At 41.8% G+C, this 283,607-nt stretch overlaps 16 protein-coding genes, 1 long non-coding RNA gene and 1 other non-coding gene across 37 annotated transcripts; 6 read left to right on the top strand and 12 right to left on the bottom strand.

Moving 5' to 3' along the window:
- Positions 1-3,325: 3,325 nt before the first annotated feature.
- Positions 3,326-6,749, bottom strand: mchr1b (melanin-concentrating hormone receptor 1b). 2 transcript variants are annotated; one of them, XM_025906535.1, is made up of 3 exons: positions 5,729-6,749; positions 5,551-5,619; positions 3,326-5,358 (listed from the first exon to the last, which is right to left on the bottom strand). In XM_025906535.1, the coding sequence occupies exons 2-3, from the start codon at positions 5,612-5,614 to the stop codon at positions 4,331-4,333; spliced, it is 1,092 nt and encodes a 363-aa protein (XP_025762320.1). In that variant the 5' UTR covers positions 5,615-5,619; positions 5,729-6,749; the 3' UTR covers positions 3,326-4,330. The 2 variants fall into 2 exon arrangements, with proteins under 2 accessions (XP_025762320.1, XP_019213013.1); XM_019357468.2 differs by having other exon boundaries at positions 5,551-5,652; positions 5,744-6,748.
- Positions 6,750-8,886: 2,137 nt separating this feature from the next.
- grb2b (growth factor receptor-bound protein 2b) lies at positions 8,887-34,834 on the top strand. Its single transcript, XM_003443091.5, has 6 exons — positions 8,887-9,058; positions 10,470-10,729; positions 28,452-28,549; positions 30,923-31,045; positions 31,637-31,805; positions 33,212-34,834. The coding sequence occupies exons 2-6, from the start codon at positions 10,652-10,654 to the stop codon at positions 33,395-33,397; spliced, it is 654 nt and encodes a 217-aa protein (XP_003443139.1). The 5' UTR covers positions 8,887-9,058; positions 10,470-10,651; the 3' UTR covers positions 33,398-34,834.
- A 10,128-nt stretch (positions 34,835-44,962) lies between these two features.
- trnas-aga (transfer RNA serine (anticodon AGA)) lies at positions 44,963-45,044 on the bottom strand. The gene has a single exon. It is a non-coding gene; the product is annotated as a tRNA-Ser (tRNA).
- A 601-nt stretch (positions 45,045-45,645) lies between these two features.
- On the top strand, positions 45,646-74,089 carry bptf (bromodomain PHD finger transcription factor). 7 transcript variants are annotated; one of them, XM_025906760.1, is made up of 32 exons: positions 45,646-46,510; positions 48,734-49,556; positions 51,095-51,315; positions 55,328-55,513; positions 55,720-55,902; positions 58,139-58,351; positions 58,437-58,516; positions 58,657-59,009; positions 59,146-59,277; positions 59,479-59,608; positions 59,707-59,842; positions 59,946-60,206; positions 60,300-61,869; positions 62,152-62,276; positions 62,373-62,501; positions 62,596-62,746; positions 62,835-62,958; positions 63,061-63,304; positions 63,772-63,924; positions 64,315-64,454; positions 64,548-64,656; positions 64,742-64,977; positions 65,081-66,245; positions 66,352-67,868; positions 68,042-68,124; positions 68,209-68,434; positions 68,544-69,079; positions 69,177-69,353; positions 69,518-69,710; positions 70,517-70,601; positions 70,855-71,041; positions 73,179-74,089. In XM_025906760.1, exons 1-32 carry the CDS (start codon positions 46,015-46,017, stop codon positions 73,216-73,218), a joined length of 10,404 nt encoding a protein of 3,467 aa, XP_025762545.1. In that variant the 5' UTR covers positions 45,646-46,014; the 3' UTR covers positions 73,219-74,089. The 7 variants fall into 7 exon arrangements, with proteins under 7 accessions (XP_025762545.1, XP_025762544.1, XP_005468524.1 ...); XM_025906759.1 differs by having other exon boundaries at positions 45,647-46,510; positions 59,943-60,206; XM_005468467.3 differs by having other exon boundaries at positions 45,648-46,510; positions 59,943-60,206; positions 64,318-64,454.
- Positions 74,090-76,190: 2,101 nt separating this feature from the next.
- Positions 76,191-79,300, top strand: kpna2 (karyopherin alpha 2 (RAG cohort 1, importin alpha 1); the record flags this gene model as incomplete). Its single annotated transcript, NM_001279802.1, is given in 10 exon segments — positions 76,191-76,315; positions 76,409-76,549; positions 76,980-77,068; positions 77,171-77,439; positions 77,540-77,634; positions 77,792-78,055; positions 78,177-78,410; positions 78,519-78,701; positions 78,801-78,950; positions 79,048-79,300. Coding segments are annotated over 10 exon segments (1,572 nt in total). The 3' UTR covers positions 79,138-79,300.
- A 6,747-nt stretch (positions 79,301-86,047) lies between these two features.
- Positions 86,048-141,457, top strand: smurf2 (SMAD specific E3 ubiquitin protein ligase 2). 2 transcript variants are annotated; one of them, XM_005468466.4, is made up of 20 exons: positions 86,048-86,486; positions 86,668-86,764; positions 110,809-110,847; positions 112,833-112,941; positions 119,373-119,506; positions 122,903-122,968; positions 123,441-123,525; positions 123,691-123,774; positions 124,158-124,372; positions 126,582-126,666; positions 127,621-127,779; positions 127,870-127,917; positions 133,143-133,344; positions 134,746-134,849; positions 135,029-135,143; positions 136,225-136,403; positions 136,820-137,078; positions 137,178-137,379; positions 138,402-138,477; positions 138,582-141,457. In XM_005468466.4, the coding sequence occupies exons 2-20, from the start codon at positions 86,713-86,715 to the stop codon at positions 138,679-138,681; spliced, it is 2,313 nt and encodes a 770-aa protein (XP_005468523.1). In that variant the 5' UTR covers positions 86,048-86,486; positions 86,668-86,712; the 3' UTR covers positions 138,682-141,457. The 2 variants fall into 2 exon arrangements, with proteins under 2 accessions (XP_005468523.1, XP_005468522.1); XM_005468465.4 differs by having other exon boundaries at positions 86,048-86,764.
- A 3,030-nt stretch (positions 141,458-144,487) lies between these two features.
- On the top strand, positions 144,488-149,881 carry LOC100712452 (probable ATP-dependent RNA helicase DDX5). Of its 2 annotated transcripts, none has more exons than XM_005468464.4 (13): positions 144,488-144,651; positions 145,375-145,546; positions 145,658-145,754; positions 145,837-145,970; positions 146,075-146,140; positions 146,279-146,420; positions 146,508-146,668; positions 146,766-146,938; positions 147,028-147,138; positions 147,247-147,308; positions 147,398-147,457; positions 148,722-148,956; positions 149,122-149,272. In XM_005468464.4, the coding sequence occupies exons 1-13, from the start codon at positions 144,599-144,601 to the stop codon at positions 149,147-149,149; spliced, it is 1,494 nt and encodes a 497-aa protein (XP_005468521.1). In that variant the 5' UTR covers positions 144,488-144,598; the 3' UTR covers positions 149,150-149,272. The 2 variants fall into 2 exon arrangements, with proteins under 2 accessions (XP_005468521.1, XP_003443141.1); XM_003443093.4 differs by having other exon boundaries at positions 144,489-144,651; positions 148,722-148,943; positions 149,122-149,881.
- A 3,129-nt stretch (positions 149,882-153,010) lies between these two features.
- Positions 153,011-168,538, top strand: evplb (envoplakin b). 3 transcript variants are annotated; one of them, XM_025906763.1, is made up of 23 exons: positions 153,011-153,263; positions 154,061-154,323; positions 157,472-157,571; positions 157,780-157,934; positions 158,113-158,236; positions 158,333-158,464; positions 158,550-158,591; positions 158,699-158,860; positions 158,979-159,086; positions 159,173-159,268; positions 159,345-159,455; positions 161,289-161,435; positions 161,528-161,682; positions 161,768-161,865; positions 161,994-162,166; positions 162,260-162,438; positions 163,185-163,323; positions 163,427-163,620; positions 163,707-163,857; positions 163,966-164,049; positions 164,155-164,307; positions 164,521-164,613; positions 164,766-168,538. In XM_025906763.1, the coding sequence occupies exons 2-23, from the start codon at positions 154,283-154,285 to the stop codon at positions 168,264-168,266; spliced, it is 6,138 nt and encodes a 2,045-aa protein (XP_025762548.1). In that variant the 5' UTR covers positions 153,011-153,263; positions 154,061-154,282; the 3' UTR covers positions 168,267-168,538. The 3 variants fall into 3 exon arrangements, with proteins under 3 accessions (XP_025762548.1, XP_005468520.1, XP_025762549.1); XM_005468463.4 differs by having other exon boundaries at positions 153,011-154,323; XM_025906764.1 differs by lacking the exons at positions 153,011-153,263; positions 154,061-154,323; positions 157,472-157,571; ... (6 more) ...; positions 159,173-159,268; positions 159,345-159,455 and adding an exon at positions 160,501-160,714.
- Positions 168,539-172,584: 4,046 nt separating this feature from the next.
- LOC100689833 (serotonin N-acetyltransferase) lies at positions 172,585-175,179 on the bottom strand. Its single transcript, XM_003443094.5, has 4 exons — positions 174,786-175,179; positions 174,094-174,335; positions 173,624-173,778; positions 172,585-173,531 (listed from the first exon to the last, which is right to left on the bottom strand). The coding sequence occupies exons 2-4, from the start codon at positions 174,245-174,247 to the stop codon at positions 173,163-173,165; spliced, it is 678 nt and encodes a 225-aa protein (XP_003443142.1). The 5' UTR covers positions 174,248-174,335; positions 174,786-175,179; the 3' UTR covers positions 172,585-173,162.
- Positions 175,180-176,281: 1,102 nt separating this feature from the next.
- Positions 176,282-237,069, bottom strand: LOC100690099 (myosin-10). Of its 5 annotated transcripts, none has more exons than XM_025906765.1 (43): positions 236,666-237,069; positions 234,284-234,661; positions 228,040-228,196; positions 205,974-206,001; positions 203,860-203,962; positions 202,328-202,357; positions 198,496-198,588; positions 196,318-196,381; positions 195,730-195,828; positions 194,498-194,641; positions 194,283-194,378; positions 193,987-194,105; positions 193,074-193,226; positions 192,695-192,868; positions 192,444-192,617; positions 191,027-191,141; positions 190,339-190,401; positions 188,118-188,311; positions 187,663-187,784; positions 186,832-186,901; positions 186,511-186,671; positions 186,320-186,428; positions 186,075-186,206; positions 185,774-185,980; positions 185,476-185,613; positions 185,258-185,381; positions 184,974-185,145; positions 184,072-184,284; positions 183,853-183,997; positions 183,554-183,760; positions 181,325-181,429; positions 180,913-181,065; positions 180,583-180,831; positions 180,233-180,445; positions 179,896-180,108; positions 179,651-179,812; positions 179,440-179,568; positions 179,208-179,296; positions 178,916-179,039; positions 178,288-178,496; positions 178,089-178,197; positions 177,814-177,986; positions 176,282-177,659 (listed from the first exon to the last, which is right to left on the bottom strand). In XM_025906765.1, exons 2-43 carry the CDS (start codon positions 234,626-234,628, stop codon positions 177,503-177,505), a joined length of 6,036 nt encoding a protein of 2,011 aa, XP_025762550.1. In that variant the 5' UTR covers positions 234,629-234,661; positions 236,666-237,069; the 3' UTR covers positions 176,282-177,502. The 5 variants fall into 5 exon arrangements, with proteins under 5 accessions (XP_025762550.1, XP_025762552.1, XP_025762551.1 ...); XM_025906766.1 differs by lacking the exon at positions 236,666-237,069 and adding an exon at positions 236,380-236,544 and having other exon boundaries at positions 177,503-177,659; XM_025906767.1 differs by lacking the exon at positions 202,328-202,357.
- A 358-nt stretch (positions 237,070-237,427) lies between these two features.
- Positions 237,428-243,198, bottom strand: ddx47 (DEAD (Asp-Glu-Ala-Asp) box polypeptide 47). The gene is made up of 12 exons (XM_003443184.4): positions 243,025-243,198; positions 242,714-242,807; positions 241,671-241,859; positions 241,513-241,584; positions 241,225-241,343; positions 240,676-240,747; positions 240,420-240,536; positions 240,166-240,312; positions 239,401-239,538; positions 239,237-239,307; positions 238,909-239,038; positions 237,428-237,788 (listed from the first exon to the last, which is right to left on the bottom strand). The coding sequence occupies exons 1-12, from the start codon at positions 243,148-243,150 to the stop codon at positions 237,624-237,626; spliced, it is 1,440 nt and encodes a 479-aa protein (XP_003443232.1). The 5' UTR covers positions 243,151-243,198; the 3' UTR covers positions 237,428-237,623.
- Positions 243,199-243,321: 123 nt separating this feature from the next.
- Positions 243,322-248,335, bottom strand: wbp11 (WW domain binding protein 11). Its single transcript, XM_003443185.5, has 12 exons — positions 248,147-248,335; positions 247,490-247,576; positions 247,340-247,371; positions 247,146-247,239; positions 246,689-246,885; positions 246,248-246,381; positions 245,982-246,139; positions 245,653-245,886; positions 245,396-245,521; positions 245,011-245,292; positions 244,674-244,859; positions 243,322-244,580 (listed from the first exon to the last, which is right to left on the bottom strand). The coding sequence occupies exons 2-12, from the start codon at positions 247,551-247,553 to the stop codon at positions 243,892-243,894; spliced, it is 2,196 nt and encodes a 731-aa protein (XP_003443233.1). The 5' UTR covers positions 247,554-247,576; positions 248,147-248,335; the 3' UTR covers positions 243,322-243,891.
- Positions 248,336-249,468: 1,133 nt separating this feature from the next.
- Positions 249,469-251,807, bottom strand: LOC100692156 (uncharacterized protein C22orf31). 2 transcript variants are annotated; one of them, XM_003443186.5, is made up of 4 exons: positions 251,479-251,807; positions 250,412-250,531; positions 249,954-250,255; positions 249,469-249,845 (listed from the first exon to the last, which is right to left on the bottom strand). In XM_003443186.5, exons 1-4 carry the CDS (start codon positions 251,485-251,487, stop codon positions 249,659-249,661), a joined length of 618 nt encoding a protein of 205 aa, XP_003443234.1. In that variant the 5' UTR covers positions 251,488-251,807; the 3' UTR covers positions 249,469-249,658. The 2 variants fall into 2 exon arrangements, with proteins under 2 accessions (XP_003443234.1, XP_025762554.1); XM_025906769.1 differs by lacking the exon at positions 251,479-251,807 and adding an exon at positions 250,936-251,215.
- Positions 251,808-256,141: 4,334 nt separating this feature from the next.
- On the bottom strand, positions 256,142-257,661 carry LOC109201998 (pleckstrin homology domain-containing family F member 2-like). The gene is made up of 2 exons (XM_019358201.2): positions 257,361-257,661; positions 256,142-257,080 (listed from the first exon to the last, which is right to left on the bottom strand). Exons 1-2 carry the CDS (start codon positions 257,605-257,607, stop codon positions 256,485-256,487), a joined length of 843 nt encoding a protein of 280 aa, XP_019213746.1. The 5' UTR covers positions 257,608-257,661; the 3' UTR covers positions 256,142-256,484.
- Positions 257,662-260,219: 2,558 nt separating this feature from the next.
- On the bottom strand, positions 260,220-262,491 carry LOC109201997 (uncharacterized). The gene is made up of 4 exons (XR_002061958.2): positions 262,228-262,491; positions 261,162-261,281; positions 260,705-261,005; positions 260,220-260,596 (listed from the first exon to the last, which is right to left on the bottom strand). It is a non-coding gene; the product is annotated as an uncharacterized LOC109201997 (long non-coding RNA).
- A 4,404-nt stretch (positions 262,492-266,895) lies between these two features.
- Positions 266,896-268,418, bottom strand: LOC100692425 (pleckstrin homology domain-containing family F member 2). Its single transcript, XM_003443187.5, has 2 exons — positions 268,115-268,418; positions 266,896-267,834 (listed from the first exon to the last, which is right to left on the bottom strand). Exons 1-2 carry the CDS (start codon positions 268,359-268,361, stop codon positions 267,239-267,241), a joined length of 843 nt encoding a protein of 280 aa, XP_003443235.1. The 5' UTR covers positions 268,362-268,418; the 3' UTR covers positions 266,896-267,238.
- Positions 268,419-273,879: 5,461 nt separating this feature from the next.
- On the bottom strand, positions 273,880-276,851 carry bglap (bone gamma-carboxyglutamate (gla) protein). 3 transcript variants are annotated; one of them, XM_003443096.5, is made up of 8 exons: positions 276,669-276,851; positions 276,495-276,593; positions 276,035-276,227; positions 275,380-275,440; positions 274,924-275,000; positions 274,715-274,762; positions 274,381-274,465; positions 273,880-274,227 (listed from the first exon to the last, which is right to left on the bottom strand). In XM_003443096.5, exons 5-8 carry the CDS (start codon positions 274,979-274,981, stop codon positions 274,125-274,127), a joined length of 294 nt encoding a protein of 97 aa, XP_003443144.1. In that variant the 5' UTR covers positions 274,982-275,000; positions 275,380-275,440; positions 276,035-276,227; positions 276,495-276,593; positions 276,669-276,851; the 3' UTR covers positions 273,880-274,124. The 3 variants fall into 3 exon arrangements, with proteins under 3 accessions (XP_003443144.1, XP_025762555.1, XP_005468514.1); XM_025906770.1 differs by having other exon boundaries at positions 274,924-275,179; positions 276,669-276,849; XM_005468457.4 differs by having other exon boundaries at positions 274,924-275,060; positions 276,669-276,848.
- A 2,153-nt stretch (positions 276,852-279,004) lies between these two features.
- mgp (matrix Gla protein) lies at positions 279,005-281,737 on the bottom strand. 2 transcript variants are annotated; one of them, XM_005468456.3, is made up of 5 exons: positions 281,612-281,737; positions 280,309-280,393; positions 280,147-280,176; positions 279,850-279,955; positions 279,005-279,537 (listed from the first exon to the last, which is right to left on the bottom strand). In XM_005468456.3, the coding sequence occupies exons 2-5, from the start codon at positions 280,367-280,369 to the stop codon at positions 279,381-279,383; spliced, it is 354 nt and encodes a 117-aa protein (XP_005468513.1). In that variant the 5' UTR covers positions 280,370-280,393; positions 281,612-281,737; the 3' UTR covers positions 279,005-279,380. The 2 variants fall into 2 exon arrangements, with proteins under 2 accessions (XP_005468513.1, XP_003443145.1); XM_003443097.4 differs by having other exon boundaries at positions 280,309-280,396; positions 281,612-281,736.
- Between the last annotated feature and the right edge of the window lie 1,870 nt (positions 281,738-283,607).

A 283,607-nucleotide genomic window follows, 5' to 3' on the forward strand; every position in this document is an offset into this window, starting at 1 on the left:
ATGTCACTTAGAGCGAACAATATTATACAAGCTCATTTCAAAAGACTAGGTTTACTATATAGACTTACAGCCAGATCCTGCACACTTGTTGTTATAACGCTGCATTAAAACCAGATGATATCCAGTCCTGTGTCAGTGTGTCACATCAAATGGACAGCTCTGAAAGTTCACCTGCCAGGGGGACGATCAGGGTGCCAAAAAACTTGTCTTTTATTCGTCTTTTTGCAATCCACGTGTCATTTGTTAGGCTAAATAGCATGGCATTACATCAATTTACTAATAGCTACAAAGACACAGTTGTGCTCTGATACAGCCAGCATAATAAAGCGGGGTGCATCAAAAGGCTGTGTGAGGCCAGGAGGTGGACAAAACTCATCATAGCGAGGGTAATTGCTGCCATTGCTGAGGCAGAAATTGTGGGGGGGGGGGTTACTCTCCTGTGGCTATAGCTGCTTTTGAAAATTTATAAAATTGCATCATTGTAAATCAAAAAGGAGGTGGGCACACGCAGGAGCCCCTAAGTAATGTTCCAGCATCTACTTCCATCACACGATCATGTGTTCTCAGCATCGAAATCATCCCATCTGCCGCATTTGCACTGACAGGTTAGTACCACTTCTGACACATTTATAGAAATATATGCGGGCTGTGTGCATTTTAGCCACTCTCCTCCATCTCTTTGGCTTGAAGGTGATGACTAATGCCACTGGCAAGATAGCGAGTGAGCAACAACGTGCATATTGTGCCTGGTTTCCAATGGGTTCACAGGCAGGTTATATCGAGTGAAACCTGAAATTACAATTAGCCAGACAATCGAAATCTATGGAAACAAAGTAGTCCTGCATGAACCCTTCAGCATGGAATGCACTGTGATTCATTTCATCCACATTAAACCCTTTATCCTGTACTGAAGATGACTTGTATTTGTCCAAAATTAAATAACGACCAGTCACCAAGGAAGTGAAAATAAAAGTTGATTATTTTCTGAAGGCACTTCTAGTCAGTGAAAGTGGGTGTGAGGATACATGCACAACCCTCCCACATTGTGTTCATGAACAATCCATTGTGCAGCATAGCAATGGCTCTGTTTGGCTCAATGCCATTTTCATACTTGCTGAGCTAAAAATACACCTATAGATGGAAAACATGAAATTACAGGCCTCTGGAAGAGGACAGAGCTGTCTGATTTTTTTCTCTGTCATTTTCAATTTCCTACTGTTTCTTTTCAACCTCAATGGGATTATTTTCCACCACTTTGCATTTCTGTGTTGTTTGGTTTTTGTCCCTTTGTCACCAATCTCTTTATACTAACACTACATTTACAGTGTTAACATCGACATTTAATGGAGTCTGAGTGAATGCAGAGCAGCATGTGAGCTTCACACAGGTTGGCACAGCAAGAGTTACAAGTATTCGCAGTTCTGTCTGAATCCTCCATTCACAGGAGTTAGAGTAGAGAAAATAACATATTTTTGCAAAAACATCACGCTGCCCTCTGCAGCCCCTGCAGATACTCTCATTCTGGGTCAGCCTGACCTTGAGCCCCTGCTGGAGTGGACCCGGTGCTCTCTCTCTGTCCATATTGCTCTTTAAGCATCCTTTCATCTAGTTGGCTGTTGAGAATTTGTTTGCTGATAAGTCCCTTCCTGAAATCACTCCCTCCTTCAACCCAGTAACCCGATGCTCCTTAGCCTTAGAGATTCACTCACCCTCACGTTACCCTATGCAGTAAAAACACTACTTTGATTTGTGTGTGCTTTCCCGTTCACCGGATCTGTGTGACAAAAGTCTTGCAATCAAAATCTGAAATTCATTCTAAAGCTTGATAATCCGTGAATTCATTTAGGGCCCCTCCAGTGTTATTACGCAGGTTTATGTAATTAAGTCCCTCTGGAGACTTTAACTGAAATTTAAATTCAAAATGCCCCCACCGTGTTCGCTTGCAACATGGCGAAATAAACGCAGAGCTGAACTCAGGAGGTGAGACACACAGGAGCAGAAAAACGCTCATTAGCGGTGCCACACAGTTTTGTCATCAGGGCTATAACCACAGTCAAAGGTAATCTGTAGCGTTGACAGTAAATAGGCTAACTGCCTTGAGATTTCATTATGAAGTGTGTGTGTCTCATAATTAAGGAATTACCATTTAAATGAGATGTAATGACAGCTTTATCCCACTCCACTGGGGTTTTTAAAGATAATGAATGCAGCTACCAATACCTGGAACACTGTCATGACCAGTTTGTTAGGTACACCTGTTCACCTTCCTCTTTGACACAAATACCTAATCAGCCAATCACATTGCAGCAACTCATTGAAGTTAGGAATGTAAAGATGGTCTGCTGGAGCTCAAACTGAGCATCAGAATGAGGAAGAAAGGTGTTCAAGTGACTGAGCGTGGCATTTGTGAACGCACAATGGGTCAAGCTCTGATAGACTGCAGGGGAAACAGGAAACAGAGGCTACAGTTTAGGCATGCTCACCAAAAATGTTTCCTGTTCTGATGAGTCTCCATTTCTGCTATGACATTCAGATGGCCGGGTCACAATTTGGTTTAAACAGTATGAAAGGAAGAATCCATCCTGCCCTGTATCAAAGGTTCAGGCTGCTCCTTAAGTTTTAGTGGTTTGGGAGAGAACTCCTCAGCCCGCCTGAGTATTGTTGCTGATCATGTCGATACCTTTATGACCACAGTGTGACCATCATCTGATGGCTGTTTCCAGGAAAATAACACACAATGTCAAAAAAGCTCAGATCATCGCAAACCGGTTTCTTGAACTTGTACTGAACTCAAATAGCCTCCGCAGTCACCGGATTCCAGTCCAGCACCTTTGGGATGGTTAGAATGGGATATTCACATCATGTTGAGATGGACCAAAACCTCTGAGGAATGAATTTAGCTCTGAAGACAAAAGAGGGTATTAGCAAGGTGTACCTAATAAACCTAGTATATATTACCATAATCATTTACTCTTTTACTTTTTTATTATTACTTTATTACTTTGTTTCCTATGCCATCGAGGATCAAAACAATAAAGATGTTTTGTTACAGTTTCTGTTCATTTCAGCTGCAGTTTGACTGAAAAAATCTAATCAAAACTGACATTTATCTTCAGATGTTTCACTACTGATATTTAGATGATGTTTCAAACCATTGAAGTGAGAAACTGAAACTGAAATCCACATTTCACTCACCCTTATATTTAGAGAATCGCAAGATCTGTTTAAAAGAAAAAAAGCTGCAATCAAGATGTCCCATCTGGTCTTACGGCGCAAAATGCGAGCCTTTGAAGACAAAAATCCATCACACACTGACAAATTCACACACACATTTTATTACTGATTAGAGTAAAACAAACCCACCCACTGGGTGAGACAAGAGCTTTCACGGTAAGCATAGTAAACACAGTTTTCCAGTAGCAGGTAAGAGTTAGCAGTTACAGTAAGACAGGCTGCACACGGCAACAGCCAATTCAGAGTGAGTCTCCAAAGCCATCGTGGAGACAAATGCCTCCAAAAAAAAGTCACACAGTCACCAAGGTACAACAGAATGACATTTGGAGATGCATGAATGATGACATTCAAGCACACACAAAGAGAAGATCAGTATTAAGTCTGCAAATCCTTTGTCTTTGCCAGCGAAGGCGTGCAGTCTGTCCTCGGTGATTGCTCATCCTCCAAGTGTTACTAGAGGGGTTTTTTGCATACTGTCTCATGAGTGCATAATCTGCCCTCAGCCGTGTGTGCTATTCTTTAATGGTGTAGCTGGCTTGACCTTTAAAATGCGTTAAATGTGCTCACATGCTTTTTTTCTCCACCACAACATTGATAAACTTACAGTGCACAACACAAAACAGTGACAAATCTGCACTTTTCTGCTACCACGACGTAGTAATTTAAGACACATTAAGTATAACACAGCTGTGTGATGAAGTTGGCCTTACATCAAACCTTTACAGAGATGCCATACTGATAAATCAAGCACAGTTTACACAAAGTGAGATTTTTAAAAAATGGCACATGTCAGCTGCAAGTTGCCTATTGTTCCTTTTTTCATTCTCATTCTTTAAAAATATGGCGACTACAGTCGATACATTTATTCCTCACAACAAACATAAACACGTCTCCAAACTTCACCGGTAATATCACCACTTGGCGCATTAACGCAGTGTGTGTGGGATAGAAATTCCTTCTCTTGTGATGTGTTGATGTAAACAGTGGGTGCTTTCCGAGGAGGGAGGGAAAAAAGAGAGACGTCTGTACTGGCAGATGGCTCGTTGCTGGGGGTGGTAGTTAGCACTGGTCACGGGTGGCCAGATAGCTGTCAATCTCAGTGCACAGCCACGGTGACGGGCAGCATGTTTTGGAGCAGTTCCCGCGACGACTGCGAGCGGGATGGATGAGAGCTCTCTGGCGCCACCCTCAAACTCAAGCCTTCAGCCTGAGCAGGGGCGACTCTGAAGCCTCTGTGGGGTGGCCGAATAGCTACAATGAACTGCCTCTTGAAAGTTTCGCTCAACACAATGTAGATGAAAGGGTTGATGCAACTATTGGCATAGCCCAGGCTGATGGCAATGTTGTAGACATACAGGAAAGCAAAGCTGGGCCGCTGTACTCCGAGATGGGCCAACTGGAGGATATAATAAGGTGCCCAGCATAAGAAGAAGGCCAGGCAAATGGCCACTGCCATGCGGGTCACCTTTCTTGTACGCACCCTGAGGCTGCGCTGGGGTAGTGGAGCAACTGTGGCTGACATATTTTGGAGAATCTTGAAGAAGACACTGCAGATGACCACTAAAGGGAGAGCAAAGCCCAAGAAGAACTGGTACAGGGTGAACCAGTATGTATCTGTGGCCGGGTTTGGGAGCAGGAGGGCGCAGCCGACCGAGCCGTCCTTGAGACGCATGAGTCCAGTGTACATCCAGACAGGAGTGATGGAGACCAGAGAAAACACCCACACCAGCGCCACTGCCGCCCCTGCCACGAAGGGGGTTCGAACGTGTTTGAAGCGGATGGGGTGGACTGTTGCCAAGTAGCGGTCCAGTGTCATGACAGTCAGGATGTACGTGCTGACGATCTGGCTGTTGGAATCAAGCGCCGTGATGACGGTGCACATGGTGCCACCGAAGCACCAGGAGCCATTGCCCACGAGCTGGTGAATGAGAAAAGGCATGCCAAGGAGAAAGAGGAGGTCTGCGATGGACAAGCTGAAGATAAATATGTCTGGCACTGATGGATGACAGCAGAACTTGGTCTTTTTCACAATGGTGTAAATGAGAATGCAGTTCCCAGTGATCCCAAAGAAACAAATAACACCAAAGATGCTGGGCATGAGCACATTGTTGTACTGCTCATGATCTGGTAGAAGGGAAAAAACATAATGTTCTCCATCAGCTTTCTTTCCTTATAACTTTTTTTTCATTCATTTGTTTTCAAAGTCTCAATAACTACTTTTTACATGAAAATGAACAACATAATATTCAATCTATGATGATAAATCTGCATGCATGTGCCCAATTCAACAGAAAAACGAGAAGAAGAAAATCCTACCTTTTTCCAGATTGTCAGGTGAGCTGAGGTATGAAGAAGATGAATTCATAATGTAGTCCTCCATCCAACCTCGAAGAATAATACGAATATACTCTAAAATAACTTATATATCAGTTTAAGGCAAAGAAGACAGATGAGCTTGAGAAAAAATGCATATTTTAAATATACATATACATACAAAAATACAGCTTACACTGTTGCTTTATGGCTTTGATAGCAGAGGTTCAGCCGCGCGCGCATGTTTTTGTTGTCCAAGACACTTCAGCAGGGCACGCGACAAATAAAATGCGCGCGCTCGCTTCAGCTCTGAGTCTGATATTTGGCAACAGCGAGATAAAGTACTCCGCAACTCGGAGACGCTCAAAAATCATCATTCTTATTTCTAATTTTGTGTCGTCACCCACTGAACAGCTGTGAGCTATACTCTCCGCCGCCAGTGTGAGTAATACTGGAAGTCATTCTTGAGTGAATACCTAATGGGCGATTTCCTCGCTTCATTCCACCTTATTTTCTTTTAAAAAGCGTTAGCCGTCCGACCACATAGCTTTATCATTCACAATGCCGTTATGATGGAGGTCACACGATAGGTTATCAGTTATAAACAGTCTAATTAATTGTCTAACTGAACAGTGTCACTCTCCATATTGTTTGCTGTGTAATATTTGGAAAAGATACGCGCATTTCTTATCTCAACTGTGCGGTATTAACATGTGACTAAGTATTTCTGGTAGCAACCCTTACGTGGTTAAAGACAGAAAGAACCGATTTTTGTTTAGTCCCACTAGGTGGCAGCATTGTCAAAGCCTGCTGTCACAGGCCAGGATTAAAAGCAGATGTGCAAGAAATGAAAACAGGAAAACAGAAGACCAAATATTCCAGCAGTTAGCTAAGTAAAGCTTTATGAGATGGCCTTTATGAGAAGCCATATGGATCCTTGAACATAATATTGAGAAAGTTGCATTCCTGCGTTCTCTAATGTGTCCCTTTCTCTTGTTTTTGTATATATAAATATTGAGTGTATATATTTCTCCTTTTAGCTATTGGGGCACAGTTGGTTTGGAGCACCCACAATTTCGTTGTACATGGACAATGACAATAAAGGGCTATTCTATTCTATTCTGTTCTATTCTATAGTAGTAGAATAGTCCAACTGTGTTTTGTCTAATTAATTACACTGCGGCTAAAATGGATGAATCTGTGTCCTTCATTTCCCATTTCAGACTAAATCAGATGGACATAAATGCATCTAAGTGAGAAATGTGTTATGTATGTGACTATAGTTAACAGTCATAGTAGTTAATTGTAGTTTGTAGGATAATGATAGATATGGGTGACAGTTTTGTGGCCGACTGCAGACAAGGGAATGAACTAGGGTGTGGCGTTGGTAAATGTTTAGTTTACAATGAACTGGTCATGTTCACTTCTCTCCCTTTACATATTTGGCGGTCCTTTTGTCTTGTCAGCTATGGTGTTGACATTCGGTTAGGGGGTTTAAAGTAAACTAGAAGATGACCAACCTACAAAGTTAAGTCAGGACACACAGCTGAAAAACTCAATAAGAGTCTGTGAATGAATTAATGCATAGCCATCCTGCAGCTTGCCTGTGACTGAAAGAGAGACTCAAGACCTGTGCTTTAGAAAAGGATCGGGGCCTAAATGAGACAACATCACAAGTTTTCAGGGCCATAAAGGTTATTCACTCATTGGAGCAGGTTATTTTCAAGATAACAGATCAACACTTACAAATCCAAAGCCTACTGACCAATCAGGTCTCTCTGAAAACACTGTAGTTATTCCCAGAAGAGCCCACAGATCAATGAGTTGTCAATGAGATGGTCTCAAATTTCTAGCTTTCCATTAGGATCAATAATAAGGGACTTTATCACTTGTTTTATTTTTTTGCTTCCTCCAAGCCCTTTATAGCCATTTCAACTCTACATGAGAGTCCTAAAGTATTGCAGGCTCGTTGACCTTATATGCCTTCTATTCACCACAATTATGATTTTTTTTGGCATCTCACGACCATTAGACACCACAGGATTTTAGCTGAAAGAATACGGATAAACATATTGTGCACACGACATGATGATGATGATGATAAATCTTTATCCGATTTTGGGAGTATTCTTTTGTTACACAACTGAAATGATGAATAATAATATATTAATGATGGTGATAATATTATCTGGCAGGTGCCTCTCTGTCAGATATATTGTGATAGCATGTGGCAGTGGAGCTGAATCAGTGTTAGAGAAGGTGGTCATCGTTTTTGCTGCATACACTGAAGGATTTCAGCTTCTTCGGGAAAGAGCCATCTCATCCTCTTCTTTTATACGGCTTCTTTGTTTCATCTTCCTATTTAGTCTGTTGTCAATGTGGATGCCCAGGTACTTTTAGTCCTCCACCACATCAACATTCATGTAACCATCCTCTTCTTTCTGAAGTCGATCACCTGTCTGGTCTTATTACCACTTACTACCACTTCATATCATCCTATAGTACTCTATACTCCTCTTCCGCCTGCCCATCACTAATACACCCAACCAGAATCAGATTATTGTCATCAGATTATTTCTATAAGTGCCATGACCTGCAGTTGTACTGAACGTCTGTGTACAAACTACACAGAAATGGGGACAGCAGACTCTCCTGTAGAGCTACTATACCTTCACCAAATCAGACAAAGCCCTGCCTAATCTCACAAACTGCAGCCTGGCTATCAGGTAGTCAGATGGATTACTTGTGGACAAGTTTACTCACATTTCCTATAGCTTTTCTTTCAGTAGCAGCGGCTAAATCCATTAAGTCTGATCTGTTCACAGGTAGTGATGTTAGTGATAGTACTGGCTTGCACAGTTGTCATCTTTTGCCAGCTTTCCTTCCTTTGGTTGCAGCTGAGTTTCTTTCTTTCAGCTCGGATTACATATTTTATTTCCTCTTTTTCTCTCCATGTTATAGTTTGTTCTTCTTTTGAGGATTATGAAAGCAGTTTGGTTCTGACCATGCTGTGGTGTCACTGCCTCTTGGATAACCTTTCAGAGTGCCGTTTTCACGTGATCAGATGGTGTAATTGCTGACGTTAGGTTTAGTTAAGCCAGATTATTTAAAAGTTATCTTGGCTAAATTGATCTCAGTGCCTTAGTCACGTGGTATAAATAGATGGTATTTAGCTGTTGATTAAAAAAAGAAACTGAACGATTTAGAGTGAGTGAATCTTAACAACTAATATGTCTCTGTGAAAAGTAATTTTCCTTAACACTGAAAAAGACTAGCAGGGAGGAGCTTACTTACACGGAGGCAGATCCTCCCAGTTCTTTGGAAGGAAGCGGAAATGAGCGTCATAAACCTTATGCTAGTGGCTAGTTTTTTAGGCTTCTAGGACGGGTGTAAGCGACACCACACGTACCTTGCTGGTTGCCTCTAGAGGAAGCAGGGAGTGGATAATTACACGACAGAGTTTTGCTGGTTTTTTATACAGTGGCACTATCGAAACGGAATATCTAAAGTGGTGAGTTTTCAGTACTCGTTGTGTCGGCACAAAAGTTGTGTACTGTTTTATTTGCTAACGCTGTTTTAGTGAAGTTCAGTAACGTTAGCTGGGCTAGCAGTAGCAATAACAGCTTGCGCTATGTTTAAAAAAAAAAAAAAAAAAAAAAAAAAAAAAAGCTGTTTTCTTCCTTTTCACATTTGCTAGCGTGAAACTAGCAACTAGGCCTCGGGTGCTAAGAAACACCCCACACTTATTTCAGACCAGCCACCAGCTTTAATTGATGTCGATGTCAGATGGTCCGGTGTGGAAGAATTGAGGTTCGGGTTTGATAACCATACTGCATCGCAGTTATTGTTGTCCGACCGTTAGCCGGCATGCTAGCTGTAGCGTTCTAGAACAGTGGGCGCAGTCTGTTGGCTGGAACGGAATCGATTCACTCGAGCCCGACTAAAAAAAAAGCAAAAAGCTGTATAAAACCATGCTCTGTTGCTCTTCATGCCCTTTTTGAAATGAAAAAATTCCACATAATTTTCACACTAATATGTGCGTGTGAGAAGGTTGTCATGTTTAAGGTTAGCTACAGTTTATATCTGCCTTTGGACTTCAAGCTTCCCTTTTTAATACTAAGCCTAATGCCACCTCTGACAGCGACGAGCCCTTTTGTTCTTTTGTTTTCAGTAACGCTGACTGGCAAATGAGTTGTTTGGCGTTTTGTTATTGTAAAAAGACACAAACGAAAGCGAATGTAGTAACGTTTTGGACTTGACGAGTCGGTGACGGCAATTCGTTTTCTCTAGAAAAATATGTCGTGTGTCGTTTGTTATTGCCTAACAATTAGGTTCTCAGAAATGAAAAGGAAATGCAGATTTTCAAAAGAGGAAAAAAGGATTTTTCATCCGTTTGGTGTTTCTCTGTGGTCATCTGGTGGGCTGTCAGGTTTAAAGGCCTTATTAGACGCACGGTTGTATTAGCGAAAGCCCATCAGGGCTGTACGGTAGCATATTAGCAGCAACTTAATTGGATAGCGTAACTTTATCTGTTTAACTAAATAGCCGTAGGTAGGTTTAGCCAGCGTATCACTGTCATCTCTGCTTAAGTAACCACCGTCTTATCTTTGATCGGGCCAGGTGGTTGGCTGTCTGGATGGGCTGTTGAAATTGACACTCGATGGAGTGAACTTTGTTCCCTTATCCTCTGATAATTTCTGGTTAGAGGTTTGCCACTGGTCATGAAATTGTGCTGTATTTTAGAGGCTGTTCAGAGGTCAAAGGGGATAAAGTTGAATCGTATGGCCAGTATGCATTTTTAGTGAAAATTTAAAGACTAAAAATGCAAAACAGACAATTTTAATTTTGCTTCTTGGTTTAACATTTGCCTGTCTACAGTTTTAGTTTTTCACGTTAGGTTTTTTGGTTTGTTTGTTTTGCAGGTACCTTTCTGCCACCTTTATGTGAGGTCTCAAACCTAAGGGAACGGGTCATTGACGGGAGGAGAGACGCAGAGAAAGCATTTGATCACAGAAGCCTGGATACGTGTTTTTAGTTTTTTTTCCCCCTCTTCAGTCACTGAAACGGCTGCAGATAAGCAGTTTTACAGCACGCTATAAGGACCATGGAGGCCATTGCCAAATACGATTTCAAAGCTACTGCTGATGATGAGCTTAGTTTCAAGCGTGGAGATGTCCTCAAGGTAAGTGACAAGTATTTGAGCATTAAATGTTCAAATTTGTCTGTTTTGCTCATAATTATGAAACTTTGGAAGGCGTATTCTTGCCCTAAGGTTTTGTTTTTATCCATTACTGGCACTGTTGAGTAAAAGTGCCATTAAAGTTAAATCTAGGCAGTAGTGGGCTATTATAGAAGGAAACAAAATCTAACACATCAGGTAGTTTGGGATGTAGCTCAATATCCAAAGTTCACCACTATCATGTGATTATATGCTTGGTAATTACATTTGATGGCATAACCTTTATGCTTAAATGTTTCTGCTATTTTTAAAATCATGAATTATTCAATTAAATTTACTTCTGTTGCACCAAATCACAACAACAGTTGCTTTAAGGCACTTTATATTGTAAGGTTAGAGCCCTCTAATGGTAGAGAAAACGCCAACAAAGAGACAATTATTGTAAATAGACATCATCAATGTGACTTTTGAGAAGTCACAATAAGAGATGAAAGCTGTAAAGGTTTCTTTTATGGACTAGTAATATAAACCTGTGGTCAAGTCTTCCTCATCACAGTAAATTGCTTTTATGGGCAAGGTCTGCTTTGCTTTGTGATATAGGTGGATGGAAATTAGGGGCAATAACATGCAACATGCCAAATTTTGTAGTTTACTTTTGGGGGTTGGGGGGGTTGTTTTTGTTTGAGGTTTTTTTTTTATTTTGTTTTTTTTATCATTTAGTTTTACTTTGCAGTCAGCTTTGGCGGACGAGTTGACGGTTCTGTCAGGGGAATGGGTGCTGTTTTCCCTGAAAAAGAGATTTGAGCAGAGAGTCTTGAAAAGACTTCTTATCACAGCAGGAGGGGGGAGGCCTAGAGGGAGAGAGAAAGTCGGATTAGGAAACACTGAGCTAAATATAAATTCTATTAAATTTGCATATGAGACGAGGAATTACTGAACTTTTTCACTAATTTCTACTGCTGGCTGTCTTGTCAAGCTTTTCACCAGATGGCTGAGTTCCATCCAAGAAATTAGTAGGAAATGTCTTTTTTTATTTTTTCTTTCAATTTACATAATTAAACATTAAATACATGCATTAGTGACTGGGAACGTCATGTACTTCTATAAAAGACACTTAGAAAAATCGAACACATACGGCAACATTTTATTTGGGGGGGGTTTTGTTTTTTCTTCTTCCTTTTTCTGTTGTAATTTTCAAACCTTAGATTGTACTTTTCTGTTCCTCATAATGCATAAAATATGTTATTTTTATCTTTGAAGAATATAAGATGTCTGACTTTTGTGCCCACTGGCTGTGCAGGGTTCAAAATTTAAAGAAAACTATTCATGTTCTCATTCATTGTTCCACACTAGTTGATGGCCATCGGGTACTATACTGTAAGTGCACAGCTATAAAGGCTACAGAAATAAACGTAATACAGTTTGTCTCAACAGAAAATGACTCTAAAATGGGGAAAGAAAGTCAGGATGAATGTTGCCCCGAGCAGTGTTCACATTTCATCTGAATCATTTGTTGTTTGCTTTGCCCATAGGACCAGTTGTTAATTTTTGTGGGATTGAATGAATGAATTGGCATGATTTTTGGTAGATGCCCCCCCTCACCGTTTCTTTCATCTTCTTTTAGCCTGTTTTTTCCCCTTTTGTGCCTCACCTCAGTAGTTGCACTTTAGTCCCAGCTTTAAATGTTCCCCCCTCAGGAAACTTGAGATAAAGGGGCTGGAACATACTCCTGTCATACACTGAATTACCCTGGCACACACACGGAGGCATGCTCCACTATATTTGATGTCTTACTTGCTTTGTTAAGCTTTACTGAGCCCAGAATCTCAAAATGCATATATGACTACTGAAATGAGATTAATTGACATTACCTCTGGGAATGTAAGTAATGATTGTATATAATCTTAAGTTATGTGACCTGTGGAGGAGCATGTCACTGAGCACATTTCTTTATTTCAGTGTGGACTGTGCTGAGTAAACGCTTTTGAAAGCGCTTTTAAATGTTACATGGTTGTTTTGGAATGCTGTCCTCATCAAGATCGTTCCCATTAATTTGCCTAGTTTTCATTTGGAAAATATCTGATGCTTGTGTAACTCAGGCTGCAGTTGCAAGCCCTTTTGGCAAACAAATTTAGCCAAATATACTAGCAGAATTTAGCTTAAGTGTCATGGTGAGCTGACATACTTACTTACTCATAAATTTGACAGAGAGCCACAACAGAACTGAGAAAAGAGCCTCAGAGAATCTGCACTGATTGCACTGCTGGAGCTCAACAAGACCTCCCTCTCTTACTGTGTCACAGTGTGAGAGGTGGGTGATCTGGTGCTTCACATAGTGTTTGAACTTCTTTTTTTCTTTTTTTTTCTTTTTTTTAACTGAGAACTGCCTTCTTGTTTACTTGACCTCACCACAGTCATCTCTGTAGCAGGGTTACAGCTTCTTATGATGGGGGGATTTTTTCAGGGTTGGGTTGTCTCTGCGCTTTTGTCCTCACCATCTCTGCTGTAGTGTGAAAATAACTTCATCGTGCACTGAACCGCTTACCGAGATTTTTCAGACTGATGGATGAGCCTGTCAACTGTCCAAGGCCTGATGAGAGATTTACCACCTTCACGCAGTCCATGTTGCTGTCTTGGCCTGGCCCTTGAAAGTTGGAATTTGAATGCCGCAGTCCTGGATGTTATCCAGTGGCAGGATCTTACCAACGGAGCATTTTAAAGGCTTTGTCTACTCATCCATGTTTACGCTGGTCCCTTGGATTTAAAGAGTGTCTGCAGCCTGAACTAGCCTTTGTCACAAAAAGATGATTAGGTCGTCATACTGGTCTCTAGCTGTAGTACTTCTGGCTTTTCACCCCTGTCCATCCTCCTCTGTGTGGACCCTGTGGGTGTTTTTAGGCAACAGAATTCCAATAGTCTGATCAGCTGAATGTTTTTCCAGGCCTCTCCTGATAAGGAAAGGCCCAGTCCTGCCAGTGGTTAACTCATTGAATTGTAGAGGCCATCATCTTTGGCTTCTAGGTGTGGAGGCCACACCCCAGTCCATGTTTGGCCGAGTGTCAATTCAGGATATTTGTGTAGCACTCAGCAGGGTCACACTGGACACATATTTGTGCTTTCACAGGCTCGATGTGGAGCAGCTGTCACTGGTTTGTGCAAATCCGGTTCATCATCTCCAGCCTTAAAGCCTTGCTCCGGGTCAGTCTAACAGAAGTCTAATGGTAATGGTCTCAGCTTGTGTCCGCAAATCTTTTTTTTTTTTTTTTTTAAGTTGACTAGTAAGAAACAGTCTCTTTTAGTCCGAGAATCCAATATTAGATTTAATTTTTCCACTCCAGAACTTGCTGGATATTAACAATGTAACTATGTGGCTGCAGCTGATAACTGTCAGTTCAGCCTGTATTCATGATTGAGCTAGTAATTAGTCTTAAATTTTTTCTGTTTTTTGTTTTATGCAAGTGGCACAATGTTAAACCTGTAAGAGCAGGATGTTGTGCATATTGTCATTGTCTTTTAAGTGTTGGATAGTCGTAAGTCCTTGAAGATCAGCCTTTGCAGTCATAACTGACCAACCAGCCTTATGTCAGTCTGTAAACTATCTACTGTTTTGCATTAGCTACAGTCATTTTAGTGAAATGAAGATGCACAAGTTGGTCTGTCTCTTTCTGACTACCTTACTTTGCTCTTTACTCTCAGCCTTGAGTCAAACAGTTTGATTACATAACAGTTGTTTAAACATTAATACCAAATTCCCATCTTAATTGGTAACATTGCTGTAAAAAAAAAAAGAGAGAGAGAGAGAGAGAGAGAGAGAGAGAAATAAAGAGAAGCGGGTCTAAACTGTTAAACACATTGATTTGTCTGATGCAACACAGCATACTTCATACATATAAAGAGAGCCTTTCTGAGGTGGACTATGTTAGTTGGGGCTCCATTGCTTCCATCACCAGTGCTATCTGGCTGCTGATACTAATACTAAACAGCTTTGCTCTAAGGACAAAGGGTCCCACTCATGAGAGAGCAGCCCTGTGTTAAGGCTTTGCTTGTATGTAGCATCCTTAACTTTACACCATTTTCAGTATCACTCGGAGATGGTGGCCTCACGTTGGCGTTTTTAAACAGCGTCTCATCTAAGGAAACACTCTTAACCACAAATGTACCATAATCATTGTTGTCAGTGTTGTGAGCTCTGGGTGCAGTACTTCCAGATATACTTGGAATAAAAATCAGTAGTCTTTTACTGAATTGCCTGTTTGACTTAATGTTACTGGTAAATTCTAGTACTAGCTGCTATAACATTAATACACACCTAACATGATGGTGTTGCAGAGATGGTTTGCCTGTATTTTTACATTGTGGCCCTTTTGGAAAAAAGAGTCTCAAATTAGGTCCAGTGTTGGGAATTGTTCCACTGGTTTTAAATGTACCTTTGGTGTGCACGGCTAGTTTCAGTTGGTACAGTGGGGTTGTTTTGGGGAGGGATCCTATTGGCATTAGAATTGCATTTAGATCATAAGATGCTTTGGCCTGAACACCCACCACATGTGCTGACTTTTTAACTCAATTGGCACAATGGCTAATTTTCAAATCAGTTCATCAAATTAAAGTTTTCTAACTAGATGAAAGTTGTGATGAATGATGCCATACTACAGCAACAAAAAAGCTTATTCGGTTTTGTGTGTTGACACAAATTTATTAGGAATGATTATTTTTCACTAGTGTGGTTTACTATGGTCAGTCATACGTTTTTTGTTTTTTGTTTGGTTTTTTTTAATGCACAGACTGGCTGGCCCTTGTTAGGCTATTTTTGTTTGCATTCTTGACACTGTTACAGCAACCCATTTAGGAATATTAATCACATTAAAAGGAGTCTTATCTTGTCCACTGTCACAAAGATATTTAGGAGTCAGATTCTATTACTGTCAGCCAACTAGCGAGCACTGTGTTTATCCCATCTGGTTCCCTATGAGGCTTCCCAGTAATTTGCAGCATGGAGTCATACACCAACATTGAGTTGTCTCATGTTTCTAGGTAAGTAAGTTGGGAAATAGAGTGACATAAGACATGGTCTACCCTTCCAGTGTTTCTTCACAGAACATCTGTTTTGCAGTTTTGTTTTATTTGTTATAAACAGAGTTTTCTTTTAATGAAGCAACCTAACATTAAATGCCCTTTATAAACTACTGTCTGTTAAAGTGAAGGCTGTCTCTCTTTATTCTGCTTATTGTTTGCTCCTTATCAACAAATGGCAGACGAAGCTGTGGCAACAACCTTCCTGTTTTAGCCTTGCAGTTCATCGTTACAACTTCTCTTAATCTGACCGTACAGACAGACGTACAGACAGACGTACAGACTTAAACCCATGCTTAGGTGTTTTCAGATATTCATAATTCTGTGGCATGATTTTATGTGTAAAATGGCTCACAGTACAAGTGTGCTGTGTGTGGGCCCATGACAAATTTGCATAGTGCAGACTAGCTTGGTCTCACAGTGTGATTTCCCATCATGCATAGACAAAAAAGGGGAAGATACCATATCTGACAGCTTACTGTATTTCCAGCATTTTTGTGTCATTTTTAACTGTGGTTCTTGTCTCAGTTACAGATGTTGGTGTTCTTCACTTTTTCAATATATACACACACACACACACACACACACACACACACACACACACACAGGATTCTTTTAGTCAGTTTTCTGTGTCAGAAATTACATCTAGAGGCAAAGCAGCATGCATGAGGGGGCTACAGTCAGATCTGGTCATTGCCCTGAGCACTGCACACTTGTTCTCATTTCTTCTGTAAATAAATAAATAAATAAAGCTTGCCCATCCTCCTAGTTTGCAGAATTGTCTCCCATTAAAATATCCTTGAACTGCAACTGCAAAATATGCTCTGACAACACTTTAAATAACAAGTTTTAAATCTGTAGGCAGCTGAGTTCAAGTTGTGCTACTCTGTCAGTATCAAATTTCAGGCATTATTTAAATTGTATGTCTTGTATCTGCCAACAAAAGAGAGGACTAATATTTTATTATGCTGAGAAATCAAATACAGAGTGTGCATTCAAAGATTTTTTTGACACGTAGGGTTGATGATATATGCTGCAGTTTGAACTTCCTTTTGAAAGAAAGAAACTTTGTGAATAGAATGAGTTAGTTTTGGCATTTGTCAGTGTACACTCCTCACCACATTTTCATATATTTCCCTTATCAGGTCAGTTTCCGTTAGCTAAATGAAGGTCCTCTCTAAATATGTTTAAGCTGTTGTTTACTCATAAGTTCTAAACTTTGGGTGTATTTAGATCACCACATTTGGTTTTGATGTAATCTGAATCTAAATATTAAGGTGGTTTTCTTTTCAAAGAACTGGATTGTCACCACCCACCCACTTTGTCCTGGTGCCCCAAACCTATTTTAAATCATAATTGGCTTAGTCTGTGGTAAAGTTGTCTAGGCTGGCCTATTAGCATGTCCATGCATCTATATGATTTGTTAATACTAAAGCTTAGCTGTTTTCACATCCTGTTTGATGTGTCTTCCAACCCCCAGCAACTTCCTGTGTTTCCACAGCAAACTCCAGCAGCACCGTGTGCATGTATTACACTGTAACACTGAGTTTACAAAGAAAAGTACAGGCGTTGCCCTTTCTGACATAGATAAACCTTGGTGCTCACCATACTCACTATAGAATTGTTGTCAAATTATTTGCCTGTGCTCTTTTTTTCAAAAACCTGCTCTATTAATACCCCTCTGTAACAAGCTGTTCTTCTTTTAGGAGTTACATAATTAAGGAAGATGGAGCTTTTAGCCAGTTACTTGACTGCTTTCTCACAGTTTCTGCTGCTTAACGACACCCTCGTTGCAAATTAGGGAATTGATTTCCCTTTGTCCTCTTGACCACTAAATGGAGAGAAAAAATATATCAGTGCTATCTTTTAATGCTTGAATATTTTGAAATGATAAGTCTAACTTAAAAACTGATGAGCTGTTGTAATATTTCTCAGGATCCAAATCCTACTATTTTTATTTTCCTTTCCATCATTGGGTTTAGGTTGGCCGCGGTTTACTGTGTATTTCTTGGCCATCTTTGTAAACCAGTGGTGAATTTGACTATGACTAGCTTAAGGGTCAATAAATTAATGCTGTTTTAATAGAAATCCGATTTTTACACTGCCAGAGACCTTGTAGGATCTGTGTCGTCTCAGAGACTGCATGTATTGAGATCAGATTTGTGCAGGAGGCTATGTTCTGATTAAGTGTTGAATTTCTGTAGAGAATGATTGTTCTTTATTCAATTTCAAATGGTTCTCGATAATGTTATGTCAATTAAGTCAATTTATCAATTAATGTTTCTTTAAAGTACAATTTGTAACTGGTGTCTGCAAAGCATCCCATTAGTGACATTAAAATATAATCTATGCGATGTAAAGGTATTTTATTCACAAAGCATTCTAGAGGCTAAGGCTCAACCAATATTAAATGCTACAAGTCATTGGAAGAGCTCGGCACATTACTGCATTCATGAATTCAGTAAGGCAAGGGTTACATAATGTAACAGTCAAAAAGGGTCAGCTGGTCAGTTTGAGGGAGTAAACATTAGTTACCATTAGGGCTGCCACAAACGATTATTTTGATAGTCGACTAGTCACCGATTATTTTTGCGATTAGTCGACTAATCAGATCATGCATCCATTGGATGTAAAACGTACAGCTTATTTCACCAGCATGCATCTGCTCTTAAGTAACTATCATTAGCTTTAAGTGTTTAAGGTATGTGCTAACTAAAATTAAAGACAAGATGATAGTTTATTAAATTTTAATGACATTTGTAGTTTGTTTGGTGGAGTTTAAAAAACTCAGCCGTCTGCTCCTTGCTATCTAAAATATAACAGGACACCGGAGTATATTCTCGAGCATCTCACACTTCTGATAATCAGTTGTCTGCTTGACGTTTATTCAGCTGTGTAAAAACTATAACTTTAATCTCAGCCAACCCGATTTACTCAGGAACAAATAAAATACTAAAAGCCAAACAATATCATTTTTAAGTTATCTAAGTGACTAATATATCATGTTTAACCTGAGTAGCGAAAGACGGCGGTGGGGTTGAAAACGATTTGCCGGGAGTCCGGTGTTGTCACCGGCTCTAGTGAGCCGTCAACTCCAGCTAGCTATCGAGCTGGTGGGTAACAGACATCTCCGAAAACGTCGGAGCACTTTTGAAAATATGTGATGTCTTGATAAACTGAGCAGATATTTGAGGTTTACACAGCTACATTCTCGCCTGAAAATATGTTAAACGTTTATTTTGTGACCCAGAAAGAATAATAAGAGTGATATTAAAACTAACTAGCTGCCGCCATTGTTGAAAACTGAGCAGGGCCGCGCTATGAATTCTGGGACACAGCTTCTTCTTCTTCGGGGTTTAACGGCAGCTGGCATCCTTGTACATGCAGTGCTGGCATCTTCTGTTTCAGTCCGTCATTACACTCTTAAATCCTACTACTTACTCCTGCGTCTTTTGGGATCTTACAAAGCTTCAAACGACGCGTCGACTATTAAATTAGTCGTCGACGATTTTAATAGTCAACGTAATCGTGACTAGTCGACTAATCGTGGCAGCCCTAGTTACCACTTTCCTCTTGTGACAGCACACATTTGTTTGGTGCCAATGGATAGAGATGGGGGGGGGCTAGATGAGCAAATGGAGGAAAGTGTATTTGAACTAGTCTTTTTCCTGTCTTGTTCCTTTGTCATTGTTCAGAGTCAATACACAACAGCAGGTCTGAACAGTTCACATGCAGTTGACCCAGCGAGTACACACTTTGAGCTGATGGCTGCCCAAATGACCATGGTGTACTTAGTCTCTTATGCCTGCAGCTAACACTTGAGTTGAAATCTGCTCTCTTGTATTGGTACTCTCCTTCCCTCTTCTCTGTGGCCTTGCTTGATAGTAACTTGTTAGTGCAATAAATTGTCTGTGCTATTAGCCATCTGTAGACCATACGCAGCAGTCACACTTTCACAACTGATATTCAGCTACTTGACAAAGTATTTGGGACCGAGTAGACGACATGTAATGTGGTGACACGTGGCATTTGCTTTGTGTGATTGACAGAAAGCGGGTTAGTGCAACTTTTTTTCGGGGGGGGGGGGGGGGGGGAGATCATAAATGTAATACTATATCATTAAATGTAATTAATTGCACAGTAATACACGGTTTATCTGAAGCTGTCAAAAGTGGCTAAGTAAAGTAAGTTGTTATAAAACTATTAAAGGTGAAAACTGAAATTAAAATGGTTGATGGTGCAGGTGATGGACACTCATTCCGGTTTGTAGCCGTGAACTGAAAGTCCCCTTTATAAAGAGATAGTAGTGTTGACCATGCTTACTTTATATAGGTACTTCCTCCTTACACGTCTGTATTTGCTAAAAGAAATGTGCATATACCCTAAAGATGTGCGCATCATAGACTCACACTGGCTCAGTCATTCAGTAATCAGCAAAGGCAAGCTGTGTGGCTCATTAAATCAGTCTTCCAAAGTAGGAATGAGGCCAGCTCAAATCTCTTGACTGATTACTGATGTCACCCTCTCCACAAACGGAAAAGCCTTCATCAATACCCTTATCAATCTATCGTAACAATACATAATATAATTGATCTTTTTTTTCCTCTCTGTATGCCCTCAACCATTTCACTGGCACAGCAGGTGCAGGTTAGATGTTGTTGCAGATATTTCTGAAAAACCCTTGGATGCAGCCTTCAGTGAATTCACAGGGTACCACATAAAAAAAGAACGCGTGCACTTTGCAGAAGAAAACATAGCCTCTCTGCTCTGAAAAAGAAGTGGCCTCATTTTATGCGATTTGCCCTTGAGGACTTTTCCTAAGCTGATCACAAGGAGTGTGAATCTTCAAAGTGCTCTCTCTCCCTCTCCGTCTCTTTCTTGCTAGCTAGTTATTTGGCTCTCTTGGTCTCTCTTGTCACACTTTTTTTCTTGTTTTTCCTCTCTCCTCCTGATCCTGCGCATTTCTTTCTTTCTTTTTTTCTCACTAGTCATCCCCTCTGAGTGTTAAGTTAGAAAGCTGTAATTAGGTCTCACTCTTTCTCATCTCCACATCACTCCCTGATGATGCACCATAAAGACACTGACAGCTGTATTTAAACCAAAAGTTATAATTTATTCTCTTTCTGTCCCCCACCCCTTTTGGGTCTCCTCAGCTTTTGTTCCCACTGTGCATAGCATAGGAGTTAGCCCACAAAAATTGATATGACCGTGGTGACCTGTATTCACTGGCACAACAAAAAAGGCTGACGAAATGTCCACCCAATACAACTTACCTTGGACTTGGACTGCAACTAGCCTAATCTTGTTGCTTCGAGTGCAACATTTGTTATTAATAGATACAATTGTCTAAACTGTCACGTCTGTTTACTGCACAACAGATATGTTGTTTTTAAGCTCCATTCATTAGAAGGAAGAGTGCACTGAGAATTAAACCTGGTATAAATAGCATCTTGATGTGAAAGAGCTTTCCTTCTCTACTTTTATATATGTATGTATAATAAAATCAGTTTAATTATGACAGGGTCCTTTCTATGTACTGATTTTAAAAAGATTGACTGTTCTGTATGGTTTTCTCCATTATTGACAGTTATATCCTAGATGCATTACTCCAGAAATGATAAAAATTTTTCTTTTCCTTCATTACCTTTTACACAATGCGTCCATCTTTAACTGTCTTTTCTGTTTCTTTCCCAAGGAATACTAGATTGGTACAATGAAAACAATGTTGTTTTCATTTGCTGATTTTCAGTCCATGTAAACTGGTTATTCCCCATGTGCCAGTAAAAGCACTTTAAGAACAGATCAGGATTGAGTTTATTTCTGGTTAGATGTGTAATGTGAGTGTTTGAAAGCACGATTTCTGCCCTGTAATTTTTGCTCCACATGTGGTAATAACCTAGAGCATTGTTTTAATTAAAATGGTGTTTCAAGCCTTGTTTATTAGAATCTAATGTAATCTGTGTCTTTTTGCATTGGGGGCACACTCACTGCCTTCCTGGCTCTTGCCTGCCCTGCTCTAAGTCTGCTACCTCCCTGCTGGGAGCAAAAGAGGTCAAACTCATTCGGAGCTTCGTTTTTTTTTTTCCCTCTCCCCTTAACGTCTCTAAGTCTGCTGAAATTTTAATTCTGTCGCTCCATCAGTCTCAAAGTACTGTTATCTGTCTTTTGAAAACAGATGTAGGGTATCTGGCCGGTGATGCATTAGTGTGGTGATTCTAAAGAGTATCTCAGGATCCTGTGCACAGTCTTTAATTTGGCACACACACTATCAATCTATTATGCATACCCTAATAATACACTCAAAGGTCCTCTGCTTTTCCTGACCTATTCAGTTTTGTCTGCACAATTATATCTATAGACTCTGCCATGTTGGTTTGAAATGAGCTTGGTTTGTTCATGAAATTACCCATTATTAAGAAGAAGAATATTTTTGTCTTATAAACTTCAGGAAATGATCTTCCTCTTCAAATGGGTTGCTTTTAAAAAAAAAAAAAAAAAAATAAAAATATCTAGGCCCTTAGCTTTGGTTCACAGTGTCTTCTTACCAGTGACTTGCAGTGACTTTGCTTATTAAAACTGTATACTATTCTTGTAACTGCTAATTTTCTGTGGTCTGATTAGATAACAGAGCAATATTTGAAGTATGCCAAGGTTATCCTGTGCCGTGCAGTCAGAAAACAGATGAGTCTCTATCAGGTCCATTAGAACCAATGGCAGATCCATTAGTCTTTGGCCTGTGAGGGTCAGATGAAGCTTTAGCGTGTCTGTGTTTCTGTCTGGGCCCCTCTCTGACCTGCTGCACATTGAGATTAACCCGCAGTCCAAGGTAATCCCTGCTGCTGATTTATTGCAATCCTGTGTGGACTCTGCAGACATGTGCTTTATTTAGCAACTTGTTTTTTCTGCAGCAGCTGCGTGTATCCCAGTGTACCTCACTTTCTCGTATTAACCAGTATTTAGTGATTTGGTTATATGACCAGTTCCACTCATGCTATTGTAATTGTGAATGTTTCTTCTCTTCTTTCATAAGTACATTTTGTAGCTTAAAGTTTGGGATTTAAGGTAATCTCCATGCAATCGTTACATATACTCCATATCAAATACTCACAATAATGAACAGATGACTCTATTGTTGTATAGGCCCTCTGATAGACAGTCACAGCAGCTTTTGGTTAACAGTTTTCTCTCCCAACGTCATGCACATAACAGAAGAACTTAAAGATGTAGTACCTAATTTCTGAAGTTTTCATTAGGGATGCTTGGATTTCAGTCAGAATTTGCCTTACTGGCGCCTGTTGGCCTATCGGCAAATAAGATGACGTTCACTGATGGCAATGCCTGATGGGTGTGTGTCCCATCGACTTTACTGTCCTTATGTTGTGGCTCGAGTTTAATATTTTTAATTTGTAGTGTTGAATTTGCCCAGATAGTGTGGCAAAGAGGTGAAAGACTTAAACATTCAAGTGTAATTTACTTGTTATATTTTGTTTTCCATTATTATGGTTTCTGTCATTTCCCCTTTTGTACACTGACATTTTTATTTTTTTTAATCATTGGCAGCTGCAGGGCAGATTATTTTTAAAACATCAGCCCTTACTTTTTAGTTATGCATAAGTGAAGAAATCCTGTTATGTGCCATCATTTTCTACACATTAGTCTAAATACACATCCTCTGTAAAGATGACTGGACTCTGTAAGATAAAGGGCATTGAAACACAGCAAGCCTCATTATGACATGGATTTATTCACTGTATTGTACATTGTATTTTATACACACATGCTAAATTAATAGTTGAGGACTGCCATGACATTTATCCATCTATAGTGTGCTCTAAATTTGTGGGTGGAAGTTGTATATTATTTTAGAGTGTGTGATGGAAAGAGCTGTGGGAGGAGGGAGTCTATAGCGGCAGCTGTGGAGGAGATAATCCCCTGCCTGTGTCTCAAATAGAAACTCATACAACTATTGTCGTTCAATCGGATTACAAAGGAAAAAAATCTTCAGAGAAGGGGAGGGAATGTGTATCATCCACAGAAATGCAATGGCACAATACTTGCTCAGCTTGGACAGGGAAAAAAAAGCACAGTCAGACAGAATGCTGTGGTTGTCTCCTCTATGGTTTCAAAAAACTGCCAGCCTTGCAAATATTTTATTTCTGCTTTTCCTCATGGGCTGCCATTCTTTCAGTTTTGAAAGCCAACCCAGAAGCATTCAAATGGAAACCACTAATAAATAGTTTTTTGACCATGTTAGTTCCCTCTTTAAACATTCACCATGGTAACTTTGTGGCTGGAGGTCCTATAACTTTAACAAAGTCGAGCACATCTTCAGGTTATGCGAGATGGTTTTGCTTCCTTGTTTAAAAAGTTTAAAAGCTTCTCAGACTGTTTTTCTATGACTCAGGGACATGCTGCTTCAACATTAGAGACATTTTAAATGGTTTTTAAGGTTTGAATGCATTTTTTAACTGTTAGCTGTTAACTATTTTCTCACAGGTATAAGAACAGCTCAAAAGAGTTGACTAATCGAGTAAAAATGTACATTCCGATACCCCTTTTGTTAAATGTGTGTTTTTTTTTGGGGGGGGGGGTGTTAATCTTCTGCAAAATCTAGGTTTTGTGTCTTAGCCATTTATACTGTAAACTAAAGCATACAGTATAATGCAGCACCCGCAGTGCTCTGTTATTAACTTTAGTCATAGACTAGACTTTTTTTTTTTTTTTCTAACTTTGAGTTCAGGAGGCCTAATGGCATGTTGTGTCTAGCAGACAGTCAGTCTCTACAGTGATAGAAAAGAGACATGAGTCACCAGTGACAAACTTTATTTCCAGTAAATATATTTGTAACGTGCTCTACACTTTACTGTATTTGATTATGAAGGGGCTCCATTGTTTCTAATGTCTGAATCTAATGTAATCCTTTGCTCATATGAAACTACATGCAACAATTAATCAAGCTGAGAAAGTTTTTTTTCCTTGAGGGGGTCAGAGTGGAGGGTGACTTGAACAGCACGACTCGAGCTGCTTTGATTTGAAGGGTGCTTCAGCAGAGTGCCTGCTTGCCAACAAGTGGGTTTGAGCCTGGGTCATGAAGATGAATCATTGCCTTTCTTACTGGTTGGCAACTCTTCTTCCTACACTAGTGTACAAGAGCCCATTTTGTACTCCTACAGTATTTGTTGCTTTAATGTTTGTTTTTAGTAGATGGGAAGAAGTCAGCTAAGATTTCTTGCCACCTTTACCTCATATGCAGCACTGCTGAAACCACAGGATGCACACTGTATGCTGATTTCTTGGATGAGTTCTACTTCATCGTACATAGATCAGGCAAATCATTCACTCGCACCATCACATGTTGCTCATGATTGTGCGCCCAGGGCGCTGTTCCTGTCTCAAAATGAGCCACCCTGTGAGTCAACAATTTATGCAACTACACATGCAGAACTTAATGTAATCAAACACACGATGTACAGTATGTGGAGTGCATGTATTACAAAACTGACTTGGAATTCCCAATAACTCAAAGACATTGTGGGCAATAATCAGTTTTTGCTGTTGACTGTTTCATTAAATCTTCTCTTACTGACGGTGTTTCAGTTGATTGAGCATGGCCTGGCTGTTAGTGATACAGTTAATGGTTTTATTTCTGCATGTTAGTCTGCTAGTGTTGCTCTACAATTTTCAGTCAGTTGATCCAATAGTCTGGGCCATGCAGTAATTTGTGATCAATTATTTAGGGAGCATGAATGTGTGCTCCCCAGATCTGCTCTGTTGATTTGACCCCACCCTCACTCCTTTTCATTGCTATCATAAAGTTTTGTGATTCAGGTAAAACTTTCCCAACCATAAAATGGACTGGGATATTGTTCTCGGATTTAGTCTTACATTTATGATTTGAATTTTTCTGTAGACCTAGGATGACCTGGAAAAACTTGTATTAGAAGCTATAAAATCTCATACAGCCTACCACCAGCTTACATACCTTTTTGTCTTGTCTTGTTATGCTCCACTACCACCAACTATTCAGCTCTGTTTGCAGAGAACTGAATGATGCCACACAGTATTAGTCTGTGTAGTCTGCCTTTCTAAAGGCTTGTTCTTAAAGGCCAGTTTTGTGTGCTTGCGTCCATCCCAGAGGCTAAGGCCCTTTGACTTGTAGCTCTGACAGTGCTACATTCACTAGGGAAAACACAATCACTCTTTCTTGTACTTCATTGTCTGTGTACTACAGATTTCCCTGTATCCACTGTTGCACATGCACATATGGACACATCTACCTTCCCACACTTCATTGCATTTTCTTTTTTTTTTCCCCCCCCTCACTCTCTAAAGCCGCTCCCTCATTGAGTAATGCTGGTCTTGTGCAGGGTTAGCAGCTGGGGAGTTCAGGGACAGCTGGCATTCTGCAGGCAAATAGATCCACATCACTCACTGCGCCAACAAGACAGCTGTCTGGGGATGGGCAAAGGGTAAATTGTGAATTTAAGTGGAGAGAAGAGGGGAGGGGGGCAGCAAAGTGGGAAAATGTGATTATACTAGAGGGGCACGTTGATGTGTGATACTGCATTAGGGATAGGGTGCATACTCTAGCTAAAAATATTTTCTCCAAATTATGCAAAGAAGGTCTGATCCAAGATTGGGGGGGGGGGGGGGGATTTTAGCAGACGTTACTCGCTCAGAACTGAACGGTCCTTCAGATTTCTGACTGGATGACAGAGTGGAGCTTAATGCTAGTACTGCTTTACTTAAAAGCTTCTTAAAGAATCAAACAAATGACAGCTTGGTTGTGTAACATGTGTGTCACATATTTATTTCATTTCAGGCTTTATATACTGGTGCTGGGCATAAGTCATTCTTGGATAGGATTTGACTGCTTTTTGTGTTGTCATTCACATAAAAGCTATGTGACTCTGCTAAGCTAGAGCTTAGTTTCCTTCAAACGTATATTACAAGATGCTGCTTGAAAGCATAAACATGGTAACAGTGTTATGTAATGCATAATAAACTTTAAGGAGGGCTGTAGTGTAATTCTTCAACTCATATACTAAATTATCAGCATCTAATGCAAAGGCTTTTCCACAAGGATATGGAGACCCAGCTATTGGGGTCTATTTTACAGGGCATCTGATGCTCAGTATTTTATGCTATTCAAAGATCTCGATAATTGTTGCTGTCAGTCAGTGGTGAAGTGGTGAGTGGCAAAGGTTTGGTAGGGGAGCACCAAAATTCTGAGCAGATAATGGTCTTTAAAATAAGTTTTCCCCTTTGTGTCAGGGAAACAAAGAAGTCCTTTTCAAATTTCTCAGCTCTTCATCCCACAGTTGAACATTTAGCGAGGGCAGAATTATGCAACATGCCAGATAAATATCTGCCACTGATATCTCTGAATGCCATCTTATCTGCTGATATGCCGATCTCAGTCAACATGCCAGTTTTGGCCACTACTAATATTTGGCTGCACCACTGAGATTTAACGTTCTTGAGCATTCCTTATTTACATCTCCCTTCTGTAAGAGTAATTTTGGTTCCTGCCTGCTGTTGTTTAGAATTGCACAGATGCGAGTGCGACGATCTCAGAGTAACACGTTGTGCTACTGAGAATGGAGTACAAACACCGTTAGGCAATGTAACACTGGGGATTGTTCAGTTAGTGTAGCTTGCTCCTCACACACACATCATGGAGACAGACTCTGCCCACAGAAATCAGGGTTACAAACCCAAAAAACTTGTGTTAAAAGCCACACTATCGTTGCGCAATTGTCAACATGCTCTCACAGGTATTTTCTGAAGTAGCTTCTGAAAATGAGGATGTTCTCTGTTTTTGCAGTTAGATTTGTCATCAGTTATGTTCCTTATATTTGTGAAACACCTACAACTCCCCCCTTCCCTTCTCGGCAGGAAATGGTGTCTCATCTGAGCACATTTAGAGCATGTCAGGGCGAGCATGATGCAGTCATTATCTACCATTATACTCCCATTGCACTGAATCGGAGACGAGAAATATATGAAACTTCTGGAATGCTCTGTAATTGGCTAATAATGATGATGATGATGATGATGATGATGATAATAATAATAATAATAATAATAATAATAATAATGGATTAAGTGACGTGACATTCATTTAGATTAAGATTTGGGGTCAACATTGGGAAATGCCCAAATACTATTTTTTGTTTTGTTTTTTTCCCCTCCCTTTCTCTTGCATGACCTCCCTCACACGCATTCATTTAGAGGCACATTAAACTGTGACACACATGGTTGAACCACAAGCCCAACACACCTGCACTGTGGTTCTGTCTTGTCAGACTTGAATGGCCTCACAGCTGTCTTGTGTCTTTCTGATATTACTAGCTTGTTAGTTTCTATAGCTTTAAAGTTTAGGGCACATTCATTGTTCTTTTGCCAGCTTATAACTATGGTTGAAGCTACATTTGTTTTCAATTGCAGGCTGCTTTTGCCCCAGTGTTTTTTGTACTTTGCTAATATTTACCAAAAGCTTCTCTAGTATGCTGTACAATCACCACCTTGACATAACAGGAAATTAAACCAGTTGCCATAAGGCTCAATTTAGAAGTTTGCTTTTCATTTGTTGACATTTTAACTTGAATGACCTCTCTGTTTTGTTTTGTTTTTTCTTTTTTTCCAAAACCAGGTATTAAATGAAGAGTGTGATCAAAACTGGTACAAGGCAGAGCAGGATGGAAGAGAAGGCTTCATCCCCAAGAATTACATACAGATGAAACCCCATCCGTAAGTATTGTCACTTATGCATCTGTACTCTTTCATAGAAAAACATTAAATTGGACATATTAGCTGGTTTTTGAAGCGTGAACAGAGGAGCTTTTGTTCAGCGATACGCAACCTGAGCAGACTTGGCCGAGTGTGAGGGTGAGAGAGAGAGCCCTTGAGATCACTCCTGGCTTGATCCTCAAGAGGACAATTACCTCTGGACCTGTGCTTAGTGCCAAATTAGCTCTCTTTATTAATGTGCTCGAGGCCTCTTACAGTTAATTGAATATTGACCTCCTGCATCATTGCTATCAGATGTACCTTTCAAGGGAGATCTTATTGATCGGGCTTTTCTTTAGTGTCTGTTTGCCTATCGTTTGTACAGATTTAACAACAATACTAAAGTGTTTGCAGAATTTTATTATTGTTATGGGGAATTGATTTTCAGCTGGGCTTCATGTATCTGTACTACTTCAGTCCGTCAATAATAATTATAATTGTATGATGGTTCTCAACAGTCTGGCCAAAAACTTTTTTCCTTTTTAAAAACATGTTTCCTTATCTGCTTCATAATAAGCGTGCCGTGAGCAGATATTGTGTAGGTCCTCTCAGACACAGTTAATCTGCTGCCATCTGAACCTAAAAACTGCTGAATCTGTTCCCCAGTTGCTTTCCATAAATGTCAATATGACAAGCTTACTAAGTTGTACATACTTCTCACTTTCAATGCAGCACAAGTCGGATGTTCACTGAGAAAGACAAGCAGGTTGTATATTTACTGTAATGTTTACAGATGGAAACTATTCAGTACAGTAGTGAAGTAGAAATGGTGGTGAAAGCAGTGATATTGAGTTTTCTCTTTGTTTTGAAAATAAAGAGCCAAAGCACCAGGCACTCACACTCCCCAACAGAAATGCACACACAGCTGTGCTGTACAGCAGTTCGCAGAAGAGCATTTCTGTTTCTCTTACCAGTAGGAATGGTGTTTTGTGGGTTATCCGTGCGGTTATGTAATAATGGAAGAACACAAATGGTTTCGATAATTCCCTCTCGCAGAGGTGGACCGTGTGTCTGTTTCTGATGGCAGTGCTTCTGTTTGCTTGGCTCCAGTAATTGCTCTGCTATTACTTTTATCAAATAGGGAAAGGGACTCTGCACAGGCTTACTGTCCTGCCAAGTCCAGATACAAAGCAGATTAAGAGTTGGGCATTGCATTATTGATCTTCACCTATGTGTAAAGGAGCCAAGATTTTGTCTTTGGGCTGACTATACTTTTTAATTATTTACACAAGCAAAAAGCCTTCACTTGCTTTGTCTCCCATTTTTCTCTTCCTCTCTCTGCCAGTCTTTATAAATCTCACTCACTGTGATATATTAAGCTGCTTTCACTCACAACAGAAGCACTGCAGCCCTGAATGTTTCTCAGCCTGTCCCACTCAGTCAACCTGTACCCTAAACAGCCTTAACCCTGCAAGCTTGTTAGTACAGAATCTGTGTAGTGTCCATGTGGGACTAATAGTCTAATAAATTTGCATAGAACACAGTAGCGGACAGTAAGTGCTGTACCAAGCTTCTCTAACCAAACATTGTTTTAACTAGTAAACCGATTTAACGATTGGTAAATGCTAAATAGATTTGCTATATTTTAGAAATGACTACTGCAAATAATTATCCCAGCATTCTCCTGTGTTCAAGTGTGTAAAAAGAAAAAAAAATTTGCACTTTAAAACCAAATAAACACATCTCAAAACCTCAGATTGAATCACTCATTTCTAAGCCATTGTGAGAGTTGAGGTCAAGCTGTGTTTTCATTGCTCTTCATGTGTGGTTTCTAGAAAGATTACGAAAGTCTACGAGTCCCATTTATCATTAACAGAACCTATTTAATTTTAATGTCAAGATCACTTTCCTTTCTTGACGATAGGACTGACAAGTGCTCATAAATTTTCCCTTACTTCAGGTGTATATTCATAAAACACCGCTTTTGGCTTAGTAGATGCAAGAGTCAAGTGATGTTGCGCAATATTACTGTAAAAGGTTATCAGATAAGGTTTTAAAAGGGACCTACAATACATATTTATAAATAACTTTCTTAACTGCTAACGGTGTGTGTTAAAGTAGAAGCTTGCAGAAACATGTTTTTTAGTCATTTCTTAAAAGGAAAGACTTGTGTAGCAGAATTCCACAGAGTGGGTTCAAAGTGACTCAGTAGGACGTTGTTTATGGCAAAAACAAAGTAAAAGTTGCTTTTTTGTTGGTTGTTTTCAATGGATGTAGTCTCAGTCATATTTTGTTCCCTGTATAACTGGGCTCGAAGCCTGCCACCTTTGGGAGAGCTTTGTGTTTTGTATCATTGGTCATGTGACACCGAGACCTGTCTTCTTGCCTCTCCAGGTGGTTCTTTGGGAAGATTCCCCGTGCCAAAGCAGAGGAGATGCTAAACAAACAGAGGCACGATGGCGCTTTCCTCATCAGAGAGAGCGAGAGTGCACCGGGGGATTTCTCTCTGTCTGTGAAGTGAGTATCACATAGGAACAACTAGTGTCACACTTGGTTATCTATAAATACAGTTACTATTATCATTATATCAGCACACAGTTTCCTCACATTTGATCAGGTTCCTAAGTTTCCATATTTGGCATGTTTGAGTCATCAACAAAGCCACTTCCCTATTCTGGTGAAGTCTCAGCGATGCCCTCTAGTGGCCAGTGTTTGCCATGTTGGACCGGAGCCTTCAGTGTTCTTAACTTTACAGCCGACACACACACACACACACACAAACACACACTCCGAGGTCATTTCCTCTTGTCTGTCTTTGTTCATTCTGTCCTTCTGGAAAGAACAGCAGGCGACATGTAAAGTTGATGCCAAGATATGGATCTTAATTACTGTCTGAACTGTTCTGATTCCAGTTAGTTGCTTTGGAACGACTGCCAATCTGTTACCAGCATGTTGATTCATTTGACTAATACTTACAAGGCTGTCAGACATCCCCATTTGATAAGTGGTGGTTTGTATGTGTATTTAAATAATTTGCACTGCCTTCAGGGCATCTAGGTACTTCTGTCAGAAGTTGTCGCTTACTGTCCCCTCTGTGACCTTCTCCAGGTTTGGAAATGACGTCCAGCACTTTAAGGTTCTTCGTGACGGAGCTGGAAAGTATTTCCTATGGGTGGTGAAGTTTAACTCCCTCAATGACTTGGTGGAATACCACCGCTTGAACTCAGTCTCCCGCAATCAGCAGATCTTTCTCCGAGATATAGAGCAGGTCCCCCAGGTAAGACGTGACACACACAGAGTGAAACGAGCTGTGGGTTAAAGTCTTTTTTTTTTTTCTTCTTTTTTTTTCCTTCTCCTCCCCCCCAAGACTGAAACCACAGTAGCATAAGGTGCAGAAAACACTAAAAAACATGCGGTCCATTGTCTTTGACAGACTAACTGTACGTAGATTTTTCAAGACACGGACATGAGTTTAGCAACTTAGTGTTCAGATTTAAAAGGACCGCACATGTGGGCAGAACCATTAAGACCAATATGTAGTTGGGCAGTTTTCATTTTCACTTGCACATCATGCAGTGCACATGTGTGAGTGGAGCTAGTTGCTTTGATTTCTGACCGTTTAAAGGTAGATGAGTAAAACTGAAATGTTATGTTGAAGCAGAATGGAAAACTGTCCCTCAAATTTGTATGTGTGTATTTTGAGGACATGTTTTTGCTTAGATCATTTGCATTAATATTTTGGAGATAATATTGAAATGAGTAATACAGATGCACGATTTACCTGATCACACTGTGTTATGTTGTTCTTTCACGTACACACTGCTGTCAGTGTTGTGGCAGAAGGTTGATGAAAAATGTCCAAAGCCCACACAAAAGGTGACCTGCTGTCCTGGATTCCAAATTGGTTATAAACAAGGTTTAGAAAGGAGCAGCTGATTATTTGAGAATTGCAGTTGCATTTTCAGCTAGAGGAGATGATACTCTTCTGAAGCTATTAAAGAACTCCTGGCTAATGTGTCAGTATAAAAACCATAGATGGCAGCCAGAGGTCAGATAAAAATCGAGCAACTATTTCTGTAATGCGTGCTCTCTTCTCTGACTACGCTGCCTATTAACATGCAGCTGTGTTTGGACGCTCGGGTTGAATCTTGATGTCACATTGAACTAGCAGTAGTGGTTTTGTAGTGGCGTTAGATGCGGTAAAGCTGCAGACTGAGGGACATGTTGCAGGGTTAGTTGCACAGAGGATGAAGAGGAAACATGACTCAAACTTAAAAAGATGAGAAGAAGTTGCAGGTAAACCAGAGGAAGAGAGAGACTGATAGAGAGTCAAGCGTATCTGTGGGTGTCGGAGGCAGGTAGTGGGAGAGGACAGAGTGAGGTAGCAAGTGTGAGGTAGCAAGTGTGTGTGAGCAAACGCTGCAGACTGCAGAGGTTTCATAAAGACCACAAAGCAGACTGTAACAAATGAGGAAACTGTTGATTTTTGAAACTTCACAGAATTGAGTTAATTCGTTGTAGTTGTGGATATCGTCTGTTGTTGTGGCGTTAGGCTGTTGGGCGCTCAGAACATGAGTTTTGTCTTGTTTACAGTTGACAGTCAGTGTAGATTCCAGTGTTTTTCTTCAGTTGCATTGCATCCCCGTTGCTGCATTTTTGCTAACCTTCCATCATCTTTCGCAGAATCCCACATACGTGCAGGCACTCTTCGACTTTGACCCCCAGGAGGAAGGCGAGTTGGGTTTCCGACGCGGCGACTTCATTCAAGTCCTGGACAACTCTGACCCCAACTGGTGGAAAGGAGGCTGCCACGGCCAAACGGGCATGTTCCCTCGCAACTACGTCACGCCTGTCAGTCAGAACATGTAAACAGTCAGACCATGTAAACAACAACCACCACCACAACAGCAACCATCACCACCACCACCGCCATCATCATCATCGTTTTCGATCTCATCCGAACCCCACCCTTCCCAGACCCAACCCAACCCCCTTCCCACCTCTCTCTCGGCCATCCCACGATAATGGGAGCAAAGAGAACGCAAACAACTGAAAGACAGAGAAAAAAAAAATGACAGGAGCAACGCTGTCGTGGGCGACGCTGTGTGGGCGACAGCTGAGCAAAAAAATCAACTTTTATATGTGCTGAGAATGTTCACCTCCCCAGTGAACGCCTCAGCGAGGACCGAACTGTCTTTGAGGGAAATCTAGATGCAGCATACATTAGCGTCGTGCTTCAACCATGAAGATAACCAAATGATTCAACCGCTCCCACAGCTGCTTCTGTCTCCTCCTTAACTTCCTAACAGTCTGCCTTTCTTTTGTTCTGCTTTCTTTGCCACTTTGTTTTAATCAACTGAATGAAGAGCCTACTGATGAATCCTAACTCTGTTTTAAGGAAAAGAAAATACATAAAAATATATAAAATTTAAAAAAAAAAAGAAGAAACTGTTTTAGAAATGTACAAAAAGAGAGGAAAAGATGATTGCATCAACAATAAAGTCTCCATGTTTAAGATCATTGGCACGAGAGAATTGTACATCAGCCTCAGGCTGCATAAATAAATCAATTATAGAGAGAAGTCATTTTTTTAAGAATATATATTATATATTTGTATGTGTTTGTCTGTTTTACCTCTCATCACAAATTGTTTTGGGGTTTTTTTCCATTTGTAAATTATGTTCAATCTTCTGTCAGTCTGAATAAGACCTAGTAGCTCTAGAATGTGATGAATTGTCAATTTTGTTTCGTTTTTTTTTTATCTTTACGTTATCTGAGGGCTCTCAGATAAAACCACATAACATTTAAAGGGTCACAAGTTCCATTTGAAAAATGTTTTTGTCTGTAACGCAGAGAAAGTAAAGTCGGTTCTCTGAAGAAGTCCTGTCAGGAAGCTAATGTTGACCAGCCATGAATGCTGCAAGAGCTGTCACACAGAGCCCTGTACATAAAGGTCAGCAACCTTTCCGAAAGCCAATATATTTATTGCAGCCATTTTTCTTTTATACCAGGGCAGTGAATGTAGCTGACCGAGTCTATAGACACAAACATGAGGGAAGCTAGGTCGGAGAACTGAATTTCACAACCATGCAAGGGATTTTAAGACTTGTAGAGAGGGGAAAAAAGCAACAACAAAAAAAAGTTAGTTTATTTGTGAAGAGACTGGTGAATGAGGATATGTAGAGGCAGTTTACACATTCAAACACATTCATTTCATGCATGCATACGCAGACACTCTCCTCCTTGTAATACATGCACGTAGCGTAGAGGCTGAGTTCGGATAATCACGTTGTGTAATAATCACCAGTGTAGATCTGCAGCTGGCACAGATCAACAGTTCAGAAACCTGAGATTGTCTTTTATGCTTCAAGTTGAGAGATCATCTGTAAATGATGTAAAACATTTTGGGGTTTTTTGTTTTGTTTTGTTTTTTGTTCAAAGTTGTGCTGCAGTAAGCACGCTGTTGTCATTTTAATTTCATGTCTGGTCCTGTGTGTGTGTGTGTGTGTGTGTGTGCGTGTTTACCGTGTTTGTATAATTGGTTTCTGTTTTCTTGTTCTCTGGATAGTGCCTTTCTCTCTGGTGTTTCAGTGTCTCCGACCTGCTATTTTTGAGCCCCCAACCCCCTCCTGCCCCACCCTCTCTTTTTGGGGCCTGCCAGTCCTGCAGCGAGACAGTGTACATAATCCAAGACATCCAGCAACACCCTTCCTCCACCTTCCTCCCGCATCAACCCACCTTCACCTTTCCCCTCACAAACATGGAACTCTTCTTATTTAAGTGTCTCTGCTTGTCTTACCTAATCATGTTGTTTTGGTTTTTGCCCTTTTTTTTTTTTTTTTTTCCTTTTCCAATTTGCATTTTTTGTTTTGTTTTTTGTTTTTGTTTTCAATTAATAAAATGCAATTATTAAAAAATGCAACATTTTCGTAGTGTGTTCTTCTGTATTTGAAATTCCACAGGAACGCAAGTTGTTGTTGCCTCAGAAATTCACTCAAGTATAGAAGCCTCGACAAGAGCAATACCACTGATACAAGGCAGACTTAATGTGCGTCTGCCTTTTTTTCTGGCATACACAGTGGCTGCACTCAAATTAAATATGGCCTATAAAACTGAGGTTACCATTTGTGAGTAGCCCCTCTAAGCCAAAAGCACAAAAGAGAATCCCCACACAACTGTTCAAATCTGATCACGGGGGGCAGCCAATCATAGGATGTGGCTTAAAAGGAGGAGCTGAAATGGCTTGTTTCAGATTGGATTAAAGTGATGCTCCAATCCCAGCAAAAAGTATCAATAAATAAATAAACAAGGATCATTTTGAAGAGTAAATAATGAAATGCTGTTCTAATAGTCCAAGAATGAAAATGAGTTGGCAACAAAACTTGTCAGTGCTAGCAAAAGCCCGCAGCCATCCTGCTGCTTCACATCTTGCAGCGCCTCTGCGGCAGAAAAGCCTTGCATGCAAAGTTCCTCCATGTGCAGTCGTGTCAACTCGCGTCAACAATAAAAATAGAAAATGGCAGCAGTGCCGCAGGAACGCAAGCATTTCCTGAATTGAGTGTCACAGCCACATTTTTTTAATACACATTTCCCTGCTCTGTCTTCATTTAAAGACATAGCACGTCTAAACAAATAGTTGGATGTGCTGCTACTGGATTACCACAAGTTTGTCAAGGAGCTTGATCAGAATCACAATCATCTTTATTTGGCAAAGTTTATGTGGTGTAGCAGCTTTGGTTACCACAGAGACGCAGCAGTCTAAACACCTCACAAACACATGATGGTGATATCGGTCTGCTCGTTTCAATAATTTATTAGAAAACTGAACTTTAATTTTCTAAATTGTTACAGGTTGAAACACCTACATGTGTTGTTAGAGACTTAGTAGAATGTAGGTGGTAACAGCAGTAAGTGTATATCTGTATGTATAACTTCAACCTGCTGCTGAGTAACCCGCATCACAGACGCTGACAAAAATAGCGTTTTCTTGTTTTGTTGTTGTGTTCTTGTTTTCTTTTTAAACTAAAGACTGTGTATAAAAGATGGTCATGATTTCTATCTTTAAAAAAATGCAGAAGTAACTTAAAGATGCATTTTTCTAACAAGGTGTTGACAACCCTATTTGTCACTTTATGTACGACCTTTAAACACAATCCTGATCAGTGCTTAGTGTTACTATGCACCACAAAGCTGGATATGTGTTAGGGATTGGCTTGTCTGTGATTGACACTGTGCAAACACTCATTAGTCTTGACCCGTCAGCAGAGCAAACCCTCATGCGTCATGCTCGATTTCAAAACAAGCAACGGTGGCTACGCCCATCTTTTATATACAGTCTATACTTTTTACCATAAAAGGCGATCTTTCTGGCACGAAGTAGCAAATACAGGACAAAGGCACATGGCGTTTTCCTCTGTTTGTGGTGTTTCAGGTGGCCCTGCAACAGGCTGGTGACCTGTCCAGGTTGTACCCTGCCTCTCGCCCTGTGACAGCTGGGAGAGACTGCAGTGCTGAACTGGATAAGCCGAAGAAGATGGATTGATGGTGTTTTATGTTCTTTAACTTTTCTTTAAAATGTCATTTTTGTGCTAAAAATAGCAAACATATCAAACAGACCTAAGACTGTACATAAACGACAGATAAAAAAATAACGCTATTGCAGAAATGCCTTAAACTTGCATCCAATCAGCCGGGCGCAACAAGTCAAACTGTAGAGAAGTCGTGAAAATGGCCCTCAGCTCATAAGTCCCAAGCCACCCCGTATTGTTTTATATTTTCCTAAGAAAATGGGAGATACATGCAGCGATTCATTGAAACATGCAAACAAACATGGAGATACAAATATATAAGGCACAAGATCCCCAACACCACAGACTGAAATACAACCCAAGCCATGATATAGCCTCCAACGTGTTTTACAGATAGCTGTAGATGCTTGCTGTTGAATGTTTCTCCTGACCACCTGTAGGAAAACGTGTCTGCAATTCTTAGACACAACAGTGTATGACTCACAGATTGGTGTTAAGTGGTTTAACAAACAAACAAACAAAAACAATTGTAAAATGGTCAGGTATTAGAACTGGACTGATAACAACATGATGCTCATAATTTTATGTATTTTATGGATAATTTTATGTTTTATGATTACATAAAGGCTAAAATAGAAAATAAAGCAGTATATGCTTTAGGAAAAGCCTGCCTTATGATGCTATTACAGTATGAGCATGCAGAATCCCTTGTCACGGCTGGTTTACACCCCCCCCCCCCATCTTTAATATACAGTCTTTGTACAACATAAGGTCAACTTTTATGATTTAGAAATTCAAATTTTCATCTGTAAGAGAGAAATGTGTTATGCTAACCAATATGATATGCTGTACTTTTAACTTTTAACCTTGCTTAATGTTTTAAATAGGGTTTTTTTTTTTTCCTACAACTACATTCAGGGCAAGTGGTTTCTCTGCATGTCACTGCAGTATGATAATGAGCTTGCAGACCTGAAACTTGCCATGAGCAACAGATCGCAGTGGCAGGCCCACTTTGATTTTCAGCAGATTGTACTGTAACTCGTTAGCACTCACTGAAAGCACAGATTGTTTTATCATCTGTGAATGGGTGTTAAGCATTTATTGGAATCTCAGAAGGGAAAAAAAACAACGACTTTTTGAGAGTTGCATTCATCAGCACTGGTGTGGAAAAGAAACCCAATGTCATAATTAATGAACAGATGCTATTTTTAGACTTTCCGTGCATGCTTGAACTGCAGATAATACAGACTGCAAGTTTGGTGCAGGATTCATGTAAACTCATATACAGGACACCAGTATGTTTGAAGCGTGCATGCAAAACGACATGTGAATGATTTATCCTTTTTAATACACTAACATCGAGTAATCTCCCTCATTCAGATGCAATTTGTGTTGTTGTTGTTGTTGTTGTTGTTGTTGTTGTTGTTGTTGTTGTTGTTTTGGTGGGGGGAGCGGAAGCAGCTTAAGATTCACTCTACCAGAATGTAAAGACAGGGAAGACAATTAAGTATTAGAGCGTGTAAGAGTGTGAACTGTTGCCTATGTTGGCCCTGAGTTGCACCATTGATCTGTCCAGGGATTGGCACCATCTTCTCTGCAAGCTTATTACATTATTACTAATATATGACAGTTTTGCCAGGGAGGGGCCACTGAGGGGCATCAGATTTTAGGGGGTGGCCAGTGCCCCCTCTGGTCCCCCCTTGGTGCCACCCCTGTTCTCCATCACTCCATCAGACCTGTTGATAATACTGGTGGGAATCCTTTGAGAGTCCAGAATTGTGGCAGTGAAAGAGTCAGTGAGTTTCTAAGAACGGGTAAGTCAAGACATTAGGTCTCATTTCACTGTAAAGCTTTCCAAATGTCTCTCTGCCTCTTAAGGCACAGATGACACGGCCGTGTCAGTTGATCTTTAGAAGCAGTGAAGAGGAAGCTCACAATTTCATTTCTCTCAGAGAGAGAACCCCGGGGTGCTCTGCGTGCAGCTCCCTGCTGCAGCCCAGCGAGATCTTTAACAGCACGTTAGCCACAGTCTGCTGCACTGTCTGCTCCACATTTCGACTTGTAGCACTCAAGAGTGCCACTTAAGCTCTTCCCTTCAGTGTGGCTCCTCTCTCGGCCTTCAGGTTTTTTGGGGGTTGGGGGGGGGTGCCACAGACCGCCTTAAACAGACACTGTTACATCAACGCTGCTGTCCTCTTTCTAGCCTGCTCAGCTGGAATGCATCCCGGGTCTGTAGGATAGCATCCTGCTCCAGTGCATCTATTCATCTTTCTGACATGTACCAGTTATGAAACCTGATGAGACACTAACTCTGCCACATCTGTTGACCAGTATAGAGACTGAAATAAAGTGAATGTCGGGGGTTTTCTGCTGGGTATGTGTATGTTTAAACCTTACACAGTTATAGGCCACTCAGAATTCTGGGAGGCCTTTCAAAAAGTGTGAGGCCTGAGTACAAACTCTGCCCCAGGGGGTTTGGCCTCTCATGCTTGACAAGGCTATTTGCCATATGGTGCTGCTATAGCAGGCGACAGCAGCAGTGTCAGCTTCAAAAGCTCTCTGCTCTGCTTTGTGGACGCTTTATCACGATTTGAGGATTTACAAGTGAGGAGTGCATGTGACCTGTTTGTGCCATTCTGAGCATTACTATTAAACTCTGTCTGGATACGCGTGTGGCATACTTGTTCTTAGACAGATTATATATTTGAGTGTGACTGGATTTGGCCGTTTGAGGAAATGCATGACAGAGAGATATGCAATTTTTACGTGTAAAATACACAAAGCTTATCATCCGATCTCGTAGCTTTTCCCCTGTTTAGGTTATTTGCATAGGGCCACATAGCGTGCTGCTTTAGTACTGAATGGCGTGCTGGAAAGATCTACAGAATGCATGACTTTGGCTCAGCCTCAATTGTCTTTTTGTGGATGTAAAAATAATCCTTTGGCATTATTCTATTTTTTTTTCATTGCAACTGTCTTTAAGATAAAAATGAAAGGGAAAACTACCTGAAACTTTACATAACGTAATGCAGCCTTTTAAAAGACTTTTAAAAAATTCCAGTCGCTAAACTGAATCCTAAAACCAGACCACGTAGTGATGACCTCAGAGTTACTGGCATGACACACGGACATGACTGGCTGACATTTTGACATGCTATTACGCAATGTTGCAAGCAGAAGTGGTCGTTTTCCTTTCCTCTGTGGTTTTGTGGTGCTGTGCTGTTGTTAGCTTTTGGGCACCACTTTTGGTATTTTGGGGTGGAAATGTCTGGCAGCATTGGTGGGAAACATGCAACTGTTCAGTTGTCATTTTAAGCCTGCGTCATTGTATTAGAATAGTATTTGGCCATATTATTAGGTAATTTCAATGTTGTTACACATATAAATACCTTTTATTTCATGTAAAAAAAAATCTGTAAAAGTAGAATAAAGAAAATAACTAATTTTAAATAGCTGTCCCATGAAAATACAGAGATTTTAGAGATTTTTATTGCTGCAAATTTCAATTATTTTACTGTACTTTTCTTGCTCCCCAGCTGGCGGAAAAATACAAATTTTTACAGGTGTTTTTTTGTTTTGTTTAGTTTTTTTCCCCACAGTGCAGGAGGAATGAGGAAGTATGATACACGGTCTGCCCAAGGCTATGAACCAAATGGGGTTTTAGATTAATTTGTTACACTGAGTTAAAGAGCAGCTATTAATGATGTAAAACTGAGCGCCAGTCTGCTGAGCTCATCAGAGCCTTGTTTGCTCTGTGCTCACTGTTTACTGCTGTTAAGAACACCTGAGTGGGCAGCGGTCTGTCAGACAGATGAAGTTAAATGGAAATAATATATATCTCTGTGTAGGCGTCTGACACGAGATGAAGTTATCAGATCCCATGTTTCATTAGTGTATGTATTTATCTGGCATGCAAAGGCTGACACTTCCCACGCCACTCCCTGCTGGCATCACAGGTAAATGACATAAGCTCCTACATGTTCCTGCCCTGTGGGGACTTTTATGGCTGCGCTAAGTGGAAAACTGCAATACAAAAGTTGCATTGAAAGCCTGCACTTCCCAGCACCTCCAGAACAATATGTCATATTCTGCTGTAACGTAATATGGCATTTTGTTTAACCACTCTTCATGCAAATATTGCCCGTGTATTGCAAACATTGGTTTCTTTGTACCCATGCCAGCTTGTTAATGCTGCCACTAACTATCTCACACTTCAATTTTAGATCAGTACAAGATTTTTACTTTATATCATTTTAACACAGCTCCGGATAATTATCCATACTTTTTAAATCGAAGGATTTTAAATTATTTATATAAGAGCTCCTCCATCCACAATGTATGCTGAGACCAATTTTTAGTGTGTGACTGCCACCTACTGGTTAAAAGCTTCTATTTATTCTACGTGAGAAAAAACAAGGTGTACCTTTATTTTATAATTTTCAACTCTAATGCTCACCTCCAATGCAAACCTTCTAAGTTACATCTTATTAATAACCATTCTAATTCATAATTCATATATATTATTTATTTGATACGGTCTGAAATATATATTATTACATCTATAAAATGCAAAATATACATTTTTCTACACCAAGCAGTTCCCATTTTTAGGGATTGTCACTCAGTGGCTTATTGAGCCGCTCCTTGGTGGAATTTGCGAGTGTGCTTATAAATACTTATCTCCTTCAAAGCTCCACGTGATGTTTGATTCGGTGACACCAAGTTGCTCGGTCCCTATACTGTAAGTTGGCAAACAATGTTAAACTGCAACATTTCCACTGCGGTGTCTTAAAGAAAACAGGGGTCATTGTCCTGAAGGCAGGGATGCACTGGTAATCAGACAATTTAGTGAGAAAGAATTGGCGAAAAGATGGAGTCGAAAAACTGAGAGAAAACAATAAAAAGAAACTAATGATTGTTGTAGCAAAATGTGTCGAATTAACCGACATGCTAGCTGTACCAGCAGTAGTTCTAGCTGTACCAGCAACCAGAGGTGGGAATTAACAAAGTACAAATACTTCGTTACTGTAATGAAGTAGAATTTTCAGGTATCTGTACTTTATTTGAGTATTTATTCACTGATACTCCTTACATTTTAAAACAAATGTACCTTTGTTATTATTATTTTTTTATTTTATTTTATTTTCAGTTGTTACAGAAGGACAGACATGACTGGGGGATAGGAAAGGGAGAAAGAAAGAAAGAGAGGAAAGCGGGAGGGAAAGAAAAACAGAGGGGAAGAGGGACAGTGAGAAAGGGCATTTAAAAAAATTCACCTGGATCACCTGTTGAGAGAAGAAAAAAACGAGAAAACAAGCAAAAAAGAGAGCAACATAATAAACACAACACCATCGCAATATTCTAGCTAAGTGTAAATAAGAGTAAATACTAAATATTGAATGTTATTGTGCAGCATGCAAGACCGACAGCGCACAATGTGCTTTGAGGTAGCAGCCAAGAAAGGTGTAGTTTGTGTCTGTGAACACCCGTGCGTACACCTGTGTGCACACCTGTGTGTATTCAAAAGGTTTCTCCATGTAAGGATCTGCTCGAGGGTATGAGGAGCCATAGCCCAGTCCCCCAGTGAATGAAGCAGGCATGGAGGAGATTCAGGCCCCAGACATCCAGAGTCCCCCAGAGTGCAAGAGCCCAAGGAAGACCATCCGAAGGGCAACCATGCCACCCTCCTAGAAAGAGCTGAGGAGAGCCCCAGACGAGAGGTCACCTAGCAGCCACGGTGCAGAAGCCACAGGGGGCTGCAGTGACGTGCCCGCAGGCTCTGCTGGCAGCCAAAGTGGACCGAGCCCCAGGCCCAGAGGCCAGAGGCCCGACCTGACATATAGACACAGACGTACAGGCACACACAGACACAAACGTGCATTCCCACCCTCATCCACACATATACAAATACTCATCACTCACCCAACGTGGAGACAGACACAAATGGACACTGTACACACAATCATATTCCCCAAACATACTCTATACCCCAGGTCCAGGTACCCTCGCCCCCAGAGGTGGAAACCACACCTAGACCCAGGAGATGTTACCCTTTTCCCCGGGGTTGAGACAAGCAGATAACCCCTGGCTCCGTAGTAGCAGGGAGCCACCACATCCCAGACCCCAATCGGACAGCCAACTCCTCCTCCCAGTCCCTCCGCCCCGAAGGCTAACAGAGAATGGGGGTGTGTGTGAAGACCCCAAACCTCCCTCTGCCCGCTCATATGTAGTGTTGCTGCGTGCTGTTCTAAAGTGCATTTAAAACACGGGAGGGCATGGTGCTTCGTGCCAGAGAGCAGCAGGTGTCAGCACGGCCCCTCCTTAAGACCCTCAATGTCTACATGCATTTAAAATTGAGAGGTGGGCACCGGTGCCAGAAGTGAGGTTGCATACACAGAGCGTTCTCTGGACGCCGTATAACATGCCCACCCCCAAGGCCCTAAATGTATGTGTTATGAGAGTGTGAGTAATGTGGATGTCTAGGTTGTGGAATAAAATTGAGGCACAGGCAGCCAGAAGGGGACAGCAAAATATCTTTGCCTCAACTGCTAACATTTTGAGAAAAGGCTAGTTACTTTAGGTTAAACGGTATTATTTGTAAAAATTATGGTCAGGGGTTAGTGGGCGGGTGAGTGCAGGTGTCCTATGTTGTAGTCAGTATCCGCTGCAGAAGAGGAGGAGCACAAAGAGAGTGAGGTTTCTCTACGACATAGCGTTTCAGCTGTTTTTCTATCAGCTCAAAAAACATCAGCAAACACACAAACTGTTTGTGTGAGGTCTGTGTCACAGTGTGTTGCTAGCTAAAGCTCCGGCTTTACCTTTTATCTCACAGGGAAATTTAAAAAATGAGAGCTAACTTCACTCAGAGATGAATAAGAAAGACAGAACCTGGAAGGAAGAAGAGAGGTTAGATTTAAAGGTAATGACTGCTCAGTGATACCTGATAAACTGCTAAAACTATTTTAATCACATATTTGATTTGTATATGATATAATAGCTTTGTGTTATTCAAAATTGGCATGAAAATGTTGTGTAGGTTTGTGCAAGATAAACAGGTTAGTTTGCAGTAGTGTGGTGAATTCACAGTAAAGCACCACGGTGGACTGATAGACAGTAGCTGTGGTGGTCAGTCTTTCATTACATCATGAAGCAGATAATGATCTACATTTAAGCTGATGATGCTTAGATTCATTCTAAATTCACTCTGAATTGAATCGTTATACCAAATGTATACTGTCTAGTATAAAGACACTGTACAGTATATTGTTGGTGTAGGAAATGGAACTCAGCCGAGATAGCTCTGAAACATCTGCTTACATCTTATTGAATTCAGTTGTATAAATCCACAAAGAGCAGCAGGTTAGCTGATCACAGTATGAGTTGTTTGAATTTTCCCCACACCGAGCCACTGCAACAGATCTTTGTGTTCCCCCGAAATGTTCAAATCTCACTGTGACCGTTCTCATTTTTCTGTTTAGATGGCAAAGTCACATTGTACAATGTAGGCAGCAGAATACATATAAGATGAGTACATTCATTAGCATTAGAAATTAGATTTGGATGACATTTGCATTCTCATGTACTACTATTTTTTTTGTGTGTCTCATCAGATAAAATGGCAAAAAATGGCAAAAGATTTTAGACTACAGCATCCATCAGCGTGTCCGCATGTGCAAACGACTCAAAGGTCCGAGTTTTATAGGTGATGTGCGATCTGTTATGTTGGTTATGAGAATCACTGTGTGGCAGGGCGCTGTTCTACCATTTTCATGCGTTTCATTAAGCGCGTTTTCTAAACGCGACACTTCGTACTCAAATGGCTTAATTTGGTGAAAATTCTCCGCTTTTGTGACACGGCAGGAGGTGGAACACATCGAAGGTATCTTTGTTGAAATGAAAAAGATGACGTTGTCGGCAGGATTCGAACCTGCGCGGGGAGACCCCAATGGATTTCTAGTCCATCGCCTTAACCACTCGGCCACGACAACTCATACGTCTCGTTTTCACAGACGTCAACTCATAGCAAAATTTCCGTCATACTACTAGTAACACAAATTTCAAGAAATCAAGCATGTTTATTTCAAAGCATGAGTATCTATAAGGCACTAGACGCTGGACCAAACAGGGAAACGAAAGCCAATCTTAACTCAGTTTACCGCTTTATACTTGCCTTAATATAACCTCATAGGCTTTTTAAAATCTATTTAATCGTGACAAATAAATTGATTTGTTGAATAATTTGGTGTCTATGTAGTTATTAGAGTATCCTCTCCCCTTTTATTAATACCAAGTGCTTGTATTTGTTCAGTTCTTACTACTTAATATATTAGCACTGCACGTATATAAACTATTGCAATCTCTGAAAGTATGCATCAGCTGAAATCCTCCACACATGCATATGAGCTAATTGGCCAGTTTACAGCTAGTCGTAACGTGTAGTCCTACATTAGCTGCATTACTTTCGATTATTTTGTTGCCGTTTATCTCCCATCTTAACAAAACCTAAAGGACGGCACTGAGCCACGGAGATGCAGAAAAACAGACGCCCTCAGTTATGTTCGGTTAAAATTAAAATGTGCGCTTATTTCTATACACTAAACAAAAACAGAAGTGTGACTTTGAAAATGAGACTAATTTGGAGTAATTGTCATTTCGGTCATTGTTGCGACTGAGCTGGAAGCAGTGACACCACGTGACTCCTGTAGCGAGGGCCTGCTGTTTGTTCAGCCAGAGAGGCAGAGGAGAAGAAAAAATGGCGGCTCTCGGTGCACCAGAACGGGACGCCGGGCTAATGTTTTGAGCTTTCACACCCGAAAAAGACACGGGGGCTTCACGGGGCCTATTGCACCGTTTGAATCGTCGCCGGTTCAGCTTTGTGGCGGTACCGCTTTCGCTCGCGTTCGTGCAGGCTAAAGAGACGCAAACATTGGGAGCGTAAAATAATAGATTTCGCCTATCATGAGAGGGAAAAGGGGCAGGCCGCCCAAACCGCTACAAACCGAGGAGCCATCTCCAGCTGCGGCCCGGGGCTTGCGACCTAGAAGGAATTTGAAGCCCAGGCTAAGGGATAGCGGGGACGAGGACGCTGAGAGCCCCACAAGGGAGACCGTAAAGACGCCGAAAAAGAGAAGAGGGGGACCGTCGACACGGGGCAGGGGACGAGGGAGAGGTGCTGGTGGCAGAGGAGGCAGGGGTGGTCGTGGAGGAAGGCGGACGCCTGCATCCAAAGCGGTTGTGTACGACGACCACGAGAGCGAGGAGGACGACGATGCTGTCAGCCTGAGGTCGGAGGAAGATGAGTTTATTGAGGAGGAACCTCAGTCCGAGGAGGAAGAGGCCCTCAAGGAGGACTCTGACTGCCTGGAAGATGATATGCTTGAGGAGGAGGAGGATGATGCCAGCTACTGCACAGAGAGTAGTTTTCGGAGTCAGAGCACACACGCCAGCACTCCGGGTAAATAAGTACTTAAATACGGGCACGGTGTCTGCACAAACTCTGCAGGGGTTTGAAAATGCATCCCGAAATGCTGCTGATGAGTGCAGGAAGCAGTTAGGTTATTGTTCAAAATGGAGAATGCACACAGGCCGCAGTCCCCTCATTAAGGCTACTGCAGGTAGACTGAAGCGGCAGGGGGATCACCAGCTTACCTGGTAGTCACAAACGTCTGTCTTCAAATAGCTCACACATATTTCACCTGTAACACCACCGGCCCCTGGCTCCAAGTATCAAATCTGCAAATGCATCCATCTTAGCTGCTAACGTGCTAGCTTTAGCAGGAAATATTAGCTTGTAGCTAATGTCTTAACAAGTCTGTGTTAGTTAAAGAACGACACCTGTATGTTTTTTATCAGTGTTCGCAACATCCAGTTCTTTTTATGAGAGCAGTATGTTCTACTTTCTACTTTGAGTGTATTATTAGGGGTACACAAAGGAGCCGGCTAACTAACCTAGCCCACTTAGCTAGCATGCTTATCAGTTTTTGACAGCTTGGCTAACTGTAAGTAAATCAATCAAGTTCAAACTCATGAAAACACCGACAGCAACTGTTCTCGTGGTGCAACCAAGCCAGGAAACACTGTATTGGGATTCCTGAGTAGATGTAACAATATTAGCCAGCTGACAGTCACTGTTTTCCTCGATGCAGGGAGGTGGAGGTTCCCTCATTTAGCTAATAATGACACTGGCCATGTGTCGACCCGGCTCTGCCAAAGTATCGCTCTAAAAAGTTTCCTACCACTGCCCGATTCTCAAAAAGCTGTGATGCTGTGTATAATGTAGACACTTATTGTTTCAAGTTAAACTCTATATTAAAATAAAAAGTAGTGAAAATAAAAAATTCAAATATCTAAATTTGATTTTTAACTAAGAAAAAAAAGGAAATTTAAAAAAAAAAAAAAAAAGCTGGTGCTCGTTTTGAGTTTGAATCTGGGTTCTCAATAGTTAGTGTTGTGTTGAATGGCAGCTTCTTTTTAATACTCGGTAAACCTGAGGAGAGCAAATGCTGTAGTTTTGAAAGTAAAACTATTCCCCATCCCTGCTTGGCACGGGGTTTCAGGGGTAGCCCTGTACAGCTGCCCATGTTTTCTGTTTCACAATGAGCCACGGGGTTTCCAGTAGGGAGCTTTATTATAGAGCCATGCTGCTATAATATGGGTACTTCTTGGTTTTACATTGTCGTCGTACATATATTTATTACTTTTTAGATTAACCATTTTTATATTTTGCTTGTTGCACGTTATTGTATTTTGCACGTTATTGTATTTTGCACAACTCTGTTGCTTGTGAAGCTTGCACACAAGAATTTCACTCGCATGTACTGTACCAGTGTACCTGCACATGTGACGTGACAATAAAGGTGATTTGATTTGATTTGATTTGACTAAAAATATAGACCTTCCCTTAGAAAGATGGACATTGATTTCTTTTCTTTCTAGTCTCATTGAGCACTCAAAGCACCATGTACATGCACTATATGTTGTTCCACAATCTGTACATATGTATCATTCATAGTCAATGTAGCCTTTAAAGATGCGCAGGTTCACTAAATTCTCCATAGAAAAGCGGTGAACCCCTTCCCATCTTAAGCCAAAGGCTGAAAAACGGCCAAAACGGCGAGAGTCTAATTAACACGGTACAGCAGGTGTATTGTTTAGGTTACTAGCAACAAAAAGTCAGGATATCGATTCAAAATGAGCTCACATTTTTCAAAAAGCAATATCATTCTATCGTTTGTTTTTAATGTCACTCTATTCAAGTACTTATACGAGTTTGAATCGTTTGGAAGTTCTTGCATTGTGATTTTATTTACATCACACAGCACATGGACACATTGGATGCAAGGTTTTACATTTTGAACCAGACTTGGAAAGTTAACTTTTTTCACATTTGGGGTAAAATGTTCTATTTTGTCTTTTTATTTGATTTTTTTTCTGGCACATAAGTTTCACAGGCATATTTGAAAACAATAATAGTTAGAACTACCTTAAAAAATACTACAGGTGAGCATTGTAATATATTGCAAATGTATGTCAGTTCAAAAGCTGGTGATATCCTTAACATAATTATTGCCATGACAGCTTTAAAAGTAATTGTGTTACTTTATTCTTTTCTTACGTTGAACTTGGTCATTTGAGGTACCGTATTTCTCATTCACAAATCTCATCGTGTTTCCCACAGGGAGGAAAAAAGGCAGAGCTCCCCGACCTCGAACTCCCATTCTTGAAGAGAAGGAGATCCCTCCTCTTGAGCTTCCCGACACCTCTGAGGACCTCCTGGTGCTTAATGAGGAGCTGCTCAATGCCATCTCCATCTACGAGGCGCTACGGAACTTCAGCACGGTGCTGCGTCTCTCCCCCTTCCGCTTCGAGGACTTCTGTGCAGCACTGGTAGGCCAGGAGCAATGCACTTTAATTGCAGAGACCCATATTTCCTTGTTGAAGGCCATCCTGCATGAGGAGGACTCCTCCAACACTACCTTTGGCCCTGCTGACCTCAAGGACAGCGTCAACTCTACTCTGTACTTTATTGATGGCATGACGTGGCCCGAGGTGTTGCGGGCATACTGTGAGAGCGATGTGGAGTACCATCATGTTCTGAAATACCAGGAGGTGGATGATTACCCTTACAGTCCTCTTGGAAGTAAGATTAAGGTGCTGCAGTTTTTGGTGGACCAGTTCCTCACCACCAACATCGCCCGCGAGGAGCTCATGTCTGACGGCAGCATGCAGTACGACGACCACTGCCGCGTGTGTCACCGCCTGGGTGACCTGCTGTGCTGTGAGACCTGCTCGGCAGTCTACCACCTGGAGTGTGTGAAACCACCACTGGAAGCAGTTCCAGAGGACGAGTGGCAGTGTGAGATTTGTGTGGCGCACAAGGTGCCCGGTGTCACAGACTGTGTGCCTGAGGCGCAGAAATGTAGGCCCTACGTCCGCCAGGAGCCCATTGGATATGACCGCCACCAGAGGAAATACTGGTTCCTCAACAGAAGGATTATTGTGTAAGTCGGAGCCCTCGTTTCCCTCAGTATTATTCTGTGCTGGCCTCTTTGGCTCCATCAGCTTATTTCCAAGCAGCAAGCATTTGATCATTGTTATTTAAGGTGGTCAAAACCTATTCAGATTGTTATTCTCAAATATGACTTTGCCCAATTATAACTTGAATGATGTAACACCAGAGATATTATCAAACCAACCACTTTGCAACTTATTCAGAGAAAAGACTCCTTTGGTATATTGGGTAACACTGAAGCACAGTTCGATGAAATGAGTGTCTGTTCGGTTATCTCAGTTCCACTGTAGATTAGATTTGCCTGAATTGCAACATCTAGTTATTTTAGAGTTGTAAATGTCCTAATAAGTTCAGTCATCCTTGGTTTTCTGGCTAGTTTTTAGTTAAACAAATGTACTTACATCTACATGGTCTAAGTATAAATGGTACGTTACAAGCTATTCATGAGTGATACCATAAGCAGACAGGCCCCAGCTTTGGGCATACAACAAAAAAAGACCATGCAGGCATAAATGCATAACGTTGCATACCATTTTTTAAAGATGATCCCTCATTAATTGCCCTTTTGTGTTCTAACCTTTAGAGTGAACAACTGCAGAGAGAAAGTGAAAGTTGTTGGGAAACAATATAAGCTTCCATAAATTCAGTCATTTGTTTGTCAAGAAATTATAGAAGAGCCCCACAATCCAAGCCCTTATCTTTTAGTGCCAGTCATGCTTTTCCTGATTGCATCTCATGCCCGGAAATGATGTTGTGTTGGAGCATAGCCTTTACAAACAACAGGTTAAATCAATCTCAGTGCCAGGCAGTATTTGCCATAATCTTTTTAATCTCTTTGATTCAGGGGAAAGAAACTTTATACTTGAGCTGAACGCATGATAAAAGCAAAGAATCGAAACCTATTTAACACCTGGTAGTCATCATTTCTGATGCGTGGTCTGGTGGTTAGCGCTGTTGCCTCACAGCAAGAAAGTCCTGGGTTCGAATCCACCATCTCGTCGGGGCCTTTCTATGTGGAGATTGCATGTTCTGCCTCATGTCTGCGTGGGTTCTCTCCAGGTGCTCCGGCTTCCTCCAACAGTCCAAAGGTTAATGTAAATTGCCTGTAGGTGTGAATGTGAGTGCTAGCACTCTCTGTGTTACCCTGGTGTGACCTGTCCTGTGTGTACCCTGCCTTTCACCCTATGGCAGCTGCTACACCCGAAGAAGATGCAGTGATGATGTTTCAGTTATTCTTTATCTTTATTCTGGCAGTCCAGAATGCCCACCCACCTGCTGTTCAAAGCTTCCTTGAAGGGGAAGTAGGTAAAACAGCTTGTTTCAGACTCTGTGTAAGACACATAAGGATTACTGTGAACTGTGACTCATGCAAAGCTGCTCTATTGGAGCCCAAAAGAAAAATGTGCAGTTGGAGTTCAGCCCCTTTAAATTATATTCCATTTAAGCCTTGCAGTGTCATAGCCAAGGAAATAATGTGGGGGGGGTTTTATCTAATGGTTAATGGTCTAACCTTTTCTCTCTTCCTAGTGAGGAGGATGGGGAGCACGAGAAGAAAAAGATCTGGTACTACAGCACCAAGGCTCAGCTGGAGGAGCTCATGGAGTGCCTGGATAAGGAGTACTGGGAGATGGACCTGCATGCAACCCTCGAGGAGATGAAGGAGGAAGTCCAGGCTCACATGGACATCACAGAGGACCTTACCAACAAAGCCCGTGGAAACAGTAAAGCCTACCTCACTACAGCCAACGGTACATATCATGTATTTTTTACTTTTGTGCGATAGCTGCAAATGGAGGGAGCTCAGGCTCATAGTAGTGGGTTTTCATACTATAGAGATGTAGAATGTAGCGACCCTTAGCTTGAAATCATTGATTTGACAGTGATCAGAGCACGTGCGACTCGAGCTGTGATACGCTTGCACCCCTGCGCGTTTGAGTCCCGCCGGGTTGCACTCTGAAACACGTCGACGCTTTAGACGATGCCCCGCAGGCAGCAGCACTTTGCATCTCTGACAGTTGGCGCAGAAATGTTAGGTGCTGCCTTTTCTTCCTGCCTCGTGTTCTCTCAGACAGCAAGCAACTGTTTTCCCCCTCTGTTTTCCTCCAGGGAGGCAGTGGTTAGAAGACTTTTGATTACTTAGCCAGCAGTTTCCGTTTGCGTTTGACAGGCTGCCATATCTGTCCTGTGTTTTCTAACAGTTTTCCTGTGTATGTCACAAACTGCTAGATGCTGTGTTTTATTAAGGATCTGCCAAAAAATAGAGGTTTGAGTAGGTATTGTGAAGCCTGAAGAGGAAGAAAATGTTTTGGGGTTTTTAAGCCACTGCAGACAAAAGAGAGTTATGAGTAAAGCTGGTGTTTTTCATCAGTTAAAAGCTTTCTGCAGCTGCATAGTGAGGCCTGCACCTGGTTCGTGTCAATGGGGACGCAGTTGTCTCTGCCCCAGTGAAAACTAGGTTTATGACACATGATGCCTTTGAGATGTTGAACATTTGATAAAGGAAAATCCGCCCCATCTTAAATCTTTATTTATGGGAATAACTTAATTTTTGCTGGATTAGTGGAGTTATAGAAACATAATGCGGATTATATTGGAACTGGAAAGTATGATATGAATGCCTTATTCTGTAGTGGTCTCTGGAGGATACTATACTCAAATTAGAGCTGGACTTTTTACCTTAATGACTAAGATATCATCCATGTTAGTTATTTTACAACATTGCCCTTAAATCTGAGCTGTATAAGAGCAGTGACAGCAAAAGAAACATCTTTCTTTTAGATGGATTTGCAGATAAATGGAGAAATGAGAAGTTGCTTGTCTAATAACTCATAGATGAAATAATTAGTCAAGAAAATGATCATGAGATAAATCAATAAGGGAAATGTCAGATAGGCATGTATTGATTGTGATCTCCTGATATGGATTTTTCTTTGTAAGAACTACAGCTGACAGCATGACAACTTTTCTTTAATTAACCTTATTATGTTCATAAATCCATTTGTTAAACTTTACAGTTTCCCTCAAACTGCAGTAAAAGTTACAGGATCTTCGTTTACTTAAACATCCCTGAAAATAAAGCACTCACCTCCTAGAAAGTGGTACAAAGACCTGAAAATGAGTTGCTGTACGCTCACCTTTACCTGACATATTTCACCTACCACACAAAAGCTAAAGAAGAGCAAAGCAAATGTCAGTGCTTGCATAATTTTCCGTTGTGTTTATAACTTCACTAAATAAAAGGATACCCAGCTTTTCCTCTTTTTCCACTCTTCGCCATCATTTTCTTTGATCCTTTGCTCATACCGAGGCTGCTGGCTTGTGGCGGGCCTTGACCTTTGGCTGGTTTTAACCACTTTTGCCTTTGTTAGCTTCCTTGAAATATTCATGTTCAGCTGGATGAAGGTGGTTTACGTGTCTGATTAGCTCTGTTGTTCCGAAACTTCGTGGTTAACCTTTTTCATTTTTGTTTTACTGTAACTACACCACAAATGTGGTGGAGTACAGTAGGCAAAAAAAGAAGCTATTTTAATGCCATTTATACTTGTAGAATTTTTATTTCTATGTCATTCATTCATTATCCTTTTTTTTTCTTTTGTTTTGGTCTGCTGCACTATATTTGTCGGCTTGTTATATCAGCTGTCAGGGCTCTAGACTAACTTTTTGCCACGGTTGCACCGGCACAAAAGTTAGGCGCACTCAAATTTTTCAACCGCATCGCTAAACACCGCAGTTTTACATGTGCACTTTTTTTGGGGGGGAAGTTGCAGTCCATACAGACAATATTCATTTCTAAATTATTAACTAACAAACTTGTGCTTAAATTGCTTTGTCAATATTGTAGAAAATGTTAAACTTAATCATCATCTTGGCTCCTCTGACGACCTGTTTGCTGCTGCCTGCTGCTGAAAGGCAGTGGGGAGAGGGGACACTTGGGCAGTGCATTTATTGCAGCATATAATGTGTTTTCTGGATACACTGGTCTTTTTCAGCGTTCAAAGATTGATGGCACCGTGTCAGAGCTGGCTATGAATTTCAGATGGATCAGGCCTTAACTTAACAAAAAAGTTATCAATAGTTCTTTTCATCTTTTCTTATTCCCCACAGCTACATCCACTTCTGTCAGGCCTAGGCTGCTCACTAGGGCTGGGTATCATCACTGATTTCTATAATCCATTCGATTCTGGTTCTCAAAGTCCTGATTCGATTCAATTTAGCCTCAGACAGTCAGAAATATTATAATTCTGATCATTTATCAGTACTGATACATGTGAGACTTCTTCAGAGGTGTGAACATCACAGCAGATGCCTTTGTGTCAAAGTAACTGAGAATAAAAGACAGAAAAACATGAAGGAGATTTTTCTGGTCTGGCGTTTTATAGCAGATAACCTTAAAAATATTCTGCAATGTTCTGCAATTTTGCATGATTTTAAAAAGTTTAAATTTCTTCAGTATTGAACAGCAGAAATTAGGGTTTCTTGTCCGAGGTCATTTAAGTGAAAAAAGAAAAAGACAGCGGCCGACAGCGCTGTAAACAACGGTAGACTGGTGGGTAATAAGCGAATGAATAATGCAGAAAACAGAGATTTGAGTTCTTGAAGTACAGAGAGAGAGAGAGAGCTGTGCATGAAATGTGATTTTTTTTTTTTTTTTTTTTTTTTTTTATCGTGGTGGAAGCAAAACAGCAAAAGTCAGAGGGAATTCATGACGACATTGATCAAATGTGAAGCGCAGTTTGCTGCTTCTTTTGCTGCTGGCTTGGTGAATTTTGTTTGGAGAGAGACAATACCTGCAGTTCAGAATCAGCACAAAAAAGATGTAAACGCAGAGCGGACCCGACGCATCAGAATCAGTGAGCTCCGACAGCGTGTCCGTGTTCGGGCCGTCATGTGAGAAAGCCGAGAAAGACAAAGCTGATTCTGATGCGTCGGGCTTCTCTGTGTTTACGTCTTTGTGTGGAATCCATGTACCTGCTCTCATTTGCTGTTTGGTGGTTGTTGAAATAGTTTTGTGAGCTTTAATCTGAGAATCTGGCGTTTCTGGCAAAACACAGTTATATTTAAAAGTCGATTCAGGATTTAATGAATCGATATCGCTTTATTCAAGCTACTCACTTCTCTCTATCCACCTGCACTTTCAACTGGACCGCGGCCAATCAGAGAGGTCCCGCCCCTGACTATCTGATTGGTTTAGTCCACGATAGGGACATAATGTGTGTCTGTTCTTGACCACACGGAGAGTTGCAGAGATATATTTGTTTTGTTACCCGAACAGTAAATATTTTTTTTTAGTCGCACCATTGAAAAATTTGGTCGCACTCTAGAGCCCTGGCTGTATTTTGTTGTCTTTTAAGAAACAATCAAGGAAATGCTAGAGCCTCTATGTATAATTTCTTTACAGCAGTTTTTAATTATTCATTATTTCAGTGACGCTGAATGTACGCCTCCTGTAAACAATGACTGTCTGCACGTAAACATCTCACAAACTTTGGCGGGGTTTGGTTAGACGTTGGTCTGCTCCTCACTGCTATTTAGTACGTCTAACAACATGTTGTCAGACTGTGACAGGCAGGCCGTAGTACATGTTTGTTTATTTATCCCTCGTGCCCCAGAGCAGCAGCTCTGAAAGACCGCTTATTTTACTTTTAATGCTTTAGATTTAGAACTTAACAGTTATAAAGTATAAATTTTCTACATCATTTGCACATATGTGTAATTGTTGCCTTCTATGTCGAATGAATGAATGTTTCCGTTTGTTTGTAGAAGTTGTCGTGGAGCGTTTGAAGGTCAGGCGGGAGGCACGGGAAGCAAAGACTCGAGCAGAGGAGTCGAAGCAGGATTCAGATAAAGGATCTGTAAATGCAGCCGACGCTACTGCTGAGTCCTCGTCGCAGCCCGACAACAGAGAGTGCAAAGCGGTTAAACCAATGGGTGAAGCTGGTTCACAAGGTAAAAAGTTTCTCCGATGTATTTTATTTTTTTTATTTTTTGTTCACCTGCCCACTGGAACTTTCTCCAAAGCCTCAAAGTAAGAGAGCTAGCCTCCCACACGCAGAAGCTGAAATTCTGTCTGCAGCGTTATCAAAGCAAATTCATTTTTACCTCTACTTGACCCATTTTGACTCTTTGGTGCTGTTCGTCTTGTCGCACCACAGCGGCTAGCGCTCCCCCTGCTGCAGAAGAGAGCCATGCGTCAGACCCTGACCCGGGCTCTGCCGCGCTGGACACAGCCCCGCCTAAAACAGAATCCATTGAATCAAACAAGGAAGCACAAGTTTCCCATTCTGGGAGCCAGGAGAGCAGTGAGCCAGCTCCAGATGCGAAGCGGGAAAGGACAGGTACTCAGACTCATGTTTGGTCTGCAGTCCAGCTGTCATCCTGCACTTCACGCCTTGCTGCTGGGCTGTGCATCCATTGTCATCTGTCGCTTTGTTTCCGCTGTTTCTTGCTCACCCTGCCCACATTACCCCGCTCATCTGTTTTGTTGGATTTAAGGTTTCGTCTCAAACCTTGTTTTTAAAGACAGAAAAGTTGATCAGGTGTAAGAACATTTTTTTATTTAAGGAGCAGAACTGGTCTGATTTTGTCTGAGCAGGCATTTAAACTAGAGAAAGAGTTTCAGTATCATTATATTTTACAGGCTACATCAGTTACCATCTACATGTGTCTGACCTGATTTTTATCAGCAGAGATGAGAAGGACCCTGCCCTAACATCACCCATCATACTGGGCTCCAGTGTCACCATACCTGTGCACAGTAAACATCTTTTCATATATTGCACAGATTTGGTTACATTTATCAAACATTTGCAAATGTAAGAATACAACTGTGGTTTTGTTGTTATACTAAAATATAAAAACTAATTCTATTCCCCTTAATATACTTAAGTTTTTTAACCATGCCGCTGAGCTGCAACACTTTCTCTGGTCTCCATTTATTTTTTTCCACTTATAGCTTATTTGTAGTGTTGGCTGTCCGCTCTGTTACGGTTTGCCCTGACTTTAACGGGCTAGTGTGAGACGCTGTGGTGCATATTTCCTAGCGGAGGCCGCTCGGGTGCATTCCATGCGTCTCGGTGGGCGTGAAAGAAAACACTGAAGATCTGGACACGGGAAATATTTCAAACAAAAAAAAGCCTCAGTGGCAGTTTTTTAACATCCATCCTTTTCTGAACATTCAAGACCTGACGATAGTGGAGTGGCCATAACTGTGAGAAGATGATTTCTCCTTTCACGTCACTGCACAGAAACTCTGCCGTGTGTTTTGCTCCTACGCTTAGCTTTAAAAGAAGGCAGGTGCATTCAGCACTGCTAGCAAGCTCTCCCAGTTATTCCTGGTGCATTTGATTACTTATCCTGTGCTTTGTGTTGTCTGCTGCACGCTTGGTCTTGCAAAGCATGTCTTTTATTTCCTCTCTCTCTCTCTTTTTTTGTTTTTTGGCACTGTGATAAACGGCGTCCCTGGCAGCAGCTACCACGCCATGTCTGTCACAAGCAGCTCCTTATTCTCTTTCCAATTTATGGCCATTTGGTCGGGTTCTTGTCGCTCAAGACAAAAGGCTCTTTCCGCCGTTTCCCCACCTGCTACCTCGTCAACAAAGAGCTCCATGTGTGTGCAACGCTCTCCGTCACGACTCTGAGGCAGAGCCGACGTTTTAGTTTGCCGCAGGTGTTCGCCTCATTTTGGAAGTGTGCAGATTTTTCCTGCCTGTCATAGATTTCAGTTATTTTAGGTCTGAGGAAGCTTTGAATTATCCACTAAGCATTCTTCTTTTATAACAGTTTGTTGGGCATATGCTAATTCACATACACTTCTTTTCTCACTTTTTTTTGAGGATTTAATAATTGGTTTTTTTGGTTTGTTCTTTTTGTTCGCCAATGTTGTCTACCTTTTTTTCTTTTTTTTTGATCAATTATTTTCACACAGTTACCACTTACATCTCGCTGTCACTACCTGATCTGCACCATAGGCTTTTTCCGAGGCTACCCTTCACAATAAAAGCTTTAGGCAGATGCACTGCCTGGTTACTGCACACTTGGAAGGTCTAATGAGCAACTAAATGAAATCACTTTACTCCAAGTTTTAGGGTTTTGAGTTTTTTTAGTTTTGTAAAAAAAAAAATTCTTTTCCTATTAGGTAAAACAAAAAGCAGCTTTCATTTTGTTTTTTTAAAAGAAGCAGTTTAAAAAAATATTGATGGTTAGAATATTTTTTAAATATTTTTTCTAGTTATCAAAATAAAGTCTGACTTTAGTTAAAGTTGTGTGTATTTAAGAGAAAAAACACTTTCAAAAAGATTTGATTGATTGCATTTCAGTAAAAAAAAACTAACGATAAGATGAAAAAGACGTGTTTGTAGAAGCAAGCATAAATATGAGTGAGTATGTGAGTATAATACGCACATTTCATACTTTTCCATATGCATGCATGGTATTTTAATACTGTAGTAGTGATGGGAGCAGGCACATTTTCCCACATGCGTAGAGGAACTTTTACTTCCTAACACCTCGCACTGCTGATACTGTTATTGTTATTGTTAACTGCACTCAGTCTTTTTTGCCGTGTTTCTGTAGACGAGGACTCAAAAGAGTCTAGCAGCGAAGTCAGGCGAGCCGGTGCTCCGCAGGCACCAGCTCAAAATCAACCACAACAGCCGCACTCGTCTCAAGCGGAGGCGAATGATGGCAGCAGCCAGGTTTCTGGATCGGCAAGTCCCAAGAAACCCGAGCCACCTGACCTGGCCGATAGGTCCTCTCAGTCCTCTTTTACCAGCCAGGATGGGACAGGTGATAATTAAATGGGCTTTTTCATTTGTGTTGAATTGCCTTTGCCATGGTGATACTGACAGTGAGTGTGTGTTCTGAATAACAGAGGAGTATAATGAAAGGGTCAAGAATGAGCGAGGAGCGGCGCAGGAATCTAATAACCATATGCCCAGAGGGAGCAAGGAGGTGAGGAAGAGGTTTGGTCCAGCTTCACTGCTCAAAAGTGAAATGTACCACTTTAGTCCGTTGCACCTGTCATCCTGTTTTGTTTCTTTTAAATATAAAAACGGGTTTTTATATGCCTTTGTCCTCTGCTCGTGTTTCAGTCATCACCCGTTCGCTCAGACGTCGAGTCCTTACGTCTCAGCTTCTTGAAAAGGGATCTGACGGTGAATTTGAACAACTTGTTCAAACTGGGCCAAGAGGGTAAATACAGGGTCTACCAAAACCAGTACAGCACCAACGTCCTGGCCCTCAACAAACATCAGCACCGGGAGGACCATGACAAGAAGCGTCACCTCTCCCACAAGTTCAGCTTGACCACCGCGTCGGAGTTCAAATGGAATGGCTCCATCTACGGTTCGAGAAGCCTGACCATCTCCACCCTGCGTCTTACCATCATCCAGCTGGAGACGAACATCCCCGGACCGTTTATGCATCCCAACTGGGCATCACACAGGTACACCTGGGACCAGGCTCAGTGGAAAATCCCACATGTAGTTCTTAGATGTCCTAAGTTTGGGCAGAGTCGCATTTCAGATATGAAGACGCATCACTATCAGTAGTTTTATGCTGCTTGTGTTTGGTGTTCCTAGGACCAACTGGAACAAAGCAGTGCAGATGTGCAGCAAGGCCAGAGAATTTGCTTTGGCCTTGGCTATACTGGAGTGTGCCATCAAACCAGTGGTCATGCTGCCTGTATGGAAGGAATCCCTTGGACACACAAGGTAAACAAAACTAACGTGGCGCTGTGAAAATGTCTGTACAGACAGTAAAACACAGCTAAAGGGTTATTTGTGAGTCACTGCACCTGGGATTTGTTCACTTTTTCCTTTTTGGAGTGCACGGCTGACAGACTTGGTGATGACTTTCCTGTTTCCAATACAGTCCTTGTGCTTTATGTCTTTGCTCATGTTTTTTTAATACAGGCTACATCGTATGACCTCCATGGAGCGGGAAGAGAAGGAGAAGGTGAAAAAACGAGAGAAAAAACTGGAGGATGAGGAAACACTGCAGCAGGCCACATGGGTGAAGTACACCATCCCCATCAAACACCAGGTACAAACGGCAGCATCTTAACTCTTCACTGTGTTAATGTGTAAACTACCTCGTCTAAAAACTACTTTTTAACCTCCTCATAATTTTTTCCAATCAAGGTGTGGAAGCAGAAGGGGGAGGAGTACAGAGTGACGGGGTATGGCGGGTGGTGCTGGGTCAGTAGGACACGCGTGGCCCGTTTTGTTCCAAGGCTCCCAGGAAACACAAACGTAAACTACCGCAAAGAACTGGAAGGTAAGAGATGAAGTAGCTTAATTTCTTAATGGTGATACTTGATATGTTCTCCTGCGGCTGACGCTTTGGGTGCATAAACAATTTTTGCTGTCTTCTTTAGCAGCTAAAATGAGGAAAGAAAATGCAGCAGACTGTACAAATAAGCAGAAAATGCCAACAGAAACGGAGACGGTTCAAAACAAAGCCGACGAGGGCAAAGAACAAGCATCCGTCACAGAGTCGTCTCAAAGGGCCTCGTCCGATGAGGACCATAAATCTGAGAACTCCACAGAGGAGGAAAAGCCTGCAGAAGAGGCGCAGGAAAAAAATTCTGAAGCAAAAAGAGAAGATGAGAAAACAGAGGCTTCTTCAAACACCAAGCAGGGTAAATTTAATTTAAGAATTTTTTTTTTGCCTCTATGCTGTCCATGAGTGTGCATCTCCATCATCCACTAACCCCTGCTGTTCTTTGTCATAGATAATCCTGATGGCAAAGGCCCTTCCTCACCTACTGCACATCCTGAACAGGACGAGCCAACCCAGAAACTCGAGCAACCCAAGAAGGAGGAACCTGCAACATCGAGACTCTTCTCTGACGTCGTGAACGTCAGCGAGGGCTTCCAGCTGCGCACAGTTTATAAGAAGAAAGTAAAGCCTTCCAAGCTGGATGGGCTCCTGGAGCGCCGGGTGAAGCAGTTCACCTTGGAGGAGAAGCAGAGACTCGAGAAGTTAAGACAGGCAGCCCTGTTGTCCAAAACGGCTGCTGCAAAACCTGCTCCCGTTATTAAGACTGAAGGATCAACCAGACAGCAGACAGCTACGACCCCGTGCGTTAAAGTAGAAGAGAAGGACGAGAGCCTACAAGTGAAAGATGCCGTGGTTAAAAAACTCGACTTTGATCAGGAGCACATAAATGCAAAGACGGACGGCCTGGAGGTCAAATCAGAGGAGTTAGCAGGACCTGACAAAGGTAAACAGGCGGAGGTAAATTCTGTGCACGGAAACAGCGGGGAGGCTTGTGCCCATAAAGAGGTGAATGGAGGACCCTTAACTAACCCTGGCCTTAACAATAAAAACAACTGTATAACAGAGACATTAGAAAACAGTGAAAAAACACAGAAGTCTGAGAATTCTAAGAAACGTGCCTATGAGGAAGTTGAGAAAGACTGTGAACAGAGTGACACAGAGCGCATGGAGGTAACCCAAAGCAAGACCAGTCCAGTACAGGTGAATGGGAACACTGTGGTCACAGAACCCGTGCACTCAAACCCAGAAACCCGAGATCAAGGTGACGTCAAAGAGCCCGTCAAGTCCCTGATGAATGGAAACCTCTCGCAAAACGATGTATCCGATATATGTCACCCCCCTCCTATGAAAGTCCCAAAATTAGAGAATCATGTTGGAGAGAAAGGAGACTCCGTTAGTAAGAGTGAGGATGTGGCCATGGATACCAAGGAGGCAGTGCCTGCTACCCTTCAGTCTTCAAGCCCTTCTTGCCAGAATAATAAAATTACAGATAATTGCTGTAGTGGTGAAGGTTTGAAGTCCTCTGCCACCAGTGACGTCGCCACGAAAGCGTCTCAGAACTCCCTGACACCAGACACGCCCAGCAGCACCAGCAAGCCCGATGTGCCCGTGGGAAGTAGCGCAGTTTCCTCCGTTGCCGTTTCCAGCTCCGCCACCCAGCCCAGCTCCGGAACGCCAGTTTCCCAGAAGACGAAACTTCCAGCTGCTGACGCCAAAACGGTCGCCTCTGGTTCACCCAGCTCCATGACAATAAGTAAAGAGTACTCCACCAAAAACAGAGTCAGCCTTCTAAGGTTCTCCAAAACTAAGAAGGCCCGCTCGGGCACAGCCCTGCCGTCTTACCGCAAATTTGTCACCAAGAGCAGCAAGAAGAGCATCTTTGTCCTGCCGAACGATGACCTTAAGAGACTGGCGAGGAAGGCAGGCTTCAGAGAAGTTCCCATCTTCAACTACAATGCCAAGCCTGCTCCAGATATATGGCCATACCCTTCACCTCGACCCACCTTTGGAATCACGTGGAGGTCCGTAACACATTTAACCTTTTCTTGAAATTAAATTCTTGATCTACAGTATGCTACAGTATGATGTCATTGCAATAGCCAGGTTGCTGCTGAGTCAGTCCCTTAAATAATTTAGCTGCTTCTTTAATGACAGGCTCTCGTCTCACAGTTGGCTGTAGTAGTAGTGGAGTTTCAGCCACTGTGGTGACTCCCAGTGAATAAGCGAGCAGCTGAAAAAAAGTTGAATATAAACTGATTTAGTGTTGGAAGATTTACTAACTAACAGCTTTGGTGACTGTTCAGGTACCGTCTTCAGACTGTGAGGTCGCTGGCAGGGGTCAGTCTAATGCTGAGGCTGCTGTGGGCCTGCCTGAGGTGGGACGACATGGCCGTTAAGCCCTCTGCTGCTGTAGGGACAACGCGAAAAGGTTAGAAAATTCTGAGCACATGTTATGTACAGTTTTCTGCTGTGTGTTTTATTTAAAATATGAAAATGTGACAATGTGTTTGATCTTTCACCAAAGAAACAACAGAGACAGACATCACCACAACGGAGATTATAAAACGAAGAGACGTGGGGCCCTATGGCATCCGCTCTGAATACTGCATCAGGAAGATCATCTGCCCCCTCGGAAACAGAGACACTCCCAAAGGTAGAAAACGAAAGTCTGTTTGGGCATGATGTAGGATCTTTGACAAGCTTTTCTAAACATAATTAATTGTTGCTTTCTGACTTTTCGTGAGCAGAAACTCCCACTCCACAGAGGAAAGGCCTGCGCTCAAGTGCTCTGAGGCCTAAGAAGCAGGAACCCACTAAACCGACTGGTCCTGTTGCTGTGGAAACGTGGGTGCCTGAGGAGGAACTGGAGCTGTGGGAGATCAGAGCCTTTGCAGAGAGGTGAGCAACTCCCTCAGTGTCGCCTCTGTATGTTTCTTCATAGCGTCACTGTGTTAGTGAACACTTTACCTTCTTTTTGGTGCCACAGGTTGGAGAGGGAGAAGTCACAGGGCGGAGATCCCTCCAAGACCGGCAGTAGTCTGAAGACAGCGGAGGAGGTCAAGGCCCATTTAGAGAACCAGCTGAAGCAGGCCAGACTGGCAGCCCAGCAGGTAGAAACTCTGCGCACTGCAGTTACACGGGTGTAAGATTCTGGCTCTGGGTAAAGCGGCGCACCAGCAGAACATTTAAATGGTTGGACGCATTTCTTTCAGAAACGTCTCGAGCAGCAGAGACCGACCACAACTGCCACAACAACCACGACAACGTGCACCACCACCTCAGCCGGCACTCCCGGCACCCCAGTATCGGTGGGCCAGAAGACAAGTCAAATAACTTCAGGAACCAAGATGGTGTTGGCCTCCAAACTGAGCTCTCCAGTCCCGTTCCAGCAAGACAAGAACTTCCATCAGTCGTTTGCTTCCTGGGTCAAGCAGGGTCAGGCTAATAACAGCTCAGGTGAGCAGGTGGAAGATGAGGAGAGGTTTAGTCATCTTGCTTTTCACTCATCATCATCCTCATCATCTGTAAGATGGAGGGAACAGAGGAGGGTGTCATAAGATTTCTTCAGTTTTTACCCTTTTATGTTTTATCTATTTAAGTAATATTGACATCCATAAAAAATACATCATCTGCACGACTTCAGCGTTTTCATTATGAGTACGATTCGCATGCCAACAGAATTTTGTGGTTCGTGGTGTCCACTTTGAATCCTGCAAAAATTCTCAATTCTGTATATCCTTTGCGGCATTCATGCAATACCGTGTGTCATTAGACTCTAAACCAATATACCCAATACCAAAATATTCAAAACATCAGCCTCCTTACATTGACTCCCAACAGTGGACACCACAGCCGTAGACTGGCTGTTGTGGTGGTCCTTGTTGGGTTACCCGTGACCACAGGTGGCGTGGTGTGTCTTGCAGCCTCCACTGTGGCTGGTAGCATCACCACCTCAGAGCAAGCCTTCCAGATCGCTGGTAGCCCAGTGACTGTGGCTGGCCAGGTCCTCGCCGCCAAACTGCCACTGCCCGCTAACAGCAAGATTGTCACCCTGAACATGCCCACTACTCAAGGAGGTAGGGAGCACGAGAATGACATCCATTCCTGCCGGTTTTTGGCATATGTGTGCCCAAAAAAATGGATGGTGAAGTATTATGTGAAAATGTCAGACTGGCGTTGAAGTATTGATGTTGAGCTTAGATAATGCCACATTATCTTTGTGTGTGTGTTCTTTGTATTCCGAAGGTTCTATGGCTAAAAGCTGATCACTGTTTTGTACAACAGTTTTTAAAGCATTTCTGGTCTTTGGCTTGTGTGTATAAACTACTGTAATCTAGTTAACTGAGTGAGGAAGACTTTCAGACACACATACTCAGTGCATGCTTTTCCCTTCTGTTATGTTTACCTGTATCTATGTTCCTAGCACATTTCTGCTTTTTCCCTTTTAACATAAATGTTCCTGTCAGCAGGTGTAGTGCAGCAAAAGGTCCTGGGTATATTCCCCTCTGGGCCTCCTGCGAACCTTAGGACATACAGCACACTACATCCTACAACTGGCAACATCAACCTCAGAGCCACAACCTCCACCTCAACCACCCAGCAACAGGTCTTTTGTCCTTCACCCTGCATTTTTCACTTATTAACTAAAGATACTAAGCATGGTTACTGATGTTTTCACCCTTTGGGTTTGTTTTTCTAGGTCACCACAGCAGGAGGCCAAACGCAGCCCAGTACCGCAGTGAATCAGCCACTCACTCCGTCTACCTCTGTGGGCACAGCAGGGGTCAGAAGTTCAGCTGCTCAGCCAGGTTTGTGTCTGAATGCTATTTTTTTTATTCTCAGGTTACCATCCCTAACATTTCAATACAAATAATAAATCTTGATCCCTTCCAGGTCAGGTTCATCAGGCTGTGGCTCCGATGGGCCGTGGCCAGCCTGCAGCTGTGCCTGGTTCTACACCTGTGCAGGCAGCTTTGGGTCAGAGGGCTGCAGGTCCTGCGCCATCACCATGTGCTGCCTCCACAGCTCCTGGACAGTCTCCCGCAGCTCCTCCCCAGACACAAAGACCGCAGCAGGGTCAAGTTAAACTCACTATGGCACAGCTCATGCAGCTTACACAGAGTGCACAGGTTTCCCTTACACTTTCTCTCTAGTTTATAATATCTTAATCTTATAATTCTTACTTTAAAAAAAAAAAAAAAAATTTAAATACTTTTGCATGCAACTCCACAGGGAGGGAACCCAGGTCTGACGGTGGTGATCCAGGGTCAAGGCCAGACCCAGGGACAGCTGCAGATCATCCCACAGGGTGTAACAGTCATCCCCGGCCCCGGTCAACAACTAATGCAGGCAGCTATGCCCAATGGCCAGGTCCAGCGCTTCCTCTTCACTCCAATTCCACCATCATCTTCAACTCCAACTTCAGCACCCGCTCCTGCTACCCCTGCCAAACCCACCGCAGTCCAGACCCCCCAAACCCAAATGTCAACTCCTCTTCAACCCAGAGCCTCTGCACAAGTCCAGACGACTCCCTCATCCTTAGCTCAAACCCAAATGACGGCCCCTTTGCCTGCCCCAACGCATGTCGCAGGCCCAACACAGATGCCAAGTTTAGCCCCCGCTCCAGCTCCAGTCCCCGTGCAAACCCAAGTCGCAGCCCCCGTGCCCACTTCCCCACAAGCCGTCGTCCAGGCTGCATCTCAAATGCACCTTTCAGCCGCTACCCCGTCACCCGTCCCTGCACTCTCGCAAATATCCACTCCCATGGCTGCTTTGCCACAAGTTGCAACCCACTCCTCCACACAGATGTTGCCCTCCACACCAGCCTCAGCTGTTGCACAGCCCCAGCTGGCAATATCGGTTCCAGCCCTCCCAGCACCAAATGCGGGCCCACCTATGACTCAGAAACAGGTTTTGACCTCAGCATCATCACAAGCTGACCTCCAACCTGTGGTCCAGACCCTCGTCTCCAGCCTCGCACCCAGTTCTCTACCTACACAAACCCAAACTGCAGGCTCACCACCAGGACAAGCTGCCCCCAGATCCCAAGTCCAGACACACGCCTTCAGTTCTGCCCCAGGGTTATCCTCCACCCCAGTTCAGGTGCATGCTGCTGATCCCCTGCTCCCTCAGGTTGCTGGTGTTGCAGCAGCTGGTCCTAACTCTGTTCCAGTGCCCATTTCTGCCTCTCTTCCTTCACCTGTCCAAGCTCCCTCCCCGGCCCTCGCACCCGTCTCTGCTCCCGTCATAGCCGTCATGTCCACGCAGATCGCCGTCCCGTCCCCTGCCAGAGCTCTTACTCAAATCCAAGCCACAGGTCCTGTCCCCCTCCATGCTGCTGTGGCAAACGCTGTTGTCACACCAGTTACTGCCACCTCAACAACACCTTCAGTGCCAGGTAAAGTGCCCACCATCATCAGCACTGTCCTGTTGTAGTAGACCTTAGAATGGTTTTGTGTTAGTTGACTTTAAAATTTTCTGTTTGCTTCTCTGTCTCGTTGTAGCTTTGACAGAGCAGAGGGCAGCTCAGCCTTCAGGATGGACTCCCACCTCGCCTCAAGCGCAGACTCCAGTTCAGCCAGCTCTACAGGCAGCAGATGCTGTTCAGCCACCCGCTCTGGCTGCTGTACCCGCCTCCACCCCTGCTCCGATCGCCACTCACTCCCCCATTACTCCGCTGCCTCAGGCATCCCTGACTCCTCAGTCTCAAGCACAAGTCCAGCACCCGGTTGTCGTGTCTGTGCAGCAGGTGGCACAAATGCCGGTCTCAGCAGTGCAGGTTCATATGACGGGATTGCCGGTTTCCTCTGTCGTGACCACCATGAGACCCGCTCAGCCTCAGCTTCAGCCCCAAACCCACACTCAGCTTCAACCCCAGTTTCAAGGCCAAATCCGTGCACAGGTTCAGGTTCAGCCTCGTGGCCAAGTCCAACAGTTGCCACACATTCAGGCTCAAGCGCATCTCCAAGCACAACCTCAAAGTCACCCCCAGGTCAGAGTTCAGTTTCAGCCACGAGCACAGATCCAACCACAAACTCCGCAGCCACCCCAAGGGCAAGTACCCCCTCATGCTCAGATTCAACCTCAGGTGCAATTTCAATCCCAAACAAAAACCTTGCCTCATGTTCAGGCTTCAAACCAGGCCCAGATCCAACCGAGGGTCCAACCTCAGTACCACCACCAGGTACAAGCTTCATTCCAAACGCAGCCGCAAACCCAACCTCAGGCTCAGCAACAGCCTCAGATCCAGCCGCAACCCCAGGTTCAGCCCCAGCCTCAGGTTCAGTCTCAGGCCCAAAGTCAGCTTCAACAGCAGCCTCAGATCCAAACCCAACTCCACCCACAGGTTCAGGTTCAGTTCCAGCAACAAAGCCAGATTCAAACTCAGGCCTCTCAGCAGCCCCAGGTCCATATTCAGTCACAAGTTCAAACTCAAGTCCAAACCCAACCCCAGTTTCAAGTCCAGTCATCGCAACCAACTCAAGTCCCGCAACAGCTTCAGGTCCAAGCCCAGCCCCAAGTCCAAGCAAAGCTCCAAGTCCAGTTCCAACCTCAGAACCAAACTCAAGTTCAAACACAGCCTCAGATTCAGGTCCAGTCTCCAATCAGGCATCAGCTCATCACAGTTCCAGGTCTCCAGCAGCCCGTGCAGCTGCTGTCAGCTCTGCCGCCCCACGTTGCAGCCCAGATCCAAGCCCAGATCCAGGCGCAGGCGCAGCAGCAGGGTGGCACAGTTCCTCAGCAGATCAAACTGCAGCTTCCGATCCAGATCCAGCAAACCGGGGGACAGATTCAAGCCCACCAGATCCAGAATATGGTAACCATACAGGCACCGGCAAGCGTCCAGGAGCAGCTTCAAAGGATGCAACAGCAGCAGCAACAACAACAACAACAACAGCAGCAAGTTCAACAACAGCAGCTACAGCAAACACCAAAGAAGAAGAAACACCAGGAGGCTAAAAGGGAACAGAAGGAGCAGAACGCACAGGCGATCAGCCCTGGAGACGGCATCCAAAAACAGGTATGAGTCAAAAGAAGATAAAAAAAAAATAAAAAAAAAAATTGTGATTTCTCACAAAATTTATATCTGTGTGCAAACCTTAGTTATATAAAGACCTGTTTTAGACCTGACACTGTCTTACAATCAAACGTGTTAAAATAACTTGGGGGTTTTTTTTGTTTTTTTTATGTCAGGCGGTAGTGAAGCAGAATGCTACAGCAGAACAGCTGAAACAGAGGAAGACCCTGGCTGCTGCTGAGCGAGAGGAGAACCAAAGGTTCAGGACCTCAAGTCGGTTAAAACAGTTTAAAACCGATGACGTCGATGAACCAGCGACTAACGCGCTCTTTTCTCTCTTCAGGATGATCGTCTGCAACCAGGTGATGAAATTCATCCTCGATAAGATTGAGAAGGATGAGAAGCAGGCAGCTAAGAAAAGAAAGAAGGAAGAGGTGGTGGAGCAGAAACGCTCCAAGCAGAATGCCACCAAGCTCACCGCGCTCCTGTACAAGCACAAAGAACATCTCAAGGCCGAAATCCTCAAAAAGAGGGCCCTGTTGGACAAAGAGCTGCAGCTGCAAGTGCAGGTGAGCACACGTCCAGCCTTCTCAAATGTCTTTTTCTGTCTATAGACAGAGAGAGAGTGGGAATATTCTTGTTTACTATTATTCCTTACATGTGCTGTCTCCCTCTCAGGAGGAGCTGAAGCGGGACATAGCCAGGCTGCAGAGAGAGAAAGAGAAAGCTCGAGCTGCTATTGCCCAGGCTGCTGCAGCAACAGTCAAGGCTGCCTCTTCCCAGGCTTCCCACTCCTCCCAACTCTCTCACTCCACACATTCCTCTCACAGCACGCGCACAGTGACCTCACCTTCATCGTCCCACAAGCGGAAAAGAGAAGACGAGAGAGACAAAGACAGAAACAGGGAGAGGGAGAGGCATCACGACAAGAGTAAGAAGCGGGACAGGGAAAAGGACAAAGACAAGGAGAGGGAGCGACACAAAGACAGAGATAAAGATAAAGACAGAGACCGGGAGAGGGAGAGGGAGCGAGAACGGGACAGACATCGGGATAGGGACCGGGACAAGGACAGAGATAGGGACAAAGACAAGGACAGAGATTCCAACTCTTCAAAACACAAGAAGAAGAAGAAGAAGCTGTCTTCTACCTCAAAGGATCACAAGAAGGACACCAAATTGTACTGTATCTGTAAAACGCCCTATGACGAGTCAAAGTAAGCTCTCTTGAGGGGAGGGGATGGGCTTGTAATAAGTCATTGTAATTTGACTGTGAGGCACTCTGCTGTCATTAAATCACCTGATTTCTCTCAGGTTTTATATCGGGTGTGACCTGTGCTCCAACTGGTTTCACGGCGCCTGCGTTGGCATCACGGAGAAGGAGGCCAAGAAGTTAGAGGACTTTGTGTGTAACGACTGTAAACGCGGGCAGGAGGGAGGAAGTAATGAGGAGCTGTACTGCATCTGCCGGACACCATACGATGAGTCGCAGTAAGTCACCATATGGATGGCTTTACATTAGCATTGTCTGCTTCCCTCTAACTATAGCACCGCTTTTGTTTTTCAGTCTGTGTCAGACGTTTCCTTTGTTTGCATATTCGTGTGGAGTCTTCCTTCAGTGTGCTAACCGGGATGTGTGCGTCGCTCACCCACAGGTTTTACATAGGCTGTGATCGCTGCCAGAACTGGTACCACGGCCGCTGTGTGGGCATCCTGCAGAGCGAAGCCAATCACATCGACGTGTACGTGTGCCCGCAGTGCCAGTCGACAGAAGACGCCATGACGGTCCTCACGCCTCTCACTGACAAAGACTACGAGGGGTTGAAAAGAATATTACGCTCATTACAGGTATGAAAGTTTTAGAATTCAAGACTGAGTGTCATTTTTTTTATATTAACAGTAACAAGATGATTTCCAAAGTGTGGGCTGAGAGAGGTCACTGAGAGGTACCTTCAGCTGTTTTCTTATTTCCCACACAAGCTGTTTATTTACCGGTGTGTTGGGGTCAGCACTAGGAATACATGAGCTTGTCCTGCCCTCAGTCTGAGTTTGGATCTTTCCTCTGGGAAGCATTGGTGTGACCTTTATAGAAATGAATCCTAGAGGATAAACTTATTGGATTAGGTTAAAATTTTACTGGAGTTTGTTCATTTTGTTTTAAATTCCTATGAAATATTTGCATGGTATTACAATAATATTGCATAATTCATAATTATGCATCATCATTTTTAACCATTATAGTTGTCAAGTAGAAATCTGATGTAAACTCTAAAATCAGACCTATTTGATTGTTCCTTTGGCTTGGCTTGAAAAGAAAAAGGAAAATGGGAGCTGGGGATGTTTTGAGTCAATCTCCATTTAGGTCTTTTATAGTTCAAAAAATGCAGATGGCTCCAAAGCTGGGTGAAACTGTAAAATCTATAAACTGTAGAAAAAGTGAGTGAAAACGATGGATTTTGAGATTAAAACATGGCAACAAGACACGATAAAAGACTTGCTTTGTCTTTACATTCAAGTGCTTTGATGCTATTTATGTGTGTGTTTGTTTGTGTAGTCAAGGGATGTTGAAAGTAAAGTTTTATTTTATGCCTAAAGTAGTTGCAGTAACAAAACTGGCATCATTTCCTGAATTTATTTTTTTTTTCCTTCCCCAGTCTCATAAAATGGCATGGCCTTTCCTGGAGCCAGTGGATCCGCATGACGCGCCTGATTATTATCGTGTGATCAAGGAGCCAATGGGTAAGACTGTCACAAAAGGTCATTTTAAAAAAAGACAATGCTTTTAAAGTATTTACTGAAGTGTGAATTCACCACGTACTGGAGTATTTTGTTTTAACTTATAATTATTTAGTTTCTCCTCCGGTCACAGAATTTGTTTGCTGTTTGTGCCTCTCTGTCGAGTTTGCATAGACTGATTACGTGATAAAAATTATGTAAATGTATGTATTTTTTTGTGATGTAAGCGACGTGTCATGCTTTTCCGTCCTCGCAGACTTTTCCACAATGGAAACCCGTTTGCAAAAGCGACATTATCACAAGCTCACAGAGTTTGTGGCAGACGTGACCAAAATCTTTGACAACTGCCGCTACTACAACCCCAACGACACGCCCTTCTATCAGTGCGCAGAGACGCTCGAGGCCTTCTTTGTACAGAAGCTAAAAGGTTTCAAAGCGAGCAGGTGAGTTTAAGTGCTGCTGGTGCCGCAGACTCGGCCTACAAGTTTCTCTCCTCCATGCTCGTCTGTTGGCTGTAAACACTCGACTGGCCTGACTGGCTTTTTCAGTAATTCTGCCATTTCATTTGTTTCTTCCTTAAAGGGGACCTATTTTCGACACTGTTATGTAATGGTTTATGCTTAGAGCCTATATAGGATTGTTAAAACTAGTACCGATATTTGTTGATTTAAAAAAATCTGATATTCTATTTAGCATGAAACGAACAGATTTCCTAACATTCGTCTTTTGTAGTTATGAGTTCTTGCTAAGGTTGGATCAGCTGGTTGTGTTTGTCATGTTTCTAATCTGTATTGCCAACAGGGCAGTGCCCTCTGGTGGACAAACCACGCAACATTAACACTCATAACATGGTTACCAGGTTTTTAGGGGGTTTTTTTTCTCCCTCAGCTTTTTTATTTTATTATTTTTATGGGGTTTTTTTTGTTTTTGTTTTTTTGTTTTTTTGCCGTTTCTCAGCTGTTATAAATGCCAATACCAGTATATCGGCTGTGGTGTATATATGCTCATATTAAACATGGGTAACATTTAAAAGAATGAGCAGGTAATCTGTTGCCGCAGTCTTGGCTCTGCCTGATGTCAGTGAGAGTCCTCTTTACAGGTATAGAAGTCCCACCCACTGCTGTTACAAGGGGCAGCCAATCAGCAGAGTTTTGGCTTAAAGGGACAGAGCAGGGCTGAAATAAGGAATACTTTGAAGTGTCAAAGCTACTATAGTGGACTTTTAATAGGTCCCCTTTAATGTGTGCATTTATGGCTTTCCATCACGGTTTCTTTTCTTCTTCTTTTGTTTTATAGCACTAGCATGTGTGTAGTGATGATGTTTTACTTGTGCTTTACTTGTATGTTGTAGTTGCTTGGCAGTACTAAAAACCCAAGAGAGCTGACAGACTTTAGGCCACTACATCCAGTGTCTTGGCAAACCTGAGTGCCATGTTTACATCTTGTATTGTGTATCATCTTGCATTTGTGTCTGTTCACTTTTGCTGCATGCCTTTTTGATTTATGCCATCCCATTTTCTTCTTTCTTACAGATTGTCAGATTCTTAAGTGGGCCAGTCTAGCTGGAGTCTGGACTGGATGCTGGGGTCTCTAGTAATATTGATATGAAAGCAAAACAAAAAGAATAAAAAGGCACAAGAACACACACAAAACACCAGAAGTTTTCAGGAACCCGTTGTGATCACGGTTTTCAGTGACAACACAATGGCAGCCATGTTGACAGGTGTCAATGATGTAATTGAAGGGCATGCTGTCTTCACATCCTAAACATAGACTGTATATAAAAAACGAAAGTAGCCCCCAACTTCAACTTTATGTCTGCTTTCTTCCTTATGGCTACAGAAAACAAGCCACTGACTTTCACTCTCAGTCAACAGTCTCAGGTCTTATCGAATGCAACATTGTTGCTGTCAAAACTGATAATGGTGAGCCACGGTGGCTACTTCCATCTTTTATATACAGTCTGTGATCCCAAATCAGGAGTCGTGGCCTTTATGAACAATCAGTCACACTAACGAGGGTTGTGTTCAGTAGAAAATGCATTTTAGTTTCTCATTCTTGTATTTATTTCAGTTCTACACCCGAGTTGAATTGGGAATTTTGACTCAACGATATAAAGCTGCATATTTTAATATAGAGAGATATTTATAAGACGTTTTGTATACTGCCTCCCTTCTTGAGTTTGATTTTTTTTTTGTTGTCCTGGCTGTTAAGGTGGTTGTCTTGAATGTACATACCTTTATTCTTTTTTCTTTTTTTTTTTCTAAATCATGTACAGCGTTTGTAAGATATGCCTGTATTTGACTGTTTTAAATAATAATGAAATAATTTTTAGATAGTATTATTTTATGAGACTAAAATGTACTAGACGGAGTGAGGAGTTAGAGCAAAGTAACCTCAGTTTGTAGTTGTGGAAGATTTCTTCACTAATAAAAAGCATTCCCAGTTAATTACACCAACATGGCTGCAGGATCCCATGCAGACCCCTTTGCATCCTCTTGTCTCTTGTCTGATCACTGTTATAGCAATAAACAACCTTGCGAAGGGCTCTCAACTTTCCCCTCTCTTCACGTTCTGTAGGTCTCATAACAACAAGCTTCAATCTTCTGCAGCCTCTTAGGATACATCGCACATGCGCGAAACAAAAATGCACTTGCCAAGAATATGGCTTTTCTGAACTGTAACTCTGTGATGGACTCTGCCTCACCCTGTGTTTGGGGTTTGCTCCTCTTCGCCGCTGCAACGGGAGGTGGTGGTGGTGGTGGTAGTGGTGGTGGGGGGAAGCTGGACAACCAGCACTTGCTGCTTTCACGGGATCTCTTTTCCAGGCAGAGCCGCCCTCTGCTCATTTCAGCTGTAAGGGACCTGTTTTTATGGACCTGCTTTCATCAGAGGAGCGAGAACAACTGAGGCATTTCAGAAGAAAGTTTACCTCGGAGAAAAGACTCTTACGAGCTCTCATATTTCCATGTACTTTTTTTTTGATCTGAGTGTTTTTAATTTTTTTTCTTACTTGGTTTAAAAAGAAGAAGGAAAAAGTCCCTCAGGCCATTCCTGTGGTCATCATGTCCAATGTAATAGAAACTGAATACTGTCAAACAATGGCTAGGTTCTACTCAGCATAATGAGTAGAGTTTTGTGTCTAAATTCATATATCACAGTGGAGCAATGTTTTTCTCCCATTTCCACTCATTGTTTAGTCTGATGTGGCATGAAAGATTGTTTAAGTACTAATTATCTGGACATCGATAGTCTGCTTGGTTAAACTTCTATAACCTACTGAAAGTAATAAGCTATTGTAAATGAGTTGCTTTGCAGTAGTGACTGACTGAGAAGGATGATGTATTTGAAGGTTCCTGCCCTGTTTGTTTAACAAAACAAAAAACACAAAAAAATCATCAGATTTTGACTTGATTTTCTTTTCCTTTTTTTTGTATTACAACTGAAGAAATATTGATGTATATGAAACTTAATAAAATGGAAAACACCGATTTCTTTCCTCTGATTTTGACACAAAAGAGATTTTGTTAGTGTCTCTTAACTTACAGACATAAATCATAATGTAAAAACTGACAGAAACTCAGGTTATGCTGTACATAACCTGAGTTTCTATCTCTCTATATCCACTGAGTGATCAGCTGACAGAAAATTGGTTAATCTTTTTATAATTGTTTCCTTTTTATTTTATATGAAAATCCCAATAAATATAACCTCATGCTAGCTGATCCTGTACAGAAAAGTAACCGTTACAGTTCAAAACAATATGCAGTTGTGGTCAGGAATATATATTCACTTACCTGCACGGATCTCATGGGCTTGTGATGTCCTTGAACTGTTGTTTATCAAGGGTAGAATGATTGTACAGCGTCTCTTAAATGACTTTAAAAATTGATTTTGGATTTTACTAATCCATACAAGGTCAAAAGTAAACACCCATTCCCACAGTTATTTGGTTAGCAAGTTCCACCTCAGCCTGACCCTTTTGTTATCCATAAAGAAGTCCTTGGCATAGTTTTGGATATTTGACCACTCTTCTTGGAAGATTTTTATTTCAATTGGCTGATTTCCTGAGACAGCTCCAGCTTTAAAGTGTAGTCCACAAATTTTCAGTAGAGTTGAGGTCGGGGTTTTGAGGAGGCCGTTCCATAAGCTTAACATTGGCCTGTTCTATTTATTACAAAACCAGCTGTGATGTGTGTTTGGGATCATTGTCCTGTTGGAACACTCAGGTGTGTCTGAATTTAAGCCGGTTATTGATTTGAGCTGAAGTTGAAGAATTTGAAGGTCGTCTCCCAGAGCACGATGCTACCACCACCATGCCTGGCAGCTGGTACAGTGTTCTTGGGTTTGAAAGCCTCACCTTTACCCCTCCAAACGTATCTCTTGTCACTGTGGTCAAAAAGCTCAATCGCAAACAAGCAATTTTTAGCTGTGTTCGAATGTTTCCGTTTCAGAGCAGGGACTTCTCTCTTGGTCGGCAGCCTCTCAGCCCACGGCGATATAAAACCTGAACTTATGTGCAACTGTTTAAACCCATGATCATGGATCCTGCAGTTGTTAAAGACTGCCACAAATGTGTTTAAATGTAAAATTCTTCAGAGTTCCTCTGACTTTCCCATTTTGATGAATCCGGTGTATATATTCTGTCAAATTATGCCTTTTAATGCTCGCAAAGAGAAACTACCGGTTCTAGTCAATCATGATCACTAATGAAGCAGGCCAAGTTAAAGAACGCTGTCGAACATTCAGCAATACTTTTTAAAAGGTTTGAGAGAGTGCATGTGTACTTTTGAGCCTGTATTGATTATGTATCCAACATAAATCCAAACTTGTTCACCCAGTTCTTCTTTTTTAAAGTCATTAAAGATGTATGCTATATAATCATTGCATCCTGGAAAAAGAACAGTTCAAAGAAACTATTAAACAATGGTTCATAATGTAACTTCCAGATTTATTGTTAATGTATTTTATTACGCTTACTTTATAAATGTATTCTATTAAAGGTTAGTTAAGACGTGGGAAGGTAGTTATTTTGTGGGGGTTGTTTCCCTGCAAGAGCACCGTGATACTTGTACAAATATGCACAGATCTGGGAGCAGTGCTTCCGTTCCAATATTCAACTCGAAATGTACAAAGTTGACACAAAACCGACCCGCAATCAGATCTGATGTAGTAGCACCCACTACCGAGTTCTCGCGATATTTAAGTGACGACATTTCCTGTGCTCACCGTGATTTTTTTAAACGGCCCAATAAGCAGAGGCGGCAGAATGCTTCAGCTTGAACAGCCCAATCAGAAGGCTTTAAAGCAGGAATTTAAAGGTCTGTGCGGCGTTTTCGGTATGTCATAACTTCTGCTCGAGCAACAGGTAAGCATGTGTTAACTCCTTACTGAGACTTTTAATAGTGTTTTACGCTTAAGTTTTGAAAAAGAAGTTATTGTCTTTCTGCGTGCGGTTATTGCACCAACTGTATTTTCTACGTAAAACGGTTGCCCGATAGCTTAAGTCAAACAAGCAGTAACGCCATATGTCTTCATGCGCGATCACGAGGCGCTTCCGTGTGCTTAAAGACTTCTTTTAAATGTCTTTCAGGAATAAACACGACTAGACGCTATTTTTATTTTTCCCCACCGCTGTTGACTTTCCCTGTTACTTAAAAATGGCTGAGAACTCCCCGCGTCTGAACCAGTTCAAGAACAAAGGCAAAGATGTCAATGTGAGTTTCATCTGCACTATTCACAACTGCCCGCTGAACGGCGAACTTTTGAGACTTGATTACTTTATTTAGTTGTATGTGACATAAATGCAGGAGCTTCGACGCAGGAGGGTTGAGGTGAACGTAGAGCTGCGCAAGGCCAAGAAAGATGACCAGATATTCAAGAGGAGAAATGTGACTGCGATGCCTGAGGACGCCACTTCTCCTTTACAAGAAAGAAGCCAGAACTGTCAGGTGAGCACTGAAACCATCATTTGCTGTTTTGCTTCAATCTGGCATTGAGTAAACAGCAAAAACGGATCTAGTCCCAAAAGCTTGGTGCTAGTGCTGTGCAGTACTGCCAATTTTGATCTGATACCAGGGGCCTCTATTGCCAATATCAATACTGATAATTTTGTTTCCATGTCCACAAAAATAACTAGAAATTCAGTGGGTTACATACTATCCTTTAAACTCAGTATCAATCTTATCGTGCTTGTCAATCAGTCAATACCAATACTGCTGTTGGTATCAATACCATTGGGATTGGTCTGTCCATCTCTGTTAGATTTTTGTATGGGTTGGAGTTTGTTCAGTGTGATATTCATTGTTAACCCACTGACATGTCAAAATATAGCGACACACAATCCAGTTTTAAATTTGCATGTTCTTTTGTCCGGTGCAGGGGCTCAGGCAGTGGACTGTGGAGGAGATTGTCGCAGGAGTGAACAGTGGGAATTCTGAGTCCCAGCTCCAGGCTACACAGGCTGCACGGTAATGACTGTGCATTAAAGAAATCCTTTTTCTTTTTTGTTCCATAAATAAAGGCTAAATAACTACTGGCGCAGTAACTCTTATGTACCGTCCTGAATACAGGAAGTTGCTGTCTCGTGACAAACATCCTCCCATTGACCAGCTGATCAGCGCTGGTCTCATCCCCAAGTTTGTCTCATTCCTGGGATATGTGGACTGTCCTCCGATCCAGTTCGAAGCATCCTGGGCTCTGACTAACATCGCCTCCGGGACGTCCGAGCAGACGGCTGCTGTCGTGACAGGCGGGGCCATTCCTGCCTTTATTAGCCTGGTCACATCCCCCCACCAGCACATCAGCGAGCAGGCGATCTGGGCCCTTGGAAATATTGCTGGTAATTAATATGAAAACATTCATATTTGTGTTTTAAATTTTAGTGGTGATAAAGTCAAGTTTGTTCATTTTTATATATATATTTTCCCCCTCCTTTTTAGGTGATGGATCAGCTCTTAGAGACAAGGTCATCAAGCATGGAGCTGTGGCCCCTCTGCTCAGTTTGCTGGCTGTCCCTGACCTCAGTGCATTTAGTGTGAGTTTTGATTCTGTTTTTCTTCATGTTTATATCTGGAAAAAGTTTGACATGATCAGACTCAATTGTTTATTATCCTCCTTGGCCACTAGGTGGTTTCCTAACTCAAATATAACTGACCTTGTGCTCCACTCTCTCATATTTGAAATCTTTGCAGGCTGGTTACCTGAGAAATGTGACATGGACACTGTCGAACCTGTGCCGCAATAAGAACCCCTCCCCTCCTATGACAGCCATCCAGCAGATTTTACCCGCTCTCGTCCGTCTGCTACACCACGATGACCTGGAGGTGCTGGCTGACACGTGTTGGGCTGTTTCATACCTGACAGATGGCCCCAATGACCGCATTGAGGTGGTGATCCAAACCGGTTTGATCCCTCGCCTGGTGAAGCTGCTTGGCTTTGAAGTCTTGCCTGTGGTTGTACGTATAAAGTCTTGCTTTTGTTTCTGTTATGTCGATAAGAAGGGTGTAACTTCTCCCCCAGTCACCCTGAGGTGCAGCAACTCGTGTTCTCACTGTATTTCCTCTCGCCTTTCCTCAGACTCCTGCACTCCGCGCCATTGGCAACATTGTGACTGGGACAGATGAGCAGACACAGGCGGTGCTGGATGCTGGAGCCCTGGCCATGTTCCCCCCACTGCTTCGCCACAAAAAGGCCAACGTTCAGAAGGAAGCTGCCTGGACTCTCTCTAACATCACAGCGGGGAAGGATTCTCAAATACAGGAAGTCATCAACGCAGGCCTTGTTCCATACATGGTTGAGCTGCTCGCACGGGTATGTTTTGGTGTGTGTATGTCAAGGTACATATTTTATACTTTTTTTTTTTTTTTTTATATATTATTAAATTAAATTGTCTATGTGCCTTATGAACTTTGTCTACAGGGAGACTACAAAACTCAGAAAGAGGCTGTATGGGCAGTTACAAACTTCACCAGTGGGGGCACTGTTCAGCAGGTGGTCTACCTGGTTCAAGCCAATGTGATTGAGCCACTTCTGAATCTCCTCTCCTCCAAGGACAGCAAAACTATTCTTGTCATCTTGGATGCCATTACCAACATTTTCATGGTGAGTTGATATTTATTTATATTTTTGCAAGATTCGATGAGGGTTTTTTGGTTGGTTGTTCGGATGATAAATGACAACACTGGTGTGTTTTGATCTTAGGCTGGGGATAAAATCGGTGAGTCCGACAAGCTGAGTCTAATGATCGAGGAATGCGGTGGACTGGACAAGATTGAGGCGCTGCAGTCACATGAGAATGAGATGGTCTACAAAGCCTCCCTGAACTTGATTGAGAAATACTTCTCTGATGAGGTGGGTAGAGTCCTGGAGACCGATTTCCAAAATGAGCATTTCTGTGCCTTTAACTTTAATAAGTAATAAATAATAATTTATTTTTATTTTTTTAAAGGAGGAAGTCGTGCAGAGTGTCATCCCAGAAGCAACCAATGACGGCTATGCCTTCCAGATCAGTGAAAACCAGAGCACTTTCAATTTCTAGATGACTTCTAATACCTCTCCTCTCCCTACTGTACCATCATTTCTATTGTGCGTCCTTTGTTCATGTCTGTGTGACATTTTACTGTTTTCTGTCTGTATGTATTGTACATACTGTTTTAACATGGCTGATGAAACAAGTCTGTAAATAAAGTTGTCAGATCATGTGTGTGTGGTTTTAGTTTACTGTATCTAAACGGAGTGCTGTAGTATGAATGTATATAGTGTATTTATAGTAACGACTGTTAGTGAGTTTAGAAGTTTATTCACACAAACTCTTAAAAAGCATTTAAAGTCACAATGCGTTAGTTATAAACAGGAGCCCTGGAAAAGCTATGTAGAGCTTACATAATACATATAGTATAATTTCCTAAAACTGATTTATTTTATTTATTTTTTTTTAAAGTTCATTCCAAATTTCTGGACCTCTGCAGGTTATAGGTTTCAAAAAAAAACAAAAACTCAGTGGATTTGATCTTTAAGTAGAAGCATGAATCATGTGCTGACAGTATAACTTTACTGGTGGGTATTGAAGGTTATTTGAATTGGCTTTGTATGGAGCACCAGAAGAGGGACACATTAGAATAAAGAATTTGATGCTCCAATGGTGCAACAAAATATGCAGTAAAACCTCTAGAATTAAACTTCAGTTAATTTTATTTAGTAAAACATTACTAAATTTATCATTTAAGTAAAGTAACACTAAATATTTCAAAATTAATCCAATAATTCTTTAAATCTGATGGATTTTGCAAAGAACTACTAACTCAAACATTGAAAACATTTAAAAAACCCATCTATTCTCTTCTACTTCTGACTTCTAAATTAAACAGACTTTCTAAATCTTTTTTAAATTCAATTTAATAAAGAGACATAATGCGTTCAAAAGTCAAAGATTTATTTCTGACCTTTAAAATAGTGAATGCAGTCCTCATTTTCAAATCCATTTCCTGACTGTTTCCTTTTCCTCCTTTTCCTCCACCTCAATGCACATCCCCACAGTAACTCAACCAGGAAGGTTATTTTTGTGCCGTCTGACGAATAGGTTCAGCTCTGTTGTCTAAAAACCAAGAAACATTGCCTTAAGAAATCTGAAAAAATACATCAGTTTGGAACAGCTCTCTCCAAAGGTTTGGGAGGCAACAGTGGTGAAGGAGCGAGCAAAGGCTGTGCCTGGGTAGTGGCAAGTGGAGGATTAATAGTGTGAGATGGGTTAGACGCAGAAGAAACCAACATATTGTAAAGCGCTTTGGCTGCCTAGAAAAGTGCTATATAAATGCAATCCATTATTATTATTATTATATCCTAGAGTTCAGCAATCTTTTGCACAATGGCATTTGACAGAGCATGTTTTGATGTGTGCTCAGCTTCTCTTCCTGTAGATCCAGGGAGCGACTCAGCATCTGAGTCCGCTGAGTCCATGTGAGCCTGATCATTCTGTCATAGTCTAAAGTACAGACTGGACTCAAGATGCAGAACCCAGAAGGATTCAGTGTGTTTATTTACGGTGGAGTAGTGACGGCAGAAGAAATGTTAGCTAGCTTCCAGGGCCCCAGTATTTACAAGTCCACAGAATCATCTCTACATAAGGAGAAACCCACTCTCAGAGACCCACTCAGGATTCCCGCGCAGAGAAAAGGAAGAGGTGAGGAGATGACACAAGCCAATGCATACAATACCTCAGATTATGAGCCGGTAACACTAACTAGTTCCAGTTCAACAACCAGCTTAAACAGCAGGCAGCTGAGATGATTACCAACAGGTGAGTTGGTTATCTGCACCTTCAATGTGCACTTTATTTACAAATACTGATAACAGGATCACTTAAGTACCAAGACAAGTACCAATCCATGTAGCACAATAAATAACAGCATTCTTTCAGTGCGAAGTTACACAACTACAGATATCACTTCAAACCTTCAGCGGTCAGTAACTGTGCTATAAACCAGCTCATTAACGTTACAGGTAAAAAACAGTTTTTCAAAGCAAATCACTTCAAACGTCTCCTGTTGCTCAGTAGCAGGATATCTAAACATGCATCTGAACTACAGTTACCATTCTGTACACACCGCATTTCCACAGCATCCAGCTACACAAACCTCATTACGGAAGTAAGATTTAACAAGTTATGTGAGAGTAAACAGTTCACAATGAGACAACAACAGCCAGAGATGCTCACATTAGCCACAAAATCAAAACCGCCTGCTTAATGCTGTGTACACCCCCCACTGGGGTGTGGACACAGGCGCCTTGGACTGTGGAGTCTAGCACTAGGATGTTGACAGTGGATCCTTTGGGAGCTGATGGTTGGGGAGTGGGTCCTCAGTGGATCTGGCTCCAATGTGTTCCTTGAATTCTTAATTGTATTTTGATCTTGGAAGTCTGGCGGCTGGGTCAACACCTTGGATTATTTGTCATGTTTCTCTGGCTGCTCATGTAGTCGGGGGCTGTCACTGTGAGGAAGTGTGCTCAGTCTGTTACAGTGTTTGGGCAGGTGGTCCACGTCAGGATTACTTCCACATAAAACCCAGGACCCATTAAATCCTAAATAAGTAAGTATAGAGGCCCACCTGGGAGGAAGTGAGTCAGGCATTCTGCAGGTTGATGCTTGGACTGCACAGCAGTGATTACACCTCTTTTCTTACATGTCTTACATCTCTCAGCTTTATGAATGTTACAAGTCCAGACTTTCTACGGACATATGTGATATTTGAATCTTGCAAAATACCCGGCTAATGTTTTTGTTAGCAGTCTCCAACAGTGCTGACATGGGAAAAAAGTTTTTTGTTTGCATTACATTCAGTTTTCACAAATATATGAAAAATAGCTTTTACTTGAAATCGTTGCAAAGGATTTATGTGGGGCTTAGCTATGCCTAACAGTTCTCTGATTGCCCGACACAGTTTACTTAACTAAAAAAAATTTTTTTTGGTAACCTTTAAGTGCTGCAGTTCAACTGCCTGAAACCAGCATGTGATCAGTCACTATACTGCATTTAAAACATCAGCCGTGCACCTGTTGAATACAGAACAGCTCATTTGTGATCTCTATGAGTAAAATCAATGACCACGTGTCCCCACAGACCCCACAGTGTTTTTATCTTGCTTTTCCCTGACACCTAGTGGACACTGATGGGCGTGTGGTATATGATGAATATGACTGAATAGAAAAGCCAAGTAAGGTTTGCAGTGTTTAAAAAAGTTTGTGTGGGGTGTTATAAGACATTTCACTGTGTAAAACCACTCTGACCTATGGCACACTGCAAACTGTGAAAAGTGTCAATGCTGTTTATTTACTTTATATACTCTGAAGAGTATAACTACTGTATATTTCATCATCATTAGTTGATTAGTGTGTTTATTGTGCTACAATTAGGCCTCAGTTATATCAAGGTAAGCACTGGAAGTATCCAAGTCATTATAAATTTATAATAAATGCTAATAAAAACTGGAAAATTGCAAAAAGATTTCTTTTAGTTTCCATATAATGGCTCATCTATTAGAAAGTAATGTATTTATCTCACAGCTTACAGAGTGAGAGTGCATAAGTTAAGAGCTTTAGTGACCCACATGTTGTGCTCAAACATTTGCACTAAAGTATGTGTGCATTACGCTTGGACACTACACTATGTGTAATCTGTCCAACAAAACCCCTGCTGAGCTCTTCACCTCCTTTTAGAGTCACAGACGGAGGAGCAGGGAAGAAATCAAACTGCAGCATGACTCCTTTTTTCCCCAAGAAAGACCTGCAAGAGATTTGGAGCAGATAATTAAAGATTAAGCCATCATTTACAATAACACACACACACACTTGTACCTCATGTAAAGTTGTACTGAGTTTTGCAACTCTAAAGGACTGCTCCAATCCAATTCTACATTTTGTGTGTTCATTTTGATAGAATTTAAACAAATAAAATACTTTAATAAATAATTTAACATACGTAAATAAAATGTTTTGTCACTACTGACAGAGGTGAGACACAGTAGCGGAGGGGCATCCATCCTTGTTTACAGTGACAGGGCTTAGGAGACAGAGGCATTAGTATGCAGCTACTCTGCTTATTCACATTTCTTAAATCTGTTAGTGTGATAAAACAAAGAGTACCTTGACCATTGCTTACGCCAACCATATTTTTTCTAGCCTGCTTCGACACTCCTAATATGTATTAAAGTCTGGTTACTATGTAGTTAGATGGAAGCTAGGAGCTAATTTCTTAGGCTGCACATTTATATTTTATTATGACTGCCTTTTGTGCTATTGCAGCTATATGATGACCCAGAGGTGTTCAGGCTCAAAGCTCAATTAAATTATCTTCAATACTGTCAGTTTCAGCCACATCACTCAGGCTGCTAGTTAGAGACAAAATCCTCTGACATGTAAACAGTGAGTTTGTTTCTGCCTCATTGTTCATTTCTGGCAGCTTATGTAAGAGTTTGCTGGCCATAAACTGAGTGATCACAGCTGTCCCCAGTTACATATAACATTTGATTTAAAAGCTCCAGTTCTAGTTACTAGTTAATATAAAGGGACTTTATATTCTAAGGTAAAGACCCTACAATATTAGGGAGAAAATCCCAAAAATCAAATGACCCCCTATGGGCAAACACTTGGCAACATTGATAAGGAAAAATTCCCTTTTAACAGGAAGAAACCGCCGGCAGAACCAGGCTCAAGGACGGGCAGCAATCTGACCAGTTGGGAGTGAGGGGAAGGAGACAGGACAAAAGATACACTGTGGAGTTTCATAATAACTAGTATAAACACAAAGAGGTGAGTGAAGAAAAATACTCATGGGAACCCCCAAAAAGCCTAGGTCCAATTGCAGACTGACTAAGGGAGAATTCAGGGTCACCTGATCTAGACCTAATTATATGCTGGAAAGTTTTAAGTCTAATCTTAAAAGTAAAGAGAATGTCTGTCTCCCAACTCCAGATTAGGAGCTGGTTCCACAGAAAACAGGCCTGAAAGCTGAAGGCTCTGCTTCCCATTCTGCTTTTAAATACTCTATTAACCACAAGTAAGCCTGCAGACTTACTTGTGGTTCCTATAGGCTTGCATTGATACCCAAACTTAATTTGGAGTGTTAATTCAATCCTAAGTCTAACTGGAGCTGACTCCTAATCAAGTGTAGCCCAAAATTGTCTAGAATCATTTAACTCGATGTGATTATGTTCCATGGCTCCTGGTGTAATTATATTGTTTACATTAACATAGTAGAATTGTACATTTTAAATGAAATTCATAGCACCTGCCTGGGGATTTCACTGTATGTAATGTACAGAAAGGGTTTAGTAAGGAACGGCTTTGGCTCAAAAGAGAAAATCGAACTATCCAAAGATGAGATCACGATGATTGCAGAAGGACAGGAAACCAGAAACTACATTATTTGTTGGTCTAAAGCATGGGTTGGCTATTAATTTTCCCAAGGGGCCACATTAGCTTATAAAGAGATAAAATAAGGATCAGGCAAAACTGAGTACAGTTTATTGGCATGGCCATTCACAAGAGTTCCGCAGGAGATCCATGTACAGCTGATCTATTCAGTCGAGTTCATTTGTTGCGTTTACTGCCCCCATATATCAGCAGTAGCACATTGGTTGCTAGCTGGAGAGCTAAAGTAGCATGGAGCAAGCTAACAGCAAAGGGTCAGCAGCTTGGAGAAGCTTTAACTACAGCTTTTATTCATGTGTTTGCAGTAGTTTAACTGTGGTCCCTCTTTCACACACTTCTTTTCACTGTCAGTATGTTTGGTGAGACTCATTTGAAAACTTTTTCCTCTATCCAGAATAATGAGTTCAAGGTGCAGTCATTTGGGTTTTTCTTTTAAAGTTTAATTTTTTTTTTATAAATATGTATTGATGTTTGTTTGATTGAGGGATCCTGATCAACTTAAAATATTATTATTGTTATTATTATTATGATTATTATTATTATTGAACACAAACGTGGAACAACTTTTCACATGATGGTTATTCACTGTTGAAATATTTACTGGGGATTAATTGTCAGTTTCTTACTTGCAGTGAAGAATACAACTTATTATTTATCACAGCCATTCCCAAATTCAAGCGTGCGGCGTCCAATTGAAAAACCAGCAAACCCCATGGGGCCCACACAATCTTGAAATTTTCACTTTAATCAAAAAAGACAGCGTGACATATTTCCTTTAATTTTTGTTAATGATGTTTTTGTTACTTACTTATTTAGGATTGTTGTTTAATTTCTGCTATTACTGCTTATTAATACAGATCATTAATTAGATACCCATATACGGTGGCCCTGAGAGGTCAAATGCAGTGCAACTTAAGAAAACGCTAATAAATAGAAAAACAGCCAAGGTATCCGTGTTAGTGCTGTGTGATATTGCAAATTTTGGTATTGATCCAATACCAAGTAAACACAGAGCCAGTATTACCGATACCAAAACTAATACTGATACTTTTAACCTATAAAGGCAGCTTATGTAGGGATAAATAGTGCCTCATAATTTATGAAATGAATCATCAATTTGCAAATGCTGAACACACTTTAATGACCGCAAAATGACTGTGATGTTTTACTTTCCACTATGATTAGTTGACAGAACAAACAACAACAAACAAACTGTCAGCTTTTCATATATTTTGACACCTGGAATGTAAATGTGCCCGTCTTTAAAGCAATTTGGGCAACTTCTGTTGTTATAAATAAAACAGACATGACAGTGAACACAAAAAAGACATTTTCATAGTGCATGTTTAAGATATATTTTTTAAATAAATGAAATAAATAAAGTAAATACCAGCTTTCGTAACTAATATATCGATGTTTGGACCATTCAGCTCACCTCTAATCTGTATCAAGTGGGAAGTAGAAAAATTACAAAAAAGACAAGAGCTCAATTAAATAGAGAAAAGGAAATTAAGCAATAAACATAAGAGCAGGGCAGGGTGGTATATGGGTGCTTATGGCCCTACAGACTGTAGCTACGCCCATGTTAAATTCATAAAGAGATATAAACACAGGGAGCTGGGCTTGCCTGTGCCATCAAAGGCGGTGCTACTCATCACCAAACCTTACACACGCTGTTGAGGGTGGGGGGGGGGGGGCTGTGTGTATGATTCATAGTTATATGCCACATGTTGGAGAAATGCTTCACTCCCACAAAGCGTGTTGTCGTCACTGGTCAGCTCCCAGCAGCAGCCTCCTGAAGGGGGATCTACCCCGGAGGGCTCCGCAGTTCAACTCTCGACGAGCAGAGGAGGACTCTCACAGTCCGAGGCAGAGGTTCTCAATGAAGATGTGAAGATAAGCAGCGCCTCGGCTCCACCACCAGTTCGTTCACACGCTCCAGCAACGGCGGCCTCATTTCCAGTAAATGCAATTTGCAGCAGCGCTCCACTCGCGCTTTTCTTTTTCCTTTTCCTTAATTTTTCTCATTTGTGAGCGATCGCTATGGCAGTTCAGTCCACATCCGGGCCACAATGCTTTGACTCCATTATTGTCTAAAACTGGCGGAGAGGTTGATAAACCTTGTCATTTTTTACATTTAAAGAGACATTTTTTTGGGACGCGCAGTGACGGCTGGGGTCGAGAGGAGATGTCTAACCAAGGAGTTCGGCGGAATGGCCCCGTGAAGCTGCGATTAACAGGTAGCCTGCAACGCTTTTAAATCCCCATATATTCCCACACACACACCAGCTAGGAAGGCTCGGTGTATTTGCTGGCTGGGAACAGTTCCCATGGGCTACGGAGTTGGCTCGCCGCCGGTGCTTTCTGCTCTCATTTGCACAGTTTTGTTAGCAGCAACAGTGTATTTAAATTACTAGCTGACTTTACAGGACTAAGGCAAGCAGGAAAAGCGGGGGAAACGCTTAATGAGGATATTGTTGTTCTTGGAAATAGTCTCAGCCTCGTGATTGTCGCCAGTAAAGCACCACCAGCCATAACACTGGTACCCGGGTCGCTCAGCTCCAGTAATGAGCCGCCTTCCCGTTGGAGCTGGTTGTCGCTTATCAAACCTAAGTGTGTATTAGTGTCTCACATTTATATTCCTGCTCGTAAAATTCAATTATTTTTTAAGAAAAGGGAGCTTTACAAGTGTGGGGCTGTTCCGCTGACAGACGGGCTCACACAAAAGTTGGCTAGCTGAACGTAGCATTCCCGGTTAGCTGTAATCAAGTCTTTATGGCAGGACAAGCTTCGGCTGAGATGATAAGCAGCTCAGGTCACTGGAGTCTGAGCAGTGAGCGAGCAGTGCGCCAGAACCGACACACGGCTGCCCCCCTTTGTGTTGTTGTCGTCGTTAAAGCAGGTTAAAGTTGTATCCGTGAACCCGTGACCCCCTTTGTACCGCTACGTTATGATTCACTGGGAAACACTTGAATGTCACTTTGTTTGGAAGTAGCATGTAGCTGTGCTGGTCTGCTCGGACCTATCGCTCTCCTCTGCATCAGCACAGTCAGGAGGGGGAAAATAAAAAGGTTTACATGAGAGCAGCTCACTGTTTTGACTGGAAGAGGGGGTCAGACGGCTGCCTCCTGGGTCTTTTTTTGTTTTGTTTTGATGTGCGTCCAAGGTCCGACCTGAATCCAATTCAAGGGCTGTTTGTTCCGCCAGGAACCGCCGAGGGAAACATTTAAGTTGGTGATGTTTCTGATAGGAACAAGTGGAGATAAGCAGGGGATCTCAGTGAGGTGAGTGGGAGACATGCAGAGTGGCAGAAGACAGGAAAGCTTTCAGCAACAGTTTCACAATGACGCAAAAATTAGATACTGATCATTCATACAGTTGTATAGGAGTGTGTATTTGAGAATGCTTTGCCTTCAAAACTGTTAGGATCCCTGTCCTTACTTTCTCTTCAGTGATGTTCCTCTGAAGTAAGGGCAGCTAACAGAAACTAGACACTGTTATTAACATATAAAGCTCGACATGGACAGACCCCTGCTTATATAGCAGAGCATCTGAGACCCTAAGACTACAGCTGGCCTCTCCCATTCTCTACTCAGGGTCTTCTAACTGTCCCTCGCTCTGATTTTAAAACCAGAGGTGATCTTGCTTTTTAGGTTTTGGCATCCAAGCTGTGGGACAGCCTTCCTCAGCAGGTCAGCTCATTGTGTTATTGGTTTTAAAGCACTGCTGAAAACACATTAGCTTTCCCTTAGTCTCTTCCCCTTTATTTTCGACCCTTGTTTACAACTATTTGCATGTATTGAAGTGTGAATAGTTGATTATATGGCTGTCTATGTGTCCGTATTTTGGATCATTATACTTTAATGTGTGGATTTTACTCAAACTGTGAAGCACTTTGTAACTCTACTTTGCAAAGTGCAATAAAATGAAGTTATGTCATTTTTTTAGGTACACAACTTCAAATTAAAGTGGACTTTTAAAGCTAAAAGGGATTGTTGCAGACAGTATATGAACTGAGAAGCTATACAAGATGAACAAGGATTATTTTGAACCTTGTGTCATGCAAAGCTACTCTAGTAGACTTGCAGGGTTGAGGAAAAATGCGACTTTGGAGATGAGCGTAATAAAAGTCTCGGTTGTGAATTAGTTTGTCACTGCAGTCGTCTCCTGGTGGAATTCGAAGAATGTGAGTCCACTGTGGAAAAAAAAGTGGTGAGAGCAGGACGTTGCAGCTCACCTCTCCTGTTTAAGCTCAGTTAAACTTGTGAAACACCCATCAAGACTCAATATTAAGCTCCCTACTTATCAATCAGCAAGAGAAATAGAAACTACTATTTGCACGCATGTATGTGTTTGGCTTTCAGGATCCTTGCATGTTTTGTTTTTCAGTAACACCAGCTATCCCTGCTCATGGAAAGTTTTTTTTCCCCAGACTTATGTAATGTGGTGCTATCTCATCCATATGGTCCGCTCTGTTCCTTCGCTCAGGCCATCGCGTTCCCTTGTTCTCCAGCTCGTGCAAAACGGAGCTCAGAGGAAGCTCTGTAGGAAGGCAGACAGAGTCCTCACTTTCATAAGAGAAGCTTCACTACACGTTGTCATTATATGTTTCTTTGTTTAGCCCTGCACAGCTGTGTGTACTAGGCCGCCACAGAAGAAGCAACGAGTTCAGAGAGTGTCGTTGCTACGTCGTAGCTGCGTGTTGTCATCTCCAGTGGAGGTTTTTTTTTTTTTTTGACACATAGCTCACTGATTAATTTCTTCCCCCGTCAGGTTGTGAGCAATGAGTTGCTACATTTAAACAGGCTCATAACTGTTTGTGTCGTAGGCATCTCTCCTCGCTGACAAGCCTCCTGTCCATTTAAAGCAGATGTTGCAGATGTTTGCCGGCTATTAAAGCAGGGGAAAAAAAAATATCACAAGCAAGCTGCTAAAGCCCACACTTTGACTCCTGAGGGCAGGTTTCCATTATAACCTGCAGCTGATGTCTGTTAAGTTATGTCACGAAACAAACACGGCTGATGGTGTAACATTACATCACATGCAACTAAGTGAAATTGCTGAGGAACGACTCGTCGTTTCGTCCGATCGCTCTTAAAGTCTGTCATGCACGCAGGGCTTCTGGCATAACTTGGGATGCTTTCCATCATCTGTGCCTGAATGATTTAAACTTTGCAGAAAAGAGAGCGCATCATTTGTACCCTCAAAATATGGAACCACAAGCTCGCCTGTCATAGAAGTAAAATCAGACCCATAAAACCAGAGATGGTTAATAATCAGACACAGTCGGAGCGATGTCCTCATGAAAAATGCTTCTATCCGGAAAGATGTGCAGCACAATAATAAAACAGACCGATGTTTAATTGCATTTTTGTTTTGGTCTCTTTTGGTCGGGTTCTTTACGGTTTAATGCTGTTGTGTCTCAGCTCTGAGTTTACATGTGACTTGTTAAGCATATGGTTTGTTCATCTGAATTCTTTGGCGCGGCGCGAACCGCCGAAGAGAGCTATCTCAGTGGGATTCCCTGCAATTCTCCATTCACGTTCCCACCTCTTCCTCTCTGAGTCACTCCTGTTCTTTCCGACTGTAAGCCTCTTCCCTCTCAGACCAGGGTCCAAAGCATATTTCACTCCCACCCTCTCTAACCGAGCTTCCTCCTCACTCTCCGATCGTCTTTCTGTCTGATGCGCTTTGTGTTTAGTTTCTTTCTTTCTTTTTTTCTGTTTTAAATAATCACACATGAGGGTTTTGACAGTGCTGTTATTTTTCATGAAGTGGTTTGCAATATACCAATGAATGAACACGCAGAAAAAAAACACACTTATTTGAAAGCTGCAACAAAGGCCCAGTGTGGCTTGGAGTCAAAGACTTGGGTCTTTTTAAAATTGCAAGTCCTCGCTTTTCAGTGCAGCTTGTCGTCTCCAGATGAGGGTCTTTTGGATGCTGCTTAACTGCAGAAGAAACCCCCCACCCCACAGCTGGGCACCGATGAGGCTGTGGAGGCACAGGACCTGATCATCAAGAATGTTTTAATGTGGTCTGAGCTGGCTGCTCGGTGCATTCATGTGGCCTCAGTCAGAGCCATTTTTACAGAGTGGCTGTATGGAAGTGATTTGGGTGCATCTGGGTGTTCAGACAGGATACACTGTAAATACACAGTGATTAGCTGCATGTGGTGAAATGTCGACTCTGCTCGGCCCATCGTGGTCATGCATTTTGAGCAAACATTTCCACATTTTTACTTTTTTTTTTTTTTTTTTTTTTTTTAGCTTTTGACAGGTTGTAAAAGAAAACAAAAGAATAGCTGAAAAAGACCGGGGAGGAATGGGAGGGGTGGAGAAAATAAAATAACAAGGGTGGAGGAATGTAACGAGCAATTATGGCACATCATTTGTAAACACCCCCCCCCTCCGCTGTGAGCCTCCCATAATTTTTAAATTGTCCCATCAATTAATTGACTGGCTGAAGTTGGCTTTCCTGTTGGTTCAGCTGCTCCTCGATGAGGACAAAGCCTTCTTGCGGTTGCTTTAGCCCTCAACTGCCGCCAGCAACGGCCCAGAGGAGACCAGATGTAGCAGGCAGGAGAGAAGAGTGGGCAGCTTTGTAGAGAGGAAGTGCTCCCCAGACTTGAACACTTGTCCAAACGTCACCCCCGACAGGTGGGGAGCAGAGCAGTCTAGATCCCCTTATGATAATAAGTAAAGTGAAGAACCGCAGTCGTATTACTCAGCGGGACTTCAGGCGTCTCGTGTGTTGCTTGTGTCACTGGGTGGCTCGCAGCTGTATGTGCTCGCTGAATTATAACAGTGTGCATGGGTTTGATTAGTGGGCAGCGTGTGTGGTTTGGGGAGGTTGACTCTTCCTGCTGAGCAGAGCTTCAACACCTCATATTGGTTGCTTTGTGATATTAATATTCGAACAAACAGTATTTTCCTGTGTCCACACACTCTGTTTTATTTGGTGTCTGAAAGAATAGAGAAAATCAGCCGCGGTGTTCTCTGTTTGTACTCAAGTTTTCAGCAGCAGAGATCCTCAGCCGGGGTGGCCTGTATCCGAAGGGGATTACTTCTAGAGATACCAGTAGGGTACAGAGCTCATAGTCCTTTGAGAAGCAAGGCACACCACTCATGATCCATCCTGGTAGCTTATCTATAGCTGTTATTTGGGGAGTAACTTTTTTCACATTTCGATCCAGATGTTGAAGTTGTATGACAGATATTTGGGAATGTTAGTGTGGCCGTTTGAGCTCTTGCTGGCACAGTTGGGACCACAACTGAGACAATTCAGGTCTCCCGAGATGCTCAAGTCTGACACGCAGGCCCTCTGTGTGCCTCAGACTTCCTGTATGGGAGGTTGCAGGCCTTTATGCCTTTTATTTAACAGCAGCGCTAGTGGCCAGGGCAGTGGAGCTATCGAAGGCAGAATCGAACCAGTGTCGACCCAGACAACAATCTAGATGGATAAATGGGACTAAAGGCCAAATCGGAGGGGGAAAAATGAACTGCTTTTCTCAAGCTTGTGTGGTTGCCTCACATGTAGGTTGTACCGCCTCACCTTCTGACCCATTTAAACACTAAACACACACACACAGATGTACATCTTTTGCACTGTGTGTCAATTGGCCCTCCAGGTAGAGAAGGATGATCATGTCTGCTGTTATCTTGAGACAGGGACTACCTCCATACCTATGTTTTATGCAGGGTATGTGCTGGAAGCCACGGTTAATTACAGTTTTTAAAGAATTTAGATTAGCAGGGTATAGTCAGGGTCCGGGATGAGTCAGAGCAGGATCGCTACACTCCACGATCGCACTAGTAGTGTGGCTTCTGTGGGCCTGACAGGGCAAAAAAAAAAAAGTCTCACTCTGTGCACCCCCTATGTCTTTGGCCTTTGGAAAAATGCTAATCCTTCAGGGTGGTTTGGGGAAGACCTTCAAAGGCCTGCTCTCTTAACCTGGCTGTGGTGGTTAATGGGCCTGAATTGGATTAGTGGTGAGTGTGAGGGAGGGAAGTTCCAGTGAAAACTAAACAGATTCTTGCTCACAGGCACTTCTCCTATCATCCCCTGCATAGCTGTTATACATGCTGTCGGTCCCAAAAGCCCAACCCTCCCAACCCCAGCTCCATTTCTTGCCTACTTCCCAAACTGGTTCTCCCTTTGAAGTTAGAAACTCCACTTGAGGGTATTTTTTCCATTAGAGAGTTGCATGCATATCCAATATCAGTCCAGAACCCTGTTTGACTCTAGATGCCCTTGCATGTCTAAAAGAAGTGTATACTGAATAACAGTATCCATCAGACATTGTGATTATATCTTATTTTACTGACAATTAGAGGGTAACTTGGGTCAGAATTACCCATGTGTGCATGAAGCTTGAGTTGTCTTTCACCTGATGGTCAGGATGTCTGCGATTATTTTTATATCACTCAGCACGTTTGCACAAAGTCTCATTAGCACTGATAAACATCAACACATGCAGGGGTCATTTCACTTTCCTTAGAAACAGAGGTGGAGGCGAGTTCTTGCCCTGCTGTCTGACGGAGGTGGTTGGCGGATGGGGTGAGTAACCTGAGATCAATTCTTCAACGTGCTAGGTTGACTTTAAACTCTGATGGACAGGGGTTGACAAGATTATCTGTGTAACTCTGACTAACTTTAAGCAGATGGGGTGCTCTCTAGTCTCCCAGTGTTATCAGTAGAGCAGGGCGATATGACCAAAAATATTTAGCAGAATATACATTTGAAAATTTGCGATAACGATATAATTGACGATATAATTGACACTAGACAAAATACTTTACAACTCCACAACTTAATTAGTGAAAAAAACCCCATCAATGTATTTTCACTTAAACAAGCAGCTGTTTTTTATGTGCATTAAAGTTATATAAAAATGTAACAGTGCAAATTCCTTGCGGACAGTTTAACCAAAAGGCATTTCCAGTGGAAATTGGCCGACATATCCTCAGCATAACCATGTATAATGTCCCCAAAACTTAAAAAGAGGTTATACACACACAATACGGTAAAATTATGTTGAAGCACAGTACATATCACTCCGCGAGGCTCCTGCCTACGATAGCCGTAATGCTCCGACAATCCATCAAGCGGTGCGGCTTCGTAGCTTAGCAAAGTCGTACTAAAACATTTGACAGATTTTCGAGCGCCGTGTACCACATAAAATCGTTTCGAGGTCAGTAAACACAACCAGAATTCATACATAAGGCACACGGGATTATAAGGGGCACTGTCGATTTTCAGAAAAATCAAAGGATTGATTTTAAGTGTGCCGTATTTTCCAAACAACACGGTAATAACGACGGCCCGCTAGCATGCTCTACCAAAAATAGTGCTTTGTTGTGTATCTGACGGACGAAAGCTAAACCAGTTCCACACCACTGAAGTTGCAGCATTTTTACAAACACGTTCTGGTTCATCCGTTTCATTTAACGATCCACTTTCGCTCTTCTCATTCTGCGTCGCCGCCATGTGCATATGTAAACATAGGCACTGCGCATGCGCGTTTTACCCATATTCTATCGCGATATTTCATTTTCCTATCGTTGCCCAAAATTACACCGGTATTACCGTGAACGGTATGATATGGCCCAGCCCTAGTTACCAGCTGTTGGTGGTGGTGGTGTTGGTGCTAAAGCCACAAGACGCCAACAGCTGACTGGAAATGTCTGTTCATGCCTCAGCCTGATGTTTGAGCCCCCTTGAGTGCTCTTAGGAGACAGCATCAGAAGAGAGATGTTTATATTCACACCAGATCACATTTCCAATGGCATCTCCTCTGAAGCTGAGAAAATACACCACTGGATTCCTGTGCAGTAAAAAAATCTGACTGTGTACGCACAGACAAGTAACTATGATATTTCAGCAGTGGTGCTTGCCTCAGAGTTAGAAAAATCCTAAATATGTGCAGAGGCTCATAGTTACTCACTATTCCCCGTCTACTCTCGAATGACTGTCTGGTTGATAAGCGTTGCGGTTTCCTTCGCAGGAAGTCACTTAAGAAATCAAACTCGAGATCCAACCAAAACTGGGAGTGCCTGATGAGTCAGCGCTCGGGCAGATGCTACAGACACTGAACTTACTCATGTTTACAGATGTAGTCTGATATCATTACAGGCAAAGTGCTTGATGTACAAATGGCTTAAGACTAAAAGCGCTTTTTAAAAAGACCAATACAAACCAATACAGCAGGAGAATTGTGCACTACTTGTGTAGGCATACTTAGTTATAGATAAACACGTCTAAGCATGTCTTTGAAATGTCTGCATACCTATACACTTTAGTAAGTATTGGAAAAATGGGTTAAACTACATGGAATGTACATTTGATGCCTTGAGCTAGACGCTTTTCTAAACATGAAACAGGAAATCATCAAGTCATCAGGGCCCTGCAGTGTGTGCCTACTCATTATTTAGTCAGCACAGTTTCTTTCATCTACTGACCAAACAGGACTCGGACTCAGTTTTAAATTGTTCTCTTTGTAGCCACATTGGGTTGTAAAATCTCTGCCACTGTTGCCACACGGTTGTTGTTGTCGAATTATTCCAGGCCTGTATTGACCGCCACTGGTATTGCGGGTATATAGTGCTGTTAACCCCCTCATCTGCACTGGGTCTAATAGTTTTTTCTGCTTGATACCCAACTTCGGATTCTAGCGAAGCAACCAGTCACGAAAGGTGCTGCTTTTTCCCTCTCAACCAAAATATTGCTTTTTGCAGAGCAGTCCAATGCAGACAACCGATTATCAGCAACAGGCTTGCAGTGTTTCCTGCACACAGACTTTATTTTATTGTAGGCAGCAAAGTATATTTGGTGACTCATCTTAGCAATTTTTCCAACTGTCTGAGAGAGCAATTCTATCTGCACTCAGTTTACCGGTGGATGATTCCCCCACCCCCCAGTCTTATTTTAAAAGTTCAGCTAGCCCTGGCCTCTCCATCTCGTATTTCTGCTGTCTCTCCAGAGAGCTTCTCATCCCACGGTCAGACACGGTTCAACTCCACCATCTTGCACCGCAGCTGGCGATTGTACTTTGGCTCTTAAAATCCTGAACCTGCAGCCAGTGGAGAGCTGTGTGCACGAAGCTCACCGCGGCTTCAGAGTGGAGCAGGGACTTCCTTGGCCAGCTGCAGTCCAAGGTGATGGCGTCTCTCTGCAGGATGAGACAGTTAGACTGTGCCTTATGCTGTTTCATTATTCATTTACAAGCTGTCAAATTCTACTTTATTAAGATATTTCATTCTGGCTGCTGTAATACAGGGATTTCTCAACTTTTGAGCTAAAGCATATCGTCTCATACTTAACAAAAAACAGGAGCATCTTAAACAAGTATTACTTAATAATTTAGAAAAGCACGGGTGTGCCTCGCTTCTTGCACACATGGATGCTCTCACAAATGGTTTCAGCATGGCTAAATTTGGGTCAGACATGATGATGCATGTCCTGTTGACACATGTCAGGCACTTTAAACGCGACTCGCAGCGCATTGTAAAAGCCGTTTATTGCGTGCACCTGCACACAGCGGCATTCGGCTCTAGTTAATGCTGACAATTACTATTAATGAACATGTGACGTCACAGCGTTAGTCGGACGTTGCTGGCGTGCCGCGGAGCGCTTTCATCTATGATGACCGTGCTGTTATTGTCCCGAGATCCACCCAGTGCAACGCATCCATTGGCAAAGTGCAGAAGGGAAAATATGGCATGGTGGTAATGATGTAACGGTGCTCCCAGATGAAGCTGTGAAATCATTCTTAGAAACTAAAAGTCCCCAGGAAATTTTGGAGGGAGCACGCGGTGGTCCTCAACTTCTGTTAAACAGGTTGGTACTAAGCACCCCTCCACTGCAGCTTGATCCAAGCCTCTCCTCTGCGCTCCTCCATTACATCAGAGCGGGCAATGGAGCCAAGAAGCTAGGAGAGCCACGCAGCCACTCAAAACAGCTCGGGTCCAAGCCAACAGTGGTGCAAGCTTGCAGAAGCCCGAGCGGTGCCTCTGCTCTGCTCCGCTCACTGTTTTGACTTCTCACTTAGTAGTGATGGTACTGTGGAAGACTTTACTCGTCTGGATGGCTCTCTGTCAGGCACATTGTAGCACACAGAGTGGAAAGAGAGAGTGATGTACTGCGCAGGGGAAGCAGGAATGCCACAGTGCCATTGTGGCATGGTTTCCCACTATTTGGGAGCTGAAAATAGGAGGGCCGGACTCCTCTGTTATGCAATTGCAGCGGACTGTATCACGGAGGGAAAAGGTGACGTGAGGCGGATGAAATGCTCTCACATTAAGAATGCTGCCAGCCTCTTTCCTCTCACGTGTGGATGTGTGTGGCAAGTTTTCTCCATGTCATAGAACAGGTTTTTGCAAAGGCAGATGACCTGTTTGATAATCTCCCTTTGTGTGCATCTTTGTATCGGCATCTTCTCTTTGTTTAAAGACTAGTTTGGTCAAAGGGTAATCTTAGTTCAACGTCGCGAGGTCCCCTTGTGTGTTTTCAAGCATTTCAAGAGTCATTCTTTAGGATTTTGTATCACAGTTAAAAAGCTGTTTTTTGTTGCCGGGACTGGGAGCCCTTACGTAAGAGGAAAATTTAGGGCTTAACGTCACTTCACAATGTGGACACACTTTCTTAAGCTATATAGCTGCAATAATCATTTGTTACACCCTAAAAGCCATGTGATAGTTTCCGCGGCTGTGAGTGTGCTAGAGTCCACTTGTGTCTAAGTGATACAAATTTTGTTATCAGATGGTGAGCTCAAGGCTCCTTGCAAGTCTGCACCCCTGCCAATTTTTTTGCTACCGTACTACAAGCAACAACTACACATGCTCCCGTCAGGCCGATCCAAGCGGGCTTCAAAGAGCTATAACAGGAGCGACTACTCTTTCTCCATGGTGTCTGCAGCTGTCCATGTCCACTACAAAGTGTAATCCCCGTCTGAGGAGTGTGAGGCATCACAATCATATCAGTTGCTGCTGGCCCTAAGATAACATGGGAGGGAGGCATGGGCGCAATATACTTGCTTTATTGGTGTAAATAGTCCCTGCTTGTGTGCACTTTTTAACAGTCCTCTGCAATGTCATGATTTATGGCAACTTATTTTGCTGACTCCTCAGACCGCCGTTCTAATCTTTATTTTCTCTGTTAATGCATTGCGTGTTTCCCAAGGTGAATTTCTCCAAATGTCTTCTGTTAAACAGTCCAAGCCCCAAAAAATTAGTTTACTATAATAACAGACCCAAAAAAAAAAGAAACCTGAACTGGATTTTTGTGATATTTTCTTCTTTTAAAGGTACCGTGTGTAAAATCTCCCCACTAGATGTCAGTAGATTGCAGATTGCGGTCTGCTGAATTTAGTTTTCTTGCACCTCTCAATGCAAGTGCATGTTCCTAGCTACAGTGGCAGCCGTAGGACAAACAATTCTGGCTACTGTTCATCTGTAGTGAGTTTACGCTGTCAGTCTGTTGTTTACCTTAGCTGGAGGTTATTTGCTCTGGAGGAGGGTGTAAAACCTTGTGAAAGGAGTCTGTCATCAGACAGTAGTGAGCTTCACTGAGTCATCGATTTGTATCGGAGATACTGAGGTGAGTTGTTGAGGATATCCTGAACTTTTGTCTCAGTAAGTGCTGCTGACTTTGCTGTTGTTGGCTGCTGTTAGTGAAATTAAGTACATCTAATTGTTGGACGCTTAGCGAATAAACTTTCCTCCTTAGCTCACTCAACCTAACATTAGCTAGTGTTGAAGTACGCCGACTTCACGGATTCTTTTTGATGGTAGTGATCAGGCGGAGACTCTTACTTCCAAAATCAGACATCTTTATTTGTGCTACAATAAAATACAGATGCACTCAAAGATCTAGCTAACTAGCCTACTTCCGCTACGTCTAGCGAGGTCTGGCTCACAACCGGAAGTCAACACAATCTTATGGGTTCGGTGTCCCTCCCATTGTACCACCCACTTCAACTGTCCTGCCTCCGGTCTACCCAACCTCAGCACTATAAATAACATCCTCTAAGTTTAAACCTAGCTCTCCAATCCTCTATACCTACAATGGAAAAAATATACCATCATGTCCCACCAGCACCTCTGTTGTTGTTTAGCAGGTTCGTTATCAGCTGCCCAGAGACGGTACGGTATCATGTCTAACCTGTTGACAAGTAATTGTGACAATACCTGTTTATGCACGTTTTCATGTCTTAAAGCCTTAACTTTAGTTCAGGAGATCAGGCTTGAGGTGAGGTTTTATGTAGATGTCTCTTTGTCTCCTGTCCTTCATGTTTTCACTTCTTTGGTAAAGGGGACTTTTCATATCATTAAACACAGGCATGATCCTTCATGTCTTGAATCTAAAAGTGTAGACACAAATTAATATTAATTAATATACGAGTTTTGCATTCCTCTACCTTCGGCGTACCATGTATGTTGCCCCTCTCTAGTCACATAGATAAAGTGTGATTAGATGGAACAGTGATGTCGAATCCAAGATGGCGGTGCAACATGTCGACTTCCACAAATTGGCGCCTGCTTTTAAACAGGAGTAGTCTGTTATTCCAGTCACTGTGATTGTTGCTGTGATACATAAACATCAATACAGTCACTTCCTTTGCTCATTAAATCTCAAATGTCACCAAAGAACTATTGGTGAGAGCAGCCAGCGCTTAAAATAAAACCAAAGCTGAGCTTATCTTCCCACCTAATGACTCACCTCGACTGGTTGCCCAAACATTAACGATATCATATAATTATTGGAATTTAATACATCTTTTTCTAACTACGTCACATCATTTGTGTTTTAACGCCACCTGGAAGAACAGGTCTTCGCTTCCTCTGAGTGTCTCAAAGCATTTCACGAGTGCTCTCATTACTTTTCCAGCAGGTGCTGAGTGTGATGTATGATGATATATGGCTTCTCATGGTTACAGCCTTTTATCCTTTTTATGAAAAGAAGCTCTGGGGGGATTTTATGTCTTCTGTGTTTTTCTTCCCTCTAATTCCATCACTTTTTTTATGCTTCTGGTCACACTGATTTGGTGCAGCAGATGTCCCCAGTCATCCTTTCCTCCTGCAACAGGAGTCCAGGGAATCTTGAGTTTTCCATCTTTGTTTGTGCCATATACAGTGGATGTCACGGGGAGTTTCTTTAGTGCGTCTCACTGCTGCTCACTTGTTGACAACATCGGCCTTTCCCCACCACGCTCAAGACACGTGCAACTTGAAAGTTTACCTTTTCTGTTTTTCTCTCCGTTTAAAATGATTCATGGGGATATTATGTTGTTCTTTTTCCTTTCTAATTTTCAAAACCCTTGAAATTGCAGGTCTGTTTGGAGGTTTTTAAAGAGATTTTCCTGGCAGCTAGCTGTTCCATGATCACTCTGCTACCAGTGACTTTAATATCTGTATAATGTGACCAGAAGTCTTATCAGATTTGCATATTACATAAGTGGATTTACTAAGATGTAAAAACCTGCCAAAGCGAAGTTATTTCCCAGTACCTACAAGTCAGTTTGTCTCAACCACATTTCCATAGTTAGTCTGTACCCCATGTAGAGTTGGATGGAGCTCCTGAAATTCTACCCAGCTTCCTCACTCTACTCTGCCTGACTGCAGTTTAAGGGCTAACGTTTAAGTGGTGGAGCCAGGTCTTTAAAAAGTAACCCACTTTGTTATAAACAGGGAAGCAGTGAATGAGCTTGGTAAATAGGTGGTGCGGTTGCCTCTGTGGCAAACATACTGCCCTTTAAAGCAGGGTCTTAAAGCAGGCCTTCTTTTCTCTTTTTTAAAATTTTGCATCAGCCTGAGAGATAATTAGACTCTTCAGTTTTTCATCCAACATATTTACAATATGGAAAAGATGAGAAATGAAATGGAATTTTGTACATTTTTAGCGCATTGACTGGATTTGTCAGTTTTCCAGGCGACCATGAACCCGTCAAGGGATCTAGTGTCGGTTAAATCCCATTATGCTGTTCCTTGAGACATCTGCCATGTTGGACGTGATGCAAACACTGGTTTCTGGCTCTTACCAGGTGAAATCGGTTGCAAGGAAGCTGAACCACAAACCTCCTGGTGATTAGTTTAGGTGTTAGCAGGTTGCCTGTAGTTTTTTTTTTTCATGCTCATCTGCAAACACTTGCTAACTACTAGCTGAGCGGTACAAAATCTTGAGAAGAAGTGGGACAAACTTGAATTGGAAACGGTTTGCCTTAAAGTAAAAGATGTTTCTCAGAACTGCAGCAAACATGTGCGTGGTTTTTGCAGCATGTTGGGGAGTGTACATTTTTCCTTAGCGACAGGTGGGTCCCCAGGGGAAAAAAGGCCTGTGTGGGTGGGGCTTTAGCGATTATTTTCACTGATATATTTAGTACCAGGTTATATGTCGATTAACAGTATCCTTGCCTGGAAGTTGAGAGAAGATTATCTCAGGTCCCGCCCACTTTTCCTTGTTGGTGGTCATTTCACCTGTAGTCGCTTGAAGTCTAAATAAGAACTCGAGGGCTTCCTTATGCCTGCCCATTATGGGTTTAATCTTTGTGGCACATTAGAAACACAGTCTTGGTTTAGTTTCTCTAGCTCTCTAGTTCCTTGAACTGTGTTGTCAAAAGAGCCATTGGATACGTCACGGAGTAATTTCTCTTCAAAATGAACTTGGACTTGTTCCTGCTGGACTGTGCGTTATTTCCTCTTTGTGTCAGGCTCGATAGCTGCATGCCAGCGAGCCTGTCTCGCATGGAAGCTCCGGTACCCAGCTAATATCAGCTTCCCTTTGCTGCAGTTACAGTGATAGTGGTCTGAAGAGACGGTGTTCAAGACTAAACATTACCCAGCATGCTGTCATTGGAGACGTATAAGGAGGCGACTTGAAGATTAGCAGTGACCCGTCAGAATTCCTCATCTTGGCTTTCTCCCTCCGTTTAGGTTTAAAATCCCACAAAGGTTAGGGAGGAGTGGAAAAGGGAAAAGGAAGCCCTTTGTTTATAGAAGAACAATGCGGCGCATGAGAGTGCATGGCGCTGGGCCCGGAGTCAAAACAGGGCAGACAGGCAGAGGAAAGGTCTGGGCCTGGAGGAGAGGGGAGGAGGAGGTGGGGGGTAATGCTACTCCCTGAAGATGTGTCAGACTGTCTGGCGATGCTGGGTCAGTGCACTGAACTGGAGGGACCAGGTGGACAGGAAGGGATGTTCAGAATGTGGTCAACCTGAGTTGGCAGACCTACGGAGATTTCATGCAACCAGATGATCAGCTCATGCTCTCCATCTTCCTCTTAGCAGCCTACTTTTCCAGACTTTTTTTTTTTTTTTAACTCATGGATAGGGATGGGAATGGTGGAATATTACCAGCCGGTTGTCTCTGTTCCCACACCCCCATTTCCTCCACCTCATGGGCTCTAGTGTAATGGTTAACCGCAGAGCAACAGACTAGAGGCAGTGCGAGCCCTCTTTTTCTTTTTTTTCTTCCCCCTACGGCATTGTGTTCCTTTCCCATGCTTTGTTGTGTTGCTCTGAGTGAATGTAACCATTATAGTTCCTACATATGTTTAGCTCACAACAGACCAAAGTCAATTCCTAGTCCTGACCAGCATTCACTACCACGACCTCCACCCTCCCCACCTCCCCTAGACATCACGTGACCACTCCCTTCCCAGGTGTTTGGCTTGCGTCTGGTGGACTTCATTGATTCGCCTGCACAGTAGGGCTCTTTGTGTACCAGCCTGTGAGAAACTGTGCCCATCCTCTCCCCACAGGTGGGACTTTTTAAACTTCACCCCCAAGGTCTCCGTCTTTGCCCGCATGGAGCGGCTGTCGCCACTCTGGGTATTTGATTTTTATTAAGAGACAGGCCGGCAAAGGAAGGAGCTAAGTCAATGCAAGCCGATAATCAGTTGTATGCTGTGTTTGTTTAGCTTTCCCAGCTGTCCTTGGGGGGGTTGGGGGTGGGTGGTGGGGGGAACAGCTCTGTTTGGGCTGTAATGTGAAAAGCCATTATGTGACTAATAAGTTGCAGTCAGCCGAGGCGTTTCCACTCGCTCACTGAGAAATTAGGTTTTGGTTTTTTTGGAGGTACTCTGTAAATCTACAGGTGAGCGTTGGGTGATGTAGCATCTTGATTTTGATTGTTTAAAATGTTTTTTCCCTCTGCCTGCAGTCCTCAAATCATTTTTTACCCAGTTCTTTGTGGTTTATTAAAATAAGAAAGTAAAATGGGCTCTCAGGCTAAGAGGTTGTAGTTTTTTATCAGATGCAAGGAAGTGAAATTTATGATCCCTTTTCAGAACAGTAAGATGGGGACGGCCAAACAGTCTAAAGTGACACATCACGACTTTACAAAAAAAAAAATCCCACTCAAAGTGAGAAATTCGAATGACAGATTTCAGACTACTGTGGAAAAAGCGCACATGCCCACTTGTCGGTCCTATCCAGTCGTTCGTCGTGGTGTGAAAGGCTCACAGCCTCGTGATTGTAATGTTAAATGTCTGTACCCATATCGTGCTGCGAGTGTCTCAGTGGCGTTCATCCTGTCTGTAGTCTCCGCAGTGGTGTCCCCCCCCCCCGAGCCCTATCAGTCAGCGCCGCAGTTACTGGCTGTGCGAGCCGCTGCGACCGGAATGAGAAACACAGGCAGCACAGAGAAACCCTTCTCTCAGCTTTGCCTCGATACTTGCCGTCGCTATGACGACAGAGGATTTTAGATGGGCCCGAGATGCGAGGGGTTATTTGATGCTTTTCCGGAGTGAGCGACTGTGTGCCTATGTGATAGAAGAGCAAGTCAGGAACAGTCAGGGAGTGTGACGATACAGTCGTCCCATAGATTGCTGCAGTGTACGATGCAGATGTTCAGAGTCCTGAATCCTCTTTTATACCTCTTAATGGTTATAATTCTAAATGCTGAGACGATTTGACTGTCATGTGTTGATTTTGATGTAAAATGCACATAATGGTTCACTTTAATGAAAAAAGCTAAATATCTAAATCGAAAAAAGGGTTCTACTTGTAACTAGAGTTACATTTACTCTGATAGCTGATCAGTAAATCCTTAAGCAAATTAATCATCTTATTTAAATAATCACTTCAGTGAGTTCTCAGGCGGGAAAAAAGTATCACAAATATCTCTAGTTAGAGCTTTTCACATGTAGTGACTTTTCATTCTTTATTCATACTGGGGTTTTTAATCTAATCATACATTTTATTAAATTGGATACAAAATCAACACAGAACAAGGATGTTCAAAGACACTGACTAGCACTATATTGCCAAAAATATTGGCATCTCGTCTGCCTTCACACACACATGAACTTGGGCGACATCCCATTCTTAATCCATAGAATGGATTAATGTGATGTCGTCCCACCCTTTGCAGCTATAACAGCTTCATGTCTTTTGGGAAGGCTTTCCATGAGGTTTGGGAATGTTTATGGGAATTTTTGACCAGAAGCACATTTGTGAGGTCAGACACTGATGTCGGACAAGACGGCCTGGCTCGCAGTCTAATTCATCCCAAAGGTGTTCTGTCGGGTTGAGGTCAGGACTCGCTCATCCGTGTCTTTATGGACCTTACTTTGTGCACCGGTGCACAGTCATGCTAGAACAGAAAGGGGCCATCCCCAAGATGTTCCCACAAAGTTGGGAGCACTCCTTCCAAAACCTAAGAAATAGTCTGGCACAAGTCACTAAACCATTTCATTCTTATTCATTATATGGACTGATTCTTAAATAACACTTTTCTACTTATACAACATGCCACATTCACCCAATTACACAAGAACTTCCTTCTATGCTTTTAAGTGCTTACTAACAAACATTCACACTCATTCATACTCCGATGGATGCATCGGGGTTAGTATCTTGCCCAAGGATACTTGGCATGCAGACTGGAGGAGATAGGGATCGAACCACTAACCTTCCGCTCAGTAGATGACGTGCTCTATATATTTTAGGATTAATATTTACTAACCAATAATTTTGGTTAAAATAAGAAGGTACAACCATAAATAGATTTTTACATTTTAATAGTAGAAAGGATGGATTGAGAAAATAATTGGGAATTGGGTGATGTTTAAGCATAAAAAGTTTTGATAATAATGATATCATTTTGAAGAAAAAAAAATATCTGACTTATATCTAAAAAATAGGTGATCTCTTTAGGCTCGTCTGCTTATAAGAAACGCATTTAAATAAATTGATTTTTTTATTTCTCACCCAGGGCGAAAACATAACTGTCAAAATCCTAAAGATTTAGTTGACATGGGAGTCTGGTTTACGATGCGGGTTGTCCCATTTTTGCGTAGTGAATTATTGTGCTGTGCTATGTTGTAGCAACTCTGAGGTTGTTGCCGTTAAGTATTCCAGGGCATTGTTTTGTTTCTAGGCTTAAAAAAAAAACCCCCAAACCCCATTGAACTTTTCAGCTAGCGCACCTTCAAAAGACTATGGAGTTAATACTGTGTTTGTCCAAAATCTAAAAAAAAGTGAAGTCTGTTCTTTTTTTTTTTCTTTGTGAGGTTGGCTCTTTGCATCATGCCTTTCTTCCAGCATTATGTACATGGAGAGAGAACCCATGATTACATTTATCTGTGTGTGAGCTCGAGAAAGCCCGTCAGCGGTGACCCAGAAAAGTAGCAGATTTACAATGTTACCCTGTAGGTAAGAGCTCGGCCACTTCCTTTACTTAGAAAAGGCGTCGGTCATCATCACCCCATCCTCTAATGACATAAATTTGGGTGAAAAGCCATTTTACTTAAAGTCATTACATAAACATTTTGCATTAGAGGAAAAAAAACTGTTTCTCTGTATGTTGGGTCATTTAGCTGCTGATGATGTACGGTGTCTCTACAGAGGGTTGAGCATTGCAGAGGCTCCCCAATTAAATCTGTAGGCCATGCCAAAAGCATTGAGGGGAATGCCCAGTCATGAACTCACAATAACGGCAATAAAATATTTGTGTGTAAAGCCGCAGAGGTTGGGCTCTGGGGTTGGATGAAATTTGCCTAGACCGTTCTTGATGTTTATCAGGGTGTTTTGATTGAAACCACCGTGCAGTCTTGCATAAACTTCGCAGACGGTGCCTCTGGATTGGCAGACTGGCGTGTTGTGGTCTGTTAAAGAAGGGTGTGTGCCTTTTACCAGGTTATCCCTTTCTCCACCTTCCCATGGCAGGTATGGTAGACACCATGGCAGGATACTGGAAGGGTGACCAATAGGTGTGATTGAATCAAAGAGAAACAATGTAGGTAGTAACACACCCTCTCACTAGTGATGGAGGGGTGTCTGGGAGGTTGCCAATCCAGTCTACATGTTTTATAGACTTGGAGAAGGCTTATGACGTGGTTTCTCGAGGGATTCTATGGGAAGGTGCTTTGGGAGTGCATTTTCACATCCCGTCTGCAGCGTTAAACGAGACCTGTTAATTGTGGTTGTTGGACTTTGCCAAGGCTGTACTTTGTCTCCACTGCTGCTTGTGGTCTTTAGAGTGTAGGCTTCCAGGCAAACCTATAGTGAGGAAAGCATCTGACATAAGGATCAGTAGGTCACACCTCTGCTTTTTGCTCACCCAAAGGGCTGAAAGAACAAGACTGAGACTACAGGTGGCTCAATTTTCTTTACCGGGCGGTTGGAATAAATCCAAGACTGGATGAGAACCTCTATATCATTTAGCTAGCCTAGGAGCAGCAAGTGATTCCCCAGGAAGAGCTAGCTGGAAATAGTTTGCTCAGGGTAGTGCTGTTTCCCCTGTAGTTATGGCAACTCTTAATTGGATGAAGGAGTTGGAGGATGCATGTGTGGATAAATATGTAGGAGGACAAATTTCATTTTCTCATCAACATTAAGCTTTGTTGAGTTCCTTTCTACACTTTGCACTCTCCTGCCTGACAAAACCCACGCTCAGCTCCTCCCCCTGTGTTTATTTATTTGATGTTTTTTCAGACTAGAATCGGAGAATCGCAGCACTTACAACAATCTCATTAGAGAGACTTTGCAAGCTGGAGGTGTGTGAAATTCAGATTCACATTCGAGAGTTTGTGAAGAGTGACGTGATTGTCAGAGCGAAGGCGGCAGCCACCCTTAGAGAAGTTTCATGAAACTAAAAGAAACCGGTGCTTTTGCAAAGTGTGACAGTCATTTCAAACCAAGGGTCCCAAAAACCCAGCCCGCCCTTTATGTTACCCCTCTGGGAATCCTTTGATTCCTCAGCACTCGCAGCATCAATCACTTCGCTTCACAAAGACAGAAAGACTTTGCTGATACCCTCATTTGAAGCCTTTGGGTTAACTAAAGGAAATAGTGTGCTCAGTGGCTGGCAGTTCATTTGTTTGCATGTAGACGTTGAGAAGGTCAAAGCTGCTGTCATGTTGAACTTTAGAGTGGCTGTTTCCTGGAATCAGGGCATATCAAAACTGGCAATCCTTTCATTCCATTGTGTCTTGTGGGTGTCTGATCGCACACGTTATAATCCTGCTAGTGTTGCAAAATCTGTAAATATGGCTCCACTTAGGTTTATGTACATTTTTACATTTTCTAATGACTGTGTTTGGATGGATGGCTGGATGCCACTGCATTCTGATTGATGTCCTTGCTCTCCCCTTCTCACTGCTCTGCAGCCTCAGACCTAACTGGCTCTTTCGCTGCTATTGTCTCTGTGCATCAACCATTCCAGCGGTTTTTCCCTCTGTTTTCTGTTTTCAGCTGTCATTCGGCCCCTTGTATTTTTCCATAAGAACCCTATATAGGTATAATTGTAGTGTTGCCTTCCTGCTCTGTGGCTAGTTGAGTGCTGCTTATGCCACTTACACAAGGGTCTGCAGCTTTTGCAGGCTGCGGTTGTCTTGCCTTTCCCTGCAATGGATCTCATAGGGTCCTAACTCTTGCTCCTTTGGGCCTGGACTTTAATTAAAGGTTTTGTTGTCTATACATTTCCTTGCTGAAGAGTCATATTTCTCAGTCCTTTGCTATTCATTTCCTCAGTCACAGTACAATGTAAGCATCAAGTGTCTGAATTCATTTCACTATACTGGATATGTTTTCGGAGACACCATCACCTGTTACCTCAGTCAGTCCTTTAGTGCTCCACGCACACACACAAAGCCATGCATTCACTCCCCAGTACTTGTTAATAATTAATTAGATCACTGGAGTTGGAGGGGAGAGTGATGTGTCTTGGGGAGCCTGCGTGTGCTCACATGCTTTCCTCTGTGTTCAGGAAGAATGTGACCGAATGTGATGTGTACCAGATGTTTTAGAAATGAGGTGGGTTTCACTGGAACGTAATGCATTCCCAGGGATGTTTGCGGAAAGAAATTCTTCCTCATCTGTCGAGCATGTTCTTTACCCCCACCCAACTACACACACACACACACACACACACACACACACACACACACACACACACACACACACACACACACACGATGGCTGTGCCTTCAGTTTAGCTGGCTGTTTTTAGTATCACATGCATGCTCACTTGTGTGTCTTTAAACACCATAAAGCTGATTATCGGTTCCTTTAATTTTGTCCATGCAGCATGTCAATAATATGGTTTTCTCCTTCTGATTTCTTGTGGTAAAATAATTTGAGCTCAAACCCAAAGTGATTCAGACTGATGCTTGACATGGTGCACGTTTGAGTATGTGCGGCACAGGGGAGAGGAACAGGCAGTTCTGCTGCAGGCTTGAATGGCACAACCTGCAGTCTGTCTTTTGTATACTTGTAAAGTCTGAGCCCTCTCACCTTTAACATAAGGACTAACCAAGCCAACCTATTCAAAGTGAGTGAGGGGCAGGAGCAAAGAAGCCTGAATCAAATACATGTGAAGCATTGCTTAGACCAGTCTGTTGCTACTATCACAGTTTGTTTTATAAATATGATGAGTGTTTTTTAAAAAAAAATATATATTAGAAAGATTTTAAAAAGAGTTGACTACATAAGAGAAAACATGCCAACATTTACACTGTGTCCTAGCATCACAGTTCAGCACCACCCCAACTGTCCTTTTAAAATGTGCTTTTCTTTTTTCCTTATTTTTCTGCACTTTTAAAAATTGCATTTGTTAGCTGTTATAAATGCCAACACTAATATACTGGCTGTTAGTTAACTGAAGCCCAGCCGGTATGTTGGGGCTGAAATATTGGTCGGGCTTTACTTTTTAAACAATACTGAATTTGATGACATTCATAGAAGTAGTATTCATTTTAAATTGCATTGGAATGCATTAGTTTTAAGTAGGTTTACATAATACTAGGATTTGAGAAAACAGTTTACAACATTATATTTGTTATATTACAAGGAATTCCTCCTTCCCTCATCACCCTACTGGTTGCGGCAGATGGCTGCCCCTCTCCAAACCTGTTTCTGTTTCTTCCTGTGAAAAGGGAGTTTTTCCTTCCCACTGTCACCACATGCTTGCCCATAGGAGATTGCGTTGGGTTGTCTCTGTATTATTGTTGGGTTTTTACCTTACAGCACGCGTGTCGAACTCCAGGCCTCGAGGGCCGGTGTCCTGCAGGTTTTAGATGTGTCCTTGATCTATCACAGCTGATTTAAATGGTTAATTTTTCTCCTCAACATGTCTTGAAGTTCTCCAGAAGCCTGTTAATGAACTAATCATTTTATTTAGGTGTGTTGACCCAGGGTGATATCTAAAACCTGCAGGACACCGGCCCTCGAGGCCTGGAGTTCGATACCCCTGCCTTACAGTATAAAGCACCTTGAGGTTAATGTTGTTGTAAACTGAATAGAATTGAATTAAAGGAACTTTATGGCTTCTCAGGAGCCACTGTTAGTATCTCCTCAGGTGCTTTTGAGGACTTGTTTCATTTTGTGTGCTCAGAAATGTAATTGTATTGGCATATAAACATGTATATATCAATTGATAACACAATATGACCAGCTCTGCACTCTGTACACCATTTTACGCAGTAAAAGCCAAGCATCCAAATAAAGTTACAAGCAGCAAAACAGATTCTGGAGTAGATTGAACTTTAAATGACAACATTTACCCTGTGTAGTGTTTAATGAACAGAAAGAGGCAGAAGTGAGATTAGTTACTTTGTGTCATACTTTACATCAGCTAACCATTTCTTTTTTGGCATAATTTCTTCAAAATAAAACTAACTTGGCGCACTTCCCTCTGTACTAATAGTGACTGACTGAATCATAAACCAGACTTTCACTGTTTTATGTTTGTGTTACTTTTGCTGTAATGTATCATCCCTCTTTGAACCCATGACTCAGCCACATCAGTGTCCAGACCAATTAGGGGCTGCTTCTCAGAAGGACTTTATTCCTGAGAAAAGCAAAACTGTTTCCATGTGCCTGACTCACCGGCTGCAACCGTGAGCTCCAGACACCCAGGTGGTTACTGAACTTCCTAATCCATCCACACTTGCACAAGAGGGAGTAAGTGTCTCTGCCTCATCACCTCAGCAACTGCTACCAAGGCTCTCAGAGTACAGCAGTACTATCGGGCTCTCGTCTGCACAAATTTTGGAAGGGAGAAAGAAGGACTAAACAAACACTCCCTCCTGCAGCTCAACATCATGTTATAATGAAGAGCGCAATGTGGTGTTTTTTATTATTCCTGTTTATTTTAATGACACCAAATGTTAATTGTGCTGAAGTTTCAACTTTAAACCTCCAGCAAGGGAGTTGGTTCCTCTGCTGCTGTCGACATGTGCTATAAATACGCAGTCTAATCAAAGGAAAGATTGTTTGTGTAATCTGTACCAGCCTTGGCTTGTGTTTGGCTCACAGCTGTAATGTAGTCGTTCTCAGCACACTGTTTTCCGACTTGAATCCTAAACTAGACGAATCGTTTCCTGCGGCCTACCCATGCACATTCCTGCCACTTTTTCTAACCAGGGAATTTAAAAAACTAAACTCAAAGGAAAATGCATAAAAATAAAATCCACAGTTTCAGATGGAAGAAAAAAAACATGCTGCAGATTTTTACCCTTAAGTTGCAAAGTTGTATATTGCAAACCAGACAGGAACACCTCCAGAATTTTTTTAGGGGTGGCCGTGTATGGGGGCTACTAAAAGTCTTGGGCCAGCACACTAAAAACAGAACATTGCAGGGGCACAGCAGAGGGGAGGGTGTCTTCCTCTCTCGTACTCACGTTTATTAAAATTATTACCAGCATAGGACAGTCCTGCCAGGGATCAGGGCCAGCAAATTTTGGGGGTCGGCCAGTGTCCCCCTTGGTGATGCCCCTGAAACCTGATGTTGTTGGTATGAATATTAAACATATATCTAATTCTTGACTTCTTTTTTTTGTTTTTCAGTCCTCTGCGCAAAAAACCTGGTGAAGAAGGACTTCTTCCGTAAGTATCTATTGCCTGTTTATTTATCTTTTCATCATAAACTTTTTAAACCTTATTTAGGCTTTCATTTAACCAACAACCATGGGAATTTGGTATGAAAGTGAAAGTGGTATGAGGATCACTTTGGGCTGACAAAGAGGCCACTGTTTGCAACTATGCTAGGATTTAAACAGTTTCATTTCAACAGATTTTCTCCAAATGTTCCTAAAGTGCAGTGTGTTTGGTAAATGTGTCTTGTATCGTAAAATAGGTGTCGTAGGTGTCAGCAAGTGTCACATTTTGGTGTGTTTGGGTCAGGCTGTCATGGTGAATGAGCATTTAAGACCCTCTGCTTGCTCAGGTGGTGGTGTGGTGCCCATTCCTCCCATTCCAATGCTCAGGAGCTGAGCAAACATTCAGTTAGGTGGAGAGTGGTGCTGCGAACATGGATACATATACAGACTTGGCTCTTGTGGTGCATTACAGTGTACTTATGTGAGCATACTGATCCAAGCCACAACTACTTTATTTGTAGATAGGAAAACATCAATCATAGAGCCCAGGCGCTTTTTGTGAAATGGTCACGAAAAAGTCTGTTTTGTGCTCAAGCACAATTTTTTTATTTATTTTTTTTCTCATGACAGCGTGGCTTTAACATGTATTTCACGTCTGCAGCTTGTATTTTGCCCAGACAAAGCAGGGATGTGTCTCATGCTCACAAGTGAGGAGTCCATCCGATTGCAGGATGGGAGAGGCTCTCTGGAGAGCAGCTGAAAGACAGGGAGTGCCACAATAGCAACCTGGCCAGTGAGCCAGCCAGTAACCGTAGCTGGTTAGCAGCAACTGAATTTTCAAAATAGGAGGATGGAAGATTTTCTGTTACTATGTACATCACAGTTCTCTAAGACAGATACAAAATAAAAGTCTCAAATCTAGTCATTGTGGGAAAACTTCTCACCATCTGCGCTGCTATCATGCTACTCTGCTACATGTGCTGCAGACAGTACTAGAGTGATGTAAAGAGTGCAGCTGGAGCCGGTAAGCTAAGTAATCTTTGTTATGACGCTATTTACAAATTACCCCGATCTTTATTTTCTCCGTATCAGAGAATTTTGGAGAACATATACAGCAGGGATGCCAAACATAAGGCCCGCAGGCCAGAATTGCCCTGGCAAAGACTCCAACCTGGCCCACTGGCCGTGTTTGTAAAATGTTGGACTTTTAGCTGTATTTTAATAAATTTTACAGCTTGTGCTATTGCTAAAGAACACCTCCACTGTCTTTCATGCTACACCAAAGTAATAATCAATTAAAATAACAGCTTTTTGGGGGGGGGTTTCCCCCACAATCTAAAATAGAATTTTTTTTTTCAGTAAAATAAATAAACAAACAAATAAAGGTCAGTCTGGGCAATGAGCTACCACAACCTTTTCTGCAGTGTTTTTACAATTTAACTCCAAAGAGTTGTCTTGATAGATATATTTCATTAAATAGAGCAGAATATCTTTATGATGTAGTAAAAGCTGCGCTTCTTTCTCTTTTATTGAGATATCGTAGGGATTAAATGTGCAGCTAAACTTACGCAGACAGGAAGATGATTTTCACTTGTCCGGCCCTCTTTAGATCAAAGTGTGCTGTATGTGGCACCTCTGATATACACCAATCAGTGATAGACCGCTACAGGCTAGTAGCGCTGGCCCCGTATTCTCAAACTGATCTAGAGCACAAGAACTGTAATTATCATTTGCACCATTTGTACTGTGAATAATCATTTGTTATGTAAGGTGTCCCGTGCATCCCTGTACTGCAATGCGTTAACACCAGAGGATGACAGTTGTCATCAGAAGAGAAAAAGTTTGTAGAAGTAATAAAATGATCATCTTTAGCCTGCCTGGACTGGTCCTGTAACAGAAATCGGTGTTGTGTACATCACTGCGTCTGCATTGTCTTTGTGTCTTGTTAAACTGCTTATTCTTGCGCTGTGGTGTGCTCTTTTCTCCCCGCAGGCCTGCCTGATCCCTTTGCCAAGGTGGTCGTGGATGGTTCAGGACAATGCCACTCTACAGACACTGTGAGGAACACGCTTGACCCAAAGTGGAACCAACACTATGATCTGTGAGTCTCAGTCATTTTTCTTCTTCTTCATTTATTTCTTTATTTTTTATAACACTGAATCATTTCTGACATCTGTTTTTAAGGATTTAAAAAGTCTTCTTTGGTTTATTTGAATACCTCCCACCGCCCCACAGACTAAATCTGATTACAAACAGCAGTTTGAGGCCATGCTTGGCTTATTGCAGTGCCTCTCAATTAGTATGTCTTTCTTTTTATAACCTTGAAGTGTGAGACTTTGCCATTAACAGGATCTAAACCGATGAAAACAGCTCTTGCATCTGGCCTCTCACTTATTTAAATACTGTGTAATGACATAACCCTTCAGTCTAAAAATGTCCCTTGGAACAGTATTTAAGGAATCAGAAAAGGAGGGCCGTCTCCAATAGTATTTTCTTCCATTGACTGAAACACGTGCATGTCTTGTTGTACCCCGATTGCCTTTTTCCCAAAGATGGTGTGTCCTGCGAAAGTAACCTGGAAAAAACAGAGACAGAGCGTGAGTGAAAATGTGAGAGTGAAAGTTTCCAGTATTGGCCCAGTGTTTATCCAAGCCGTCATGCGTAGCCAACAGCGAGAGGAAGCACGTGTCTCCGTTTGTTTGGTTGCTGGGGATACAGGACCCTCTCTCTACAAGGCCCCACGCCTGTCGCATTTGACAAGAGGGAAAAAGTCACGCGCACGTACGCACACCTCGGGGATGAATTGATGGAGCGGAGAACACAGACTCGTGGCTCAGTGGAAACGTCTCTGCTCTAATTTGTCCCGAGAGCCTGCAGATATCGTAGACTGGAATTTAAGTGAGAACGACTTGGGTTTTTCTGCACCGGTGATACGTTTACCATGACTGTATCCCGTTTTACTGTCTGTGTTTATTCTCGTGGTGAACAGCAGAAGGACCCTCAGGTGGTGTGTTGGAGGAGAGAGGCTTTAATTGACTGAGAGCAGCTTCTCTGGCTGTCTGGCTGGCTCACACTTATTAAAATAGGGCCTGCAACACCTGGTGTTCCCAAAAGAGCCTAGTGCATTAAAGCTGTTGGCAGCGACTCTTTTTTTCCATTTGTTGTATGTGAGGGTGTAGAAATCATGTGTGTGTGTGCTGGGTCTTCATTTCTTGGGTACGCTGCAGAGAGCAAACTGTCCCATGGACCATGACCCTTCAGCATTGGTGCAGGATGTTGCCAGCATGCCAAGAATAGTAGACGCAGTCTAGCTAGCTGCTCGGGTCTCACACTCCTTCTGCTTGCCCTCGGTTTCTAAAACAGATCCGTAACACTCATAGGATATGACTGAAATAAAGGAAGTCTAAGCTGAATAACTCCTGTTGGGGATTAGTAGAGGCAAGGATACTGTAATTATGAGTAATAAAACCGTTCATCTGGAGGACCTTCATCGTTGCAGTAAGTGACGGGAAGTGTCTTCCTGCATTTTTGCACTCTTTTGTCATGCTGTCACATTTATTCAATTAGGAATCCATCAGATAGAGTGTTATTAAATAATACATCTGCAATGTTAAGTGCCCTGTCTAGACTCAGTTTTTTTTTACACCCACCCGCTTATCCATTCCCCTCCCACCATCTGAGCTGTAATTCTGTAGAAGCGACGAGTTCAAAAGAACTAATAGCTGGCTATTCCAGTTTCTCAGCTTTCCAAGCTACTACCAGTACTGTGCAAAAGTCTTGAGCCACCACTCATTTCTTTAGGTACAGTAATTTATTGAGACGTGTGAAGATACATATTAAGATAAAGGCATAAACAGAATTTGTACAATTTTGAGTGTCAATATTTGGTATGATCACCTTTATTCTGAACTCTGCCATCTTGTCATTTCTTTAATAGTCTTCAGGAATAGATGACCCCGCACTGCTTCAATAATGTTGAGGTCCCGGCTCTGGGGAGGCCAGTCCATGACTGATAGAAAACACCATATATAATTCTCCAGCTATGCTTTTACTACATTGGCAGTGTGTTTAAAGCCGTTGCCAATCAGACACTTTCCTGATTACATACATTTCTACATTCATAATTATATCAATTTTTACAAGACCCCAACATCACTGGCTCAAATGCAGCTCAAACTATGACAGAGCCTCCACTGTGCTTTACAGGTAGATGTACACACTTACTGTTCTCCTGACCACTTGTGTATATTGACTAGACTTGGAATCAAAAATGTCACATTTGGATTCATCACTTCATCACACCTGTTGCCACTGATTTTCAGTCCAGTTTTTCTGTAATTTGACATACCTCAGCCTTTTCTCCTGCTGCTTTAAGAATGGCTTCTTGTCAGCCACTGTTCAACTGAGTTTTTTAACTGCAACTTTTTTGTGTGTCAGATGTTGCTCGTCCTATTTAGCTCTATCCACTGATGTCAGGTACTACTTGACTGGCAAATGACTGACCTTGCAATATAATACATTATTATTCTATAATAAAAATTGTGTATTCTATTAATTTGAGCTATTTCAGTTGCTAATCTGTCATAATTGCTTGTGTCCTTTTGGTCTTAAAATATCTTAAACACACATTTACTAACAAAGGACCTTAAAAGACATCGTCTTAAAAGGTTTTTTTTTTTCTGTTAAATCGCTGGGTTAAGTGGTTTTGTTTTCGACTCCTGACTGTTGTTTGTTGCTTTGGTTTTTTTTTGGGGTTTTTTTTGCTCATGTCTGGCTGGGATTTAACTTAGTACATGTAATACAGTGAAAGAACCCCTGAGGATAATTCTGAAAGCAGCCTCGCTGGGAAGCCTGCTTGTTTAGGTCCAGTAAAGTCTAACAAGAAATGACTTGAGAGCGATGATTGCGCTTTGTGGTTAATGCTGTAACTGTTGTATCTGTAACAAGCAAGCTGTTGTGTATGATGAAATTGTTTGGGTGCCTTAGAATACTTCAATTTAAACTTTTTATATTTGTTAAACCAAAGAGGCATTTTATTACTGCTCTTTTTTTTCTTTTTTTTTAAGAGTCTTTAGGAAACCGATTTATTTTTGCTGGTGTTAGTCCACAACACAAATATCTGACACTGATTCGCAGGTCTGGGATTTGTTGCATTTGTATCTCTGATTATGAATTTTTCATTTTGGTGTGTATTTTTTCTTAAACCTAAAGAAAAGCCAAAGATTCCTCTACTGAATGAAAGGTGTATTAAAAAAGCACATCTGGCTCTTTAAATCTGCTCCTTTTTCCTTTAATGCCAGTTTTCCCATTGACTTTGTGTGTGTGTGTGCGCGCCTGTGTGTTTGTGTGTTATTGCCTATGACTGTATGAAAAATCTTAGCCAGACTAATGAATTTTATTACAAGGATCCAGATGACTTTGGTTTGGTTATAATACTTCCCTCCCGTCATGTCTGTCTGACATAGTAGCGCTCTCTCTCACATCGCACCCCAGACAGGCATTTGGCACTGACTCAAAATGTCCAGACGTCTTACTCACAGCCTCATTGTTTCATATCCCTTTTGGTAAGCAGCATGATAATTACAGTGGGATGCAGTTCTCCGAATCGTACAGACGATTAGTTTTAGACCGAAGGAGGGAGCCCACCCGAGCAGATGTGCCGCAACAGGTTCACATGCTGAGATTTTATCACACTGAGGCCTGACACACGAGGAGGCAGACACGATAAGGAAATAATTCCACTTATTTAGACGCGTCTCTCATTGCCAACACATCTGTAACTCTGTATGTGCCTGATCATGTCCTTTACTTGAATAGTGGTCAAACTAAATCTTTTAAAGACAAAATTATACCTATTTCCAGCTCTTTTTTTTTTTTTTTTTAATTCACGGAGTCTACTGGACTATCCCAATTATTTTTCCCAGTTCCCCCATTCCCACTCCCTCAAAGGCATCTTATTTCTGATTGGCTGCCCCTTGCTGACAGAAATTTGACCCACTGAGTGGGTGGGGCTTTTGTACCTATAACCTGAGCTCTGTGCTGATGATGATGATGATGATGATGATGATGATGATGATGATGATGATGATGATGATGATGATCTCTCTTTGAAATCAGACAACAGAGCCAGGATGATAAAAAGTAAAAAGACTGTTGAAATGGAGCATTTAAAGCAGTCTGAAGCCTGAGCTTTCTGGCTCTCAGGACTTTGTACTCAAGCTGACCTCATTATTTGAAAGCTTGACCAACAATAATATTGGTGTAACAATGTACACCAGTCAGGTACAATGTTATGACCGTTGAATAAGATTGTTGGTCCTTCTTTAGCTGCCAAAAAAACAGCTCTACCCATCGAAGCATGGACTCAACTCGACCCCTGAAGGTGTGCTGTGGTATCTGGCACCAAGATGTTAGCAACAGATACTTTAAGTCCTGCAAATTTTGAGGTGGGGCCTCCATGGATTGGACTTGTTTGTTCAGAACATCCTAGAGATGCTCAATTGGAACGAGATCTGGAGAATTTGGAGACCAAGTCAACACCTCAAACTTGCTATTGCTTTCCTCAAACCATTCCTGAACCATTCGTGCTTCATGGCCGGCTCCATTATACTGCTGAAAGAGGCCACGGACATCAGGTCAAACTTAGTACGTGTCAAACTAATAGCCACCTGGAGGGCTCGAGGTTTCCCACCAGAACATTGCCCAAAGCATTACACCGCCTCCTCCAGCTTGGTCATCCTGGTCCCAGGTGTTCCCCAGGTAACCAATGCCAGCAAATACCTGGCCATCCAGGCCGCCTTCTCCCATTGCTCAAGTTCTGATGCTCACATGCCCATTGTTGGTGCATTCGGAGGTAGAAAGGGATCAGCATGGACACCCTGCAGCTGTACAGCCCCATGCACAACACACTTTGATGCTCTGTGTGTTCTGACACAATAACATTGTAAGGCAATGTTATTGCCTTACAAACAACGTTCAGGCATAATATTGTGAGGAAAACTATAGTAGGACCTTGTAATGTTCTCAGTACTTGCAGTACAGCCGTAGCAATTGCTGTCAGTCATAACACGGGCTAGTTTTCATTGTTTGTGTAGTGTTTACCTACAAAAACGTATATACCTATAGCTGTTATTATTTCCCTCTTTACTCTGTCTCGTGACACCATTCCCATTCGGTTAGCTCAAAATAACAAACAGTATCACAGTGAGACTAAAGCTGTTTTTTACACAAGAACTCCAAAAGATGTCAGAAGAATTGGGTCAGGACATTGTCTGAAGTTTTCTTTTGTAGATGTAGCCCACAGCTGGAGATCAATTACATCAGCCATGAGCTGCCTGAGCAGAGCCTGAATGAGGCAGAACACAGGACAGCCAATCGACAACCGTGAATTCACCTGCAGCTTTTTTCACATCGCCACAGATCGGTGCAGTCGGGCATCACAAAGCCTTTATACTAGGGAGCTGCATTACACTTGCAACTCCTTCCACTGCTGTCCAGAAAAGCTCATATCTAAAACAACTGTAGACCATCAACCTCTGAAAAACAGGAGCTTCTATGATGTTTAATATGGTGATATCCCCTCAGAGCTGCTAGCGCTACTGCAGAGTCGGTCTTGCTGTGTCATATTTCATCCTATAATTATTGACTTGTCATTTTTATTTATTTTTTGTCCTCTTTAAGTGCAATCATTAACCAGCTTCAACCGAGATTAGAGTGGGTTTTAACATTATGTCGAGGGCTTACTGTACAGTTACTGCACTTCTTACCTCATCATAAACTCATAAAGTCAAAATAGTTTACTTTGAGGCAAACAGCCTTCAAATTATATAACTAATGTTACGGCCTTCCATGTTTGGCAGAGCAGTTAATGACTGTTTATACCCAATCATAATTTCAGTGGTGCTGGTTTGATCAAAGAAGGTCATTTGTACTTTTCATATATTGAGGAAAATGGTTTTCTTAAAATGTCTTGTGTGTAAATTGTATAAGCCAAAAGAAAACTCGATGTCAGCCCAAGTTTAAAAATCCATTTTGTAGCAAAACGTAGGGCTTTTTTCATTTCCCCCGCACTCTGGGAGAGTATTTAAAATGACGACAGATCAGGGGGCATTTTACAGTTAAAGTGGTTTTGTTGCTGTGGTGTCATCGCAGGAGTAGCATGGCCTTCTGTCCCACTTTTATTGAGGATGGCTGGTGTGACTGTGATAAATGATTCAGAGAATCCCACTCCACTTGTGGTGCTTCGTCTTCTACTCAGACACAGAGGATCAGAAAATCCCTCTGAGCCTGCTCACCTACCTCAACCACATCCGTGTGTGCCGACTCCGCCTCGCTTTGTAGTCCTTGACAAGGAGTTTTAGTAGTAACCTCCGTGACGTGGGTGTGTCTTTGCTGTAGTGCCGGGGAAATCCTCAGGGAAATTTCTATTACCTTTCACCAGATGTCTGTTTGTTGAGCAGTAAAAGAGAGTTTCTATGGCAAATATCATTAAATACGTGTACTTATTATGTCTCCTTCTCTCGTTCCCCACAGATACATTGGAAAATCAGATTCCATCACCATCAGCGTGTGGAATCACAAGAAGATCCATAAGAAGCAAGGAGCTGGCTTCCTGGGCTGTGTCCGCCTTCTGTCCAATGCCATCAACCGCCTTAAAGACACAGGCTGTAAGTGCCAGTGATGCTTTAATATATCTACCACACATTTTGGTGTTTAATTTTCCCTTTTTTTCCCGAAGCTCTCTTTAACAGTGTAGCTCTCTGTGGATTAACAATATATTTGGCGTTTTGTGTCAGCACAAGTAGCAAAGTAATATACTTTAATGCGTATAGATTTCTGCATCCAGGTTAAGATGACGGCTCTTGTAATATTCGTTGTAATATGTTGTTGAAATTAGCAGCTGTGTTCATGAATCTCGGTGGGAAAAGGATGGAGTGCACTGTTGATGTTTCTTGTCAAATGTGCATCGGGATCTCGTACGTCAGTAGTCGGAGAATGGATGGAGAAATTGACAGGCAGATCATGGAGTGTCTTCATCGATGTGGAGAGATGGGAGCCTCAAGCTGCGGGTAGTGACCTAAAAAATAAGATCACAGATACAAGCGGTGAAAATGAGTTTCCTCCAAAGAGTTGGTGAGGGATGAGGCGTGGAGCTCAGTCCTTCAGAAGAGACTTAAAGTACAGCTCTGCTGCAATGAGCCAGATGAGGTGGGTAGAATGCCTCACAGATTCTTCCTGGGTCAGGTGAAGTGTGCATGTCCATTTGGGGGGGGGGCATGACCTGAGGGCAGACTAGAACAGGCTGAAGAAAATCTGTCTCCGGCTTGGCTTAAGGCCGCCTCAGGGGAGAGGGTGGTCTGTGTAGCTCTGCTGAGACTTTGATTAAAGGATGTTATCAAGAAGGAGCACTAAATTCCCAGGAATTAAAGAAATGTAAAATATTTTGGAGCATAGTTAATAGAAGGATGCTTCCTGATAGTTGTCGGTTGATTATTACGAAATATATATTTGACATATTGAAATAATTCTGAGTCAGATACTGAAGGTCCTGAAGACTAAATGTGTTATTAGGATATGAATACAAGTTAAAACATGAGTCCTCTCCAGGTTGTTGTGAAAATTGATAATAAACATGCTAAAATACTGCTGCATTGTACTTTTGCTTGACAGCCAGTTGCTGACTACATACAGACACTGTTAGGCTCCTTCGAAATATATTGCATTGAATTATAATGTGGAATATGGTATTCCCAGTCTTTGTTTGAGGACATTTTCTTTAACGGGACTTCCTTAAAATTGAGATTTAAAGAACTCTGTCCCCTCACTCTTAATAGAGGGTTCTTCCTTCCAAACTGACTGTTATTATGTTCATTGCATTAATTAGCAGCTGCTAGGATTAGCCGGTGCTTTGCTAATGAGACAGAGGGACTTAATCTCAATAAAAACAAGTATGAAATCACAAACTTTAAAGATGATCTATTACAGTTTTCCTTACATTTGTCACACATATGTAGTGTGACAAATGCTAAAAGCTAAGTTTCAGACTTTTTTTTTGTGCTCGTGGCTCTGTATGATGTAGTTAAGAGCAGATATTCCTAATATGATCATCTCAGTCATAGGGCTCCACCCACATGCTGTTCAAAGCTTTTGTTTGCGAGGGGTAGCCAATCGGAAGAAAGCTGGCAGAGGAGGCCAACCTCAACAGCAGGCTGATGTGAGGTTTATTTTATCTGGATCTTGTACTTTAAAACATGCCTGGATCACCTCAGGGTTTTTTTTCTATTAGGTCTTTATGTGTTATTTGATTTACTCAGGTCATTACAATCTGCTGGAGAAGATGACAGCAGTTAAATTGTCATTTACGGCCATCAGACCTCCACAGCTCACTGAAGCTGGACTATCTGTCCACACCGCTGCTGCCAGAGCTAAGCGACTGCAACTTAGAGTGGCTCCATTTAGTGCCCTGTCTCACTCGCTAAGCCTGACAGAGGCCAGACCGGGGTGTGAGAGGGGTCAGCACTCTGCCCCTGCCAGAACAGGAAGAGCCATTTAACATCACCCAGCAATTACGGTAAAAATGTCTCATGTCAGAAGCTAACTGGATAAATGAGACGAAGGCCTTAGTTAATGGCTCCCTATATAAACGCCCTGCCAGATTGTTGTAGCTTCAGCAAAAGCGGTCTGGAGTGAGTCTGAGCCAGTACCTGCTCCATGGGCCTGCGGTCTTGTAGGCAGAACCGTGAAAGAATCCCACCAGTTTTCCTAGAAGCTCCTGACATTGTTGTTTTCCTGGAGGGACACAGGAAACCTGAACCTTGTGCCACAGCTGTGAGTGGTTTGCCTCCGCTATTCCCCTCGCCGTCTCTCTCCCTCTCTCTCTCTCTCCTGGCCTTCTCCTCACCCCTCGGGTTTCTCCTCGAGTCTCCTCTGTAGACTGGCAACATGTGCGCGCACACACATACACACACACAAATGCCATTGTGACTAACCTCGCTCTATCTCCGTCTGCCGATCTAGACAACCGGTCATTTCACGCAGACATGCATAATTGTGCAGCTATTTAAGAGTAAGCATAGATATGTAGTGTTCTCTCTGTTGTGGTCTCTCCCCTTGTGTGCGTTTGTCATTCTTTTGTCTGTGTGTGTGCTTTTACCAGCACTTGCCGTTCGGTCCCCTCCACAAGCCTTACCGAGGGCACAGAGTACAACTTTTGTGTATAATTGTAGAGCGTCTCGAGTTGACTGTAACATTTATATATAATTGCAGCGTTTATGTTTCATGTCCTCTTGTATATGACTGTGCAAGTATTTACATGTATACACTTTCATCCAACCTCAGCACGAGTACATTTTCTGTTTTGTCAGTGGCTGCTGACCTCCGGCCAGCCTCGTAACGCTTCGACCGTTGCCAGTTTTGGTCCCTGTTTAGTCTAGACACACATCCTGAGCTGATCTGCATGACACCCAGACAACAGAGAGCAGATAGTGGCATTTCTCATGTCTGCAGGCAACTTCTTTTTTCCTTTCTCTCCTTTCCGCCTGATCTCTCTCCGTTTCTCACTCACTCTCAAATTCCGCAGACTTTAAGAAGTTCAGACAAAGAGTTTCCAGACTTTGGCAGAAGTTCATGTCCACGCTAAGGCTGAGCGGAATAGTGCAGGCTTTGTACTGAAATTTGTCAAATGTTTGACCCCAGCATTTGAACTGAAGCCCGCTCTGTACCGATGCTCAGTGAGTTTTTTTTTTTTACTGCCAGTGGCTGTTCCACAGAGCAGACCATCTGTTCCAGGGCACAGCCAAGCTGTGGTCTGCAGACAGAAGAATGAGAGACAGATAATGACGGAGACTCTGAGTGATGTAAATGATACAGAGCAGTGGGAATTATCCAAAGTGTGCGGGGAGACGAATACATCCCAACACACGCTAGTTTACATGTGTCTTTCTGAAGCTGATGAATCTTGTTCCTTTCTGTTTTTACTCCTTCTTTCATCTCTATTCTCATTTCCTGTCTGTCTGATTGGCTTCTTTCTCTCCTCTTCGCCTCTCTCCCTCTCTCCTGAACAGATCAGAGACTAGACTTGAACAAACTGAGTCCCAACGACAGCGACACAGTCAGGGGCCAGATTGTGGGTGAGTACGGGTTTGTGTGGCCGGTGTAAAACTATCCGGTGATACTTTATAGCTTCCTTCGACAGAGGTTGTAGAAGTGGCAGAGCTGCAGTGAACCGCAGTGTTCTGTTTTGCTTCTCACGTGTATAAACAGCTCAAAATGAATGCGGCCTGCCAAATGTTGCTTATTATTGTTGCTTGAAAATCTGCTTCATTTGTCACACTTTGTGTAAAATATATCACGGAAGCTCAGATTCACCATGTGCTCCCTGCAGAAGTTTAAAAATAAAAAAAGATCTGGATAGAAATGCATTTTCGTTTAACCAGACCCTTCAGCATACCTCTGATTTAAAAAAATTAACCCTTTTCCTGCTTCAAATAAAGACACAAAGTTCCATTTTGTGCATGGATAAAATATCTGTGCCTACGCTGTGAGCTGCAGTCTAGTAACACTGTGTGTGTGTGTGCATCTGTCTGCCATGTGTTGCTGCAGTGAGCCTGCAGTCGAGGGACCGGATAGGCACAGGAGGTCCTGTGGTGGACTGCAGTCGGCTGTTTGACAATGATCTTCCAGATGGGTGAGTGAATCGGGGGCACTCTCTCGTCTTCTCAGAAGAGATATTATTTTTGAAATTCATATAAGAATACGATATCTGCATGTGGTGAAAGGGGGCAGCGCGTCTACTAGATGCTTCTGTGTCTGCGTAACCGTGTGTTGTGTCTGTGTACGTTTCTGCTGCCAGCTGGGAGGAGAGGAGGACCGCGTCTGGGCGAATCCAGTACTTGAACCACATCACACGCACCACACAGTGGGAGAGGCCTACCAGGTGAGTACACTCTGCAGCCCCTGCAGAATCTCAAAGCCAGACCTCTTAAATCAAACAGCAGCAGGCTGATGGAAATCCACATCACTGACCTCAGTGCTCCCAAACTGGGGAGCTCTGGAGAAAAATTGAGTGGGCTCCTTGAAGGGGGGAAAAAACAAAAAAAGGTGTCAGACAAATTGCCTCAGACAGTGGTGTTAAATGATATGGAGGAGCTGAGAAAAGCGGAAATAGAGGCATCTCTTTTTCTCCTCTGCCTTTTGTTCTCCGGTTCTCTTTCTTAATGTCTCAAGCAACCTCTTTTGTATTTATTACTCGATTCTGACCTCAGCCACATTCTACTGTTAATTATTAAACTCCTCCTACCTGCCTTTTTCCCCTCTCAGGCCGGCATCGGAGTACTCCAGCCCCGGCCGTCCTCTAAGCTGCATTGTGGACGAGAACACGCCTATTAGCACGAACGGCGCCACGCCCACCACAGCGTTACCGCCGAGCGACGGTGACCAGCGGGCACAGGAGAGACGGGTCCGTTCCCAGAGGCACCGCAACTACATGAGCAGAACCCATCTGCACACGCACCCTGACCTTCCCGAGGGATACGGTTAGTATTTGTGAACATGCGCACAGCTTGGTGAAAAGACTAAAAATGTCACATTTACATGGTTTTTGCAGGTTTTGCACTGTTCTAAGTAAGTGATTGCAGAAGATTGATAAACTGTCCTCATTTGCTGCAAATGCATTGAAAGAATTCCTATACGAGTCATGGCTTCCCATGATGCACTGGGCATTTCTTCTTCACTGTTTATTAGCCACTCTGAATGTAATCATTAGTTATGATTGATCTCTGGCTCTCTTCCACAGTTTGTCTGTAGTCCTTTCTTCTTCCCCTCACCCCCAACCAGTCCAAGCAGATAGCTGCCCCTCCCTAAACCTGGTCCTTCTGGAGGCTTCTTCCTGTAAAAAGGGAGTTTTTCCTTCCCACTGTCGCCAAGCCATTGCTCATAGGGCATCCTCTGATTGTTGTTTCTCTGTGTTCTTTTCTGAATTTTTAATATACTTATCACTTATAATAAAATTATTCTTACTGGTGGCAAGAGTGATAACTTCCTACTCCTCTTGACAGACAAACAGGTTAACTAATCTGACTAATCAGTTCAGTTCTTTTGAAATGGTGAAGTTGAACTTGAGTTCTCTGAAAAGATTGGAAGACTATCTTTAAAAAAAAAAAGTGGTATAATTCAGTGCACTGTGGTAATAGTACTGCACTTGACCCGGATTTTCTAATCTTAATGCAGATAAATCTCCAGTGAAAGCTGCCTCCACAACGAATAGTGCCATCATTCTACTGCTGTTGTGTTAATTGCTTCGCCTCAGCCCTCCTCCCTGCTCAACGTTGAGCCCAGCTAATCTGTGTCCTCATTCAGTCGGCCGCTGCTCGCATGACTCTGCAGCTCCACACAAGGAGCCTGAAATACTGGCTCCGTTTTAGACCATCTAATTGAATTGATCTAACTGTTAAAAGCTGGCTGCAGACATAGTCTTCCCCCCTCTGTTCCCCTGATTTTTTGTTTTTTTTGGAAGCAGACAATCAAATGCATTCATATAAAAGCAAACACACACAGGCTGCGTTTCCCTGCACAGCTCAAGGGAATTTTGTTTATCCTCACAGTAACATCATCTGCAGGATTTGGGAGCCAGAGCCATAGAAGCGTATCACAGCTTTGCCCTCAGTCCCTCAGATTAGGAGGCTCCAAGCATTGCTATGCTTGGTCCTCTACTTCCTTTGCTCCCCATCTCTGTACCTCTTTCTCTTAATCGAGTTAACATGAGTGCCAGAAGAAGCAACCTCGGCTGGACCGAAAACAAGTAAAGCTTATGATGTTTAGGCATCAATTCATTCAATTTTTTTTTTCTGATAACACCAAAAGCTGCTGATTCAGAGAGTGACCTTTCATTTGCACATATAGCTAGTGTAACAAGACCGTAAGAAAGCCTCCTGTACTTGCTTAGCATGTCTGAATAAAGCTCTAAGGATCCTGTGGCTTAATTAAAGCAGCAGCTAGAGCGAGGGGTGTTCATCGTACAGCCTGTAGGACAGAACAGTCCTGCCAAAAAGATCCAATCTGGCCTATTTAGATGACTTTCCAGGGGGAGGGTGTATTCATTTATTTATTTTTAAATTGGATCTATGACAGAGAAATCCAGCAATATAAGTACGTCCTCACTCTGCCCTTACTTTGTTAATTCTTCAGGGTTTCACGTAAAACCTGTCAGCAGCTTTTTGGTTCCCGCATGAGCCAAGAGATGTCTGCCTGCGCCTCGAGCGTGCAGCGCGCTCATCGGCTAAGTGGTGGGTTTGTAAGGTCGTGTGTACGTGCGTGTTAAAGTAGGCTGGCACAGCCAAAGGGATGCCAGTGAAGAGCTCTCTCTTGGCAAGCAGCTCCATGGAAATATATGTCATGCCATGGTGAATGAGCTCACCAACTAAAGAGTCAGACATCCCCCCTCCCCCCTCCAGTCTCTGCTCCTCTCCAGGGTTAATCTCCCTGTCTCTCACCTCACCCCTCCCCGCCGCCACTTTCAGGCTGCCTTTTGGGATCTCCACTGACTCGAGCAGTTTTTTAAACTCCATCTGTCTATCACGCTTGAATGCAGACGGGGGTCACTCCGTGGGACACAGATTCAACTATGTTTTTTCAAATTCGTCTGGACGATTTGATGTACATTTAATTGAGTAATATAATTATGGGACAAAGTGTTCAAGCTAACATATAATGAACGATTAATTGTATGTTTTTGTCTTACTACAGAGCAAAGGACAACGCAGCAAGGACAAGTTTACTTCCTCCACACTCAGACAGGTGTCAGCACGTGGCACGATCCCAGGGTACCCAGGTATATCCTCCACAGGACGTCCAAATGCATACACATAACACTAGTTTAAAGCCAAAAATGCTTCTAGAATAAATGTAGTCAAACTTGTTGCTTGGCTCCAGTTTTCATGATATGCTGCTAGGACCAAAAGTTTCAGGTCACTGCACACAGACTGTCTGTGTTAGACAATCGGCTGTTTTAATGGGGGGGAATGGGGAAGACACCTAAATCAGTGATCCTTTTTTCTTATACTTCACGGTCCCTCTGACAGAATCCATAGCTCGTGTTATTCCCGGTCGCCTTGTAGTGCTCCGTAAACCTGGAACTGATTATGAGCCTGACATGCTGTGAGAAGACCCATGTCACGGGGCTCTGAGAGCAATTCGGTTCTCTGGCATGAGTACCGAAAGGCCCGAACCACATGGCCAACAGCACACAGGTCTCACTCAGTCATACCAGAGGCTGTTGAGTAATACCCGCTGAGGCATGTGCATCTTATTGATTACCGTATTGTGAAAGAATGCACAATCTCTAAAATGTGCATTTGTAGAAACAGCCTTCAGTGCGCTTCCTCAATAAATCACGACTGATCACTTCTGTCTTGCATCCAATGAGATTATGAGTGATAGAGGATGTTTTTATTGGTCTAGATAGGAGCCTGTCAGGAGCCACTGCTTGTGAGGCTCTGGTCACTTTGGCTTCAAATCTTAAAAACTGAAAGGTTAGCGCCAGCGTAGCTGTAATTTCTGAACATCTTGGTCTCCCTGGAGTCCAGCTGAAGGGCTGAAGGGCAGCTGTAAATAGTTTTAGATGGGAGGAAGAAGAAAAACAGAATAAAAGTGATTTCTCAGACATTCACAATCCCGCTGTCTGCTTTAATCCAGTTCAGCGCTTAGTGCTTTCACGTGTTTCATATCTACCCTACATTAAATTTGCGCTTTCTAACTCTTTGTTTGCTGTTTTCGTACACTTCAGAGATCTGAGTAATGTAAACTGTGAGGAACTGGGTCCTCTACCTCCGGGATGGGAAATACGGAACACGGCAACCGGGAGAGTATACTTCGTCGATCACAACAACCGAACCACACAGTTCACAGACCCGCGCCTCTCTGCTAACCTGCATCTAGTCCTAAAGTAAGCATGGCACGCTTCAATCAGGAAAAAATGTGAATTAGACCGATGCAGAAGCAAAGATTTATTTTTGTTTCCATTTCGTCTCTGCAGTCCAAGTCCAAATGGTTCTCGAGGAGGCATCGAAAGTCAGAATGTCAGGTAAGGGTCGGGCTTCGCGCCACACACACACGCGCCACACACACACGCGCCACACACACACGTGCACACACGCACACACAAGCAGACGCTGCCAGACTTCATTCGTATAGTTTGCCTCCCTCTGAGCCAGTGTTTTTGCCCCAGGATCCTGCGTGTTCGCCACCTGCAGACGTTCAACACCCAGCGCACTGCTTCTGCTGAGCAGACGTCTGCGAGCACTCACCCACAGAAATACATACACAGGGCACTTCCCCCACACGCTCTTTCTTTTCAAATTTCCAAATTCCTCATTCCATGCAGAGGGTTTTGATCGTAAAGGCGTTTTAGCACACTATCCGTCACAAAGCTGTCTTTGGCCAGACATCAAATAGCAGAGTGGAAACCGAGGCTGGCGTGTCTGCGGCCGAGCAGCGTCTCAACGTCCAGGAAGCGAAGCATAAATTCTATGCCCAAAGTAAATGAACGAACCGTAATGGCCCGCGCTCGTGCGCTCGGTGCATGTCGGCGTGCGGGGATGCACATGCTCAGAATTTCTTCCCCTGCGCAGCTGTTCAAACACACACTGCGTAGAAGCAGCAGCAGCCGCCGTAGAATTACCCAGAGGCCTTTGCTCTGCAAAAGCTGCAGAAGTGTACGGGCGCTTTGGTGGGCTTTCTCCGCCTGACCTCATTCCTGCTCCGTGCAGAGATGGAATGCATCGACACGGAGATCAGGTTTCCTTCTCCTTTTTTTCCCTCCTCCTTCTCTTTTCTGATGGATCAAAGGACGTGTTTGGGCTTTTGGATAAGCTGGGCCCTGTGGCCCTCCTAACAAAGTTAAAAAAATAAAATAAGTTGCTTTGCATGCCACATTTGTTTATAATAATTTGTCATAAGCGTAATTATGACCAGATGTACAAAGGAGAAAAAACATGGAATTTTGATTGTGTATAAATTATGATAGGAAGATTAGTTAATAAGTGGGTGTGTGTTTTTAAAGTAAGATAGAAAAATGTCTGCAGTTATTGGAGTTCTTGTGCTGTGTGGTTCCTCCTTTTTGTGTGCGTGTGTTAAGTCTTGGTTACTTAAGAACACTTGGACCTTGGTCTGAGATATGCAAAACCTCCATAAATCTATGGTAATCCTTTCTCTTTACAACTACCATATAATAGATCATCTATAGGCTTTTTTACGTTCTGTCACAACTTTGGAATGACTTTCTAACGTGTGACAAAAGTCTGGAAAACACATCATTCTTCATGCATTTCCTTCAAGACATCTGCCTTTTATCAGATTTTTAAAAAATTTTCACCCTCCGTGTGCCGTCACCCCAGAAAAATGTTTGAGATATATATATTTATATATACATCTGTCAGTGTTATAGTTTATTGCTCTCTTTTTATTTGCTAAAGACACTGCCTGAGCATCTAGAGTGTGGTTTTGGTTAAACTTCCTCTGTGCAATCCTCTGCAGAATCCAGCCGCCCTGAATGGTCAAGGTCACTGTCCCATAGGTAACCGAATCCTCGTCTGGTTTTAAGACCTGGCTGCAGAATTGCCCGTCTGTACAGTTGCATGAGAAATAATTGTAGCCTCACAGACGTTTGTGATTTGTTGCGCGGCGAAAACATTGCTTTTATTGCAACAACTTGTCTTTGCAGTGAGCGTCTTCAGGTAACATGCACCAGAGTCGTGCTCCTCAGTGAGCTTTTGGAAGGAGAACAGAGCCGTAGGGGCCGACGACTGTGAGCGAAAGAGACAGAGAGACGCAGCAGAGACGTTTTGATTTATGGGTGAAAGTGCAGCGAGGGATGCATGAGCCTCCTCTCCTGCTCCTTCCCTCCCACCATCTGAGTGTCTACAGTATTTCGGTGCCGTCAGGAGAGTGCCCTTCCTGCCTCCCTCTAAGTCTAGTCTGCAGGAAATAAAGGGCTTCACAAGGAGGTCTTCAGTGTCCTACGGGGCCCTGTGGCTTTCTGGGATAGCAGGAAGTGATTGAAAAGCCAAACTGGATTCTGCCCGGCAGACACCAAAACCAAACTCAGTCACTTTTTCAAGAAGTTGTCATTGTGGTGCAGGGGAATGCAAGCTGTTGGGTGGATAGTTTAAGGTAGTAGTGCTGAGCTAAACGAACTCTGGACACGTTTTTAGGTCTCCTCCCTGTGTTTCTTTGCCTCATTGAAAACCTGATAAACGTTGGCATGGACATGATTGTTTTAACCTTGGCATCACTTTTGAGTGTTACTTCCTACATAGCTATACTGTGCCCGCAGACTGTGGTGTGTGCGTGTGTGTGTCAACCACTCTCTGTGCTCAGCTCCACAGTCTGGTGTTTATGACCCTGCTCAGGGGAGAGCATGCCTGCCCCCCCCCGGGCCACTGAAGTGCAAAAGGCCACTGTATAAATAATCCTTTAGTGAAGGCCTCATAGAGGCTCTTTTGACTCTGTGTGTGTGCTGTGTACCCCCCTCTGAGGCGTTCTTCCCAAACCCAACTCAAAAGTTGTATTCTACACTGGTCTCCATCGGAGTCGGGAGCTTGGTCATCATTAGCTTCAGACAAAGATCACAGTCTCGCTATTGATCGGGCAGTAAGAACTTTAAAAGGCAGCAGTGTTTAAATTAAAACAGTTGTGCTTTATTCTCTGCTTACTTTATTCTGATGTAGAGGAGTCTGATGCAGACATTTAGACCTAAAGAAGATTAACATGGCCACCCAGTGGTTTGTGAAGGACCTCTGTTGGATGAGATGGTGAAGTTATTACCTAGCAAGCTGAAACATATAGACATAGGACTAAGTAACATCAAATAAAATACTAAAACTGTCACACAGACCCACAGGTGGGTTGTCGGTACAGTTAACCACACTGCAAGCCATCAGTCTTGACAGACAAGTGCTTTACAAATGCTCCAAAAAAACATCAACCGCACGATTCAGTTCAGTGCCTTAACTGAAAACCAACAGCCTACTCACCTCCAACCTGTCAATCAAAGTGGCCGCGTTCCTAATAATGCACAACTTGAAGCTTTTATACGGTTTAAAAGAGCGAGTTATAAAGAAAATCCTCCTGAAGACTTGTCAAAAATGAACCACAGACACCCTCTTTAATTTTGAACATTTTCAAATACTTTGGTCTTAAAATTAGGTAAATACGGCTTCAGATGCACAACGCCCAAATGCAGATGCAGTGTGTCAAAGTCCACCCTGTTCACTGGTTTCATAGGAATTAAGAGGGTAATGGCGCCAGGTGCTGCTAATCAAGTGTAGTTGATTAATTGATGATTAGTAAGTGTGAGAGTCTTCATATAAACTGAGTTTTTGTCAGTTTGGGGCTTTCAGGTGTGTGTTAACACAATGCCAAGGAGGAAAGAGACCAGCACTCATCGTAATTAAGCAAATGTTGCTGCCCATCAATCTGGGAAAGATTGGTGGTTTTAAAATGCATCATTCTACATTCGACAGATGGATAGATGAGACCAAAGGGGGGATGTTTGGTCATAATATTTGGTGAAAATCAAACACAGTGGTGTGGAGGGGGGATGATTTTGGGCTTATTACAGGACCTGGGCCCCTCACAGTCACTGAGTCGACCATGAACTCCTCTGTATACCAAAGTATTCTAGAGTCAAATATGAGGCCGTCTGTCTGACAGCTAAAGTTTGGCTGAGATTGGGTCGTGCAAAAGGAGTCTGATCCCAAGCACAGCAGCATTGTGCTGTTATTAGGGTGCACTTTATTTTTTACACATTACTTATGCATTTCGGGGGAATGTTTGTGAAATAAATAACGACGAAGCGTAACAATATGTGACCTTTTGTTATTCATCCCAGGTTGTATTTGACTAAGGCTACGTCCACACTACCCCGGATAAATGCTCCGCGTCCACACTATCGTTTTCAGCCGTTTTCACAGAGTTGTTCATCCACACTGAAACGGCCGAAAATGCTTACGATCCAGAATTGCGCATGCGTGAAATGTAAGACGATTCGACCTGCCTCATTTCTGTGTGCCGTTCATTTACTTTCCAAGTCTTTGAAACGTCGCTGTAAAATGTTGAGGAAAAGCACCGTTTTTTAAATGGACTAACAATGAGGTGAAGTTGTTGCTGCGAGTAACACAAAAATACAAAGTTGCAAAAACGAGTGAGAATTAAAGAATTTGAAGAAAAGCTATCTGGAGCATGTACAAACTGATATTAATCTTTAATAGGGCTGTCAAAACTGGGAGCAAACAAAACAACTGCTGTGTAATGCCCTCCGCTATCTTAGTTTAATTGTGACTGCATCACATGACTAAAATGTGTCATCCTTTTTGAAAGGCATTTTTCTATCCGCTTTTCAAAACGCTGCGTTTTCCTTGACACAAAACGCCAAAGGCCAAAACGGAGAGAAAAGGATGCGTTTTCAAACGAAAACATATTAGTGTGGACGTAGCCTAATTTTAAGACCAGATCATTTTCATGTTGTGATAAGACTTTAGACCTGACTGAGGAGTAGCTTTAGTGAAGGCCGACTGTGACTCTCCTGTTTAGCTGTATAGATCCATGCTTCTCTTTTTCGCCTCCACACAACATTTTCCATATGCCAAAACAGACAGTAAATCCTGCCTTGACTTACTTTTGACCAAATATGTAGTTGCTGCTTTTCTACTTGTAGGCCAGTATGCGGTATGACTTACAATCCATCACACCGTGTGTAGTCTTTTCTCTCGCCGACTGTTGGTGACAAACTTTTGGACTTGTCAGAATGTGCCTGCACATCTCTGAGGGATGGCCTTGAGGACCTTACATTACCTCAAGTTTATGTGATGAGTCAAAAACAACTAAGTATGCATTTTTTTAATTTTTTTTTTTAAAGAAAAAAAAGGCTGTTTTCAATTCGGTCATCCCTGTGTGCGAGACTATCAGGTTTCTGCCAGGTGTGGGGGAAGGTACATGCGTTGTGATGTCTTACCTTCAGTAATCCCACCTCCACCTACTGTATGTCTGTGTGTATGTGAGGAGCTGTTTGACTTGATGTTCTTCCCAGATGACCTCAGTGTGTTTACACCTCATTCCCTGCACTCAGCAAAGGACTAAGAAAGTACGCTGACTCTAGAGTGTTGCATTTTTGAGCCTTTTGGCTTTTCTCTTGTTATTCTTGCGTTAGCGCTTGCTTATTTTTCTCACAAGCGATGTCTGTCTTTCTGTCTCTTTCTTTTGGCCCGTTCTCATTTTCCTCTGCCTCTCCTTGTGATCTTTCCCCCGCAGTCGTCAGAACCAGTTGAAGGATCAGGCCCAGCAGGCTCTGGTGTCCCCCGGTCAGCTCCCCGAGGAGGCCGAGTGCCTCACGGTGCCCAAGTACAAGCGAGATCTTGTTCAGAAGCTCAAGATCCTTCGCCAGGAACTGTCTCAGCAGCAGCCTCAGGCCGGCCACTGTCGCATTGAGGTGTCCCGCGAGGAGATCTTTGAGGTGAGTAAGGAAAGGAAAAAGCGAAGTCACGTCCTCGTTACAACTAAAGCTCGCATGTTCAGAAACTGGTACGTGATTTAAACCAGGAGAGTATTCACTTGAGAGCCAGAGCATGTGCGAAACATTTGAAATGAGATTGTGGAAATAATAAATGCGCTCCGTTGCACAACCACCTGATCCTTTAACCTAAAACTCCAGCCAACATATTGACATTTGGCAAAAAAAATTCCCCAAAAACACAAAACAATCAATGCCCTCAATTTCTCCATAATGCTACAAAATTACATGCCTTGTAAGTTGAGCAACTACCACAATTACTTTTGTACCCGCTGAGCAGCTTGTAATTGCACAAGTTATTTATAGGTATTTTTCCCCCGTTCTCCGTGTGCACTCCCATAAAGGTCGTTGCCCATAGCAGTTTGGCTGTAAGAGCGATTTCTCTCTCACACACACACACCTGCATGCACGCACACAGTTATCTATGATGTGTGAAGGCAGTCTGTTCAAAATCTAAAGCAGACCCTCTTGTTCGAGATGAAGTACATTTTCTCAGCGGGGGAGGGTTTTTGGGGTTTTTTTCTTCTTCTTCTTTTTTTCCTCCCGTGTCTTATGACGTGCAGGGCCTTCACCAGAACAACAACACCTGCAACAGACTGCATGACCCTCATAAAATATGCACTGGAATGTGCTGGAACAGACACGTCTGTTAATCTGAACGAAGACATTTTTGTTGGCTGATCTCAATGTGAGCGAGAGAGAGAGAGGGTGGAGGTGGGGGGGAGGTGGGGCAGAGGACATCTTGAGGTTGAGCGAGACATAACTGCATAGCTTCTCCAGACCAGCTGAAGCATTAAATTATGAGTGAACAGGCGAGTGTTAGGCGGTGGACTGTCAGAGCTGTCTCCGTGTGTGCTTTTTCGGCGCAGATAAGACATTCCCATTTCTTCCACAGCACCCTTCAGCTGTCTGCTCCGTCTGGAGGGCATGGCGGAACCTGGCTGTGGAAGAGGCGGTGTTATTATAGTCTTACGGCTGTGTTTATTATAACTGCCCCTAATCCACTTTAAATGAACCCCCCCCCACGACACTGTGAGCCGGTCGCACGTGGGAGGAACGCTGATTTAGGTCGGCCTAAATCCTTGGAAGCGACTGCTAAAAAACGAAAAAAATGCACTGCCATATTAGTGTAAAAGACCTCAACATGGCTTCTGAGGCATTACCTTTCATTTCAATGGCCACAAAAGCTGCAGGTTTAGGATCAGCGGTCAGGTCTGTGTTCTTGTTTGTGTGTTTTATGATTTTTGACAGCGTCCGCAGCGTCACGCAAGTCTTCTCAGTGACTCTGACATCAGCATCAGCTAAGTCGACACTGTTCCTGACATGTTTGTGTCTGCGTTGCAGGAATCATATCGCCAGGTGATGAAGATGAGGCCAAAGGATTTGTGGAAAAGGCTGATGGTGAAGTTTAGAGGTGAAGAAGGGCTCGACTATGGAGGAGTGGCGAGGTAAAGATGAGCGGCGTACCTGAAACTGAAAGAATTTGGCCAACTGCGAATACGCCGCCTGCCTCCTGTTACCCGCCTGTTTTGTTGTTGGGTGCTTTTCCTCTTTAGGTTCTGGATTACAGTGCAGAGTGTAACTGCTTTCTGTTCTCTTCTTCCATGCTCGTTGTACCCCCGTGCAGGGAGTGGCTCTATCTGCTGTCACATGAGATGCTGAACCCGTACTACGGCCTGTTCCAGTACTCCCGTGATGACATCTACACTCTGCAGATTAACCCCGACTCTGCGGTCAATCCTGTGAGTCGCACATATAACCTGCAGCCATGTTGGAAATGTGCTTTTAGAACCCAGTGTCCACAAAAAAAGGGATTTTCTTTTTCTTAAATAAAAACAGCATACTTTCAGAAATCATTTAAGCCTATATTTTAGTGACTTCTGAGATGTCTGAGTAACATCTATGGGTATAAAAAACAAGAACAGAGCATCTCAATGAGGCTGAATTAACTTACCTCACCTACACATTACATCAGCTCTGTGGAAATGTAGCCGAACAGCTTGATTCCAGCGAGTTCCTGAAAAGGATACATTCTTTCATGCGTGCCCATATAGTGTATTTGAAGACACCACTGATGCTGATTGACACAGTTGCAGGTTTTGGATTAAAACATACTTCCATGCATGTAATGTCCTTTCCAGGGAGACCCTCAAAAATGGAGATGAAGAAGGGAGGCCTTCTTCATCTTCTTTCTTCGGTCTTCTTTCTTTTCTCCCTTCCATCTTTCTTATTTCCTCTTTTTTCTTCTTATTCTTTCTTCTCCCTTCATCCCCCTTCTGCCTTCTTCTTCTTCTTCCTCCTTCCTTTTTTTGTCATTCTTTCCTTTCTTCCTTCTTTCCTTTCTTCTTCCTTCTTTCCTCTCCTTCTCTCTTTTCGTCTCCTTATTTTTGATTTTTCCTTTTGCCTGGTTCCTTTAGACGTCGCCACTGTCACACCAACACTCTGCACGTCCTCCTTCATAACAGCTTTCTGTGCAGCTGCCATCAGCGACTTCTCAGCGTTTTGTCTTACCTTACACGGCGTCATTGCGCTATGTTTAAGCTGGTGTCATTTAACATTAATTAGCGCTTTCATGTTTGCGTGAGTGGAGAAGCAGTCTCTGCGTTGTGTGGCTGAGATGTAGGTTCACCTTCGTTATTTACTGCTTCTGCCATGTGGAAGCAGCTTCATATTACTGTACATTCCTCCTGTCAGAGAGGTGTGTGTTTATGTTGAACACAGTCTGGGGGAAGAGTCCAAAATACACTGTGAACATTCACATCTGCAGATAACTCGCCATTATCTATTCATTTGGAAACTGAAGTTTGTTTTGTCTGCCTTCAGGAGCACTTGTCATACTTTCACTTCGTGGGCCGTATCATGGGAATGGCAGTGTTCCATGGCCACTACATCGATGGGGGCTTCACTTTACCCTTCTACAAACAGCTGCTGGGTAAACCCATCACCCTGGATGACATGGAGTCTGTTGATCCTGACCTGCACAACAGTCTTGTCTGGATCCTGTACGTACAAGTCGGAGCAGCTTTCCTTTTCATTTTTTGTTGTGATTTCTGGATCATTACAACACATCACTCACAATTTTATACCCATTATGTCAATACATGTAATGCAAAGGGGTGGGGTGGGGGGTATAACTGTGTTTACTTCTTCTAACTTTGATGACAGCGCCCCCTATGGTTTAAAACCAGTTTTTACATCAATGGTCTGTTAAGCACATGTTTTCAGAATCATCAGAATACTTTTATAATCCCTAAAGAAATTATGTGATGTGACATGATGTGAGGTCATTACTCCGGCTTAGCATTCTACCTGCTGGGTTTACTGATTACCACTTATTTAAAATATTACATTACTAATGATGCCTTTTTTAAAGCCTGTTTTGACTCTTCAAAAGTAATTTAAAGGTATCTTCCTCCAGGGATAATGACATCACAGGTGTGCTGGACCACACCTTCTGTGTAGAGCATAATGCTTATGGAGAGATCATCCAGCACGAGCTCAAGCCCAACGGGAAAAGCATCTCCGTCACCCAGGACACAAAGAAGGAGTACGTGCGGCTTTACGTAAACTGGCGTTTCTTGCGAGGCATAGAAGCCCAGTTTTTGGCTCTGCAGAAGGGCTTCAACGAGGTCATCCCCCAACACCTTCTCAAGGCTTTTGATGAGAAGGAGCTAGAGGTAGCTTAACATCTCCTTATTTGTGTGAGGATGTTATGTTGCTCAGCTTAGCTTGTCAGTCTGTTTACTCTAATTGAGGACTTTTCTCTCTCTCTGCAGCTGATTGTGTGCGGCTTGGGTAAAATCGACATCAACGACTGGAAGTCCAACACACGACTCAAGCACTGCACTCCAGACAGCAACATCGTTAAATGGTTCTGGAAAGCTGTGGAGTCTTTCGATGAGGAACGCCGAGCCCGGCTGCTGCAGTTTGTCACCGGTTCCTCCAGGGTCCCCCTCCAAGGTTTTAAGGCTCTGCAAGGTAATACCATTCAGGATGAAAACATAAAACACTGGTGCGCCATTCACGAGCTCTGATGGCCGAGCTGAGGGTTTGTACTTGGAGTCTTTGCGTGTCTCCGTCTGGATTTCTGCGACTTGATATGCACCCTGAGCCTGTGCGGTGATTCAGTTGGTCCGTCCTGGCAGACAGATCTGTGTACAAACACATCACCCAGGCATTAGCAGTACACAGTGATCCACATGGAGACAACACCCATCAACACCTTACATAACATGATTGTCCTGTGTTGGGCAAAATATCTGCAGACGCCAAAAGACAACTCTCATTCTTAAGGAAGGAAAAGGAGAAAAGGCTGAGATATGCTGAATTACACAAGAACTAAACTCAGAATGAGAGTAAACAGGTCTGATGGAGTGATGAATCCACATTTGGTTCAAATCATTGTCAGTATATACGGAGGAGATCAGGAGAGAGGTACAGCAGTGAGTCTCTACACCCATCTGTAAACCATTATGGAGGCTCTGTCATGGAGGCTGCATTTCAGCTAATGGTGTTGGAGATCTTATTAAAACTAATTATGAACGCAGAAAAGTACCATCAGATTTTGATCCACAATGCAAAACTATCTAGAAAGCATCTGATTGGCCGCAGCTTCATTTTTTTGCAGTAAAAGCAAACCTGGATAGACAATCACACAATGGAGCACAATCAGTCATGCATTGGCCTCAACATTAGTGAAGCAGAGAACAGAACAAAGGAAACATCCAATGAAGAGCTTTGAATGTGCTTCAGGAAGCCTGGAGAACAATTCCTGAAGACTACTTAAAGAAATGACAAGAAAGCTGCTTAAGAGAGTTTAGACTGTGTTGAAGAACAAATGAGGTCGTACCAAATATTGAATTCAAGCTGGTTACAAAATCGTAAAGTGTTGTTGTTTTTTTAAATTATAGACTGCATTTCCATGTTTGTTTATGTGGTCCTTAGTTCTACACAGTACAATGCAGGTATGTAAATGTCCTTTTTATTGCTGTTGTATACAGGTGCTGCTGGCCCCCGACTCTTCACCATTCACCAGATTGATGCCAGCACAAACAACCTGCCCAAAGCCCACACCTGGTGAGCAAACTGTTGACATTGTAATAGTTTTAGTCCTCGCGCTTTAAGACTCGTTGCTCCAGCCTTAACCGATCCTAAACTCCGTCTCCCCCTCTGTCTTCCAGCTTCAACCGGATTGACATTCCTCCCTATGAGAGCTACGACAAGCTGTACGACAAGTTGCTCACTGCCATCGAGGAGACGTGCGGCTTCGCTGTAGAGTGAGTCTCCGACGCTGGCGGAGCTCACCGACAACCAGAAGCAATGTGGTTCGGCCACGATGAGCACCCGTCCATTCCGACTGGGGTTCATTGATGGATGCTTCACAAAGGGGCGCTCGAACTTCCCAGAGGACAAGCTAAGGGGGAGGGTGGGCAAAGAAGACCTCAAAATGTCACCTGACTCTGGGTATTTTTTTAAAGACATCCCCCCCTGCCCCCTAGCCCTCCTTAATATCTTATTTTTATCTTTGAAAAGGATCTCTTCAGCTGCTAATAACTCAGACTATTTACTAACTTGTTGAACCGGCCAAATTTGCTGGCTCTTCCCTTTTTCTAAGTTCATTTTAGCATTTAAAAAAAAAAACATATTCCATGTAGCAATTGTCAATCTTGCCAAGCAGAAAACAAGGTCAGTCTGCTCTGAAACAATGGCCACTTTAAACAAGACCGTTGTTTGCTAGAGCACAGGGTCACAAGTGGTTACGGCACAACTACTTGGAAACACTAAATTTGGACGCCGAGAGTGTGTGACTCGGGCTGTGTGGTGCCTCGCGGTGATCACGCTGGGGCTATCTCTAATGCCAAGGATGGGAAGACTGGGGATGTGCGCGGATGAGAAGGGCAGGACTCAAGACTGAATTACAATCGACTGTTTACAACCTTCTCCAAAGACAGCAGCGGGGGACCAGCGCTCCTGAGTCTGCATACCCAGAAAGCCTGTTTTCACCTGTTTTGACAACTGTCCGTGATCAGAAAAAACGAGTAAATGGATGAATGGCTTGAAATGTGTTATTTTTATATAACAGGGAAAATTGAGAAAGAAACACTAAAAAAAAAAAATCTATATAATATATATAATTTATTGCTGTTATATTTCAGAAACCCCTTTCCATTGTTTCAGAAAAATAAAATCTTTGAAATGTTAAGTGTTGCTGTTTAAATTATAGAAGACAAATTGTGAAAAACAAAAATTAAGCTTGACTCAATCTCACTAAAGAATGCTGTGGTTTATCTCTCGACGTGACCCCTCGCACTGTACGAGGAGACGTTTGTCAGAAAGGGCAAAACAAAAAAAGTGTTTGACACACACGCAATGTCCTCTCAGTGCCATACCTGTTCTGAATGAATGGATCTTTGCAAATATTGAGCTGACCCTTTAAATTCTACTGATTTTCATCCTGGAGCGACAGACATGGTGATGTGAGCCCCCCTCCCCTTTTTTTGAATTCTTATTTAAACAGTCATTTGTAGCTGGGCTATATTAATGTCACGATGCCTGCCATTCATTTCTAAAGCTGTCCAAACTCTGTTGGTGTCTTCTTTGCGCTGGCTCCATATTGCTATTGATTTTTTGTTTTTTAAAAAGAAGAAGAAGAAAAAAGAAAAACCTCTACTACCTTGTAGCCACGTGGTGCTAAATAGCATTAACACTTGTCTTGTATCGGCATCCTCGCTCACTGACATACTACTGCTTAAAGTGCACAATACACTACTCGCACTCATTACCTGTTTGTGGACACCAAGAGCTCTACCTAGCCACGTTCTCAGGAGATGTCAAAAGTAGTTTGGGATGTTGGTTTGATTTGAAATGAATTCTATTTGTCTCGATTTCCTGAATGTTAAAGGGGACCTATTGTGCTTTTCCTTCTTTTCTGTCATATATCTGCTGTTACAGTGGGTAAAGTTTCAAATGTAGAGGTCAGAGTAATCCTTGTAAGCCCAAACCTCACACTTCACACTGCTCTGAATGCTCTGAACACTCCTGGCTCTGTGTGAGCCACTGAGAGGAGAGGATGCTCAGACACGCAGCCCTGCCCACCCGTTCTTGAAACCCTCCGCTTCAGAGTAAAGCTGGCTTGTTTCAGATGGTGGATTGGACTGAGGCGGGTGCACTGGGCCCAGGATCATCTGAGCTGTGAAATCATGCAAAGCTACTCTAGTAGAATCCCATAATAGGTCCTCTTTAAGGAGTTTAAAAAGTCTTGTTATTTTCATTGTGCCCACAGAAAAGCATAAACACATACTCACTGTTGCATGTCTCCATCGTTTGTTTGAACGTGAACTAAAATGAGACAAGTCTTGTTTTTTAGCCTGCTTTCGCTACGTTTTAATCCAGACAGAGGGGGTAGGGGAGGGGGGGTGTTTTCTACAATTTTTGAAAATGAAACTCTTGAATGTTTTTAAAAGATGCTGCCTGTCTAGCAATCTCTACGACCGTGGACTGTTCTTAACGTTTGCATACGCTTGAAAAGAAATACACTTAGACCGAGCGCTCGCAAAGTGAAAAGTGTCCTCAGATGGTGCTTTTGTACAGTAATTAAAAATATCGTTCGTATATGTGGATCAAACCAACTGTAATTTATCTTTTAACTTAAGCAGAAGAAGATGTTTTTTCTTGAACCGAGTAGAGGAATTGCACACGAACAGATGGAGGTTGCCTCTTCTTCGGCGACCTCCGTGCCAGATACTCATTCACCTTTAAGTCCAGTGCACAGGCTGATTTGCCCAACTGTCTTTCTACACTACGTCGCTCGGCAACGCCCCACAGCTGCCTCTCCATTGAACTACACTTTTTATTCAACAAGTTGAGAGATGCCGCTTTTTTTTGTTTGTTTGTTTTTTTTTATAGCATGATCCACTAGCAGGACTATATCTCTCATAGCTGACTGATGCAATTTGATGTATGTTAACACTATCATTTTGTAAGAGTATTTTATTTTTGTGTGTAATTAGTTCTAATTAAACTTGCCTTTGTCTAACAATGTAAGGCCTTGTACAAAGAGATGTCCTGTGGTTCTTCAAGAAGAGTGTTTTGATTATGATTAGTATTGGGGTGGGGAGGGGTCGGGGGTACTTCAGGTAGTATTGGTCTTAAACGGTCACTTTATTTCAGTTTGATTGCATCATTAGCACCATCTAATATAAGAATGACTCATGTGGGTGTGCAAAAACAAAGTCTTTACATGTGAATGGGATAAGGCTGTGACCACCCACTGAGACCACTCCAGATTAAACGGCTGGTACTTGACTGGGGAGGGGGGTTTCAACTCCTCCTGTAGATTAGTACAGGAAACGAGGACGGTGCCTGAGCTGTTCGCACTCTGGGGAAAAATATTTGTGTAATATAGGGAGAATGTAGGTCACACTGGTTGTGGTTTTTACGCATGTAGACATACAGATAAGAAGGAACCAGTCTAAACAAAGATTTGTAGATGTAAAAACCAACCAATGGGAAAGTGAGTGGGTATGCAGAGATGGCAGCAGCATGTAGAGGACGGTGATGTACATGATTTCCACAACCAGTAATTGAAAATAAAACACTGTCAGACAGTATCCAGCTTCTTTAGTTACTGGCCTGGTGAATTCATAAAGAGCAGATCACTGTAATCCAAATAAAGGTTGGGGGGGGGAGTCGCAGAGATCAAGTGTTTCCTGGCTTGGGGAGAGAAATAAGATTTATTCCTAACCCTCTACTGCATGACTTTTTAATTTTGGGGGAAAAAAATATTTCTCCCTATTTTGGGGGAGCTTTAGGGTCCCTAATAATATATCAATCATAAAATTTGACACCCTGCCCCCCCCCCAAAAAGATATTGGTTTGTTGCCTCAAGGCAACACTGTGCGACAAGGGTAGTAAAATGCCAAGTTATTCTATAATAAGTTGTATTAGTACAACAAGGATGAACAAATAAATAAACAACAAATAAACAATGTAAACATTTCACTGAACAATAAAACACCAAAATACATCCAACATTTGACCCTAACCCCATGTACGCCAGATATGGCATGCCAGCACATAGACAGTGCCATCTATGCCAGGCCTGGCCCACATCTGGATGACATATGTCTTATCATGCCAGAAGTCAGCCAGCAGTGCCGACTTGATACCAGATCCTGGCCAGACCTGCTTGCTATGTGGGCACTAACACACACACAGGCACAGTTACTTTACCAACTGACCCCTGACCCCTGAGCTCCTAAGTGTCCCTCAAACCTCATTTAGGGATCCACTCCTCTACTTCACTGTCACTCCCTGAAAGCTCACTGTCCTCACTTTCTGAGGACAGAAAGTGCACATTCCCTTGGTTTCCTTCCATAAAAGGTATTTACATCCATCTCCTGTAATTATGAGTAGATTGTAAAGTAAAAAGCATTGACTATGATCATATAAATGCACACAAACACATCTGTACACACATATGCAAATGCATTATATTGCCTGAAAAAAATTGGGCTAACTGCGCAGTGTTGCCTTGAGGCAACAAATGAAAATTAAGTTTTACTGTATAAATAAATTTTAAAAAGTAGAACAAACAATCAAATATGCTTCTTAACATATTCATGCACATACAAGTATTTTTTATTATACATTTATTTCACTATAAACATGTAAAATAGTGATCTTTTTCTTGCCTCCTAATGGAGATGTCTCTCATGTAGTGCAGCTTGCAGAAAGGGGTCCTCCCCCCCCCAGAATGAAAGTCACACCACCTTCAACTCATCATTTTATTGGAAAGAGATGTGTCTGGTAGCATTATTTGAAAAAAAAAAAAGTGTTTTTTTTTTTTTGAAGGGCCAGTGTAAGGCATGAAAATGTGGTTTGTTGCCTCAGGGCAACGCTATGCTGTAGAGGGCTCAAAATAAGTCTGGGCTTTGACACAGGCCTTTCAATGTGACTTTTAAATGACAAGTTCTGATTTATAATGGCACCACAGACACTAACAAGATGTGGTCTTGTCAAATTCAGCCCCTTGAATGGTTTTGATCTTGGGAAGTGCAAATAAATGTAAAGAAGGAAAGGAAGAAGAAGAACATTAGACTTTTCGTGTCTATGTGGGTTTGGGTTCAAAATGTTGACAACACTGGTAATGGAGAACTGGATTATGGCTCACTTATCTTAACTAGCCAGTTAAGTGGAATATTGCCCCAAACAAGTCTGTTATTGACATAAACAGTCAATATGTCAAAGCTAACAAACGTAAACAAACAATGTTTGGGCTTCAGTCATGCGTGTTTTTGATACATTCACTGACAGTTAATACAAATTTTCTTTAATGATACAAAGTTACAGCTCCCTAATCAGAGAGACAGATTTGTTTAGTCTCTCTTTGTTAACGTTTATCCAGATAATGCTCTGTATTCTTTTGTTGCTACGGGATACTTTCTTGTGGGGAAAAAAACGATTTCCCCTGATTATTACAATACTATTATTATTATATCACAATATTTTCTAGTTATTCGTTCGAGTATATGTAAAATACAAGTTTATTACAAGTGCTGCGCGGGGTCTGAGTGACTGTATACAACATACGATCAAACAAACAAAAAAAGTTTATGTGGTGAAACCTCTAATGACGTCACTTACAGTAATATGTCGGAAGTTCAAGCAAGCCGCGTGACCGTTTTTCTGTCTCGTACATATTCTTCCGCCAGTATTTGATTCAGTAACCCATGTCAAAGCGATCCTGAGTTTTGTCCTTTTGTGACTTGTGCTTTCAGATTTAAGATAGATTTTTATAAGCATGTTATTCAAGAATAAAAGACGAAAAACATTTCTTTGGGTTATTATTTCTGAAGCCTTGCTGATGTTTCTTCTATTTTGCCAAGCTTAGCTTCTAAAATGGAATTAGTAAAACTCTCGGAATGCAAAGGCAGCTTATAACTTAAAAGTTATGGTGAGTTTACTTCTTTGTTGTGTGTTATTGTGTGTTTTATCCACATTTTGAGCACTAAAAGTCGAACCCCGTATGGCGGATGAATACATCCTGGGGGGTGGGACTTCCTCTTGTTATAAAAACCGGACCCCGTTTTTGCGATACCGGCATTTCAGCGTCAGTGCCGGTCGGAATTTTTCAGTCGACAGGCCAACTCAGTTGTATTTATCCTTTTCGTTTTAATTTATACGGTTTGTATACAAAATGCCTGGATATTCCGACAGAGATCGTGGCAGAGACAGGGATAGAGATAGAGGGTAAGTACGCATTATATATTTAGACTTTCTTTTTTAATCACCGTCTAGTAAAAATGTCTAAAGACATTAAACGTCGAAAAAAACCCACTCAACTTAATGTTGTAGTTTTTGTCGATGGAAAAAAAAACAGGCAGAATTTATCTGAATTAACGGAGAGTGTCTCGATTCGGAAAAACAGGCTTTTAACCGGCATATTTCAAACCCAAGGCCTAGGCCGGTGAGAGAAGCCCGCTGTCGTTGTCTTTGGCTCAAGGCCTAGTTTGGCCTCGTGCCCTGGCACACCGGGTTTCGTTAGCTTCAGGATACGTTAGCAAATTCGGAAGGAAGCAGGGAGCTTATTCAAGATGTCGGTGATCGGAATCGCTTGGCCACGCTTACTCGCTTTTTCCACCTTTGTGATTAAATCTGGCCTTTTCTGAGAAATGATTGTGGTCAGCGCGAGTGATGTTAGTAATGCTAACACAGCTGGCTAGTCGGCTTTTCGCCATGTGGTAGCGTGAATGCGGATACAAAATGCCGGCTTTTTCCCCCCTCTTTGTTCCTCTGCTGGCTGGAAAGTATATAGCAGCTATGTAATTTCAGAGAATGACGCAGTTAATATGGGGTTTTCTATACTATAATCGTCGGTGTCTAAAATGACAGCGCAAGTCTTATTTTTAATAGTAGCTATAGGGAGTTTGAGTAAAAAAAAAAAAACTTACACACAAACTATATTAATTTCAGTTATGGCGGGGGGCCTCCTCGTTTTGGTGGAAGCCGTGGTGGTGGTGGAGGTGGAGGAAAGTTTGGCAATCCCGGTGACCGGCTGCGGAAGAAACACTGGAACCTGGACGAGCTCCCTAAGTTTGAGAAGAACTTCTATCAGCAGCATCCCGATGTTGCCCGGAGGTCTCATGTATGTATGACATGTTTTGTAACACATCCCGACATGTGCTCTGGCCTGCACATGTTAGAAGTTATGCAATTGGTTGTGACCACTGATCTTATTTTTCTTCACTCTTTGCAGCCAGAGGTTGAACAGTACAGGAGATCCAAAACAATTACAGTGAAGGGGAGGGATTGCCCAAATCCTATCATGAAGTTTCATGAAGCAAGCTTTCCCTGTAAGTTTGAAAACAACTCAGTGAAATGGTATTGTAAACAGGTTAAATTATTTCAATTAACATTTGATTTCTTTCTTTTCAGCGTATGTGATGGATGTCATCAACAAACAGAACTGGACTGAACCTACACCCATCCAGGCTCAGGGCTGGCCTCTGGCTCTTAGTGGCATGGACATGGTTGGCATTGCTCAGACTGGTTCTGGCAAAACTCTTGCTGTAAGTTCAGTATTATGTCTTTAAACAAATTGCAGCTTTAATCATCTGATGATTTAATGTTTCCTTAATACTTTCCTTACTTATGAAACTGTTTGGACTTGCAGTATCTGCTGCCTGCGATCGTTCACATCAACCACCAGCCTTTCTTGGAACGTGGAGACGGTCCAATTGTAAGTAACGACACGCTTTCCTTATGTGTGTTAGCTTCAGTACTGGCTTGAGTAGGGTTTTTAATGTTTTTCTTTCTCAGTGTTGAAGTTGTGTAGCCTCCCTGAGCCGTTTGTAAAACTATTATCTTCCTCTAACAGTGTTTAGTGCTCGCCCCGACCCGAGAGCTGGCACAACAGGTGCAACAGGTGGCCGCTGAATATGGTAGAGCTTCTCGTCTAAAGTCCACCTGCATCTATGGTGGTGCACCTAAAGGACCCCAGATTCGTGACCTGGAAAGAGGTACTGTTGCTTATTAGGTTTTTTTGGGGGGGGTCAGATGCTTGCATGTATAGTTAAGAGGTTAACTTCTCATTATTACCCTTAAAGGTGTGGAGATCTGCATTGCCACTCCAGGCAGACTCATCGACTTCCTGGAGGCAGGAAAGACCAACCTCCGCAGATGCACGTACCTTGTGCTTGATGAGGCCGACAGAATGCTGGACATGGGCTTTGAGCCACAGATTCGGAAAATCGTTGACCAAATCAGGGTATGTTTCTGCAGTTTTGCTTACCAAGTAGACTTGCTGAAATAAAGTTATTTAATGCTAGAAATGTAATGTGTTGCAAATTGTTTTATATTTGTAGCCTGACCGGCAGACTCTGATGTGGAGTGCCACTTGGCCCAAAGAAGTTCGCCAGCTGGCTGAAGATTTCTTGAAGGAATATGTTCAGATCAATATTGGGGCACTGCAGCTCAGTGCAAACCATAACATCCTGCAGATAGTGGATGTGTGCAATGATGGCGAGAAGGAGAACAAGTGAGTAACTGTTCTAAAGTAAAGTGCTAACTGTAAGGTGACAGGATGTGTTCCTCTGTTTTACTTACGGACTGTCTGATTTCTTGTAGGCTCATTCGTCTGCTTGAGGAAATAATGAGTGAAAAGGAGAACAAGACCATCATCTTTGTAGAGACTAAGAGGCGGTGTGACGACCTTACAAGGAGGATGAGAAGGGATGGGTAAGTGTTAAAACTACACTACCGCTTTAAAGTACTGCTTTTGCTCAGATGTAGTTACCAACCACTATGAAGTAACGCAACTAAATTTGAACCCTTGTTTACTTTTAGGTGGCCTGCTATGGGAATCCATGGAGATAAAAGCCAGCAGGAGCGAGACTGGGTGCTCAATGGTAAATTTACACCACTGGTTAAACTGAGATACAGAATAAAAAGTGCACATCATGGTTGAGTCTTACAGCGTTTGGTTTCTCTTTTCTAGAATTCAAATATGGGAAGGCGCCAATTCTCATTGCCACAGATGTTGCATCCAGGGGTTTAGGTCAGTATCCTCCATGATTTGTTTAATACCTATATTGTACCTCTAAAAAGAGAGTGTATTTGCTTTCTTTAACTTTTCTGCTTCTTTCTGAGTTTCTCCCCTGACCTTAAGGAGCAGTCTGTGTGGCAGGGCCTTGGCATGACAAGCCCAGGTATCCAGAGGGGGAAGGAGGATTCTTGGAGGTGTCCCGACTGGCGAGGCACGGGTCTCCCAGTTGTGCAGATGTACAGAGGTGACCAGGCCCAAGTGCAGAATAACGCTCTGGCCTGCCTAAAAGAGGGGGAAGTTGAAGGGCTCCCCATATGCTCATCTGTTCTCTGGCAATGGTTTGGACTGCTTCACACACCCAGGCTCTAACTCTCCCAGCTCAAAGCCCACCGACACAGCCTCTTATCTTGCGTTTGTTTGGGCATGGCAAGTCATTAGTAATATTAGAAGCTGCTTCCTTATTAGACTTTTAAAGCATGGGTGGCTTAATGTTGCAGTTTCCTAAACTTCTGTCTGAAGAGCAGTCTGTCAGATCGGTCATACCTTCACCTCTGTAAAGACATGGCTACTGGCCCTTTTGGTGACAGTGGGACATGCTAGTTGGACAAACTTGGACAAAATCCAAGCTCACACTCCTCCCTCGCCTGCGTTTCAAAGTCATGTCGAGACCTGCCAACGAGAGACATTATGATCAAGTGAACAGTGGGTCTGGAAAAGCTGAGAAGGGTGCACTTGTAGACATCCTGCAAATGGGTTCAGAGCTACAGTTTCTTGCCAAGAGACGCACATGTGAGCTTTAAAACGAAGGTCTCATGTGTGCGTAACAAAGGGACCTCGGTAAAAGCTAGTTCAAGCACACTCGGAGGCAGTAGTGTGCATAGCAGCCCTACTGTGTAGCGACATCATGAGGTCACTTGACAATATGAGGGGCGTGTTCTGCAATGGGAATGGACTAGTGAATGCATACTCCAAGAATGGTAAGGCTGCTGATCCATTCTTTTTGTGTGGTTTGGCAGTTGCTTAGCAGGGAAGGTTTTTATTTTCTCACTGGATTAGGAGCTAACGGAGTGTGCATCGTTTCTCTCTTCCCACCGTAGTCTCCCCGAGGATTACGTGTCTAATGCCAGTCTATTTGCAGCCTTTGTGGGTTAACCAGCAATCCCACCGTCATGACCATACTAACTTGCCCTCTTTTGTTTTTGATCTGGTTGTTGTGGTGGCGCCGGTGCACATTTTGTGTGCTGTCCTCTTTTTATGCCACACTGCAACGTTACAGATGTTGAAGACGTCAAATTTGTCATCAACTTTGACTACCCCAACAACTCCGAGGACTATATCCACCGCATTGGCAGAACGGCTCGTAGCCAAAAGACAGGCACAGCCTATACCTTCTTCACACCAAACAACATGAGGCAAGCCAGCGACCTCGTCTCTGTGCTTCGAGAGGCCAACCAGGCTATCAACCCAAAGCTCCTCCAAATGGCAGAAGACAGAGGAGGTAAATCTAATTGGTGAGATACAAAAATGGTGATGAGTCTCTTTAACCTGCTTCTCCTCTTATTTTAAGATTAATTTCTTTATCACGGCTTGATATTGTCAGCAACTTCAAGTTTAAATTGCTTTCACTAAAACGTGTTCCTGTATCACTTTTCTAATGTTGACGCTTCTCTTTTCAGGTCGTTCAAGGGGAGGCAGAGGTGGTGACTATAGAGATAATCATCGAGATAGGTATTCCTCAGGAAGGCGTGATTTTGGCAATTTTAGGGACAGGGACAACAGAGGCTTTGATAATGGACCAGCTAAGTCTTATGGCATGAGTTCTCAGAATGGAGGCTATGGGGGCAACAGCGGCAACAGCAATGGCTTCAATGGAGGAAGCTACAATGGTAACGGACAGTCAAACTTTAGTAGCAACCAAAATGGGTCATTCGGAGCCCAGAACAACTTCCAGGGCCAGCAGTTTGGTGCTGGTAAGGCTGTTGCGCAGAATGGTGTGAGTCATCCCCCATTCCCCTTCCCCCAGGGACAGGCTCCACCGCCGCCGCAGCAACAGCAGCATCCTCCACCACCACTGGTGCCGTACCCCATGCCTCCTCAGTTCTCACAGTAAACTTGTCGTACACTTGAAAGAAGTAAATTATTGCTTTTTGTCTGAGTTGTATACTTGATCCAGATTTTTTTTTCTTTTGTATTTACACAACAGGGTTACAACAACTCCAACCTCTGTCAAGCCTTTTTAAGATCTGCAGTGCAGCACTAGTGATGTTGCACACGTTTTTCCTAATGCTATTTAATTTGTTACATTCCTGTTTAGTTAAATTTTTGTACTAGGTAATTACAAATGTATCAGTTTTCACGTGTATCATTGAAAGTGATGTTAAGTTCCTTTCCTGAAAGTGCACTGCATGATCTTTCAAATAAACTCCTGAAAAGACAGTTTTGTGTCTCCTTTACTACAACAAGAATGTTGCTGAGTCATTAGGAGTGGTATTTAGTACGACTCTCAATGTCCAGCAGGTGTCAGGGTCCTGCAAGAATTCAAGCAAAATGTGAAGTGAGGTACAACAATCCCTTAAACCAGCATTTGACCTGTGTGTAAAATGGCTAACCACCATCAGAGGTGTCATAGGGTTTTGGTGTTGCCATAACAGGAGTAAAAATAAAAATCACCTTGCTTAATCTAGTAGCTGAAATAGTCTTTGTTTTGCAGGGAGGGTGGGGCCAGGTGAAGGAGAAATGGTTAAAAGGGTTGCATCCTATCACCACTTACTGACAGCGTTTATAAAACACAATTTGGGGTTGCATAAATGCATTAATGTTAAATTTTGAATACCTCTGGAGCTGCTAGTAGGCTGAGATGAAGCAATGTCTACATCTGCTGGTAGAGAATCAAATAGCAAAGTGATTTCTTGTCTAGTTTAAGTTAAGTCTTACTGCAGTATGAGCAGACTAACTACTGAGTACTGGGCAAGCTTTTCCAGGCAGTCATCCACTTAACTATCATCAGCAAAATCTATGATTTCATGTTTGCCATCTCTGCAGTGTTAAGATGGAAATAGGCAGTCTTGAGCTGTGTATCCCAGCCTTTCCACTCCTTATAGCAGTTTGCACATGTTTGGCTACTTCCTGAGAACATCCAGTTATCCATAAAATTTACAAAAAGTGTTATCCAATATCTATCTTTAGACAAGCACATGTTAGGTTCACGACTACAACCTTCTATTTAAAATAAGTCACGGTTAAAGAAATGTTGTGCAGCAGAAATATTAGGAACAAACTAAAGGAATCAAGTGTACTGCATAAAGATATGGAGATATCACTGATTTTGCTGATTTAACTGCTTTTTTGATTAGGAAGCACAACTGTTCTGTCATAGCTCTAGTAAGACTAAGCATTGCAGTCTTTCTCATTAAGGTTAAAAGAGGATGTGGGTCCCAGTTATCACAGTGCAGCTGTTGCTCCATCCAATGAATGTATATATTCATGATAAAGAGACTGAAATCTGGTCACAGGTCAGTGGCGAATGATTACAGATCAGATCTCTGGATGAACAGTCCCCACTGCTGCTCACAGGTGCTGTGGGTGCGGCTGATTAAACTGCTTTCTACATGTTTACAGAACCACAGCCTAGAAGTATGTGAGGAACGCACGCTGTGTAAATACTACAGAGTTTTTTATGAGCCAGAGAAGAGCTCTTTTTTTGTGACAGCCACACCTCAATGCCGACAGCATTATCTGAAATGAACACACGCTTGTCTTGTATGTTTTTTTCTTTTCAGGACTACAACCTTTTTTACATTGTGAAATCAATTTACGGCAGGTACGTTTGATTGAGGGAACAAGCTTATCTTTCGTGAATTGCATAATGTGTCATTTAAACAGATGGGCTGGGTTTAAGGACAGAGGCGGATAACACCATTGCTGCCTTTGAGGAAGCTTAAAATGTGCCTATGACCTCACTGCCCTCGTCTTACTCATTGCTTGTGTGAGTCTTAATAAATTCTGGACTTTTTTGTTTTCTAGAAACAGTTCATGGTAAAACACTTACACTGATAAAAGTTCATCATTAACCCTGCTGCTTCACAGCAGAGCTGTTATAGTTTTGAATGAATTTAGATTTTATTTGAAATGAATGAGATGCTTTTTATTATTTCCTCTTAGTTTACTATAATATCCTCTCTTCTGAAACATCTTCTTAATGCTTATCCAAGTCAGGGCTATCCTAGTTGTAATTAAGTGTGGGTGGGGTACACCCTGGACAGGTTGCTAGTCCACCACGAGTCAGACAATCATTGACATTCCCACCCTAACACTGTCATCGTAAAGCTGGATGGCACAAGGGGACCAGGATTCGGCTGAGCATGTCTTCTAGCAACATATATTCACATTCATATATATTAGTAGTAACAAAGGCATTTCTCAAATTAATTTCATCTAATTAATTATAAACAAAGAGTAGTCAGCCATATTTTAAATCAGGTCATTTAAAAGTTTGTTAAATGATAATTATTTATTGGCAATTAGAGTTTTAAAAAAAAGTTACATAACAATAAAAATGTCCATTATGAAACTTAGCTGTCCTGTAACATTAAAGCACAAAGTCTAAAAGGCAAGTTAATGGTGCAAATGTGTTTCCCTGAATGCCAGGAAATGGAGCAAACCACTGTGAGGTGTACGCTTCTATAATGAAATTCAAATTATTTTATTATATTATTTTAAATCATACAGTTACATTTACAATTATGCATTGATACGGTGGCCCAGTAAGGGAACTTAAGCAAAGACCAGTAAAAAGAAAAACGCAACAAAAGTACATGAAACACGACTTACATGGAAGAAAATTGAGCAAAAGTTAAAAAAAAAAAATATATATATATATATATAAAATATCACAAAACACAATGGAGGACACAATAACAGCTGCGGAAGTGACAAGCTAACATTCAGTTTCCTGCATCATATGACTCCTGTCTCAGCGCGATCCTTCGCATGTTTTGGTTTCTGTCTCTCCGGAAGCTGTTCCGTCACGATATTGTGTACCCAAAAACATTTCTGTTGTATTTTGTGTGCTTTTTTCTGCATTTCTAATTTTAGTTCACTTCTAAATGTGCCTCCTAGTGTTAACCACTCAGGGCTTTGGTACACTGAGGATGAAAACACCAGTTTGCCTAAAAAGGGGGAAGCAGCCCACTTGGGAGAAGGGGGAACCCGAGACCACTTCTTTAGCTGTGCCCTTGCCCCATAGACTATGTAGTGAAATCTGGAGCAACCTCAGAATGCATTGAAGCTGCTGAGTATTCCCTAGGTGTTAACTCTGTTTTTGTTCTGCATAAGGATGTAAATCTGGCTCTTCAAGTTCTCTAATGTTCCAGTGACTTCATCAGGTAGTTAGTACATGTCAGATGTTTGGTTGCAGAACAGGGTCATTTAGGGTGTTAGGTTGTGAGGTTGTTATTAGGTCGAAACCTCAACCAAAACTAAAACTTGGTATGGCTGCAGTAACCGTCTGACCGGTTCATTGCTGCAGGATTGCTGATCTTGCAGATTTAAAGTGCTGCAAGGGTCAAAGTGTCATGTCCATGACCCCGGACCTTGAGCTGCTTTTCATGTCTGACCGCCTCTGTTTGATTTCACTTCCTTTTACCTTTTTCTGGCTTCTACTCAATCCCTCCCTGTCCTCCTGCACAGGTATGTGGGTGTTGGTTTCCTGAGTAACTGCTCTGGGTGTGCATCAGACACACCTACAGCAAGCATGAGACGGAGCAGCGTGCTGAACTAATTTCTTACAAGCTCATATTGTTTGACCCCACGAGCAGAGGTGCGTCCAACTCCAATCACACACGTTAATTACTAAGCATGCTGCATAATTACACAGACGTGCACACTCCAGATGCGATGCATGCTCTGCAGCCCTGCAGTTTATCTTTGTTATCAGCTCTTTTCTTTATTTACTTCTTTTGGCAGCATGTGAAGTTTGCATTCCTCACGTTAGACCTTGACTCCTGTCCGGTAATTTCACAGGGTGTGTGTGTGTGTGTGTGTAAGCACAGACAATATAGAAATTTATATGCTCCACCACGCTGTCTGAAAGCTAAAAGGTCAACTATTTAGAGTACCACCCAACCAGTAATGAAACTGAGTATATAATTTCGATTTCATACTTCTCAGATAACAAATACTGAAACGTAGCACAGTGAAAATCTAGGTTAGACCTTGATTGTCACATCTAAACAAAGAGAGTAAGTCCTAAAGATGAGCCTGATATCCAGTCAAGTGGCTAGTTTTTCTACATTCCTCTGTGATCATCTCTGCGGGGACCACGAGTGCTTTGTAATATACTGTGTGAGAAGCAACTTTAGAGCCCGTTACTATGATAAAATTCTTTAAAATGACAAAAAAAAAGGAAAACAAATCCCACTGAGCTGACTGTAAGTCACATATGAGCTAATCAATGATTTTGGTGTAAGCTCAGGAGCAAAATGAGGTCCCGTCAGACTTCCTCTCGTGTTTCCTGCAAAGGGATTAAAAAAGAGAGAAAAAAGAAAAAGCACACTCACACTTCTGAGAAAGTGCAAGCGCACAAAATTACAAGGGTAAGTGCAATTTTTCTCCTAGAATGTGAGGTTGCGGGAAAGTGGAACAGGTCCGCCCGGTCTGCCGCTCTCTCTGCTTTTCCTGGCGACACACCTGCTGGCCCGGGGAGGAGCTGAGACAGGTGAACGCTCCCTTAACTGAGAGGGAGACGCCACGGGAGGCAAGAAGGGAGCGAGAGGAAGAAGAGAGCGGTAGGAAGAAATACATTTGGACTCAGGTTATACACACAAGCGACGTCTCGAGATGTCGAAGAAAAAGGATCCCAACTTCGTGAAGTTAAACAAGTGAGTTGGGATTTACTCTCTCTCTCCCTCTGTGTGTGTGTGTGTTACTGTATTGTCTTGGTTTCTCTCTTTTAAATGCCTGACTGTGTTTGTTAATCCTTTTTAGTTTTTTGTGTGCCATGATCCCATTTATGTTTGCACAGGCTGTTTCACTTTCCCCCGACAATAACACCGCAGCTCATGGGAAAGCAACACTGAGTGTTAAAGTACAGCCTGTGTTTTTACGTGCAAACAGACTTTCCGTCTCATTCATTCTTGTCTCTATGTCACTAACTTTAAAGTCAGTTTGTTTGTCACCTCGCCCAACTCCTTCACTTAACCACACACACTTTTAATTGTTTCTTTGCCCAAGGGGTGTATCACCTGAATTCACTGACTCACTAAATCCATTTCTGGTGCCACTCAATAGGCTGAAGTTCTGACTCACTCAGCCGATATGTCAACAACGTCCCTGTTGTTTCATCCGACAGCGTGTATAGCAGTACTGCAGCTTGCAGTACTTTGCAGTTGTTCGAGGGGGAAAGTGAGTTGACTCCTGACGATGTTAATTGTGTGGACTCTTGAAGCGATTAAGCAGGGGTGTTATCTCATCCTGGTGTGAGGGGACACAGGCAAACACACACTTACTGTTACATTGGGGCGTGACCTGAAACCAAAGACTTGAAAGTGTGACTGGAAAGAAGGCATGAAGGAGCGGCAGGGCAGGGTTTTACTGCTGCTGCTGCTTTATTAATCAGCGCAGTGACACTTGTACCTGAATGGAAGTGAATGTTTATTCTGCCTGCGACAGGCTCAAGGTGGTGGGGGGCTTCCCATGATGCACTGTGTTTATCCACCTCTGGGCATTTTCATCGTCTTCTGTCCTGTCTTCCTCCCCTAACCATGGTCGTGCTGGAGGTTTTCTTCCTGTTAAAAGGGAGTTTTTCCTTCCCACTGTCGCCAAGTTCCTGGTCATCAAGGGGGTCATCTGATTATCTGGGTTTTGTCTGTGCTATTTTAGGGTCTTTACCTTGTAGAGGTGACTGATGATTTGATTTGGCACTATATAAATAAAACTGAATTGAATTGTGTTGTGGGCATTCACATCATTTCTGATGCACAGAGCTGAACATTCGCAATTCATGGGGGTCACGAGCTTCAGCAGCGCTGCGTATTTCTTCTGCGGTTCTCAGAAATGAAACACATGACCCGCATGTTAGATGTTTGTAGTAAAAATTAGTTTGAGTAAAGGAGAAATCAGTGCTCGAGGAAGTATTCTATTTATATCCTGTTTTTCCCTAAAAGCACTTCAGAATTACAAATTGTGAAATGAAAATATGTGTGTAATTTAATCACACACACACACACACACACACACACACACACACACACGTCTGGTTTGCTATCCTCGTGGGGACATCCCATTGACATAATGCTTTCCCTAGCCGCTTACCCTAACCCTCACCATTAAAAATGAATGCCTAACCCTAACCCTTACCCTAAACCTGACCATAACCTAATTGTAACCCTGACACTAAAACCACATTTTGAGTGTGAAAATTGCTTTCAACCCGGAGGGGACCTGGATTTTGGTCCCCACGGTCCAGAAAGTCCCCACCAGTATAGTAAATGTCAGATTCCGGTCCCCACCAGGATACACACACACACACACACACACACACACATTTATAGTTTAGTTTATAGTGCAAAAAATATTGACATTTTTAAATACTATTTTATATGAAATTATTGAACTGTTATTACTTGGCTGTTTTAAACAGGACTGCAGTTTATTTATTTATTTTAATCATGGACCGATAACATAACTACATTTCCTATTTGATAAAGAGCTGGCAATGTAAAAACAAAAAGGGATAAATTCTTACTAGTACTAATTTCAAATATAATAAAATCCTCAAAAGAAACCATGAAATATGAAGCACTTTTTAATATAAAGCGAGCAGCTATGGCAGGGCTGTCAAGCATTGGCCAAGCAAAATCAACCCCCCCCCCCCCCCCCCCCTCACAAAAAAAACTGAGAAATACTGTTGAAATTGCTCTTCTTTTTACTATATGAATTAAATATAGATTAAAGACATGTGACAGAGTAAATTAATCCAAACCCTTTTTACCCTGCAAGGAATGAAAACAACACCCTTCTAGATCTTAACGTCTTGAATCAGTGCCTCTATGGAAGCCAGACATTTGTCTGACTACAAATGTCAATCAATGGCACCATTCATATGATTAAAGGTGCAGCAGGAATGTCTGAGCCCGTCACAGACAGCATTCCTGACTGCTGAAGGGAGGCGACAGGGGGACACTCCCCTCTACCCTGCAATGTGCGTCCCCTCATCTGGGGTGTGTCAGGATACATAGTCTTCCATACTACAGCCAAGAAGGAATGACAGAACAAACACATTTAATGAGAACAAAGAGCTGTGTGGAAAGAGTGACATTAAAGTGAAGAAACACGAAGAGCCACCGAGCTGGTTTTTATGTTCACAGCTGAACAGATTTCTTTAGTATGTTTTAGTAGCAGCAGTGAAAGGTAAATAACACCATCACGTAACTTTAAGCACTTTCACAATTAGGATGTTCTTTTTCTTCACGTTCATCTAGAAATATTTAAACTGGACTTTTATCATTTTCATTATTTTCTGTCACAGAGTTAAAATGATGGATGCTCATGTTAAAATGACTAAATTCAAGTCAGCATATGTGGCAGATTTTTTTAAACTCTAGGCTCTGTATGATGTCACAGAGAAGGGATATCCTCTCCAGGCACACCCACAGAGGAAGAATATCCCCCGAATGATTTTTTACTACACAATTTGCACTGAGTCTCTGCCTTTTAATATGTTTAGTACATTTAAAATACTGATAATTTAAAGTGTTGTGTTACTTCTTTTACTCAGTCAATTCCTCTTCACTGTACAAACCGAGTCAGTGAACCTCTCCTAGAGATCTTCTCAGTTAAATGACTGTTTTTTCGTTTTTGTAAGCACACTTATCTGATGTTTGACTTCAGTCACATGAGTAAATGCTTTGCTGCTTTGAGGTATTGGTTTTGTTGTGTCTTCTTGTTGTATAAAGAACAACTTTAGGAGCTAAGGATAGTGATTAATTGGGAGCATTTTTACCATCATCTTTCTGTGTTCCTACCCAGGACTCAGGCCCAAGAACTGGCCATGCTGGTTTCTCGCATGCAAAAGAATGCAGACCAAGTGGAGAAGAATATCCTGCGATCAGAGAAACTGCTGGCTGTGGTAAGAAGTCCTCATAAATCATAGGTGGAGGCACTGTATGCCAGCATTTCCTTTACCTAACTCATCATTTTGCCATAAGTGTTAAAAATGCAAACATGACATGGATCTCTGAGGCACTTCTATTCCACAAGGAGTTTAGCAAAAAATCCAGACATTTCTAAAAAGGGTTGAAATGTTACTTTGTTAAATTTGCGGTTCTCCTGTGTAGGACACAGAGCGAAAGGGGAATAACGAACAACTGCTCCACAAGAAGGAGAATGCAGAAAACCTGGCCCAGGCCGAGGGGCTGCTCAAGGACCTTTTCATGGATGTGGGCGGAGCCAAGAAGCTTCAACACCCTCAGGCTAACGAGATTGAGAGAGAGTGAGTGTTTAGTGGTGTCATGGCCAAAACTCAAACATACACAAACGCTGGCGTGCAGACAGAACTTGATCTGTTACATGCCACAGAGGCATTCTCATCACAAACAGTCGTTTCCACAATCCCTTTCATTGCTCTCCACCCAGCTTCTCACTACTAAGTTAAACATTTTGTCTCTCAGTGTGGGAAATCTCCACAGTCGCTGGGTCAATGACTGCGCTACCTTCAGGGAAGTGTACGACTCGGTACAAGACGTGGACCGGACCCAAAAGATTGGCTGGGGTCCTCTGTTTGATGAGAAGCTGGTCAGTTGAATGACCAAAATTTCTGCAACCTTAAAGTCCTTCTGGGATTTTTAGTAGCTGCTTGAATCTTGAACGGTTCTCTGTTGTGTTTTACAGAAACAGCTGAGAGCAGAGGCATACGGCCCCAAGCTTTCTGATGTAGAGAGGCAGATAGCAGCTCATAACCTTCGCCATCAGGAGATCAAGGCCTACGAAGACCAGCTGAAGCCCAGCACTACCCTCTCACAGGTAGCAGAGCAAAGCTTCGCATGTATGTACTCTACAGTTCCTGCGTGCAGGATGGATCATTAACGTGCTTCTTGTTTGTTCACAGGAGCAGTACGCCGCCCTCAAAGAGAAATACGCTGAACTTTTTGTAAGTCGATTTAATTAGTAAATTTGCCACTTGTGCTGCTTGGAGTTAAACTTGAGGACTGTTGTGTGTGGTGCTCATATGTTGTTTGCACCTTGTGTGTTCTGCAGGAGAGCTCCGAGCGACGGCGCAACCACCTGGCTTCTTTATACGAGTACATGCAAAGCTGCAGCAAGGAGCTGATCTACCTGTCGAGCCAGCAGGATAGGATCCTCCAGAGAGACTGGAGTGATCGCATGGTTGACCCGCCGAGCGTCCGCATGGAGTATGAGGTGAGAATCCAGCATCACCCATGCTGAGTGATTATTATTAGTTAAAGTCTCTGTTTGTGATTTTATCGGTGCAAAGGGAGCTTTGAATTGAGCACTTGCACGTTTCATTTTCGCACAGAAATTCAAAACTAACGGACTGTTAGCACACGAGCAAGAAGTCAACCAGCTCCAGGAGGAAGGAGATAACCTCGTTAAGATGAAACACCCCGGCAGCCCAACCATAAAAGTACATTTTACATCTGTGATAAATCATCCTACTGTCCCGTATGGCTGTATGGTTGTAGCTTCATTTAAACATGTTGTTTTTGTCAGGCACACAGAGATACGGTACAAGCTGAATGGCAAGGCTTTCTCAACCTGTGTCTGGCACAGGAAGTACACCTGGACAATATTGACAACTACAAAAAGGTAAAGAGCTGTGGTGAAAATGAAAAGTTTCCAGTTGACTAAGAGCCTGCTGCTAACAGCTGACTGTTCAATGCAGTTCCAATTGGATGCAGAAAGGTTGTCAGAATCTCTGGAGAGACTCAGCTCGACTCTGGACTCAAAGTCCATGGAGAACAAGACCAACCCCGAGATCCTGTTGGCACTCGAGGTAAGACACAGTTTTTTTTAAAATATGTTGTGATTTCTGTGCAATTTCTAGGAGTCTTAACAAGCATAGAAAAGATATGCCATGTTTTCATGGCTGACACAAGAGGGACCGAGAACAAGTCAAAGGTGGTACATGGTCAATCTGAAATTCTACCAAAAATTAACACCAAACCAAACCAGACAACAGTTTGGGAATTCAGTCTGTTACAATTTTAAATGCACAGACTTCCATAACCACAAAATTAGGAGACTCGGCTGCACTGTAACAACAACAAACTGCTGTGATAACTGAGACTGCTGTAGAGAGGAATGGTTTTAGGCCAATGTTCAAGTTCAGGGATGTTAAAATGGTTATTACAGCAGTGCTACTGTAGTTGTTAAGTGTGTGGGATTTGTGACAAAGTTCAAATGTCTGTCTCCTGCCTAATAATACTGTGTACAGATAACCATTCGCACCTTTGGTCCATTTAGAACCACCAGTTAGCCTAACCCAGGTGTGGGCAATCTCAGTCCACGAGGGCCGGTGTCCCTGCAGGTTTTAGATGTGTCCTTGAACCAACACAGCTGATTTAAATGGCTAAATTACCTCCTCAACATGTCCTGAAGTTCTCCAGAGGCCTGGTAACGAACTAATCATGTGATTCAGATGTGTTGACCTAAGGGGCGATCTAAAACCTGCAGGGACACCGGCCCTCGTGGACTGAGATTGCCCACCCCTGGCCTAACCCCATGCATGTTTTTTTTTTGACTGTGAGAAGTCAGAGTACTCAGAGTGAACATGTAACCTCCACAGACTGGATTTAATCCAGAATCTTCTTGCTGCAAGGCAGTAGAGCAGGGGTGGGCAACTCCAGGCCTCGAGGGCTGGTGTCCTGCAGGTTTTAGATCTCACCCTGGGTCAACACACCTGAATCAAATGATTAGTTCATTACCAGACCTCTGGAGAACTACAAGACATGTTGAGAAGGTTATTTAGCCATTTGAATCAGCTGTGTTGGATCAAGGACACATCTAAAACCTGCAGGACACCGGCCCTCGAGGCCTGGAGTTGCCCACCCCTGCAATAGAGCAAGCTAGGACACCACTGTGCCACCCTGCTGGAGGCTCACATATTAATAGCAAAAGCAGTTTTGTCTTTAACAACAAGGGAATCAGTCTGTAAGAAGTAACTTGTTTGGTTCTGGTTTGGCTTCGTACTGCAGCTCGTGTGCTGACTTGCAGTATTTGCTGATCATTTGCATCTTCTGTTTCAGAAAGCAGGTTCGTTGCGGTTATATAAGAAAAAACTTTGCCGAGTTCATTTCAGAAAAGGCGGCTCTTTGAACTTTTCAGTTCAACTCAGATTTATTTATATAGCGACAAATAACAACAACAGCCACTTCAAGGCACTTTATACTGTAATGTAGGGACCCTGCAATATTGGAAGGAAACCCAAACAATTACACTGGCGCCACTTTGAGCAGTGACAGTGGGAAGGGAAAACTTTTAACAGGAAGAAGCTTCAGGCAGAACCAGGTTCAGGGAGGGGCAAAAGACACACTATATTTAAGCCCATGTTTAAGATTTCACCTCCTGAGAATCTGCATTCTCATGTGAGGGCATTATACTTCGGCTTTTATTGACTTTATACTTAATTCTGCTCATTAAAGTGTTCATTTCCTTGCTAAACAATGGTGACTTTGTTGTGTTGTGGTGCAAAATAAACCCACTGTCCCCATTTAAGGATATACTCAAGGTATCAGTTTGCACACTGAACTATAGTTGTACCTCTAACTACTTGAACAGTGGGAAAACATGGAAACTACTTTGAAACTGTTTTGAAATTCACTTTCAGGGAGATGAACCAGCAGTGAAGAGGAATGAGCAGCGCCTGGCTGCCCTCAGGGAACTTAGCGATAGCGTCGTGCCTCTGAAGTTGCGCAGAATGCAGCTCAGCAAACCGACCACTGTAATATCCCTGTGTGACTGGATCGATGAAGAGGTAGGATGTCAACAGGTGTAATTTACAGGCAGCCACCTTATGCTGGAGATCGTAAATTTAGCGATTTCTCTCTCCTTCTCTGTCTGTTTTAGGGTGCAGTACGACGTGGTGAGAAGCTAACCCTGAAGTCCAACTCTGATAATAAGAACTGGAAGCTTCAGGACAGCAGTGGGAAAACCAAAACCCTTGCTGCAGCATGTTTTATGATCCCACCACCTGATCCTGAGGCCTTGGAGACAGTGAACAGGTATAATCACGACTCCTTCAGCATACTTTCTTTGCTTTATTGGTAATTATGTGATTTTAAATCACCACTGTGTGTGTGTGTTCAGTCTGGACAGACAGCTGGCTGACCTAAAGCGTCGTAGATCTGCTCTGATAGCCTCCTTAAAGAGCCCTGCTGTAGAGGTGATTCAGCCTCAGAAGGCAGGTGAGAACAAGAACAGTCACTTCACTTCTTCTCATCTCTCCGGACTTTCAGACCAGGACAGAAATCTTTTCTGAAACAATTGGGCTAGTCTAACTTTTCATTGCAGAGCTGTTTTCCTTTCTCCTCAGTTGCTGTTAAAAGTGCTCCAGAGGATCCCAGAGTTGCAGAGCTCCTCAGTGAATTAGGCAAAATCAATAAAGCCCTGGAGGCGAAGGAAAAAGAGATCTTGAGGCGAGCGAGGACCCCGCTAGACAACCGTAACCCGACTCAGGACCTGGCAAACAGATTGCAAGAGCATGAGGTAAACATGATGAGCATTATACTTCAATGGCACCACGCAGGTCACAATGCAACTGAATTATGTCCTTTCTAAACGTGTTTCTTTGCCCTCCAGAAATCAGCTCTCGCTGTGAAGAAGCTAGAGTCGGAGAAATCTGCCATCCAGAGAGAGGTGGATCCTATTCTGGCTAAGAAACCTCTGGGTCCCACCGCCTCTGCCCTGCCACCTAAACTCAGCGCCACCAACAAAAAGTTTGATGACGTCAATGCTCTCATCGACCTTTATAATAAAAAGTACGAACATTAGAATGAAATTCTAAATAAAATCTCGAATCTTGAATGAAATCTTCATTAAGGTCCAGTCCTTATAATGGAAGTTTTTTAATAGAAAAAGCCTAGTTTACTCATAAATATACATAGATTAGCATGTAATTATATCTTCTAAAAAAATGATGCGTCATGAACTTATAATTAAGCCATTAAAAATAAGCAGGTTTGTGGAAGCCGCCATGTTCCCCACCGTAACTGAATACAATTATTTCTCTTCCACCTAATCGTGTTTTATTTAAGTGGCTTGAGACTGGCTACGTATGGAGTACACCAAAGGTGGAGGAGAAGAGAACTTGTAGGCGTTCGCATGCTGTGGATGGACATTTAAATTCATTCTTGGACCTTTAGACTCAAGATAAAAGGCATCATGCACATGTTTTATTGACGGAGGAGGGGTCTCCTTCACCAGAGAAACATAAAGAAAGAGACAACAGTCAGAGTGAACTTCTCTGACTGAATGACCTGTACTGGACTCGTTTCAAAAGGTTTTACAGCCTCTGTAGTAAATAAAGGTGGACGCCTCGCACCCGGCATTGACAGCTGTGGTAAACAGTGGACAGAAATAGCCATTTGCTTCAATAGATTTTACAATTAAATTGAGTATTTACCAACATGTCAGTTCAGATACAGTAGAGTAGTATATCTATGTGCGTGTTCTTGTGGTGTTTTCTTTATTTTATTTAACTTTGCTACTTCTCTGCTTTCATCAGAGCAACAGCTTCCATGTACTTAGAGAAAGAGATACAGAACGTAGAGGGCGTTGTCTCTGGGTTTGAGAAAGAACTGGCTAAAGACGGCACCATTCTTGACCAACCAAACTCTCTTCAGAGTCGCAACGAGAAGCTTCAGGTGTTGTAAATAAATCTAAAAGTTATACAATAGTATAGATAATTGGAATTGTGGAAATGTGTCTTTTCTCATGCCTTTTCTTTGTCATTATGTTGTCAAACAGGAAATGAGTAAAGATGTAGCGTCAAAGAAAGATGAGCTGAAGAAATTAGGCAAAGAATTGGACCTGACAGAGCAGGCGTGCAACTCTCTGCAGCAGAATCTCAATGAATATTGTCCCGACATCCGCCGGCAGGAGAACCAGGTGAAGAACCTGAAGAACCGTTACACAAGCGTCAATAGCCAGCTTCAGGAGAGGTGAGAGAAAAGTAAAGACAAAATCAGGCATTGTTGTAACCAATGCACCTGTGTTGTTGTAACTTACATGTATGTTTTTGCTTTAGGTCTGCTCTTGTGCAGCAAGCAGTCAATAAAAATCAGGATTTCCAGAATGCCTTTCAGTCGCTGGACTTCTTCTTGGTCAATTTGCCAGATAATAAGATCAAACCTACGGACAGAGTGACAGAAATTACAAGCAAGGAGAATGCTCAGAAGGTGAGTGGAAGTATTTTGTTTTGTAATTTTCATTTTATTTACATGCATTAACAAGACTCTGATGTCTATAAATAAAATAGCTCAAGTCTGCTTTTGGTTATTTTTTAGAGAGTGGTAGAGGACATCAAGAAGAAGTCAGGTGATTTAAACCACGTCAAGGACCTTTCCCGCAATCTGCAAAATGTCTTAAATGTGAGTTCTGAGAATAAGACCTAAACATAACAAAATATTTACTGTATATTAGGCATGGCCTCAACATGAAGCCATCCTTAAATGTTTAAATGTATTTCTTTTCAGGACTATGAGATCAAGTCAAACACTTACCGTGCCATTGTGACGGATAATGATGGTGCTGATGAGGATGAAGATGAGAGTGAAGAAAATGTCGACGAGAGACCAGTTTCACTGAAACGTCAGACTTCAACTCTGGCTCAGGCGATACAGAGAACGGTATGGTTTTACACAGCTACACAAAGACAATAAAGGAGCTACAAAAAGATATTTCATTAGTGCAAGCAGCTTTGCAACCCACCTGTATTTGACTTATTTACTGTCATAATTCACTGTTCCCTGCTTTTTTCTCTGTTGGGGTCTTGCCATAGCTGTATAACCAAATTTTAAATGATTGTAGATGGAAATAAGAATCTTCTTCTTTTACTACAGGAGAAAGATCTGTTGAACCGCTACGCTGAGGTGTCTGCAGAGAACAACCAGTTACTAAATCAGTTGGGTACAGCGAAGAACATCAAGGCTATGGTAGGATATCATGGACTCAAAATAAATCCAGCAGCATTGTTGTAGTTATTTCACTGTGTGTGTGTGTTTTTGTTTTCTGTTTTTTTTTTACATTAAATAATACTCACCCCCTCCTTCTCTGACCTTCTTTGTGTCCTTTTATTTATGCGCAGAATGAAGAGAAAATCAGTCAGGTGGCTGTCACTCAGCAGCTGCAGCTCCAGAGCCAAATGAAAGACCAGGAGCAAAGCGATAGTTTGAAAAAGGAATTAAGTGAGGAGGTCAGCAGGCGTCTTCATGCTGAAAACAACCTGGATACATACCGCCAGAGGTTTGTGTCTCTGAAGAGCAGGAGAGGAGTGGAGAGGTTGGAGGAGAAGGAGGTGGTGCAATATTACCGCGATCCCAAACTGGAGATGGAACTGCAGTCGCTGAAAAGTCGGATCGAGGATGAAGCACTGAAAAGGTCAACCACCAAAACAGAGATTGAAATCATCAATGAGAAGCTTATCAAACTGGAGCTGCAGCTGAGCAAAGTCGAGCCTAAACTAGTGACGAAGATCCTCACCGAATATGAGAAGGACCCCCAGCTTGACAAAGAAGCAGCTAAGCTTCGAGACGAGATTCAGAGGTTACGCCTGGAACTCCAAACGAGGAACACAGAAGCCGTTCAAGTGAAAAAAGAGATAACTGTTCTGGCTCAGCAGAAACCAAAAATCATAGAGAAAGTTGTTAAAAAGGAAGTGGTGAGGCTTGAGAAAGATCCAGAGATGCTGAAAGCTGTTCTTCTGTTCCAGAGTGATATTGCAGAGGAGGAGTACCGATGCAAGGCCCTCAATGATCACATTTTTAGCACAAGGAGCCAAATAAACACACTGGAGAGGGTCATTCCCACCATCCAACCCAAGGTTATTACCAAGGTTGTGAGCCAGGTACAACAAGATCCGGAAACGGTTGAAGAGTCAAACAAGCTGCGGATGGCTTTGGAAGAAGAGAAGGATGAAAACGTTATCTTGATGAAAGACCTCACCACCCTTCAGTTACGTTACAGTGAACTGAAGAATCTCAGGCCAAAGGTGGAGGTGAAGGAAATCATCAACGAGATTTACAGAGTTGATCCCGAGACAGAGGTTGAGATGATACGTCTGAAAAAAGAGATGCAGGATTCAAGCCAAAACCGCACAGACATGGAGAAAGAAATTGACACAGTGACGAAAACTCTGGTTACACTGCGGGCTCAGAAGCCCAAGGTGGAGTACAAGGAGGTGACCCAAGAGGTGATCAAAGAAGAAAAGAGTCCCGAAGTCATCAGGGAATTACAAAGGCTGAACAACCAAATGAACCGTCTACAAGTCAACTATGACACCACCATAGAGCTTCTGACCCACCTGCGTAAAGAAAGGGATGAGCTGAAAGCTGAAAAAACTAAAGTGGAGACACAGCTAGTGAATAAAGAAGTCATCAAATATGAGGATGATCCTCTTCTGGAGAAAGAAGCTGACAGGCTTCGACGGAACCTCAGAGAAGAGATTCAGCACCGCCGATCTTTAGAGGAATGTCTCTTTGACCTGCAGAACCAATACATCACCCTCGAAAGGCAGAAGCCAGAGGAGAAAATTCTAACACAAGAGGTGGTTCGCCTTCAGAAGGACCCTAAGCAGATCCTGGAGCATGAGAAATTAAACAAGAAACTGGATGATGAAACGAAAACCCGCAGAAAACTTGAACTGGAAGTCAGACAACTCAGAGCTCTGATTCAAGATAAAGAGAATATGCTGGCTCAGCTGGATGATCGTCAGAAGAAGATCCAAGTAGAGTCAGAGCTGAGACAGATTAAAGCTCGTATTCTTGAACTGGAGAATGCCCCACCACCCGTTGAGGAAAAAATTATTGTCGAGGAGGTCTTGAAAGTGGAGAAGGATCCTCAGCTGGACAAACTCATTGGTAGTATACATGGCAACTTGGAGACAGAGAGCAATGAAATCAATCGTTTAGAGAGAGAAATCCGCAACATAAAGCTCAAGCTTGAAATTCTGCAAAAGGAAAAATCAATTGAGAAGGTTGTTTACAGAGAAGTTGTCCGTGTGGAGAAAGACCCAGCAGTTGAAGCTGAAAGGGAACAACTCAGAGAGCTAGTAACAAAGGAGAGAAATCTCAGGCGGAACCAAGAAGACAACATTCAGAGCATGCACCTCAAAATGACCCATCTGCAGACGTCAAAGTCTGTGACTTCTCAGGAGGAGACCACTCTCATTTCCATGAGAGATGCTCTGCAGAGAGATAAGGAAGATCTCCTGAAGCAGCTCAAAGCCTTAGAGTCCCAAAGACACAGCATCAGCATCACCTTCCAGCAACAGTCCAAGTTGATGAGTGAGAGGAACCTGATGGTACGGCAGAGAAGTCTTAAGACGTCCTCTGAAATACAACGGCTTGAAAAAGAGATCCTAAAAGAGAAGGACAAAATACACGAGAAAGACAAACTCATCATCGAGATGCTGGACAAAATAAAGAATGAGGACCGTTCTGAGACTCAAACCAGAGAGGCAAATCTTTCCACCAAGATCACCATCATGGATCCAGAAACTGGTAAAGATCTGTCACCCTACGATGCCTACTCACAGGGACTAATCGATCGAAACCAGTACATCAAACTGTCAGAGCTGGAGTGTGACTGGGAGGAAATCACTTCAACTGGTCCAGGTGGAGATACAATCCTTTTGCACGATCGAAAAAGTGGGAATCAGTACTCTGTGAAGGATGCTCTGAGGGAGGGCCGTTTGACTCAACGTGACGTGAGCCGCTACAAGGAAGGGAAAATGCCCATTTCTGAGTTTGCTCTCCTCGTTGCAGGCGAAAGAAGCAAGCCCTACGTTCCTCCATTAATGCCGAAATCTCCCACTAAAACAATCCCATCCACTCCTACCAAACCCATCTCAGCCTCTCCCTTGAGCTCCATGTCTTCATCTCTGAGGTCCTCCTACACTAACCTAAACACCCAATACAGCGGCAGTCTCGGCAGTCTGACCAACCTCAGTGCTTTACCAGGTGATGAGTTTTTCCCAATCTCTGGCATTTTTGATACCACCACCGAAAGCCGCATGTCTGTGAGAAGTGCCCTCACCCGCGGTCTCATTGATGCCGACACTGCTCTAAAGCTGCTGGAGGCACAAGCAGCCACCGGCGGAATAGTTGATCTGGGCAAAAAGGACAAGCTGTCTGTCCACAAAGCAGCTGAACAGGGCCTCATTGACACAAACCAAAAGTATAAGCTTCTGAATGCCCAGAAGGCCTTCACCGGAGTCGAGGATCCTACGACCAAACAGCGTCTTGCTGTAGGACAGGCAGCACAGAAAGGGTTCATTCCCCAAGAAAATGCCAGGAGGTACTTAGAGGCGCAGTATCTGATCGGCGGGTTGGTGGATCCCACCAAAGCAGGCCGCCTCACTGTCAAGGAAGCTCTCGCCACCGGGCTGATTGACAGCACAACGGCAAAAGATCTGCAAGATGAGGCTTCCCACACAAAGGAGCTGGTGGACCCCATCAGTAAAGAGAAGATATCATACAAACAGGCGATGGATCTGTGTAGAAAAGATATCAGCACAGGCCTCTTGCTCCTTCCTGCAACCTCCACTGACGGCGCAAATGCTCCATCATACTCAAACTTCCGTTTCTAGGAAGTTTTAAAGTCTAGATTTTGCTAAAGATTTTATTTTCTACAGACACTGGTGCTAGAGGGTGCATGAAAAGTCTAATTAACATATTTAGTTGGGAAAGAAAAGGAGAAAGACAGGTGTTCATATGTTTTGAAAACAATGGAAAAAAGTCTGGTAGAGCTGCATGCTTTTATCTGTTTCTTTTTTTCCAGTTCTATTGTTGGTCTGCTGTGAAAAGTTATTTTTTGTTATGTATGTGCTGCATAGGGGCTTATTAAAATGCTTCACTTTGATTTTTTTTCTGCCTTGTTATTTAAAATACAACCAGCTGCAGCCTGTGATAGGCTTTTGACCTGTCCTGGGTGTAACCTGGACTTCAAAGTGCTGCAGAACTGAGTCGGTATGATCTGAAAGTAGCAATAGAACCTATAAACTCATTTGGAAAGCGTTTACTCAGGTCATAAAGAAGACTTCTGTACAACTTTATGCAGCTGCATTTGTTGCCCCCTGCTGGACATTGCAGGTTCAAGCCACTTTTCTAGTTCTACTGCCTTCACTTTTTAGTTTGTGCAGCTTTGTCCATGTTTTATATACAGTCCGTGATGACCGTGGACTCCTGGTTTTCATTATTAATATGAGGGATCGCGCGTTTCCAGAAACAGTGTTCTTCATAAGACAGTCACGCGTGTGTTGCAACTACAAATACCCCTCTCATGAAAATAGCTGTACAAGGCTGCCAACCCCAGCGAGTCATATGTTTGGAAATGGTGGATTAAGGATACAGATTAAACATGAGTCACATAAGAGCACCGTAGTGCGTTAAGGTTAACAAGGTCGAACTCGATGAGGCGTGGGTCTAATAACAGACTGGCCCAGCGACGTGCACGCCTTCTTGTCTGCAGGCCGATGAGCAAAGGAGCGTGCAGAAGCTGATTTGTCTTACGCATGTGCCTAAATTGTGATATTGGTTATGGTCTAACACTGCGGTGGTGACAGAAAACGGTTGTTGGGAATGTGTGGCCTCCATGCTGGGATGTCTGCCTGCCAGATTACCTGGTGACTGTAAGGACTTTGTGGGATTATTGCACATGAGCCTGTCTGGAGACTGCAGTAGCCCCACTCTGTGTCCAAAGCCAGGTGGATGAAGGATGTTGCCTGATTGGGTTGGGTCATCACACTTAATGTAGTTGGCTCACGTGATGATGTAAATTCTCATTTTTTTTCAAAGTGACAATTGGAGTTAAATTGTGGATTTCAGATGTTTTTGTGTCTAACCCCATAATGTGTGTCTAATAACCGCCTGCCCATTAAAAAGCCTGCTGAATGATGCAGAATATGGCAGCATCACTAGTGTGTAGCAGCAAAAGTGGCCTCTTTGGACTCACCGATTATTGCCCGAGTGACGTATGCGATAATTGGAAGCTCCTCTTTGTTTTGTTTGATTATTGCCGTTATAATTCTAGACTGCGGCACTATCGGTTAAACATTGACAATGAGTCTCTGAATTGATTTGGACTCTGTGAATGAAGACGGCAAAACCTCACATATGCCTGCCCTGCAATCATGCCAGCAACATATCAGCTACTATTTAGAGCACTCTCATTCAGGCAGCCCGTCCCGTATTTGCACTCTTTAAATAAATATAGGCAGCAAATTTTCGGTCTATTGTTGCTACTTGAAATTGATCATTACTGAAAGCATTTAAATATAAAGCTGCAAACCATGAGTTGTCATCACAGTCCTCCACACACTGATAAATCCTTAAATAAACAGCATGCATGTCCTTATGAAGACCTCAGTATCACAAGACTAAAATAAAACGTTCTGCCAGGAGGAAGAAACTCCCATCGAGCAAAATGTGCAAAGGTGCCAGCTGGCTGGAATCAGCCATAAGACAATATTGCTGCGAGCCAACTTCACTCTGCAGATTTCTGCTAGAAGAGGAAAATGTAACTGAAAGAATGTGAAAAAATCTTTAATGCAATCATCCTTCCCAAAGTCTACAACAAGATTTTAAAAATGAGTCAAAAATTGAAATAGTTCAGTTTCCTGGAAAAAAATCATATTTGAAGAGAGCATTTTTATACAGTAAAAGAGAGAGACATAACTTTCATGGCATAAACATACATTTACCAGCTGCTTTATTAGGTAGGTGGCTTTTGCTCAGACCGCCTTTTACCTTCAGAACTGCTTTAATTCTTTGTGGCCCAGATTCAACAAGGTAGATGGGTTGAATCTGAGGGGGACATCAGAGGGTGGCTACACTACGGTCATACAGGAATGAACATGGTCAGCAACAATAGGTGTGATGTTTAAATGATGCTCATTTGGTGCTACGAGACCCATGGTTAACCAAGAAAATATCCCCCCCACACCTTTACACCAGCAGCATCAGCTTGAACTGTTGATACCAGGCAGGATGGATCCATGTTTATGCCAAATTCTGACACCCACTATCTGAATGTCACAGAAGAAATGGAGACTCATCAGATCAGGCAACGTTTAACCGATTCTAGCTAATAAAACTTCTTCTATTGTCCAATTTGGTGAGCTCATACTAATTGTAGCCTCAGTTTCCTGTTTAGCTGACAGAAGCACCACCCAGTGTGCTCTTCTGCAGCTCCATGTTCAATGTGCATTCAGAAATGCTCTTCTGTGGTTGTAATAAATCAGGAGGTGAGTCGGCTTACCATCACCTTTCGGCCAGAACACTATCGCTCACTGGATGTTTTCTCTTCTTCAGACCATTTTCTGTAACGCCTACAGATGGCCGTGTGGGAAAATCCCAGCAGATGAGCAGTTTCTGAAACACTCAGACCAGCCTGCCTGGCACCAGCAACCATGCCACCTTCAAAGCTACTTAAATCCCAGTTCATTCTCACTCAGATGCTCAGTTTGAACTTCAGCAGGTCACCTCGTTCATGTCTACACGCCTAAATGCACTGAAATGCTGCAATGTGATTGGCTGATCAGATATTTGCATTAACGCACAGCTGATCAGGTGTACCAAATGGAGACTAGTGGGTGTATAACTGCACCCCAATCAGTTTTACATTTATTTGCAACTATTTTTTTTTTCTAATTTTCATCTCATGTTTTGATTAATAGAAAACTGCACCAGTTTAATGTCTGTGACTTAGAGGAAGAAAAATGCTACCAGTGGCTGGTCAAAACAAGTCATAGCAGGCCTCCTGTTTACATTTTGATATGATACTTATTTTCTAACTATGAGTCCTTCTTGTGTCTAAACAATTTCCAGTAGAGACGTTTTTGTAACACTTGTAAAGGTAGCTTAAAGGCAGGGTCGGTGGATGCTCTCATCACAGTTTGTCACAATGTCCTTTGGGCACAAGGCGGCATGTGCCTGTTAGTAACTTTAGTAACATCCAATTCCTGTAATACTTCAGTGCAGTGCCGTGTCGTCATTGGCTGGTTCAAAGTATCCCTCAGAGCTCAAAACTGCTGGAAGAAAAGAAAAATGTTGTGCACCTTCATTCAATATAATAAAGTTATTATTAAAAACAAACAAAAAACAGCTGATCCTAAGGTGATCAGATGAGAGGCACTGACTGATTTTTCACAGTCTGAGTCTTGCATCATTATGTCTTCATACTTCACAAAACTACTGTATGCACATACTTACATACTTACACACTGACAGCTGGGACAGACTAGAGCTGGGTAAGTGGAAGAAAATGGTTGGATTATATTTTAAAGTTTTATTTACATTTCTGATGAGTTTAAATCTCTGTGTTTAGTGGCTACAGGTGCAGATTCAAATTCCTTACTTTTGGACCATAATCATCATTTTTGGACCATTACAGGGAAGTGCCAAATCACCAGAGATCAAAATGTGGCCTTCATGACATAGAAAATACGGGGGTCTAAATAAGTACCTGATCTTTAAGGCACAAAGTGTAAAGATAGAATCCAGCTTGTCTCTCACATCAAAGAGAGAGCAATTTTAAACCTGTGATGATTATTCTCCCCATATCATTTTAATATATATTCGTAAATGAGCTTACATTCAGACTTCCACTCTGCGGTAGTGTTGATGTGACAGTTCTGGGTCATTTCTGAGGTGACCACTACCAGGTTTGTCCTTCAGAGGGGTGGGAGCAGCTCGTCCTGGTACGTTAGGGGATTACACCTGAGTCGGTGACTGTGTCATGGATTACAGCTTCACCTGCACAGCACACTGTCTACAGCGTGGAGTGCAGGGACAGCTAAAGACAGTGGGTGCTTGTGTAGGCTATGGTTAGTGCAATCTTACGGCAAAGGGAATATGAAATGTCTGAGAGTACAAATTACATTAAAAACGAAACGTTTTCATCTTAAAAAACAGTATAAAACATTTTATTGAAACACTGTAACAGAAAAGAACTTAAAAAATTACATGGTTTGTCAAACTGTCATCACAACTAACTCCAACCTGCTCTGTTTGTGCTTCTTTAGGTAAAGGTCATTGGTCCTACGGGTTAACTAATCCCCCCTCGGCGTTTACAATAGCTAATGCCCCCTAATGGATCTGAGGAAGAGCTGGAGGATGGTGGAGCTGTGACTGAGCTGCTAAAGCCCGGTTTACTGACGTCAGACCACAGTTGTAGGAAGCCCAGGAAGGTGCTGAGCGGGAGACAGCTTTACACCCAAGCGCAAAATCTACCACAAATGCGACATTTAACTCCAGTTACTCACTACTTGACTCTTCTCGCATATTTATAACACGTCACAGTACAGTATATAGTACATCCTTTGTTTTATTATACATATTAAAATCATTTCACATGGGATCAAAAGTCCAATAAATCAGAGAAACGGCTGGAAACTTGAGACAAACCCTGAAAGATGCTACAGAGAACAACACTGAATTCCTTCCTCTTAGATTAGAGACAGCCTGCTCGGCCCTCAGTAAGCACTTCATACATCAACGCGTTCGTCAGTCTTTGTCAGGGGCACAGTCAGAGGGTGCTGAGGGAAGCGGATCGCTTCGCTGTTGCGGCGCATGTATGCGTGGCCGCTGATTGGGTACCACATTTCGGTGAAGGTCAGGTTGGCCACGGTGATGGCGCATCGCCCCAGCACCTTGAAGCCCGACTTGCGGTAGAAGGGGATGAGGAAGTCTTCGCACATCAGCACCGCTCGGCGCACGTTGGGCAGGCAGCGGAGATACTGCAGGTAACGCCACATGAGGATGGGACCTTTGCCCTGCTGCCTGAAAGTGCGATGGACAGCCAAGACGTGGATGTGCACGGTGGAGCCGCAGGGCTTGTGGAGCGTCAGCGCATCCTAAAGTGGAGCGGAAAGGGGAGGTTTAATAATTAGTGGTTATTTTTAACTGTGAAAGGACGGAGAGAGAGAAAAAATGCAGGATTTCTTACTGTGGTGAGTCTGTCCTGGTCCCACAGAGAGCCGATGATAAAAGCCACCAGCCGACCCTCCTCAAACCAGCCCATGGATAGCTCTGGGCACAGTGTGAGGAAGTGACGTACTTCATCCAGGTGAAGGGGGCACTCACCTGACACTGAGATAAATGCTGAGAGAGAGAGAGAGTGAGAGCGCGCGCGCGCGAGAGAGAGATTGGTGGCCCGTGCGCAGTAGCGGTTTGGCACAACTTTTACGCACACATTTAGACGGACCAAATCCATCAATTAATCGACTGTGGAGCAATCACGACATCTTTAGTTCATACACCAAGAGAAAGTGCATCACGTGACTTCGTTAAATAAATCGAATCCCCACATTAAACCACACTTTAATGTGATTATAATAACAAAATCATTATTCACACTCAGCAAAGGTCTGAGCGGATTTCTGCGTCAGCATAAGACCCACAGGAAGGATCACTTACCCTCTCGCTCGATTTCAAAGACGCTTATGGCATCTTGCGTGTTGAGCGGTCGGACTTCACTCGCGGGAAGCGTGTGTCTCCTTTGGATACCGGGCGAAACTGAAGGTGGGGACTGCATTGGCTTGATGAAAGGCTGCGCGCCCACAACTGACATTATACGACACTGCGCTCTCCTCCCCGAAAAAGAGTTTCTGCGCTCTCCTGCTCTCCTTCCTGCTTCGCAGGATCACCTCTGTCGGGCCCTGCGAGGACAACAGGGGGGTTTGGATCCGTATTTATAGAACAGATCTCCCGGCTGTGATTCGCAGGCTGATTTGCATTTGAATATTTTGGCTGTCAATGAATGAATGAATGAAAAAAAAAAAAGGTCACAACAGTGTAGAGCCTTTTTCCGAACCCTGTAATCAACAGAAGCCATTGTTGGTATTTACCATTAAAACCGACAGACAATGACTGATGACTCACTGAATCACCACTGCTGGCTTTTTTTTTCTTGGCTTGTTTACAGGGAGCCATGATGCCCCTGGAGCAGCTGCAGGTGGCAAAAGTTTGCTTAAGTGCTTTTATTGCATTTGATCAAACTATCCAGTGCGGTCAAGTCTGATAAGAAGCAGATTATAACGAAACAAACCTCTGTCACCCATCACTTGAACACTTTCCAAAGCAACAACCAGGCTGTGAGCGATACTTACCGGAAGGTGTTGACGTGTAAGTCCGTTAAGGTTTGCGGAGTGACTGCTGAAGCAGCTCTGCGTCTCTCTGTGTGCGTCTCACCTGCTGCACGGCGGACACCTCTCTTCATTATGGAGTGATTATTACTATGAGTCACATGATGAAGGATTACAGAAGTTGTTTCCACAACTCGGCGCATTACAGGCACTTTATCTCCTCTCTCACTGAACACACACACGCACACAGAGACTCCACTGTGTGTTTTGGATAAAAAGGGAAGCACTGTATGTAAGTGCTTCCCAACACTCCATAATTTTATGTTTGGGCTTTTGATTGAATCACCTAAAAATGTTTAGAGGTGAAATGTCCCAGCTCGTCTGAGGGAGAAGGCTGCTCTGGAATGGCACCAAATGCCTGGCATTGGATGGTCCACACATGTTTGTTCAAATGTTCATGATCAAGGGGCAGCCAATCAGAACAAAGTTGGCTTGAAAGCGGGAGGAACTTGTTTCACACAGAGGATGATCCCCCAGTGTGGGATAAATAAAGATTATGTTGAACTACTAAGCTACTATATTAGAGCCCCAAAACAAAATAAGTGAGAACATAATGGATCCCCTTTAAACACTGCTAAGGTACAGCACTGGAGTAAACTTACTGGACACTGTTGCTGTTTGCAGTTTGGTTTCTGTGCACAGAAAGACAGACAGACATTAAATTACCTTCTAGGGCTGGAGTGGTTACAAAAAAGGTGTAAAGGGGAAAGATCAGCAAGACAGTTTTATAAAACCTTCTGCTGGGCTGCTGAAGTGTTAGAAGCGCTCCACCAAAGGGTCCATTTTGGCTTTCACAGTCACAAACTACTGAGGACATTCATCATACTTTACCTTCTTTGTCTTTCTGGTTTTGTGTTAACAGATCCCAGCAGACAGGTGTGTATGGGTTTGTTCTGGTTTTGATTTTCTCTTTTTAAGGATCCGTCACTACAAACTAGCATTCACACACTCATCACATGATATTCTTCTTTTTTCTTTTTAAAAAAAATTGTAGATACATTTTGGTTCTGTTAAACTCTGTTATCTCCGTTGGCATTCACCCTTTTTATCTGACCTTTGAACTGGTTCATGATTGTATTTTGTAACACTCAACACTCACAGGCTGTCTTCCCAAAAACAAGTAAATTGGTTAAACTGAGGAAACATGCTGACACGGTTCTTGACAACACTCTGAGTGGCGGGTGAAAAACGGACAAATACTTTTTTTTCTTGAGATATCTAAAGCTGTTCATCCTAAATCTTCTCGTTTTTATATTAGCTGTAAAGTAAAAACGTGGATGTGTTATTAGTTATTATGCAGTTATTTTCCTGGGCTATATGTGACTCCCAAACTAATGAAGTTTGATGCCTCTGGCGTTGAAGAAGACATCTGCAGCATCTCTGGTTTGAGTTCAGCTAAATGCTCTTTAGTCAAAAGACAAAAAATAGACAAAAACATCAAACTGCTGAGGAAACCAGGAGAGTATTGGGCTCCATAGACTTTAATGCATTATAGAACTTCTAAAGACTCATAAACTGTACGTGTCATGAGCAAAGGTACAGTTGAGCAATGTGCAATACTGAGCATTTTGAAATATGAATGGAGTTTGTCTCGTATACAATAGCAGAGATATAAATACAGTTGATGTCTATTGGATTGTTTTTAACTCTTAATAACTCAAAAAGTATAAAAGTTACTGATAAGAAAAGTCATAGCACCCATCTACAAAGAACCCCACACGGCTGACATATCAATCATCGTGGCAACATACACACTGCAGGAGGACGTACACGCCAAAGAAAATCAGGTTTCCACTAATATAATCCGTTACAAATGTAAATTTATGATTTTTGCTTTATGAAAATACCTTCATGAAATTAAGCATGGTTCAATATATGAACAGTATATGTGGCATAAATGGGTTTAGAGTTTAAAGAGAGCGAAAAAGGCACAGAAGAAGAAGAAGAATGAAGCGAGAGGACATGAGTGCGATTTAGCGCTCACGCCAAATAATTACAAGTCAACACTGACCTACTGTCGAATGTAAGAGAAACCAATGCAACGAAGCAGCTTACACTCACATTTTATACTCATACGCAAGCAAACAATCCTAGCATAGGACTGGAAAAGCAAACAATATCAGTTCCAGTTCATAACTAATATAACTAAACTGAGTCACATGGTGCATGTATTGTAGAGTGGTGAAAAAAATAGCATCTGTTTTCATTATGATGTGCTCCTTTCAAATATTGCAGTGCTATCGTTTTAGCATTTGGAAGCGTTCTGAACAGCTAAACGGTGGTCCAGCAGAAGAAAATCATCACCCAGACAGACACGTGTGTGTGCTCACTGAAATATGAGCTGACCTCGATCAAAAAGGGAACTTATTTCTAACTTTTGTGGGAACTAGAGGAGCCGAGCACAGAGCCGGAGTTGTAAGGCGCTTCTTACAGTCTTTAGTGGGGCGGTGGTGAGAGCGTTGGGGGCCCAACTGCTGGTGTCTGCTAAGGTTGAAAAGGAAAGTCAGGATGGCTTAGGTCATGCTGCCTGTGGTTTGAAGAGGGAAATCTACTCAAACTGGGGATGTTTTGGACTTTATGTGCTAAAGTGGCCAGAGGGGTGAGAAGAGGGTCCCTATTTAAGCTGTGAGAGTCCTGCTGTGTCTGTTAGGGCTGACTGAGGGAGGGCAAAGGCTTTTCTTCTACTCCGTTTGTGGCGCCGGGGTCTCATTGGCATTGTTGTCAGTGATTTTGTTTTCCAGCTCATCGTCGGACAGGAGGTCCAAAGAAGAAGTTCCCTCGACCTGCAGCGGACGTCTGCCTGAGCGACTGGAGGAGAAGGTGATGGGGCCACCACGCCTGTAGGAGGGAGAGGAGCAGAGAGGAGGGAAAAAACAGGAAGACACAAATTAAAATGGAAAGTGTCTGCTGCTGTTAGCGATAAATGGTTAGAGTAACAATGTAGCTTTCTTAAAAACAAAAGATCAAGCCACTTTCTCCCTCTCCTCTGTACCTGAGGCGGTTCTTGAGAGTGTGGACCTCACGGCTCAGGCCCTCGCTGGCCTCGGTGGCGTCATCCAGCTCTCTCTGCAGCTTCCTACGTGAAGCGTTGGCCCTTGTGGCCTCCTCTTCAGCCTCCTCCAGCTGCCGCTTCAGCTGCTTCATACGGGAGTTGGCCTTTTCCACCTTCACACACACGGAGACGCGAGACATAGAACTGCTGTTAAACTGAAGCTGAGAACACGTGCAGTGATAAATGCAGCTTATTTACAGCAGCATTAGACATACTTGCTCTTTAAACTGGTCAGCATGGCGACGCTCATCCTCCACCTGCATGCAGACTTCTTTTAGCTTCTTCTCGGTCCTTCTGACGATCTTGTTGGCTGCCGCTCGCTCCCTTGAGTGGAGAAGATGTTCCATGTGTAAAGTTCTCTGACCAGTTTTGTTCATTAGCTAGAGCAAGAAGAGCGGTGTAGTAAAGTCCTACCTTGCCTCCTGCTCCAGCTGTTCCTCCAGCTGTGCTATTTTGGCCTCCAGGGCAGTGATGGAGGCCTTGAACCTGTTCTTCACAGAACCCTCCAGCTCGCCCAGCTTGGCCCGCAGCTCCTTGTTTTGACGCTCCAGTTGCTGGCGTGCATTTTCGCTTTTCTGGGCTGTGCTGCGCTCTGCGCTCAGCTCTGTAGTCAGAGTGTCCACCTGAGGGAGGGTGAGAAAGGTGGAGTAAAAAAAAAAAATCGTCATTGGAGCCAAGTGGACAGGGATGGTGCACAACACAGGTTATGGTTCCTCTCTGATAGCCGAGATGGGTAAAAACCTGCCCTCCTCATCAGTGCTGCCAGACTGAGGTTGACCTCCCCTCATTTGGAGATGACATCTGTCCGTCTTTGGTTTCACATGGATTTGTTGGCTTTTTACATTTACTTAAAAAGCTGCAGTCAACTCAAGGCAATGTTATCATTAAACTAATACACCTCTGAAACGAAACAAGGGCCCATCCATCCTTTCTTACATTCTTACAGCTTCTTGCAGCTCAGTAAACGTTTTAGTCCAATGAACACTTGGATGATTAAAGACACTGAATACGCTCATACTGACATTGCGGTATGACACCAAACCTGCATGGTTGTCTTTCTGAAGCGGTCATTGAGTAGCTCCATGTTGCCCTGCTCCTCTTCCAGCTCCTCCTCCAGCTGGGCGATGCGAGCCTCCAGCCTTCTCTTCTCATCCATCAGAGCGGCCCTGACACAACGAGAAAAATCAGACGTCCTCGATGAACAGAGCAGCTGAAATACGACTGTCGGGGTCATTTTAGTTTTTCTGTAAATTATTGTTTTGGTTTTTGAGAATCATTTGTTTTGACTTTTTTATTTTTCTAGTAATGTCATTTCCTAGAGCAGGTGAACTTACTTCCCAGAGGTGCTGTTTGAGATTTCATCTTGCAGCTCATCGCGCTCCTGCTCTGCGTGGCGTCGTCCCCTCTCAGACGCTGCTAAGTCCTGCAGAGCAGAAAAAACAGTCTATCAGCACTTCATCGAACATGAAGAGGGACTCTTGAATGTATAACTGCTGCTAACTGAATCACCGACACCCTGCATAGCAACAAACATCACAAAACGTCTGAGCTTCACACTGTCCTGACCTCGTGTAGCTGTACAATCTCTGCCTCCAGGCTCTTGAGCTTCTTCTCGTTTTCCTTGGATAGGGCAAAAATATCGTCCCTGGAAGCTCGGGTGTCTTCCAGCTCCCTCTGGTAGTCTTTCATTTGGGCCTGAAGGAAACAAAAACAAGGCATGACTGGAGAATAAAGTATAAAAATTCGTCTGATGCAAACACGTGAATAAAATCTGCACCTGTAACTTGCGCAGCTGTTTGATGGCTTCGTCTCGAGCCTTGTTGGCTCCTTCTATGTGACCCTCTATATCCTTCAGGTCCATCTCCAGCTTCTTTCTAGCAGCCACAGCCAAAGCTCTCTGCTTCCTCTCATCCTCCAACTCCGCCTCCATCTCTCGCACCTGGAAGGAGGCATCACAAGTCATTAGTGTGGAAATTATGGGGAACGAACCAACGCAACACAATTAGATGATTTGATTTGCACCTGCTTGACCAGTGCTCTCTTCTTCTCATCATTCTGGTCGTCCCGGCCCTGCAGGTCTCTCTCATACTGGGCCTTCATGGCCTGCATGTTGACCTCCAGGCGCAGCTTGGCGTCCTCTGTGGCCTGCAGCTCGTCCTCCAGCTCCTCCAGCTGAGTCTTCATCTCCTCCAGCTGCTGCTCCAGCGTGCGCTTTGACTTCTCCAGCTCATGGACCTGATATGTGTGTGAGTTATGAAAAAGAGAAGGAAGAGGGGTGAATGAAAAAAAAGAAGAAACACGTGGATGCAAACTTAAAAGGTCCCCTTCTAAAACACTGTTCGAACACTGTGCCGCTCACATTCTTGCCCACGTCGTCCTTTGAGCTCATCAAATCTTCCATTTCAGCGCGGAGCTGCTTGTTAATCCTCTCCAGCTCCTCTTTGGCTTCCAGTGCCTCGTCCAGGGCTCTGGCCATGGACAAAGCTTTGGTCTCCTTCTCTCTGGCCTCAGCTTCAGCACGGTCACGCTCCTCAGCGTAACGAGCCGAGATGCTCTTCTCCTCAGCCAGCATCTATCAAGAGAACCGAGTTGTTATTTTAAGAAACAGAAAATTAATTAGTGATAACATCTATACTGTCTTACCTTTAAAACAAAAAAATGTATGTACAACAAACTGGCTTGAAATTGAGTCCACTGACATGTTCTCACCTGGTCAAACTTCTTCTGTTTCTTCTCCAGGTTGGAGACGATCTGTCTCTGGTGGTCCAAGTCCACAGTTAGATCATCGAGCTCCTGCTGCAGACGAGTCTTGGTCTTCTCCATCTTTTCAAAAGCGATCGTCTTCTCTTCCAGACGCTGGTTGGCCAGTTCCAGGTCCTTCTGCAGCTTCTTCTTCGTCTCCTCCAGGCCTTCGATTGTTCCGACATCGTCTTCAAGCTTCTTCTTGCTCTCTGACAGCTGCACCACAGAAAAGAAACTTATTTAAAGGACAGTCACATTACTTAAACATTGTTTCCTACAGCAGAAATCATGTCCTACCTGAGCCTGTAAGGTAAACATCTGTTTCTCCAGATTCTTGCGTGCCTCCTCATCCTCCTCCTGCTGCTCCTGCAGAGTGTTTTTCTCCTCTTCCAGCTGGCGAATTCGACTGCTGAGGTTTAGTTTCTGGCGGGTCTCCTCCTGGAGTAGCTCCTAATAACAATAAATATGGATACAGTTATTTTAAAAGAACAGTTTCACTTAAATGGTTTTGAGGCTAAAAGAGGACCCATTACAGTGTGTATATACACTGTAATGGAGGCACTGGAAAAGTTATAAGGGGGTTCACCAAGGCCCAGTATAAGACAAAGAAGCATTTTGTACTTGAATAAGAATAGAAATAGAATAGAAATACTGAGCTGGGAATGAGCATAGGAGGTTCCCTTTAATATCACAGTTAACTTTACGCTACCTGTGTGTCTTGCAGTTGACTCTCTAGCCCAGCGACATCTTTGGCCAACTTGATCCCCTTCCTCTCTGCATCTTCCAGCATGGTAGACACATTGTCCAGCTCAGTCTGTGTGAAGATTTTAAACCAGATTATCTGCTTTAGTCCAACACATTTGAATACAAAAATGACAAGTGGTGAAACAACATCTCTGTGAGCTTATATTTACAGTTTTTCAAGAATCTGTCCTTTAGCAATCAGTGTGTACTAATATAAACTCATTAAATGAAGCAGCTGTTGTCCAAAGTAAAGACTAAACAGCTACAAAAGAATTCTTACAACGTCGACTTATCGTCAAGAGAAAAGACAAAGAGTCACACAAAGAAATAGAACTGAACAGTAAAAAGTTACACTACAATGAAAAAGGTTAAAAAACCTAAGGTTGGTGGTTCGATCCCTGGCTACTCGAGTCTATACAGGGAGTGCAGAATTATTAGGCAAGTTGTATTTTTGAGGAATAATTTTATTATTGAACAACAACCATGTTCTCAATGAACCCAAAAAACTCATTAATATCAAAGCTGAATGTTTTCGGAAGTAGTTTGTAGTTTGTTTTTAGTTTTAGCTATTTTAGGGGGATATCGGTGTGTGCAGGTGACTATTACTGTGCATAATTATTAGGCAACTTAACAAAAAACAAATATATACCCATTTCAATTATTTATTTTTACCAGTGAAACCAATATAACATCTCCACATTCACAAATATACATTTCTGACATTCAAAAACAAAACAAAAACAAATCAGCGACCAATATAGCCACCTTTCTTTGCAAGGACACTCAAAAGCCTGCCATCCATGGATTCTGTCAGTGTTTTGATCTGTTTACCATCAACATTGCGTGCAGCAGCAACCACAGCCTCCCAGACACTGTTCAGAGAGGTGTACTGTTTTCCCTCCTTGTAAATCTCACATTTGATGATGGACCACAGGTTCTCAATGGGGTTCAGATCAGGTGAACAAGGAGGCCATGTCATTAGTTTTTCTTCTTTTATACCCTTTCTTGCCAGCCACGCTGTGGAGTACTTGGACGCGTGTGATGGAGCATTGTCCTGCATGAAAATCATGTTTTTCTTGAAGGATGCAGACTTCTTCCTGTACCACTGCTTGAAGAAGGTGTCTTCCAGAAACTGGCGGTAGGACTGGGAGTTGAGCTTGACTCCATCCTCAACCCGAAAAGGCCCCACAAGCTCATCTTTGATGATACCAGCCCAAACCAGTACTCCACCTCCACCTTGCTGGCGTCTGAGTCGGACTGGAGCTCTCTGCCCTTTACCAATCCAGCCACGGGCCCATCCATCTGGCCCATCAAGACTCACTCTCATTTCATCAGTCCATAAAACCTTAGAAAAATCAGTCTTGAGATATTTCTTGGCCCAGTCTTGACGTTTCAGCTTGTGTGTCTTGTTCAGTGGTGGTCGTCTTTCAGCCTTTCTTACCTTGGCCATGTCTCTGAGTATTGCACACCTTGTGCTTTTGGGCACTCCAGTGATGTTGCAGCTCTGAAATATGGCCAAACTGGTGGCAAGTGGCATCTTGGCAGCTGCACGCTTGACTTTTCTCAGTTCATGGGCAGTTATTTTGCGCCTTGGTTTTTCCACACGCTTCTTGCGACCCTGTTGACTATTTTGAATGAAACGCTTGATTGTTCGATGATCACGCTTCAGGAGCTTTGCAATTTTAAGACTGCTGCATCCCTCTGCAAGATATCTCACTATTTTTGACTTTTCTGAGCCTGTCAAGTCCTTCTTTTGACCCATTTTGCCAAAGGAAAGGAAGTTGCCTAATAATTATGCACACCTGATATAGGGTGTTGATGTCATTAGACCACACCCCTTCTCATTACAGAGATGCACATCACCTAATATGCTTAATTGGTAGTAGGCTTTCGAGCGTATACAGCTTGGAGTAAGACAACATGCATGAAGAGGATGATGTGGACAAAATACTCATTTGCCTAATAATTCTGCACTCCCTGTATGCCAAAGTATCCTTCGGAGTGTGAATGATAGATAGGAAGCACTACAGAAGAACCAGTTCATTTACTTTAAGCTTGTGTACACGAACAAGAGGATTTTACTTCTAGAAGAATCCAGATATTTTTGATAAGCTAGCAAATTTAATAAAAATGTGTTTTTCCTCTGCTCTGGTACCTTAAACCAGTTTCACCCCCACCACCACCACCACCTCACCTGCAGTTTGTGTGAGCGCTCAGCCAGCTCTCCCTTAGACCTCTCTCCTTCAGTGACCCTGGCCATGAATTCTTGCAGCTGAGCCTCCAGCTTCTTCCTCTTGTGTTCGGACTCTTGCTTTGCCTGCTGCAGACTCTTCACCTCGCTGGCCAACTCCTTGTTGGCAGTCTCTTGGCTCTGTTTGGTCTTTTCCAGGTTAGCCTTGAACTACGTATAATCCATAATAAACATTAGTATTAAATGACTGGGTAGAGCCTATAGTAACTTGTGAATCTGCTGATTGGAAAAAGGTCAGTTACCCTCTTTGCCTGTTCCAGCTGTTCGGACAGCTCTTCTAGGGCTGTGCCATGCCTCTGTCGCATCTCCTGGATCTGAGCCTCGTGGTTTTTAGTCTCCTCCTCGATGGCTTTCTTCAGCTCTGCAACCTCCTGTTCACGCTTGGTCCTACAGAGAACATAACAAGCTCTCTCAAATGCACCATTCTTTAAAATATGGATGAGAAATGAAGCATACAGTACCTAAGCTCCTGCTGGGCTGCAGTTGTGTCGAGGGTGTCCTCCAGTTCAGTCTTCAGGGCCTCAAGCTCTTCACTCAAGTCCCTCTTGAGTTTCTCAGCCTTGTTCCTGGCCTGTTTTTCGGACTCGAGGTCCTCCTGCAGCTCAGACAGCTGCGCCTGCAGCTCCCGAATCTGCTTCAGAGCATTGTTCTTATGGCTGACTTCTTCCTCGCTCCTGAAATCAAAGTATAAAAGTGTCTATAATATAAAACCGCAATGCCTCTGGAGATATAGGACAACCTCAATGTTCCACTAAAAATAAGCACTAGAAACTTTTTCAGTCATTTCCTCTCTTCTTCCTTCAGCCTGTCTAATTATAAAACCAAGAAACCATTGGTTGAATGTAAGACGGTTTAGACTTGAATAGTAGTTTCAGTGCTTATTCAGATTTGCTTCTCCAAAAATGCCGTGCATGTAATGAAACCATTGGTCCAGTGGGTGGCAGCAGAGGCAGGATCACTGTTGATTCCAAATAAAAGAAATGGATGAATGTAGTATGATCTCACACTTATAAATGACCAGTAATACCTCACAAATAACAATCGCACACTCCAAACACATTCCCGTGCTGTGAGAGTCACGTAGTAAATATCAGCCGGCGCCAGGTCACCAAGCAGAGCAACAAAAAGTGAACTCTAACAATAAGACCACTGTTGTACACCGGTCTGCAATGTTGGGAGTCTAATAAAACGCTCCATATAAAATGGCTGGTGTGAATGTTTCCAGTGCGCTGACTGCTTCGTAATGCTATGCAACACTTATCTCACTCCTGCTCTAATCACTTTAGAATTTCTATGACTCTGAAGCCCATATTTAGCTCAGTCTGTTCTCATTCTCCTCCGTAGTCGGGCTACCATCTCCTACCTCGCCTGCATCATCTGCTGCTCATCGTCCTTCTTGCTCAGCTGCATTTTAAGTTCTTCTATCTGTGACTGCAGCTCTGATATCTGGTCCTGGAAGTCAGACGTCTCCCCATCCAGCTTCCTCTTGGCCTTCTCTAGCTCCTGCCGGGTCTTCTCCTCTTTTTTCAGCCTCTCTGATTATAAAACACAATAAAACATCGATTTAATATAAGACGGTTCTTTTAACAACCGTGCTGTAGAAGTGATAGTTTGCTATTCTACAGATGCTATGGTTCACTTGTTTACCCTCCAGGTCGACCATCATCATTTCCTGCTTGTTTTTGACCTTGCCCAGGTTCTTGGCCTTCTCTTCCTCTTCAGCTAGCATCGAGGTCACCTCATTGATTCTGTCCTCAAGCAGCTTCTTTTCCTAAAAATGAAAAGAGACAGACCCCTTAATGCACAGCTAACTTTCCAACTCAAACATGAATGCATCCACCCTTTTAGAGGCATCTTCCTCTCACCTTGAGGAACTTGGAGTTCTGGTCCTCCAGCAGCAAAATGTCCTCTTCGTATTTCTTCATTTTAGCTTCAGCCGTCACTTTCTCCAGCTGCAGCTTCTGCCTGGCAGCCTCCTCCTCATCCAACTGTTCTTCCAGGTCCTACGCACAGCAACAAACATAATGAGCAAACATATTTTGCACTGAGTAAGTCAGTTATATTTTAGAATATACTTGTTTTTTTTAACATTCCCTGCTGTTACACAAGTAATTGAGAGACAAATAATATATTTCTCCTTGCATTAATGCCCTGAAGGCATACCTGGATATGGGACTGCATCTTTTTCTTCTCGTTCTGCAGCTCTTGGCTCCGCTCTTCTTCTTCCTCCAGCCTGGACTCCAGGTCGTGGAGGATCTCCTCCAGCTCTTGTTTTTTGGAAGCGAGACGAGCTCTCATCTCCTCGGCCTCTGCGAACAGCTCTGTCTCCGCTTGCAGCTGCTCGGCTAAGATGTTCTTCTCTTCCATTAGCTACACATCGATAATGTTAATGTGTCGATTGTGCACCTTAGAGAGTTCAACATTAAAGCGAACACTTGATGTTATTGCTTTAGTTGTAACCAACCTGCTGATGTTTTCTCTCCATCTCCACCAGCTCTCCCTCCACCTTCATCTGCTTCTCCTTCACTTTGACCAGCTCTTCATCCTTAGCCTGCAACTCCTCTTCCTGCCTGGTCACCTGCAGCAGGGGCTTCACCTGTGGATACAAACGAACAGTAGCAGCAAAACCAGAGGGACTCTGCTTTTGCACAACACTGACTACTACAAACTCTTAATAATTATCAGCACTGAGAAATGACAATTACACACCTTAGTGAAGAGTCTCCACCACTGCCAGTGACGCAGCTTTAAGTAAGCAGCACAGTTTCTCTGGAGAACCTTTAGCGCACTGAGCTGCTGCTGTTTCTTAGCGAAGGCCCTGAAGAAAACCGAGAAGAAAAGAGAGACAACAGTGAGATTTTTGTGATCAAATATATAGAAACAACTCTGTTTCTACTTACTTGCGTGCCAGATATCCTCGACAAACAGCCTGGAAGTAAATGATGATGTCTGTGATTTTCAGGTCCCTCTCTTCCTCTAAGTGAGCGAGGACTCCGGCCCTGAAGAAGATCTTACTCTGGCCAATTCGGAAAAGGTTGCCATCCAGCTCTAGGGCTTGAATCTACCATTTAGAGGGAGATGAGGTGAAGATGTGGTTGAAACGGAAATAATACTGTTGTCTATTCATGATTTATTTATAATCATTTTAATAACGAGGTGACCTTTACTTCTTAGACTGCTCCATGTAAAGATAAATCACAGGAGTTTGGACGGGTCCTTACCATTCTCTCACAGGCCTGCTTGCCATCCATGAAGCCCTTGGGAATGGCGTTAGGAGTGAGGATCTCATACCTTGTTAAAAAGCAGAAAGAAACAAGCACCATCACTGAGTGACAAAATGTCCTGGCTAATATTATATAAAACAGAATGAAAGACAGGACCGAGTCCTTTGTTTCCTGTCAGGTAGAAACTGCTCACACGAATCCCTTTTTTTAGTTACATCTGTTCAACTTCTCGTTAATGCAAATATTTAATCAGCCCAAGAATAACCAGACTTATTTGAGCTGAGCCATCCACAGTCACCAGATCTCAGTCCAGTAGAGCATCTTTTGGATGTGGTGGAACTGGAGATGCACATCATGGATGTGCAGCTGACAAATCTGCAGCTGTGTGATACTATCATGTCAATACAGATGTTTCCAGCACCTTGATGAAGAATTAAGGCTGTTCTGAAGACAAAAAGTGGTCCCGCTCATTACTAACAAGCTGTGCCTGATAAAATGTCCAGTGAGTGTTTATTTTAACATGTAAATCACACTATTTTATAGCTTTCTGTCTCTCTGTATTAGCCCTATAACAGAATGGCAACCAGTTCAGCATGTACCCCACCTCTGACCCAGTGACAGCTGGGATAGATTCCAGCACCCCCAAAACCTTGGACTGGATTAGTGTTTAAGGAAATGCATGGATGGATGGATTCATATATGACAAGTTTAATTCCTAAAAGCGCCTTACACTGTTTTCTTTTTAAAGTAATAAATACATTTAGCTTATTCCAAACCTTAGTAGGAACAGATTAAGGTGATAAACTGAGACACTGATTAAAAAATGACCTTTGTCTGAACTCCTGGAAGACGATGCGGTTGGGGAAGCCCTGTCTGCAGATACGGATCCCCTCAAGCACACCATTACACCTCAGCTGATCCAGAACCAGGTGGGGGTCCAGTTTACCAGCCTGGCAAAGCAGGAAGAGGAAAAATAATGAGATCAACAAAGAAACATGAAAGCATGAAAAATATTATGTAAAGCTTCTGTATAAATAGCATTTTTTTTTTTTTTTAATTTGGGTTAAATGAGATCTGTTTCCATGACACTGCGGTGCACGTGTCCTCCTCTCAGCCAAAAGCATCAGTGCTTCTTGCCTGTACTCACGATGATCAGTACAAATGTTTCTCATCTCAGTGCAAGCATAAATAAGTGAAGACATTTAAAATTCCCCACAGAATTTGCACATTTGTTGGTAGTGACGAACTCCCAATTTTGCTGATGGTTATATTTTAAAACTGACCCTTTTTTCATGGTTGGGGATGATGCAGCGGACAAAGTTGGGGTTGGTGTTCCTCAGTGTGGCCATGAGCTTAGACAGTTGCTCCTTGTACAGCTGCCCCACGGTGCGAAACATGCCCTTCTTGGTCTTGTAGGCAGCACCAAACGCTGTCTCATTCATGCCCGCAACCTGGTCCAGTCCCACTATCCGGTCAACTGGTAAAGAAAAATTAGTTGAAGAGGATTACGGATAACTAGATTAAAGGAGGAATCCACAGATGCAGATATGATTGATATGATCTGCTATTTACATGAAAAGAAAAGAGAAAAGCCGGCAAATTCTTTCATGTGTATTTTAAAACTAATGTGAATGTTTATCAGGAGACGCTGCCAATAATGGCTGACGTGTTCAAATCAGCTGGGTTTGCTCTTTTCTGTTTTTATAATACAGCATGAAGACAGACAACACTGTTACCAGACCAGCTGTGAGTGATGACCATCTCAGCTAGCACACTACTTAATTGTCTTTTACTCTTAAATGCTTTTAAAGCAAGATCTAATGGATTTGAGTCCACAAAGCAGCAGTAATGTACTTCAGATGATCTTCTAAATGCCGTACACACATGAAAATATAGCTAAAAAATGGGGGTGTGGTAGGGAATAAGAAAAACTAGGATCGCTATTCCTTTTTTTCTGTTGGGTAAGATCTAGATATGAATGTCTTTTATAATTTTCTGTAATTTTTTTCTGTTAATTTGGCCAAAATGAATCAATATGCAATCACATTTCTTGCTCTGGGTTTGCTCGGTGGTTTAGTAAACCAAAATTTAAATATGTGGTGGCACTCTGATGCCATCTAATAAAGGGAAATTCCATATAATAAACAGAAAGATCGAGGTGCTCATAAAGGCTACACAATATTTCCTTTGGATGAATCCCACACACACTTCCTTCTGCATAAGACATTTGCAAAGCAGAATTTTAAGAAACATTTTCTTACATCTGTAGTTACTTACTAGCAGTTTCTGTTCTTCACTCTGCTTTTAGATTAAAGCACAGCTTAGAGGATTGACAGTGTGGAACTATTGTCAGATGTTTATCACTGTGCACATGATCACCAAAAGTTGCATAAAACTTCAGAAACAGACCCCGTTTAAACATCTTCGTTCACATGTTTACAAACTGTGATATAAAGATAAACATCGCCAGAGGAATTATCAGTGCTAGAAATCATATTCAAAATGTAAACAAACAAAATGAAACAAAAAAAGATTTCGCCACAAAGACACAAATTCATGAATTTTTATAAAACATCACTTTGTTCTCAGGATGATGGCTTACTTGTGGCTGTTTCTTTTATAAGCCTCTCTGCATTTAATCATTAGTTATTATTAATCCTTTTCTCCCTTTCTTCGTCACCCCTAACCGGTCACAGCAAATCGCTGCCCTTCCCTAAGCCTGGTTCTGCTGGAAGTTTCTTCCTGTTAAAAGTCTGTTTATGCCTCCCACTGTCGCCGAGCGCTTACTCAAAGGGGGTCGTTGGGTTTGGCGTTTTCTCTGTCTGTGTTATTTTAGGGTCTTCACTTTACAATATAAAGCAACTTAAGGTGAGTGTGATCTGGCTTTATAAGAATAAAATGAACTGAACTGAATCTTGTCATTTTACAAAAGCTTCAGTCAGATTCACACACGTCATCACAACAAAAAAACATCACCCTCATGTTGAAGAGCTATTTCTTGTTAGTTTTTTTTATCATATCTGCTTAATGTCTAAGTAAACTAAACACTTTTTGTTAAACGGTAGATTGTTAATAACAGCATTCTGTGAGTAATAAGGATTGACAAGATGTAGTTATTTTTCCTTTTGAAGTGTTGACCCTAATTCTGAGTGTGCAGCCCATTAATTCAGTGAGCATTTTTTTTAAATCCTTCATTTGGTACACTAGAGCCTGAATCAACTTTAAAATGGAACCAGCTGATCAGGCATTTAGTGTCTGAGATTTTCACAATTTGTAAAATAAGACTTCACAAACAATAGATGTCGGAGTTTTAAGAGTGGCAGTAAACCACCAGCATCAATAGAAATACGTATGAGAGGTTTTAAAGCCATGCAAAGCTGGAGGAGAACTTTTTGGACAGGTGCACAGTGCAGTCATGACAGGACAGGAAACCAATGAGACCGCCAGTGCAGAGCATGAGAAGCAGCCAGTGGTTTACAAAGGTTAAGTGTTACTATCATTCACCTGGAGCTTCATGGAGCCCAGACACATTGTCATAGAAAGAGGCTCTCTGAAACGTCTGAATGTCTACAGCAACAGAGGCACAGACAGAAGACAGGACAGTGAGAGAGAAAAAGAAAGACAGCAAGCATGCAATACACACACACACACACACACACACACACACACACACACGCTTTCACAGCACTGATTAGCTGTTATTAAAGAAGAGAGAAGAGTAAATATCAGTGTTATTACCATGTTATTAAACTTCTCATTAATCAGATTGTTACTTCCACAAAATCTGAACAATAATGTTAAGGGCCACAGTTAGCACCTGAGACACTAACAAGGTATTTACTGGTATAATTTGCAGTTTTAGCACCAAATGTCATTCAGCTCATTCGACTGAGTGTACTGGCTGTGGTTTAACTCACTTACACTTAATGTTTCTGCTGGCAAAGCCTTTCCCCCATTAGTGAAACCATAAAACACACCTCTAGCTCTGAGAGAAAGCGTGAGAGGAGAGGAAGTATATTTCCCTCCATGAAATATGACATTCACTCAGTTATAGCATGTCACATTGGAACTTATGGTGTGTAACGTCTGTCTGAAGTGGTGCTGAGAACAGAGAAATACATATAAATACACTTTGTACAGGTGAAGACTCAATGGGCTTTTTCAGGCCAGCACAAACTTCTAAATGACTTACCGTCTTTCCAGAGCTCGGCCACAAACTTGTCAGTTGACTGGTGCAACAGCGTGGCTACATTGTCATTCAGAGGATCCATGTTCTTCATAAGCCATTCATCAGCTTTATAGTCCACCTAAGCAAAAACAGTGATCGGCATTGCTTAAGCACAAAAAATGCTTTCATGTGTTTTTATATGTGTAAAAAAAACAAAAATCAAAGATGTGAATACCATGGGGGCTGTGACCTCCACCTAAAACCCACACAGGAAAAACAGCTAAGCATCAAATCAGGCTTTATTTATGCAAATTTGGCTATAGGCCATTCATTCTCTTTCCTGTCTTTTATCTTATACAGCAGTGTAACTGTATAAATAATAAAAAGGCTTTCAAAATCCACTCTCAGAGGAATGGTTTTCAGGCTCTGATTAACTGCCTCTGCTCTGTTGCTTCACCTGTCTTAAGTGACAGCTAGGTCTGGCCCTATTTCCAAATACCACGCAGCCGTTGTTTTAACTTACAGGCAGCACCAGATGTGCTGTGTGAGTCCATTTCAAACCACAAACTGATATAATACTGTATATGATGAGATTCACAGTTGGATATTATATTTGACTGGCGGCACAGTGAAGAATCGCGGCGGCACAGTTGGGTTGGATTAAGTGTCTGAAACAGGATAATGACCTGTATGTGTTTTTCAAAAATGTGACATACTACGAACAGTGCTGGACGAGAGTGGAACATAACAAGCAAATTACACGCCCGGCAACCTAACATGAAGAATGTAAGAGCCGCATATGGGTTTAATCAGAATCCAGGAAAAGCAAACTTGCTATGTTTGTACTTATTTTCCTCTTCGGTATCACTCTGTCACAGAGGATTTGTTTGCCTAAGTTCAGATTTAATGTTGGATCCAGTTTTGTGAGCTGGATGTGAAATATTTATCCGAATCCACATTTTTCACCCGTTTCTCATAAGGACTAATGTTAAGCTGACTGGTGGTCTTCAATGAGCTTGTAAAAACATGTGCAATTCAGAAAAAGAAGCAGGTAAACAGTATTCCACGCATCAGTGTAGCTGTGATATCAGATGTCAAGCGCCTCCTTTGGAATGCCGCGGAGGATCATTTTTTCCGTACAGATGGTAGAATACCACACAAAGGTGAAAGTTCACATCTCAGTTATGCAACCGCAAGGCATCAGGCACTCAATCTCACACCAATGTGAACCAGATGTTCGGTTCCAGCAGCAGCGGCAGCGGCAGCAGCACAACAACAGCGCTATTGTTTTAACGCAGTGACCTGGTTAAACTACGCCACCACAAGTCTGTGCCACAGAGAAAAGCAACAAAGTCGTTGGATAAGGAATGCACAGAGCTCGCAGAAGGATTTAAAGCTATAAAGGAAACAAAGATAATTGCTTTCGTTTTGATTTACGTACCCTTCCTGCATAGTGGATGATGCAGAAGTCAGCTTTGTCTTTGAGTTGACGTGGCTTCTGAAACTTGCTATGTGTGCCCAGCTCCTGCAGCACTTTGTCTACAAACGTCTTGTCAGTGGCCTTGGGAAACCAGCACTCCTCATCCAGCAGCGCGAGAATGCCAGGGGGGTTATTCTGAGGAGATATATTTAGTGAATAACCGTGTATTTAAAAGCAGACACGCTGTCATACATGCACACAAGCACACTGACCGGTCTCTCGATGAGGTCGATGCAGGGCTGCAGGTCGAGGCCGAAGTCGATGAAGCTCCACTCGATGCCCTCCCTCTGGTACTCCTCTTGCTCCAGGATGAACATGGTGTGGTTGAAGAGCTGCTGCAGCTTCTCGTTGGTGTAGTTGATGCACAGCTGCTCAAATGAGTTCAGCTGGTAGGAAAAAAGTGAACAGCAGAAGTAAATCTTTGCTATGTTTCTTTTTACATGTGATTTATTTCTTCGTTTATCCTTTTGCCGGATCATCTGTCCTGTCTGTTTTTATACTCTTACAAGGGAACAAAACTACATCTGCCAGACGTCAGTTTGTATGTTGCAGAAAAGCATCTGTCACTATTAAAAGCACCACAACGAGCACCTCAAAGATCTCAAAACCAGCAATGTCCAGGATGCCAATGAAGGACGCCCCCTGCCGTTTGGTCCTATCCAGCGCCTTGTTGATGCGATGGACCAGCCAGCGGAACAGCCGCTCATACGTCGCCTTAGCCAAGGCTTCGACAGCAAAGTCAGCCTGAGGTAAAACAAAGAGAGCAGAAAAGTGCGGAGAGCAACATGAATTATACATGAGACACACAGACACGAGCGCAACATAAAAAAACACTGCGTTGTTGTTTTAGTCTGGAGTGTTGGAGCATGACGTCAAACAGTGGGCCACAATTAGGACAATCCATTAGCCAGCTGGTGGACCAGTTCAAACATATGGTTTGAGTTTGCAAAAACGAAGTGTACCCTTAAGCACGCTGGAAATTAACCTTTTCAGCTGCAAATAAAAAGACAAAAATGGAATACAAACATAGCTATTAAGAAACATTTAGTTTATTAAGTTCTTATAAAAACAACTTAAAATTCAACTAAACTGATTACTGATTTGGATTTTTTTGTAATCAGGAATATAAAACGTTTCCAGCTCTGAGGATTTTTAACAATGCTGCTCATGCAATAAAAACTACTTGAAAAGTTTGAGATTTAAAACATTTTTAAGAAAATCTGTCATGATTTCCTGACATTCAATAAAATAATGTGGAGATTTGCTTAATTATTCTCACAGTTTTACACTAATGTTCTGGGAAGATGCAAGAGTCCGCTTGGGACAGAGTAACAAAAACGTCATCAGAGGTTAAACGTGAAGCTCCATGTGGATGTCTGCATCTTCTCCATTTTGCTTTGGTCAGGTGATCTAGCCCATACACTACAAGGCTAGAACTACAAATATATCCTCCAGGTGGACTTTCTGGTAAGCTAGTACAACCTGGCCATAGATGGCACCTTACCTGTTCTTTGGTCTGTGCCTTCTGCACATAGTCTCGGCCCACTTTGATCCTCGGGGTGAGGATAGCTCTGGTAAACTCCATAACATTCATTCCAAGCAGGTGGCAGAGCTTCTGTGCCGCTGGGAGAAATAGTGAAAACAAACCATGCCACTTATTTATATACAACAGAAATCAAATCATAAAGAATACAACGAAAGGTTGTTTTGTTTTACATAAACCTGCTGTATTTAAAAGCTTTTTAAATCAGAAACTGTGAGAAGAGTTGTGTTTGTTTATTTCGACTGGATGTCGTTTACCTGTATTCTCAGGCATGGAAGCTTGATCGGTGTTTCTCTCCTTTTTAAAAACAATGTTTCCGAACTGCAGCACTGCAGAGACCACCTTCAACATGCCTGACAAAAACAGGATGAGATAAAAACCTTACTGAGTGCCAGGCAACGCCTGAGGAAAAGCAGTGTCTGAGGAACCTGGATTTCCAAAGGAATGGAGCACAGATGGAACTATAACTCACAGACGATCTCGTCATGGGAGAAACTCATGATGTGCATGGCCTCCATCGTCTCCTGGAAATTCTCCTTGTCCTGCTGGCCCGGAATGGGAATGTTACCATTTGACAGGAAACGGTAGTTGTTAAAGCCTTCGAGGAGCAGATCCGCTAAAGAAGGAAAGGAAAAAAGAGATGTTCTTTATACTGTAGAACATATTTTAAATTAAGGATGATGGTAAAAGCAACTTTAATTGTTTTTTCTGGAGTTTGGACGGCTCTGGAGCAGTGAGCATGTTGGGGCTGGACTCTTAAGGTGATTAAAAACATCTAAGTGCTCCTTTCTGAATTTTAATGATCAGTGGGCATCCGCTTGATTTTGCACAATAGGCATTTGTTGGTGTTTTACTGTGTACATCTAAAATGTATCTGCAGAACTCTGCATGGAAATTCTACTGTATGTTCATCCAGGGGCAGGATGATACTATCAAACATTTCATCTCTTTCCCCCATAAACACAACATTTGATGACCTCCACTCTACACTTAATGACAAGCTTTGAAGCTTTGGTATCAGAATAGTTTCCGTGTTTTTCCGAGAGCAGCTGCATGGGCAGAGACCATCTTCGTTAACTTCTGATACCCAGTCATTTTGTTATATAAGCCGGCCTGAAATATGACAGAAGCTGCTCAGTTCAGAAAAGAGCTTCAAGGGTTACTCATAGTTGGCTTTCAAGCGGAAAAGAGTTAAACAAGATTTTACTTGGAATGTGAAAGTTATAACATTTGTCTCAGATGTTTTATTTTTATGACATTCACTAATATCTTGAGCTTCCTAATGCTCTTATTGGAGTATCAAGGCAGGTACAGCTTATCCTGTGTTAAGTGATTTGATTATTTATGGTGAATCTGTTGATATTAGTTTTTTCAATATTTACTGCCAGGTCCCAGCTCTGACACCATTTATCTGTCCGACTGTGGCTGTAATCTTTGTTCAGTAGGAGACAGAAGAACAAGCTGATCAGCATAAAACAGAGATTTCATCTCCTGATCTAAGGGGGAAAAGCCAGAAACAGCACAATGACCCAGCTGAATAACAAGTTCATTTGTATACATATAAATATATATATATGTTAAGTAAAGTGAGACTCAGGCTGAAACTCTGACAAACTCCTTGTTTGTCTACAATTTTAACAGCACACCAATTTAATCAGTTCACTCTCTCTGCTCGTGCTTTGAAAGCAGTGCACAGACACTCACTTCGAAGATGCTCTCCAGCCCCTGCCAGCAGGCGATAGAAAATATGAAAGGTCCTCTCATCTTTGGCCTGTCTAATGGCTCTTGACTTCTCCAGAAGATCTGAGAACAAAAGTTAAGTCCTGACAAGGAAATCACAAAACTAAAATATGACTCTGTGGCTCCACTAATGAAGAAGAAGCTCCTGTTTTGCCACATGCAGTTTGACTGGAAAGGTTTACCTCTTGCAATTTTTGGTAATCCTCTGTTTCCAGTGGAGGCCAACCAATAAGTTGGGAAACTATCTTTAACGTTTTTTTGTGTTAGAACACAGAAATTTCACATAAAAAATTAGACTTGTGTATTTGTTTTCTCACCACTAATAACAACACATAAAAATGAGGAGTAACAATACCAGTGTTGCTTCTCTATAGCTCATTGTCCTCGTGTTTATTCTGGGAAATTACATTCTTGTGGTTAAGCACAAGCTCTGGTGATACATACAACCTTCACTGCTCTCTTATCTCAGTGAGCATCCTCTCTTTTAGCCCTTTATTTTTAAACATTGATTTATCCCTTTGCTTCTTTAGTCCCTGCAAATAATAAGGATACAGGTTTCAATATTGGCCCCAACAATGTAGCCTGTGACGTCAAAGTTGATTCTGATGAACTTTCCCTGCAAGAAACAAAACACTGTTAAGAGAAATTAAGACATTTGTTGAACTTCGCAGATAATCACAAAGCCTGTGATGCATGAGTGTTTATACGTTATTATGTATATGTGTATTTGCAGCTGTCCTCTATTTATTTTTTCTCCCTCTGGGCACAGCTGCGTTTTAAGTACCACCTTGTAGGTCCTTGCAGATGACAGAAATGTGGTGAAGAACAAAATGTCTATATTAGGAAATACCAGGTTGACAGGTCAGAAAGAATCTCAGGCATGTGTGCGGTTTCCTGACAGTGATTGTGAGCAAGCGTGCGTGAATATTTGTGCCCATCTGTCTCCTGGTATTCACTGCTCTGCATCCCAGACGGAGGGTGATTCACGAGGACCCAGGCTCCATGGTGGTTAATCTTGACCACATGGTTTACTTAGTCACAAAAAAATGTTAAATGTTTAGAGTGAGAATTGTTGCGATTACTGTAACTCATCTCAACATGATCTGAAATAAGCGAATATTAGAAGCATGACATCAGTCCACTTACGAAACAACATTTTTATTTTTATAAAATCTTCCAAAGTTGCATTATTCAAACTGAGAAGCCCCAAAAATGTATTAAACAGTTTTGTGAGTTGGATTAGGAGACCGAGACTGCTTTCATCTAGATGGGTGAATATGAAGAAATCTTTGCAGTACTCTGCATCTGCAAAGGTAACAATATTCCACCCACCATGTCCGGCTAAATCTCGCAAAAACCTCATTCAGAAATGCACCCCTCCCATTTAACCTGACAGAGCCTGAACATGTGTCAATGTGCTCTTTGGTAAATTTTCTGAGCAATCTTACTTGGATCTAGTAAGGTTTGCATGTTGCTTTCAACACTGTACAAGTCTCTAAAGTCACTGGACCTTTATATACTGTCAAATCGAGTAGCAGTACAGTATTGTGCAAAAGTCTTAAGCCAGAATTTGTACAATTTTAGCAATCTGGAGAGTCAATTTTGGCATGACTACATTTATTCTTCAACACAGCCTGAACTCTCTTAGGCAGCTTCCTTGTAATTTCTATTGCTGTAATTTACTCCTGAAGTTTCAGGAACAGTTCTCCAGGCTTCTTGAATGACATTTAAAGCTCTTGTTGACTAATACAGTTACATTTTGTCTTTTTCTATCCAGGTATGCTTTTACTGCATTGGCAGTGTGTTTGGGTTCATTGTCATGCTGAAAAATAAAGCCAGCGCCAATGCCACTTTCCAGACGGTACTGCATGGTGAAACAAAATCCCCAAACCACAACAGAGCCTCCACTGTGCTTTACAGATGGCTACAGACACTCACTGTTGTACTTCTCCCTTCACCTCCTCTGTACATGCTGATGGCATTTTTAACCAAAAGTTGCTGCTTTAGTGCCTAAAGATATAATTTGAAATTGTGCAGACTCAAGATGGGTTCATCCCACGTGGAGTTAGGTGACTCTTTTATGCTTGAATGATTTACAGGTGAGTGTTAAGTAGCTCAGCAAACAAAAACATTCCTCTGAAATGGTCAGGTACAAGGACTGGACTGAAGCCAATGTCAAAAGAAAAACTCTGAAAGACCGTTAGAAAACCTGGAGAAAGAGTTAATTTTAAAAGTGGTTTCAAGCAATAGTTTGAGACCACTTTAAAAATGCTTTGTTGAAGCAAAAGAAAAGGAAATGACTCAATATGTTTGCAAAGTGCTGTAACTGATTGAATGAATACTGTGGCTTGTTCTGACAGTCCTGCAGAAATGTTTGAATGACGTCTTGAGGAACATTCATGTAAGAATGACCGACAGTATGTCAGAAAGACCAGAAACGGTTAGTTTTACCCCAAATAAGAGCATATCAATTTATCTCAGGGGGGGGAAAAAAAAGGAAGATTCAAATGTTTGATGTTTTTGCATAAAACATTTAGAATAGATTCTGTAACTAAATATATGTCAAACCTAGAGTGGGATCAAACATTGCATGCTAAAGCTGTTTAACACGAAGACACAATGTTTTTACAACCTCATAACAGACTCGATGTTTTTCCCTTCTGGATATCTGTCTGTGCTCATGTGTTTAAATCTGGAAAATGATCATTTAAACAAGAAATGTGAACTCACAAAGCGAGATGAGTTGTCATTTTTCACTGTCTTGGCATTGCCAAAAGATTCAAGGATGGGGTTGGCTTGCAGGAGCTGGCGTTCCAACTCACCCTGTGGAGAAAGAAAGTGAGGTAAGAAGCCAACTAGCTGTCAAACGTGTGCATTATGCAACTGAATATTTTCTTGTTATCGCTATTTTTTGTATCTTCCAAAATATCCACAAATTGGCAAGGCAAAATCAAATCTTCTCAAAGAGCAGAGAGAGAAAATGCAGCCAAGTCAATATGCTAAACCAGTCTTTCAGACAACCAGCTCTTTACTATGACTCTGCTGGCTTTACTTTAGTCAATTGCAGTATAATGTGAAATTTCTCTGGGGAACTCGAAAGGTTTTTAGGGGGCCAAGACAATCAAACGGTTTTAGAGAACTTGTGAAACGACAAAGGCACTACAGAGAGGGTGTTTTGCCACATATCCCAAAGTGAGTGATTAGCTTGGGTTGATGAATGAGATGCTTCCTCCGGCCTTCGCATTCCTCTCGTTGTTATAATATAACCTGTAACGTATGTCCGAAAAGTCTGCCAACACTGTGATAATGATGGCTTCCTCTCAGTTTTGGAAAGAGACATTCCTATGAAACCTTTGACTCCCAGACACATGAGATAACCTCCTACATCCAGGGCATGACAGCCCAAAAATAGTTTCTACTGCAAATCAGAGAGTGGTTAAAATCTACTGAGGATATTCCTCTGGACTTTGATTGCTCAGGGGGAACAGATTAAGTTATGCCTTAACTCCTACTTGCTGCCAAGCTGGCTCTTGTTGTAAGCTGGTCGGTAATGGCCATTAAAGGAAATATGGGTCCACCTGTAGCCATCTTTGTTCTTAAACTGAAGTTATTATGCTTATTTCAAGAGCCATAATTAGATTCTTGGACTCTACTAGAGTAGCTTTTCTGTTTTACTTTGTCTACCAAACATGATTTCTACCAAACCATATTTGCTAATTTCAGCAGACATCCAACCTGGCCCCCCTCCCCTTTCCATCAGGTCTTGGAACGACATGGATTTTTCCCAGCCAATCAGCAATCAGGCTATGTTACAGATCGTGACTTTAAGGCATCTAAGAGCGCAGCCTAAACCATAACCTCATGGTAAGTGCACTGAAGTTGATTTGTGACATAAAAATTAAAAATTATGAAAAAAAAAAAAAATCACAAAAAAGAAGGAAAAAAGAACCTCAAACTCATATCTTACAATTAATTAATAAAATTTAGAATTTCAACTAATTGAATTTATAATTAAATGAATCTTTGACCAATTATTTCAGATAATTCAATTGAATTTTTAATGAAGCCAACCGGGTGGGGCTTCTGTGCTCACAGCTAGAACCGTGTGCCTGAGATGACCAAATTAGGGACATCCCAGCTACGTGACATCATACAGAGCCCAGTGTTTGAAAAAAGTGAATAAAACCAAGAGCAGTCAGACGCCTGAGCCTTTGGCTCATAGCCATTACTTATACAATTATTGACCTCATTAGAAACTATGAGCATTCACCACTTGAGCAATCTACTGAAAACAAGGACAAGCACAATAGGTCTACTTTAACCTCCTAGGACCTGGCGTCCACATATGTGGACATCACATTTTGGGTTATTTAGACCAAAATACTCAATTTTGCTCTACAAGGGCCTGATATCCATTTAGGAGGACATTATACTGCTACTGTTCTATCAAAATTTTAAACGAATATCCTCATATGAGGCTCTCATTTTGTTAGAAAGAAAAATCAGGTAAAAAAAAATAAATCTTGTTATTCTTCGTTTTTACATTCATCGGGTCCCAATCAGCCCAAATATCAAAGAGAAATTAAAAATGCATGCCGTGGAAGAGTTCGGGTTTTAGGAGGTTAAATAGAAAAATGAAACAGACACAAAGAGAGACCACAGGGAGCCAGCAGCTTACTGTTTAAAGGCGGATACCACATAACTTTAACAGGCACGGCTTGACTCATGACCCATGTCCACTTGCCGCATGTCTCTCCTCATTTCCTGTCTGCATCTTAGCGACATTACCTAATTTAAACAAAATGCCCCCCAAATATATTTCAAAGACAAAGAGGTAATAGTACTTTATCTTATAGCACGGATGGAGGAAGGAAAGAGTAAAACAGAACAAATAAGGTAAATCAAAAAAGATCTAAGCTGGGTGACTGAACAAGAGCAACCTGGGCCTCTATCCTATATTTTACTGAACATCCACAAAAAGCAGTCTCGGTGTTGCAAAATTATGAGCAGAATGAGACAAATAAGTCAAAATGTGAACAAAAAAGCATTTCTAGGGGACCATCTTTTAAGCTTGTCGCTCCATATGATACCAAAAGGGAGAAAAAAGGTTTCTGAACAAGAATACTGAGCTCGAGTAGAGTTAGTACTAAAGTTTAAACCCTCTGAGGAGACATATGGGCGACACATGGAAATATAAAATGTGCAAAAATATACAAATATTATGAACAGTTTGAATCTTCATATGGCGCTTAAGTATGTGTGTGCAGTCTGCTACATATGTCTGCCTATTGAGCTGTCTGGAACTGTTCTCCATTCAAGTATCCTGACGGGCCTGAGGTTCACTGAGAAAAGCTGGGAGGAACTGATTCCAACCAGTACATCCATCCGTCTACAAATGGGATTTCCATTCATATTTCTTACAGAGAGAATTCATATAGTCTCCTCCCTTCAGGTCTGCTTTACCTCTTCACCACCTCCATCTTCACTCCCCTTACAGTCTCCTCTTCTGCTTCATATCTTTGCTCCCCCTCAATCCCTGGCTCTACATTCCTGCGCTCAGAGGCCACTCTAATGCAACGCAGCAGTAAAGCGGCATTAAGGAGGTAAGCGTGGATGGTGTACACTGGCAAGGGAGCGCTGAGGCACTTAGTTACAGCTACTCACTCTCAGCTACTGAAAGTATATTAAACAGGCATTTACTCAGATTGGGTTTGCACAAGTGGGTTATTGGACTTCTACGAGGGCCTCTTTTTCTACAGTTATTAGATTTTCTGAAGACAAAGAAACATCAGGTATTGGTTTAGGGGGAAAGATAAATAGCTACCAAATAAATCAAGCAGAGACAAGGAGAGCCAGAAAATAGTTTTGGAGAAAGCACAACAAACAGAAGATGGAATTTGGGAGTTTTCTGTACTTTTCAAACTTATCTGTGACTTAATATTTGAAAATCCATGTAAGCCTGTAACATTCAATCACAACAGTGATCATGCTCTTAAACTACAAACATGCATCAAGGAACGAACGAAAGGAAAACATGCAGAAATATATATGCAACATTTACACATTGATATTTGAAATAAAAAACATTTACTTTGACAAAATATGAAACACGAAGTTTGAGGAGAGATGTTTAGTGTGGCCGTCATCTGATTTTCACACCGCTCTTTGTGAATAACAACACAAAACTGTGCCAGAGAGGGTTCATTAAAGCTCCCGTAGCGCTCAATGAAAAGCTTTAACAACAGGTATTTGACTGACAGATGTTTCTAATAAAACCTCTCAGTTTTCCTCAGTTCTAATAAACCCAAACCAACTGATAAAACAAAGTGCTTAATATCGTGAGCCTGCACGCCGACGGACAGATTCACTTGGTTTCAAATAATCATGTGAAAACACCGAGCCAGCACAAACAAATACCTCATAAAGAAAGAAGCTTAGATTAGTCCGTCATCATCATTACAGAAGCAGCAGAGATTTAGAGAGAAGGGCATGCAAATACACACAAACATAGACAAAAAACGGACGGCACACTGTTTTTGGAAAAAGCTGGAGATACACTTGCCTGTAGTTTGAATGCTTTGGGAGAATCGGGCTGTTTGTTATGGATAAACAAATGCAAGTGTTAAAACCTGAAGCTCTTATGTCAGACAAAAGCCATGAGAAAGAGAACACCATTGCAAACTTAGCCCAACGCTCGCTAGCCTCTCATAGAAGCATTAGCAGCAAGAGCAACACATTTTAGGTTAACTTTTACTGAGGTAGGCACTTTAGGATTAAGTACAACACAACAGCATTAAAAAAGTTTACTTTATAGCTAAGCTAGTTTCATGTCTCCTGAAGCTAGCTTAGCTTCTTGAACAAGAAAACAGTTAGCTTAGCATTGTCTAATGCTAAAATAAATGGCTAGTCACACTAGAGTAAAAACAGGATAACAATCTGTGTTGATAACTGCATTACATTTTTTTCACATTCGACAACTGAATGCAAGAAGATATGGCAACCAAAGTTGACTGCTAGGTGACTGAATTGGTCGTCTGGTGGGAGGCAACATTTCTCCGACACGTTACAATCAATCTGAGTCAGTCGGTTGCAGCAACTGCAACTTGTGTCTTTGCATTAGAGGACTAGACTCAGCTGGTTTCAAACTGGTTGTACTCCAACAGAAAGGAAAGGTTGCTGAGTATGTTTGTCATTTTGCAATTAAAGCACCATCCTGCAGCAACTATTCAGTCACTATTTCTAGAGGAATTTCTGAGATTCACATCTATGACGTTGTGCCCGGATTGTAAATAGCGTGAATTTCTGTGTATGTACACTACAACTTTTTGCCATTTTTTGCCAATTTACCACTGACTGTTAATTACTGTGTATTATCACAAACAGATTTCCTGTAATTGCCAAATACACCCAGTAAACATAAACTGATGGCAGGGTGCTTTATTGCTGTCTTATTGCTGCTTTATTGCTGTCTTAATCCACCAAAGTAACTTTTTATACGGCAACTGACTGTACATGTTCACACACCCCAGTGCCCTACATTGAAGCAACCATTTCAAAGGCAGTGAGATCACAAATTTCATTGCACCCGGACACAATAACTTTGGTGCCGCGGTCTCCACTGTTTTCTCTAGTGTGACTGTACCTCACAAATGAACTACTCAGATGTGTTAATCCACGCAGAAACCACAATGTAATGACTTTTCACCTTTTTATGGAGCATTACATGCTAGACTATCATTTGCCTCTGAAAGGTTCATGCAGGTTGGTGGTCCCAGCCAAGAAAAGTGTTACACATAAATAACTTAATTACGCTTTTGTTTTTGCATGGATTAAACAAATGAGAGTCAGGCTGTTGCTGTTTCCTGATTTGTGCCAAGCCAAACTCATGGGCTGTATATATAACATGTAAGATAAAATCACTGTATGACAGAAATCAACCTTCTCAAGCTTTCTGACATTTTTTTAAACACAGCAATAATACTGAGAGGTAATTCACACAGTAATAAGGCCAGTCAGTTTTTCAATGAAATATGAATTTTAGAGGATAGGGGACCATGTTTAGTGTAGGAGAAACGTAGGCAGTAAGGCTCTCACAGGAATGTTGTGATCTTTGCGTCCTTTGTGTGAGGAGGCAACGTGGGCCAGGTACTGGATGACCTTCTTCGTGTTCTCTGTCTTGCCAGCGCCTGATTCACCTCTGAAAAGAAAGAGTAAAGACAAATACACATGAATAGAGTGAGAAAATGTGAGCCAATACATGCCAAGGGAGAGAAACAAACAGGTTTTGTTTCTGACCTGAATTACAAGGTTTCTCTTGTGAAGCATAGCCACATAACAGGAAATATTATGTATGAGTTGTCCACAGTTTACCGAGGTACAGAAAAAACAACCCTAAAACCCTAACCAAGATAACTTTCACTCATCATTATTGTGGTTAAGAATGATTGGATGAACTCCAAGGACACAATTAATAGAATCAAAAAAGAAAACAGAGAGAGTGATTAAACATCAGGCTATTTGTTGTTTTTGTAAAAATCAATCCATTTGTTTGTCAGTCTGTTTCGCTAGAGAACCCTGTGGTTTGGAGAGCCAGTCTCCAAAGTTTCCAGACCCCGCTTTTGGGCTGTCCTTAATGATAGCTGTGTTCAGGCACGTCCATCCGCAACTCCCACAGTCGGGTCCTGGAGCCCAGAAAACCAGGGCCAGCAGTGAAAAGAAGCCAGTGACACTACATCCATCTACATACCAGTGGCTTTAGTCTAACTCACTATTAGCTGTGCACTGCAGTTTTAGCTGCAACACTAGAACTGCACGGGCGAGTCCTCGAGTGCAGTGTACGAACATAGGAATATAGGTCAAACAGGTACTCATCCAAGTGTGGTTTGATGTCTTCATTGTTTTACTATGAAGACACGAATCCTCTTTGAATACGTCTCTCAGAAATCATTCATTGGTTTTCTCGTATATTCTCTCTTTCGCCAAGCATGTGGTTTAAAGGACCTTTGACTTTGGGAACTATTTTTATGTCTAGCCTCTCATTTTCTCACAGATCTCAGTGCTAGAGAGTCGAACTAGGTTCTGAAAACTTAAATGAGAGATTCTTCAAGGTCTCAGTCTTCCTGGATATTCCCTCTCCTGTCCTATGATATGTACCATATGGACATTTTGTAACACAGTGGCTTTTGAATTGGCGCTACCTAAAGATGAATCCAATTAAAAGAACATTTCTGTGGCTTGTTTTCATGCAGTTAGACCCTACTTTTACAGTCAACTCCAGTGACTGGAAAACATCTTACATAGTTAATGCATGGTTTCTTGCCACATTTGACCATTTATAAAACACTATGCATCATTACATACCAGACGCTGACTGCTCACACAAGAACTGGATCTCCAAATGTTATTCTAAACTATGCACTATATAATTCTGTGCTATGCACTGTTATGCTTAATGGCATGGTGGCCTTTTAACTGGATCAAAGTGATCTATATTACAACAGAACTGCATAAATGTAGGTCACAAGCAACCTTTTTCATCTGTGTTTCTTCAGGAGTAATTTTCCTTAGAGGTGGATGGGAAGGAGACGTTTCTCTAAACTGGCTGACCATCTAAACTGTGGGGCTAAACTCTTAAAAGGGTGCCTTTTCACCAACAGGGGGTGCAGTTTTCCGAATTTAGGGCATATTATGCAACTGCTTCTCATCTGTTCATTGGCAGCATCAAACCCCAAGAAAGACAGTGGCACTTAATTACCCTCTGCCAAAGAAGATGAAGGCCGGCCACCAAACCACACTCATAACTCCCTTGGTATTGGGTAGAGCCGCTGTAAAAGCCCAGCATCCGCAAAAAGCTATTTGAAACTAACTTTTAAATAGAACATGGCAGGATAAAGGGAGCTGGCCAAATGACTCAGGACGAGAGGAACATGAAAAGACGTGGAAAAAAAAATACTAGAAATAATCCTCGTAAAGTACTCATAACTGTAAAAGATACTTATATTTAAAGGCATTTCAAGGACAAGCAGTCTTTATATAATGTAACTCTATTAAGGTGAAGCGATATAATGCTTGCCTTGAGACAGTTTCATTTTCCAGTCCATCAAGCTGGTTGATCTCTAGAACCACCTTTAAGACCAGTTCAACCACCTGCCCTAACAAAGAAATTAGGACACAAGTAGAACAGGGAAGTTAAGAGTTGGAGTACTCACGTGCAAAGAATTGATTGGTCCTCACGATCTGTTCAGAGAAAACAGAAAAAGAAAGCATCTCTTTATACTGCCACTTCTTTAGTCATTCATTTTGACTTACAGAGATAGCATTCAATGGCTGAGCTGTCACATAAAATGGAACATAACAGTTTAATAGTTTTCACCAGGCTAATACTGGAGCTATGCTGACTGCAAGTACATACACGTACATAAACACAGCTTGTATTTTCCTGAGAATTTCCTGAGAATAACAGGACACACATACTGCTCTGTGAACACTGAAGTTTATAAAGGCAGCAGGGAACTGACATGCTTATCATCAAACAGAAACTCTGGGCTAATTTAAAGACTTAAAAATATGTTTGAAGACACAACAGGTTTGGTAATATGGCAGGTTTAATCTTCCAAATGACCAGGCGGCAAATCCAGACTTTTAAAATATGATCTTGCGAAGAGATTTTAAATTTTTAAGAGATGTTAACTAACACTAACAATTAACCCTATAATGTCCTTTGTATAATATTTGATACATGAGTTTCTGAGACTCTATCTCATCAACATGATCAATACTTGCCATAATTTCAAAATGCTATGGACAAAACTCTTTGCCTAAAATTAACATTGTTGTTAACAAAAAGTTGCCAAAAATGCCCAATGTATCAAATGTGATACAAAAAATATATAATAAATATAAAATTAAAATATATCAGACACAAAATGATATAGCAAATAAAAATGTGGATTTTGTTATAAGGGTTAATAAAAATCTCAGTTCCAAAAATCTGAATTTTTAGGCTATTTTGTGATGGGTTGGGTCTTACAGGGTTAATCATATTTTTTCAGATATTTTTTCAATTTTCTGACATTTAAGTCATAACCTAACCCTAAACCTAGGCAATGAGTATATGTTATTTTTATATTCATTAAATTGTTCTCCCAAGTCTTGACAAATTTAGAAGAAAAAAATGACGTTTTTGCCTTTCTCCAAAATACAATTTTTAAAACAATTGAATTTACTGTGAACCTTTCATAGTGTCAAAAACTAAAATGGTTTAGTGAACTACAGAAGCTGAATCTATTTAAACTCAAAACTGATGTAAGTTGTATTATTTTTAGCCATTTCACCTAGTTTAAATAATTACTTTATGTATCTAATGTATGTAATGCATCTACTTCAAACATTTATCAGTTTCATAACATACTACACTTTCTATGAATCTTCCCTGAGGTTTTCTGAGCTACAGACACCTGGTTTGGTGAAACGGAGGCCTTCGTGACTACAGGCCAAGAAGCATACTTCATTTCAAGAGACTGAGAACAAGAAATGATGAGAAAAGAACTTTAAAAACAACAGTCATCTCTGAAGAAACAAACGATTTGCAGTAAAAAATTATTTTTCTCGTTCTAAAATGATAGCAAACTATAATTTTTCCTGACACTTATTTAGAGCCTCAAGTACAACTTCAAATATACAAAGATCACTCACCATTCCATTTACTAGTTCATACGACAGCATCCACTTAATAAAAACCATGCCTTCTAAGTAGCTGTTTACTGTGACTAATACCTGCAGTCATAACCTAAAACTAAACCTAAAACCATCTGCTTGTGTACCATGTGAAGAATGAAGCCTGACATCATCGCTTTGCCCTTTAGGAGACAGAAAACACAGAAGAAATGACCTCATCACATGTGCCTATGACAAAGGCCGGGGGTAAAAATGTGCACTGAGCCGAGGAGCAGCTGCAGCATACAGGGTGGATGCCTTACTGGTAACAAAATATCTATAACACACATTTAATGATGACACGGGGACAAAGCATGTTATTTTATTCTTATTTTTTGTTTTGACATATGACTTGATCAAGGAAGCATCTGATTAAATAATGGTTTTAAAAGTGAAACTGAAAGGAACGTATCACACAACTAAAAATCAGTGCTGGGGAAACGGCAGCAGGTTTATTGTTAGACATCACAGAGGGTCTGTTTTGCTGTGGCTACATTAGATGCTTGCAGGTAAAGTCCTGTTTTTCTCACATGTTAAAAGTACTCTTGTTGAGTGCTTCTTCTTTTATGTGTGAATAAAGCTGGTTCACAAAAACATGGCGATTAACTAAAAGCTCTAATGGATAATTACAGTGGTCTCTCTAAAAGCCATCCACTCCGCAGAGATGAGGGTTCAGCTTAAAGGACTTGGCACAGAAATTTACTCACACCTTGTTGACATGGCTCAGTTTTCACAGGTGGCTCAAACAGTCTTTAAGGTGTTATATTTCCCTAGAGAAATGTCCTTTTGTTGTGTACTAAAGCGGAAACTTCCTTTAAGTGACAAAAAGCAGGTGACAAATGAGTTTGTCTGAGTGTGTTCATGTGAAAACATTAAAAGGGGATTCTCTTCTCTTTCCACCGAAAATCAGCTTTGTTTGATTTAAAAAAAATCACGGATGTAAATGTAGGGCAGATAAGATGCAACACAAACATTCAAGCCTAATGTATGCAGATATAACTGGTATCATCTCGCCTGACAATCAGACTGCCTTTAAACTCGGGTCAAAGTTTGATTACTCATCCTGCCTGTGTTTTATAGTCTGAGACCTGATGCTCATCAGATTTACCCAATATTGGTTTAAACAGGCCCAAAAGTCCCATCGGACACTCATGCAGCAGCACGTAACCCCTCATGAAAATTCAAACCAAACACATGCTGACTACACAGCTTCTGAGCAACATCAGGTGTTTACAGGTTTAAACAGGGGAGGCGCATGACCTCATGTTTCTGAAATTGACACCTGATGGCAATTTGAACAGAACAAGCCCAAAATATTCAGCGCGATTTTGTATTTTTATGTTTAAATGATGCATACAGTACAACTGTGATGAGCCCAAATGGCAGTTTATGACCTAAACACCGGGTGCCGGGTTAGTTCCCAGAAACATAAGTTCTGGTACACAGAAATTATGTTTTGTCCCTCTGGCAGCAGCTTGTCAGTAGTCAGTAGTAATACAATCAGACCCACATATTTAAGATATTGCTGTATGTGTCTGCTAACGTTAAAAAAAGAAAAAGAATAAGGCAACCTCTGCACCTGTCAACTGATGTGATCCAACACAAAAAGGCAGACAGGATTTTTTTCTGCACTGTGTCTTTATAAGGTAACAGATGGGGCTGATGGAAGTGGTGTTTAGATGTGTGAGTGTGTTTGTGGACAAGCGACATATACACAAGCTATCAGTTCTGTTCGATGGAAAGGGAATAAAAAAACGAATCTTGTTTGTACAGGAAAAAAAAGGGATTGGCAAACACACACAAACACACACAACCTTGGACTTCCACTAGAGTTGCAGTCACTTCATTCTCTGCTTATCAGACATCTCTCTACCCATCACACCTTTGATGCTCTCCTCTGATTTTTATCCAGCCATGTATTTTTCACTCGACATCCTACACCTTTCAGCTTTTCCACTGATTGACAATCATTCCTTTAATCTAGTGTCCTCTTTCTGATTTCTTTCCTCTGTGAGGCCACACAAAATAAAGGTAACACTAACTTCACCTGCCAGAGGGGAGCTTGTTCATGTTCAAGCACACAGTGATCCATCAAGTAGAGAGTATGCAACAATATGTCTGCTGCATTAATGTTGGTATAACAATATGGCTACTCAGTGACACTAGATACATTTTATGTGTATCACCATTATTATTCACTTTTAGTGTCAGTTCTGTTTATTAGCCATCTCCCACAGGCCACTGTTTTCCTCTCAAGAAACCAGCAAAACTGGATTTAGAAAACTTTTAAAACAATATTTATTCGGTCTGAATTTTTGATAACAGTTAGAAATTGTTAAGATGAACCTGGATTGAGCTTAAGGAGCTGTTTTTGTTGTTTGGATGTGTGTAGGTTTTAGGGCGCACCGTCAAAATCTAAAAATGTGTGACCCCAGGAACAACAGCTGTGGGACTGCTGCAGCTAATGGGGATCTTAATAAACTAAACTAAACTGCTCACCTTGTCCAACTAATCTGATAAGTGCCTAGACTCCTGGAAGTCTAACGAGTGATAAAGTCTTGCATGTGGCAAGGCTGGTGTGTTGACAATTTTATCTATATTTCCATTGTGTATCCACCTCTAGTGCAGAATCAAACTACAAATGGAGAATGTCCCTCTTTAAAGTAAAACGTGTGCCTCAATGCTGCAACCAGCACATTTCAAAAGGTGAATTTGAAGTTGAACATTCTGTGTTTTCCCAGTTTCACTTCTGCTCAGAAAGTAGTCTGCAGTCAAGTTGGTGTTTTCCATGCAAACTACAGGCTACGATGTGTCAATGACCAAAGCAATCACAAGGAGGTTTCCACTGAAGCACTGTATACTGCTTTGCAACCAATTTTCACCTTCTGACTGCCAGCAACCATTCTCCAACCAGGTGAGGAAGTATGCCTTGTAACCTAGCAACTGGTAGATGCCAGATATACGCTGACTGGTCTCTAGGCCTGTGTGAGTTGGGGCTGCACTGAGTGTTAAGACTGCATGTAGAAAACTGTTAGAAAGATTATGTGCATACTTTTCAGTAGTCTATTTGTTATAACGTATGTACATTGTTTTACTGTAAATGAAATTTCTGCACTTTTGTTACATTTTTGTTGTGGTCTTTTGTAAAAATCACCTGAAACAGTTTACTGTGACCTGTGCTATCTGAATGAATTAGTGGGTGCATTCACCCTGCCTTTGCTGCCACCTTGGCCTTCTTGGCAGCTCCTGCTTCCTAAATCACCACAGCAACCAACGGCAGGGTCATATTTACCCAGGATGCCATGCTGGCTAGGCGTAGGTGGACCAGTCAAACTGAACATGCGCTTCCTTTCCAGTAGCTCATTACTGTCTCACTAAATCTTCACCCCCTTTGTGCTTCATTTTCTCTCGGTTGCTCTCATTTCCCCTTTTACCCCCCACGAATGCGGCAAAGCCAGATTACTCACACCACAAAAGAGGGGGAACTTGCTGGAGACAAAATCACTTTTTCACAGTAACAGATGTTTTTCGTTTAAACACCTCATCAACTTAGCTTTAGTTGCTTTAGTTATTTCCTCCACCACAACTCAAAGGTCATTAGTTGATGTTAATGTGAGTCGGAAATAAAATAGGCTGTTCATTCAGTCAAGGTAAATAACGAGTCAAAAAAAGCAGATTTTAATCAGTATCACTACAATGACGTATGGTAGTTTACTGAGAGGTGGAACGCTTCAATACCAAGGTAGAAAGAAGAAAGCTAGAAAAACAAATACCTGACCGCACTATAAAAAATGTATTTGTTGTTTTCACGCATACAATGAAAGATTTCTTAGACTATTTTGCACTCCAGTCAATTTAAATATGTCCACAGTGCAAATTGAGGACGTACAATGCTGGCACTTGTATGCATGAATGTCGCTTAACGTTCCTGTCTTGCACAGTAGGGTTTCCCTTTGCTGCTAATAATTTATCCCCCATGAGGATTAAACAAACCCTCATTCCACACATTCCAAAGCTTTGCCCCCCTTTCCCGCCGTCTCCACAAAAGCCTCAGTCATTATCATAACCCCCCTATTATCAACCTTATTTAACCTTATGCAGCCTTAGCGCTCCTCTCCTGGATCAAGTTTTCAGTTCAGTTTTTAAACTGTGAAATATTTTTTTGACCCCACGTTACTTTGGTTAAAAGGAGGCCCAAAGATTAAAAGAGTCAAATATGGTCCATCTTTTGTTCTCAAAGCTCCATGACAGCACTGCCTGGAACACATAAAACATTATATAACCTTAAAAAAAACCCTTGCAGTCATCACCTAAAATGATGACTTGTAGTTAGAATGAAAAGATAAACAATGAGACTTTCATTTAAAGCTGTGAGTGAAATGGGTTTTCTTAAAATACTGGGCAGCCATGAGCAATACTCCGAGGGTAGAAGAAAATTTCTCATTTAAACTCCAATCTTCTCACCACAGCCACCAATAACACTCCACATCCCAAGCTGAAACCAGACCTTAGTGTACAAAAACATTCTTAGTGCAAGAATCATAATTGTGCCCATTTATTGTCAATGGTCCTCAGCATTGTGGCTTCAGTCCAATGCAGCTCAAGTCTAAATCAACATAATGTGCTTACAACTGCTGCAAGCTGATGTTTTAAGTTTATGCACATGAATCAGACAGCTATCAAACACTGCACACTTGTGTTCATTGTCAATAATCCAATACTTGCGGTCATCACGTTGACAAAACAGGAAAAGTTGGCATCTCTTTGCACTCAATGCTTTCACACGCATTTTGACACAAATCACAACTTTCTGATTACGAATAAAAAGCAACGGAAAGAGTATTAAAACAGGGGGTCTTTGCAACTGGATGTAACACATTTTTTCCACCCTGAAGCGCAAGCTCCCACAATTTGCTTCATAAAAGAAGTCGTAAAACGCAACTGCACACAGTGAAAATCATAGCACCATGGCAACCACTTCACACACATTAGAAATCCTGAGTGACGGCCAGTGAGCTGCTCTCTCATAAACTGTTATATGTTGTGGGGATTACTCATGCACACTTGCACATGCTCACAACAGATATGAAGGTAATATAAAAATGGAGCTCTGATTACTCATAAAGGAGCAGAGAGAAAATCCAGAGCTACTTGAAACAAAAGAAAGGCTCTGGCTGTGTGTGTGTGCGCGCATGTGTGTGTGTGTGTGTGTGTGTGTGTGTGTGTGAGAGAGAGCGCTCATTCACATTCCCAGACAGTGGAAGTAGCAAACAGTCACTGTGATCTGGGGAGTGTCTGTGGGTACCTGCAGTGTGTAACTGTCACTTGGAAGCTTCCTAACGATTATGAGAAGCACACTTAACACAGTTAAGTAGATGATTAAGGAAGAGTAATATGTAATGTGCCACATCCTCATACAGCAACTTTGATAAAACAGACACATTTAGACATTATATATTATCTAAAAGGCAGTTAAGGAAGTAAAAACACTCACTTAACACAATCTCTGGTGTGGAATGGAGTAAAGAAGAAAAAAGAAAGAAAAAAAACACACTAGTCCACAAAGTCAAGCCAAGAAAACACATGAAATCATCAGGGTTACGTTATCACATATTCCCTCTAAACGTGTGTTCTGACAGAAAGTGAAGTGAATGTTCGTTTTGAGCCAAAAAGAGCGCTGAACCTTTTTGAAGTCTGCGTGGATTGATCCAAGACAACCAATAAACCAAATGTACAGATGTTAGCTGTAAAGTAGCTAGAGACAGACAACAGTGTGTGTTTGTGTGAAGGAGAACTGGACAGTTTTCGGGGCACTTTAGACTCTGGCTTATCTCAAATTATAAGGTCATTTCTATCCTAACTCCTTTTATTTCTGTATACATGTCAAGCATTTAATGTAAAATTTAATGTTTTAATGATTATTGATTTGAATGTTTAGCGCAGAAGTTTTCACCTCACCTTTGTGCATATGTTTGTGCAAAACTTTAGAGCACAGAACAAGAACACAGGAAGTAAAAACAAGATTTAATCACGACTTCCTCAAGATTTCAAGGAATTATAAGAATTTCTTCACTAAATAACAGTAAAGTGAGGTTACTCACTTTACTGTTAGAACTGTTCAACTGCTTGTTAATATAAATATCTAATCAACCAAACAACTCAATGTATTTAGGCATAAATATATGGTTAACACATCTTGTTAAAGTTCAAATCCAGCATGGTGAAGGGACTTTGACTGTGGCGTGGTTGTTGGAGCCGGATGGCCTGGCCTGAGTACTTGAGAAACTGCTGACCTACTGAGATTTTTCCACTCAACCATTTCTAGGGTTTCTAGAGAAAACACCTCGTTTTTGCCAGAAGTCAGAGGAGAATGTCCAGACTGCTTTGAATTGATAAGAAGGCAACAGTAACTCAAACATTCACTGGTTACAACCAAGGTAAAAGCAGAGCATCTCTGAATACACTTTGAGCTTTGGAGCAAATGGGCCACAGCAGCAGAAGACCACACTAGGTGCTGCTCCTGTCAGCTAATAACAAGAAACCGAGGCTATAATTCAAGAGGCTCACCAAAAGTGGACTATAGAAGGTTGGAAAAACATTCCCTGGTATGATGCAACATTCAGATGGTAGGGTCAGAATTTGGCAACAACATGAAAGCGTCAATCCATCCTGCCTTGTATCAACTGTTTAGGCTGGTGGTAGCTATAATGGTGTTGGGGATATTTTCCTGGCACACTTTCAACCCCTTAGTATCAACTGAGCATTGTTTAGACTCACAAATCTATCCGAGTATTGCTGCTTACTATGTTCATCCCTTTATGACTACATTGTCATAAAGGGATGGTTGATGCAGTGTATCCGTGTGACGGCTGCTTCAAACAGGATAACACAACACATCATGTCACCAAGCTCAAAGCACAACAAACTGGTTTGTTAAACACGAGACTGAGTTCACTGCACTCAAATGACTGACAAAACTGCAGCAACTGTGATGCTACCATGTCATGGAACAAAATTTCAGAGGAATGATTCCTCTGAATTCTGACATATTCCTATTTCACAAGAAAATAAGGCAGTACTAGTACCCATTACAATAAGTACAATAAGTAGTACTAGTATGCAGTACAAGCAAGATATACCTAACAAAGTGTCCGTTGAGTGTGTATTGACAGTATTGTTTACTGGATGGGTATAGAGCAGAGTAAGCTGCAGTGAATGGATGGTGGTTTAACAACATCCCACTAACGATGTTAAGACATTGATGTAGTAAAATTGTGAGCTCTGTTACTATTTGGCATAAAACCAAATTGTTAACAGGCACTGAAAAGCTTTATGACTCTCAGCTAAGGACAAAAAGTGCAACATTTAAAGACATTCCAGCTTATATTTGAGCTACTGCCGTGTTCGTTTCTTTCCATATGGCCATTTGTAACTGCTGAGTGACTAAACAGCTCAAGTGCATTTCTCAATGTAATGCTGTTGAATCAGCTGCCAGTTAGGCATTCACAAGAACAGAAGGGCAGAAAGCCCCACCGAGATGCCAGGCCCTTTGCAAGTACCAGTCAGTGTGAGTGTGTGTGTGTGTGTGTGTGTGTGTGTGTGTGTGTGTGTGTGTCCTGGAATTTGATTGCTCCTGGTTTCCCTTGATTCCAGCACTGGGGCCTCTTGGGTGTGGAACAGGCGTTGTTTTTAGCAGGCTGGTGGTGCAACAGAGGTGGCATTAAAGGGAAATGAGGCCTGCTTTCCTACTCAGAAACTGATGTGCTCCATCATCAACCAAACATAATAATAAAACCCTTCTCCATGCCAGGAAAAACAATTTAAAATGTGCCAGTGAGACGCATCATTTTCACACCATCAACAAATGAACAAAGGGGTGGAGACTATACTAGATCCCATTGACAGTCACAGGACATTCCCCTGTGCATCTGGCATAAGCGAATACTTCCCATGAGAGGGAAGAGAGTAGTAAGAAAGAGGAGGGTGTGGTGAGACGCGACCAGATAGCAGAATGAAGAGGAGGAAACTGAGATAGCAGGCAGACAGAAAGAAAAACAGTACTGAAACGGGAGCTTTCCAGCTTTAAATACTGACTCGCTTGCAAACGAAATCCTAAGGATGTTTCTGTGTCACTCGTGGGATAGTGATGACAGTTGGCAGCTGAGATCACAGACAGAAATAGATTGTCTCCACCCTCTTGGAAATAACACCAGTGTGTGAGGGACCACCTGGCAGTGGCAGAGGAGGTGTTTTTATCATCATTTACACCTTCAGCTTCCTTTTCTGGAGCATGTTAGGCTTTCCTCTCTCTCTCTCTCTCCATATCTTTCTTTCTCACATACATTTTAAACCACAAAGATCTATGTTTATTTTTTATAAAATGCTAAATCTGACCCTTTCTTCCATTACCTTTGGCATTTTTCCCTTATTAGACAGACATATAGTAAAGAGTGTAAGGACACAATGGGAAAGAGTGGAGTATGTAACTACGTTTGTGTGGCACGTGGCTTAACTACTTTGGGATACCGGCTGATAAGAAGTGTTTTAACTGTCTTTGGCATGAAAGGGGGAATTTGGATTTTCACAACAGCCACAGGTTTAAGATGAGACAGAGCTGCAGCTAACAATTATACCGCTTTTCAAACACACTACTGGAAAAGGAAGGACTTCTGAAATTCTACATCCCTTTGTAAACAAGATTCTTGGGAATAATACCCACTTAAGCTAATCTCATAGAAAGCCTTTTTCATGGCAATATAAAATCTATCCGTCCACCTCAGCTTATCCAGTTCCAGGTTACTGGAGCCTATCCCAGCTGTCATGTGGCAGGAGGCAGGGTACACCTTGTATTATTCACCAGTCTATCTAACAGAGACACACTCACATTCACACCTGCTGCCAATTTAGAACTGCCAGTTCACCTAACATCCATGCCTTATGACTGTGGGAGGAAGTCGGAGAACTCCACAACGAAAGGCTCCGAGCAGCAGATTCAAACCGAGGATCTTCTTGCTGTAAGGCTAACCACTGCACCAATATATCAACCTATAAAATATACACTATTATTATTTATTAGATTACCTAGCAGGCATATTAAGACTGATATATCTAAAGCATTTTAGACTGTATCGACAGACAGTATCAGTGTGCGCTCATACTAAGAGCCAAGAAAACCTTAACCCCAAAAACATTTGTAACACTGCATGGCTGTCTGTGAAAAAATGGTTAGAGGAAGTCTGAGAAAGTATTGCATATGACTGGAATGTAGAGATTTCTGCATGTCAAATTAATATTCTCGGCCCCACGTCCCGTCGGCTTGGGTTCGACATGTAGAGCCTGTGTTATTCTGTCTGAGCTGTACTCCACAGAGAGTAGGCTTTTGGAGTCTTTCCTATGTTGAGTCCCACAAAGCACATTTTTCAAATGCTTCAGATGCAGGGGTGAAATGAGTCTAGAAGAGAAAATGAGGGGTATCGAGATAGAGAGATAGAGAGAATGTGAGAGAGAAAGGAGTTTACACCCAGTTCCCACATGTTTCTCATGAAGAGGTGCTGGAGTGGTGTGGAGCACATCTGTGGGCGATCTGATGATCTTCTATCGTGTATGATCTAAATTTGGCATCAGCTTTGAAGAGTAACCATTCAGATTATTAAATAAATAACAGCGCTGTCCAAGCAGACCATGACGAACGAGGAACAGCAGTTTACAGATCAACATCCTTTTGTAATGGTATCGAAACATAAACAGGATGAACACATCTGTAAATTGAACCTTTAACCAAATTGAGTTGAAATGAAGCACTGCCTCTCAGCATCCATGGACACAGCTAATCCTGTGCTTACATGAATTCACCTAAATATGTTTTGGAGAATGATTGCAACCATAGTATGTGTTGATGCATGCTCAATCATTCAGGTAAGTAAATCCCAAAAAGTTGATCCTGTTCATCTGGATGTAGACTTTTCAGTGGGAGAAACTCATCCAACTGACTTCTTCAGAATCAATTTTTTGGGGCATAGTATGTCTATGAAACATCAATTACCTGCCCATTGGTGAATGGAGTCTGCATGCTGAAGCCTTTGCTTTGGTATTTTGGCTGCTGCCATGATGGTTTTGGAAACAGGACGGGCCATGTTAAGTTTAGTGGGTGGAGTGCTAAGTAACAACCTGTTAGGATAATAAAGTTTCACTTAACCAAAACTAGTCACCTCTCAACCAGGCTTAAGGTTGTAGGGCCATAATAATACATAAAAATTTGAAAAGGATAAATTATTTTCAAAATTATCCCTTGTTCAGTTACTATATTTATATAGCGCTTTACTAGTCCCTAAGGACCCCAAAGCGCTTTACATATCCAGTCATCCACCCATTCATACACTGGTGATGGCAAGCTACGTTGTAGCCACAGCCACCCTGGGGCGCACTGACAGAGGCGAGGCTGCCAGACACTGGCGCCACCAGGCCCTCTGACCACCACCAGTAGGCAATGGGTGAAGTGTCTTGCCCAAAGACACAACGACCGAGACTGTCCAAGCCGGGGATCGAACCGGCAACCTTCCGATTACAAGGCGAACTCCCAACTCTTGAGCCACGATCACCCCTATGACTATGACAAGAGAAATGAGTAAACATGCTATTTTCATGAGTCTGGTCAGTTTAACATATGAGCCGTTCCATCTCAAATCAACACGGGCCTTCTGCTCGACCATCTTCAATTTACAAAATGAATCAGAATCTGTAATTTGGGAAAAATACATCAAAAAATGTTTCAGTACTGGCTAAAACTAAAAACTAAAACAACAGTAGATAGCTTAATTGGAATAAAAATCTAAAAGATCTTTAACTATAACTGAGAAAATCAGTTTGTTTGTCATTCATTTCATTTCATTTTTATTTATACTTTAAATGTATTTATACTTAAATAATTTTTTTAATGAATGTGTGGTCAAATATGATACTTTGTTGAACTGCTTAAATTTGTATTCCATACTTTAAGTAGCCAATACTTGAGATTTATATCCTGACTCATTTTGACGGTAAGAAAGGCCAGTGAAAATTTCATGCTTTTGGAGATATTCATATTCAAACATTGCCTGAAAATTCCATTTTGGAAAAAATGGTCCAAGTGGGTTGACAAAAGAAAACACAACACATTAACACTACATCCATACACATGGGATACTACATGGAGTAGAGAGACATAGCAATGCTGAGACTTAATCTACTTTTTTGGTTCAGTGAACACAGTGGCCATACCAGACAAAGTACTAGCGCTGTCAAATAGCAGAAACACACAGTCATGTTCCCATTTCCAACAATAGCAAATGAGGGTGGGGTTCAGTCTCCTCTTCTGATATGCTCAGTCACTATTTAGATCATCATACATTCACTAAAACAAGATTATTGCTGTTCTAGTGCAGAGTACAAATGAGAAACCTGCGATTTCTCTGAAGTCCAAAGGTAATGTTTTTTTTAGTGGACCAACCTGCCTGTTTACTATTAAAACCTCTATTGCATAGTAGGGAACATAATATAAAATAACTAAGATGTTTTAAACCTTTCTTCTTCTTCTGTGTAGCATCAGGGACAACACCCTCATGATCATCATGGCTACCCACTGTCAAAAATCCCTCAAAATACTATCCAGATTATCCCTTTAATGCAAGACAAATTTGCAAGACACTGGACGCACTGAGCTGCATAACTATAGATGTGACATACACACAGGTTTGTTTTCCCCAACAGAGCTTAAGTGCTGCATAACAGTTTGCCTACAGTAAGCATAAAATTAGCCTCGTCCTGTTGGGTGTTGCCTTTACACCAAATGAAAGGGGAGAGAATGCAGTTGTGGAAGATATGGCAGAAAGTATTTGGCAATGTAATCGATTGCAGATGGCAGCCGTCGGGGGGGCTTGTTTGGTCCACAGTGGTTCTTTGTGATGGCTAGGCCTGCCATAATCCAACAGGACAAGGCGGTTTTCACGTGTTTGCGTGTGTGTTTATGCTGGTACCTCTGATATCATAGCGCTAAGCTCTGCAGCCCCACAGGAATTCCAGACACACAGGGGGGAGCAGGGATTCAGTCATAGGGAGGAAAATGTATCAGTGTGATGATGAGTGACTCTGATAAAACGAGTGAAAGAACATGTTTAAAAAAATACAATAAATCTGAAAATGTAACAAGGTTAAGCAAAAATCTAGTGGGTGTAACTAATATAAGTCAAACTTAATAGACTCTTCACCCTCCTGCCCTCTGGGAGGCGCTACAGGAGCCTCCGGACTAAGACCACCAGGTACCGGAACAGCTTCTTCCCCACAGCTGTCAGACTCCTGAACTCTGCCTCCTGACATCTGACCCACGTTAAACTCATGGACTGAACATACACACACCCACAACCACTAGCACTTTACCACTACTGTATAGTTCTGTGTAGATAATCATTCTGTACATACGATAATTCTTAATCCCACAACTGTTTATAACTTACATAGTTCACATTCTGTATAACTGTATATCTCATATTTCTGTATAGTTTTTATTTCATATTTATATCCTGTTCATAGCCTGTACATAGCTTGTACTCACTACAGCCTGTACATACTTATAGTTATAGAATATTCATAACATACTTCACACTGTGTACATTATAACATACCATAATAGACCCATTTCTGTAATATACTTACATATCTATATTATTGCTAATTTATATTGTAATATATCTATATCACGACTAAAGCACTTTCTGGATGGATGCAAACTGCATTTCGTTGTCCTGTACCTGTGACATGTGCAATGACAATAAAGTTGAATTCTATTCTAATTCTATTCTATTAATGTTGTGCAACAGCAACAAGTAGAAGTGGAGTAAATTCTCAAAAAAGAAATTATGAGAGTAAATGCTAACTCAAAAATGGAAAAAGTGATTTGCAGCCTTGTACTGTAGCTACACTGCTGTGCACATATTTACTTTACAGATCAGTAAATATGCACATGTAATCAGTTGTTCATTAAACCCAGTGACAGAGCGGATGGAGCAGTCAGCTGCTTTTCTCTCTTGCCTTCAGAGGGTTATGAGTTTATGTCAGAGAGAGAGCAGTGACGGCAGGTAATCGTATCTGTACTGCTGAGGCTTCTGGCATCAGCGCTATGCTTCTCTGATGACAACACTATCGAAGAACGAGGGGAATATATGACAGTGACTCCACCTTAAATCATCACCTCACCTCTCTTTTCAAACATTGGCACCGTGTTCGGGCTGAGAGTGTTAGCTACACATAGTAGGCTAATGCCTATCTCACGTAGATAGTTATACATTTGGGGCTTGAAATAAATACAGAGCTATAAAAACTAGAGATGCCTAGGTAGGCCAAAAACAGGACTTTCACCCAGACCGAGGTAGTAATTGTGTCAATGTTTTCCAGATGCTCTTTGGTTATGTTTAGTCAGCAAATCTATTTGGTTAGGTTTAGGAAAAGATTATCAAACCCAAGAGGTTTTGGTATCCCCAAAAGGAAATCCACAAAACTGTAATAAAAAATATTTGAACCATTTTAAGTAGGGATCCATTTACTCAGGCATATGATGCATCTACATTCCTGCCAAATAAAGGCTAAAAAGCTCAAAAAATATCCTTTTAGAAAAGTGACACTATGGCATTGGGCAATAAAACACAATCCACAATTTCACTGAACATGTACAATGACAATAAAGGGCTATTCTATTCTAAATCAGTGTGATAAAGTCAAATCAGTGAACTAAGCAGAAATAATACATTTATTCTTCTTAACATACACAGTTAAGGAATTTTTACATTTCTACCAACACTCTGAAGTCCATTAACTTGTAGTTAAAAAACAGAAGCCATGTCGGATACCAAGGACACAAAGATGACTGACAGAGAACAGCTCTCCGGACCTTGTCCCTCTCCAGGTTAGGTAGGAGAAAAGTCTAAGTGTTTACACATGGAGAGGACTGTAACCATAAATCAGAAATGATGTATGACCCCCAAACAGAAAAATGATTTTATCCTCCACGAACTCCGCAGCTGCCTGTCATTAAAGACTCATCCCCTCACATATATTTGTGTGTGTGTGCGCATGTATGAGTCGGAGTATATTTGCAGTACACTCATCCAAGTATGCTGTTTGAACAAGCTTCACCCTTTCCCTGGAAGTTATAGCTTCAGTATGTTCAGAGTACAGACATTCATTTAGACTGTCTGTACCCCCCCCCTCAACCACACACACACACACACACACACACACACACACACATATACACACACACACACACACACACACACACACACACACACACACACACACACACACACCTGTCTTGTCAGTCAGATCTTGGGTGTGCCCCTCACCAGCCTGCCACTCGAGCCCTCACTGCCCCAACAAGTGGCCCCATTTCCCAGGGAAGAACTCTGTACTCCAGGCCTCCCTGCCTGCACCCACACACACAGGGCCCTGGTCCCAGCCCCCTTCAGACTGCACAAAGCCCCCATTGTGAGGCACAATGCTAACCACCCCCTCTGCCTTTCCCCTGTACCCTCTACTCCGTTTCCCCCATAAACTCTGTCGCTTCTGCCCCTTCTTCCTTTTTGCCCATCTCCATCACTGTCTCCTTTTCAATCTTTGCCGTCTTTCCTCTTCCCTCGTAGTTATTCCTCCTTAAACTTTGCTACCCATCCTGCTGATCGTGTCTGTTGGGCTCTGCCATCTTTTATTCTTGCGCAACCCTTTCCAAGTATCCCCTTCAAAATTAAAGTCTCTATTTCCCCCCCCCCAACTCTTTCAGCACAGCCCACCTCCTTCACATCTCTGTGTTCCAAGACATTTTCCACTTCTGTGACTGTTTTGTTACCTCTGAATCTTCCTTCTCTGCTTTGCTGGAGAGATATTTCATATATAGGTGTATCTGTAACTCTGGGGAGGAAGAGAAACTAAACATATACCACGACAGCACTTTTTCCAATATCTGCAGACCTGTTTTTAACAACACTACATGTGCTTTGGATACACATTTCAAAACAACAAGTAAAACACACTGGGGCGATAAGGTTAAGACATTATCAAAAAATCTCCTCACACAGCAGGAGATGGTTCTCATCCTCTGTGTTCTCATTAATTGGACAAACTGATTAGACTTTTTCCAGCGTTGTTGTAACATCAGCACAAATCAGTGCAATATAACATCACACAGATGTACTGTACAGGGAAGATGGCAGATTAAAAACCTAATTAATGTCTACTATGACTTCAAACATTTGTGTTCTCACTTGCACCTCTGCTGGGAAATGACTAGGCAAGTTCAGGGCTGCAGTGGATGTGTATACATCGCAGTGCAGCTATATTTAGATGTCCCACAGTTTGTCTTACAGAGCTTAAAACCAATACAGCTGCAGCTGTGCCTCATCAAGTAAAGGCAAAATTCCTCCTAAAAAGGTTAAATAAAGGGTAATGCACCTAAATGGCATATTTAATTAAGAACATTTATGTGCAGTTTTAATTGACAGATATGATATAAGTAAAGTATAAGTATAATAGCTATGAACTGAAAATAGGAGGATGTCAGCAACCAATAGTGAAAAAAGCTAAATATGTCTCCTCTTCCTCCCCCAGTTATCTAAACAACATTGTGATGGAGACATTTCCAGTCTATCTGACTCTTTGTCACCTGGTTTTAATATTTAAAATATTTAAAATTTGGATGAAATAACCTATACCAAGGGAAAAGCACTGCATTCTTTAGTGAGGGACTTGTAGTTCTCATGTTTAAGAAAAAGTTTTGTGATTGCATTACTTTAATTTCTGAGGTTGCATTCAATCTATAAAGGCTCACCTCCCATTCAAATCACAATGGGTTGTGTGTGTATTTACACCTGACATTAACAGTAGATTTTCCTTATACTGACAGATGCTGATCACACTGACATCAGGATGAGTATACAGAACAAATATGGAATGAGATCTACAATACCTAAGCAAAGAAAATATCTTTACAGTAGGAGACAGTAGGTTTGCTTTTCTTTTTTAAGTTATTTCTAAACAGGTTGTGTCTACAGTGCCATCTGTGTTCTCAGATGTGCTGGATCTCTACCATGTGATGGAGATCAGCATAAAAATAATCTCACTGTAAAAGAAATCTCACTGTAAAATCTGCTTTTCAAATTTGTTGATGTGGGGCTGAAAACCAGGCTGTGTTGCATACAGAAAAAAGAAAGACTCATAAATGGATGCACTCATATTGCTCTTTTTGCTATTTTTTGACAAGCAAACTACTCCTATGAAGTGCAGTCAGTATATGTGACTCTATCTGTGGCATTCACTTACCAGCCCTGTAAGTGAGTCGAGTGGCAGTAACACGACTGTATTATACAGTTCCAACCTGAGTGTGAGGCGCGCTCTTCTCATAGAGTGAAGCAGCAGTAAGAAACAGACAACTAACTCATAAAAGGATAAAAAATATGCATGAAAACTGCCGAACACAAAACACAAATGCATACTTGCAATATTTACAGACAAATCTGTCATGAACTGAGCCTTGTGGCCTGAGCAGTTGAGAGGTGAAATAAGAGAAAACTGAGACACGGTGTTGTCAATTAAACAGAGGTCTAACCATGGTAACCCTGGCTACATCCTGACACGGAGAAGGGATGAAAATGTGGACATTCCCCACACTTGTTCTCCTGTGTTTCCTAATCAAAGCCTGAGACAGAAGGAACAAAGAAAAGTGCGCTGCCACAGAGTTTCCAGCAGAGCTGCGGTTTGTATTTTTCATGTTAAGTGAAAGGCGACCAAAATGCTTTCAAGGACTTGGGGAATTTTTCCTCTTCAGTGTCTTCAGAGCCAAAACATTCTGGTTGAAAGGAAGAAAGGGACTGAACAAACTAGTAAGTGAAACAGTAAAGGGGTAGAAATAAGAGAGGCCAGCTGCTCTACTTGCTGAGAGGAGAAAGAAATCAGTAGGAGATCCCAAATAGTTTGAGATGGAGCTACAAAAGACATCCTGAACAAGACTGCAGAAATATTAAACAGGCTGAAGTAGATTCATACAGAAGCAGACAGCTAAATAGTGCCACTCAGAGTGACACCTCTATTCAAGATCCCAGGGGTAGCTTATTTTAGTTGCATATACAGATACAACATCGGTATCCACGGTGATCTACCTCTGCTCACAGGAGCCCAGCAGTGGGCAACAGGCTGCTTGGACAACTATGAGAACTTGACAGTGACTCAGCTCATATAATTTAACACAGTGAGGTATGGAGAGCTGGAGCAGCGATGACCTCATTCCACTGCCTGGTTTGTCCTGCCTGTTGTGAGGGGTCCGAAAGAATGAACAGAGAGAAAGGGGGTCAGAGAGAAGAATGATGGCACCAGAGAGGTGTCCTATATCGAGACAAACACATTCTGAAGGCACAATAGGCCGGTAAGAGTGTGTGTGTGTGTGTGTGTGTATTTGAAGTTTGAAAACCACATTGAAGAAAATATACAAAGACAGGACCTATATAATTAAGGTGCAACATTAACCTCATGTTATATCAATTTGGTTTCCCAGAAATTTGGGATCTAACTCTACACGAGCCACCTTAAAAGTTCCAAAACCAAACTTTAAAAATCAGATCCAAGGTCAATTTAGGCCTGAAATGTTTCAGCAACAACCATGTGGTAAAGCTGGCAGAGAATTCACAACTTGACTCAGAGGAAGTTAGTTAAAGACCCATTTGGAAGTACTTCTGATTTGATTTAGTTTATTTAGTATGTGTAAGTACTTTGATCCATTAAAAGACATGTTTCTGTTGAAACAAATGTACCTCTACAAGCAGATATATCTCTCAATATACTGGTTGGGCCTCTTCACATGGTCTAAACTTGGGCGATTTTCTTATTTTTTAAATAACTGAATGTGACTTTTAGCCAGTTATGACTTCCCTGGAGTGGTGAGAGTCGCTGAGAGCAGAGACAGAGAACAGCCTGAGGCCATGACAGGAAGCCTTCAGCACATCAGTCAGACACACAAACCCTGAAGCTTTACAGCTGCAGCAGGTCCACCAGACAGTTATAGCCATTTTCCACTCATACCTACTCGACTTCAGACGTTTTCCATTACAATCCAGCACCACCTACTGCGTGTGGTGTTTTTATAGCGATCGTGCCGAAAGTCCCATGATGTCATTTGTATGTGGCATGTGACACGAATGCCATGGTATGGTGATGGTATACCTTCTGCTTTGTCTATGGATGTAGGTCAAACTCAGGGACCACAGCATTGATTTTTTGTGTAGTCATTTCCCTCGTTGCCAGGTTTTAAATTTTAATTTTATTTTGTGGAGGTGACGCTCTCATCACTCATTGAGTGAAGCCACATCAGCTCAGATCACTTGGAGCCCTGGCCAAATAGGTACTAAAAAACAAGTAACAGATACCAGGTATTACCACCTAATGAAAAACCCTAAAAACTGAGTCGAGCCTTGCTAACTTACCCTGAGCAAGTACTAGTGAAGAAAGGCCTCTTACTGTCACATAAAGCTGAAATAGGTACAAATAAACACGCTATTTAAAGAATCAAATCCCTCAGATGTGAAAGAAGACTCAAGAGAAACAACAGGGAGACATGAACACTGTTGTTCCAGTGACTGCGATGGCTCAGAGCAGACAGGCTAAAGCTGTCTAAACACTGATAAACTCTAATAAAGGTTCTGCTTATCACAGCAGTCCTTCTACATCAGAAATTCAAAAACAATTAGTTGGTATTCAAACTGGGTCATGGCCTTGTGTCTTGTGGGTCTTTATATTGTAATCATGCTCACATGATGACATTTTTAGAATTACAAACAGGAGACTAGTGTGGGCTTCAATAAAAGACCATCAAAACAAGTTGTGCAACTCTTTTCCAATAATGCATGCTCTATTAACCTTTTCCTGCTGTCTATCCTTTAGCAGGCCGGGTGGATTTTGATGGGCTACAGCTACACGGTAAGTTCAAGTATGCAACAGCTGTAGCTCAAGACATGAACCAACTATGCAGTGTATTTGTAGGATGAAAACCAATCTGTGCTGCAGGTCCAGTTAATGACAGCCTGAAGATTGATATTTTTAAAACCTGCTTTCTCACTTTGCCTCCTTCTGTGTTTGCCTTGTCTTTCTGTATCTCCTTTACTTTTGCTATAAATCCCTTTGTCACAGGGCATCAGGTCTACCAGGCGAGCCTCTCGCTACACACGTTATTAGGAGCTTAGGGGCTTCACTCTCGCAACTCACAGCACATTACGCTCATCTGAAACACAGAAAGAGACTACTGTCCCTTTCTGTTGAAACAAAGCAATGATATACTAAACCTTTTAGCTGACCTGGCTTAAATTTCCAAAACAATCGTGTTTTTCAAACTGAACAAAAAGGAGAGGATCTCAGAACTACGGTGTTTCTATAAAAAACTAAATCAGTATCTGAAAATCCAAAGTAAGAAGTTTTGGCTCCACAAATCTAAACTTTTTAAAGACATAGTGCAGACTTAAATGTGCTTATGTGCTGCATACTAAATGATACAACTGTACTATGATGTCAATACTGAAATTATGAAAATAAATTATGATGAGATTTTTAGCTCAACTCTTTGGGACTACATTACATCATATATCAAACATATACAGGAGCTTACGCTATTTTTGCTTGGTGCCCTGTGCTTTGATTATGGCTCAGTGGTTCTGTGATTTCAGTGGAAGCTGAAGCACCACATTGTTTCCTTTCAAACCTGCATGTGGTTCTGCAGTATTGCAGATGGTACGATGGTTCATCATAAGAGTGAGACAGAGGAACAAGCCTTGGCTTTTGGCATTACCAAGGCTGGAGTTAGAAAGTTGAAATGCTATGGCTCTCAGCTACCAACCTCTTGGGGGCTGAAAATACCATTTTATGTCCCCCTCCTAATGTGAGACATCCAATCTAAGGCTCTCCTAAAAATGCCACCACTATAAAGTAAACTTCTGTCTTCATTTCAGCTTGGAAAAAATGCTGCAGTGGTTTAAAAGGCAAATCAGTTCATGGTTTGGAGAAATAATTACGTAGAGAGCCAAAAACATTACATAAGCAGACCTCTGGCCAATATTTCTGAGAACAAGCTAAGAATGAACAATGCAACTTAAAACTTTAATGTAAAACTCTTTGCCTGGTGTTTAAAGGATAAAGATTGTGTTGAACAGCCTTGCATTACCCTGCAATTACCAATTAACCGCATGACCCCAGGCATATACCTGGAAAACCTGCCACATAGTTAATCTGCTACTTGACCCCTTCAGTGATAACAGACCACCTCACTGACCTTGTGACCTTCCACATACATTACACAACTATATTCACACACTAATCTCCAACACTATGCAGGCAAACCCAGCTTCCATTATACCTGTTTACCAGTAACTTAAGTTCCCTGTAAATGTGTTTATCTCGCTTATTAAACTTTTATATACTGTAGTTGTCAAGTAATCACAGCAAAGTACTTTATAAATGTGAGGTAGAGGTCCATTCCCAGAGAGCAGATGTGTAACATACCTTGAAGCATGCAGCGGTATGCTGATTCAGAGATGGCATAAATGTGCGGAGGCATCTCATGCCTCTTCTTCCCTCTGTACATCTCAATGATGTTCTCTGAATAGATGGGCAGGTTCTTGTAGGGGTTGATGACCACGCAGAAAAGGCCAGAGTATGTCTGTATTTAAAGATATAAAACAAACAAACGTGGAGGTTAATATCAAAGAGTTCTCTAAGAACTAAAAGAACATATGATTAGGTCTTTTGTGGATGTTTCTCAAGTTTGCTCACAATGATCAAATAAAGGCTCAATGGAACCATAAGTGGATACAAACAGGATGTGTAAAACATTAAGGTCTTTTAGATTAAAAGGAGCATGTACATTTCTGGTTTTATAAATCATCTAGCCTGCCTTTTATCAGTGCAGGAAGACTTGTCATTACCCACTTTTTGGTAGCTTACATCATCATAGCTGGCATGCAAGACAGTGATAGACGCAGAGCAGAGCAGATCTGAGGGAATGCTGATAAATGAAACACTGAGCAGACACTTGTCTGTGTGAAATACCCAGAGAGCCTTTTTAATCCAAAACAGCACTGCATTAATATGAATAATAAGTTTATGGAACATTATAAAGACTCATGTTAGCGCAAACAGTGTGCACTACAAATGTTTAGCCTACTTTCTTGCGGTGTTGCATTTGGCTATGTCATTAGCTTGACAATCTCTCCCCAGAGAGTGTGTTCGGTACGAAGGCTTCTGAGCTATGCTGTAGGCTGAATCGACCAGAGAGCAAGGCAGACGGCGTGAGGGGCCCTGGTGGGGCAGTGGCTCTCGCTCATTCTGCAGATGCTATAGGGGCTTCACATTTCCCCTATGGATGACACAGAGAAAAGGCTGCTTCACGGTAGTATGACCTTCACTGACATGCTAGGCTTATTCCAGGAGCCTACACAAATCTCCATTGTATTTAAGAATATAAAGTACATCTATAGTTACTGAACCTTAAGAAAGTCGTAATAACGCATACATTGAGTTATGCCTCTTTCAGTGAGTTAATACCTCATACATACATAAAAAATAGAGCCAGACGTTGAACAAAAGATAGATGGATATTATAAATCTGTGAGGCTGAGATGGCTGAACACCCTGGGCACCAGAGTCGGGCACCTCTCTGCTGGCTACTTGGAGTTACAGATATGTTTGTGTACTGTGTTACTTAACACTACTTACAAAAACATGAACATATTTCCAGAGGTGCATATCTCCACCAATGATAAAAATTCACTTGAGACCATGCCTGAATTAAGCTCATGGGTTCCAGAAGGATATCAGGATCTGGATGAGTCTGTTCCATTTTCTTGAGAACATCAGAACAATCCTCATTTCATTTTTATTTCAACTTGATGTGGTTTTGTGAAAAATATTACACAAAATGCCCAATCATGCCCTCTCTTACAGAATTGAAGATCCAGATCCAATCTGGATCCATTCCAACGTTAATAACTTCTATTTTGGGCCCAACTTCACTTATGGTAAAATTTTCAAGCAAACCTGCCAGTTGCCTTTTGACTAATCCTGCAAAAAAATAGACAACAAACCAATCACATAACCTCTCGGGCAGAGGAGAAAAACAAAAGTCCGGAAATAGAAATCTGATCTATGAAACGTTTTGTAATGAAACTGAAATAATTTTGACGACCAGGTTCCTCTTTTGACTGTCAATATGACAAATCCAGTTCAGAAATAAATTAATTTAAAAGGCACATGCTCCATGAACTGTTGTCCATAATAAGAGCCTTTGTTTTGAAAAGCCGTAAATATTTAAAAAGCTATTTATTCTATCGCTTCCTCAGCCATTAATATAGTACAACTAGTAAACAAAGCTACAATATTTAGAAAAGCAATCTCCTTCTGAGATCTTTTTGTATCAAAGCATCACACATCATGACACCTGCTTCATTATTAACGCTGCACCTAAGGCTGAGTACAGCACTGGGACTTCTACCTGAGTGACTCAGCAGACGATCACAAAGGGGCCCCGGAGAGCACACAGCGTACTGTAGCTGTTACGTAACAGCTCAGTCAGGGGCCTAAGTCAGCACTGAGCAACTGATGCTGTGCTGCTGATACAGAAGAAAGAAGGTGATGAAGCAGAGAGAGGCAGACGAGGATGAAGAGCAGAGCAATGATCCAGCTGACGGAGCTCCCTGTGGTCTAATCCAATGGAGAAGCAGAGGCGTAAAAAAACACCTAACCGTGCTCTCATCCTTTCTGTAAATTGCTCCCTACATGAGGGGGAGAGAGCTGCTGAAATTCTAACTCTCCACTCTCCTTTTCGAAGGCTAATGAAAATTTAATTCCCCCTTATCTGAAAACTGGAGCTGCTATAAATGGAGAGTCTGTTCTGTTTCCACGGTTTAGTTCTGCAGGATTTAGTGCTAAAGCAGCTGGTGTGGCTGCAGAGAGATACCTGCACTTGAAATTTGCTGTATCACATTCTATGTTCATGTTTCATTTGGTTAAAACTGCACAGAGCACTCAACAGTCAGTAATCCCTTGAGAAGAGTTAAAACATGTGCATCTCTGAAAGTATCACTATATATATCTATGTATAGATATATATACATAAAAAATGTTAACTAAGTTTTTTTAGGACAAAGAACTTCTTTAACCTGGTAACATCAACAAGGTCATTAGAGACCTGCCCTTATGTATAGATTTCTTGTCCATTTGGAGGGTCAAGTAAAACATCTTTTGTCATAAAACACTATTTTCAGCTGCTCTCTTATTCATAATGGTTCGTCACAGTGAAAAAAAAATATGATGCCAGAATATTAAGTGGGTAATATTCCCCAAACCTATGCAAATTTCTGAAAAAAAAGTATTCAATATGAGAAAAATAAAATAAGGATATTCTTATTGTGAAATATCCTGCAGGATCAATCCAGTACAAAGACCATTAACAACTGCCAACTAGCAGAGCATACAGCTAACTTAACACCGCCTGCCAAGAAGCCATGCCTGGCCCAGTCCAGGAAAGAGAAGGTGATATTTCCACTGTGAAATCAGATCCAGGGGAGGGGATGCCGTGGCCTAGTAACAGCTGAGCAACACACAGCCAACAGCAGACACAACAGCCGACCCCATCTGCCACCTCTGATCAGTCAGACAGCAGGCCTACATTGACGGGACTTTCTCCACTCCAAAAGCCGTTAAGGGCACTCTGAGTGCAGAGGCTTGCTCGGCGCCACTCATCTGTGTGGACTACAGTAGACTTTGACCAGTCCCCCAACGGGGCTCTGCTTCACTGATTTCATAACAAAGCTAATAAATACTTCAGACTTGGCTTTTGAAGTAAAACACTGGTATGTGTGGTATCCAATCAATTTAACAGCAGCAGCAGAACAATCAAATGTATAAGCTTTAAGGCAGTGGAGCCCATTATATAAAACTTACTGTATGCTATCAAAAAAGCTGTATGAATCTATGGCATTACATCCACCACACAGTTTATTTCTGTAGAAACCTAAGAGACAAAGTAAAGCACAATCATAGCACAGCAACAGGTTACATCATAACCAACCTAAGTTCCTCCAGAAATAGAAGTCAACCGATGACTTTAATCTAATCATATTAAAACATTTTCTCTACAAAGTTATATGGATGAGCCTGGCCATGCAGATTTTCTTCTCTTTCTTAGGTTGCTCCTGCTCTAGACCTGCAGGCAGATCCAGCATTACAATATAATCATTCTGAGCAGGGCCATAGTGTAGGAACTACACAAATATTTGAAATCAGTAAGAAAGAAATGGATTGTGGGCCAATACTGATGTTTAAAGTAAGAGTTTTATACACATTTTTAGTGCAAAACTGCGATACATGAAGATAAGCCTTTTAACCCAAGATCGGTCAACAGAGTGAATATCAGCTGATACTTATAGAAAAACAATGCATGCCATAAAACAAAGAAAGAAAGAAAGTCTATGTCATTATTCTCCAGGACAAGTACGTCAGAGTGGAGAGGCAGAGTGAGTGTGGGAAAAGGAACTGAGCTGATGAAGATAGGACAGACACTGAGCAGCAGCAGAGCTGAAGTAGGCGGCAGGAGACAGACAGACGGATGGTCTTTTTGCCGTGGAAGAATGCTGAGGCTTTCTGACAGCTGAGGCTTATCTAACAACACAAAGGCTCGCTTGTAGCCCAGCTAGTGAGTAGCATGGTGGCTAGCCTGTGACTCACCACCGTACAGATAGAAAGGTGCCAAATTTAGTGAGCCAGCTTGACAGGCGGACTGACTTTACACGAAACAAGCCGTCAGCTCTACAAAGGGACATACAAAAGAAGCTGTATAGGATAGAAAAATCACACAGAAACCAGGATTTTACTGACTAGTAACAGATGTGTGATTGTAATTAACAGAAAAGATACACACTCGAAAATTACTGGACGCCTACAGTTGACTTTTTCTGCATGTTTAGGCAACAATATATAAGATTTGTTTTCTTCACAGTAACCTTAACAAACAGAATGTGCATAACTGATCTACTGACTCATCTAACTCAGCAGGAGCTCAGTCTACTCCACTTAACTTGAATTTTTAAAGCTTAAACAATGGAAGATGAAATAATATAACATCACAAGGAACATCAGTTTGAGACATTCTCTCAAAGCAATAAAGTTTCTAAGTACCTGACACATAAAGACATGGTACAGTAAGTCATATACTGTATATACATACACAACAACCTGCATTGTCTGCTAGAATGTGGATTATGATATTGGGGATTATCAACAAAGGTCTTCTAAGTACAGGTAGACCAAACTACAGAGTCCCTTTAATGTTAGGTTATTGAAAACAGTAATTGTGTCCTAAAGGCAAACCTATGAATATATTTTACAAGTTTAGAAAAACAGACCTCAACTTGTAAAAGACTTGCAGAATCATATTATGATTCAGATACAGAGGTCTTTCCCATTATCTCAATTCAAAGCACAGCCTTGGGGGAGGCATTATATTATGTCTGCAGTAGATGTACCAGAGCTCTGGGGGGTAAGTCAAACACACTGGAAAGACGTTTCAAGCACAGGGGGCTTCTTTTTCTAACAGTGAGCTAAACAGGAGAAAATTCTCTTCCTTTTAGAAAACCAACACAGTCAGACATATGTTTTCAATTTCTCTGAGGCAAGGGGACAATTAACAAGCACCAAAGCCAATTCTGAACCCAGAAAAAAACAGAAACCATGACACCATGGTATTAGGAAGAAACTGAAGAGGGAGCTGGTGGAATGACATGGAAATTCAAGCCATATGGGAAATTGCTGAAATGCTTTCTTCCATTTTGGTAGCGGCAAATTATAATAATACTTTTAAGCATTTGACGCTTGCAATGCATTGCTGCATTCACATGCAATAATTACCAACTTCAGTAGAGAGTCAGCGATGATGCTTTATCACGTCTTCTCGGATGAAAGGCTCATTTATAAGTGCAACGAGTCACCCAGCAGTGTCCGAACCACAGTCTCTCAGGTAAAAACTAACCCACATTCTATTCCTGGTAAACATGTCACTAAATGGGTCGAGATCACGTCACAGAGCTGCTTCATCTGTGGTGAAACTGGATTATGGGGACAGAAGCGATGCAGTGATAGAGACCACTCCAGTCCCTGTGTAAAAATTCACTACTACAAAATATTTAGATTTACAGACACCAGAGATTTTCCTGACTGGTCTACATGTGTAATATATTTAAAAAAAGGCCATGTGGATGAGAAAAACTGAACTGATAGGGTTGTTTTGTGATCTGAGAAACAGCTAAAATAAAGGAATGTGGGGGTTAGGGTCAACCCATATCTGTGATCAAACAAGACACACCAGTAAGAGAACGGGGTAAGACAAATAAAGTGACACCAGCAGTGTTTATGGCAAAGGTCTGTCTTTAGCCAAGGTGAGAGGGAAGTTATGGCATTTAAGACCACAGAGCTCTGTCAGCCATTCTGTGTGCAAATATGTGAGTGTGTTTGTGTGGTCATGAGTCACTCAGATGAGCTGCTTTTTTCCCCTAAACAAAGATGGATAAATATCAGATCTCACTTTTAACCAAGATTGTGAGACAGGTGACTAAAAGTGAAACAACTGCCTGCATACGAGCAGAACAGCCAGAGAAATAATTTTAAGGTCAACCATCCACCAGTGTGTTGAGTTTACAGTAAACTGTTAGAAAAAACAAGAACCTTTTGAAGGCTCCAGGTCTAAGTCACTCACATATATGAGTCCAGAGTAGTAGCGGTCCTTCAGGTTGTGCAGCACAGACGCCTCATTCAGGCAGGTGAGTTCAGCCATGTCTTCCACCTTGCTAAACTTGGGTGGGTTCATCTTCTGGATGTCATCCTTGTTGATCACCACCTTTTTACCATTCTCTGCCAACTCCACTAGCACTTCCTCGCCACGCTCTTCTCGGATACCCGCTGCCTCAAAGCCATGGCGCTCGGAGGGGACCCACACTAGCTTCTTGGCCGTCCAGTCAGCCTGTGTGGCTGGGTTGTAAACCACAGCCCGGTCCACAAACAGGTAGCGCTCTGGGTCCTCTTGCCCACTCCGATGAGACATCTTAACTGGGAATGATCACCACAATATGGCCACCTAGAAGAAAAGGGGGTGCAGGGATAAGTAGCAAAACATGTGAAATTTAGTCAAATTTTACATCTCACCCTATGTGATCAACAGGAGTGTGTGTTTGTGGGGGGTTGATATAACAATTATCGCAATATTTTGTGTGGCAATATCTTATCAATACAGTGACACCAAATATATTTTATTAAATACATTAAAATACTCAACTCAACCAAAAAAACAAAACAAAACAAAAAAAACATCCGACACTTAGCTTGACAAAGCTACACCCTAATTCAGAGCAAGCTAGTGGCTCAGTCACACAATTAGAAATAGGACAGCGACCTCCTTACATCCACAGTGGTGGCTGCCTGGTGACTGTATTGAACTTTTTCACATTGTGCAACTTGTGGTGACTAAATGGTTACCCAGAGCTTGAGATAGTTGCATGCCGACCGCCACTTATGATCGCAATGTGATTGCACTGGTCACTTCATAGGAAGTAACCTTTCTGCAAACAGCTGCACTCTGACTGCAGTCACTCTCAGAGTGAGTGACGAAGGTTTACAGATAACTAGCTAATTTATAAATACAGACGAACTGCCAACATGCTGCCATCAGTCTGAATGAGTCATTGTCAGCGAGCACAACTCAAAGGTACTCGACACAACTGGCTGCCAGTGCAACAGCTAAATATACATTTCTGTTAAATGTGAATTTCTGTCTATGTAGACAGCAACAGTGATTTTTGAAGATATATTACAATTAATTGGTGTATTATCAGAAAAAGGATTGCATATAGATGCCAACTTCACCCCATTCAATAGCAGACTGATTGCAGACTGACTCTGTCTTATGGTAAGTTTTAGTGACAGTGTTGGCAAGTTTGACAATCTAATTTCGCAGCTAAATAAATAAATAAATAAGTGAAGTGAGATAACTAACAAAGTTCAACTTTGAGGGCATGATTTGCAGTTGAAAGAATGTGATATATACTGCTGCAATTCTCAGCAGATGGCAAAGTAGTTCTGTTAAAATAATATCGCAATATGAATGAAGTGCCTAGTGATTCCCACTTGTAGTCATCACTATAGATCCAATAATGGCAGAAACGTCTAGTGACACTAATACTTATTCACTGATCGTTATACATCTGATAGATATGCATGAATGTAAGTAGGTCTCTTGATTTATAGCTGGTATAACAAAGTAATACAGTGAAGAAGGGAACCCATATATCAGACAATGAAATAAAAGTTGTGAGTCAGACTTCAGTGTAGGTAGGTAGGTGTAGGTTTGGCAGCCTGGCACTGCACAACAATAATGCGCGTACTGCGCAGACTACGCCGCTTTGCCAGAAAACCAAACGGGACAGATGGACGACGTACTGTGAGTGGCACATACAATAAGTCGCTCTCGTTCTCCAGAGAGCTCGCTGTATACAAAATAACCCGATTTTTAACACCTATCTAAGTAGCTCTGGAAACTATAAACGCCTGAAACCTGCAGCTGAAGTCCCCTTCCAAATATTAGGCTAATAACTGCGTAATAAACCTGCGCAACTGACGGAGCTAGCTACATAAGTGGGTAACGGGAATAAGTCACGACACGGTGAATTTAAAAGAACGAGTAACAGCAGCTAAAAGTTATTGTCTGGAGAACAACCATTAGGATAAACAAAAATAAGGTTACTGTCGGAGAAAATTATTTTCATGAGCCAACGGAAAGTAGTCATAAAGCTAGCTTACCACAGTCAGACTGCACTTTGTCTGTTACGTATTAAGAGTTCAGGTGTTACCAATTAACACGTTTCTATGAAAAAAAAGAGAGAGAGAGTCCTCGAGGTCAACCAGAGAGCTTATGACGCCGAGCGGTGGATTTTGAACCCCTCTACTCAAATAAAGACTACAGCCAAAGTAAGTTTCCAGAGCGACCTCCATCCTCTATCCCGGAGGCTGCTCACTCACTGACGGCGTAATAATCACCACGCGCTCCATCGTTCTTCGCCTTTACGGCCGGCGCGAGCAAACTTACCTGCAGCAGTCAGATCCTGTTCACAAAGCTCCCCCTGATTCGACCCTGAACGCAACTATACAGCTGCTAGCCACAAGTGAAATGCAGGCATGTATCTGGGCTTCGGTATGCACCACAGTGCACAGTGCTGCCTCCACACTGGAGCCCCTCCTAAAGAGAGCAGGCTTGACCACCGCTGCTCCCGCCTACGGTGGACTGTGCGCACTAGAAAGTGATCGCGCAGATCAATACGCCACACTGTCGCACACTTGTCAGGATTCAGCCGCTAATAAATTTTTATGTGCGTGCCTTCACGCCTGTCAGAATCCCCTCAATGTCATTAATGAAGGCAGCAATAATGAATACACTGTCGGGCATTCTGCTGCGGTGGATGCCTCTTAAGATCTATCCCACAAATATCTAGGCACTGCACACCCACTACATGCAGCCTAGAAGCGATTGGGCTCTCACTTTGCGGTCTTTCTCTGCCCTTCTCCACTATTGGCTGGAACAAACCAACCCCCCAATTTGCTGCAAACCACTGACAAGCATAAAAAACCAAAACATAATAACTATTGCAACTGTTGCTTGCATGCATTATAAAAACTCCTCAATCTGCCACGCATTGTTATTGTTGTCTAATACCTCACATGCTTACTAAACAGAGAAGCTAGAAAACAAGAAGGGTAAAGTACTTCTTAATAAAACATAATGTGGCCTTTGACTGAAACAGCTCCCTCTTGTGTCTGAGAGCAACAGCAGCAGCACCAGCTCACACAATCGTGCAACTTCTTGAGTTTTATTACAAATGGAAACATGTCACCAGGGGCGAGAAAAACATGTGTTTTCTGTAATTAAATAGTCATTCACTTTACTAACGAAGCAGTGGAAAACATGGTGTCATAACAATGAAGTTTTCAAAAGACGGTAAAGGCGTTGTATGTCATAGTTCTGTACAGTCTGTTAATGTTGGGGCTCTTCAGCGTCCGCCCCTCCAGGCTCCTCCGCCACGCTTCTTCCCTCCTCCTGCTCCTCCTCCTCCTCCTTTAACCTTCTTCCTCACGCCGGTCGCCTGTTCCGTGTCATCATCGTCTCCGTCCCCTCTTTTTGGCCTTTTCCTTTTGTCGCCTTGCTCCTTCATTTCCTGTGGAACACAAAGGTTTTCTTAATGTTCATGTACACTAATAGACTGAGGGAGGGAGGCAGGGACCAATTTATGCACAAACTATATTCGATATACAGGCATTTTAGGTCAAGACAGAACAATTTTAATTAAAAAAAAAATCAAACATTTATAAATATGTATTTTTGAAGAAATTAAATGTTTTCAGTGGTTCCATCAATCATTGGCTGGAGAGAGACTTTAAGTTGGTTTAGCCAAGTTTCAAACATTTGTTCATAACTTTAAGTTTATGCTTGCAGCCATTGCTCTTTTAAACATATGGTTATATTTAAATCATTACACTCACCAACAACTTTACTACCTACACCTGTCTACCTGCCCGTTAATGCAAATATCCAGTGAGGTCAGTTCGGTGGTCAGAGGAGGTAGACTACTTCAAGCTAGCAGGAAGGTAACAGTAGCTCAACTAACCACTGGTTACAACCAATGTATGAATAAGACCATCTTTGAATGCAAAACGCATCGAAACCTGAAGCAGATGGCCTGCAGCACAAGACCACGCAGAGCGCTGCTCCTGTCAGCTAAAAACAAGGAACTGAGGCTATAAGTTGCATGGGCTCATGAAACAGAAGGACAACAGAAGATTGGAAAAATGTTGCCTTGTGTGATGAGTCTTGGTTTCTGCTGCCACAATTGGATAGGAGGGTAACAGTTGGCATAAACGACATGAAAGCGTGGATCCATCCTGCCTTTTATTAACAGCTCAGGCTGCTGGTGGTTTAATGGTTTTGGGGATATTTTTCCGGCACTCTTTGGGCTCCTTAGCACCAACTGTTTACTGTTCATACACCACAGCCTGTCTGATCATTGCTGATCATGTCCATCTGTTTATGACCACGCTGTATCCATCTTCTGATGGCTGAATTCAGGAGGATAACACACTCTCACAAAGCTCAAATCACCTCATGTAGAAGCATACCACTAAATCCTTATGCATTGGCCATGCAGGCTCAGACGGGTTTATGCACCATTGTTTTCCCCAATCACTTTTGCACACAGCATGTTTTTTTTTTTTTCTTCAAATATCATGCTATATTTGACAAATACCAACAAAAGACAAAATAAAGAAAGGACGACTCACTATTTTGGCAAATCTCTGGGCCTCGCTCACCCTCTCCACCAGCATCATCACTTCCTCCTCTTGGGTTGGAAAGGCTGGAAGTTTCTTCCCAATCAAGGTTTCAATTCGCTGGAAAAGCTCCACATCATACCTATGGTTATATGGACACCAGACACATGTTTGCTTGCTGCAGTGACCTTCCTCTCCAAACCACAGTATTGTGCAACTTACTCAACCATTCAGAAAATGATATCATGTCAAAATGGTATACAAATGGCAATAAGTGGAAACAAAACAGAGATGTTATTGTATATGGAATGACTGGTGACAATAAAAAGGCCCTTCTTACTGAGTGACGAAAGTGATGGATTTCCCGGATCGTCCTGCTCTGGCTGTTCGGCCAACTCTGTGAATATAGTCCTGTAGGATCAAACACATCCACGGATCAGTTCATCGGTGAAGTGAAATAAATCATCAAACACACCAGCAACATGATTATCAGCGCCTCGGTACCTTAGAGTGAGTGGGAATGTCATAGTTGATGACGCAGTCGACATGAGGAATATCCAGTCCTCTGGATGCCACGTCAGTCGCCAGCAGCACCGACCGAGACTTGGACTTGAACTTGTTCAGAGCTCCGAGACGTTTATTCTGCACGGCGAAGGAAGGAAGATCCAGATCACATCACAGTATCCACCAGAAAGAAAAAGGGAAAACTTGCACTTCCTTAAAAGCTCCATTTGATAAATGTCTGTGTGCAAATTTACACACAACTCATATCATACATAAGGTCATATTTGCTGTAATGCCACAAAACCAGAAAGAGGGCTGACATCCAGCCAAACGGGACCAAAGCTCGTCAACATTCACTCTCATTCATGAGTGAAAGAATGTTTTCTTGGTCTACAAAAACAGCATCTCAGAGGGTGCAAAGAGCTCTATTCAAACATTAAAGGGAACTGCAGCCTGATTTGAATGTAGATTTGATTGTAGACTGCTTATGGTAAACTGCAGACCATGACAATGACTTCCAGATGTTTCCAAATGGTACAAAAAGTACACTAACTTGCACGTAAAGTTAATTAAGCATGACTTTAGCATGTGTTGCAAGTGTGATCATAAACCAAACTGTTTACAGGGTTTTATAGTATGAGTAGGTAATGCTGATGGAGCAGCAGACACTATAATGAATGCTAACGTCTCAGGTTAAATCCTTACACTCAACCGAGTGTTAAAAAACTCAGTGTTTAAACATGGATGGAGTCTCTGAAGCTTTACCTGACTCATCTGCCCATGTAGAGGGATAGCAGTGATGCCGAGGTTCCTTAACAACAGCGCCACCCGCTGGGCTGTGTTACATGTGCTGCAGAAAATAATAAAGGAGTTCCCGGCCAGCTCGTTCAGGATGGAAACCAGGTAGCAGTCCTGTTGGCAAAACCAAGAGCTAAACTTACTGAATATAAAACGGCTTCAGCAGGTCACAAACAGAACTGTCAGCACATGGTCAACACGTGTACACATGTGCACCCTACCTTGTACTTAGATGGTATAAAGATGTAGTACTGCTGCAGTTTGTCTACTGTGGAGTATTTCGTAGACACCGCGCACTTCACAGGATCTTTCAAAGCTGCTCTCTCTAGTTTCTGGACCTGTAAACATATGACAGAAGGTCAGGCAAAGGCTACTCTGGCAGGTGTTTATTACTGTCCCCCATAATGTGCAGGACAAGTACGGCTGAAAGCAACGCGACTAACATTCTCCGTCATCTATAGCTGAACACAAAGATACCTTTTTGGTCATGGTAGCCGAGAACAAGAAAGTGCGTCTTTCTCTTGGGATCACCTTCAAGATTTTATCCACCTGGTTAAAAAAAAAGAAAAAAGAATTATACTTATAAAAATGACAGTCTACATGGGCTGCATGCTTCTTGAAATTTGTACAGGTTAAAATCTCGAAAATCTTCTCTCTTTAAAGCCAAAGAGCTTCACAAATGGACACGTCATAAGCACAAACCTAGCCTGAGGCATTAGAGGTGTGGAGCTCGTAGCCAGCAGGTTTTTAATATAAAGCTCAGCCTATCCGCTATTTGTAATCTTTCAAAATGCTCCACCATCAAAAATTTTTTAAAAAAAGTCAACTTGTGTTTTTACCCGTTTGCAGCTAGTAATGTGAAGTCTAGGTAAATTTAACTTTTTGGATTTAAACTGCCTCAAAGGTTGTCACATTCACTTTAAAATGCTTTCATTAATAACCTTTGAGCCTGCCATTTAACAGCACACTGAGGAGGATGTGGCTGAGGTGCTACAGTGAGTCGCCTACCAATAGGAAGCTACTGACCTCAGTTTCAAAGTCCATGTTGAGGATTCTGTCTGCTTCATCCATGACCAGGAACTTCAGCGCTCGTAGAGAGAAGCCCTTTGTGTTCTCAAGGTGGTCGATCAAGCGACCGGGCGTGGCTGTGAAAAAACAAAACTAATTTTTTACTTAAAAGTGCATCATCAAAATCAGTTTATAAAGGATACAAACATTACAACAGTGGGTGAACATAAGCAGATGCGTGAAGTGACTGCAACTGTCGTAACATCTGTGTAAAAATATGCAACATCCTTAAAGGTAAAGTCTTACCAATAACGACGTGCGGCTTTTTTGCTAACACCAGGGACTGGGACATCATGTCAATTCCACCGACTATCACGGCTGCAATGGAAGAGAGACCGATTTAGAGCACAGAGCCTCCCGCATAACTGTGAGCCACCTCACCTCCACCTTTCAAGGACACGTACCGCACTTAACGCCGATGCTGGAGCCAAGGGCCTCAAACTGCTCAGAGATCTGAAACGCCAACTCTCTGGTGGGGGTGAGAACAAGCGTATGAAGCCTCTGGGGGGAGGCCAGCAGTGACTGGAGGATAGGCAGAGCAAAGGCACCGGTCTTTCCTGAACCAGTCTCCGCCAGGCCAATAACATCCTTCCCTTCAGGTCACAAGCACACAAGAAATGTTACGCACTTTAACCTTTAGAGATTCAGACCAAAGCATTGCTCCTTTAGCTTCTGTCCATGTTTAATCATAATGATTCACATTTAAATATGGAGAAGTTTCATATGTTACACGTACAGGTACGAAGTGTATAATCACGGTATGAATTTGAGCACAAGCTGATTTCCAATCCTCTGCTGAGATTTCACTTTCCAAATCTTTGGCCCATGCATTTAGCCCATCATGTCTGATTAACAGGATATTTGCTGTCATTGCTACTCAACTTGTTTTTTTGATGGTCTAGTACAATGATGCACAAATGGTGGCTAAGCTAATGCCAAAACAAAGCTGAAAAGTAGCCATACACAAACATATAAAAACAAATTCATGTATATTTGAACATTCCCGAGCTGGTAGTGTCGGAGTAATTCTGCCTCTTTTAATAATTCAGTTTACTCATGTCCTTTCTTCACTTTGTATAATAACCATTTGTTAGAAAAGAAAGTTTAGTGAGTGAAGAAAGTTTTCTTCTTTCTTTATCAGTCTGTATGTGAGTTTTTCCATCACAAGGATCTCCTCAACAAAAACCACCAATTGTCTATAGCTCATTATTTAAAACCTTAGGGCACTTAAACAGCATGGATGCAAATGCCCTCTAAGATGATCCAAGTAGAGGATCTGAAACAATCGTTGGAATTACATAACTGAATATTTCCCGCAGAGCGAAAAGAATGTTATTCCAGAAGGGTTTTATTTTTTCCCGATGTCCAAAAATGTGCGTATGGTTCTGTTCCATGTGATCATGTACTTGAGTAAAACTGACAGAAAGAGGTAAGCGTGATTTCTCACCTTGCAGAGCCACCGGTATAGCTTCTATCTGGATCTTGGTGGGGCTCTTCCATCCCAGCTGATCACAAGCCTCACAGAGAACCTCAGTAACACCCTGTCGGAAGCAGACAAAAGATAGAAATCTTTGTAACACGATGATAATGGTGTACTAGCGCCGTACACCCTCTCACAGACATATTCCATTCATATTTAAAAGGATAAAATGAGGTTTACATAACACAGCGGAGTTGTAGCTAACTCGAACAGCAGTGGTTTCTCCGTGTTAATGTGCCTGAAACGTTCCTTTCCTTCGCTCACTGAAGCAAACCTACCAGATCCTTGAAGCTCTTCACCGTCTCGTCGTTTTCTCCGCCATCACCGTGATCGCTTCCCTCATCGCTGCTCGAACCTTCGAGCGTTTCGTCTGTGTTTGGCTTCACGCTCTCCTCGTCCGCCATGCTTTTCGCCCCAACGTGTCGTCAGTTCCGCACTGCGCAGATGCGGAAACGAGTTCGGGCTTAAGCCGCAGTGCCTGATGGAAGTTTGTGTTTACGACCAAAAACGCCAGGGATTGGCTAAAAATACGACATGGGAATTTCTTTCGCGGATCGATTCACACTGAAACAAGATTAAACCATTTTTTTGAGTTTTTATTTGGCTGAAGATCAAACAGTTTTACACTTTTACTTTTGTCAGTGGTTGGAAAACATTCTGTAACTTTATTTTGATGTTAGGAGACCTGCAATAAAAAAAACACAAAAAAGTAATCGAGATTGCTTCTAAGTTCAAGTTGCAAACAGGTGGTTGGAGGAAAAACACAATTTCAGAGTTAAAAAACAAAACAAAAAAACAAAACAATATGCTGGATGTGAAAAAGCACTTCTGTGCAGAGCATAGTGTTCTTCTCTTGAATTGACTATGCAAGTTACCCAGTAAAATAAACAGATTTCTTATTCTTTTTGAAATGCACATTCTTGTTGATGCAACAAAAATCTAACCCAGATCAAATGAATGAGCCTGCAGAGAACAAAGCTGAGGGTGTAGTGGCCTTTCGCTGGTAGGTGACAGACAAACTGATTCTAGCTGAAAGCTTGAAGACGGCTACCTCTATAACTCTGCACAGAAAACACAAAACAAACACACTGCTGTTGTTCAGCTCGCCACACTGATCATCAGTATCGGCAGTACGCTCCCGAGTCTTAGAGGAGTCCCTCCATCTCCCTCATAAAGGCTTCATACACCTGGTCTTTAGTCTTCATGTTGGGCTGAGACACAGCACCCATCTGAGATGGATTGGCCACGCCCATAGGAGCTGCTGCGGTGTGCTGTTTCTGCCACTGGCCTACTCCCACACCTTCATCTCCCCTCCTTCCTCCAACAGAACCCCCTGCTTTCTCCATGGGCCCAGGTGCTGCTCCTGGCATTGCTCCAACCTTGTCCCTACGCACCCTCAGCGCTGTGGGCACAAAGCGGGTGACCTCTGCCTTGGGATTGATAATTTGAGGTTTGGCAGAGATGGTGGCCCCGCCTGCACCGGCACCTGCCGCCAGGTTGCCTCCTGCAGCTGCAACAGAGGTGATGTTTGCGCGTTTTTCGATGGTGGGCGCGTGGTGATGGCTGGGGGGATTGCTGCCAGGATTGGTGCCTGTGGAGGCAGCAGCTGTCCCAGGCGGAGGGGGCATCTGCATGACACCGGGTCGCATGGGCATAGCAGGGGGTTGCAGGTTGGCCTGTAAACCGTCCTGGCTGGATCCTGAGCCTTTTTGCCGCTGAACAATGTTTGGAGGAGCACTCAGCACATTCGAATTGAGAGGTGGAGGGAAGAGAGAGAGAGGTGGTGCAAGAGGACGCGGGGGCCCTCCAGCTCTTGGGGGAGGAGGTGGGATACCTACAAGGAGGAAAAAACATATGTGAGAAATGCATTCAACAGAAGTTCTCACTATTTTATATCTTTAGATTGCCTCCACACACATGTGCCTACCTGGTGGTGCTGGGGGTGGTAATCTGGGAGGTGGACCACGTGGTGGAGGGCCTGGTGGAAGGCCAGGAGGGGGGCCTGGTGGAGGACCAGGTGGTCGACCTGGTGGAGGCCCAGGAGGCAGAAGCCGAGGCATTGGAGCCCTCATTCCTGCAGGCATGCCAGGAGGCCTCAAGAACGGAGGAGCACCTGAAGATAACAGAAGATCTCTTTGAAAAAAACGATGCAGAGCATTCACACTTAGAGAAGTAGAAGACGCCCACAGAACAGGCACAGGAAATTACTCTAGTATCACTTCAGAATTGAAGCATTCAATCTTTTAGCTAATCAGAATGCGAACCTGGTGGGGGGCCAGGAGGTGGGCCAGATGGTGGACCAGGAGGCCTCATTGGTGGTGCCGGAGGTGGACCAAGTGGTGGAGGTCCTGTCATCGGTGGCCCTTGCATGTGTGGAGGCCCTTGCTGTCCCGTGGTCCCAGCTGGAGGGGGCAGTCGCTGATTGGCCATGAGATGGGACTGGTTGTCCCCTGGAGGGCCTCTGTCCTCTATGTCAGAGCTGTCTGATTCATCTGTGTATTCTTCCTCTACCTCTTCTTCTTCCTCTTCTTCAGGAACTGACTGACCTGAAGACAAAAAATAAATAAATAAAAATGCCATAGCATATCTCCATACAAAGAAAAGAAACAGAGGAGCACAAGCTTAGTAAGTGCTTAGCATTGACAGTACCTGCCATCCTTAACATCATGGCTTGCAGAGGTGTAATGGCCTTGGTCTTCTTCACAACCCTCTTCTTCTTCTTTTTTCCGTCACGGGGTGCCTCTGCAGGCATATCTGCGAAACGTACGCTACGACCTGCAGTAGTCAAACAATAACAAATTCAGAAATACAACAGAATACAAACAGTTGTAAGATCAAGAGATAAATAAAGGCAACAAAGACGTGAGCTGAGGCTTAAATGTGTTGAAGCAGTCAGAAACACTCACCACCATGTCTTTCACTTCTGTCTCTATCTTCTTCTCGTTCTCTCTCATCGTCCTGCCTGTCCAAGCGCATTCTCTGTTCGCCATCTCCCCCTTCATCTCTCTCTTCTTCACTGATGTCTTCAGAGTCGCTGTCGTCATCAATATCGTCCTGATCTCTGTCGCTCTCACTCCCGCTGTCCCGATCTCTCCCCAAATCCATTGCAGAGTCCTTTTCAAATCCAGGAATGGAAGGCTCTGTTCAAAGGAGAAATAGTGTAACAAGAAGAAATGTTAAATTATAGGTGAAAAAAAATCATTTGATTATCAGAGGGAAACTGGCTGTATCTCACCTGCATCTGTGCCGTAACCGCGTCGAGCAGGTCCATACAGTGCCAGGACCTGAGGAGGTGGGGGGCCAGGTGGAGGCCCAGGGGGCTTCTTCCCTGGAGGTAAGCGTGGGACACCTGGCACTGTTGCCAATGCTGGTCCGGAGGACGATGGTCCTTTACTAAGACATGCATAAAAACAGAATTAACTCAACTGCACATTAAAATTCTAAATGTCACATACGGAGTTTAACTGCTGAAACTTTTACTACTCATAGAATGAGTCTTACCCAAAAGTGGAGCTCTTCTTCAATATGGAGGGAGGCTGAGCCCCTGGTAATGGGATGTCCTGGATGTGGATACTGGATGGGGCATGAGGCATGTCTGGTAGAGGGATACTGTCAACCTCCACCAACTCTGCATTCTGAAAAAGAGGAAACGTCACACAACAGAGTAAACAGAGAGCACAACAAAGGATAAATAAGGTAATGGAGCACACATCTGAAGCACTCAAGCTCAAGACAAATAAAAGACGAGTAATGGGTTTTGGTGTCTCCCCAAAATTTTAATAATCCTGACTTTTAAGATTTTTTTCCAGGCCAACAAGGCGTACACAAGCCTGTAGGAAAATGTGCATACAATATACCTCTCATCCCTGCATCAATTCATGCAAGATTTATTATAAACTGAGGAACCCCGCCCCCCCAAACTGTCATGTAGATTCAACACACCTTGACTGAGTCAAAATAAAGAGACAGCTGCCCTCTTTTGGTCTCATAGTCCAGTTCAAGTTTGCGTAGCTCTTTGTAGGTTTCGGGATTCTCTCTTTCGTACAGACGAACAATGCGCTCAAATGTCTCACGCAACTTCTTCCTCTTGTCCCGCAACACCTTCTCATTCAGCAACGGCTGCTGAACTGGGTTGAACTCTGTTCAGAAACAAAGTAATTATTTTCATTAGAAAAGCAGCAAATGAATTGTAGAAATCAGATTTTGACTGTGATTTTCTGCTGTTACCTAAAGGCCTGAAATCCTTAAATACACACATGAATTATATATAGTATAACTCTACTGATACACGTGTTCCACAAGCTCAGGTCCTCTACTAGTGGCAAACATACAACTAAATAGCTACAACTAAATATATTTCTAACATGTAAACTCCATAAACTCAGCCCTGTCATCTCACCCATCTCATCCAGCTTCTCCATGTCTCTGATGATCTGTCTGGGATCCTTCATCTTCAGGACTGCTGCTCTCACCATCATCCTCTGCTTCTTGTTCTAATATTTCCAAAAGAAAATGATGTTACCATCATATTATCACAGTATTATTATCCTGCATATTTAGAATTATCTTCTTTTAAAAGTGAATGGTTCTAACCTTTTTTAACTCCCTTTTTCTGGCCTCCTTTCCTGTAGGAGTGGGGGTTGGGGGGAGAAAGAAATGACCATTTTTATATCTAATCAGCAACTGAGCATTCAGGAGATCAATTCATGATTGAATTAGCGCCAGTTTGTTATCAGCACTTACTGGCCTGGTCGGTGGGATTCATAAACTTCCCACTCTTGGTGGAGGAGGTTGAACGTCGCCCCATTGTGACGGTGGGTCTGCTTCACGCTGCCATGTAATACAGCAAAACAGAAGAGAAGATAAATGTAAAGGAAACCATACGTTGTTATTTTATGGTACGTTCAAAAACAAGTCGGAATTTGTCACAACGTAAAATAACACTTTTAGCTCATATTTATGAATCAATGACACTTAAAACAATGTTTGAATTCATTTTTGACAAACTGCAGTCTCCTTTTTGTTAATTCTAACTTCGATATCAAGGCAATTTAACCAAACTGTCTGCAATACACACCTTAAAGAACTTTACTGTTAGCTATTATTAGCAAAGAAGATAAGAAAGTTGACAATCAACGCACGACTCAATCTAAGCTCCCCCAACATCTATGTGTTACGCTTTTGCACAATTAAACTATTGAATGAGCTGAAAAACACCACAGAGCCAATCACACTTTTGTAACACAAACACACAGACATATATATATATATATATATATATGTTAAATCATGCCGGTCAAAAGCATTTGCTTGGCAGGTTAGCGGCTAACGTTAGCTTGCACTTATAGCTAGGCCCGCGTTAGCAACGAAAGCAGCACAGGAGGGAAAAATGCACTGTACCTTTTATTCAGTAAAAACTCACAGGGCACAACGCCCTACACACACGCACACCTCCGTGTGCCAAAAGCAATGCAACGCGTTTTGCGTACGCCCTTAAAGAGAAATCCAAACCCCCCAGAATTGAAAATCACACCGTGGCTTCGCTAACCGTCCGCCATGTTTACTGCCGCGAATGAAAGCGGAAAGGCGATTTTGACGTCATCAAAACAAGCGAGCAGTGAAAGAAAAATAAAACTAACTGGACAAACGGTATTATTTAAAACTTCACTTTATAGTATTTGTACATATACTAGGACTTTATTATTTTCATATTGTATGGCGCAATGTGGCTCTAACGATAACGAAGGGTGATTCTTGTTACAGGATCCAAGACTGCACTCTAGCGATACTGCCCCCCGATGGTTACAAGTAGCAATTACAACCTCACTGCACTGGTGTGCCAAAAAGTGGTCGTATGTGTTGGGTTGCGTATGCCAATCACTTTTTGCGTGGTTTTTTTTTATGTCTAGATATCTTTTTATGTTTGTTTTTTTGTCTAATATAGTTGCTTATATTGTTAAATAGGCTGCAGTAAACAGAGTTTAAAAAATGGGTTATATGTTAAATAAATCCAATTTGAAAGCAGCTCTATGAATCATTATATCCATCCATCCAGTCCTTTTCGGCCACTTGAAGAACATCACAGTTCTTTAAAGGACTGTGATTTTTTATAACTTCTGCAGCCCTCCAGGCCAGACCTCGTTTGAAAACGACATTTTTAATGTCAGTGACACCTTTTTACCTGAATAAATGAAGGCTGCATAAAAGTCACATCTGATGAAAAGAAGTTTCTTTTTGTATAAGACAGTCTGCAAACAGAATGACATAAATCTCTAGCATTCTGCACTTTATTCAAGGAAGTTAAGTAATGTGTTGTCTTTAAAAAGACAAACGTGCTAGTGAATTAAAGTTGGATGTTATGTTTTGTTCACAGTGCCTGAATATATATTATGGTCAACAAGGACTTCAAATTAGCCATTTTGATTCAGATAAATAATAATATAAATAGTGATTTTTCAAAATAAAAGTCCTATGGAGGTTTACAGTTTTCATCATGTGATCCAAAAATCTGTGGCTGTGTCCTGATTATGGTTGATGCGTTTTTAAAATCAGTCAGGCAGTCATGAAATAGTTTGAAGAGACAATTATTGAATGGAAATGCAGATGTCATCCAGCATCACATTTTTGTAGTACTGTGCAGTGCATGTTCTCAGAGAGTGACCTTAAACAGTTGTCCAAACACACAGTGGAATATAATATACAGACACACAAACTTGTGCAGAAATTACATTTTAATCATTAAAGTCACATCTGAACTATTTACAAAAACATTTGTCATATATTTACAGTAATTTTATCTACAGTTGATTTGTGTGTTTCACAGTTTTTGATTGTATGTCTTGTAGCAGTGCTCCTGCTGCTCTACATTCAGTTTTCCTTTCCTCTTTTGCTCGGTGGATGTTGAGGATGTGGCTAACTCGAAATGTCAAAATCATAGTTTGGGAGTTTGACTTTTTGCCCATACACCATGTCAATGTGTTCAAGTCCATCCTCGTTAGTTGATGTCTGCACCACAGGACGATTCAGTCTCTCCCACAGCTTTTTCTTAATGCGTCTCCCCAGCTCTAAACTGTAGGGACGAGGGCGGCCATTCTTGTACCTGCAAAAAGAAATTCAATCAAAATGATGCATGTGGTCAAAAACCTACTGTAACCATTTTAGAGCTGGCGATTTTAAAAAGTGACAGGAGATTTGGAGACAAACGTACGTCAGCATGCTATCTACCACCTCATGGTAGAGTCGCTGATAATCTTCCACTGAGAGATTGTGGATTTTTAAAGGGCTGTCACCGGAGCTGGTTGGCTGGTGGTCGGTACTGCATGGCTCGGGTCTGGGGGGCATTTTTTTTGCCACTGGCAGGTCGTCATGTGAGATAGCAGAGGGAGGCACCGAGTTCTTTCGAGGTTTAACCAAAGGTCGGGAAGAACTGGATGCTGGGCTTCGCTTCCTTTTCTGGGGCTGACTGGCTATTCTATCAGAGCGCCGGGGCCTCAGGGTTGAATTAATAACCTGGAGAAAGGTCAGAAGCACACAAGGGAATGTCAGTAGTTATTAATGACCTCATTTTTTTCAAACAAGACAAAAATTTAAATTTGATGAACGACATGGAAGTCCAAACTCCAAAATCCTTAAATGGTTCTGTTAATGAAATTTTACACATCCAACCTGGTCCTTGCTGCAGCATGGTTGTTTGCTGCAGGCTCTGGGTTTCTTTGCATCACGGGCCCGGCATGCAGTGTTTTTCATCCGATAATTATGGTCTTTGAGGTGAACGGGCACAGTAAGCTGCAGGTATACACAAAAATGACAGTAATGCAAACATCAGTTAGTAGTTCATGAAACATTTAAAAACAAACAAACCCTTTAATATGTCCAAAAACTACTTAAACCACTTGCATGGTTGAATAACTTGTCCACAGTGAGTGTAACGACAAAAAATATCCAACATGTTCACAGAAAATCATAAGAACTAAAACCAGGACAATGCATCAAGGTCAGTGTAATAAAAGACTGTCAACTTATGGGCTCATCATGTTAGAGCTTCACTGCTGCATACCCCCAAATGACATTTCAAATAATAATTTACATAAGTTAACAAACACCAAAGTCCATGTTGTATTAAACTCTAATTTCTGTTATAATCATTGCTGCTTATTGCCGTTTTTGAACAATGCAGATGCACAAAATACCTTTGTAACTGGCTAAGCTCGGTCATGTGTGGTTTAAATGATTTTGAGAATTCAGATGATGCTGAACATCATTGCTTGCTAATTTGTAAATAAACATTTTAGGGATTAGCTTTTCTACAGTGAATAAAGTCTCAGTGTTTACTTTTTTTATCCCCCCAAACAGCAACATGCACCCCCCCTGGTGATCATTATGCATTTCAGTTAATCACAGATGTAGGATACTCTACTTATTAGCAAAAACTGAACATTTTTTATCTCAGCTGCAAACTTTGGTGACATGTCTGCCACAAGATCATTTAATACACGCAAAAGAAAACATTATAGGTAACATGCAAGTTTAAATGATGCACAGTTTACCCTGTTTACAGCTAGAGTGCAACAGTCTAACATGCAAGCATAACTCCCACGTGTGTAGGCCTAAATTGGGAGTTTTTAATGCCTTTTATTCACATATATGTCTTCTATATTTTCACGTTGCCCTGTTGGCAAAGTGAACTCTTTCAAAACTTCCAAACTATATTGAAAACGGTCATAAAATCTCACCTTGTCCATGACGGATGATGGATGCTGGGTCGCTTTCCTTCGTGACGGTGGGAGTTGAACTCTTGTAAGGCTGCAAGAAGTCTTGAGCAGAAAGGTGTCTTACTTTTGCAGAAATTTGCAGAAATTTGCAGAAATCCCTTGTAGCTTTGCACAACACGTCGAGTGAAATGTGTCTGAACTATATCAAAAGATGCAATGCAAATAGAACCTGGGGACGCATAGCAACCACGCTCGCTTAAATCACGCTTTTTTGTACCTACTGTTAAAAATCCCTGTAATAATTATTTTTAGTGAGTTTTTCCCCCAGTTCAACTTTAGTTATGGCGGCTTTTTTTTTTTTAATATTTGGGCATCCACATAATTACTGCATCAAAGTGGTGCGTAATGATCATATGAAAATACGTCAGAACAGAGCAAAAGTGGTTTAGCTGCCACAGCATATCACATCAGCTCATTGTAATTAAAAATACTGGACTTCATAAGTTGTGCTTATTTTATAAATGGCCCGGAGAGTAGCAAATTCTCTCTTTCTACTCACTGTACTGAACCCGCTGCACTACCTACTTTGACCAATAGGTGTCAGCATTTTACCGTGGAAACAGCTATGCTTTGTACAGCTCCAAAGTCAATCTCTAGAGCGATGTGTTGCAGAAATAACTTCTTTCCAAAAGGTGTCTGTATAAAAATCTCTCTTATGCTCTGTCAGTTTGCAGTGCCTTAGTCTTTGGTGGTATTTCTGACCGCTCATGCTCATGAATCCACATGCAACGCACTGTCTGTCCCAGCCTCAGAAATGGATTTAAGACGATTTCTTTCGATATATCACCCTGTGGTCAGTTTTTGACATTCGTTTTGTTGCGGTCTTCAAAACAGAAAACAGTTACATCTGAGAGAAGATTTTAAATAAAACTAAAAGGGACAATTATATAATACATAAGAGACTTTATTGTCAGTGAGTCACTGTCACAGTATCACAACCAAATTAGGTGGTGCAAGAAAAAAACAAGAAAAAAACCCACAAAACAAAAGTTAAATAATACCAACACTAAATACTAAATTCTGAAATGCCTCTATGTTATAAATGTAAATGGTCTGGTTTTTATACAGCATTTTTCTGCTCCACTTGCACACTCAGAGCACTTTATACAACATGCCTCATTCACCCATTCACACACACATTCATACCTTTTTCTAGTGTGTTTTTTTTTTTTTACATAACATTGACATACATTCACACTCTACAGCGTTTATGGAATACAGTATATGTTTTCTTGTTGCATCAGTAAAAGAACTTTTTTTTCTTGAGCCCTTATCTGGAGCTCATCTGAGTTTATTTCAGATTGTGGGAGGAAAGAAAATGAGAACGCAAACCCCAGCTCATCAGGGGGTCTGAACAAGGGATTTTTTAATTTAATTTAATTTTTGTTGCTGAGAGGCCACAATTCAAATCATTGCACTGCTAACAAATACTTAACCTAAATTATAGCCAGAGTTCATGTTGCTTAACAAAGTGGTTTTAAAAAAAACAAAAACAAAAAAACGAATGCCATTATACATGGACTGTGCAACGTGGATTTCGGTAAGTGTGATTACCCACACAAATGTCTGTCAAAGAAACCGTTCATCCATCAATGAAAGAACAGAAGATACTCTGTTTGTTCAATGGCACACCTTCAAACCTGGTAAGAAGACCCAAGTGCAGGGCACATAAGGAAGGTAAATAACAAATATGCATCTTTACTGGCGTAATGCAAAAATAGGAAAAAGTCCCAAAGAGTAAACTAAGCTGTGCACAAGGAAATAAACAGAACAGGAATCCAACACCTGAGCACAAGAAAAAGGAGGATAGGTTAACAACTTGACAAAGGGGAAAGACAAGACTATCCACTACGAGAGAAGATGTGGGGATCTCGTATGCCCAGCTCTCCTCCACTCCCAACATACCCTGGAATAGCAGCTCGAAGAAGGCTCACAACAACATAAATGACTCCTCCCATCCAAAGTATAAGCTGGATCTAAACCAGGGATGTCAAACTTATACTACAAGGAAACTGCATTAAATTGGTGGGCCTAATTATATGATGAAACGCAGGTGAGAGTAATGAGGATGGGGCATTCAATCACAAAGGAGGGGAACAAAAGCAAGAAAAAGGCTTGAAAAAGACAGAAAAAAACCTAACCTACAGACTAAAACAGGAAATGACAAAAACATGAAAATCTAACACATGAAGACGAACATTACGGGCTGGAAAAACCAGAAACACAGCCAATGTAACAATGAGCAAACAGAACAAATACACTGCAGAAACCTGAAACTATGACATGTTAACCATTGTTGGCTCGCAGACCAACAGGCCCTCTGGCTGCTGGCAGAAGGGCAGAAAAACACATCTTCTCTCACAGGATTGTCACATAAGTCAGTCAGCCTCACGGAGCAATTAATATTACTCCTCATATCTGCTATACATAAATAATAATAATAATTAAAAGAATGCCAAATATATCCAAGATACTGAGAGGGGAGGGGATAAACTTTAAACAGTTAAAGCAGCACATCATCTGCTAAAGCCAGTGCCCTATTTTTCATATTTCAAGTAAGCAGTCAGAACCTGTACCAAGATCTTCATTTCCTCATGCTCCACCTCTTCACCCACTTTCAGGAAATTCGCCCTGATAAGAACCTGTATTTCCTTGCTGACAGATAATTACATTCTAATTAAAGCATGGGAAGCCCCAAGCATCCCCACAATGTGGTAATTTTACTTTTGAACCGCTAGGTGTTCTGGTCTTTGTGGCTGTACATCTATTAAACTTCTTAAAGGGGTTCATGTATTTTTTCTTAAACCAACAAGTATTTATTTGTAATTCATGCTCTGTGTTGATCATTATATCACTACTAGTGCTGATGTTAAATGGGTTCTGTGGAAACTATTCCACATGACTGAGCTAGAAGCAGTTTACCTCTCAGTCTAATAATCCCTTCATTGTGCAAGGAGACAGTTTTGGTAACCTAAACGAACATCAACATTGTCCTCGTTATGACTCACTGTGATTTCGTAGAACCAGGTGAATTTCTCCCAGTCAATCAGCAAAGATCAGGTTATGTGGCAGATAATGCCACATAACCTAAAGCGTGGAAGTACTGACCTTACTTAATTCCATAAAAAGTGACAAAAACATTAGCGTCCGCTGTACATTGTGTGGGAAGAACTCCCCCCCTCCCCAAACTTCTGAGCAAGTACCCAGCACGCTGCCACAGGAATGTGAAATTCACAGAGAAACCCCCGGATCCCCCCACTGACACCTCCGCCTGCTCCACTCCTGCTAAACAGGTGACAATAGATTTAAGAACGACAGGACTCAGTGCCGTTGAGTCTTTGATTTTATTTGTTTTCTGCTGTGTTTTACTTGCATCTATTTGAAAGAGTGTAAACACACAAAAAATTATTTTATTTTATATTCTGGAATATGCAGAAAATAGGTTTAATTGTTAAACAAATTTCTTCAATTCAAAGACTGTTGCATGTAATTTAATTTTTGCTTGATGCAATGTGCACAAAGTTAAAAGATTAAAATGAATAAAACAAGTTTTGAACACAGACTTTTTTATTTGATTCAGTTTTATATGATGGATTATGCAGAAAAAGTAGAATTGGGCTGAAAGGTCTATTGCTTTATTATCTATTCAGGTTGTGTATCATGTTTTTTAAAAGTAACTAAGTCACCAAGTAACTAATTACTTTTGAAAATAAGTAATCAGTAAAGTAACGGGATTACCTTTTTGGAGAAGTAATCAGTAATTAGTTACTAATTATTTTTTTCAAGTAACTTGACCAGCACTGGTCATCATAACATCAAAACTGACAGGGGTAACTTAATGAAACCCTTGCATTATCCAAACTTAAAAGATAATTTTTTAGAAATTAGTGAAATGTGTAGTATAAAAATGGTGACCTGTTTACTTAAAATTAGCAGCAGGTATTAGACATCGACCAGACGGATCTAAGGAGCCATTATACCTCTAAAACAAAACAAAACAAACCAAAACAAAACAAAACAACAAAAAAACTCCAGACAAACAGAAAAACTCCTAATAAATAAATAAACATAGAACATAGGTAAACAGGATATTTGATGTTGCCAGAACTTTGTATATCACTGTATAGTGATCCAGTGACAGATTTGACCCATTTATACATGATTTTCTTTATTCATTTATTTTTTTGTGACCTTATAATAGTTTTATTATACTTAAATCACATATAGTGGTGTTTACTTTTACTGTAAGTCTTATTACTGCTAAAATTAACGGAATAATTAAAGATTTGTAATTTATTTAGTTTTAATTGAGTTACATACAAAACAATGTGCAGAAACCACCACGAGTTAGAATGCTATTTGTCTACTTCTTGCTGCATAGTTACAATTTCTATATCAGTATTTTGCTTTAAGTCGATTTACTGTTCTTTCAAAACTGACTGACCAACTCCAAAATGTACTCGCTTTTGTTTTGGAGCTGTCTGCTGTAATAGGATGTGCTCATTTCAGAGAATTAACTAGAATGAGCTTAAATCTTTGAGAAAAGATACTGGACGCAAATACTTTACATGCATTCAAACAATGAAGCATGCAATTCAGAGTCACATGCAACGGGAGAAGACAGTGCTTTTTAGAATAGAAATATCCTTTATTGTGAAATTCAGGTGTTCCAGCAGCAAAGTGACAGGCAGATGGAGCATTATTCATTTAACAAGCATGGTTAATGGCACTGCTGAATATGTATAAGTATGATATATTCTTGTCTTTTTAAAAGGATTTTTTTCTACAACCTTCTGATTTGTTATTTACAGTGCAAATTGTTGCGTGGACAGCCTAAGATTAAAACACAAATAAACACAAAACTGACTGTCTTCACATTTATCTTTTCATTTATGTAACTTCATGTAAGAAAATCAACTTTGTGTAATCTGAATCCATTCAAAAGTCTCATTGTTACGGTTTATTCACTACTGTGATGGCACTGGCTTTGGGTAATCATAAATGCTCAGTCGTTCCCAAGTCCCGTTTTTGGTGTCCAGCCAGTTGCTGGGAGAATAGATCCCTATTCCTCCTTCCTGCACTTCCTCATTTTCCTCTCCAGAAGGACACAACTCGTCCTCCTCTGAGCTGCTTTTCCCGGCGCTGTCTCCCCTGTTGCGAAATTTCTCTTCATTAATATACTTGTAGCAGAAGCTGCAGATCCTCAGCTTTTTAGTGGGGTGGATGTGACTAATAACAGCGCGTTGCTTGGAGCAGGAATTGCAGACCAAGAAGCCGCAATTCCTGCAGTGGTGTCGACGATTGGCCGGACCAAACTTTGTAGTGAGGCACCGCATGCATTTGCACGCAGCCTGATCAGGAATCCAGGAAACAGCAAACTTCTTGCTAGGTTTGCGGCTGGTGCCCTGCATTAGGCTGGACCGGCATTCATTGATGTGCTCTATCCAGGCCTTCTTCTCCTCGGACGAAGGGGCGGACACAAAAAAAGACTTCCTTGGAGTTCGGATCAGCCACTGATGCTTGAATATGTCACTGTCCTCCAGGTCTTCCAGCTCAATGTCCTCTAAAATCATAGTGAATTTGATAACAACATAAAAATTACATGGATAAAGTGGTATGATCAGAAAGCACGAACATATGAAGGTTTTTAGTTAAATTAGCACAGCACACTCACTATTTTCTGCCTGCCACTCATTTTATGAACAGTATTCAATACTGTTGGTTCTTACTGAAGCTTTTGTCTATTTTTCTTTCTCTTCAGTCATAAAATTGTTTTTTTTGCCAGTGTCACACTAATCTTCTCACAGCAGGTTAGCTGCAGGAAACGCAGATGAATGTCTCACCTAAAGGGATGATCTTCTGCTTTTTGTACCAGCGACCGGGCACAACAATGCTGCCGTACACCAGAATATCAGTGAAGAGGAAGAAGATTTTCTGCTGTATCTTCTTGCGACCCTGCTTTAATACAGTTCCCTCTCCGATTAGAATCCGGCCCGGCTTGCACAAGGGCTTCCCTGCTTGATGGAACGAGTTCTCCACCGCCTGCACACGCTCTTGGTTCTCTCGTTCAAAGGTTGGGTGATCCATCATTTCTTTGGCGTGAACAACATGTGCAGCTTGAGAGTGTCTGAACTTCAGTGCCTTTTAAAACTATTGGTGGTGATGCAACGGGGCGTTCCAAGTAACAAACATGTTATACCGGAAGCCAAGAAATAGAGGAGTGAGGCAGCACTAACGGGAAAAATAGAAACTGGTCAAACAAAACAATCAAGAAAGAAAGAACATTTTAAAAAAGTGGAGTCCTTCATTGTAGAAAGATTATACAGTATTACATATTTATATGTTGCTTTAAACAAGGGAAGCTCCCTTTTGTGCAGCAACAACTTTCACATGGTATTTCCAAAACAAAATCTTAATTCTTATTTGGCAGTAGAGTGTACGCTAAAGGCAACAGTATGATTTTCTCCCTCTGCAGAGTCACTTCACAGAGAGGTGCAAGAATGTCAGAATTCTTTTCACATCCTTAATGAAAAAAGCAAAACAAATTATGCTTGCACAACATTGCTCAATCAGTACGAGCATTTTTATTGAGAACACGAACATAAGTTTTGACCCTTTGGGTTAGGGCTGGGATGCCTGGCAGGTTTACTTTATGATTCTTATCGTCTTGCTAAAAGACTTCTAGAGTGAGATTTTTCATTTTTAAAGTTTTTTGTTTTTCCATATTCTCACGGACTTTAGAAAAAAGATGCATTTTTTAACGTTTTTTTTTTTTTTTTTTTTTTTTTCAGCTATAACTCATGAAATTTGACATTTTATGTCAGGGTAATCTGTAAAATGATTCTTGATGAAACAACAGATTAAAATGGAATAACAAAGCAATCACAGAGTTAAAATTCATAGTAAAACATGTCATGAAACTTGTTGAGCAACTCAGCCAGCCACATTATGTGAAACAAACACAGTGCCCTGCTTTATGCTGCCAAGTCCTTGGCCTCTTTAACACAGTTCTAAATATAGAAACTAACTATGCAAAAAGGGCAGACACAAGGTAATTTTATTTCATGCCAAAAGGCTTCTATGTGGTGTGCACAAGGCAGAATTCCTGGATGTTTCTGTTATTGCAACGAGGTAAACAGTTGCCAGTAAAATTGTTAGTTGTGGACTGAAAGTAAAAGATAACCTATTTATTAATGAATAAATAAAAACAATGCACAACAATAAATAATAAACAATTATTAACAAGAATAACAAGAAAGAAAGAAAGAAAGGGAGAATAAAAAGGGGATGGCCCAGCGTCCCAGACTCCGACCAGACTGCCAGCTCCTCCCAGCCCCTGCCCCGAGTAAGCAATCATTAACTATTAAATATATTGCGTTAATTTGTAGACACTAGTTAGCTTAGCACAAAAACAGCACACGTGGAAATGAGCTAGCCTTGTTCTTTTTGTTTCTAACAGTTAAATGCAACATGTCAATTTATTATTTTCTCATGCCTTAAGCACATGTGCTTCGGATTTCGCTTTTAATTTGCTCAGACTCTGGACTCTATGAGCAGTTCAGCTATGTATGTATGGCAGGGGGTTCTGTATCAGGCTGGAGAGGCCCCAATACTGAACATTTAATCGTTTAAATGTGAGGAAGCCATAGTAACCTGAGAGAACTTTATTCTAGGACTTTATTATTTTCATATTGTATGGCGCAATGTGGCTCTAACGATAACGAAGGGTGATTCTTGTTACAGGATCCAAGACTGCACTCTAGCGATACTTCCCCCCGATGGTTACAAGTAGCAATTACAACCTCACTGCACTGGTGTGCCAAAAAGTGGTCGTATGTGTTGGGTTGCGTATGCCAATCACTTTTTGCGTGGTTTTTTTTATGTCTAGATATCTTTTTATGTTTGTTTTTTTTGTCTAATATAGTTGCTTATATTGTTAAATAGGCTGCAGTAAACAGAGTTTAAAAAATGGGTTATATGTTAAATAAATCCAATTTGAAAGCAGCTCTATGAATCATTATATCCATCCATCCAGTCCTTTTCGGCCACTTGAAGAACATCACAGTTCTTTAAAGGACTGTGAGTTTTTATAACTTCTGCAGCCCTCCAGGCCAGACCTTGTTTGAAAACGACATTTTTAATGTCAGTGACACCTTTTTACCTGAATAAATGAAGGCTGCATAAAAGTCACATCTGATGAAAAGAAGTTTCTTTTTGTATAAGACAGTCTGCAAACAGAATGACATAAATCTCTAGCATTCTGCACTTTATTCAAGGAAGTTAAGTAATGTGTTGTCTTTAAAAAGACAAACGTACTAGTGAATTAAAGTTGGATGTTATGTTTTGTTCACGGTGCCTGAATATATATTATGGTCAACAAGGACTTCAAATTAGCCATTTTGATTCAGATAAATAATAATATAAGTAGTGATTTTTCAAAATAAAAGTCCTATGGAGGTTTACAGTTTTCATCATGTGATCCAAAAATCTGTGGCTGTGTTCTGATTATGGTTGATGCGTTTTTAAAATCAGTCAGGCAGTCATGAAATAGTTTGAAGAGACAATTATTGAATGGAAATGCAGATGTCATCCAGCATCACATTTTTGTAGTACTGTGCAGTGCATGTTCTCAGAGAGTGACCTTAAACAGTTGTCCAAACACACAGTGGAATATAATATACAGACACACAAACTTGTGCAGAAATTACATTTTAATCATTAAAGTCACATCTGAACTATTTACAAAAACATTTGTCATATATTTACAGTAATTTTATCTACAGTTGATTTGTGTGTTTCACAGTTTTTGATTGTATGTCTTGTAGCAGTGCTCCTGCTGCTCTACATTCAGTTTTCCTTTCCTCTTTTGCTCGGTGGATGTTGAGGATGTGGCTAACTCGAAATGTCAAAATCATAGTTTGGGAGTTTGACTTTTTGCCCATACACCATGTCAATGTGTTCAAGTCCATCCTCGTTAGTTGATGTCTGCACCACAGGACGATTCAGTCTCTCCCACAGCTTTTTCTTAATGCGTCTCCCCAGCTCTAAACTGTAGGGACGAGGGCGGCCATTCTTGTACCTGCAAAAAGAAATTCAATCAAAATGATGCATGTGGTCAAAAACCTACTGTAACCATTTTAGAGCTGGCGATTTTAAAAAGTGACAGGAGATTTGGAGACAAACGTACGTCAGCATGCTATCTACCACCTCATGGTAGAGTCGCTGATAATCTTCCACTGAGAGATTGTGGATTTTTAAAGGGCTGTCACCGGAGCTGGTTGGCTGGTGGTCGGTACTGCATGGCTCGGGTCTGGGGGGCATTTTTTTGCCACTGGCAGGTCGTCATGTGAGATAGCAGAGGGAGGCACCGAGTTCTTTCGAGGTTTAACCAAAGGTCGGGAAGAACTGGATGCTGGGCTTCGCTTCCTTTTCTGGGGCTGACTGGCTATTCTATCAGAGCGCCGGGGCCTCAGGGTTGAATTAATAACCTGGAGAAAGGTCAGAAGCACACAAGGGAATGTCAGTAGTTATTAATGACCTCATTTTTTTCAAACAAGACAAAAATCTAAATTTGATGAACGACATGGAAGTCCAAACTCCAAAATCCTTAAATGGTTCTGTTAATGAAATTTTACACATCCAACCTGGTCCTTGCTGCAGCATGGTTGTTTGCTGCAGGCTCTGGGTTTCTTTGCATCACGGGCCCGGCATGCAGTGTTTTTCTTCCGATAATTATGGTCTTTGAGGTGAACGGGCACAGTAAGCTGCAGGTATACACAAAAATGACAGTAATGCAAACATCAGTTAGTAGTTCATGAAACATTAAAAAAAAAACAACCCTTTAACATGTCCAAAAACTACTTAAACCACTTGCATGGTTGAATAACTTGTCCACAGTGAGTGTAACGACAAAAAATATCCAACATGTTCACAGAAAATCATAAGAACTAAAACCAGGACAATGCATCAAGGTCAGTGTAATAAAAGACTGTCAACTTATGGGCTCATCATGTTAGAGCTTCACTGCTGCATACCCCCAAATGACATTTCAAATAATAATTTACATAAGTTAACAAACACCAAAGTCCATGTTGTATTAAACTCTAATTTCTGTTATAATCATTGCTGCTTATTGCCGTTTTTGAACAATGCAGATGCACAAAATACCTTTGTAACTGGCTAAGCTCGGTCATGTGTGGTTTAAATGATTTTGAGAATTCAGATGATGCTGAACATCATTGCTTGCTAATTTGTAAATAAACATTTTAGGGATTAGCTTTTCTACAGTGAATAAAGTCTCAGTGTTTACTTTTTTTATCCCCCCAAACAGCAACATGCACCCCCCCTGGTGATCATTATGCATTTCAGTTAATCACAGATGTAGGATACTCTACTTATTAGCAAAAACTGAACATTTTTTATCTCAGCTGCAAACTTTGGTGACATGTCTGCCACAAGATCATTTAATACACGCAAAAGAAAACATTATAGGTAACATGCAAGTTTAAATGATGCACAGTTTACCCTGTTTACAGCTAGAGTGCAACAGTCTAACATGCAAGCATAACTCCCACGTGTGTAGGCCTAAATTGGGAGTTTTTAATGCCTTTTATTCACATATATGTCTTCTATATTTTCACGATGCCCTGTTGGCAAAGTGAACTCTTTGAAAACTTCCAAACTATATTAAAAACGGTCATAAAATCTCACCTTGTCCATGACGGATGATGGATGCTGGGTCGCTTTCCTTCGTGACGGTGGGAGTTGAACTCTTGTAAGGCTGCAAGAAGTCTTGAGCAGAAAGGTGTCTTACTTTTGCAGAAATTTGCAGAAATTTGCAGAAATCCCTTGTAGCTTTGCACAACACGTCGAGTGAAATGTGTCTGAACTATATCAAAAGATGCAATGCAAATAGAACCTGGGGACGCATAGCAACCACGCTCGCTTAAATCACGCTTTTTTGTACCTACTGTTAAAAATCCCTGTAATAATTATTTTTAGTGAGTTTTTCCCCCAGTTCAACTTTAGTTATGGCGGCTTTTTTTTTTTAATATTTGGGCATCCACATAATTACAGCATCAAAGTGGTGCGTAATGATCATATGAAAATACGTCAGAACAGAGCAAAAGTGGTTTAGCTGCCACAGCATATCACATCAGCTCATTGTAATTAAAAATACTGGATTTCATAAGCTGTGCTTATTTTATAAATGGCCCGGAGAGTAGCAAATTCTCTCTTTCTACTCACTGTACTGAACCCGCTGCACTACCCACTTTGGGCAATAGGTGTCAGCATTTTACCGTGGAAACAGCTATGCTTTGTACAGCTCCAAAGTCAATCTCTAGAGCGATGTGTTGCAGAAATAACTTCTTTCCAAAAGGTGTCTGTATAAAAATCTCTCTTATGCTCTGTCAGTTTGCAGTGCCTTAGTCTTTGGTGGTATTTCTGACCGCTCATGCTCATGAATCCACATGCAACGCACTGTCTGTCCCAGCCTCAGAAATGGATTTAAGACGATTTCTTTCGATATATCACCCTGTGGTCAGTTTTTGACATTCGTTTTGTTGCGGTCTTCAAAACAGAAAACAGTTACATCTGAGAGAAGATTTTAAATAAAACTAAAAGGGACAATTATATAATACACAAGAGACTTTATTGTCAGTGAGTCACTGTCACAGTATCACAACCAAATTAGGTGGTGCAAGAAAAAAACAATAAAAAAAACCCACAAAACAAAAGTTAAATAATACCAAAACTAAATACTAAATTCTGAAATGCCTCTATGTTATAAATGTAAATGGTCTGGTTTTTATACAGCACTTTTCTGCTCCACTTGCACACTCAGAGCACTTTATACAACATGCCTCATTCACCCATTCACACACACATTCATACCTTTTTCTAGTGTTTTTTTTTTTACATAACATTGACATACATTCACACTCTACAGCGTTTATGGAATACAGTATATGTTTTCTTGTTGCATCAGTAAAAGAACTTTTTTTTTCTTGAGCCCTTATCTGGAGCTCATCTGAGTTTATTTCAGATTGTGGGAGGAAAGAAAATGAGAACGCAAACCCCAGCTCATCAGGGGGTCTGAACAAGGGATTTTTTAATTTAATTTTATTTTTGTTGCTGAGAGGCCACAATTCAAATCATTGCACTGCTAACAAATACTTAACCTAAATTATAGCCAGAGTTCATGTTGCTTAACAAAGTGGTTTTAAAAAAAACAAAAACAAAAAAACGAATGCCATTACATAACATGGACTGTGTAACGTGGATTTCGGTAAGTGTATAAAAGAGGCAACATTTCCTTGTTTCATGTGGTCATAAACAGGTTGCTCCTCATTCTAAGAAAGAGCTGGATGTTTACAGAAGATGTGACGGTGTCACCATTTAGTTAGAAAAATAAAACAAAGCTACACCCTCAAAAAAAAGTTCTGCAAGTGTTTAAATCATTAAAAAAAAAAAAAATCATTTAAAGCACAAAAAATGATGGAAGGAGGCTAAAGTTTCATTGATTTTTGAGATTATGAAGCTTTTGCCTCAGGCCTGTGTCAAGAAACATTAAAGCTGTGGAGCAGTTCCAATAAAAAGTTGTGCTGTTACATATTTGAAAGATTACCCACACAAATGTCTGTCAAAGAAACCGTTCATCCATCAATGAAAGAACAGAAGATACTCTGTTTGTTCATTGGCACACCTTCAAACCTGGTAAGAAGACCCAAGTGCAGGGCACATAAGGAAGGTAAATAACAAATATGCATCTTTACTGGCGTAATGCAAAAATAGGAAAAAGTCCCAAAGAGTAAACTAAGCTGTGCACAAGGAAATAAACAGAACAGGAATCCAACACCTGAGCACAAGAAAAAGGAGGATAGGTTAACAACTTGACAAAGGGGAAAGACAAGACTATCCACTACGAGAGAAGATGTGGGCATCTCGTGTGGGCATCTCGTATGCCCAGCTCTCCTCCACTCCCAACATACCCTGGAATAGCAGCTCGAAGAAGGCTCACAACAACATAAATGACTCCTCCCATCCAAAGTATAAGCTGGATCTAAACCAGGGATGTCAAACTTATACTACAAGGAAACTGCATTAAATTGGTGGGCCTAATTATATGATGAAACGCAGGTGAGAGTAATGAGGATGGGGCATTCAATCACAAAGGAGGGGAACAAAAGCAAGAAAAAGGCTTGAAAAAGACAGAAAAAAACCTAACCTACAGACTAAAACAGGAAATGACAAAAACATGAAAATCTAACACATGAAGACGAACATTACGGGCTGGAAAAACCAGAAACACAGCCAATGTAACAATGAGCAAACAGAACAAATACACTGCAGAAACCTGAAACTATGACATGTTAACCATTGTTGGCTCGCAGACCAACAGGCCCTCTGGCTGCTGGCAGAAGGGCAGAAAAACACATCTTCTCTCACAGGATTGTCACATAAGTCAGTCAGCCTCACGGAGCAATTAATATTACTCCCCAACATTATCATATCTGCTATACATAAATAATAATAATAATTAAAAGAATGCCAAATATATCCAAGATACTGAGAGGGGAGGGGATAAACTTTAAACAGTTAAAGCAGCACATCATCTGCTAAAGCCAGTGCCCTATTTTTCATATTTCAAGTAAGCAGTCTGAACTTGTACCAAGATCTTCATTTCCTCATGCTCCACCTCTTCACCCACTTTCAGGAAATTCGCCCTGATAAGAACCTGTGTTTCCTTGCTGACAGATAATTACATTCTAATTAAAGCATGGGAAGCCCCAAGCATCCCCACAATGTGGTAATTTTACTTTTGAACCGCTAGGTGTTCTGGTCTTTGTGGCTGTACATCTATTAAACTTCTTAAAGGGGTTCATGTATTTTTTCTTAAACCAACAAGTATTTATTTGTAATTCATGCTCTGTGTTGATCATTATATCACTACTAGTGCTGATGTTAAATGGGTTCTGTGGAAACTATTCCACTTGACTGAGCTAGAAGCAGTTTACCTCTCAGTCTAATAATCCCTTCATTGTGCAAGGAGACAGTTTTGGTAACCTAAACGAACATCAACATTGTCCTCGTTATGACTCACTGTGATTTCGTAGAACCAGGTGAATTTCTCCCAGTCAATCAGCAAAGATCAGGTTATGTGGCAGATAATGCCACATAACCTAAAGCGTGGAAGTACTGACCTTACTTAATTCCATAAAAAGTGACAAAAACATTAGCGTCCGCTGTACATTGTGTGGGAAGAACCCCCCCCTCCCCAAACTTCTGAGCAAGTACCCAGCACGCTGCCACAGGAATGTGAAATTCACAGAGAAACCCCCGGATCCCCCCACTGACACCTCCGCCTGCTCCACTCCACAAAGGTCTATTGCTTTATTATCTATTCAGGTTGTGTATCATGTTTTTTAAAAGTAACTAAGTAACCAAGTAACTAATTACTTTTGAAAATAAGTAATCAGTAAAGTAACGGGATTACCTTTTTGGAGAAGTAATCAGTAATTAGTTACTAATTATTTTTTTCAAGTAACTTGACCAGCACTGGTCATCATAACATCAAAACTGACAGGGGTAACTTAATGAAACCCTTGCATTATACAAACTTAAAAGATAATTTTTTAGAAATTAGTGAAATGTGTAGTATAAAAATGGTGACCTGTTTACTTAAAATTAGCAGCAGGTATTAGACATCGACCAGACGGATCTAAGGAGCCATTATACCTCTAAAACAAAACAAAACAAAACAAAACAAAACAACAAAAAAACTCCAGACAAACAGAAAAACTCCTAATAAATAAATAAACATAGAACATAGGTAAACAGGATATTTGATGTTGCCAGAACTTTGTATATCACTGTATAGTGATCCAGTGACAGATTTGACCCATTTATACATGATTTTCTTTATTCATTTATTTTTTTGTGACCTTATAATAGTTTTATTATACTTAAATCACATATAGTGGTGTTTACTTTTACTGTAAGTCTTATTACTGCTAAAATTAACGGAATAATTAAAGATTTGTAATTTATTTAGTTTTAATTGAGTTACATACAAAACAATGTGCAGAAACCACCACGAGTTAGAATGCTATTTGTCTACTTCTTGCTGCATAGTTACAATTTCTATATCAGTATTTTGCTTTAAGTCGATTTACTGTTCTTTCAAAACTGACTGACCAACTCCAAAATGTACTCGCTTTTGTTTTGGAGCTGTCTGCTGTAATAGGATGTGCTCATTTCAGAGAATTAACTAGAATGAGCTTAAATCTTTGAGAAAAGACACTGGACGCAAATACTTTACATGCATTCAAACAATGAAGCATGCAATTCAGAGTCACATGCAACGGGAGAAGACAGTGCTTTTTAGAATAGAAATATCCTTTATTGTGAAATTCAGGTGTTCCAGCAGCAAAGTGACAGGCAGATGGAGCATTATTCATTTAACAAGCATGGTTAATGGCACTGCTGAATATGTATAAGTATGATATATTCTTGTCTTTTTAAAAGGATTTTTTTCTACAACCTTCTGATTTGTTATTTACAGTGCAAATTGTTGCGTGGACAGCCTAAGATTAAAACACAAATAAACACAAAACTGACTGTCTTCACATTTATCTTTTCATTTATGTAACTTCATGTAAGAAAATCAACTTTGTGTAATCTGAATCCATTCAAAAGTCTCATTGTTACGGTTTATTCACTACTGTGATGGCACTGGCTTTGGGTAATCATAAATGCTCAGTCGTTCCCAAGTCCCGTTTTTGGTGTCCAGCCAGTTGCTGGGAGAATAGATCCCTATTCCTCCTTCCTGCACTTCCTCATTTTCCTCTCCAGAAGGACACAACTCGTCCTCCTCTGAGCTGCTTTTCCCGGCGCTGTCTCCCCTGTTGCGAAATTTCTCTTCATTAATATACTTGTAGCAGAAGCTGCAGATCCTCAGCTTTTTAGTGGGGTGGATGTGACTAATAACAGCGCGTTGCTTGGAGCAGGAATTGCAGACCAAGAAGCCGCAATTCCTGCAGTGGTGTCGACGATTGGCCGGACCAAACTTTGTAGTGAGGCACCGCATGCATTTGCACGCAGCCTGATCAGGAATCCAGGAAACAGCAAACTTCTTGCTAGGTTTGCGGCTGGTGCCCTGCATTAGGCTGGACCGGCATTCATTGATGTGCTCTATCCAGGCCTTCTTCTCCTCGGACGAAGGGGCGGACACAAAAAAAGACTTCCTTGGAGTTCGGATCAGCCACTGATGCTTGAATATGTCACTGTCCTCCAGGTCTTCCAGCTCAATGTCCTCTAAAATCATAGTGAATTTGATAACAACATAAAAATTACATGGATAAAGTGGTATGATCAGAAAGCACGAACATATGAAGGTTTTTAGTTAAATTAGCACAGCACACTCACTATTTTCTGCCTGCCACTCATTTTATGAACAGTATTCAATACTCTTGGTTCTTACTGAAGCTTTTGTCTATTTTTCTTTCTCTTCAGTCATAAAATTGTTTTTTTTGGCAGTTTCACACTAATCTTCTCACAGCAGGTTAGCTGCAGGAAACGCAGATGAATGTCTCACCTAAAGGGATGATCTTCTGCTTTTTGTACCAGCGACCGGGCACAACAATGCTGCCGTACACCAGAATATCAGTGAAGAGGAAGAAGATTTTCTGCTGTATCTTCTTGCGACCCTGCTTTAATACAGTTCCCTCTCCGATTAGAATCCGGCCCGGCTTGCACAAGGGCTTCCCTGCTTGATGGAACGAGTTCTCCACCGCCTGCACACGCTCTTGGTTCTCTCGTTCAAAGGTTGGGTGATCCATCATTTCTTTGGCGTGAACAACATGTGCAGCTTGAGAGTGTCTGAACTTCAGTGCCTTTTTAAACTATTGGTGGTGATGCAACGGGGCGTTCCAAGTAACAAACATGTTATACCGGAAGCCAAGAAAATAGAGGAGTGAGGCAGCACTAACGGGAAAAATAGAAACTGGTCAAACAAAACAATCAAGAAAGAAAGAACATTTTAAAAAAGTGGAGTCCTTCATTGTAGAAAGATTATACAGTATTACATATTTATATGTTGCTTTAAACAAGGGAAGCTCCCTTTTGTGCAGCAACAACTTTCACATGGTATTTCCAAAACAAAATCTTAATTCTTATTTGGCAGTAGAGTGTACGCTAAAGGCAACAGTATGATTTTCTCCGTCTGCAGAGTCACTTCACCGAGAGGTGCAAGAATGTCAGAATTCTTTTCACATCCTTAATGAAAAAAGCAAAACAAATTATGCTTGCACAACATTGCTCAATCAGTACGAGCATTTTTATTGAGAACACGAACATAAGTTTTGACCCTTTGGGTTAGGGCTGGGATGCCTGGCAGGTTTACTTTATGATTCTTATCGTCTTGCTAAAAGACTTCTAGAGTGAGATTTTTCATTTTTAAAGTTTTTTGTTTTTCCATATTCTCACGGACTTTAGAAAAAAGATGCATTTTTTTAACTTTTTTTTTTTTTTTTTTCAGCTATAACTCATGAAATTTGACATTTTATGTCAGGGTAATCTGTAAAATGATTCTTGATGAAACAACAGATTAAAATGGAATAACAAAGCAATCACAGAGTTAAAATTCATAGTAAAACATGTCATGAAACTTGTTGAGCAACTCAGCCAGCCACATTATGTGAAACAAACACAGTGCCCTGCTTTATGCTGCCAAGTCCTTGGCCTCTTTAACACAGTTCTAAATATAGAAACTAACTACGCAAAAAGGGCAGACACAAGGTAATTTTATTTCATGCCAAAAGGCTTCTATGTGGTGTGCACAAGGCAGAATTCCTGGATGTTTCTGTTATTGCAACGAGGTAAACAGTTGCCAGTAAAATTGTCAGTTGTGGACTGAAAGTAAAAGATAACCTATTTATTAATGAATAAATAAAAACAATGCACAACAATAAATAATAAACAATTATTAACAAGAATAACAAGAAAGAAAGAAAGAAAGGGAGAATAAAAAGGGGATGGCCCAGCGTCCCAGACCCCGACCAGACTGCCAGCTCCTCCCAGCCCCCTGCCCCGAGTAAGCAATCATTAACTATTAAATATATTGCGTTAATTTGTAGACACTAGTTAGCTTAGCACAAAAACAGCACACATGGAAATGAGCTAGCCTTGTTCTTTTTGTTTCTAACAGTTAAATGCAACATGTCAATTTATTATTTTCTCATGCCTTAAGCACATGTGCTTCGGATTTCGCTTTTAATTTGCTCAGACTCTGGACTCTATGAGCAGTTCAGCTATGTATGTATGGCAGGGGGTTCTGTATCAGGCTGGAGAGGCCCCAATACTGAACATTTAATCGTTTAAATGTGAGGAAGCCATAGTAACCTGAGAGAACACACGCAAACACGGGGAGAACATACAACCACCACACAGAAAGACCCCAGCCTGATGGTGGAATTGAACTCAGGACCTTCTTGCTGTGAGGCAACAGAGCTAACCACCGTGCGGCCCATCTCATCCTATGCATCTTATCTCAGGTGATCATTAACAACAATGCTGACGTACACCAAAATACCACTGAAGAGTGAGAATATTTTCTGACCCCGCTTGATCAGAATAGTTCCTTCTCCAATCAGATCCAGCCTGGCTTAAACCAGGGCATTGTTGTGCTTTGGAATGAATTCTCCACAGCCTGGGTAGGCTTACGGTTCTCTCATTCAAAGGGCCGCTCATCCATCATGTCTTTGGTATGAACAAGTTGCTCTGCTCAAGAGTCACAGTTCAGGCTTTAAAAGCTTGCCAATCAAAATGACAAAAATGTTATGCCAGAAAGAGGCGTGGGCCGGTACTTTTTTGAACCATAGAAACCAGTTAAACAAACAAAACAAACAAACAAACAAAAATACTGCAGTTCTTTTGCTGACAAAAAAATACCATCCAATATTACACATTTATAAGTGGCATCCCTTTCTGCAGCAATAACTTTCCAAAACATAATCTGAGTAATTATTCTTATTCTTAAGGTAACTGTGTGACATACTTCCTCTGGAAAAACCGCCACAGAGATGCGGTGGGATTTCGGAATTCCTTCATCCGTAAGTGTTAGCAAGCCATCTTGAGCCTCGCCCTTCTGCCTAATCGTGTTTTCTGTATATGACTACAGACTACACAATGACCTTTACCAAATTTTCTATGACCAACAGCTGCTTATGAGGGAACATTGCTCCAGCTAATATAAGGCTTGAGGTCCTAAAAATCATAGTTTACCTCTGATAAACACTTTGATTAGGTTCAAGTTTATTCACTAAGGTGTCAAGTCCAACAATTAAGCATCCACTTTAAAAAAAAGTTTCACTAACACCGGGTCAACTGCAGGTAAAAGAAGCTAACAGCCGCTAACAGCCGCTAACAGAGGCTAACATCAATAATCAGCAGTACAAAACCACAACGCTTACCAACAGAAAAGTTTAAAACATCATCAACAGCTTATCTCACCTCAGTGAGCTTCAATAACTCATCAGCTCACATTGGACCCCTTTCACAAAGTCTTACAGTCTCCTCCAAAGTAAATAAACACTTATCTTGACTGACAGATGGTTAAGGGTATTTTAATGATGGTTGATTAAATCCAGAGTCAAGTATAACATAACATCAGGTTTAAATTATATTTATTTAAGTAAAAATGGTGAGGTATTTTAGTGTCCTTTAACGACCACATACATCGACATAGAATTCAATTCAGCTTCGTATTTATATAGTGCCGAATCATAACAATCACAACAGTGTAAGGGACATTTAAGGCAAAGTAAGGGGATGAACAAAGTCATAATTCATCCCGGGATAATGAATATTTGCTTGGAAGCTTACAGAGTTGTTGAGATATTTATTTCTGAGTATCAGGTAGGCTGAATTTATTATTTGTGCTGTCACGCTAGAAGAATTGTCGAATCTTATGCTGCTGTACATTTAATTTAAAAATCACAACCAAAATGTGTTAAAAATGTCTTTTACATGTGCAGAGAGACATGTTCTCATACTGAAGATATTTAGTTTCATCTTCTTGTGGACCACAGAAAAAAAGGTTAAAAAAAGTGTTTTAGTATAAGGTACAAAATGAATGTAGATAAAAGCAAAAACAGTTTAAAGGAAATAATAATGCAATGATCTGTAGAAAGCAGGAAACCCCGACAGTTTCAAAGTCAAACATGTGGTGAGACTTGTTGAGTAGCTCAGCTGGTTCATTTAAAAATAAAGACACTACCCTGCTTTATGCTGCAAAGTCCTGTTGGCACTTGCATATCAATTTTTATGAAACTTCTTCTTTAACTCAGTTCTAAATATAGAAACTAACTACGCAGATTAGCAAGAAACAACCAGGATCCTTAGGGTTTTAAACAAAACACAACTGTCAGGCTTCTGTCCTCAAATGTGCAGGTAGAAGAATTTAAGGAAAGCATCATAAGGCAGGGTTAAGGCTTCCACTATCTTAATGAGGGAAAACAAATGCCAGCAACATTGCCAGTAAGTTGCTCTGGACTGACAGGAAGTAAAAGATGACCTATTTATTTTCGAGTTAACAAAACAATTTACAACAGTAAACAGTAAAGTGTGTGATTGGAAATGTTTGTTTTTTGCTTTTTTTTTACTGTTCCCATGTGAAAAAAGAAAGTACGTCCTCTTTCGAGTCTAAAGTTTTACATATCAGGACATTGTTTAAGAAAATGAACTGTAACAATGACATATGACATAATAAAAACGAAATCAAAATGCAGACAAGTCATATTTGTTCAGTCCTTTTTCCTATTCTACTGTCACAACTTTAAACATGTAATGTGCGAAATGAGGCCTGTAGAGACTGAAATGTAGCTCTTGGGTTTGTTCCATTTTTTCTGAGGATTGCACTTTCTGACCTTGGTGGGAATTTGCTGGGGGATCTCCACTCCAGAGCTCCAGACCAGTAAACTGCAAAAACTTTTTTTTTCTTTTTAAACTTTTACCAGCTTGACTTTCATTTGATATTATTAACACAATTTTGTGTCAGCAGAAGATACAAAATGAATGCCGGTTAAACAACACTTTAACAACACAATAATGTAATCTACGATAGAAAGAGTTAAAGTTTCAAAGACAAACATGTTGGGAAACTTGTTAAGTAGCTCAGTCAGCCACCTGATCCTAAAAACAAAATACCTACCCCTACTCTATGCTCCTCTGTGCAGGTTAAAGTCAGCTTTAAATAAACACCTCTAAATGTAGCAATGCAAAACAGAAAGAAGCAGCATGGTGGTGGTTTTTTAAAACTTTTAAAACTGCTCTTTTAAAAAAGTGTCTGTTTAAGGAATAATATAAAGGAATGTAACGACTATATGAAATGGATTTTCTTTTATGTCTCAGTGATGTTTTAGTGCATCACTAACCACATATCTGTTTAGGTTCATCTCATCTCACATCAACCTGATGGATTTTTCTTTGTATTAATATAGAAACTGATCAAAAAGTAAGAAACAGAAGCAGAATGAAAGCACCACAGAGTCGTACATTCACAAACATATTCATGTGCGTACACATTCACACATTGTTTATGATTTGTTTTTCTGCTTGTCTCAGTTTTATTTATGATTTGTGGCATATAGACAACTCATTCTGTGCACCTTGTCTCAGCTACGTTAACTGTACTATCTTTGTCATCGATTGCTTTCTGCACAGCCAAACATAAACACCAAGAAGAAAACAAGCGAACTACTGGAATACAGGACTAAAAGGAAGAAATTACATCATGATGCATAACAGACCCGTCCGACTGGACACCCCAGTGCTGCCGGGATGATGGTGGGAATGCACAGATCTACCAATGAAAACAAACAGACGGGGCATCACACGGCACGAAGTTTCAGCGATTTTCTTTTGTGTAAAAATGTTTAAATAAATCATGAACCACATTTCTGAGCCCCTCTCAGCCCCTGTTTACCGTGGTCACTGATATGAATACTCTTTTGATAAAGGAGTAGGACTCACAGAGTTGAGTCTGAGAAATTTGATTTTTAAAGTTACTGCAAACTGTAATCATTACAAGTATTCTTTTTTTTTTTAAATAAACAAACTGAATACCTTAAAAAACTGCCATGTTATATTATAGAGATGATAAGAAAATGTGCTAACATGCAGGATGCTTGTTGAGGTGGAGAAGGCTGCAAACTTGTCCTTTAAAGGTTAATAAGCCTTACATTTTTAATATAGCCTACTAGGGACATCTAGTGGCCAAAACGTGTCAAATCTGTTTCATGAGTTACGTGAATGATTCCTAATTTAATACAACAGACAAGGCTTTAGAAAAGAGCACACACAGCAGAATGATATTCATTTTTATTCCGTTTTAACTCTACAGGCGGAGAAAAATGAGAGAATTACAGAGATATTCTTGAAGGTGCAGTTAGGAAAGAAAGTAAATCCACATGCTGGTGTTTGGTTTCTTCCAGTCTGATCCGTCTGCCACACTTTTAGACAGTTTGCTTTGCAGCAAAGAAAAAGCCGAGCTCAGAGGTGGCAATGCAAGAAAAAAGGCAGCTCTGGTGCGCAGTCAGCTGTAGCCTCTAATAGGGGATTGGTCCATAGTAGGCAGTGTAGGCGGCGATGATGCCGTTTATGTCCATCATGTGCTCACAAGCCACGTTGGCCTCACACACTTCTCTCAGACTGAATGGAGAAGAGAGGACACACACACACACACGGTTACTTATGATGTTTCATACCTTCATGACAACTTCCATATCTAACCCAACCCTATTAAAAATAAAAACATGTCTAAAAACATGCAGCAGTAAGGTTTGTAGAAAAGGTGTGAGATACCTCTCCAGCTGTACCAAGGATAACTGTCCAGCAGCTCTCTTCTGCCTCACCACCGTGGAGGCCTGCTCCCTCTCCACAAACAACCCTGCACATCACAGTCATAATACATCTGTCAACCTGCTGTTCTTAATGAAATTAATAAAAAAAAAGATCAATATAGCATAAAAACAAAAAAAGTCATACAAACAAAACAAAAAACAACAAACAAACAAAAAAGAAGAGTATGCAAAAAGTCATTCATCATTCTTGGTATATCATTTCACTCATGCAGTCTCTGAAAGTTCAAACCCCTTCTCCATTAAACTCTGGAAGAATAAACTGATATTAATCATACCCTCCTCAGCAGGGTTGTCACCAGCAGGCTGAGGGTCGGTGGCAGCATCTATCAAACAGGAGGGGAAAAATAAGAACGATAACAAACTAACTTTAAAAAACAAATTTAGTTCAAAGGTTTAAGGTTAAAAAATTACATTGCAATGATAAAAACAGTATTTCACAGTTAAAAAAAGTATTAATTCTTGCAAATATTGCTACAGCTCTTACCTGAAGCGACACAGATAACTACCAAGAAGCAGAGAGCCAGGATAGCCACGGTCTTCATCTTTTCTTTCTTTGTCAGCCTTCAGTTTAAGGGAAAATGACCCGAGCTGTATCACTCACTTCTCTCTGTCTTTCCTTCTCTTAGACATATATATGTAAAAACACTCGGTTTATAGATGTAGCCCTTGTGCGACATGGATATGTGATTGGTTAGGGAATCATGTATCACACACCCACACAGATGCAGAAATACACACCTCTGCAAAAATGAAAGTATATATATATATATATATATGTAAAAAAAAAAGAAAGAAAAAGGCATCCACACTCACAGCGTTGCAGAATAAGCAGTCCAAAAGGTGGGTAATGTTTTAAAGCATAGGTGAGGAGCCACGAATATATGCCACTGGATGGATCTTTCAATCAACATTATTTTGCACCTTCATTTGACCTACTTACCAGATTGGTGTTAAGAATCACAGTTTCCTTTTCCTCATCTTTGCAAAATTTGCAGTCATCTCTGTTAAAATAAAAAACAAACAAAAAGAACAAAAGCAGACAAAAACAGACAGGATGAAATCAAATCACTGTCACCGATATCACATCATACTTAGTGGTAGTAATATAAAATTTAATGAACTCTTTCAGGAAAGCAGCTCGAACAGGTCAGACTTTTAAAGCGCCCACACACTTGTACATTTAGTTCAGTAAGTGCATGAGGCAGAGAAAAACCATGGCTTACTCACTAAAAAGGAAAAACCACTGTCCCACATTATGCTGCATTATTTTAATCTGAGGGCTTTCTTTTTATTGCAAACCACAGTGATTTCCTACATAAAGAAAGTGACATTTAGAAACAGCCATGTTTGTCTGAAGCTTTGTAGAAGGGCCATTTAAATGTGCAAAGATATTTTTATCACAACAAGTGGGTGGTTTGCCAGTTAAGCAGAGGGAAGCTGCATGATGTCGAGTGGAACGTGTCATTTGATTTTTAATTAAAACACGACTTCCCACAAGCAAAGTGCCTAATACTCTCATGCCACTCCTAAAATGTAATCCTTTTGTGGGGTACACATCAAACATCTTTTGTTTCAAGCAGACACTGCAGGATTACCTGTGGTTCAGCAGCTCCTCTCTTGATGTCATACAATATTAGCAGGGTGGGCAGAACATTCACACTGTTGGGGGATCCTCATATGCCAGGGTTATAGTTGTGCGTTGGTGCTATCATAGCTTTGCAGAGCAGATCTACATGCGGTAGCTTTGTATGGTCACTAGGGGGCAGTGTGAAAAATATGTGGCATAACCTGTAAGAGGTGAAAGTCATTTGAAAAAGTGTTAAAATCAATGAACACTGTCTGCTGTAGGCATTGTCTGTGTTTCTCACACTGCTTTTTTGATTTTTTTTAATGTTCTGCATGTCTTCCTCTTTGTGGTGATCTACCATTCCAGTTTAACTAACTTTTCAATAAATATTCATCCTACACATAGCATCATCACAACTTGGCTGTGTTTTGTTCTAAGGTGTGAAAAAAAGAAGGCAACCAAACCAAAAACAAGGTATGGGTCCTCACCAGGGGTCAAGGGTGAAACCACAATGAGGTTTTGCTTAGTGTCTGAGGAACTGGTGGGACTTGAACCTGCTGGGTACCATGACTGGAATCACTGAGAACCTACACAGATGTTATGCAATGTTAGTTTTTTTTTTTTTGATTATTGCATGCAAGCACTTGGCATTGTTTACTTACCAAAATTATGTGCTCTGCAACACGAGTGCAGAACCAACAATCCTACATCAAATTAGCCTTCAGCTTCAACACAGGCAAACAGAGCCTTCTTTAACTGGTCTCAGCTGTGCTGGCTTGTTACCTGCTGACTGTCTTCAGCTGTTGGTGTTCCATACTAAACGGTTCACTACCTAGAACCTTCAGGGAAGTTGTACCTGGAAAACCTTTTTAGTTTTCATCCACTCTCTTCCAAACCGTTTACCACAGGCTAACTTCAACGAGTCCCAGCGTTGGCACCAGACCAGGTGATCTGGATAGGAAAACAGCTTTGACAGGGGGCATTTGAGTCAAGTCACTCTGCTATTACATAAAATTGAAAAAGAAAATGTGTTTCCACTAACACTTGCAATGCATAATTACAAACATGCACACATAGTGCACTCACAGAGACCACAGTTACAAAAGTGGTCCACATGTCTTAAGAGCTAGAGAGAAAGAGTGTCTGGGTGCAGAAGTCGATCACTGAGCTCACCACACACTAGGACAGCTGACTGTGAGCGCACGATATCGTTAACATTGCAGCTTTTGAGAAGGTCACAACTCAAATAATACAACTAGCTGCACAAGCTGCTGAATAACATGTTGTTAGTTTCAAAGAAGCATGAGGGATACGTCCTAAATCTGACTTGCATAGGCCCATCCACTCAGAGTCGTCTTCAGTCATACCACTTACCACAACTGCTGCAGAAACGATAGTAGTTAACTGAATTTAACTGAATAATTAACTAACAGTTTTTAATTAATTAAAAGCTGAGCTTGCACTTCAGTAACTTATCAGCAATCTGTTTGTTTTTCCGTCTGTGAACTAGAGCCTTTTTGATCAAATCTTGGTATATGGCTTTCTTCAGGTGGTGAGAGATAACTAACCCGCCCTCCCAGGTCATTTCAAGTTCAGTTATTAAGATTTTTTTGTGCTTCAGGACCGTAGAATCAAGTTTAATCGGAGGAAGGTCGTAAAGGCCTTTCTGTCTTCCTCAGGTCAACTCGCATTTTTCCAGTCACAAGTTTAGAAAGGACGGCTTTGATCTGTTGTTTCTTGGCTTTGACCCTCCGTAGGCCGTCTGTGTCCACTTGCACATAAGGACCATATCGTGCCTCCAGCTGTAACAGCTGTTTTAAGAGATCTGGTCGTGGTACCCTGGATTTCCTCCAAGGTTAGCGATCACATGGTAGTTTAATGGTGTACTAGAAATCATAATGTCAATGCTCTACTGAATACCGTCCCAGTAACACAAACATATCATTTTTATTTCCAAAGCTGAGCCTTTCAAGTTCACTTTGTGACATGGATGCACTTTGCTGCCATTTCTAACTAGAGATTTTGAAGCTGGACCGGTCCGGACAGTAGTAGAGCATATAGGTTGTAATTTCACAGTCTGGGTCAATGCTGGTGCCTTTTGTCTCGTTTCAGTGACAGGCTACAAGGATTTACCCTCATGACAATTTTAATTATACACTTTCGTGGCCATGTGGCAGCACAGACAGACAAACATCCAGTATAACTGTCATTTTACGTCTACGGCATTTTGACATCTGCCATGTGCTGAGCTGTCCTTGTGTCTGTCTGCACATGTGCAGTACATTCTTCTTAAGACTGCAAGAGACCAGACACCGACTGTGCATGCTGAAATCATAATGTAACTCCTCAACAAGTCAGTTGTGTAACAACACATTCAGTCAGGTTCTTTAGAGCTTTTTAGATACTTGTACTTGATTTCTTCCCATTTTACTGCACTATGTACTTCTGCTCCATTACATTACTGTAATTTGCTTGTAGAAGAACTCACAAGATTAACATTTTACCTCTAAACCATGTGACAAATACTAGAATAACCAAGTGGTTTCCAGTATTTATAGACTGTTTGTGTCAAAGTGGCTTCTTACATTTATATAATTTCCTTGGGGATTAATAAAGTATTCTAATTCTTGACACGTGTCTCATATTTATGGGCTGTTAACAGTTTTATCAGAGAGACATTTACTCTCTAAACCTCTCATATACTTTAATATTTCCATGTAAAGAACAAAGAATATCCAACATATAACAAATAAGCATAAAATTCTATAAAGGACAGACATTTGTGGAAGGACTTTCATTGATTGTCTAACTGTCCCTTATATGCAGGATCCTGGCCACTAAGTTGTCAACCAGTTAACTTCCCTAATGCTTCTTAAGCACTTGCAAATATTGTTATATTACATGTAACATCTGGCATATATTGAAAAACACTGAGAATCCCCAAAATTCTCACAAACTCATGTGGCATGCAAACGGCAAAAACAGGATTAAGACCAAACCCATTAAAAGTCATTTTATTTGTTTATTGACAGCATAAGTAAGTGGAGATTGTAAGAAATGGTTAGCGGAAAGTGAACCAAACACTTCAGTTGAGCATATCCCGTAAAGCTCATAAATGCTGGGATCATGCAGTAATACTTGATAAAAGTCATCCTGAGATTACACAAGAAACAGGCTGTAAATTTCTACATGAGTATAATGATGGGCTGCTGTGTGATTTGAGCCACACTGACTGGAAGTTCTGGTGTTTATATAAAAAAACAGTTTTCTTGCCAAAAGAGCCCACAAAAACAATTACATAAATTATCTAAAAACTGATGATATGTGGACTAAAGGACCAGATGATAATGACACTTTTGCATGTGAGGTCCAGCTTAGTATCGGCGAGTCACAGCAGGCCGCCGTGGTTGACTTCCAGCGCTAAAGTATCTGTTGTAGGCCTGCTGGACGCCGTGGCGATAGGCATAGTAGCGGCAGGGGGAGTAGTCCTCGCAGATCTCTGCGCGTCTTTCTGCTGGAGACTTCATTGTCCTGGGAAATAAAACAAGAAGGTTTTCAAGATGAAGAAAAGTAGAGGAAGTGTAAACAGAAATGAGTTTAAAAAGAAAGGTTTTGTTGCTTTTCTGATTGATTCGCTTTCATCCTGCACTCCAGGCTCTGTGTTTGTGTCCGTGGATGCTTGAAGCACATGTAGATGTTTAATGGTCCAATTAGGCTTTGTCTTAATGAGCCACAGTGCCGTATATGTATGGCAAGCATGCATTTTCTGTGGGTTTGTGGTTTTAAACATGCATGAGATAAAGTGCTCTGCATTGCATGCCTGCCCGCGGTTTTAGGTTTTACCTCCCGAAGTTGTAACTGCCGAAGCCATTCCCTCTGGATGGGATGTATACGTTGCCTCTCTGTGGTGGGATGAATGAGTTGGCTCGGTTTGGAGGCACAAACAAATCTGAAACCACAAAACTTTACTAGTGGGAAAATTTGATTTCAATCAGCATCTGGCATGCTGGTCATGCAGCGGATCAGGTGAAACAAGGGCTGAGGGCGCATTAGTGAAGAGTAAAATGAGGATTAAATACATCATATTTGTTAGAATGGCATGCATGTTTTTCCAGAACCGAGAAACAACATTTTAATCACCTTCAACGGATTCTGTGCTTTCATGAGACTCTACGGGAAAAACATGGAATCGGGTTAATCATAAATGATGAATGTCTGTTTAAACTTTGTTATATTGCAGGTTATGAATAAATAATGGCTGCCAAGTGATAGCAAAGTGAGGGCGTCTGGGAGGATCTATACCATAGCAGACGCAGAGGGAGACTGCAGCACAGAGTGCCAGAAGACGAAGAAGGCTCCTCATCCTGGGGTTTCTTTATCTGCCTGCCTGCTGGAAAAAAAGCAGACAAGTATTTTTGGTCAGTCGTGGTAGCGCTGAAGTAAGAGTTAGATAGGCAGTAGGGAAAACATAGAAAAAAATGAGACAAAATGAGGCAAAGGGAAGGGGGTAGAACACGGGTTTTGCATTTTGAATCTGTGGGTAAACAGACGAGAACCTCAAGCTGGGGTAGAAAGTGACAACATTTCTGTGGGTTTTGTGCAGATAAACAACCAATATATTAAAAACCAATTAAAAAAGGTCTCTGTGCATGCTGGCACAGGGCTGCAGATTTTTTTTCTCAATGGAACAAACACAAAACCAAAGATATGAGTCAAAAAGTCTTTTCACTGTGCTGGCCTTAGGTTGAGGCCAATCTGCACCACGCGATGAAACCTCAGGTTGCAAGGAAGAACCGTAAGAGAATAGCTGTGGCCGAGAGGAGCTGCTTAACAGCCAGCAAATGAACAGACTGGAATTATGAAGCTGAGAGTGTACGCTCGCACCGCACGTGTCTACATGTAAACACTCAACGTGTAAGTGTGAGTGACCTGAGGTAAGGTGAGTGCCACCTGTGTAAACAGCAGTGCCAGATGTCTGCAGAAAAGCTTTCATCCCCACGTTCTGTTTGTGGGATTTGGATGGAGCGCTTGTTTCGGCAGCGCTCTTTTTCACCATCAATAGCAGCTTTCATTATACATTCAGAAGCACACACACACACTGACACATGATCCCCTCAGGCATATTTGTCTGCAGTGTAAGCCAGACCCACAGTGGGCACAGAAACAGCGAGCCTGGGGCCTAAAGTTCAAAAAGCGTCTCCCAAAGACTGGCAAAGATAGCTAAGTGAGCGTGAGTGTGTGTGTGTGTGTCTGTGTGAGGTGCTGACAAGAGTGTCTACAGAGTTTAATGCCTGTCTGAGTCTCAATAGGGGTCCAAGTGAATTCCTAGCTTCCTTCCCTGCAGACAGAATGTGCACACATCATTGGAAAAAGCCAAAGAACCAAGATGAGGGTGCACATTAAAAACTCTTTAACAAAAAGAGAAGGGCCACAGGCCTACTTTTCTATTTTCATTTGCAGATAAATTAAAAAAAAAGAAGTAAAGTACTATAAAAATAGTCACAAAATAAAAGTTATGTTTGCCTGATTGTGTCCAAAACTCAAAACTTCTCCTACTTTTCACCTGCAAAGAGTTTTAAGAGATCATTTGCTGTAATTTACTTACCTTGAAGGAAAATTATGGAGTGAAGTTTTGGAAACTGTCTCAGTACTTTCTCCTCAGGAACATTTCCTAATTCCTCACGGCAAAGCTTTTTATACTCATCTCTGTCCCCCCACCCCTTCATTTTTCTGTCTCCATCCACCTCCCTTTTAGCCCTCGCAATTTCTCCTCCCTTCCCTTACTATCACCCCCCCACCCACCCACCCACCTTTTTTCTACCAGTTAATCAGACCGGGGTATTAGCTCACTCTCTCCTCAACTCCTACGCTTTTACCGAAATAAACAGAACAGTAGGTGATGGAAGGAGAACCGGAGAAAAACAAGCCGGGGGTAAACAGAGAGACAGAGAAGAGGGTGAGGGAAAGGGTGGCACGGTGACAACTAAGCTGCTTCATAGCAGATACATGACAATATTTGCCACTGTTTGCCAGCATGCCTGCATGATATGAGAGATAACAAAAAAGTTCAGACATAACATGAAATGGTTACAGATTTTGACCTAAATATGTCTCTGAGAGCACAGAAATAGCACATACGACAGTGCTGGGCTTTAATTTAAATCTTCCTGTTGCCAAGCACATTTTTAATAAAGGGTTTAAAGGAGAAGCGTTTATGATTGTGGTCGGCAATAACTGTAACTCCTCTTTTCAGCAACCATAAAAGAAGTCCACTGTGTAAACAGATAATAAGTGGCACTGAAGTAAAGCACAACTTGAGTAAAAGTCATTGTTTCCCTGTGGAGAAGTCTGAATAAAAAGAAATAAAACCCCACATATATCAATCAATGTGTATGCCCTTAAATCAGCTCACTGTAGTGTGAGCCATTTGGTGGGTTTGGATCGTTAAAGTAATAAAGTGAGTAGGTTGTAATCGAGAGCAGACTGGAGATGTTTCAAGGGAATTTTCATGAAAGGAAGCTATTGTATAATAGTGGAAGGGGTTTTCCATCAGAAGGAGAACATGTCACAGCTCTGGGTTAGTGCGAGAGTGTAAGGTATCACACATAAATTTAGTAGAAGTTAAAGACCTTGAGTTTTAAGAATGCTATGGATGTTCCCTTTCATTGTTATGAAAACAGTGCAAAGCATTTTGCTGTAAAAAGGACACCAACACAGATCTGCCAAAACTGCAGTTCCTCAAAGTGGCCACTTGAAGCTGGCTCCAGTGTTAAAACGCTAACCTTTACTCCAGAAAAAAAGCATGTTTATGAAAACATGTCTTGGTCTCTATATTCAGTTTCACCCTGCTAACAAGTGTGCATTAATTTATTTTACATATTACCTGTTTTAATATTGTTAAAACTCAAATTTTGCTTCATTATCTAGTCACTCAAACAGACCTGTATATAAAAGATGGACATAGCAACCGTGTTGTGACCCACTGCTTTTGAACTCTGGATTTTGAAGGTGCTCTTCCCATCACGATGTCGGAGTTTCGAAGACAGAAATTCCATATTTGAAAGCTGGAATGTTCGGGGGTGTCCAAATTCATAGGCTGCATCCTCCTGAGGACCCCGCCTTCGCGGTCTACGTGTGCCGGGTCCTCCAAAAGCCGGGTTGGCCGGAAGTGAGCGGCTGTGAAGTTGGACGGTCTAGCCTTCAGGTTTGCATCACCACTGTCTTGGTGGAGTTTAATAAACTCAGCCGTCTGCTCCTTTCTATCTAAAACATAACAGGACACTGGCGTAAATTCTCGATCATCTCACAGTTCTGTTTAATCAGTTTTCTGTTTGACATTTATTCAGCTGTAATCTCAGCCAAACCGATTTACTCACGAACAAATAAAACACTGAAAAAAGCCAAACAATAACATTTTTAAGTTATCTAAGTGACTTATATACCATGTTTAACCTGAGTAGCCAAAGACAGCTCTGGGTCTGAAAACAATGTGCCAGGAGTTCGCTGTTCTCGCCCCGGCTAGCTATCGTGCTGGTGGGTAACAGACATCTCCGAAAATGTCGAAGCACTTTTGCAAATATGTGATGTCTTGATAAACCGAG

The sequence above is a fragment of the Oreochromis niloticus genome, linkage group LG4 (genome assembly GCF_001858045.2).
Source record: "Oreochromis niloticus isolate F11D_XX linkage group LG4, O_niloticus_UMD_NMBU, whole genome shotgun sequence".
Lineage (NCBI taxonomy): Eukaryota > Metazoa > Chordata > Actinopteri > Cichliformes > Cichlidae > Oreochromis > Oreochromis niloticus.

Excerpts from the sequence above, each read along its gene's own strand:
- mchr1b (XM_025906535.1), bottom strand. The coding sequence starts at position 5,614 with ATGGAGGACTACATTATGAATTCATCTTCTTCATACCTCAGCTCACCT. Across the intron at positions 5,359-5,550 it reads ACCTGACAATCTGGAAAAAG|ATCATGAGCAGTACAACAAT; the intron begins GTAGGATTTTCT and ends CCCTTCTACCAG.
- grb2b (XM_003443091.5), top strand. The coding sequence starts at position 10,652 with ATGGAGGCCATTGCCAAATACGATTTCAAAGCTACTGCTGATGATGAG. Across the intron at positions 10,730-28,451 it reads AGCGTGGAGATGTCCTCAAG|GTATTAAATGAAGAGTGTGA; the intron begins GTAAGTGACAAG and ends TTCCAAAACCAG. Across the intron at positions 31,046-31,636 it reads GATTTCTCTCTGTCTGTGAA|GTTTGGAAATGACGTCCAGC; the intron begins GTGAGTATCACA and ends GACCTTCTCCAG.
- bptf (XM_025906759.1), top strand. The coding sequence starts at position 46,015 with ATGAGAGGGAAAAGGGGCAGGCCGCCCAAACCGCTACAAACCGAGGAG. Across the intron at positions 64,978-65,080 it reads AGCTTACACAGAGTGCACAG|GGAGGGAACCCAGGTCTGAC; the intron begins GTTTCCCTTACA and ends GCAACTCCACAG. Across the intron at positions 68,125-68,208 it reads GAGCGAGAGGAGAACCAAAG|GATGATCGTCTGCAACCAGG; the intron begins GTTCAGGACCTC and ends TTCTCTCTTCAG.
- smurf2 (XM_005468465.4), top strand. The coding sequence starts at position 86,491 with ATGCAATTTGCAGCAGCGCTCCACTCGCGCTTTTCTTTTTCCTTTTCC. Across the intron at positions 112,942-119,372 it reads TGGAACCAACACTATGATCT|ATACATTGGAAAATCAGATT; the intron begins GTGAGTCTCAGT and ends CGTTCCCCACAG. Across the intron at positions 126,667-127,620 it reads CACGATCCCAGGGTACCCAG|AGATCTGAGTAATGTAAACT; the intron begins GTATATCCTCCA and ends CGTACACTTCAG.
- LOC100712452 (XM_003443093.4), top strand. The coding sequence starts at position 144,599 with ATGCCTGGATATTCCGACAGAGATCGTGGCAGAGACAGGGATAGAGAT. Across the intron at positions 146,141-146,278 it reads AACGTGGAGACGGTCCAATT|TGTTTAGTGCTCGCCCCGAC; the intron begins GTAAGTAACGAC and ends TTCCTCTAACAG. Across the intron at positions 146,939-147,027 it reads GATGGCGAGAAGGAGAACAA|GCTCATTCGTCTGCTTGAGG; the intron begins GTGAGTAACTGT and ends GATTTCTTGTAG.
- evplb (XM_005468463.4), top strand. The coding sequence starts at position 154,283 with ATGTCGAAGAAAAAGGATCCCAACTTCGTGAAGTTAAACAA. Across the intron at positions 161,436-161,527 it reads GTGACTGGATCGATGAAGAG|GGTGCAGTACGACGTGGTGA; the intron begins GTAGGATGTCAA and ends TGTCTGTTTTAG. Across the intron at positions 161,683-161,767 it reads GCCTTGGAGACAGTGAACAG|TCTGGACAGACAGCTGGCTG; the intron begins GTATAATCACGA and ends GTGTGTGTTCAG.
- LOC100689833 (XM_003443094.5), bottom strand. The coding sequence starts at position 174,247 with ATGTCAGTTGTGGGCGCGCAGCCTTTCATCAAGCCAATGCAGTCCCCA. Across the intron at positions 173,779-174,093 it reads CTTTGAAATCGAGCGAGAGG|CATTTATCTCAGTGTCAGGT; the intron begins GTAAGTGATCCT and ends TCTCTCTCTCAG. Across the intron at positions 173,532-173,623 it reads ACCAGGACAGACTCACCACA|GATGCGCTGACGCTCCACAA; the intron begins GTAAGAAATCCT and ends GCTCCACTTTAG.
- LOC100690099 (XM_025906765.1), bottom strand. The coding sequence starts at position 234,628 with ATGTCTCATCGGAGTGGGCAAGAGGACCCAGAGCGCTACCTGTTTGTG. Across the intron at positions 194,642-195,729 it reads GGCTGGAGAGCATCTTCGAA|CGGATCTGCTCCTCGAAGGC; the intron begins GTGAGTGTCTGT and ends TTCCTTCTTTAG. Across the intron at positions 193,227-193,986 it reads AGGCACAGACCAAAGAACAG|GCTGACTTTGCTGTCGAAGC; the intron begins GTAAGGTGCCAT and ends GTTTTACCTCAG.
- ddx47 (XM_003443184.4), bottom strand. The coding sequence starts at position 243,150 with ATGGCGGACGAGGAGAGCGTGAAGCCAAACACAGACGAAACGCTCGAA. Across the intron at positions 240,537-240,675 it reads CGGCTACCATGACCAAAAAG|GTCCAGAAACTAGAGAGAGC; the intron begins GTATCTTTGTGT and ends ATATGTTTACAG. Across the intron at positions 240,313-240,419 it reads TTATACCATCTAAGTACAAG|GACTGCTACCTGGTTTCCAT; the intron begins GTAGGGTGCACA and ends TTTTGCCAACAG.
- wbp11 (XM_003443185.5), bottom strand. The coding sequence starts at position 247,553 with ATGGGGCGACGTTCAACCTCCTCCACCAAGAGTGGGAAGTTTATGAAT. Across the intron at positions 246,886-247,145 it reads GGAGAAGCTGGATGAGATGG|AGTTCAACCCAGTTCAGCAG; the intron begins GTGAGATGACAG and ends GTTTCTGAACAG. Across the intron at positions 246,382-246,688 it reads TTTATTTTGACTCAGTCAAG|AATGCAGAGTTGGTGGAGGT; the intron begins GTGTGTTGAATC and ends CCTCTTTTTCAG.
- LOC100692156 (XM_003443186.5), bottom strand. Across the intron at positions 250,256-250,411 it reads CATGCTGCAGCAAGGACCAG|GTTATTAATTCAACCCTGAG; the intron begins GTTGGATGTGTA and ends ACCTTTCTCCAG. Across the intron at positions 249,846-249,953 it reads GTGGTAGATAGCATGCTGAC|GTACAAGAATGGCCGCCCTC; the intron begins GTACGTTTGTCT and ends TTCTTTTTGCAG.
- LOC109201998 (XM_019358201.2), bottom strand. The coding sequence starts at position 257,607 with ATGATGGATCACCCAACCTTTGAACGAGAGAACCAAGAGCGTGTGCAG. Across the intron at positions 257,081-257,360 it reads GCAGAAGATCATCCCTTTAG|AGGACATTGAGCTGGAAGAC; the intron begins GTGAGACATTCA and ends CTATGATTTTAG.
- LOC100692425 (XM_003443187.5), bottom strand. The coding sequence starts at position 268,361 with ATGATGGATCACCCAACCTTTGAACGAGAGAACCAAGAGCGTGTGCAG. Across the intron at positions 267,835-268,114 it reads GCAGAAGATCATCCCTTTAG|AGGACATTGAGCTGGAAGAC; the intron begins GTGAGACATTCA and ends CTATGATTTTAG.
- bglap (XM_003443096.5), bottom strand. The coding sequence starts at position 274,981 with ATGAAGACCGTGGCTATCCTGGCTCTCTGCTTCTTGGTAGTTATCTGT. Across the intron at positions 274,466-274,714 it reads TGACAACCCTGCTGAGGAGG|GGTTGTTTGTGGAGAGGGAG; the intron begins GTATGATTAATA and ends TGTGATGTGCAG. Across the intron at positions 274,228-274,380 it reads TCCTTGGTACAGCTGGAGAG|TCTGAGAGAAGTGTGTGAGG; the intron begins GTATCTCACACC and ends TTCTCCATTCAG.
- mgp (XM_005468456.3), bottom strand. The coding sequence starts at position 280,369 with ATGAGGAGCCTTCTTCGTCTTCTGGCACTCTGTGCTGCAGTCTCCCTC. Across the intron at positions 280,177-280,308 it reads CTCCCTCTGCGTCTGCTATG|AGTCTCATGAAAGCACAGAA; the intron begins GTATAGATCCTC and ends TTTTTCCCGTAG. Across the intron at positions 279,956-280,146 it reads AAGCACAGAATCCGTTGAAG|ATTTGTTTGTGCCTCCAAAC; the intron begins GTGATTAAAATG and ends TTGTGGTTTCAG.